The following is a 276,590-nucleotide window of genomic DNA, read 5'->3' on the forward strand; positions in this document are numbered from 1 at the left end:
CCTGAAACATTTATGGGAATGGGTTGCGTGACATTAATGGAGTTTTGGAATTCAGCCATATCAAAAAGGCCACAAAAAACTCAGAATTCTATACAACACCCAAGTTTGTATTTTGCCAGCCTGTCAAATATTATGATGAATTTGTTATGGAATGGGGCGTGCATATTTTACTACAACCTTATTTGCAGGTCAGGGGTGAGAGCAGGGATATGAATAAATAATAAAGGTTTTCTGGCCTTAAATCATTATCATTCTGAAGTGAGCAGTTCTCTCTTTTGCGGTTTCAGTAATTTGCAACAATCATGCAGCACTTGCCAAAAGGATCGTACAGTCCTCAGCAGACTTACTGAGAAAGTTCATCGCCTGAAGTCATATACTGTATAACAATCCACAAGAAAAGAAAGAATGAACCTTCCCCCCAAAAACAGATGTGCTACAATGGAAAAATCTCGTCAATGAGCTAATGGAGGTGGAAATAAAACACAAAATACAAACCAATTCTTACTCATTTCTAGTAGTAAAAATGAGAAAAACGAGGCCTCTGCAAATGTTGTCTTGACCTTTCTTCCCAGATAGATTACAAAGAAAAAATATTGGTTTTCTAATTAAAAGTTGCCATATAGTGTTAAGGCATAAAACAGACCGGGGGAAACCTATTTTCAGCCTGGCTGAAAGCTAGCTATTCCTCAGAGGATATTGGAGCCTTCATACCTTTATCTTGATTCTAGTCAGCACAACACTATTTTCAGAGCTAAGATGATATACAGTAGAACAGAACTGTCTTAAATAGCTGGAAAGTATTTATTTTTCTTTGTGTTTCTTTTTACCGAAATGTGTCCTTAGACAAATCAGGCAGGTCATAAAACTGGCAAAACAGATATGACATTTACAGTGCCAGTTAATGGTCTTAAAATCTGTGTTATTAATAAAAATTCCTAATACAGTATGTACTGTATGTACAGTAGGTGGTACAATGGTTAGCATGCTACCTCGCAATGGTAGGGCCCTGGATTAGATTCTAGATCTGAGGTGCTAGCTGCTTGGAGTTTGTACAAAATGTTCTCCCTGTCTTCTTGTGAGTTTCCTCCAGATGCTCCAGTTTCCTCCTGCAGTCCAGATGCATATAAAACATGAAATTGGCCCTGGTGTGAGTGTGTCTATTTTCCCTGCAAATGACTGGGTGTACCCCACACCCATTCCTTGCTCTGGCTCCCCCATGACTCTGAATTGGATGAAGCAATTGGAAGATGGATGGATGGAGATATTACATATAGATTGTCTCCATTATTTGTATGGTGAAAGAGTCTGTGTGATATTTTGTTCCCTCTTGCTTTAAGTGTAATCCCATGAGCCTCCACTCTCCCAGCTTCCTGCACAGCTCATGCCATCTATAACCACAGATAAGCAATCTTCAGTTTGTAACATTTTTCATTGCTTATGTTCATTTTAGATGTACCTGTGTTTTTCTTGCAGCAAATGCATTAATTCCAAAACCATTACTGGTACAATGATCAATACATCTAACGATGTAGTCTCATTCTTAACTCTAAGTTATGTATTTCTAGACTATATTACTTTTAAATGTGCCTCAGGAATGCATAAAATGGAATGAATTAAAAATATTTTTTACTTTTAACATTTGTTTGGATTAGATAGATTCTAGGCCTTTGTTCACAAAATAACTTGCACATCTCTGTATACACTTGCCCTCATGTTATGTGTGAATCCAAGACCAAATTGTTTTCCTAGTTACGCCTATAGTAAAAAATAAAATGGCTAGATGTTTCCACGAGGAGACGTTTTTTTTTGTTCCTGAACTGTATTTCTTCATAACAGGTTTCAGAATAAATATAACAAAACAAAAAAGAAAAAACATCGTTCTCCTTTTCCACAGATGCTTGAGATGGTACTGTCCTTTTTCTTTCTGTCCTATGGATCTAACCTAGGCAAACCTTTGGATATGTTATAATGGCATTGAAAAAACAGTCTTTTGTACACATATTTGTACTTGACCTAAGCAAACAAAATACAGATTTACATCTTTATTATGCAGCAATTCAAAAGACTACTTCAGACTGTTTCAAGCATACTGTATGTCTGATAAAAAACATGTAGAACAGAATTCAAAACTCAAAACGTAAAAAGGCTCATTATACTTTATTCTGTATTTATTTATTGAAACAAACGTCAAAGAAAAATAACAAAACAGTCATTTTAAAAGTATTTAATGATTCCAGAGAGATTCCTAGCAATGTAATGGATAATAATCTTGAGGCGTAAGCTCCAGAAAGAAAAGTCAGCTGTTAAATCAGAATTAATGATAAATTTTATCAAAACCAACATTAAGTCAACTTTACAAGCTGTTTGTACTAATGGACTGAAAAACTGTTGAGAGTGTCTGAGCATTACTGAAGAAAGCTGATTTATGGCAAAAGCAATTATGTTTTACCAGTGTATGGTACTTTGATGGAAGAAGAGGCGCAGGTAATTAGCAAGAATAATGAAAGAGCTAACTATAGGAATAAATCTTCACATCACAGAATCTAATAAAAGACACAGAACAATGGCCCATCTATATTAGCTAATAATCATGGTAAATGAGTTATGGTTTAAAATATCCATAATGTATGCCTATAGACCTTAAAGCAAACAAAGAAAATGTTGTTCCAAAAGGTAATGGACTTAATTATTAAATAGCTACTATGTTAACAACCTTACCAGCCACTGAGCCTGTCTGGCCAACAGTAATTCTATTCAGTTAGTAAGCTTCCCTTCATTTTGACACAAATTAGTCACAGATAGCCACATCATACCAAATAGTCTACTGTACTCTTACTGGGTCCAAAACAGTTTACTCTCAAGAAAGTTTTTCCGATATGCTCCAGGACAGTAAGAATGACAAGTTTGCTAAGCAAATGCCCAGGTTAAAAATAAATTGTATCTGTGATAATTATAATGAATAAAAATATTGTGCATTTGTATAGCTTCACAAATAGGACAGGACCCATTTCATCCACCTATAGTACCTGGGTGAAGTATGGCTACCATTTTGCACCAAACAGCAGATCATATAGGAGGAATTTGCTGTTTAATTTTCTACGGTATGTGTATTTGTTATTTTTTAAGTCTCCGGTGTAGGTTTAATATTTTTCCTGCAGTAGGATGAAAAAGTAAGTACGCCCTCTTCAGAATGTATGTACTAGATTAACTGTATTTGACCTTCACCTAGGTCTCACTAAGTCCTAGTAGTAGATAAAACTAACCTCATTTGACAACAGATAACAATTCTACTTTGTCATTTTTTTTAAACAAATCATCCATTTATGTTAAATCTATAGGAGTGTATTTAGTTTTTCGCCATGCTGTATACAGTACAGTATGTGTGTGCACCAGACTGCAACCTCCCACACAGTACTAAAACTGTAAAAGAGAACCATATTCAGAGAGTTAAAATCTGACATTCATAGTAATAAATTAAAAATTGAGCTCACTCATGACATTACATAAAAAACACACCTATCTGAGGGACAAGGTAGGCAGGAATGTGTTTTCCTTTCCTTGAGAAAACTGTGCTTCCTCTATAAGAAGGCCATCTGGAGCTCATAAGACAACATCTGTGGTTGCCATTTCTGTAGAAGCCAATGTGGTATAATAGCATGCTGGAATTAAGACATACAAAATGAAAACCGGGGAGAAAAAAGAACAGAGTACAGAGTACAGTATGTGGAAAAGTGTATGGTGCCGATATGATGTGAAAGAGCTCAGATGGCCAGATCGTTTTTTTTTACTTTTGTTTTTTATTAACATACTAAGGTAACCAGAAAAAGAGTTGCCAGTCATCTCATGTATTACTCAAGAGTTGCCAGTCAACCACATGTATTACAAATATAAATGAGTATAAAATCTGTTATGTATTGTTCTTTTGCATCTTTACAGAAGGTATAATGTGTAAAGTTATTCTCATTAGGTTCTAGAAACAATCCACCTCTCTCAGTATCTCTCAAAAACCTCATTCCGGAGTCTTAACTGAAAGGTTAATTTTTCCATTTCATAAATCTGCGAAACAATAACAATCCAATTTCCTTTGGTTGGGGGGTCTCTTTGTAACCATTTATGTGTTATAGTTTTCTTACTTGCTGTCAAGAATACTTTGAGCAAGTATTCATCTCTTTCCACAACCTTGTCAGGCAGATTACCCAGATACTGAACCGAACAAGACTTTGGAATTTCTAACAATAATAGTTCTTGAATCCGAGACTTCTTCCCAATAAGACTGAATTCTTGGACATTGCCAAAATATATGGGAATGTCCTGCATCTCTATTACCACAATCTCACCAACATGGCTGTGGCAAACCAAGCCAAGACGATTTTATTTTTGGGGTTATGAAGAATCGAGGTAAATTCTTCCAGCAAAATTCCCGCCATCAGATCTGTCTCGCAGCCTGCATTAGGCTCGGTGATGTACAGTAGCATCTGTGTGCATTTGACCCTTTGCTGCAATCTGTGATGAGCCACACCTTGTGGTGACTTACTTATAAATAATTCTCCTGAATACAGCACACAGTGGTTAACATTTCTGTCTCATAGCACTGGTTTAATTCCTGAGGGAGTTTTCTGCATGGAGTTGGTTTCCTCCAGGTGCCTGGTTTTCTCCCACAGACAAAAAGACACAGTGGTAGTTTAATTGGCTTCTGTAAAAATTGGCCCTGGTGTGAGTGGCTGTCTGAGTTTGTGTCTGTGTGTGCCCTGCAATGGACTGGCGTCCTGTCCAGGATATATCCAGCCTTGCACCAGTTGCTTGCCAGAAACTCCCACAACCCTGTGTTGGAAAAAGAGTTTTAGTAAATGGGTGGATGGGTGAAACGCTGGCCTTTTCAATAAACCCAGTTACTTATTGCAACCTCCTTTAAGAGAGTCAATGCCCTCTTATTTTTTAAGACAGTTTTTGGTTTCCTCAGTGTCTTCTACAGGTAAAGCTGCCTGGTGACAAGAGCTTGATTTCAGAAAAGGCATCTCTGTGTGCAATTGTAATTAAGGTTAGCTGGGCAAGCAATGCACTCTCACAGAACACAATTACCAAGTGATACAGAGAAGTGAACCAGTGGCTCCCTGACTCATTGTGCTTAAAAGCCACAAGCCATGAGTGGGCAGAGACTGAGATCAGAACTGAGAGGAGAGTGGACACTGGGTTATTAGTCACACATCATGCATCAGTCCTCCAAAATCCTCAAATTCTCTTCTTTTCCTATGATTATAATTATGAGTAATTATTTATCCCCGTTCTATCACTGTAACACATGTCTGTGTATTCCTATTCACTTCAAATGCACTGGCATCAGTTTGGCATGAATGCTGTAAAATAAAAGCTTCTCAGCATAGTGTAGGAAACTAGAATACCTGGCAAAAACCCACACATACTGTGCATGACAAGAACATGCAAATTCCATACAGCACATATTCAGAATCAAATTCAGGACTATATAGTTGTGAAGTGGTAGCACTAACTACAAAGCCACTCTGCTGGCCATACATGTGTTCAGGATATAGACAAGTTATTTTGTTAATGCAATGTACGGATCTTCTACTTGCAAGAGTACTAAATACAGCACATTTAAGTTTTGGATTATCTTAGTAACTCCATTTTTCAAAATGGCATCTGGTGTACACTGAGGGATACGAAAGTCAATTGAATCTTAATTCCACTGCATTTGATTAATGGTGGTTCGTGGACAAAGTCTTTTAATCTGAACGGTTTCAATTGTTTCATTTAAAAATAACAACAGCTAATCATTCAAAGTTTGTTTCTCAGAATAATGGCTTTGTATCTCTTGTCATCTTATAACAACATGTCTTGATTGGTAACATTTTTCAAAGTGTTTATCTGCACAGGTCTGTCCATGTGCCCTTAATTTGAAAACTAAATCCATTGTGGAGTTTGCAAAGCTATTCACATTTGAAAGATGCTGTGCAACGCATTTCTCAACAAAGAGACACAATCGACACACAAAGACAGTGACAAAGACAGTGCTGTATTTTAATGGACATTTACAATTCCTGTCCTACTTTCAGGATGGGGAGAAGATGCTCTTAATCATGTGAAAAAAGAAGCAACAGCCCCTCGGCAAGATTGAAGGCCATCTACTGCATCCTCCATTTACATACTTTTGCAAATACTGTAGGTTAAAACATACACATATCAACATATTCAGTAATAAGAACATTTTCGCATTAAACCCAATACAGTAAATGACAGTAAATGAGAATTACAAATCTATAATTGCATTCAGCTTGGATTCAACATTATTTGACATTCTAATATAGCTCAATTTTTACAAAATACAATTTTAGTTGAGATTGTAGGTTATGATATATCTTCATACAGTACACCATAACCTGATCTTTGAAATGCTCAACTTATTTTAAGTGAAATATTGATTACAACCTTACTGCTAACAGGTCTAAATGTACAATAGAAGTAGTAAGTAGTACCACTACTAAAAATGTGGAATGATAAATGTGAAACGATGCACACTAGGAATTAAAAGGTGAATTATAAGGTTAATTATTTGTAATTAAATTTCTCATTATGTTTACTGTGACCTGTGGGCTGTGGGCTTAAGCATACCTAGATTGGAAAATGATGAGAGAGGAATGGTACTGTACATCAAGGGATATATGGTCAAAATCGTGAATCTATAAATTTGCTAGATTTTAATACAGCTCCTTGGACTAGTTTGTCCTAAATGAAGGAAAGAATTAAGTTTTATAATGGTAGCTGAAATATGACAAGGGGAGGAAGACTGGGACAAATATAAGATTAATGGGTACAGATTTTGTTGCAAGACACACAGGATACAAGGGATTGTTATGTGGGACTATACAGTACCAGAACAGAATCAGGAATGTACCCTGTATACTGTATACTACAAATTTCATTCTGGAATGCAGAACGACCCATTCTTATATGTCCTCATCAAGACAATGAGGGGCATCAATAAAATATGTTTGAAGATATAGCAAAAAGTGTGTTATTTAGATCCAGGGAGGCTGTGCTCGAGCTTCACAATGAGCTACTGAGAGCCCAGTTGGAATATTAGGCTGTGTTCTGGTCACCATAACAAGAAAGACACAGTCATGGAATGAGATCATGAATGGTTCCTGGCCTTGGAAAATTCTCATATACAGTACTGTACACAGGTTAATGGAGATAAATCTCATCATGCCAGAACAGAAGAGATCCTAAAGGGTACAGACACAGTCAACCGAGGGGACTGTTAAACAAGGATATATGGTCACAGTTGGTAACTAACAGGAAACATAGGGAGGAAAACCAGAAATGTTTCTTTACACAAAGACCCAAGGGTAAGACCAAAGGTACAGGTGAAATTCGGGGTTCCTAAGAAAAGGCTGAATAAAATAATACAGTAGATTAATTTGGCTACCAGACTACCAAATGAAGAACATCTTGTATATTATTGTTGTTTGTTTTCATTTTCTTTAGGGGGATGTGCTGTTCATCATATTATACTCCTTAGTCCGTGATGACTGTAAAATTATTGTTATGAAAATGATCATTGTCTGCATGCTCAGTTGTTCCGTACAGAAATGCAAAGACTTCTTGCCAGAAGCCCTCAGATGAATAAAAGATAGGCATTCAATATTTGTATGCACATTTAGTAAAGAATACTCTTAACCCCATAACTAAGTGGATATCATTCAACATGAAATGTATGAGTGGCAGCAGCAAGTCTGAAGCTACAGTACTTCCAGTTGGGGGCCAAAGGATTTTGCTTCCATGAATACAAAAGTACCTGTTAAAAATGCGAGCAGAGAGAGAATAGCACTTATTAAAGCAACACACATGCAAAGAACTAGTTAGGATATATTACAGGCAAAGACTAAACTTACTGTATGTTTTGAAATGTAATAATTAATTTACATTTTCTAATGTCTGCTGTATACATTTTGAGGCCATGCATTCTGGGATATTGTAAGGCTTACTGTATAAAATTAAAATTTAATTTAATTTAAATTTATTAAATGTATTTATTAAATTTAAATATTTTTTTTAGGTTAACTCAATTAAATTAAAATTAATGAATCATCCCTGATCAGCTAATGTCTTGAATTTTGTAACATTAAAAAATAGGCATTACAGAAGCACAATTTGAGCTTGAACTGTTCTTAGGCCTGATAGTGATGTGATATAATGAGTAATGGTGTAACAAAACATAGCATGGAGGTCAGAAAAACAAAGCTGTAATATGAAATATTAACTTGAAGAGGACAAATGCAGTTGGATATCTCACCCTGCTATTTTTCTGTGCTGTTACACTGTAGATCAAATTCCGGAATCTTCTACTGTACTGACTGCACTTCCTTTAGAAATCAAGTCTAATTTCAGCATAGGCAAAACAAACATGAGCATATGTTTAATATCTGCATATCTGTGGGAGATGTGTCTTTAATAACTTTATTGCTGGTTTCAATGTAACACATGTTCTCAGAAGTGTAAGACTTTGTCTTGCTGTGGTTACTGTTTAGAAATAAGTAATCTGCTTTTTCTTTTAAACCTATTAAGGTTTTTGTCTTTCAGACATACAAAATCACAACAGCTCTACTTTTTAGTATTATACCAGTGTGAAACTCTGGATAGGACCTGCTTTTTATACTTTTACTTTTAAAATTACAAATAATGTTTCTTATTCCTCACATTTTTAATTAAAAAGCTCATTTTTTATTCTGTTGTGTTATGATACAGACGCAGCAAATAGCCATTCACAGATTGTTGATAAATGTTATTTGTGTCTGTTTAATCAAAGTTGCTATACTTTCATTCCACTTTTTATAAATGTCATAAAATATTTTGTGTACATTTTTTTTTCTTTTGAATCTGAACGCGCCTCAGGCAAAAAGAAACTCATATTCTGCTGGCTGTTTTAGTATTCATTCAGTGTTCAGTGGTTTATTCCCCATCTAACTTTCCAAGCCTAGTGTGCTGATTTATGGCATTAAAAGATTGTATGGTTTCAACTTTAACTGGTTGCCTGCCTCAGGAAACCCTAAAAATATTTGCTCATAAGACACCTGGTACCATAAGTATGTTAAACATTTTTGAACCACCTACTTCTAAATTATGGAAATCCAAAGTGTGTATAGTCTTAGTTTTTTTTGGTTGCTTTAATGTGGGATTTTTGGTGTATGAAAATCTGTTCTATTTCCATACCTGGAATCTGACTTTTATTATAACTTTAGTAAACAATTTAGTAATTTACCTTCTTCCATGTAAAGTGTTCTTGAGCTTGTTCTCTCTTTTTGTAGAGACTTCAAAACCCAAATTCATAGTCATGCAGGACAGACATAAACATTTTTAATTCATCATACTTGGCTCTTCTTTGGATAAGATAATTACATAATTTTAAAGAAGACTGAATAATGTGCTTCATAAATAAAAAGGTAATTTTACGAAGTGTCATTCACATAACATTATCATTATTTAGGATTTTGTTAAACTTCATGGTTTGGGTGGAATTAAATATTAATGGAATGGGTTGGTGGGGTTTTTTTTTGCCATTACCTGGACAACAGTGTTTAATGAACAAAACCAACTGGTTTGTTTTTACAGAGTTGTTTAAAACGTTGTTTATATAGTGGAGCTGACAAATTACAAGAGAAAAGGAATGTGAAAGCTTCAGGCTCACAAAAAAGCAAAACCAGTGCGACTGCAGGTGTGTCATCCATTCAGCTCAAAAGCAGACATCTTGAGATGACACAAAAATGCAAAAGGTTACTTAACATTTTAAAACCACTTATTGATGAAGCAAATGTCACATTACTGCACGTTTTGCCTTTGTTAAATTAGGATTCATGCTTCTATCCTTCCTCATTACTGTACTTGCTGCTCAGATCTTTGCTGATAGTTTCACCTTGTCCATTTGCCATGCTTTTTTAGGTAATTAAAATGTTGTGCATGACATACACAAGGTACTATGGGCCAGATGTATGAAAGGATTGACCCTGTATTAGAAGTCACAAACAGGTTGTACAGTAAATGAGTCAGTATTGTCAGGTGTTGTATTCAAACAAGCACAATGATACTGTATATGCAAAGCTTTAAGAAATGTTTAAGAAACTTGGACAGTAGCTTTCAAACTTGTAATAGGCAGTCTGACTTAAACACCCCAGCAAGGAGACAGACACCAGCAATAACAATTGTGTTGTAAGATAAGAAAAGGAAGGTTATCCGCACTATCATCTTCCAAATCCAACGAGATTGAATTAGGAGCACTATTATGATGAAGCATACAATATTTGCATTAGAAGCAGAATTAGCAGTTTCTGGAAGATCTCTAATAGGAGCTCTGAAGTGGTGAAACAATCAAACTTTATAGTTATAAATGCCATAGTCAGGTTTAATGAATCTTTTATTCTTATAAATAGCAGAATTATTAACCCTCTAATAGAAGAGAACTAAAGAATTTCCTCAAATATACAACTTTTTGGAGAAAAACAGCTTCTGCCTTCCCTTTCACCTGTAGTGCTAGGAAGTGAGTCTTTGGAAACAGAACAGGTTGATGCTCCAGAATATTTTTGGTTCTGCTTAACAACAAACAGACAGGAGTAGTCTATACACATCCCACTTGCCACAAGTCACCCCCACCTCTATTTATGTGGAAGGATATTTGCAAAGCTTATGGAATGTGGGGCAAAAGATCAGTTAATGAAACAATTTCAATATATTAATTACTTTCTCTTAGTACAAAGGGCACAAGGTTTACTTTGGCAATCATTGTAGCACAACTGCGATGATTGACCTTTCATCTAGCATTAAGCCTTACCCAATCACACCTTTTACTCATAACATGATGAGATACTACTGAAATAAAATGTCAGCTCTTGGAAATATTGATTTTCTTTGATTAGCAGTGGATCAAAGCACAGCTGAAACTAATCCTGAGTAAATAGAAAAAAAACACTCTATTATTATGTCAGAATCCCAGGATGTGACTAATTCAACTGAAAATCCCCTGAGCCCCCTAAGGTAAAAAATGGTGCATTTTCATAAAGGATGGTAAGAATCCTTTCAACACTGAAATGACTATGCTTGTCCTTTTTTAATCTCCAAATATTGGCAGTTCCACTCCGGTTTTATCCTATGAGAATTCTGCAAACATCAACAAGGTGCCATTGAACATGGCTGTGAGATACACTTTCAAGCTGATTGGGCAAAGCTTATTATCTTAACCTGTCGCAACATATAAATTTCATCGGCGCACCAGCCTTCCCTATGAACTGTCTAAACTCATTTCGTCCAGTTAAATTTCTCATGCTCTTCATCACTGTCAGCCTTAAAGCCAGCCAGTCTCTTAGGCAGATTAACTCAACAATTTCATGAAACCTGTCATGTCTCAGTTGTTGTAACAATATTGGTAAACTGATTACATAACACAGCACTGGAATGGATGGACCGGAAAGAGAATTTTTTTCCCTTAAAAAGTAGGCAGGTTAGTTTCCTTTTACCCCATTTTTCACATCAACAGAAAGTTCTGTTTGGTTTTAGTACTTTTTACTTCTGCACTCAGAATGTCCCATCATATTTGCAGGAAACATTAAAAATGGTTCTGCCAATAATGATTATTTAAAATGTATCATTTTAACACACAATCTGCATTAGTGATTTCTTTTAATTTACTATCTTTAATAAGGACAAATTGCATTACAAGTACAATTAGTGCATAAGTACCTTACCAATGTATCTTGTATTTTCAGTTTTCTTAGGAATTGCTCATTCACCAGCATAGTAGAAAACATTTCTATTTTCTATAGAATAATGGTATTAAAGCCTTCTGTTTCACCAAAGGCAGGAAACACAACAATGTATTACGATAATCTTGTTTCATGCCTGTGTGGTCCCTGAGCTCAATACAGAGACCATTTGATGAAATTCTAAACAACAGTGCTGTGTCAAAGACACTAGACCACTGTTACCCTGGCTTAAAGTTCTTAATTAGTAGATCAATCACTAATTCAGTGGAACTGCTTGACAATAATTTTCTATTTCCTTCTGTCCCTCACAGCCCAATGGATTTATAGTATGTCCACTTCTCTTCTGGAACAGATCCCTCAGAACAGCTACATTGCTGAGCATCTTGTGATTGTCAGTCAGGCAAACCACTGATTTTCATCTCTATTTACTGTATACCGCACATTCAAAAAAAAACGTAAGGTTAAGACATAATACAGTAGCAGTAAGTGGCACTTAACCCAGATCTCACGTTTGTACTTTGCTAACTTACAGTCCATCAAAGCAAAAATGAAAGATTTTAGACCCCGATATCTTGAGATGATGAAATGAAAAATTATGAGTTGCGTGATAGTCTAGTTATTTCTTCTTTGATTGGTGGGCAGGTTAGGCTGTCATACAAGGATTTTTTTCAATTTTGCTTTGGGCTTCCTTGTTTCTCAGTGTAGCTTGCCTAACTGTCTGTCCTGGGTTACTCCTTGTATACATGTTGGACTCCAAAATGTAAGTTAATTTCTCTGTCTGCTGTGAGAGGACATATGCTGTCTTCCTCACAGATAGAATACAGTACATACTCTGAGCTCTCAGTTTTACCTTGACTCCGTTTTCTACCCAAGTCTGTTGGATCACAATCTCCACAGATCTCATTTGTCATCTGTTCTCTCTATCTTAATCCCAGACACCTTTATTTAGCATTGATATTTCCATGTGCAGTGCGTGCTTTCCCTGCGAATACATCAATGTGGTCTTGATTAGTCAGATGTATGGCTTCGCTTCTGAATTGTTTTCCCCATTTGCTACACAGTTTTGTCACAGTTGACATTTTGTTTGTGCAAATAACATGCATCACATTGAACATTCTCTTAATATTTCAAAAAGGGAACCATAGCCACACATAATTTGTTCTTGATTCATCTTCTGAGAAACCAGTTTGGCATGTCCCAGTGCAAGAATTTATTAATAACTTATAAGCACTCAAAGAAAAGCAAAAGAGCAACTCAGGGTAAATCCGAAACAATAAGTAGACTATGTACACTCCAGGAAAGAGAGGGAGGCTGTGAGTTAAATATAAATATTTCATTAGATTTCTGGGTGTGTACTGTATATGTAGACACGTGTTACAGTGATTATGGGGTTTAAATAAAAATGGAATTATCCAAGCCAGGGAAGTATACAAGAATACAAAGCACTTAAAATGTTAAATATTACTTTTGTTGAAAGTCAACTGAACATTCAGTCCCCAGAAACATTAATAAATTGCTAGATACAGTACATAATTCAAAATGCCAGTATAAAACCAACATTAATATGCTACCAAAAATGATAATTAGATTTTATCCCCCACTAATCCAATAAATGGGTCTTGGAGAAATGAGATTCATCTGGGCCACAGTATGTCAAGTCACACTAAAATACTGGACTATTTTAATATTCTTTGGGAAAGCATCATCACAGTGGCCCACAGACCTGAAAATAAAACTGTATGAAATTGCCAAAAGATGTTCAATTATGTGACTGTATGTACAGTATATTGAGCATATATAGGAGAGGTTAGTAATGTTATCGGTTTAACATTTTTTGGAACAATGCCAGTAGTGAATAGCTTTGTCTCCCAGTGGTTTTTCCAAATATCATCTCTAATGTGAAGTTATTAAATCAATACAAATGATTCACCTCATTAAAGACTGCCATAAATAAATGAAGTGATCAGTCTGAAATTTATCACAAGTGTGCAGACAAACACAAATAAGATTTCTGTAGAAATCAATAGCAAAGGGTGGCTTTCTCTTGAGGAGCTGGAATCAATGCAGCCAAAACATTAAAACAGCATGATTTTGTTAGATTTAGCAGTCATCAGACCCGATTACATACTTACAGCACTGTGCTTAAGTCTCATTTTAAACGCATTTTTATCCATTTAAAAAGAGGGAAAGGAACAATTAGGAATAAATAATGAAAAACAACTCTGGAGTCCTTGAAAGCTGAAGAACAAATGCCCCTGCTGGGCTTGTTAATGAATTTAACTTCAGTGTTCTACATTTGTCCACATTTTAATTTCATGCAAATGACTACTTCATGTTGAGGCAAAGCTATGCAATGAAACAATGACCAATTTTCTGCAACACCAATGTGCTATTATCATATTAAAATATTACATCTGTCTGTGGTCTGCACAAATGACCTTACCTCAAAGCTCTTCTTTTAAGCTGCCACAATCTTCTCATTATAGGCAGCCCAACTGGGAAAGGTGTATTGATCTATGAGCTGCCGTCAGTGCTACACAGACTTCCCCTTACTCAGAAGTGGTACACATGGTCCATTCCTAACTTGTAATGAAAGGCTCGAAGCAAAGACAATAACTAGGATGCGCTACCAAGTGCAGCCTTGTAATGGGTATATAATTTAAAACACTTAGAATATGCTGTTAAATTAAAATCAATTACATTACAAGAAAGCACTCTTCAATAAGAGATTTAGGACTAAGAATGAACATTTGGCAACCTTCTCAGTTAAAGATAGAATCAATAGATGACAAAAAAGTGTTAAATTCTTTGTAGCCTCCTGTGAGACTCATTGTATTATTCTTCTGTTCCGTTGGTTGGCACAGGTTTGGAATTGCAGTACTTTACAGCTTTGACATCAAATATTTTACAAAAGTGAGTTGGGCATGATGAACCCCTAACCCAACGAACTCAAGAGTGTATGCACAGGAATTTTTATCCAAATAATATGTTAGGATTTTTGAGAAATAGAAATCTAGGAGACGATGGTGTATACCTGAAGGATTTTCCGCACAAAAGTACTAATTCTATTTCGATTTCTTATAACAGACAGTTGTAATAAGAACATGTAGCATTTCCTGCAGCTATCTTCAGGCAACCAACTCAAGATTCATCTTCTGGGGCACTTGCAGATTGTTTCTTCAGGTTTTTTCACCTGCTGAAGCTGTCTGTGATGGGAGCTCTCTTTGCAGAGTATTCTATATTTATAGTTCAATTATAGCAGACAATAACTACACATTTACCATGCTAAGTCATGAAAGCTACGGTATAAAAGTTTCATCACATGTGTCTTTAAAAGACAGATCTTCTATTGTATATACAGCACTTAGATTTCAATGTACACTGTAAGTGTAGTTGCAATATTTCTGTCATTACCAATGGAAATTATTGCTGTGGTTTTTATGGAGTTAATGATGCTAAAAAACCTTAACTTCCAAAGGCAGCTCAGGATTACATACAGCATGGAAATTAACTGTTTTCAATTTAAGGTGATACCATGGTTTCATGTACAGCAGATATGTAAATAAGGCTGCATATTTTTTTATCATGAGATAAAGCTTCAAAGGTAAATTAATAGAAAGAAAAATGCATTGGAGCTCTTAAGTTATAATTGAAACGCTGTGTGTTCTTGGATTTCTCCTGCAAAAATAAAGATAATTGCTATTTATTTTTAATATTGTCAGTCTATATCTCAAGATAATTGGTTATATAACATGTATTAATTAAAGCCATTGGAAGAGGGGAGAGGCTGTCTGTTCTAAGCACCATTTTAATTAAGTTGGTTACAAATTGAATTTCTCTTGAAACAATATAGGTAATATATTAAATGTACTGTATATCTGTATGTGTGTAAAGTATGTTCATGTATTTATATGTACATTTCTGAAAGCTATTGGGATGCAAGAATATATAGTGGTCAAGGGGATTCAATTATTTATATTGAAATCCTTGTTGAACATGACACGTTGCATATACAATCCATTCCAGTTTGCAAAATGTTATCTTTTATGTAAATGAACTGAAACTCCATGGTTACATATTGATTTACAATAAGAGTGCTACTGCAGGATTCCCTTCTTACAACTCAAAATGCACCCCTGGATTCAATGCAGAGCACTGTCGGTCAATAAAACACTTATGTTCTGGGCGAGCAGATCAATATACAACAGGCAACCCAGACATTTTTCTTGCAAAGGAAACTTTTTGGAAGTTTTGCTGATGTTATAATGAAAAACTCTGCTTGAGCTCTTTCAGGAGCTATAGGATTAGAGAATCGTAGCACAGAGAGCGAGGTGAAGGTGTATCTGAAGACAAATGCAAAAACTGGACATCTTTATCTAAAATCAGTAAAGACCATTTGACAACATAGCTATGGTAGCACAGCACCATCACTGTCTGTCATTTTAGAGTAGCTGCAGACCAGTCACAGTATTACAGTCCTACAACATGACCAACTGAGAAACGAATTTTCACATCGGGCCATGGGTCACACGTTTAACAATTAAAAGGACCAGTTGAACAATCTCAACCGGCTCAGAAAATATTAACATTTTGAATATTTCGCAATGGTTTCGATTTGCAGGATCTCAATAACCAAGGACTTCACAGGATGTGCGTCTCATGACTGCCCTTTCACAAACGCCAAAACACAGCAGGTGTGAACAGCAGTAAAGGAGGACCTGCTGGTCCAAAGGCAGATGGAAAATTCTTATTGCCTCTTAATCCTGCTTGTGACAAGACCTAAGATGCTATGAAAACATACTTATATTTAAAGGCAAAATCTATTTAAGCTTATCTCTTTTCTCTTGACATTGTCAATATAATCCAAGTCAACAGTGTTGTCCAATAATGTACAATAACTTAGTAGTGCATATCATTCCATTTCCACTACATAATGAAGTATAAACTTTGAATCAGGATGTTGTACTATACTGTAGCTATAAGGAGCTGAAAGTTGGTTTCTATGTCTACATAATTAAGTTAATGACTCTTAATCAAAACTGGGCTTAAGAAAGTACAAAAGGAAGGGGGATTATTTGGGGAAATAAGAAAGTTTACAAATGAGAGGAGGTCATTTAACACACTTACTTGTTTCGTAGCTAGTAGCTTTTTGATCCTTGTCGCTCATCCAATTGTTTCTTCAGGGTTTCCAGGGGAATCACCTTCAATAACATGATTTGTCAGCTGGTTCCACACTTCCACCACCCTTTTAGACCAGAAACACTAAAGGATTGCACTTGTTTTCCAAACCTGTTTCATTTTTCCGGGTTGTAGTGCTGTAGGATGCATTAAAAAGCATAATCGTATCTCTGAGGTTTTGACAAACACTTTGCAGAGGTCATTTGCCTTGCTGGCTTAAGCCACTGGTGAAAAATTAATTCTGGGCATTCCTGTTTGATAAAACCGTTGTGTTGTGTTTGCCTGTCTGTGATGTTATAATTGTAAAATTATAATGAGATACACTAAAGCTGCTACCAATTGTGACAAAAATGGCACTAATTTGTAAGAAACATTGGAATTCACAACTTTTAGTGTCACAACGAAAGACATGAAAACAAAACCATCCTCTAATCATGACCATATAACTGTACCAAGATGGAGCTGCCGTCTTGTGCAAAGAAAGTATCGCAGAGGAAAGAAAAGGTGTTTCATGACCACACTACCATCTTCCAATCCAATGTCCTCAAAACCAAATTAGGAGCATGTACTGTCTAATCTAAAAGACAACCTGTAGCCTCTGACTGAGTAAAATTATGCCATCTCTTTGGTAATGAAAGCTGTTTTTATTATCCCTTAACAGCATGTTGATACAGTATGTAACTACTGCAAGGAAAATTAGCATTTCTGGTTTTACTTTTGTTTTTGCCTGAGATCTGTAGAACAGGCATTCCACACAGTTGACTGGGGAATAATGGATTAAACAACTGCAATGCTGTAAACCACATACTGTAGTATGTCATTTCAAAATGCTGCCATTTTCGCTCCCGCTAATCCCTGTATAATATTATACATCGTTTATACATATTGTATCATACTGTACATCCTCTACTTATTGCACTTTGATTTATAATTCTGTGCATTTATTTTTCCCTCATTTATGTTTTTTTTTTCTCTTTGTGTAAAAAATGTATCTAAAGTATAAGCACTGGCTGTTCACTGAAGGGTGTCAGTGCACAGGCGCTCTTTGGAACACGGGGATTGCTGGGAATTGAAAGATCTTTCATGGTGTGGATAATGCTGCCATGTAGTTTACAAGATGCAGTTGCAACATGAAGCAGGTACCTTTGTTTCTGTTCTCTCTCTTCTGCTGTCACATTGCCAGAAGGCAAATACCCTTTTTAGAATTAGAATATTTGTATCCCTCTGGAGACAGATCCTTCCATGCAAAAACAACAGGGCTTAGAGTTAAAGTCAGCCTGTCAAAAGTGCATTCCCTATCAAACTTTACATCACAAATAAAAGGTGTCTGAACATCTATTGATTGAATCTTCCTCATGATTACTTTTGAGAGCAGCTATGAAAAATACTATGTAAGCCTTACTATAAACTCAGGTTTACTCTTTCTGTTCAGCAGGTAATACCTATACAGATTGTCTGGAAACCTGAAGATTTACTGCCTCAATCTTGGTGGTACATTTAAATGTCACAGGCAGGTTCGAATATGTTCTGTTAAAAGAATGCTCACTAAATGTTCCCCTTGCTAGAGGGAGCAGTCCTAAAAATAACTTCTGCAAAGACCTTTGCCAAAAAATTGGCAAATGCTAATTTCAAGAAGTCTTCATACCAAATGTGGACAAGACTTCAACACAATCCTCAAGACTGGCGAAGACTTCAACACCATCCTTACCTATTACGCACATCGGCGTCTTTCTTCTAAAACTGTAACATTGTCTTTTGCTGAGATACTGAAATATGTCTTTATTTAATCAGGAGTAAACTTCTAAGGTACTGTGATATGTATCTTTTTCTGTATCTGTATAAGGTACTTTTTCTGTATCTTTGTGTGTATTGGATACATACAGTATGAGATGAGCAGTACATACCTTTTTTCTGCAGTGTTCCCTTATTCTTGGAGTTTTGTGTTGTGCTGTAGACTATGGATACGTCTTCAAATTTAGTCCAGTTGTTGAACATAAGATGACTACCAATAACTTTTCCAAGTTTGAGTTTACTGACACTTTGACATCAACAGTGATGTCAAAAGGTCACACCTATTAATCAAATGTACTGTAGGTCTTACCTTTTCTGCTTAATTGCATCAAAGCATTCATTTGTATTTTCAAAAATGAAGCATGGAAATCAATTGGATTTCATATCCATGTTGATGTATTTTTTTATTTTAACTTGCTTGATAGTGTATAAATGCAAGTGATCACTTTAAGGGAGAACAGCCTTCTGGGAGAGGAAATTAGCTATATAAGGGGCTGCGAAAGCTCAGTATGTTGTTTGATCTGTAGAAGAAAGGGGGGTGTTACCTTACACTGTTGTATTGTTTTAGTGCAAATAATTTTCTGATCTTAATCTCCATCCACTACTTTTATTTTGTGATTTAGCCAAGATCCAGTGACTTGGCTGGTGACAAGTTCTACACAGGCATCAGTATGTTTAGACTTTTGCAGCTCATGTGGTAACTAAAAGAACTCTGCATCTGCACATATCTATTCTTATACTCTGTAAATTCCACTGGCATTCTGAGAAAGTTAGAGTGGTATCTCTATTTAGAGTGATGTGTAGTGTATAAATTGGTGAATGGTGTAGCTCCAGAGAACTTTAAGGGTTGCTGTGGACTACCCAGCTGTAGAGGACCACTCTGTGGCTGTAGGTCCATAAAGTATAGTCAAGCTCTTAGTCAGAGATTAGCTGATTCAGGCAGCCAAGTGAGCTTTCATAAGTACTGTATATCTCTGTGTATGTGGAACTTGCCTTTCAATTCATTAAGCACTGCAATTGTTAACATTTTCAACACTCATTTAAACACTTGTTTTTTCACTTAACCTTGGCTTTACTAAGTCCATGTGAGATCCTTTTTTTCTTTACTTCATCTCTTTTTACCCATTTTGTGTATTATTATGTTTTATTGTACAGTGCTTTATTTTAAAAAGCACTCATAAATACAATTGTATTAGTTTTATGCACGTTTAGCCTGAAATAAAGCCCATTTGCAGAAACTGAAGGTTATTTTGTGATTTAATGCAAGATAATGATGACAGTACCTGAGCTTAATTAATCTTTAAAATGCTTTGATAGAAACTGTGCTTTTAATCCTTCAATAGTTCTGTGAAAAGGCACTTTGGTAAAAGCATCATAAAGAAGATAGAACTCAGTGTTCATAATTTGAAATAAACAAATTGAATGAGGCTTACAAAGGAGAGCTACTGGCTTACATTACAGTGCTCAGTACTGACAAGATCAACACAGATATGTAAAAATCTGTGACAAAGGCATCTGTGAAAAAGGAGGCTTTGTTCTTCGTTTAAGATTTGAACAAAACAAGGGCAGAGACCTCTTTAATGGTAACTGGCAGAGTACCAAAGCAAGGGTGCAACACAGAGTGAAAGAGCATTCCTCCATTAAGGTGCTCTCGAAGGCAAAGGAGTTATCAAGCCTGGTCTGTCTCAGCTTTCTTCCTTGACAGCTTAGTCACATGGTCTTATGGTTCTACTGTATGTGCCACCAGAAACTTCCCCATTTACCAAGATCATTGCCAACATCCACCAGTCACTTTCACAGTTATATTTTGATTGATATGGTAAATGTTAGATACTGTACTGTATATCAATTGAATCATTTCTCTCCTGTATTATGTTACATTTAAAGGACAAAAGTGATGAGTGTGATGATTTTTTTAAGTTCATAACTACAATTTTTCAATCTCTTTATTCCTCTTTACAAGGTTTAATATTATTTTGTTGCAGTGAGTATCATTAAATTTTGCCTTTTCATGCTAAAAGTCAACTAAGAACACACCACCCCACATTCCTTAATCTGATGGTTTTTAATGGTTGGTGGGCATAGCCCTGGCTTCAAGAAAATCAATATTGTTTCATCACCTATGGACTCAAATACTGAAATAGCTAAAGAGAAAATACAAGATAGTTATTCAGTGGGTGTCTGTATCGCTATTGAGACTTAGTACACTGGAAAACAGCTCCAGCATGTTGATCACATTGAGAATTATTTTAGAGTACCTCCTGAACAACATACTTTTTCAGTCCTACAGTATAACGACAATACAAGTGGATAATTTCTTTAATTAGAATTTCTGGTAAGAAAATTAAATAGCCTTTACTATCAGGAAACATACCTGAAGCCAAGCTTGAAGCCCAGTGAAACTTAATTAATGATGTGAAGAAAATATAACGAATAAATTGGACTGTCATGTTAGGAAATTCTTTGAACGTGTAATAAACGTGTTTAAATCATGTATAGTTCAAAGTTACAAAAGGCACAGAAATTGGAGAAGGATTTGCCTCACTTGTAAACATTTATGCATTCATCCAAACATAAGATGATAGCTAACTACAGTACTAGCCCGTCTAATCTGCTTTGAAGATAAGAAAAGGCATTATTTTCAATGACCTGCCCTGTTGAAATATTATTACTAGAGTATAATGTATAGGTAAGATTATTGTTTTTGAACAGACATTTGTTTCTGTATGCCTGGTATTATAATGCGATTTCATTGCTACAGGCAGCAATTTCCCTGATAGAAAAAAAAATCTTAATCCCTAAGTAAACCATTTTACATTACCCTGCTTTAGTTACCATTGGATGTGAATCGCTGCTCTGTGCATTCATGAGTTTCATAATCTCACCTTACCAATACAAATTTGAAAGAGTTACATGTTTTTATGCTAGGCAATTAACAAAAAATCCTATCTAAACCGAATAAAATTACCATTTGTAAAGTCTGAATGCTCAGTTTTGGAAATCTGATGTTAGCAGCTTGACATAATTGCATTTCCTCTGCCTTTTCAAGTCAGAGAGAATGTTCTGCTTGGTCTCTGTGCGTCTTATCTTCTTGTTACATTTTTGCAAGAGGAAAGCAATGGTATTGTTTTTTCAAAACCAGTGAATTCTATTTGTTTTTACTTTTCTCTTTTCAGTGCAGAAAATAAGCTTAAAAATAAAGAAACAGGGATGTGTGCAGCACTGTCAGTGTGTTGAATATTAAATGTAACAGTGGAAAGAAAAATAATATGTTTTGTACAATCGAAGAGCATTCCGTTACTGAATGCTGAAAGTTAATACAGTTAGCGTTAATATCTTGTCAAGTCGAGTCCAAACATTGAATGCATTTCACTTAAAAAATTTCACACATTAGGTCTGACAGTTATCTGACAACAAAAAATATTCTTATTTATATACTGAATAAAATTCACAGTATCACAACCAGATAGGAACCAGACAAGCTTGTTAAATGTTTGAGCAGCTCCTTGGGCTAACAAAATGCTGAGCTCAAGTCATGAAGTGGCTCTGTGGCTCAGGATCTGTACCTGTGGCTGGAAGGTGGCCGGTTCGTATCCCATGGCTGGCAGAGTTATCCTACTCTGTTGGGCCCCTGAGCAAGACCCTGAATCCCAGCTGCTCCAGGGGCGCTGTATAAATGGCTGACCCTGTGCTCTGACCCCAAGCTTCTCTCCCTGTCTGTGTGTCTCATGGAGATCAAGCTGGGGTATGTGAAAAGGCAAATTCCTAATGCAAGAAATTGGACAGTATACAGTATGACCAATAAAGTGATCTTAAAAAAATGCCAGTTACTCGGTGTTTGGTACTTTTATTTTGGATAAACATGGCAAAATAAGTTGATTACGAATCTGTAAACTTAACATTAAAAAGGCATGATTCTAATTAATGCAAGACTAACAAAAAATACAACCTACCCGTCTTGAGTAATGAAGACCACCTGGCTGCTATCAGCATTACTGAGGGAGGCCTGTGTTTGAGGAAAGTTAGCTGAACCAAAAGAGACGTTCTGCTTCAGAAATCATCAGGCTTGTCCAGACATATCAGGAAAACAGCTCTTCTTTTGAGAATGAATGTTTTTTCTTTGTTATTTTTATTCTTGTTCATACTGTAGGTAGATTGATATTCTTTTGAAAAGTCCCCAAGGGTCATTTAATCTTGTTAGGATGCCTCTCATTTACAATTCAAGCTGATTTGCAGTACCACTTGCAAAATGGAACATCTGACTTATAAAATCATAGCCAGGAGTAACTCTACAAGCTTTACAGAATATGTATAAAATTAACTTCCAATAGCAAAAAGACCCTACCTCAGAGGTTTGGTCTTTTTGAAGGTTTTTTTTGTGCTTGTTCTAAAAAGCTTATCGACTCCATCTGCTGGCAGAAATTTCCTGATCACTCTATTTTTTCTTCTTTGTGAAAATGGAAACTGTTCAAAATACATTGAAATAAAAATAAAATACCACTCATTTTAGAGATTTTCATGGTTTCTCTTCCTTGGACTCTTTCTAGCTCAGGCACATTCTGTGCAGTGGCTGATCTGGTTCACTAGTAATTTCTACTATTATAACATCTTTGACAGTTTTTAACACATCTTTATTTGAATGAGAAAAAAATCAAGCTTGTCATTTAGCAATCTTTAATTTATATTGATCACAGTCTTCAAAAAGTTGCTTACATTAATTCAGAATTAACTGCAAATGTGCAGCTCAGTGTGTGTTGCAGTACCTAATCCATCACACTTATCTATCAAAATTAATTGCCTCATTATCAGGTGTTTCTCATCTTTAACATTATTCGCTCCTCTCTACACATCTCCACAAAGCTAAAAGCAAATCAGTATTGACTGTTATCTTAAAACAGTTAAAATTTCATTCCCCTACTGAAGATCACTATAGAACTGTGCTGCTACATATAAAATGAAACACTGTGTGTGAAAAGAGCAGAACAAAGTAAACCATCTAAGACTTTTGCTCTGCAGGGTTTGTATAAAAAGCCTGCAAAAGTATGTTCCTCAAAGGCTAGAGTAGCATACATGTGTACTACAGCACTGCACTGACATCCATCATTTCCTTAAAGCTTAGATTGTGTATTTTAAAACATCTAAATGCTTACATACTTACATGCTGGTATGCATCTCAAGTGTGATGCGTGTGTAGGATGCTGAATTTGTACAGAAGTATTGCCAGGCTTACATCACCTGAACAAAGGGAAAAATTGAAGCTACTCATTAAGAAGGATCTGAATCCAAGTGTTCTAAACACAGAAATGAAGCTAGAACAGATAAAGCAGTTAGCAGCAAAGATTTAATTTAAATGAAAAGCAGAAAAAGAAATAATGTTGCTGTGTGGGAAGACAATGAAACAATAAAGCAAAAGCCCTTTTTTATCATTTTATTACAAATGTATTGGATTCCTACATGCAAGATAAAAGGGAGAAAAATGGCTTTGGAAAACAATGCTATAGTCTTCAAAGACAATGGTTTGAATAAATCATTTGTTATTTAAAGCACAGAAAAAGCTGAGCTTTGAAATGCGATTTTCTGCCATTTGGGTACAAATGCTTTTTTTTTTAACAAAGCTGCCACTAAGAGATAAAACATTCTTTGAATGTGCTAAAAACATACAAAGCATATTAAAAGTTTTTTTTAATTTTGTTTCTTTAAAGTATTTGTCTCCTTACCTTCCTCTCTACAACATAACAGATGATATGAATAGCATAAGCTAGTGTTTTCCAAAATGTCCTGTGGAAACAACAGTTTAAACATTCTGAATTTAACTACACAGAATTCACATTCTCATTATAGTCTATGAGTTAGCTTCATCCTTAAAGAAGCTGTAATGTCTTTAGACAATTATGTCTTTTATCTTAGAATATTGTACATTGACAAACCCAAGGTTTATAAACCATGTTGTTCTCTTCTGTGCCTTAAATGTAGTAATTCACGCTTTTAATGCAGGACTATAGAATGTTAAAATGTTATTCTTTATTACTGATAAACCAGACCTGTACATCACCCACATACTGTACAGTACACACACATAAACTTTATAAATATGTCTGTTAAAACCGTAGGTGCTTGCATTAGTTTTTTATTTGCAGGAGATTTTTATTGCAGGAGATTTTGTATGTAAACACAGCAATGCTGGGTGCTATAAAATTTGTGAAGGTGAACACAGTCTATTTTCTAAGGTCATGGCAAGGATTTGTCTCTTGCCATTTAAACCCAGAATGGGTAGCAGTTACAGTATAGTGCAAGTTAGCTCTGCAGGAAATCATTGTAAGCATAGTTCTGGACCCTATGCAGACGGTATAATCTTTAAGTAAGTGGAAAAGGACGACTGGGAGAAGACAACGAGGATCAGGAGGGGTTGACAGACAGGGGGGCGTGACGATGGTGACCTAGTGCTCGGGGGGGCGGAGCCAGGGCGAACAAGTGCAAGGAATCCAGGGGGAAAATCCGGGGCGAAGTCCAAAAGTCGAAAACTAGGTGATCCAACCGAGACGGGACAAAACAGAGTTAAAAACCTGAATGGGATCCGGTACAGATGCAGGGAGTAAAAACGGGATGACTAGGCCAAGCGCTCTGAGCCCCAGACTCAGCTGGGTCAGGACGCCGATAGGAGGCCAAGCTCTCAAGACGTGGACGTAGGGCGACTTGATGGTAGGCGGGCCTCCGTCTTCCAATGCAGAGCCCAGAGTAGAGAGAGCGCCAGGCTTAAATAAGGAGGGGCAGGATAGGGGGTGGGTGCACGAAATTAGATAAATAAGAAAGAGCCGGAGTGCCCTTAAGGGGAGGGATTACGATTGTGACAATCATTAAGTACAAAATTTCTTGGTTTCCTCAGAAAAAGAAACTCTTGATAGAATGCTGTAGAAGAATGTGCAATATACAGTACAGACACCATGTACGTTACATTTAATAGGTTTTGGTGTTACATACTGTATCTATCTACAGTAGCTAAGCTCCAGAATCCAGTATGTGTTATCCTTAATGACTCTGTAGACTTTTATCTACACAGTCAAAATAGAATTTTATATACTGTAATGTATATTTTTGAGTCAAATACCTATATTATAGCCTGTCCACCCAAAGGCTGGAACTCAGAAAAAATGAGATGAGGTTTAGGATTTTTTTTTTCAAAACATCTCTACCAATACAGGGCTTAAGTGACGCCAGCAGGATATTTTCATTCCCATCATTTCAGGACAGTGACTCTGGGGAGTAGGAGAAATGTTTTGTTTTATAGTAAAAATGAGGTCTGCTGTGTTGGGCCCATCAGTTTCTTTTGTCCTGGAACACCTCCAGGATTCCAATAAAAATCCTGAAGCTGTGACTGAAATACTGATCACACGACCCAGAGTGAAAAGATACACCTAATAGAATTTACAAGCAGTGTAATATTGAGTTTTAAGCACTTCACTGCACCTTGGATGGACAAGGGCAGGCTGCTCTGATGAAAAAATGAAACCCGCCACAAACAAAATAAAAATGTAATGACAATGATGAGAGATTATGGTGTTGCTAACGGCAATAAGTGATAATAAAACACTCTTTCGAAGATGACAGAGGTGACAGGCGATCAGGATATTGCTAAACACTGTAAAATTTGATTTTGTGACAAAAAAGCAATAACACAGAAATTCAAAATTTAATGAAAATGATCTTGGAAAAATAAAATCATAAAGGGAATGATGCCAACAGCTGAAGGTGTTAATAAAAAAAACCTCTTTAGAAGATGACAACGGTGACTTTAGCCCAGGATATTGCTAAGTACTGTAAAGTTTACTTTTGTGACACAACAGCACCTGCATTCAAAACTAGAAGTACACACAATATAGGAAATAAAGCATTCTATCAAGGAGTGCTTGGGGAAATAAGCACATCTACTGATAGCAAACTAACTGAAGTGCTTACTTCGTAAAAGTAGCAGTGAGCATAAAAATTTTATTATGGACTGTGTGGAATGCAGCTACGGGATGATGATTTGTTTCTTAAAATGAATTATTTTTTTTCTACAGGCTTTCAAGAGAGTTAGATTTCTTCATAACATAGTAGTCAGACTAAACATATTGCAGAGACAATCTAGGAAACAAATTCCCACATGTTGACAATGATCATCATAAACGGCTTAACGTAGGACAGACTGTCTGGCCCCAGGACCTTTCCTATGCCAGATGGGACATAATATCAGATCCCTAAGGTAGGTGCCTTGTCATAACCACAAGATGCCCTATCTCACTTTGGAGAGGCAGCTTCTGTCATTCTGAAGATACAGAGAGAGTGTTTCTCTTGGGTCATCATCACTCTGCACTCTGGTGAGATAAGACAGAAAAATGTACTTTTACCTCCTAGCTAAGATGTTTCATGTGATAACATTCTGGACGTTTATTCAGAATTGGATTATGTTTTCTTTTACATTTGGGTTTTTTGTGTTATTTTTGCATCAATCTGCCCATCCTTAAATATATCTATATATATTCACTGGTTGGGCTGACAAATCAAACAGCAGGAGTAAATCAAAATGTCCAGCCATCTGCCAGTTTCACAAATTCCTGTACAGCTCGTACCTGTTGCCAAGTTTCCAATGCCTAAATTGAAGGCTCCATTCCCATTGGCTTCATTGACTATAGAAACAGCAACTTACAGCAAACAAAACCTTGTCATTGAGTAGTTTGTTATTCGTGATTGTTGGTCGGCTCTCTGAAAAATATCATTTCAGGCCTGAGTTACCGAGGCAATCAGCTGGTTCCTCATTAATAAAGTTCTTCATGATGCAGTGCAAGGAGCTGGTTGTATGTTATGTCCGTGTCCTTTACTTCATATTAAAGGAAGCAAGCGGAATTGGACTTAGTTTAGCACTTCGTTTCTGGTTCTAGATGACCAGCCTGCTAAAAGAGTCCTTTTCAAGCGGATAATAAGAATGAACTCACTTTAAATATGAAGTTTGAAGTAATGATTCAGAATTCTTCTTGTTCCTGGAATCACATTTTTACAGGTGTGCAATAATTTGGTGTTTTAATTATACTAATATTTTTGGGACATAACAATTTTTGCAAGTGCTTTAATTGACTGTTATTAAAATTGCATCCAGTTTTTTTCAAGTCTAGAAGCAAACACAAAAAGAAGAAGAATTTCAGACTTGACAGTCACACATACAACACTAACTACCATAATAAATAAATGTGCTAAAAAGGCCAAACCATGTGATTACTTTTTATACTGCTGTAAGGGACTGAATATTAGTAATATATATTAATGCTACTCTGCTTCATAAATATAAATAGAATATTTCCTGCCAGTTTTACTACATTAGTACATTATTTAAAGGAAATAGGAAATAGATTTTTATACACGCCATTAGATTCCAAGGGTATTAAAAGCCAACAATTAAGCTATTGACTAATTTACAAAGAAATTATTAAATCTGCGACTGTGTTGTGACTTTGTTGAACAAACACCTTTCTATCCCGTGGTCTGGGGATTAAATTAATTGGGCCCAAACCAGCTTCCAAATGCACATTAGCTAAATGTTCCCTACATGAATTCACTTTAATTAGGAAATTAATAATGTGCCGGAATTGGAGTAATGTCTTTGAACAATCTGAAGCTTTTTGCTCCTTCTTTAAAATGGCAAAGTGTGAAAGAAAGAAGGCTGGCAGCATTCACAGAAGCAATTGCATTTTACGAGTGTTCTCTTGTGGAAAGCAGAGCCTAGAAAAAGCATCCATTGGTAAAGTGGGCATACCACTTACATGAAGGACATTCTGACATTCCTGTTGTGCTGAACTGTATTAATTGTAATATACACAGATAAACTATTAGGTACACACTCAAGAAGGAATTTATCACTGTTTTAAAGTTCACTTTATGAAATATAATGTTTGAATACTATTCAAATGATAGTCTTTGCATGCCTTATCCTAGATTTACCATAGAAACAGGCCATATTTACTGTATGCAACACACACGTCATGCTTGTATTTACTGCAACATTTTGCAGAGGAAAACTAAAAACCCATAGCTACCAGATAAAAGAGGAACTTTCAGATTATTGATTAAAACACCCTGAAGGATGGTCTTTACATCCTTCGCATGGCAATTTGATCATGTTGTTTTTAAAAGGAAAACATACCAATCCATCCATTACAAGAAAGACTCTTATACCTGTAAAACTGGAACATGATTGTGGAGGCATGAGGCACAAGGCATGATTCCCCCCAGGACAGGAGTCCAGTCCATCATGGGAGAAATACAGGGACAAATTAGAGATGTCATTTAGTCTGCACCTGGGAAAACCCACACAACACAGAGAAAACATGCAAACTTTATATGACTATGGTAAATGTATTCTAAAAATACATTGATATGCTTTGTAAAAGCAATTGAGACATACACTATGTACTTTCCCCTCCAACATCTGGCAAAGTGCTTTTAAATCTAGAAAACTCCTAGGTATTGTTGGTCCTTAGTACAGTATATAGTAAATTGTTGACTGCCTACAAAAAATAATTTAAGAAGGAATCTTACTGTTGCCTCAATACAATGAGGCACCCATCCTAACAGTGTACTGTTGCATGCTGTAGCCAAAGCACTGTAGAATGTAACAAAGCACAAGAAAAATTACAGAAAAGCATGGGAATGCTGGCAAAATAGGTGGTAAAGGGAATGGCAAAACATGCATGGAATCTGAAAACATTGTGCAAATATTCCATGGGAAACTTTCAAACAAGAAAACAATCAGAACAACAGCTTTTCCATACAACAGTCTTCCACCATGTTTCAGCATCTTTCTTACAATAAAAAATTGATTTTATGCTATTTGGTAAAACGATAGTAGTTTAAAGTCGCTGTGCTGTTTTTCCAACATGATAGTAACAGATTAGGGACCTCCGCCAGCATACTGTATGTTTTTAAATCACTCCTCTATAATGAAGCAAAGCAACTACTTCATATGTTCTGAGGTCACTGGTAGTGAGAAGTATTAAGGTTAACCTGACTAACCTGACTGGTAATGAGAAGATGAAGGTTAACCTTCCTCTTTACCAAAGTGGTATTCAAGCATTCAAAAGCTTCAAAGGTCAGTAAACGTCCACTTATGTACAGGTGCTGTTATTGGAATTGGACACAACTCTAAACAAGAACTGACAGATATCAGCTACTGTTTGCATCCTCTTTGCTGTTTAGAGCAATTCTCAGCTCAAATTGTTTTTGACTTATAAATCGCTCCAATTAGAATAGATAGACCAGTTTTTGGTTTCCTCTATTGCCTCAAATATTTAGGCTTGCTAAATTATTTGAAAAAGAGCCAAACTGAAGAACTGGTTGTAGCCCCAGCAACACAGCTGCACCAAAGTTGTTATTTTTAAGGATTGTCTGAGAGCAATAGTTAATTTTAAATTACAGCAATTTAATTTCTGAGAGGTTTTTCTCTTGGTAATACATGGTTTGTTCCTTTTGTTGATGTTGTTCCTGTTCTTTTGGACAATATCTTTTACAAACTATAAACTAAACCATGGGAAAAAACAGGGAATAGTGTTACCGTCAATTAAAAGGAATCACTTAATTAAAGGTTTTTATATAAGTCTTTCCTTTTCATGCAAAAAAACCTCATAGTGTTAGGAAGATTTGTGATCAATAGAGCTTTTCCATTTATACATTGCATAATGCACTCTATAAATGATTTTGTGTGTTTAAAATTTGTTCTATTTGTGATTTTGTAGTACTCATATTTGATTTAAACTTCAACCTTTCTAAATGAAATTCAATATTTTTTTTCATATCAACTGATGTTCTGATAGCTAATCTCTGTGAGGTGATCTTTTCTGAAATCGGTAAAAGTGTGAATATGTAAAAAGGTTGTTCATTTTTGAAGCTTTCTTGACTGGTACAAAGCATGCATATACATTTATTTTATTTTAAGAGGAAAAACCATTACCTGAGGAAGACATTTATGCTTAGTTGATTAATATTCATGCATTTCTTAGCACGACAAAAGAGCTTGAGAAAAAACCTGAGCCCCCAGCTGATGTGCTATCAGTTATATAAAATGCTCCCAGACTTGATAGACAGGCAAGAGCAGCAGGAGTTTCAAGCGCCAGGGGCTGACAGTGTACTTAAACTGACATGAAAATATTATTCCAGGTGTCGAGATTTGTAGTGAGCCCTGTTGAATTTATTCATAATAGGAAACTACGATTTGTCTGCAAGGGATTCTGAATATTTGGAAATACAGTAGCTTACAGAGGTATAGAGCTTTCATGCACATTATTTTTTTATTATTATTTGCAGAAAAGAAACTGCCTACACTTGGAAAGAGCAGAAATGGAAACTGGAAATGTGCAATTGCTGTGAGAAACAAATGATGAGAAATAAAGAAAATTGACCTGTAGCTCTGACATGCACCACTTGACCTGAGGAAACACTAACTAGCGCGGCTTTAAGTTGATATACAGCCCCCTCTAGGGGACATCAGTTTTCTTGAAATAGGAAACAAAAACTTCACTGTGGCAGTTTTGTTTTCACTGAAAGCAATACTTTATATTTATACAATACTGTTCAGCAGGGCCTGCCTGATTCCTTATCACCTATTGCATTCCTGGGGGATCGAACACACATTTTCTATTGCAACTCGAAGAATTAAAACTTCTCTTTTAAAATTTCCAGTAACTTATATTATTTAACATGTAACTACAAAATACAACACTGGCCTCTTCTAGCCTTGCAGCACAGTGACATAAACATTGTTGTATTTTTTTCAGAGCCATTAAAGATTAGAAAGAATAAATATTCGGGGGAAAAATACTGGGAAATCTTTTGAAAACCATAAGAGAAAGTCAAGGATAATGGCTAGCAAATTAGAGAGTCAAAGCCTGCAGTCAAGAAATCATTAGGATCCAAGTAAATTCTAATACTGTCATGCAAATATGTATGTGTTGAACCTTTTTCTACCATCAAAATCAAAAGCTAGAGAGAGAAGAAATATTATTTTTGAGATGCCACTGGACTTAAGTATCATTGGTGCAAGTAACCTGAAGGAAAAGCATGGATTTTCAAATGTCAAAGTCCTCAGATGTATAGCTATACTGTACAGGGAACCCAGAACAAAGTCACTTCATTTATGGCTCTTCTTTAAATGATACAGTAAAAAGAAGAATGTTTTACTGCTTCAAGCTGCTTAGGTTGGATTTGGAGAAGCCAGATTCACTCTGGCTGAAAATGGTCATGGCTGAGAGAGGAAACTGGGGTAGGCTCTGGGATTCTTTAGAATTACATCTGGTGGTTGCTTAACAAGGGACGTGGACTGTTCATTCTCTTTTTTCAGTAAACCCGGCGGATTGTCTCTTTCATACAGCTGCCTTTCAGTTTCCCGAAACCATTTAAAAATAAGTTCCTTAACTAAATTCCAAGGCAGAATCATCAATAGTTTATTAAAATATTTTTTAGTTTAAAATATTTGCAAAGTTATGGCTAATCAATCAAACACTACAACATTATATGTTGATGCTTCTTTTTATACATTTAGACTGTCATTTTGCACATCAGCCCAGCAAAGAAAGGATACAGAAAATACTGTACTATTCAGGATTATTCTGTTCCACATTCCTGGGAGGAAAAAAATGAGACTTCTTGTTTGACAAATTGATAAATCATAAATTCCCTGGAAGTATTTTGCATGGTCTAAGACTAAAGTCCACCATAAGGTTCCATTTCTTGATAAAATCCTTATTAGCGAATTGATTACTGTCAGATCAAGTACCTCTAACAATCAATGGACTTGCACCACAAATGCAATTATCTGATCTGATGTGCTCTGCGCAACTGTCAGGTTAGAATAGCAGTAAATCCTGTGGATTATGAGGGCTTTCTTTACATTCAAGATGTGTTGGTCTTCAATAACTGATGTTGAGGGCTTGTATAACTGTGTTTCAGATTTCCAGTTTTAATTAAAGTCCAATGTACAGAGCTCATTGATATCCATCCAACTGTGACACACGAACAAGAAATAAAAGCATCTCTGGATTTTCAGTTCTTTTTGGTTCAACCGAGCAGAAAGGATGTCTGCCATTTCACAAGCACGGCTTAAATACAAAGATCATTTTCATTTTAATCAGGGCAATAAATCAGCTTCTCTGGGACCGAATAAAACAATCTAATAGATTCTCTCACACTTCGACAGAAGAAAAAAGAATTTGTATTCCATTTCTTGCTTTAATGAACCGTGACTTTCCATCATCAAGCTCTGATGATTTATACCGACAAACAAAGTGATTGCTCATAATGAAGAATTTTAGTACTACACAGTTATATGTCTTGTGGAACAGAGGTGTTATAAGCACCCAGGCAAACCCAAGAAAGAGCAACCCGAATAAATCTCAGAATAAAACGAGAATATGGAAAGATGGCATTTAAAAGGCTTAAATTTATTTCAAAACACCAATACATGTTCACCATGGAATGTATGATGAGCTGAGAACATGAAAATTTCTTTCCATACAGACAAGGTACTGTATGTATGGAAGAAATAATCCTGTGTAACAGATCTCATAATGGAACACTGATACACTGATGTCACCTCCAGAGGTTTCTAAGCCTCTGGTGTAGATTGTGCGCTAGGTGTGCTGTAGATATAGAGGTGTAGATATAGAATCCTGCTTGCAAACAGGTTCACAAACCACCACACCTGCAGTGCTATGACTGCTGATATGAGTGATTACACAAGATCAGGACAGACTTAAATTGAAGTGTCACTTTTCAGGCCCAAAGTGCTATATGTTCATCGTTCATTCGTAACATCTTGCGTTAAGACGTTCTTCAGTATGGCAGATTGAGCTGATTAACAGCAGTTAAAAAACTCATTATTGCCTCTTGCCTTTAAATATGTACAGAACATCCAGAAAACCTGAAATGGGACCTTGTCTCAGTAACATGTTTGTATGGGTTTCTTCCAGATGCTCCAGTTTCCTCCCACAGTCCAAAGACACACTGGTAGGTTAATTGGCTTCTGGGAAAATTGGCCCTGGTGTGAGTGTGTGTGTGTTTGTTTCTGCATGTGCCCTGCGATGGACTGGCATCTCATCCATGGTTATGCCGCCTTGTGGCCAGTGCTTCCTAGAACAGGATAAACCGTGACCCTGGATTATATAAGAGGTTACTGAAAGTGATGTGATGTTATAGGGAATATTTAACAAATGTGCCTGCCTGTTTTTAGTGTGGATCTGTTATTGTCTCTTAATTTCTATCAAAATCAATTTGTAAAAATTTGTGATTATGTTTTATCAGAGATAGTTTTAACACCTGCGTTGGTTTGCCATCCTGAACATGGTGTATCCGGCCTTGAACCCTTTGCTTGCTGGGATAGGCTCCGGCTGCCCTGCGACCCTGTATTAGATAGAGTGGTTAGAAAATGGATGGATGGATGTTTTAATGAAGTTTGTAACAAAAGTCTGGGAGGGGTGACAACAGCCAAGATCAATCAGACTCTGCTGTCAGTAAACAGCAATCACTCCTGATGTCATTTCCTCTCCTAAAATGCTATAAATACGGTACTCATCCCCTTCTCTCCCTTGTCTACGTCTTTTTGCATCCCACCTCCACCCCCTAGGTCACTAATCACTCTGTCTGGGGGTCCTAAACTCCGGCCAGGCCTAAGCTAAGAGGGCTAAGCCAAACTTTCACTAAACACTCCAAAATCTCTTCAGTGCATTTAATATTTGGGTGGTGTTATTCTTGGTGAAACAGTTTTGTGAAAAGTAAGCAGTTCATTTACCACACTTTAAAATTTCTCACTAAATACTGTATATTCTACTCCCTGCAATGTCAGACATACTGTATGAAGACCAGCAACATGACTGCGATAGACAGCTAATTAGAAAAGAATCATGAAATTTTGAAGATGCTTCTGTTTTAATCAAAAGAGAGTGAATGCAAGATCTAAAAATGATAGGAGATCATTTTTTAAATATTTTTCCTGCAGTATTTGTGATTCCATAAACTGTCAGCTGTTGTTAAAAATGAACAGACTAATGGGAACAGTCTTCTTTTGTCTGAATCTAATCTATAATAAGAGCTGTCTCTTCTCTGTATTGTCCTCATCTGTCTTTCTTATAAATTGAGCATTATGGGGAAACTGCCCAGTAGGTGATGTGAATTGATTAAGAAACCAAGAGTCATAATCAATAAGGTGTGCAGTTCATTGAAGTGGCAGACTTGCTCAGGAAACCTTTCCATAGGCAGGTCACTTAAAGTGTCTGACTAGTAAATTATTGGAAATGCAGTCTAAATGTACTGTACTTCACAGTGCAGATGCAGCTCAGAGTTTGGTTCATCCACAGATGATGGACTTAGGTTATGGTAAAATGACTGAGACAGTAACTTTTTCAAAGGAAGAAAAGAAATCTCTGTCTGCTTTCCTGTAATGTAGCTTTATAAAGCATGACTGAAAAAATAATCGCAGTCATTTACAGCTGGTCTAGTTTTCAGAGCACTATCTATGGATTTTACAGTCAAGTAACAGGAATTAATGTAAGTACCATATGTCTGCCTTGAAAATATATATGATATGTAAGTCATCAACCAGACAGCAACTGTTTAGAAAACCAATGCAATGATTTTAAGCAACTTTTGTAAAACTCTCAGGAAGACATAATTTACAGTATATGCATGGCTGAACAGAAATGTCTTTTGTGCTCCATCACAATCTTTCATAACTACTGTAGCACTGGAAAAGGTTAGGCACTCTCTCTATAGGGATGTCAAGTGATCTTTGACCTCTTGTAATTTACATCAGGACGTCAAAAAGCCTCTTGAAAGGCTCTTGTCTGCTGTGTGCCTAGTTATAAGCCCACGTCCTCAATTTCAGACAATTTTCACGCATCTACAATGTTTTGTGGGGATCCATGAAGGCCTCTGAGGTGTCAAAAACAAAGCATTGTGAAGTTACCAAGGTAACAGTTCCTCCAGCATCACTAAATATGCAGAGTTCAAGAATTCTGTAGGTACTTGACAGATTGTAGATGTAGGGGTAGGTGCAACAGGATCATTTTAATTTTTAATATTTTTATTCAACACAATTGGAATGTAGCCTGCAAAATCTAATTGCATTCAGCATCGGTTTAATCCAAACCAGCATTGCCTTCTGTGACTAATGTAATTAGGATCTGTAGGTCATCTTCTATTAAAAATATCTGATGTCTGGTATCACATTCCACTGCCACTCTGATATGTTCTGCATCAATGTGCCCCTCCTTGCTCTGTTAATTTTGTTTGTTGTTTTGTGATCAGAGGGTGTTATCCCTTGTACACTGATTTTCAATGGTAAGAAAATCTCATGTCTGATTTAGAAAATGTTTTTTGGAGGGTGGTGGACGGAAATGCATTTTAAATAGGTCTGTGTATTTAGTAAGATTTATATCTATATATAAATATTTATTACACTTTAATTGTTATTAAACCTAATTGAATAAAATGTTCAATTCTACTTGATATTAAGTTAAACATACCTAAATCAGGTATAAAGTGGAGAATAACTGTTGTTTAAGAACAATGTTGTTTAATAGCAGTGACCTTAAAAAATATAAAATTTACAAATGACATAATTAAAGATGTGAAAAGTTATTTTTTTTTATATATTCTGTAAAAATAAATTTTAAAAAATATTGCTATCAAGAGAGGCTGATAATCAAATCTGACTGTGACTTTATAGGAGGCCATATACTGTATCATATCTTATAACCAGCAATAAATTTAAGGCTGCTTTTGAGAGATTTCCTTCTGCCCATTCAATCACAATTTTCCCTGAAGTCCAACGAATAGAGAATTTTTCTATACCAATAAACATCAGCCTTTGATCGGTATTTCAAAAAAAGACCAGAGGCAGTTTGCTGTTCAAAATATTCTTTGTAAGAATAATAGAGAGCAAGAGAATTACGCTTTCAGTACTTTAGCAATCAATCTTCATGTTCAAACATAATGTTAAATACGTAAGGTTATCTAATCGTTTACACTTACATTGGTGGAAAACTACAGAAATCCTAATTAATTACTAACATGCATGAGCACTTTGCTTTCATAAGAATTCTGTTTCCTATCAGATTCAATTTCAAAGACAAAAGACATAGTTATCCAAGGGGAGGAAAACAAGAAATATTTTGCTCATAAAAATTATTTAACGTGCATCTTGTACAGAAATGTCAAGCTTGCTTCTTACACTTGACATTTGAAATTTAATTTACTATTTTGCTTTTTTCTTAACATCTACCGATAAAATTAGATCTTCAAAGCAAGCTTTTTTTTTCTAAAGCATTTTCATAAAGCATTCCTGGGTGCATGTGAACTCTTTAACTAAAAACCCTTTTATCTTTTCAAGCTGTTAAATCCAGCGCAGAAAAAATTATCCTCACATCCTTTCCAATGTTTCAGCAAGATGTCCATTGACATTTTAATCTTTCTGCCTTTCTCAACTAATTATTGGATTGGTCCATGGGAATCTTGCAAGGACTGCGGTGAAAGGAGAATTAAAAAGCTGTGAAAAATGGGAAATTCATGCTCGACAGGCAATTCAAAACAAAGCTGATCACAAAAAGAACATGCGTGCTACTAAAACAGATGGATTCACCTTCTTTATAGAAAAGATACAATTTTGGTTTTGGTTTTCGAAACAGACACATCATAATTTGGCTCACAGATGGTCACATTGATTAGATTGCTCTAAATTCAGGTGAAAAGTATCACTTTCTCAAAAGCCCGAGTAAAAAAAAATTTAAGTTGGGCAAGTCCATAAACTGGCACGTGGTTCAAATGGGATGGAACTCGTATACAGTATCTACCATACCAAAAGCACCTGGTCCTGACTTCCCATGTCTGCGGAGCCAGGCTTCATATTCATAACATATGAGGTAACGGAGAAACCGATCCTTGATTTCTCTAAAAACAATTATCTAGTCTGTATCAACAATGAGAGACGGTGTGTCCCCGAAGGCCCATCTCCTTGATTCCCTCTGCCACCACTTGGTACCCCTCAGCTGCATCGCCAGATCGAGCTGCTGGCTCCCGATAATCTGAGAACCGCCTTTCATGAGGTCAGCTGTCATTTTGATGAATGGGATTCTCCGAATGACTAAGAGAATGGGCCAAGTGCTTTCATACCTCAGTAAGCTCCTACTTATCTGGCATATTTAAAAGCCCTTCTCGTGTCAAGTGTAGCTTCCTGAGATCCGTCTGAGGAATTTCACCAGGGAAATCAGCACGAGGCAAAGTGATGTCAGGCAACCTCAGTGATATTGGCAGAAATAAATTACGCTGCACAGGTGTTATTAAGTGCAGTTCACAGCAAATAGAGCTGTGATGCATGCTGCACGATAAAAAGTGAAAAGCGTCTGCCTTCATTTAACAACTGTCTTCAAAAATACTCTTTGTGTTATCAGCACAAGTCCCCTCATTCTTTTATTTTCACTCTAGGGGTTGTAAAAGATAGGCCTGATTGAAGCACCAGAGTGGGGCAGTACACTTCTGGACTTTTCAAATATTGCATAAAACTACACATGGAGAAAATAAAAAACCATCCATAGTTACCTTGGGTTTTTTTTTCCAAATTGTTTTCAATTTTTTCAAATGAATCTTAAAAAAAGCAGAATGAGAATGAGGGCCATCCTATCCACTTTCATCAGAATGAGATACACGGGCAAGTTTGTTTTTGTTGGGCAGGAACTGGGAGAAAGATCAGGCATTGTCACACGTGATCCACTCCAAATTAATTTTCCAGACTTATCTGTGGAGCACATTTTATGTGTTCTTTAATTTATTGAATATGACGTTATATTGACTAAAGGCTGCTGAGCCCAATTTAATTTTCCATTCCATTCATTCAAAATCACATCCATGAACATGAATTTAACAATTCATGATGTAAATAACTGTAGTGTTATCATCATCTTGTTTTGGTGTTGAGTATTTTACTGTAGCAAATGTTCCCTAACAGTACACAGTACAGTATGTGCTTACTCACATACACTATACAATGTAGTGTAAATATACACTAGATCAGTTATAAGAATATTTAAGCAGTACAGCTATACAGTATATTCACATACAGTATGTACACATAAACAAGGTGTATATACATGGAAAAATATATAAAATTATTATTTTATTGAGAGGCACACAGTATGGGTTTTATAATGATATACCATCTCTTGCTTTTATTCATAAAGCCTACCCTCTTGAGTTACGAACAAAACAAATTAAGAAACAATTCGCATTTACATTGAGACCAGTCAACTCATTTATAAAGTAGGGTATTTACTGGTTAAACGGGAGCTTTGCATTTGGGATTTGAACCCACGACCCTCCCCTGCTGTTCCCGAGCAAAGAGAAAAAAAAGTATTTTGATGTGAGCAGGATTGCACTGCTGGAAACTGCTCTCATTACTCCCATGTAAGAAACTCAATACAAGTACAAAGTATATTAAAACATTAAAGTTTCAGCATCTCAGAAAGCTTTCCTTCCTGAGGTTGCAGAAGCAGTAGTCTCCAGGTTGCCAAGAACTCTCACAGTCATAATATCCAAAGCTGTCACTCTCAAAGGCATGTTAAAGGCATAGCTATAAGCCAAGTATTAACTGTACATTATTCTCATTATTAAATCAGCTAGCAATGAACCAGAATCTCTTTATCTTTATAGAAAGTGAAGTAACAGCTATTTCTGACCTGAGGTATTCAGAATAGAATAGATTCTTCAAATAATGCGCAGAGCTAAAAGTTTTATATTATAACTTCAATTCAATTAGATTTAATAATATCGGAGGAGAGTACATCTCTCTCAAATCATATCTGTCCCTGTTCTTAAACAAAGCTCCTCATACAGTATGTGTAATAGAAAAGCTCATCACTCGTCAAAGTATCTCTGTGTTTTAGAGCGCTCACTTAAGAAAAGAGAGGGAGAAGTGTTTTGAAATAGCCTGCTGGAAACATTAGATGCCTGCAAACTGTTAGTACAGTATATCTGAAAAGAAGTATATAAAAAACAAGATAAATAGCATCAAAAAATTATACTAACTGTGCAAGTAATATGATTTATTAAAACAGAAACCTGGTTCTTAGTATCTGTTGATCTTCCTTCTTAGGAAGTGCAATTGCTAAAAATAGACTTAATTGTCAAATTAGTATTTTACAATAAGAATCAGGGTAACATTTCAATATGAAATGTGACACGCTGTCAAAATGCAAATTTACTTAGTTAAATTCAGTGAGCTGCAGTCATTTAGCAAATCTGCAGGTTATTTCTTCTGGGAATTTCAACTCCTGTCTTTAATGTAGTCTGAAAACAATTATACAGATAAACCAGACAGATGTGATGATCCAGGACCGGTGTGGTGACCCTGCCTTCCAGAATGTGGTCTGTTGTTCACAGAAACAGCTTCCCAGTTTTGTTCCTACTTTGCTCTGTGTTGCAGCACAACTTTTCATTCTCCAGACATCTTGTCCTCAAACAGGCCAATAGGAACCAGCTTGATCTTCAGTACTCAAGTGGATGTCTTTTGCTGGTCATATTCTGCACTTTCCTTTATTAAATCATATCTTTTTGAGTGGATATCTCAACAAATTCTTACCAAACCATCTATATCAAATACCTTTTATTAAATTGAGTGACTCAGGTCAGTATTTTGTTATTACAATCAATCTACCTATTACCTACTACTAACAAATCAATTTGCTTATAATTTAATAAAATAAATAGAATTATTAATGTTATAATTTATGTAACGCTTAGGCTATTTGTTTTCATCATGTATCAGCATAGAAGGAAGCACTTTTTCTCCTTTTAATAATGGATGCAAAATCATTTTCATATGGTTCATATTTGCTTTGTAAATTAACTACCTCATGATCATTTATTATTAATTATCTACCATGGTTTCCCCACAGTACAGTTTCTGCTATATGACCCCAAGATCAATCAGTTCTAGAGTGTATATTGTACTTAGTGCAAGATGAATGATACTGAATCAGTGAATCTGTCTCCATAATGCTGTACAATATCCATTTGCACTTGTCATTCCTGATTCAATGCATATGAAGTGCTAATGCACATACATCATAGAAAGAGGTTTTCACTGTAGTTTCTGTTAGCTTCAACTTGAAATCGCCAGACCAGTTTTCAACTTATTTCTTTTCATCTGCAGAAGACAATGCATTTGAATCCCATGGTATCAGAAAGCGGGACAAAAAGAACATTTTTCATCACCATTCTGACAGCTCCCAGAAAGATTACATTTGAATGAAACATATTCTATTTTCATTTCTATTTAGTTGTCGATTCAGCACTTGACCTTGTAAAGTTTATGCAAAGAAAACTGGGTCTCTGTTTCAGTGGTATTTTCTGTGGCACAGTATAACAGAACATATTGTAGCATAATTCATTCTCCCTCAAAGTTTTAAGTGACTATTTGACTATTATTCAAAATAATTTCTTATGATATTTAGATCTAATTATTGAATTAGGGGGGACATGATGTTTGGAGGCTTGTAAATTGCTGCTTCAAACCTTTAGGGTCTTCAATTGGGCTTCAAGGTGGGCTTCAATTGCAGACTAGTGAGTAGTCCTTCCATTACCACCTCATAGCCTGATCTTATGGTATCGCAAAAGCTAAGCAATCAAGGATGGGCCTGATCAGTACAGAGCTGGAAGACCAAGCTGCTGTTGCAAGTAATGCTGGTAGACCAGTAGGTTATACTTTCAATCTCACCTTCCTTAACCCAGTTCAACTGCTTCCTATACTGTATGTAAAGCACTATGATAACCTTTGAGATCAAAAACACTATATACAGAACATGCAATTAATTATTTCATGTAGGGAATTCTCTGTAAAGTCTGCATGTTTTCTCATATTCACATGGGTTGTACCCTGGCATTCCGGTCTCTCCCCACTTTCCTTGTGTCTTGTCTAAACCTGTGATTCCAGGATATTCCAGTTTGTTATCCTTACTAGGCTTAAATGGCTTTCTGATGATGGATGGATAAATGGGGGGAAATGGCAAATCATATTTTTAACATCAGTTGTTCATGCATTATTTATGTGTGAGTAGTGCAATGGAGGAGATTTAATGAAGTGTGGTAGTAACAGTTTGTCTCATAGATCACAAGGGTTTTAGCCCTTGTAAAGGGAGCCCTTTCTCCCATAGGAAAAATGACTCATTTTACACACGAATGTAATCCCCCTTCTGTTAAATCTTTACTCTCTCTCATTGAGCTCAGAAAAGACATTTTGGCAAGTTAATCAACTGGAAATCAGAATGGTCTATTACCAGGCTTCTTTTCTAATTGATGTGATGTTTGGAGATTGAGTTAATATGCAAAAGATTCCTATTATAACAGAACGTTCCCTTTTTGGAACTGATTAAGTAAAAAAATGGGCGCTGTTTTTGCATAATGAAAATTAAGCATCTTTGACTATAAACAACAAACAAATGCTCAATAATAAAGAGAAAGAGACTACACTTATCAGAGATGCAGGGCTAAAGTATAATTTGGGCATTTGTGTGTTTGTTTCCAAGATAAACATCTAATACCAACACACTGGATGTTAAAGAGTTGAGGCACTGATTATTGAGGATGTCATAGAAGAAATTGCTCTGTACTTTGTCAAAAATGGATCAATATGATAATGAAAATACAAACTAAATAGCCAGCAATCCATGTTTTTTTCAGAGTTTATCTACAAACAAACTTAAAGCAAGGCATCTGAACAATGACGCGACACAACCCTTATAGCTGATCACTTTGTGCTTGTGCATCAGAACCACCAAATCAGCAGATCAAACAATGTGCCTTCTGTGCTTTATTCACTGTTTCAGGATTCTCCTCCTGCATTTGACTGCTGTGGTTTTCAGTCCAGATTATCCAGTCTAATGGGCAATAGATTGATGCAACTCCCAGCAACTCTTTTCAGTGCGGCCTTTTCTTAATGGTGCTTAGGGCCCAATACATAGGTGATAGTCCCATGATCGCTCCACATCACTGCCCTGCAGAAGAGCAGCAGGAGGCTGTGTCTGAAGAAGGCATGCTCCAGCTGCAGGATAATGAAGCGAAGCAGACCCTTCTATGGGTGGCGGCCATCAGGGTTAGTAAATAACCAGCGTGAGGTCTCATGTAGACTTGGAAGCTGCTGACAAGTTCATTACTTCTGTACGGAGATAAAACACCAAGGCCCACAAGGGCTTGTGCAAACCAAGACACTGCAAATTACTGCTTAATACCATATCTCATGAAATGATTATTGCCTGTTACCAAAACGTTACATTTACTGGGAAACATCACACTTCTCAGCAACAAGGTGTTTCTTCATTAATCCCATTGATCTGCTTTCTTAGAAGCACCATGCTGTAGATGTGGGCTGTCACAGCTGAAAACTTCACTATACTTTTCTGCTGTGCAGGTCTGGCCAAGAACTGCAACTACTGTACAGTATATATCATCCAGTGGGAGTTTTCATATCGGCGCCCTTAACGTAAGAATTTATATCCCCAGTATATTACATTAACTGTTAACAGACTATAATGTGTACCTGACAGTGCTGCTGTAAAACTGCAGGCTTCAGAGTTTCAAGATCTAATTAAGTTTGGAAGTCCCAAATAAATTCTGTAGGGGGTTTATCTGTCCCATGGGAAAAAGGAAAATAAATAATTCCACCTCACTCACACACTTTCATTGGTTCGCAGGAATTACCACTTGGTGGTGGATTTAGAGGATAATTAAGTTGTAGTATGTTTATGCTGAGGACAGCAAGTAGTCAGGAATTAGAATTCTTACTCTGATCACAAACCCTACAGATATACAGTAATATTTCTCTGGGCATCTCTCTCACCAGAGAAGTATATACAGTATGTATTCAGTACAAAGGCCTCAAGGTGTCTTGAAAAGCTGTTGTAAAGTTGCAAGCTGTGCAGCTTGAAAGGGTCCCTACCAGGTCCAGTCTTTTATATACTGTATGTCCGGTTGTCCTGTGAACTGTAAACTCTCCAAACTGAACCCTAACAGCAGGTTTCATAAGGAGCAACAAACACCTCTGGTGATTCCAGCAGCAGTTTTCAAGAAAATTCTTACTTTGTAAATCCATCCATATACTGTACCTATTTTCTACCACTTTTATATGGTACAGGGGAGCCAGAGCCTATCCCAGCAAACAACGGCCATAAGGCTGGACACACCCTGGATGGGACACCAAGTCTATCTCAGGGTACACCCAGACCCTCCCACTTGGGCCTGTCTTCCCAGAGACCAAACATGGGGAGAGCATTCAGAGTCCATAAACCCCAGGTCTGGAATTGAACCCAGGGCCTCCAGCACTGCAAATTAGCAATGCTAACCACTGTGCTGCCCTTCTGTTGTAAATGCTTTTTGTTATCCATTTACTGCAAGAAAATCAATATGTGGAAAGGTTTAAGCTGCAGCAAATGGTATTTTAAGGTTGGCGAGTCATGAATTGCCTTTTCTATGTGTCTGTGCAAAAAGCTGTTTATTAAATTGTAAAAAAAAGTTATTTTAGCCACAGCTACAAGTGTTTAGCCATTAATCTTTAAATATGCAACTTCTGCATCCTGTCCACGAAAAACAAATCAGTGCATTTCTTTAAAATCAGGCCAGAACATCTTATAAGATCCAGATCCAGCAAATATAGGACATGGGAATAGCTATGAGAAATAAATCCTTACAAGTTGCTCAGTTAAAATGCTCAAACTTTGGAAAGCAATGAAGTATCATCCATCTTCACAAAACATCAATAATGCATTAACCTCTCTTTCATAAAGTGGCAGTACGTATGTAAAAAAAAGTTGTAAAACGTTATATTTTTTCTTCAGAGACCTTTTTTAAACTTTGCTTTGAAAAACAGGCCCAAAAGCACAATGCTGTCAAACAATCAAATTAGGCCATGTCTGCTTGTCTATTGCTTGTCATGACTTGTCCTAACTTGCAGTGCGAACTTCATCTGTTACAGTTTGCCTGTGAGGTGTTTCTGTTTTCTGTTTGCCGAGAGCAATTCTATTTGCATTAATTGCAAATAATGATTCCTCATATTTTCACATGAGATAAACTAAGTTTATTGCATTTTTAAAGGATTCGTTGTGTCTTTAAAACAGAATGTCTATGGTTCCAGACCAGATATAAAATAAGACCACAAGGAGGAAAAGTAAAAAGCAGTTCTCATGAGTATTCAACCTGGACTCAAATGAAGCAAAATCCCCTTGGTTTCCTTGTTAATTTGCACAATAACTGTTGTGAACATTATTGAGTTTACAGCAAGGGTTCATTTTTGAAGAACTGAAATAAATCAGATAAAATGCTATTTTCAAGTTTAGCCTACTTCAGTGTGTGAACGTAAGGTTACAAATAATAGGAGGACATCGATCCCATTGTATTTTTTTTTGTTTGTGTTTGACACCTGAAGTGAAAAACTTGATTCACTTGGTTTGCTTTGTGATTTTGTGATTAACAAAATGCAACTACAGATTTATAACATACTGTAGAGGAAAAGGTGTTACAATTAATGAGAATGTGAGGAAATGTTAGTCATGTTCACACAGTATAAAAATCTCAACTTAGATTTTACTTTCATGAATGCAATTTAGTAGGACTGGTCTCAATTGTATAGAGAATCTGATCATTTCTACTGTATGTTTAATGTTAATATTTAATGTTTAGATTACAATAAAGAAATAGTATTTCAATTATTACGACAAAAAATTATTCTTTTCAGTATGCTGTACTGCCAGTAATAAATGTACTTTAACTGCAGGTACAGTACATTCGTGGTGTAATAGATTCCAAAGACTTTGCAGCACAGTTCAGACCCTTAAAGGTGACATTAAAATGTCTTGTTTTTTTCCAAAGGGCAAAATCCCAAACCCTCCTTTCACTAAAGGTAAAGCAATTAATTATTTACAGAAAATAAAATTAATTTTGCCTGTAAGTGACAAAGTAGGACATCTATTCCAAGATTTCATCTTTGGTTCAAGTAAAGAGTATTCCTTGAGCTCATTCATTTTTCAACATCCCGACATTGCTCTAAGCAGCACACATTATTAAACAATTCAAAGTGCACTGCAGAATGTCTCGCTCAAGTCTCAAGTTTTCCATCTCCAAAATATGACACAATGAGTATAGAAGTACAGGGTTGAAAAGGCAACTTTTCAACACTATATTAGAACAGTTACAATTGAGAGGATGCTATTTGGCCCATATACTGTAGTCCTTGTGGTAGTTATTAGCTACCACATATCTAATTGATCCAATGATCTCATCCAATCTTTTTTCTTGTGTTTGGTTAGGATATTTGCATGATATTTTGTTTCTAGAAATGTCCATGACTAAGCTACACTCCCTTTTTTTCATCATTTTTTTAATTAAATCATAGTAATGTACATTGTGTATTTCTGGAAGAAGGGCATGTGGTCCTTTGTGTTTTTGTAATTACTTCTGTTTCCTCACCCGAAGGGTTGGAGTTCAAATAAAAATACAAGCATTGTTAAAGAAGTGTCTCCCGGTCTCAATTTTAAACGCACTTTCAGGTAGATTCCACTTGTATTCGCCGGCTCGGGTTTTCCTGTTCATTCTGTTCATTCTGAAGAAGTCCACTTTGCCTAAGAGGATTGCGAATACTTGCATCAAGCCCTCTTGTAATATTCTCTGTTTAGGAATTAAAAAGGTTCAGTTCCTTCAGCCTGTCAGTTAATGTCTTATCTCTGTTTGCTTTTTTAATTTCTCCGTCAGGTTGTCTAGATGATGTACATGATGTGTCAACATAGACATCTATCTGTAAGTCTTTTTCACTGAATTACTTCAGTTCACTAGCAAAATAGTGAAAAGGCCACCATATACAGGTAGCTATTGGAATATACTGTATAATTATCGATTTTTAAGGAAGTTTTAGCAGAAGTCTTTCTGTCTTAATCAATCCAGAAAAAAATATTGGATTCAAATGCCTGGCATTAATAAATTGCTTAATCAGCATTTATGCCTTCATACTGTATGTGCAATGTAGATGATTATTTTGTATTTCCAATTAGATAATCCAAAATGCGTCATTTGTCACAAATCCCGAGAATTTAAAAAATATATAATACAGCCTAATGTAATGTTAATTTTCATAATAAACTGCTTTGCAAATGGCAAAGACTATGTGCCATGTAAAATTACTAATGTAATTATTTGCCAAAGCCCAGATTAAATCTATCCTCTGAGCCATATGCATATTGCAGATTAGAATCCCAGTGCTTCATGGCAAATTTCCATCTGATACAAGAAGGAAGCATCCAGGAAATCAAAATGCCATCTGGTACACATTGCAGTTTTGGAGTGGGTGGTGGTGCTGTACTAAAATAATGTAATATGAACATCACAAAGGATTCAAACTAGAGGAGGCCATTCAGCAACTCTAGCTGATTTGAGAGTTATTGACCTACTGATCACAGTTTGAGATTTTGGGCCAAGAACTTTAAATAATTGATCACCATCAGCTGATAATATATTTCATCTAATGTTAATTTTCACTTCTACTAATTGTACTTGGATGCTTTTCAGAATTTCAATTATCACTGGGAAGATAACATAAAACAGAAGTTCTCCTAGTTTCATAGTTTCAAGGTGCCTTCTTACTTGAAAGTGTCTCATTTAAGACAGGTGCTGCCAAAGAAGTTAATCGTTCTGTATACATTGGAGTCACAAGCAACTGCTGAGGCAGCGTTTCGACTGAAGACTTAAAACCATGCTCAGTGTTTATATTAGCATAATAACTTCAAGATGAGTTGACAAAGCTTGTTGCTTTATTATCACACCATATAAATTTCATCATCTTTCGCCTGTATTGTATCAGCTGTCAAGATTCATTTCATTCAATTGACTTTTTATAGGCATTTATCTCCCTCACCCTATCAACCTGGGTGACACATTGATTAACTCAGAAATACCGTTAATGGACTTCAAAAGCAGCCTTGTTATTTATTCATTCAGTTAGTTATTTGTTTAATTGTGAAATTTATTCTCTAAAATTGATTTCATAATTCAGGCTCACACTAAATTATTTTTGATGACAACTGAAAATGTTATACTCATCTGAATTCCATTTAAGATATTAGGGGGAGAATGAGATTGAAATAATTGGGCACATGAAAGCCTTCTTGAAGCTGGGAATACTTTTTAAATGCAGTTTGTCGTTCAAGGTATGACTTCTTTTTTTTCAAGTGTTCAGCTGTCTATTAATGTTATTACTTGCAGCGCAATCAATTTAGAGACAGCTATACAGCCTAAAACAGTAGATCCTTTTTAATCTGATTGATCAGAATATTCTGTTGAAAATGATGACGAGATCAGGAAAACGTCAAAAGTAATTTGTCACGGTGGTGGACAGTTTTATTGTTTATATTTCAAGTATATCAGAAATAATAATACCTTGTTTTGTGGGCTTTTATTCTGGACTCAATGGCTTTGTAGAGTCAAATCTGTGGACCTACAGTAACTCTTTTTCAGAATCTTTAAATCTTTCGGCTCCTCTTTTCCTCCCCAGTACAATGCTTCATGATGATTTCCTATTTTTAGAGGATGGAATGAATGCACATTCCCATGTTGTTTCACCTGCTGTAATAGACAACATTATTAAGATGTTTGGATACAAAATCCATAAAGCATGCCTGAAATCATTAAGTCTGTCTAGTTACTCTTAGTCATTTTGTGCTTTGCATTACTGAGCCATTAGTTAGGCCACAAAGTGCAATATGACAATGTCAGATGAGGTGTCTGTCTGCCAGCGTAATGCAAACCTTCTGGTCTTGTGGTGTGTAGATAAAGCTAATGTGAATCATCAGGCACAAGACCCAGAGGAAATCTGAACCAGTATGGAAAACAATGGAGAGATTACAGCCTTCCTAAAGATGCATGGAACTGTGGAAGACAAATGAATCATGCTATAGTATAGATTAAGTTGTTTCAGCAAGGGTTTAATAGATATCATATTACTAATGAATTTACTTTAAAATGGAGGCTCTGTAATGTATTAATAAAGAATCTATAGATACCTAACGTTAGGGTTTGTGATAATGTTAGGATAAATTTTAAGGTTTTACCAATGTATGCTTGCAATATAATAAGAAAAGACAAATAAACAAATGGGTGAAAGCATAAACAGGAGCTACTATTGAGCTCAAAGTGAAGACACTAGAACTGTAGTGGACTGGACACAGCAAGGACAGATAATTACACACCCAAATACTGTAAATACTGAACTAGATCCCCAGTGACCAAAAGTAGCTAAGAAAGTGGCCTGTAATTTCAGATGGTAAGGTGCAAGAATTGGGTTTTGCAGGGACCAGGTGGAGGAGAATACCCAATGATTGATGTTTGTGGATAAGTCATGTTACGGCAACAGGAGATGGATAAAGGCTAAAGATGATTATTAAGAAATTATATTGTACAACTTCTTTTCTGGTAATACACATGAATTTGCCCTTTGATTTTGAGAACACAGAAAGCACTAAGGACATTTTGTACAGCTGTGAATGTGACACTAATAAAAGACCTTTGCTGTCCTACATTGTAGCAACGTTGTGCTATTGTTTCTCACTCTTTGATTCTTTGGAAAATAAAAGAATAAATGCTATTAAACTACTGACAGATGTGTTGTCACAAGTTACATTGCGTTTATTAGCTGCAAGTTCGTGGTAGTGCTGATGAACCCAGGAAGTGAAAAACCCACACTATTACATGAATAGACCCATACAAAATCTTCAAAGAACTCTTTTTAACACATCCACAAATTCTAATGAATTCACGTGAGTCTGCAATTTCGGTTTATCCTAAACTGGAATGGGTTGTCAAAGTGTTGTAGGTAAGCCTTTTGGTTTATAACAAGTGGGTTGTGGATTCAAGTCCCCTTAAGACCTCAGCTGTTTCAGTTCTCCCAGCTGTGTCAATAGGGTTAAGGGATAATGCAATGTCTCATCCAGGGGGAGTCTTGTGCTCCCTAGTTCGTTTAACAGTACAGAAACCAGGACGAGGTCTGGCCTAATGATCTGCTGTGGTCTAGACTTTACCTTTTCACCTAACCTGGAAAGATCATACTTCCAACTCTCTTCTAATCTTTCAGAATCCACTCAACAAAACAGGGAATGGGATCACCTTTAAAATAAACAACTTGTTTGACTTTTTTAATTTGATATACTGTAGTTATTACTCGTAACTCATTAAAAAGTCTCTTTAAAAGACTTTGCAGTTTAGGAGGCATACAGTACAAGGAATCAGTATCTCCCTGAGTCTCTCACATAGCAGAACTGAAGTTAATTCATGGTAATTAAAACCATTTCAATGTAAGTGGATTGTAGCCTTTTTTAGTAGAAGAGAAGTTGACAACAGTGTGGCAAGAAGAATTTGCACTTAAAAGCACTAACAGATAATCAGAAAGGAACAGAGATGAATGGATAGAATCCTACAACGAATTAAATAGAATGATCTCTTTTTTTTGTCAGTAAATCCTAATAATGTTGAATTTCATTTGTCTTGAGCCACCTGAAGGTGTTACCAGTTCAGAATTTTTGAGACAAGCCCACTCACCACATGTTCCTCTTAGTTCTCAGCTCCCATTGAGCACTGTTGACATCCTAGCAGTAACACCACATTTTCTGAAAACAAATATCTGTTTTTTGAAAGTTTTCAAATGTGAAATAGGATTGCTATACCAACAAATGTCTGCAAGAGCATTATTAGTAAAAAAAATATTTTTTTTCTGAATTTGCATTATGATCAGAGAGCACAACAGAGCCCATGTAGTTACATGATAAATACATTAATAAATTACAAAACATATATTTGAGATGACAGCAGGATCCCATTAATATTCATCCGCATTGTCTCAGATGGAGAAGCATAGAGTCTGAATCTGATTAACACCCATTTCCCCTGGGGATAGGCTAATTTTTGCTGTGTGATTGTTACCTTTGATGAACCTTGATTGAAACGGTCATGTTTGTTGGACTGAGAATCCACAGCAGTGTCTTCAATTACACTGAGCTAAGCCTTTCATGATTTGATATTGGGTTTTGTAAAAGAAGTGTTTATCAAAAGAGGAGGATTTAATTTCAGCATTAACAAGGGAACCTCTTTTCTCTCACGAGACAGGCTGGAACTAAGTAATTCATTTGTGCCTCTTGTGTTGAAAGCAATGCACTGTAATTATGCAAGACCAAAAAAACAGAGTATAGATTCTGGAAGTTTTGTAAAGTTTACATCTACAACTAAACTTATAATTATTATTTTTTTGTTTACAGATGTCATGTCTGTTCAATAAAGTGTCAGTGCACCTTCTCCAAAAAGAGTCATTTTCCTCAATTTCCTCAACTAACTTGAAATTAATTGTAGCTCTGAGTAATATGATTATTTTCTTCTACTCAGTATATTTGTGCAATATAATGTAGTCATAGGAAAACAACATTTTAAATTAAAACAGCTTAATATAGTATGTTTGTTTTTTTTCTTTTGTCTTTTTTATTCTACGTTAACTACTTTCTCTGAAAACATAATCACCACTTTCAATTAGCATGTGCAAAGCTTTAAAATAAATGAATGCTGAATAGTGGGACTACAGTATATTCATGGGCTATATTGAGAATTGCCCTGTTGGGTTAATTAATCATTTTAATTGCAGCATTTTACATTCTTCTACATACTGAACAATGCAAATTTATGCAATTTACATCTCCTGGATTAATGCACTATTCCCCATTAGTAGACAGATCACAATATTTGCAGAGAGTAGCAATTAAAAAGTAATTCAGATTTTTTATTTGACTTATGAGATAATTTGCTAAGTGTGCTGAAGTGTCCTTCATAACAGAATAACTCATAAGCTATACTTGGGTTTGCATTATTATGGAATAACATTAATTTTCTTGCAAACTGTATTGCAAAGTTATAAAGTACTGTATGTAGCTTTCTGTTCCTTTTTTCAGACTAATTAATCACCATATAAAACAAAAATATTTTAGCGCATTGTAATATGGTTATTATTTTGAGTAATGGGAACAGCACACTGCAATACCTTTCCAATTTAACTGATATTTGATTTTTAGAAGCCACCATGTGTCTGACTTTCCTAACAGAACTAAGCCATTATACCCATCAGTGTTTAGGACCTTGGGAGTACATTAGAGTTGCTTGACTGCCTCCCAGCTCTTGGGTTCTGGGGTTCTGGTCATTTTGGCTGAAGTTTCCCTGTTTACCCATTTTAACTAGGTGCTCTGGTTTCCATAGTCCAAAGACGTGCTGTCATGATTAATCAACATCTCTAAAAAATGTCCCCTGTATACCATACTGTACGTGTGTACAGTAAGTGTGTGTGTTCGTGCATGGTGGCATGCATATTCATGATCCCATCCAGGGTATATCCTGCCTTAAACCCATTGTTAGGGTTAGGGTCTGGATCTCCATGACCTGCACTGTAATAAGTGGTTTTTCAAAACAAATAGATGGAGGTATGTTGCTTTAAAGCCTCAATATGACAGTCCTCTTGTCAGCTTGCAGCATTTCAGTCTTAGCAACAGTGGTTGTTTTTCCTATTTATGTGTCTTTGCTGCTTGCCTTTTGCCATAACAATATGTTTTCTAAATAATTTCTTGTTAAACTGTTTGTTTGTTAAAAGGAACCCCATTTTTATATTGGGGAACTAAAATAACAAGCCCAGTAGAAGTAACTCACACTATACCTACTGTATAGGGATGGATTGATCTCCAATGGTCTTTATTCCCCAGGTTGCCCTTGCTGTCTCCATCTTCACCGCAACCCTCACTAGGATAAAGTGATTTTCACATAATGTTGAACATTTGTTCTTGTAAATCATAGATCCTTTGCTAAGTAAGTGAAGCAGAAAATAATGCTAAAGTCAAATATAAATTCAATCAAAGGTCCAGTGTCTAACCACAATATTTTACACTTTGTCAACTAACTCATTGAAAGGGGAAAAAGAATAGTAAGATGGCAATTTTGTCTCCAATATGAATGCTCGCTTACACAAAGGCAATGCTCTGTTCTCCTTGGCTCATCATGAAATTTTAAATGTTTTATCTCCAGGCTTTAAAGATCATGTAAACTGAGTGATGAAAAAACCTAATTATGGTGGGAATTACCATCCTTCAGGGCTACTGATGTCTTCCCTCGAATCCGTATCTTGCTGTCACTTCATTTCCTCGCAGACAATTGCTCAAAATGAAAATATGCCAAGCCTGCAGCCACAGTCAATATTTCCCTGAGGAACTGCTTGTTTCTTCTAATGCAGGAACAACATGGCTCAGGCTCAGTGTCAGTGGAAATAAATGTGTTTTTATTCCCCCAGGAAGGGGTTGTTTGGACTAGCTGAGCGGTGTTATGGGACAACACAACCAAGGCTGAAAATTTAAGTCACACATGACCATTCTTTGTCACTCTGGCTGTTACTAGGAACCAATGTCAATCCAGCGGCTTACTGGAATAGCTTGTAGAAGCTTTGGAGGATTGCAGTTTTAGAAAAGAGGCTAGATTTAAAAGGAAGTAAAAAAATATGGACTGTGGTGTCATCAAGTGTGGTTTCAAGCTTATGCACTGTCATCCAGTTGTCGTACGCCTGCTATAAATTGGTAGGAAACAGAACAGTCTATTGAAAATGTCAGATTCATATACTGTACAGTAGTAGTTATCTTTTTGCAGTAAATACCTAAAAATACAATTGTGGTGCCTAGTTAAGACTATGCTTCATATGCTTTATATGCTTAAACTATAATCTGTCTGTTTTTCAGTGTATAGAGTATCTATTTCAATCAGTATCCATTATGAGCCATCAGTCACTTTAACATGTCAGAAGAATTTCTGAAACATTTAATGATACTCATTTTTTACTTTGCCTAAGGCTTTCCACCATTTTTTACTTCCAGGAATCCCAATGATTCAACAGACATTTGTTTAAAAACAAAGTAACGATTGTAATTTGATAGTGCTAGTAATCTCTCTGTTATACCACCGTGTTCTAGAAACAACAGTAACACTTTGGAGTTTATGGAGCTCCAGTTGTTCTGGAAATTGGGTTGGACAGACCACCTTGCCTTTGATATCCAAGTGACAGAGTGATTTCCTAATAAGGCATTAACATTAGTTTAGTCACAGACTCTTAGCGATTAAGCTTGCATGTAGTCAACCTCCAGGTCAAGTCTATCTGAGATGACATAATGTTTAAGATGAACAGACACCACTGCACTGCAAGGCTTAACAGAATTATACTATTACCACTCTTATGCAAATGCAACTGTATATCTGACAGTTCTGAAAATAGGACACATTAATTGCATGATATCAGTTTTGATTGTGAATCATTTTCATGGAAATGATTTCCTGCTATATGTTTAGCCTAACACAAATGAAGTTCAACATACAGCTCACTCTATTATAGTGCATCAAGGAGCATTAGTGCAGAGGAAAGTTGAACCATGTGACAATTATTTAAAGCATATTGTTCTGGAACTCACAGACAGTATAAATATTAGTACTGACATCACCTGAGTATGCTGGATGTAATTCATCACCTCATCTGCTGATGCTCACTGGAGTATAGACACAATCAGAGCTAGTAATGGCCAACCTCTGTCCAAAGCCAATGGCAACAGAATAGGTTTTTCACCAAATTAAATTGCTCATATCGCTTGTCTGCTTTCATTACCTCCCATCGATTCTTATCCCAGACAGGCTATAATTTAAAATCTAAATTTGTGATAAACTGCAGTACAAATATATTTTCTTTAGCTGAACTCCTCTACCAAGAAATGTTCATCAAGGTCAATTACTAGGCTGTCATCTTTACATTCCTAAAGGGCCAACACAGCTCAATTACCACATTCCCTTCTGACAGCTAACCCTGGGACATATATGAATGCAATCTTGGCTTCGGTCTGAAAGCTGTGCTAAAGCACACTTTTCGCCACAAATGTGGAAAATGGGGCAGACAAATGTGGATAAATTTCATTCCATGGGTGAATATCAAGAAGGAATGGTGCAGCCAGATCCGAACAGAAAAAAAGCAGATACTGTATTTGACGCAGATTTTTTCTATCAAAGAATTTTCAAAAAGTGACTTTTATGGGCTCCTTGTCAAGTCCCCAGATGTCATCCTGGAGCCTTGGATGCCCTGCATGAGATTTTGAATGAAAATTACACTTACACTGTTTAAAAAATGAATATGAAAGAAAATATGAAATTAAGCAGATATCCAAGTACAGTAGATAGTACAGTTTGTCCTGCTAACAGGCTTCACCCTTCCTGGGAAGCTCGCCTCATAGCTTCTTAGGGAATTTTGACACACATCTATAGTGTGTTATGATTCTACAGGATGACTGCTAAGAATAATTTTCCTTTCTGGTATGTCTAATGCTATTCAGGCATCGCAATCTGTTTCCATTTCTTTATGTCCATCTCCAATCCCCCCTCAAAACAATGTTGTTTGTGTCAGTCACAAAACACTGATTTTCCACCTTGAAATAAGGAATCTTGTTTTAATTGCAAACCATTTCCAATGGAGCACCAGTGATAACATGACCGAGTCCCAGAATGCAAACATGACCTGAGCTGAAATTCAATTTGATTTTGTGTGAGAAACAGACGTGTGAGAAATTGATTTCCAGAGAGGTGCGTTTGTTATTCATTTATCTGACAGGTCAGTGTTGGAATTGAAAAAAAAAACACCATTCCTAGACTTAAATACTTGATGAAAATCAAACAAATGCAGTGAATGATTTACCTCCATCTCAGACTGCCTCCTGGTTCATGCAGAACTTGATTAAACAGGCTCTAATCTTCATTTCCACAGAGAGCTGCTGAAGGAGAGAGAAAAGTCTGTTTTGTCAGATAAGGTACTGTTCCATTATTTTATTGAAAAGAAGCCTGGGAAGGTCCATATTCTGAAGTTTTAAATTTCCGTGCTCTTAAAAGTATAGCTAGCGCAAAGTGTAGACAGGGAGACCTGAATCCTTGTACATTGCGTTCCTGTGCTCCAGATTGATTCTCAAGATGCTCAAGAAGCTTTGGTTCTCCAGCAAAATCTTTATGTATGCACAACATGGTGTCGATGGTGTCCATTTATATTATCAGTGGCGTCTTATCTTATGCAGGTAGACATGACTTAAACTCTAGGCCCAATGTTAGATTTTTCCCCCTTTTATCGGTGAGCAGATATGCTTGAGAAAAGCCTACTTTGTCTGAAAGTACTGACAGAGGAAGTGCCAAAGAGGAAACACTGGAATACCATTACTTGACCACATGGCAAATGCAAATTTGAAGAATTTTCTATTGTAATGAAGCATTAAATTCAATTTCCTTTTATTTTTTGATACACTGTTCTTTAAGTTCTATACACTGGTATACAGTATGTAGTTGTTTTGCATTATGATCTTAAGGTGCAGAGCATTAGAAATGGGTGAAACTGAACATGTGTGAATTGCAGAGATCATTTCTAGTATTTAAAAGGATTTACACAGAATTATTTAGAAATTAACAGATGAGACATCAGTAACTACTGTTAAGACACTTTATTCTTTTTGCTTTCAGTTATTTTCATTCTTAACAGTAGCTGCTTGAAATGCATTTTCCCATGTTTTCTTTCAAATCTGCTTCTTTAAAATCTTTCTCAGCACTGTAAACTGTCAATAATGTAATTGAATCAATATTTTTTAGCATAATTGTAGGAAACCTTGTTTAATAATGTTATAATTCCTGCCTTACAATCCTGCTCTGATTAGACTGCTGTGCCTAAACAGCTTGGCTTTCCAGCAAAATACTCTGCAGAGTTCACCACGCTGATAGTATGCCATCAAGTGGCATTGCAGCGCAATTAAAGTTTTCACATACAATGGCAAACTGAAATGCACCTAGCAGCCTGTAACACCATTTAGATTTACAGTCTTTTCAAATATTCATGTTAACCTTAAGCTGGTCAGCAAAAGATGAGTATAAAATATTCAACCCTATCCCCCCCCCCACACACTAAAATATTATTGGTCAAGTGTGGTATACTGCATAAGATGCAAGAGCTCTGTTTTCTCTAAAAAAAGGCTTTACAGTAACAAAAACTCATCATGTAAGCATCAATCAGAAAAGTCACCTAATAATTCTGTCTTCAAAAGTGTACATCCAGAAAACCTGAAATGTAACATTACCTCACCAAAGTGTTCATGTGGGTTCCCTCCAGGTGCTCAAGTTTCTTCCCACAGTCCAAAGACATGCTGGTACTATAGATTAACTGGCTTCTAGGGAAAATGGTCCTGGCGTGAAAGTGTGTGTGTTTGAGTCTGCGTGAGTCCTGGTGTCCCGTCCAGGGTGTGTCCTGTCTTGTGCACTTTGCAAGCCAGGATAGACTCCAGCTCTCCTGCATCCCTGTACTGGATAAAGCGGTTTGACAATGGATGGATTGATAACTCGCATACCTATAATCAAACTCTGTATTTCATATTAATGTACAGCTAACCTTTATTACCTTGAACCTACTACAAGTCTAACCACATTTCAGCAGAAAAGGAATATTAAAACAACTACTGACCTCTAGTTTGTATTTCACTGTTGATACTGAAGAAATGTACTGGACTGACTCTGTCAATGTCTTCAAGATTTTAATTACTTAGTTCACGTCCCTGTGTAGTCTTCTTTGTTTTTGTACGAAAAGATTCAGTCGTTTTTAGCCTGTTTGTGTAGGACATACCTCTTAGCCTAGGAATGCATATGGTTGCTTTTCTCTGGACTGATTCCAGAGAAGTGATATACAGTAGTTTTCTAACACGATAACCACAATTTAACTTTCTACACTTTTGCTGAAAGAGTTAAAGCTGAATTACCAGCAGCTGTGCCGTTTAAATTGGAAGGTGTATACAGATCCCACACGGTGCCAGCTGTATGAAACAGTAGGTTTCCATTCTACAGTTTCATCTTTGAAGTAAATACAATAGATTTCCTAACATTCTACAATACTAAGAGTATTCATTCCCTGCCTCACATATATTCTGTCCAGATGTTGTTAATGAATAAATATCTCCTTTTACAACAGCACCTTTAGCTGACGTTTTGCCTGCTATACCTAATATATTGAGTTACTGTCATTACTTTAAGACTCAGAAAGAATGTCAGGAGAAGTAAAAGATTTCACTGTGGTAGTTTACAGTTGTGACACAGCAGAGATCTTCAAAACCAAAACTCTGCTAATCACTGCTGGAGGGCTAAAAAAGACAGAGTGTGGCTCGGCTCTCACCTTGCTGATAGCTGTGTGAGAATGCAGTAACAACATCATTGGCAGATATCGAAAGATAAATGGGTGATAGACGACGCAAAGAAAAACAATGAAACAGTATGTGCTCAGGGGGATGCGGTCAAATTCTTATTGCATGGTAATCCTATTGGAGCTGTCTAACTTTATTACAGGAGTTCCTTAGTATAAACTGGAAAACTGAAAGATGGTATTGCATTGTATTGCTTTGCTCTTTAAAAAGTTAAAAATAAGTGTTCAGAGAAAGAAAATCCAGATGTTTATATCTTTCTGGTGTAAAGTGATCACACGTTTATCTTTACCTTTTAAACGACTACTACAGTAGATTCTACACCAGACATTACTATTAGATTTCCATGGAGGTAACTCTTTATTACAGAAGAAAGTCTTCCACAGATAATCAGTATGCACACCTGTTCACAACTGCAGTGGTGCTGGAAAACCCACAGTGACACAGACATGAGAATAGTAATGATTTAAACAAACAGCACAAACTATTACCATTTCAGAGTTCTGTTTTCACAGTACAGTACTTTGCAAATCCCTGACACTCTTGTTAAAATGTGAGAGTACATCAGCTGTAGAACAAAAAAAACATACTTTATATGGGATGGTAAGACACGCTGCCCTGAGAAATGGGAGTTTCTTTTCAACTGAAAGAGTCCATAAACCTCTTCACCCACGTAAAACTCAAAAGAATGCTTTTAATGTGTTTCTTGTAAAAAAAAAAAGTCCATGTACAGTATTAGATGATCTCCTTCAGGGGAGTTTTACCATTCTTTCACTGGCTTCCCACAGTTTTTTAGCCACGCCGGCGTCTCGTGCGAAAGGTCGCAGTGGCGCGGGCTGGCAGTCGGAAAAGAAGCCGCCGCTGTACTGAAGCACATCGGCGGACACGGCGCAGTAAATGACGGTCTGGGCGCCCACTTCACACGACACAGAAAACATGTACATGATCACCTGCATCACTACCCGAAACAGGATGGAGAAGTGGCACGTCCAGTTGCTTTGAACGAACCCTGAAAGAAAAAAAACAGAGGAATACAAACGATGGACTCCCATTCCCTGGCTTACTTTATAGCATATCCCATCAATGCTTGCATACCTGTAGATTAGTGACATTAAGTATACAGTATATTAATCAGAATGTTAATATTTTATTATAAGAAATGGAACTCTTTACAATCCAGTGTAATTGACAAGTCAAATTGAGTGTCAATGAATTAAGCTTTTCTGTATATTTTACCTGACATTAATGTATACAGAAAGAGTTTGATTTGGTTTTTGCAGCTGTGTTTTTTTACGGGTTTCTGTAATGCTTGTGCATAATAATAAAATGAAATTATATCTAAAAAAAAAAGCAATAGTATTTAAAACTAGTTTATCTGCAACAGATCAGCCTTATCTGGGATAATACAGGTTTTCCCAGGCTGCTTCTGCATTCTTAGCATTGAACACGTCAGTCACACCCGACAATGACAACTAACCTGGATGCACAGCATAGGCAGTCACACCTTTGCCCTCCATCAGCCTGGACAGCTCCTGAGTGAAGTAGATGTTCGCCAACTTACTGCGACAAAAGGTGAAAAACGGTATGATGTTGTAGTTCAGGTCTTGGAAGTCCAGCTTCTGGTATTTGTACACAGAGGAGGTGAGAGTGATCACTCTGCTCGGGGCACACTCTTTCAGCCGGTTCAGCAGGAGAGTGGTAAGCAAAAAGTGACCCAGGTGGTTCACACCAAAGCACATGCTAAATCTGTCATCTGTCCAGCCAAGAACGCTTGGCATTCCTGGAAACATATAAGACGAAAAACAGAAACATCATAGCCATCAGTCATAAGACAACAACTGTTGCAAATGCAGTACACTCGGTAGACAATATGAGGAGATCTGATTCTTAAATACGTTCTCACCTGCATTATTGATCAGTATATCCAGGCGCTGCTCCTTCTGCAGAAATGTTTTGCAGAATTCTCGGACGGATTGCAGGTTGGCCAAGTCTAGCTCCATGTATGATACGTTCAGGCTGCGACTCCTCGTCTTTATTTCCCTCACGGCCACCTCAGCTTTCTGGACATCGCGACAGGCAATGATCACCCGAGCGCCTCGGGCTGCAAGAGCGATCGCAGTCTCTTTCCCAATTCCAGAATTGCCACCTACAAAGGAACAGAGGCGAAACTCCTGCATAAATGTCAGTGTTAAAAATCAATATTCGGTTTGACATTAAATTCCACATTTATCAGGATATGGCAGAGCATGTACAGTAGCAGTACTTATCCAGAGAAGGCTATTCAATAGACTGTTCATTACCAGACATATTGCAGTGAAAATACTGTGAGCCCATTAAACCTAGGATTATTGCGTAGTGGTAACAATTTACATTTGTCTTATGACCCCTATCTCGTAGGTGGTGATAAATTAAAAGCTATTACTTTTGAACAGGTGTTCACACAATAATTAATCCAAATCAATAATCTGTTTATGAAACTGAAAGATCATTTCCCTGACCAGTATCACAAACGTACTGTAAATCATTACATCACACATTTTTACTGGGAAAAGGCCCTTCAACGAATATTTTAAAAACAATGCTTTTAAACTCAAAATATTTGTTAAAACAGTAGCTATGAATGAAACAAAATAAACACCTACCCGTAACTAGGACTGTTTTTCCGTCCAGTCTTTTCACGTCCATACAAACCCTTCGCCTCTTCATCCATTTCAATATCAGAAAGAAAACTAAGGAGGCGACAACAGTGCCCACAACATACATCACTGACGCCTGGCACTTAAACCTCAAGTAAAGCAATCGGTAACAAAAAGGAATCCCTTAAGCCCAAAGACAGGGAGCTTTATAATGTAAGAGCTCTGACGGTTCACAGAAAGATCTGAGACTCATGTTATAAGCTTTCAGGAGACCATTAATTGATCCCTTCACGTTTTCTCCTGCAAGTCAAAATATCAAGGCGTCGCAGACAGATGACTTCATCGCCTCGCGACAGAGTCCAAGGCAAGCCCTTTACCAGTGTAAATGGGTACACGTGGAAGAGGTGAATTTATGGGCTTGCAGTTTTTGATAATACCAATACCAATACCAATACCAATAACCAACATTACGCTTGTCTTTGGGAATGCCACATTATATACACTTGGCACACGGCAGTCCTCGTACTTTTCTGCCTCTATCCACGGCTTAAAAAATATTAACCACACAAGCAGGACGCATCAGATATTGATAAGAACTCTTTATCAGATTGAACTTTGGTACAATTCAAAGGCATGTCATTATTATACCAAGGTTGAAAAAGCAAGTACTTTAAATGTCATCGAGCATTACGGTACACATACAGTACAAGACCGGACAGCTTCCTTTTAAAATAACGGTTGCATGTCAAAACTCACTGATCAGACAAGGCAGAGCTAACGCCTATGAAATCCGTTTTATATTTCATTGTGTCATCTTAAAATGAAGAGAAAGGTCGGAATAAATGGCATCTTACTTTTTGAAATAATCATCATTTTGATATCGTGCGTTCCAGAGCGAACTGGTGAGTTTGTAATGAGCCTTTATAAATGCACAATTCTTTAACGCTTGCATTTAGCACGTTTTGTGCTTGTTTTTATACGGGCTGAAATTAATCATTTACTGTATGAAATTGAATGACAACAGCAGAAAGGCACCCTTAACATTCTTATTCATTAATCATAACTTTGACATAAACAACCTTTTGTTTGTTTTAACTCATTTTGTTAAAATACTTTGTAAAATCCGACTGCTAGAATCACTTCTTTTGTTAAACAGAAGCAACACATGGCGATGTGCGTATTTTCTTATAGCTACTCATTGCAGTTAAAGTTCCATGAGCTTAGATAAAAATAACGTCCTACTTTGCGTTACGTGGCCATTTTACACCATAACACTAATTCTCCGGTTGACACTTCCACTTTTCCATTAATTGTGAAGTCGCTTATCTCTTGAACTACTGTACTTGGCGTTTCCTTTTTTGTGATGATTTAGAAAAGAACAAAATGTATGACTTGTGACTCATCAGTGTGCTGAGACATTGGTTGAGTTCACTTACCCTGTATTTGCGTATTGTAGGTGTGGTAAATATATAGATTTGCAGTTCAAGATGGTGCACATTCCCCATGATTAACAGTTTTTTTTTTGTTGTTGCAGATGCACAGACGTGCGAGAACAACTGTGCCAGCAAAAATGTGGGGAATTGTTCTTGCCACGTGACTTGCGAGCCACTGGGAACTTGCTGTGGTGATTACAGGAATTTTTGTCTGGAGGTGTCCCCGCATTCTGGAACACTGCTGGGTGGTACCGACATCACCATCCTTAAAGCGTCGTTTGAGCCCAATTCTGCAATTCGCTGCCGGTAGATATAACTGTCGAATAAACTATTACTTGTGCACATACGTACCTGAAAGTAATAATATACTGTACCTCTTTTTGCAGTCATCAAATCGTTGCAGATGTTAAGAGCTACAGGGTTTTTTTTGTATGAAACCCATGTACTGTACTAAATATATAGGCTGCTACATTATTTTAAGTATATTAGCATAGGCAGGCATGGGTTGAAGTCATGTGCAGTAGTTCTCCCTAGTATGTCAACAGAATGTGTTTAATAGCCTGGAGCTTCTAAGGATGTGGGATTTGTGGGTTGCAGTCTTTCTCATTTTCACAATGTCCTTAAGCCTCCCTGAAATTGAGCGGACTGGTCACAAGGGAAGAACTGTCAACCTTCACAATAAGTGCGCACTCGCAAATAAAACATTACCCACTAGGATAGTGAGGGCAGCTGTTGAGCACGATTTCTTCTGAATTGTACATTGTTATGTCTCCACCTGAAGAATGTTATGTTTATGTACTCAGTTTGAGATAAACCTTGTAGTTTCTTCCTTCACTGTTTTTGTCAGAGGCACATTGAGAGGAACATAAAGAACAACTAGAACGTTTTTTGTTAACCAAGGAGTTGCAAACATGATTCATACTGGCCTGAGCATATCGGTAGATTGGGCACATTAGCTGAAATAACATTTTCTTATCATTGTATTAAGAGGGGTACAAAACTGGTCATTGTTATTGCTGGTGTTAAAGCAAAATTAGGAAAATGGGACGATTTGCCACAACCACTTAAGAGTTTTTAATTATTGTTCCAGGTTTAATGCTGATGTAGAGACAACTGGATATGTTGATAGTGAAAGGAATGGGCACTGCATTTCACCATTACTGTACGAAACTGGGTGGATTCCTTTTGAAGTGTCGACAGATAATGGAGTAACATACAACCGGCACGGCACATGGTTATCAGGTGTGCTATTCATATGTACAAATATTTCCTATGACATTTATTCAATTGCCTATTGCGGTTTTTCATAGTGTGTGTTTTGTCTTGGTATGGTCGTAAACCTTGTGTGCTTTCCAATAGTCCACCATAGCAAAATGGATCCTCGGTTTAAAATCCTGCTGCTCAATGCAACAAAATGGCAGTACTACGGGACTCCCAACACTGGTGGCTCTTTAGCAATGGTGTGGAACACCTCGTTTGTGAGCGCTGACGCTGTCAATGTGGAGCTGTGGGGCTACAGAGAAAAAGGTACGTTTCGGATGTGCATTTAAACACAAGCACAGGAGGCACTTTTTCACACACAGGGTTTTGGAAGTGTGGAACAAGCTACCCAGCCATGATGTGGAAGCCAATACCCTGCCTTCAATCTTCCAGTTAACTACCAAGAACAAAAGAGGCTAAATAGGCCAAATGGCCTCTTGTCGGTGGTAATCTTCCTTATGTTCTGATGTAAACATGCTCACCAACCAATAAGAATGTGTCCTGCTGATCATATAGTACATGTGTAAAGCAATGGGTTATATAGCAATACATGTTAACACTCCATGCACTGAATTTTAATCTTCTTCTTAGGTGAGCCCTTTTCTAGCTCCTGGGAGCCTGAGTGGTCATTTCTTTACACCCTGGGAAAAGCTGTGCCAAACAATGGCTCATTTGGCTTTGTCCCATCTCCTGCTAAGAAACCCTTCTCCGACTGGGAGGTTGGAGCTATAAGAGTCAGCCCAAGTACACAGCCAGAAGGAGCATGGTATGAAATGTATTTTTTCCAAAATGTTTTTTATTTAATCTTTGCTGTGGTATTAACATTTGCTGTGTTGTTAATATTTCAGGTTAACCAAGAGCTTGACTTCTTCTCAATTTTAAACTCAATCTATTCATTCTTCGGTAATTGGCCTACCAACCTGGGTACCATATCGTGTATAAAATGCAAAGAGAATAATTTTGTCCTCTTTTAATATTGTCAGGAATATTAATGCTATGTGGAGTGGGGTTCATGCACTGGCCTGGCATCTAGAGGAGGAGTTCAGAAAGGACTCTGCTGCCTGGGCGCTCGACAAATGTCTCAGGTGGCATGAAACTGAACTCAAACTGCCCAACTTCCTCAGTGAGATAGCTGACTGTCCCTGCACATTGGCCCAGGCCAGAGCAGATACTGGCAGGTTCCATGTAAGTTCAGCATCACAAATGTAGTCTGGTGAAGGGCTTATTTAACCTCAGGTAAAATGTACGCTGATAAGAAAAGGCTGGTCTGTCTGATTCAGTTGTCTCTGATTAGGCAGTTCACAAAAAAAATTGAATTACAGGCCAGTAGGACTGTTATTTAATTATCACAGTAATTAAAAACATTCACGCTAAGAGCTCATGGTTTTGTATCACAAAAGATAAAGTTTTGGAATATTTGACTTCTTGTAGCACAAATAAATGTTCAGGCTGTCTTCCACCGATTAGCAGTGTGTTAACAGCGGCCTGTTTTGACATTGTTTCAGACAGATTATGGTTGTGATATTGAAAAGGGGAGTGTGTGCACCTACCATCCTGGATCTGTTCACTGTGTGAGAGCCATACAGGCCAGGTGAGAGCCTATCTTTCAGTATCATCGTACAGGAGTAGTGAGTGGTGAGGCACAATTGACAATTGCCCGATTGACTCAGTGTAGCTACAGTATGCTATTCAGATTGATTGAGCTTCAGCTCACATTTGTAATAGTTTTCATGCAAATAGAAAGAAGTAGGGAAATTGCAAATAGTCCTGCAAAACCATAAATTCCCTGTAATTGCTTTTAGTTTTGCCTATAAAAGGAAGTAGGATCAACCCATGCCTGCCTATGCTAATATACTGTATTATACAGCTTCTCTACATGAAATAACATTTTATTCAAATGAAGATAACTGAAATGTTGTTACTTTTAATAGTCCTAAATACGCAGCAGGACAGCAATGTTGCTATGACAGCACAGGCGCCCAGGTGCTGACAGCAGATTCTATTGGAGGAAGTACACCAGACAGAGGGCATGACTGGGGCTCCCCCCCCTTCAAAAAGCCCCCAAGAGTTCCGGGAGTATCCCACTGGCTCTATGATGTCATCAGCTTCTACTACTGCTGCCTCTGGTCAGATAACTGTAGCTATTACTTCACCCATCGGCCGTCTAGCGACTGCAAGACTTACAAGACTCCAAAGCCTGGTGAGCGTTTACTGTGTACAAGCATTTTCTTTTTCTTTATGTACAGGGAAGCTCGAGGTTTCCCGTATAGAGGAGACAAGACTGCATTAATGAGTTAAAAATCTAGTGGAACCTTAAGTGATGAGTTGCATCAGGCTTTTTATTTCACCTAGTGTCTTTACATCTCTGAAGTTTGTTTGAAGTCACCACATTATTTGGACTGAGGTCATAAATTTCATAGATGCATATACAGAAATACACAATAAGTTAGGCTTGAATGTTCAATTGAATACTGCTTACAGGTGGAGATCTCATTAAATCTTTCCTCTCTTACAGTGCATGTTGAGAATGATCGGCACATGTCTGTGCTTTGTTTAAGACTTCAAAGGACTTACTTCTGGGTGTGGCAATCGGTTTATTTAATTTTAATAGCATTGTTAAAGTGGGGGTGATTTAATAGAATTAAAATGGAGATTTAAGTTCTAAATCGAAATTGCCATTTAAATCCATAGTAAAACTGACATCATTGTCAAGTATTTTTTTCCTCAACACAGGTATTGTATTTGGAGACCCCCATGTTATAACATTTGATGGCTCTAACTATACGTTCAATGGGAGAGGAGAGTATTACCTCCTGCATTCAACTCACAAAAACCTGACCATACAAGGAAGAACAAAGCCTGTGGCATTTGAGAATGGTGAGTACCTGCTGCACATCAGGAACCCAAAATATCCTTTGATTGTTTCTAGGCTTGGGTCTTGGGCTGCTTTTAATTGTGAAATTTTGCTCTTTTCCTGATTAAAAAGGAACATGTCACTATTTTTTTTTGTTACTTCCCTTTTGTTTATATAATGGAAAAAAAAACTTAGAGGAAGATTGAAACCCCTTTACCTTGCTTTGGAATTGCTCATCACAGTACATGGACTACCAGAAATTCAACACTGCTCACAATTCCGTTCAGTTCAGTTTCTTTGAATTCTTTATCTTCTCTCTTTTTCTTCTTCAACAGCTTCTCTTGATTATGTTTTATCAGGAACTTTCCTGCCTGTTACCTCTCTATGTTTTCATCTTCCAGGGACTCTTGCCAAGGCTACTGGCTTGTCTGCAGTCGCCATGCAGGAAGACAACTCGGACATTATCGAAATACGCACCACAGACCGCCAGGACCATCTGGAGGTGTTGAGAAACCAGCAAGTCCTCTCCTTCTCTGAGCAGAGTTGGATGGACTTAAAGGGTAGACATGTCTGCCTCCCAGCACTAAACCCACCAGATAAGATAGATGTATTTTCACAGGAGCAACCTTCATCAGAGCTAAGCCAGCCTCAGGCGTTTTAGCTGATTTATAAAGCAGCAATAACTTGCAAGCAGAATTTTGTATATGAGATCCTACATAATTTAAGAGAAATGCCTGGATTCTCCTTCCTATTCATACAAATTTTGTTTTGGAGAGTTTGCCCTGATTTATGATGCCATAATAATCATATGATGCCCTTATAAGCTGTTAATAGATGTAATGTCTATTACTGTTGTACACATTTAATTTGTGTGCTACAGGTTATGGTTTTACCATTTGAATAACACATAACACAAAATTCAGAATTCTCTATACAGGAATGCAGTGAAACTGCTATAAACGCATGGCTTAGACTTAATAGTTATAAAATGTGATTTCAAAAATAGGTAACAGTGAAATTAGTAGTATTCAAAAATTTCCACTGAACCACCAGAGGGCACTGATATGAAAACAAGCAGCATTGCTTGAATAAACATATTTAAAGTTAAGAAAGGAAATTCAAATCTGAATGAGAACTAGTCTCACCATTTTGATTTGGTTAGAATAAGGATCAAAACTAATTAGAATGACTATTTGAATTTAATTAAAACTTGAATTCCCTGTAATTGCTTTTAGTTTTGCCTTTAAAAGGAAGTAGGATGTCAGTTTAAATACGAACATGCCTTCACAATGATTTTCTGTAAAAACAGGGTTAACTGAGACTGTGTCCCTACAGGAGTCTTCCTGTACTCAGCTGTGCCCCAGAATGTCACTGTCATGTTTCCATCTGGCGCTGGGGTGGAGTTGCGTGGGAGAGGAGGAGTGATGTCAGCAAGCGTCCTCCTTCCAGAGGAGTTCAGGAACCACACGCACGGCCTGCTGGGATTAATGAACGACAGCCCCGGAGATGACTTTGTGTTCAAGAATGGAACGATTCTCCCAGCTGAACGCCGCAGTCCAGAGGACCTATTTCACTTTGGGGCAAATTGTGAGTGCATCTTTGAATGAAGTGTAAAAACACATCAGACGTCAGTCCATCACAGGACACACACAGACTTACACATGCACACATTCACACCAGGCCAATTTTCCCAGAATCCAGTTAACCTGACAGTATTTGGACGTAGGAAGAAACCTAAACGCAAACACAGGGAGAACACGTAGACTACAATGAATGAATTATTTTTTGTAATTTGAGGAAGATGCAGTACTGTACAGTATATCTTGACCTCCAGTAAACTAGTTATATGCTGATTGTTTTGAAATTTGATTTAGTGTATAGTTTGTTCAGCGCATTACAGTTTTTATCACACCAGAGCCTGACTTGCTGGGTTCGTTATACATCTCTTTTGCTTTTCTGCCCATGTCTCTATTCAAGAGAAGAGCTCGTGCTCTTTTCCCATCGATAGGAAAAGAAACAAATTCGTGAAGGTAGCAGAACCAGAGACCAGACCCCTGCTGACTGCTGCACACGCATTTAGAAGAGCTGGTTCAAATGGAGAGGGTTAAGAAATTCATGCAATGAAGTGACATATAAGCTATTTTTTTTTCAGATGTTGCATTAAATGTGTGCTGTGCTGCTTTATGTTAAATGATCCTGTGAAATCAGAGGAAGTCAGTTGCACGAGTTAAGTCAACGTTGTTGGTATCTTGCAGCAGCAAAAAGAGCACATCATTAGCCTTGCTTCACACTCTGGTTGGCACACAGCTGACCTAAGTCTTAAACATCGTTAATTGTATGGCTGGTATCATTTTGTTCAAAGCTCATGCTTTCACTAGTCATTTGCACGCTGAAGGTTAACTCATTTATTTAATTAAGATTTGTTGCTCAATATTGTTTTAAATTGTATCTTTCCCAAAAGGTCATAAAACAGCATCACTAACTAATTTGTTAATCCAGGAAGTCCGACAAGGCTTATAGTGTTAAGTAGTTTACTTTTAAAAGCAAATCTCATGGTTTTCTGATTAAGTAAATGTTTCATTTTGTTTGAAAGCCATATGTTAATGCAATGCAATATATATTTTGTTTTTTTGTTTGTTTGTTTTCAGGGGCTATTACTAATGAGAGTTCCCTCTTCACTTATGACAACCAGTACTTGCTGGACAATTATTACTTTGCAGAAAAGCATGACTCGAGTTTTATTCCTGCTTATACTGTCACCGTTCCCCCAGAAGACCCTTTGTTTGCTGACATGGTGAGACTGTGCAATGACAACGAATTCTGCAAGTATGACACATTGACTGCACAGAGTCTGAAGATGGGCAACGCTACCAGAATCTCCTTCCAGAGTCACATGTCTCTCGTGGAAGACCTAGAGCCTGGTAACAAATTCTTTGAAGCGATGGGCATTCACATAAATGCCTTTTAAGCATATTTTGCTCTGTAATTCATCACCAGTGGTAAATGGCCTACAGCTACAAAACATTAACATCCTTCAGCTGTTTAAAAAGACACAACTTCTGGTCCACATCTACTTAAATTAAAAAAAATGAATCGTGCAGTACTGTAATTAAGTTGCAGTCTTTGCACTAAGCTGTTCTGTTACGTTATGAAAGTCAGCAGCCTTCTTTAGGTAACGTATTCAGTTTCCTTCATTAAAATTGAAAGTTTCTCTACTGAGAGTGCTTATAGGGTGACTGCCTATCCTTTTAATCACAGTTTTAAAAAATTGAAATCAGCTGACCTATTTCACAAAGCAAGCTAAATGCTTTATCTATAAGGAAATGGCAGCCACATTGCTGAAGCAGATACCCTGTTTATTTTCGATAATGAGAATCTCAAATCAATTAACCAGAACACCAGAAAGTTAAATGATCTGAATGACCTCCTTTCTGAACAGTGACCTTTCTATTGTTTTGATTTTCTTTCATTTATTTAGCCTGATCTGGGCTTAACAGATTTTGGATTGGGGTACAGAGCCCTCACGGACGTCATGATTTTTGTTTTGAGGCTGATGGTAGCAGTTTGCCTTTCTCTCCAGCGATATCATGCGGATGGCTCCCCCCACCAAACAATGGGAAGAAAGAAGGGACAACATATCTCGCAGGAGCAACTGTGAAGTTTTCCTGTGAGGGCGGCTATGTCCTCTCGGGCTCAGCTGAGCGCACCTGTCAGGATGATGGGAATTGGTCTGGTGACACCACACACTGTGTATCAGGTATTCCCCATAACTGCTTGATCTTCATAGAGGTCAGGTTTTGAATGTTAGTGTCTCTTGTTAGCCACAGAAATCGAAAGCTTCTTTTGAGGTTCTCCTAAAGCCTCGTGTTCAGCTTTTGTCTGGCAATGATGATTTAAAAATTAAATTACTTTGACGTAGATAACGTTCGTCTTTTCCATCAGAAACATGGAATGTGAAGCAGCACCAAAGAATCTCAGTCTGACCTACAGTGCGTGTTGACACGCTAGATGTAGTACTTTCCATTAAGGAAATGGAGCCCAAAAATACTACAGAGGGCTAAAAGTTTGCATTGCTGCCGAGAAGACTAAATATCACACATAATATTCCTGTCTGCTGAGCTGGGCAGTAAAACTGAAATATTAAACCATTTGGCCAGCATTCTTCTTAAGTTTTGGCTCAGCTCCTGTTTTGACTTTATGAATTAAACCACCTGGTTCCTTGTTTCAGTTTCTCAGCCAGTTGTTTTCATCTGTTAGGTCTGCTGTGTGCCAGTAGAGGGCAGTGCTTCACACGGAAATGAGACACCAGGAAAATTGGGGGGGGGGGGGGAGGCAGACAGCTTGTTCAAACCATATTCTCACAGTATTGCTCGTAATTTCAGCATCAGCTTTACCCTGTAGACAAGAGCTTAGAATTTAAGATATATATATACTTTATTACATTCCAGCCAGAAACGTCCTTTAAATAGAATCTGTTTGGTAATTTCACTTTGTATCTGATTTGGACACTACCCATCAGCTCACAATACAACAAGATAAATAAGAACAGATTGTTCCCTGGGAAAACTACCACAGTGCACTTCTGCAACCTTTCCGGCCCAGTGTATCAGCCTATTCATTTAAAGTTTAAGCCCTCTCTTGCTCTGCGTTTTGTCTTCTTTTTTTTGTACAGTCCCATCCTGTTAGTATCATTAGGCATTATATTTCAAGATTTATCTGATAACGTTCATTACTGTCAACATAAATGATTCATATTGGAAGCATTTTTATTCTGTCAGGAGAAGGTATTTGTTAAATGGTTTTAGATTCCACTGTTATAATATCTCAAAATATTGCCTGATTTCATCTGTGCTTGAGCTCTTTCCTTGCAGTCAGGTCATTTAGTGATCTTCAGTGTGGTGTGGAGAGCTGTTAACTTCCTTGTAGGATGCTAAGCTGGTTAGATAAACCCCAGATATATAGATTTGTGCATTAGATATTACATTTTAATGAGTTTACCTACTGTATATATACTGTATGTATTTCTTCTGCTTTTTCACAATAGTATCTAGTGATAGACGTGACGTCAGTGGAGGAAATCAGGAGCACCTGAATCTAGCCTGAAGACATAAAAGATTTTAAGCCTGCTCTTAATTAAATATTATAAAGTACTAGCCCCTTTCAGAATTTATGTATAATAACTGATTAAGATAAAAGCGTTTACTATCTACTTTGGTTCATTGTTTAAAGGGCGAGTTCTAGTTATCTGTACCAGAGGTCAGTTTGACAGAATACTAGTCTAAATACAGAGTAAAATGTACTTAGTGCATACTTTTGTCTTAATTATAATGCATAGTTTGCTACTAGAACACTCTAATAACAATTTATTGTTTTGGCATATTTCCCTTGTGCTTGTAAGATAATTGCATGTGCGTTTTAAATTTAATGAGGGTGTACTAGATCCTGTCTCTTCATATGAATGTTTTTAGTTTAGTAGAGCTGCATCACACATGACAGGGATGTTGACTCTGTATTCTCAGAAGAATCTGAATCTGTATTGATTTTATACAGCTCTGGTTTTGCAGTATCTAGTCAGGCCTGTACCTTTGTGTGTTGAATCATATCAAGCATAGGAAACCATTTGGGTTCATATTCTTGAAAGAAACTGAACTGCTCTTTCAAGGACAGCAGACTTTCTGGTATGGGTAAACCAAACCCGACCATTTTCAAATTCTTAAAGAACACTTGGTTTTTGGTTTTTTTTTTAGTTTTGGGAAAGGACACATCACATCTAATGTGCAAAAAGCACATGTATAAAGCCATTAAAGAGCTCAGGAATGGGGTCGATTTACTCATGCATCAGAACAGGCTCGAGAGATGAAAACATCTCGCTTTTCAAGGTGTCCTGGGGGATGCTCCAGCAGCACAATGACTGCGGTTAAGGCAGGTTGCAACAAAAACTCCATAAAAAGTCAGAGACATTTAAAACAGTTATTTGATACTGCAAGCTCATCCCTTTGTGCAAAAGCCCTGCAGTGCATGGAATCTGGAAGGTCCCTATCCAGGGAGTAAACACTGCTTTGTGATTAAAAGAGCCAAATCCTGAGCTCTCTTCCACAAAGAGAACTGCAGCAACAAAATCCTTGGATAGCTGAGCCAGGGATTATTTTTTGAGCCGGAAAATGAGACAGTCTAAGTGACAAAGCTAGATATAACTGAACTAGGTTTATATTGTGTATATAGCTATCCTTTCCCACATTAAAGAGACATGCTTTATATTTTCTTTTAAGAAAATATTAACCATAATCTACTTACCTCTAGCCCTATCCTCATCAAGGTCTGTTGTCTTTATGAAATTAAACCAGATTATCAGGACTTTCTCCTAGGGTTGTAATGAATATCCCAACCGAAGAGGAGAACAGTTTCTTGGGTTTTCATACTACGGAATTAATGCTTCCCGGCCTCTGAATATGAAGTGTGACTAAATAAGTAGAATGTTGTACATTACTGTACATGAGTAATCAATGTACTGTAAATAATAAGTTTTGAAGAGTTTCAAACCCCAGGGAAAAATATATCACCTAGAAATAACCACAGACGTTTTTGTTGGCCTTTCCTTTTCAGTTTTTGTTCTATATCTCTTCTCCTTCCTTTAACACAGCTTTCCTTTCTTGATTTTTAATCATTTTGCCCTATTTCACCTTCACTAGTAACAGTAACAGTTTCTAAAGACTGGTGGCTTGTTTGGACTGCTGTTTGGACTCCTGCATTTGGTATCCTGCCTTGATTCCATACCTGTCTGTTTGAAGAGGGTTTTAGATGGTGTTTTTTCAGTATATAGATTTAATAGGGCTCTCATGATAGGGGAGCTCAGAAGAGAGATTTCGACGGCAGATAAACGAGTTGTCAGCATTAACATGAAAATTCACTGAAAAGACGTGCACAAACAGCATTCTAAGGTGAGATGTCTTTGAGGAATGTGTGAAAGATAGAATCACAGCATCCCTTATGAGATAGATAACAACCTAAAAGCCATGATATTTATTTTCAATTGGCATTTTCCTCTTCCAAATGTGAAGGTTTCATAAAGCAGGCAGGCATATGTGTGTCTTTGAATCTAAGACCCACTTCTTAAGGTGATGAGAAGAAATAAACTGTAATAGTGGTTTGCAGTCTGAGCTTCATACTATCAAATTGCTAGTTCCTGAGTTAAATGCTAAGCCAGTGACCTTTCTCATATTTTCATTTTAGTGCCCCCGTGGCAATATTAGCAAAGTGAGCACTCAAGAAAAATGTTAATATGCTTTCACTTCTGTTTTAGTGACAGAGATATGAGAGTTTAGATAACATTTGAAAAGTTTAGGTGTACAAACAAACGTAATTAAACTTAAGGTAATAAAGAACAACTCCACTTCGTAAGAAATGTGGAATAAATAGCATTCAGTAACACTCAGGGGTAAAGCAGACTTTTCAGAATAGGATTATCTGCAAGCGCCATACCAAAAAATAATTTCTTTAGTGCTGTACAACAGGATCTGCAATATGTTCAGGTGTGTCCAATAGACATTTGTAGTATGTTAACCTCTGTGTCACTATTGTAGATTGAACACAAAAAATTACTTAATAGTTTTCATCTACTTTTCAGCATTAACCTCAGAGGAATGAACCTCTGCTGTTCAACTGTAATTAACATGCTAATGCTCCCCATGTGATCCTATTGAAAAATTAAACATTATTTTTCTGTTATTAAAGCAATGTTTAAGCAGATGGCATCATACAGAAATAAAGAATAACGTAGTTTTGGCTGATGCAAAATACAAAAGTGGCTATGCTTATCTTTAACTGAACTTCATATTATGCAGTATTTTTTTTCTTGGCTGACCCACACTGCTGCTAGCACATAGTCCAGTTAAGTGGAATATGTCTGAAATGATACAGTAGTTGTTACAAACTGCTCTTGCCAATGCTTCAGAAAGCGTGAGAGGTGAATGGGTTAACCTTAGAGATGTATTTTATTTGTAATATCCAGAGACACAGTACTGAAGCAGAAAAAGGCTTGATACTTAAATGAGAACCTCTGAGGTCAGAGGTAACAGAAATTGTTACAACATTGTTGTACATTAAGGGTGTTGGGCACTCTATTTTTACCCCAGGCTACAGGTTTGACGGTGAGTTGTTTTTCAGTGGGTCAGCCAACAACTTACTAAGCAGCACCACACTGAGAGTTTAATTAGAAACTGCAAGGAGGGCAGCAGCAGGCCCGTGAGTGTTGTACACCAGCAGTATAGAGCAAGGGCATACTGGGAAGAGTCCAGAGGAAGAAGGGCTAATTACAGGGGCCAGTGAGAGGTGTCAGAACCCCCCAGGAATGTGCATCCCGGTTAACAGACCCAGCTGTGCAGAGTTTATCAGGTTCCTGTAATATGTTGTTCCAGAAAATAGTCGCGGATGCCACTGTGTCCCAGCTCATTTTTATTAGTCTTTAACATGATATTTGCTGGTTAAAGATGTTTAATACTGTGGATTCTAAGACATGAGACATGTCTAACATGTTTGTCAGGCATGTTTGACAGATCTTCAGAGCTACAGATGAATCAGCAGAGTATTGCTCTTAAACTTTCTGTTCAGTGAAAGGAGGTGGTATACATTGTAATATAAAACACTGACCACAGGAGTATGATAAACCTTTTTGCGTTTTGTAAAGACATAAAAGTCAAACAATACAGCCGTACCTGACCTAATGCAGAGAAGCAGTGGACATTCAAGAACAAACTGTACATCTCAATTAGACTAGCATAATATTTTTTTGACGTCTGGCCAGATGCAATCAGACATGTGCTGACAAGGAGTGCATGGAGGTGACCAGGAGTTTTTTTTAAAAAAAGCACCAGGATCCAGTAAGCCGTAATTTCTCAGCTCAAGCACGAGCAAACGTGAAGAGAAAACGAGGGTTAAAGGGAATAACCACATCTTGCAGGGCCAAAATCATCCTGTGCCAGTGGGGCAAAAACTAAATTGTGCAGTGAGGACTCAATGCTCGCATTGGGCCTTTGGAGAAAGGTAATGAAATACTGTTCCCCTGTGTTTTCCAGATAATACCCTTGGAATCGTGCTGGGCAGTGTGTTTGGCGCAATAACTCTGATAACCATGATAGTGATCATTGCTCTCCATAGCAGAAAGCAGAAAAGGTACTGTGTAAAAATCTTTCAGACTCCTAGTAGAGTTTTGCTGGTTTTGAAATTAGCGACGTTTTTTTAAATATTTTAGCTATACTGTGCCTGTGTATAATCTTATTATGGATCATTACCATTAGATCAATCCATTGTTTGGTTCTGTATTTCCAGAGTTCTTTATAGTCATTCATGACAGTGGCTTGACTAAATTAATATAAGCTAAATCACTATTTTTATCATCAGTGCTTTGTCGTTTTATGATTCAGTTAAGCAAGATTGTTCTGGTGGCTGAAATGCACTTACTAGTTCTGAAATGTAACAAAGCTAGGCATTCAGTGGCTGAAATCTTTAATTTTGTAGTTATAATTTTATCCGCAAATCCCCATTATTTTGCTCCTTTTATTAACAAATGAAACGATCCATATTATAACAGCAATCAGGCCTGCAAAGGTTTATTGGAAAAAAGAGTACTTTTTTATTTATTACAGAAGTGACTTCTGTGTGTTTACAGTTGGATTCTCACCTCATACATTTTTCATTCTAAAACCTTTTTTTGTTCTATGTAAAAAGCAGATAAAAGGTGTCTTAATTTGGAAATTTACTGTTTAGATCAAAGTGGATCTGTCCCATGACTGATATTTGGAAGGTACAAGAAGGGAGAAAAAAGTCTTTCAAACTCAGACTACATTTGTGTTTTGATGGCTTCATAAACTTCAAATACAGTACTTCTGCTTTTGTAAACTAAAAATAGGATTAATTGTCATATTTCCTTACGGTGTTGTCAAGGTTTTGAGGCACTTAGTCAAACGTTTTTTTGATATATTCTAGAGTTTCATTTAGGAAAAGGAAGTGAACACACCTGCTTTCCTTTAAATATGTCATGACATCTTTCATCTCCCCCAAAAGAGAGACAACCACAGTTTAAGTACAGTATGTCAGGAGCTGCACCTGTAACAGAATAGCATGCCTAAACTCAACCACAGGACTATTTTAAAAAAATCTTATTAACCAGGTAATACTTTTTGTTGTATCACTAACATAACAGTTTGTAGCCATTGGTATTCCTTAAACACTGTGACCACATATAAATAATGTATTCAGACTGACTTCCACTTTTCAGTGACACACACGATAGCTTTCTGTGTATGCTGATGAGGTAACTTAGCGGACCCAAACAGAAATATTTTTGAGCTATTGGGTTTCTGCACAGGCCTGGACAGGCCATCATGGCGTCTTACCACAGGGGAGTAAGTCATTAAGTTCATGTGTAATGTTATTATGTCTCTCCTGTGCACCGCATAACAGATCAAAAGAGAAAATGAGTCCCACCTGAACCCTTATATGAGATTGTAGTCTGTAAGTAGCTTCCCCCAGTATTCAACTGAGTTAATACGTACAGTACAGTCAGGATAGACACAACTGATTAAAACAGTCTCATGGCCAGTGACTCATCCATGCTTTTAGAGGTGTGTGTATGAATGTTGTATATCGGGCAGCATAATTCATATACCTCCTGTAAATGTTTGGTAATTATATTTTTTCTGGGTATTTCATAACATTGTGACAGCAAGCTTTGGTATAACTAGAAAGAAAATATTTAATATTGTTTAAAATTATACAAATCTGTATAGATTCTGCTGCATTTTGTGAAAAAAAGCTAAGAAAACATCAGTTTGGTCAGGTAAAATGGATTAAATTTTAGGTAGGTATTAGGTATGCCTAATTTTAATAATTGCTTAAAAACTGCATTTTAGAAAAATAATATACAATATTATTGTAGTTTAAACAATATTAACTTAATATTACACTTAAAAGGGAGAATTACTGGAATAGATGCCTTACGTTTCGAAGAAACAATACTCAAACAGTTGTATTAGTGTTTAAGTCATGGGGACTTAAAGTCTCAGAACTCAGATTCTGAATTATTTTTTTTGAACTTCTGAGCATATACAGTATACAACTATGTATACAGTATATATGCTTTCAAAACGGAAATATTAGAAATTATTAATGTCTTTAGATTTAAACTTAGATTTAAATACAGCATTGTAACCTGTTTATTGCTTTTGTGCTAAAAAGTGCCATCTTTGTGATCCTGCACTGATATTTTACTATTGGCTGGTCTCTTTGCTACAGGGATTTCAGAAAAACTGTACGGAGTATTTTTGTTGCTGTTACTGTGATTTTTCTATGTCTTTCAGGAAGGCTGCGGCCCCTCGTGAAACAAGCGGTTTGTGAACTGTCCACATTACGCTGAGATAACCCTCTAACAACCGCCAGTCTGACACTGAAGATAAAACATCTAAGAACTAAAGCAGCCAAGGAAATCAGTCGCAGTTTTAAATTTCGCCTTCATTTTGATTAGCTATTTTTGAATAATTTGTGAAGTGACATAGTTTATGTGTTATTTGGCTCTAACACATGGCAAAATGATTATTTACAAACTGCATTTTCAGTCTCATTCACATCCACTCACCACCTAGCAGCCCAGAATGATTTTGTCTGACCTGTAAGTACGTTGTGATGTCGTGCCTTGATACTGCAGCTGGCAGTAATGGCTCATGATGGCTTTTTACTGTTATGCAACAGTAAAACAGCTGTTGTTTCAGCTGGGCAGCTTTTTTCTGTTGCTGTTAAAGGGGGGGGGGAAGGTAATTGCTTTTAATTATGTTAAATTTTTTCAGATAAAATTACACAAAATGTAGCTTTGAGGCTACAGTAGGTTTAGATTTCCATGGATGTCTGCCTTTCTTTCATTCCCACAATGCTACACATCATGGTTCAGTCAGAGTCAACAATGTCTCTGAAACTGCAATATTTGTTAAAAAATTCCCATCTTACTTCTATCAGGAGGGCTTTCTGATTATTATGGCTTTTGCAACAAACTCTTTCTGCTGTATTTTTTACCCTTCTTTAATATACAGTAGGCTTGTCAGTAAGGTTTTTAGTCTCTGGATGGCTGATCTCCTTTGAATACCCAGTGATACCGAAACATTGATTTGAGACAAACAGTGAAAATTGTCTTGTTTTTCTGATGTACTGTATGAGTGTGTTTATAATGACAGGAGGACAAATATGGAGAGTATTGGAACACTTTAATGATGCAGTGATTCTTCCCTTTGTTTTGTGTGCTTCATCTAGCTACACATTTCTGGCTAACAACAACAAAGTCTTTTATTGCCTTATAACACTCCTGATACCCCAGCACTTTTGAACTAGTTCCAGATTTTTAAAAACCCAGACAGTGTTGCACTATCCAATTTTTTTTAAAATATCAAGTCTGTTAGTGCCTTCTTTTTAACTTTGATTTAAAAGACTGATTTAGTTTAAGTACATTTGTCTAGGAAAAGTTTGTATTTTTAAAATGGTTTAATTAAGATGACAATTAATTGCCTTAATCTACCCCCTTTTTTAATTAAAACTGAATTTTTAAGTAGTAAAAATTTCCATGTCTAGGATAGATGTACAGTATATGAAAATGAGTAATTATTGAAAAAGTATTCTATGAAAATAAATTTTGCAATTTAAGTGTAAATTAACTTCAAATATCATTGTTCCTTGTCATTAAGACTTCACACGTTGAGTATTGAAATCACTGAAATGTTTGTTGTTATTTAAGCAAAACATAAGGCTGTGATTATAATTCATATGGCAATCTTAAGATTCAAGATTTCCAGCTCTGATATCCTCAGTAATAAAACAATGTTACGCTTACTTTGGCTGTCAGGCTGAAGATTGTGACAGACAATTTTTCTTTTTCTTTTTTTCTCCCAAGTGCTTGGAAAATAAGAAGAAATATAGACTTGCCCTTGCTCTTTCAGTACAACATAACCTTAATTTAGCAACGCGTTTGAAATGTGTGACACATGGCTACGTTGGATCAGGAATAGTGTAATAAAACTGAAGTATCCCTGTCTTCCTCTGTGTTGATTTAATATGGTCTCTTTAACTTTGAACATTTAGGTATTAATATTTCAAACAAGACAAAAAGATGTAAATAGTATTCTTTTTTGATTGAGGGTTCAAAGCCAAATGCATTCTGTGTTACTTTTCCTGAAGCAGAACAAGTTAATGGGAATTTGGTTGCAAAGATGGAATGTTTCTCGGAGACCTGAAATCAAACCCTTCTGCAGAACATGTGCAATCCAGTGCAGATCTGATCTATAAGCCATTTGAAAATTGTTTATTATGTTTGTTTGACCTTGCGTCCCACCATAGGTTTTCACTGTAGCAGAAAGAAATGGATCCAGAAAATTTAACACTAATTGCAATGCAGACGATGGTTGAAAGACCTGGAGAAGATTGTCCAGTAATTCCAATGATTAACTTGTGCAGACCAACAGTGGATTAATACATTTGTCACAGTATTTTGTTTTTCATGGGCCACTAAAAACAGCAATAGAGAGATACCTGATCTTTGCTACAGGTAGATGATTGGTGCAGTGTTACAGTGCTTTGTGATTTAAGCAGTCTGCCTGGCCAAGCAGAACAGTTTTTTTTTGTGGAACAGGGCAAAGCACCAGTCCATGTTTTCACTTACTGTGGGTTATTAAAGTTGGGCTCACCTGGGCAGGTGCTACTACAAGTAGAAGAAAATCCCATAGGACATATAGGGTAGTTCTACATCCGTGTGAATTTTCTCTAGGTCTCTCTGAAGCAGCAGTACTGGTAAATCAGTCATATCAAACCAATTTTAGGATATTAACAAATGAAGTGAAAACCAGCCCCCCACAAGCACAGCTGCATCACCCACCCATGATGGGTCTTGTGTAACAAACAGTTTGTATAGGACAAGGACAGGGAAGCCTTCTTATTAGTTTAACTTTTCTTAAGCTTTAATATACAACAGTGTCCAAAATATTCTACTTTACCCACATACAGTATGTGCACTGTTTCAAAGTATTCTAAACTTGCATCAGTGTCCAAAATATTCTGAACTTAAGTGCACGGGTCAAACTGTTCCATAAGAGTTTCTTTGCATAAGAGGTCATCAGGAATGTTAGTGGAACTGAAAAACAATGCCATGAAATGTTACTTCTCAATCTCCAAATTAATATGATAAAGACAAAACCATAAAAGGGAATGCTGTCAAAGTGTTTTAATTTTGTTCGCTGAATTGAGTGCGTATTTGTATTTAATTAGTTGGGCTTTTTACAAATTGAAAGCAAGGTGGGCTGTGATTAGTACCAGAGCTACAGAGAAATAGTAATGAGTTATTGTGGGAGCTTGTTCAAAACTGTAATGTTTACAAATGCTTCTGCTGCAGCCCTGTAATTAGTGTAATTCTGCTCAAACCCTTGTTAATGCTCACTGTTTTGTATCAGCCTGTCTTCTTAAAGGGAATTTCCAATCAAAAAACAATTTCATCCTTTTATTATAGTAGGATTAAAAATGCATCATTGACTAGCTTTGAGCAAATCTTTGTTTTATTACTGAGTTTTTACAAGTGCTTACTGCACCTGTACAGGTGATGCTAAAAAAACAAACAATTTAAAGTTGTATTTGAAGTTTTATATGTATTTGAAACTGCGAGACATGACCTCATCTATCTTTTAGTCATTCTTGATTTATAGACTAGAACAGAGGTTCCTGGTCTAAACAGTAAATTCTCTGTATATACTGTCCCTTGTGGGGTCCTCCCACCTCAAAAAAGAGCACTGTGTTGAGCACTGGTATGTATGATACTACCTTTTATGGTTGTTTCTATAGTTGTAATTCTCAGAACTCATACTGTGTATATATATAAACCATTTCCCCATGCTTTCAAATTCAGAAGGTACAATCATTTTATCATTTTTCCAAGTATCTTTTCACTTTAAATTAGCACCTCTTCTGTTGAACACAACCAAAGCCAAATCCCCAGTTATTACACTGCAACACAGGCAGAATACAATACACAAAATGGCAGCTTGTGTACGCCTGACTCACAGATGTGCTCATGTGTCTCCCACTGTGTGAAAAGTGTAAATCCATATCTGTCACACCATCCTTCTTCGAGGGCCAGGAATCTATGGAATTTAATTTTAAGGTTGTGAATAATTACCCCCAGACATAATTATTCCAAAAGCAGATGAACTGCTACATGAAACTGCAATTGTAAATTATGTGTCAAGGACAACTTACCATTGTTCTTGTTCTTTAACAGTATGGCTACAAATGCATTTCCCAGTTGTATTCAATTAAACACCAGTTTAAATACATTTAAATGTATTCGTAAAATATAATGGTTTGGCTTCATGAAATAAAAAAAATCTCAGTATACGATAAAGAAAGGTTTAAATCAATATCCGTGTGTCGGATGATTTCCATAATGAGAGATTTAGGACATACTGAACTGTATGGTTATTGTTTGTTAAATATTGCTTTTAACTCTGCTGTGAGTCAGTAGACAACCATGACACCTTAATGTAATGATTTTTTTTTCGGGTTCCTTTATCCTTGATCTTGTAAGATAGCTCAGTACTGCTGTTGCATACTTTACCTCTGTAATGTTCTTGTGAAACTTTGCTTTTTGTTTTGCATACTTTTTGAATTTATCATCTGCCTTATTTTACCAACAATCTCTTTAAATGCTGCCTGCAACAGTTAATAGTTATCAAGCCTGTTTTTCAAAGTGATTTACCCACACATATCCACTGATTCATGTTGATAGCAAAGTGCTGTTATTAGCACATCGAGTGCACTTAAGTGCTTTTAAAAGCTGTTGGGGATTGTAAAGAAGTGTTCCAAAGAGGGCTGGTCTCATCAAATCAATCCACAATACATCTTCTTTAGAAGAAGACTTTGTTCCTTTAATTACTGATAATGCACTCTGGCTTTGAACTAGCTGTAATAGAGTCCTGAATCATGATGGTATTGCCCATCATTTTTGTAAAAAAGAACATTAACTGCAGGCCAAGTAAATTCTTTGTTACATTCTGGTTACTAGACTTCCATATAGCGCAGTACAAAGTAAATTTTACCCAATGCACAGATTACTGTATGTACCTACAAAATCTGTAACAATGTTTATTCAACGAAGAAGAAACATGTTTTAGGTTTTGGAAAAAAATTCTTCCATCAGTCACATTAATGTACAAACTGAGAAATAATCATGACTTCCAACCATGATACACAAATATAGATTAAAAAATACTATATTCTAACACAAAATTTTATCTTTGGCAGTTATACTCAACTGTGACCATTTCAATCTGTGATGGAACGTTGATTTCATGAGAATCTGGGCCAGCTCATTCAGAAATATTATATCTGTTCTTTTATTCTGTTTTTGTCTTAAATTAGAGTAAAATGACACCCTACTATTTTTGAAAAAGTGGCAGCTTGTTCTGTCTGTTTTGGGAGTTAATACTAATTAGCCATTGCCATTCTATTACATTTAGAGGTAGAACAGACATCTAATTCTGTTTTGTACTTATTAGGGCCTGTGAGTGTTGTAAAGTAGCTGTGTCTGCATGCATAGGCAGCAGAGGAAAAGGTAAAGGTTTATTCCATGCTGAAAGGAAAACAAAAGAGACACAGGGTTTCGGCTGTGGAACCTTCTTCAGGTGATGATAGAAGGCTCCACAATTGAAACTTAATGTCTCTTAAGTGTTATGGTGTATATTTAAGAGCACATAGTATCTACTGTAAGTGTTATGGGAATTAATATTGATCAAATATGAATATTATTGAACTATTATCAAGTGTACACAAAACATAAAATAGTAATGTGGTAAAAATACAAATATTGGCATCACATTGTCAACAAAAGCAAAAATTGGACAAACCTAATGAACAGTTAATAAACAGATGCATACCTGTTTAGATTAATTTGTTCATATTAATTAATTAAATAAAAATTGTTACATGAAAAACTGTTCTATTGCTCCCAGACGGAGTGGTGTCTGAATGCAATTCTGTGCTCTGTGATTGTTTATGTATTCTTCTAACTGTAATTCCACTGTCCCAGTATATTTTGTACTGGTAATTTGAGAGAAATTTACTACATTGACTTGGTGTGACTCATTAAAATTCAGTTTCGTTAATATTCTATAACTCCCAAGTGTTTTCCTGCTTCTTTCTTACAGTGGTATAGGTATAGTGGTAATATTTCAACAAAATGTACTGTATACACTTTTTTTAACTGTGTTCCAAGTCCTAATGTTTTTGGTGTGCATTTAAAAAAGAATTAAGAGATACAGGATCATGAAATTATGTCTGCCCTGAGAAAGATCTAATCTTCTTTCATCACAATGTCCTCATTAGACCCCCTTGCTAAAGCCTTCAACTTGTCTACTTTTTGAAAAGGCTGTGAAAGCCCAAGACGTTAAAACGGACTGAGTTTGTTTACTGCAGGCTATGAACACATTAAAGCTGATGGCTTTACAGTAGAATGAGTGGTGCAGATAATTCACCTCCAGGAACCAGAAGATTTTTTAAACCACAGATGAGGGCAATGTTCTGATAAACATGATGGACTTCATTCATTTTTTGAAGCATATTGTGACTCTGTGTATTCCAACTGATAAGTATTTTTTTGCCAACTTGCTTTGGCCATGTAATATATTTTGTGTGAGTTCATCATCATCGGAGTTCATTAGAAACGAAATTCAAAAATGTGGTGTTGCCTAGAGCCACAGTAATGCTGCCTGCTCTTGAAACTTAACTGTGAGGCTTTGACTGTGAAGGATGAGTCATGCATTCAGGGTATAGTCTGTTCAAGCCCTAGTCATGCTGCCTCAGAGTCTTTGGGAGCAATAAAATAGTACTAATGTTCCCATAGGTAAGAGAGGAAGAATGGGCTGGAACTGATTCATCGCATGCAAATTAACGCTAACCTTGGGCTCAGAGTTTTACATCATCTGCTGGTGAAAACAGGACCCAGCTAGACAATCTGTTCACTGGTCTACCTTCATCCGTGTGTTTGTGTATTTAAACAAACGTCTTTTCTAAACTGCAGAGGAAGAGACATCAGGCAGTTTGGGAAGGGAAGGACAGAATGTCAAGGAAGTAAAACTAGCATTTCCTTGCAGCTTAATTTTATTTTAATTAAAGCATGGCCCTAAATTGCAGTACTGTTGATTGGGCCAGCAAAATTAAATTAAATAATTAGGAGCTGGTTCTAACAGTTATCTATGTTTTTTTTCTTTCATTTTTATGGTACGATAAACATGTTTCAAACAGTGATTGATGTACCAGTGCTGCAGCTAAAGTCATACACGCTGGAGGTTTACCCATAACATTAAGAAATCCTTTGTTTCTATAGACTATCACGTGAACTCAGGTCTTCAGAAAAAAAAGATTGCACTTACTTGTTTTAGGGGCACATCAGAAAAAGAAATGGGAGTAAAGCCCGTTTGCTGGCTCTTTATAATTGCTTCTGCAAGCTTCAAATAAATAAGTGCAAACGAATTGCCTTTGGCATCCAGAACTATTATTATAAGGAGCAGCTCCTATAAACTTGTAGTGTTGCCAGGGCCACCTAGGTGATCATTACCTGTGTATCTGTGTGAATGTGATGGAGATATTCAGGATGTATTTCAGGAGAACATATACAATGTTACTTACTATAACAACAAACAGACGGAGCCCCATTCAAAGAGTATGTTAAGACACAACCTTTGAACTGTAGAATGAATTTCCAGAACTGACATCTTGTATTGAACATGCCCTGGCAGGTTTATTTCTATAACTGCTGTGCAGAATGTGTACATTGCACCGGATTTCAAGTTTTAACATCTGTAGATTTAGCCTTTAATGACACATTTGGTATATTTCACAATATTTGTGCTATAACGCAGTTACTTCGTTTTCATTCGTGACCAGACTCAAAGTCAATTCATTTCACAGTACTTTGATCAGAAATTGGACACTGAATCCTTGTGAGTCTGGTGGCTCATGTCTAGATCCGCAAGCTACTGTATAGTATGACTGTAAAATAAACAAGTGGGGGAAAAAAGCAACAACAAAAGAATACAGCAAAACAATTGGAACCAATGGAACAAGTAAAGGTTTATTCCATGTTTAAAAGAGGAGAAAAGAAACACAACATTTCGGCTGTGGAGCCTTCTTCGGGAGAGGCTCCACAGCCGAAAAGTTGTTCCTTTTCTTCTCTTTTCAACATGGAATAAACCTTTTCTTGTTCCCTTGCACCTACTTGAACTAATTGAAATCAATGCTCATATTGTAAAGCATAAATAAGTAACATTAATCGAATATAAATTGTCCGTAGGAGGTTTGAAATATACATCATGTTACATAAGAGCATTTGCTGAGAACTGATTGTTACAAGCTTTGGCAGTGCATTATGATAAAATTTAAAAAGATCATATTTTGCCTCCCCTGCTTCTATACTTTAGAATACTGGCAATAAACAAACTTTGTGTCAGCTACTTATATTTTTTTCCTGGTGTTTCTGACACATATAGTTATATTTAAGGCTTCAATATATACACCCATTCTTACTCTTCACCAAAAACGATATTCCATCTGTTCACAGCGGGCTAAACACACAGAAATCTCGAAAAGTATGCAAAACACATTCTATGAAAAATGCAATAACAGCTTGCAGCAAGGACAAGTGACAAATTGCCACCTGGATATTTTTTTTTAAAGTGGTACATGGAATCCAAATAGATTAAGGGCAGCCTTTGAGGAATCATCCTGTACTTGTTTGTCTTTGTTGAATAACTGTGCCACTTCTTTCCTTTCCATTACTATCAAAAGACTATTTGACTCGTAAGGTTAAATCCGCTTCATGAACTTTATTATTAAAAGCCAGTTTGGGGGAAATCATTTCATTATATTAATTTCAATTGAATTAGATCTTGTTTATAGACTATTTATTTTAAATATTTCTAGGAAATTTTATATTTTTGTAAAGACATCATAGAATGACATCAGCAGGGCAAAGCACTGAATAAAATTGCTAGCATTTTTTGAAGAATTATCTACTGCCTTGGGCTGAACGGTATTAAGGTCAGCAGTCCTGCTGCCTCACAGCTCAAGGGTTCAGGGCTCAATTCAAGCTTTGGGTATCTGTCTGTAAAGACATGGGATGTTCTCCATTTTTTAGCCAGGAGTTTTCCGATTTCCACCTACTGTACCACCCAAACCCACAAAGATTAGGATTGATTGGCTATTCTAAACTGACCTACTCTTCATGGTACTACTGTATGATGGATGGGCTTAATAGTGAGAGGAGTCATGTACTGTCAGGTTTGCCTTCAAATCTGTGCTCCCATGATAATTCCCAAGACTTTCGCTAGGATAAAGGTTGGAAGGTTGAAAGACACTTCCTTCAGACTGCGATTTTTATGCTGTGCAGTGCAGAAGAGCAATGCTTTTTAACAAAGTGCATTCATAACCTGATGTGTGTTTTTTTCCTGTTCCTTGTGCATCCTTGGGGGAAACATTATCCATTCCCACAATTATTTGCCAACAACAAAAGATAAGAGTTGTGTAACAATGAGCAATAAGATGTTATACTTTATTACCTGACCTGACAAAAGGATCTGGAAAACACAGAAAAGAATGTAGCTGTGTTGACCTTCTGCTCCAGTGACTTGTGAGTTCATATCAACTCATTGCCAATCAGATTTGACAATAAGGCTTACAGAGACCAGTGGGTATAATCCCAAACAATGCAGCTGTGTATCCCCTAAAAACTCGATTTCAGGTCCAGTTTACAAACAAATAAACGTTCACGCCCACATCAAAGAAGGTTCAACAATGTAAAAATAGTTTGACAGTCCTTTGTAGGGGGCATCATGATATAATAATTTATAAGACCTCAATGGCTTTACCTTTGGGTCATCCACAGACTTCCAAAAGCAAGCCTTTGGGGTTCACTTGTCTATGGTAGCAGGGATATGTTGCACCTGCCCAAGATGCACAGATGTTTGGAAATTTCAGTCTTTTCCCTCCTTAGTGTTTCTATATTACCTCTTTGCCTAACCTTAAAGTAAAAGGAAGCTGGTTAACAATAAAGATAAATGTAACATTCCAAAGGGTGTCAACATTCACTAATTAGAGACCAGGAGCAATACCAATTTGACTAATCTCAGGGCTAAAGGGTATGATTTATAAATGCAGGTTCAGAGGAGTGAACCTTCCTGGCCAGGAACAAAGAAAGCTTCAGGGAAATTTGACTGAAGTCTCTAAAATTGTGATGAGGGTCAACACAGTCATTTCCTACTCACAACTTCAAATGAATTTAGGCATAGACCAGATCAGACAACATACCTGGAACTGGATGGAAACTGTGTGGGGACAGATTTATGGTGGAAGCTTTTTTTACATATGAACAGATGTATGAACCAGACTCATGCTGATTCATTGCAAGACGTCAAGAATTAGTATGATTAAATGCTAGGTTTAATAAGTCTTGAAACATCAGAAAAGGCCTTTGCTCCTATTGTTGAAATGTTTTTGACCTTGTACACAAGGTCAGTGCATCTCGTGTTAGCAAATTTTGTTTAATTGAGAAGCAAAGCTGTGTCTATCGTGTACCACAAAACCTCACTAATGGAGCACGCACAGTAGTACAGCTTACAATGTTGATCCATCACATGAAATTAAGCAGTAATGTTTTTTACAAAAATAAATTTTTCCTGAAATTTAACATAGGTACAAAATGGGGGGAAAATAAGCAACATTTGATATTAGATGGCACTAAAGCAATTTCTGTAAAGTATAGCTGAACATCTTGATGAACATTTCTAATCGTGCAGAGGGAATGGCTGCATGGAATTCGAGGTACTGCCAATGTTATTGTTATTGGAACACGAAGACTGAACACCAACATCGTTCGCCACTCCAGAATAATCTGTGAAAACATTTTTCTCATTTTTTTTCAATAAGCAGATAATTGCTTTCTGTTTTTCCTCAAGTCATGCTTCCAATAATCCTTTAGTAAGCGTACATCTCCTGTTATTCCTTTTGACATGTTGCCCTTGAGTAAATGAACAGGGGCAGATCGGACCAGATGGCATGGAGGATATCAAAATAAACACAAAGAAGTGGGTCAAAAAAAGAACGGACCGCATGCGGAGGCAATTAGATACCATTGAAAGTGAAACCTGATTAAGGAACAGCATATTTTTGAAGTGGGTATATAATATTTCTACGGGAAAAGGCCAAGATGCAGTACCATGTGGACTTGGCCGTTTTTAATCTACTGGTCAAACTGCTGCAATTAAATCTGTAGTTTATTACTGAATGTAAATGCAAGTTAAAAGGGTTTCAAAGTCCATAGCACACGAAAGCATACTAGCAATTTAAGGAAAAAATGCTTAAATGCACAACACAGACGTCAGTGTTATATGAAGAATTGCACCCATGTAGAACACATATAACTGGACAAAGAAACCCCAGCTGAAAAACAGTTGTCAATGCACAGCAATTCTGCTGGGGCTGGTTAGTGGCCTGACCATGGTACACAAAAGAGAATTAAGAAAAAGAGAGGTGACACTATTAACGCAATATACCACTGACGCAGACAGGTTCAGACACGTTTGTCAGACAGCTTTATATTCATTTCCTAAGCAAGCATTTTCTCTGTCTCTCTCAAATGTCTGTCTTATCCTTGCACAAATTCAACGAAAAATGGTTATCGTTCTGTGAGATCATGTCAAAAGAATAAAAGATATTCCCTCCACTTTTGCTGTGAAAAACAAAAAGTACGGTAAAAATTGTCTGTTGTTGTTTTTAACTATTGTTTCTTGTCCCGTGTTTGTGGTCTGTGAAATGTAACATCTCAGCACACGCATTGTAATGCAGTGGGTCAGGATACGACCAACTGTAGTCATAAAGTACTGAGCCGGCACAATAATTTTGTGCATCTCCATCTAGGGTTGACCAATAATTATTTTCCAAGACTTTGTACACTTTCTTAAATATATTATTTACAGAATGAAAGACGATATTGTTTTCTCCTCTAAATGGTTACGTTACATACAGTAATAGCAGTGGGAAGATATTTCATCCTGTGTTACTGCAATTTCCTAACACATTAAATCCCTTTTCTAGTGACAGTTCATGCAGTCATCTGAACCTGAAGTGACAATAGGAAGAAACAAATTTCACCAGACAAAAGCCCCTGGCTATTAGTATCTCAGACGTCAATGACAATGGAAGTGCTCTCAATTTAAACTCAATTGAATTAAATTATGTACAGTAGACAGTGATCTAAGACACTGTATCTTGGTTGCCAATGATGAATCTATAAAATGCCTTTCCATGAAAGCAACTGGATGCGTTTTTGTTCCAGCTCTACTAGAAATTCACACTAGTACATACAGAGATTAATTGCTCAGGGTCGTTTTCCATTTACTGCATTGTAAGGGAGATTAATTTAAAAAAAGGAAAGCATTTCAGATGCCTTTAATGTTATTCATTTAATTTATATACCAATAATTTTAATACACAAGGACCCTTCTCCAAATAATGAGTAGTTTGGGTGGAAATATTCTATTTGTTTTAACGTTTTCTTCTTTTCAGGGTTAAGAGTTGAAACTAACTGCAATAACGATTCTAATCATAATGAACAGATGATGCAAATCTTGATGTGAACACTAACTTTCTTAATTTCTTATTATTTTACTGCTTCTGTGGTTATGGAAAAACGTATTTCAAGCTCTGCTAAATTCTTCTATTAATCAGCTATATTTAATCTCCAGTACTCTACTGATTAAAAATTCCATTTTCATACCTTCAGTTCAATAACACTTGGCTGTAATACAAACAATGTCCACAAGAGGGACACGTATAGCATACTTGAATGGAATTCATTGAAATATGGTTCAAATACTGCTAATACTGCTCAAGATTTGAGCTTTAAAATATAAAGAAATGAAAAGGAAACGATGTCTCATTCCTGTGCCTGAACATATTTCTGAGCGTTTCTAAAGCATAAGGGTAGATAACTTGTATACCACTGAGTAATTATTTTTTTATTTGAATTTCACTTCAGTATTACATTATTAATTTAAGTATAATCCTTACAATCCCATAGACACACGCGTAATTATCTTATGATCTGAGTATATTTTTTTCACGAAAAAACCTTTGATAGTTCAGCTCATGATGGGATTCTGCCCATCTGAAGCACAATGATAATTGTCCTTCAATTATCCTGTTCTGCAAAGAAGGCTTTGAAATCTGAACACTACAATATCCTCCTTACGAGCAGCCCCTTCAATTGATCACCTTATTCACTTTTCCTCAGGCGCTGAGGCAATTACATGGAAAGGCAATAATTCACCGGTTAAACTTAAAAAAAACCAATAAAATTCAGTGTTGTGAATTCACAAATCCAAGTGTAGATTACATTTAGTGTGATAGATAGGTACAGTATGCAATCGAATGGTTTGGGCCATTGGTTTTCCTGTTTAGGTCAAGGTCCCGAGTTCTTATGACCCTTAAGACAGTAGGTTCATTAGTAAGCAGCCTGGATAATAAAGAATCTGATACATTTTTAATTTGCCTGGGTGCTAGTGTAGAAACAACTACAACAACACACACCTACAATACATACAGTAGATAGCTAATTGTATCCGTTTCCCTACCTTCCTACAGTAGATACCTCAATCACTCTACACTAGAATCTCGAAAGCGAATTAATTACTTTTCACGCCTTGTTATAACAGTCCATAGGCATCCCGTTTGCAAAATTATTGTATTTTGTGAACAAGGGACTGAATGCTATCAAGTGCAGACAAGCTGCCCAGGGTTGTGTTCAGTGAAAGAAAATGTTTTGGGCTGCTGGGATAAGCTAAATCATATGAGAGTCGCGACTTGGCTTTTTAACAAGAATATAAAAGCAATCCACGTATTAAAAAGGGAAGGAAAGTCTATTCCTGAATCAATTAGAAATACTATTAAAACGTGATAAGACACTGGTTCTTTAGGTTATTCAATACGCTTCCATTTAAACATTAACAAACGCGGTCTCAGCGGAAATTCCTGGTTTCCCCAGACTGACAGTCATTTTTACGGCGATGCTTAAGTTAACTGGTATTTTAGCCATTCGGATACTGCTTGCGCACAAGCACTAAAACTGCAGTTCGCTGTTGACAGCCAGCTCTAACCCGCTGCTAATACCACCAGCCAGCAAACCGCTCGCTCTATGCCCAATCTTGCAGGTTGAAGCTATGGCCCCGATTTCCTGTCACATGATTAGAAATAGGATCCCTGCTTTCTACTATCTCTTGTCTGTGTGGTTCGGATCTGCCTTGTAGCTGGGGGATCAGACGCGGTCCGGGCTGGCTTTAACTTAAACCATTCGCGACTTGACTTTTCAGATCGGAGACGTGCTGTGTCCGAAACAAGTCACCTGCGACTCTTCCTTTCTCAGACTCCACGAAAGAGCACCTCGTCTGTCCTCTCTTCTCAAGTTGAGCGATGGGATCGTTGACAGTTGCAATCCTTTTGGCTGGATTTCTCCCAACTTCTGCTCAGTTTGAAACGGGTGAGTTTGTAACTTCTTTCCGGACACTAGCTACCGGGGATTTTTATTAGCGTGAACGGTCAATTTAATCCTCCAGACTGCGGAGTTAAAATTAAAAAAAAAACTTTTCCAAGCATGCATTATCGTCTTCCTGTTAATTTGTAAATGACATCTGACGTTATTTCGTAACACAATTGTAGCTGAGTGGCGAGAAGTGTCAACATTTATCATGCCTTGGTCTACTATTGTCATATCAAAGCGACGAGTGACTGATGGTCATTTTATTAATATTGAACTTCTAATGCGACCCTCGCTAAGACTGGCAGACTGAAAATGGATTGAGGGGTTGAAACGCAATTAATGTATGCTTAAAGCTAAAATATACTTGGCTCTTCATTTTCACGTTGAATTAATTCGTCAGATTTTTAATTTTGCTTCTGTTTTGGCGATGGAAGTGTTGTCAAAAGGGGTGACAGAAGCACTTCAAAATGTACTTGTACATCTGATGTGCAGTACACACACCAACTGAGGCAACTGCAGATGTAAAACACGATACTTTTGTATACTATCTTGTGATCTTAAAATGCTGCTCTTCCATAGTACTGTACAGAGACAAGAGAGGCAGATGGTCTGTAATGATAATTTTCCAAATACTGCAACACTGTTTATTTGGCCATAAAATTTGAAGGGAGGTGTGTTGGTTTTCATTCCAGGACTACTCCATGTGGTATTTTACAGCAATATTAAAAACACTTTTTAATCACGTATTTATAATGTCCAGTCTGCCTTTATTTCCAAATACATGAAATTCCGATAATAATGATAATATAATAATGAGATGAATGTCATGCGTATGCCAAATAAAATCAGATGTCATCGGAATTTGTACTTGAGTAATTTTAAGAACAAGACACTGGCTAAGTGCAGCCCTACTGTAAATTATTGACACCAGACAGGGAAATGAACAAAATTAGTACGTATTCAAACCTTTGATGGAAAACCCGTCGTTCCACACGAACTGACATACGAGAAGTCATCTTCAGTAAACCTATTGTTGAGACGCAAGACACAAAAAGCTCTGCAGGGTATAGCCTTTCCAAATTGCACATATGGAAATGAATTTCTTTTTAAAATGAAGCTTATTTAGAGAAGAAAGAAATTGTTCATTTAAATATTTAATAACGACCACATAAACCAAACTTCTCTTGCTGTAATTTGTGTTGTGTTTCATGTTTAAAAAGCAAATCCTCATGCTATGCTTTTTAATTTTTTGTTTCTTAATTATAGCCTTTGATTCAAATTAGAGGTTTCACCATCTGGGCAGTGCCTAACTGCTGCCATCTGTACCTATGTATTAACAATGTATTTAAAGCTACGGCATTCTGTTTTTTTTAATGTTGGGGGAAAAAATCTTAAGCTTCTACACATTTAGAATGAAACGTTTGTGTTTGTTATTGTCTATTTTCATGTGAATATTTATTTTTATTAAAATTGTTTGTTGCATAAAAGAATTGCAGGGAAGCAAGTCATGTTCCTGTTTTGCTTTAGAGCAGAATATTCAAATTTGCTACAGTACATACAGTAACACAAACTCACATTGATGACTGTATGTGGATGTTTTAAGTCAGGAAAGAGATACGGTTTCTCACATGGGGCAACATGCAACACAAAGTAAGAAATCTATTCAAAGTGTGAAGTGGTATCCCGTTCAGTTCTGACTGAAATTGTGTTTTGCAGTTTTTAAAAGCCTAACATAAAGTAATGCAAGTGTGCAATAAGTCCACCACATTTTTGTAAGATTTTACTTTTTTTGCTATTAAATTCACGTTCTGTGCTCCCTTTTCTGCTTAAAAATGTGCTGGCAAGTGACTGTATTTGACATCTAAAGCATTACTCTGCCTAACAATTGAAACTTCCATTACTATTCTGCCATTCATAAATGTGCAGTTAAGTTACTTTTTATTGTTTACTGTTTGTATCTAGTAGTTAGAATTAGATTGCTAATAAAAAGTGATTCTTTTTTATTGGATTTAGTTTCTCTGCCACATTGATGAAGGCATCCTGTGTTTGGAGAAATGGTTGAATTGAGACTGTCAGATCAATAAAGCCACTAACAACCAAACAAGCTAGATAGGCCTATTGACTTCCCTTTGTCTCTTAGCATTTATTGCGCGCTAAATATTACTTAGTTGAATGTAATCATTAAATTGCTGGTGCAGGACATAATCTAATATGAATTCCTGTCTTTTTTTTATTTTAAAGGCACTTGTAATTGGTAGGTGGATATGAAATTAATTATGTCAACAAGTCTCTTGTAAGATTTGGTGGAACTTGGCAGGGAATTATAATACCATTTATTTTATTAGTTCTACTGCTCCTTGGTGCTAATATGTTCTTATGTTGTCTATGCTGCAGCAGCCAAGAATTTGGATTTGCCTCCAGATGGAAAATTATAATTGAATCTTTTATTAACCTAAAGGCAAATTAATCACCTAAGTCCCTCAATTCAGGAAATTCAATTTTTTAATTCATTATAATACATTATTTCTAGTTAATGACTGATCAGACTGCAACCAAGATAAGGAGAGATAAAGCATAGCAATTAAGAGAAATCATGTATTCAGTTATAGTCCTACTGTACATGTCATTTCTGTTTGTCCAGTGGCCAAGGTGTGCAGAAAATGAGTGAATAAAAAGATAAGCTACAGAATGGTAGCAGGTTTTTGTTATTGTTCCATGACAACAATTTGCTTTGGAACCCAGTTCTAGGACTGTCCCATCATTCAGTCCTCATTATTGTCACGGAAGAGAGAGAAGTAATTAAATAATGACAAGTAATTGAATTAAGTTCAGTTCTGTAATTGAGGACAGTGTTGCTATAACACCACTTCTGGAGAAAGAACTCCATCCTTATTTCATGAGGGTGTCTGTCTAAATTAATTTCAAGTTAATGACCAAAATGACATTAATTATTAACAATTAATCACTGAATGGAGAAGAGACTTGATTGACATCTTTAGACTTTTAAAGGCAGCAGAGTCAAGTAGGAATTTCAGGTTAAGTTCAGTGAACATAACATGGGTAGCCGAAAACTTGTTAGAGGTAAGTTTGCACTAATACCAGAAAATGCTCCTTGACTGACACAGTGTTGTCAATGCATGGAATGGAGTCCCAGGGCATGTTTTGCAGGTCAAGAAAATGGGCACTTTCAAGTCAAGACTTGATGCCATGATAGAATAATTTAGTAGAAAAATAACATTCACAGACTGAGTAGCCCCTTCTCATTGTTAGTTTTTTTTGTACAGTGTTCTTAGGCAAATAAATAACTAAAATAAGTTATTCTCATAGTGCTCCACACTAGGCTCATCTTGTTGGAAATAGAAGATTGTGTTGAGGGGTGGGATGTCTTAGTTCTGTTACCAGTCTGTAATGGCAACAAGTGAACTGTGTATTGCCTAATGCACTCCATTAAGTTAGGGAAGCCACAGTATCTGGTATTTTTATCACTGACTCCGCCACAGTGGCAATTTTGTACCAATCAAGTGGCCAGGCAGTCAGCCCAGAGGAATATCACGGCTAAAATTCAACTTTTGAATGAGTGTCTGGAATCAGACTTATTTGTCATCAGCCCTCATTTCCTACGTGTTTCAGTCAACAGAAGTGTAACATTTGGAAAGAAAAGTTAATGGTGTTTTAGCGTGTCTATTTGTCTGTATTTTGTTTTTTAAAGTTGACTTGATGTTGACTGGTTAAAGAGATAATTGCTTTTTGAGAACATACAATAGACAGTTGGCAGAGCTCACCTCAAGAAAAAGGCTACTTCCCCACCCAGAAATAGTACCATTGTTTTTTGTTGAATCAGATTCCTAGCAAACTGATCCAGTGGGTTGAAAAACAAGTATGAAAGTATTGGACTCAATCTTCAAGTAGTAATTTCCAAGATGAATGTCCCAGATTGCAAAGTTCAGGGTTTGTTAAAATGAAGTTACTTATTTTCTTTTGCAGCAGTAACTGCCTAGACATTCAGAGTGGGAGCAGTTGTTTTAGAGAAAGGCTTCCTATTCATCTGATTAGAGATGGCTGTAATTTTTGACAAAAGCAGCTTTTGCATTACATTCTCCAGGAAGAAAGTCCCACAAACCAAGTCTTGTAAACCTCTCTGTTCAAAGTGTCCCAGAATGCTCTGACTTTTCTTTTGAAAAATGAGAACCAAAAACAATGACTGTTTATGTATCATGTTTGTACCAAGAGGCCCTATATTTCTCTTTTTTATTGCAGATGCACTCAGCAAATACTTTTCCAGATGTTACTTTTAATTGGTTTAAGCTTGAAGATCTCAAAGATCACAAGAATCCAGCATTTTCTGTAATCAAAGAGCTAAGTCTCCTGAGGTACAAAGAAATTAAAAAATCCCAGCATCTACAATGGGAGCCATAGTTTAACATGCATTCTGACTTTCTAAAGAACTAGAAATGAACAATACTCACTAACACTGTATTTTCTTGCTTCTTAGAGCAGCTGAGAATATTAAACTCGCTAAGGCTTTAGTTCCATGTCTTTATATTCACTATAGGAAAGTAACAAGGCAGTTTATTGTTCGGCTGATACAATTTTGAGTAAATAACAGAGGAAAGACACACAACCATCCCTGACATGTCAGGGAATGCATGTACAGTATTCACAGTGACAAACATTCCAGAAAGAGATTATGTGAAAGTGTTTTTCTTGCTCTTGTCAGAGAACTTTTGAAGCACATTTCCTTACTTAAATGAAAAAAAAAATCTTTCTCGCTTATGTTGATCTACTCCCTGTTTATTGTCTCAGATTAAAATAGACTTGAGATTTCAATACACAGCAAGAAAATATTGCAGCCCACTTTCCTTAGGAAAATAGGCTAAACTGAAATTTTTCACATCAGTTACTTAACAAGAACAAACCAATGCTTATTCACTTGTAAACATGGTCAGTGGCACAATAACATTGTGTTTACAGAGGAATTTCATCATAAACAGACCAAATGCTTCCCAGCAGTCATCAAAAGTCATAGCAGCAAAGGCGAGATGCTGCTCTTCAGTGAATCCTTCTTGCTTTTCAGATTATGATTTAAAAAAAAAACAGCTCAGGAAAAACATCTTCTGAGACACAGTGTGAAGGTTATTGCTCGCAGATCATATTTTTTGCATGACGCTTCCAAAGTGCAAGAGTGATTGTTTCATATTTACATGCATCTAATTTAATCCTAACCTCATAAATCTAGACCTAATGCTAGTTCTGTGTATTGCTGATATGAAATTACAGCAAAGCAAGCAAAATCAGACTGTAAGCAGTCTCACGGCTAATGCTAGCACCTAGTCATTCAGCTACTGGTTGCTGCAGATTTTCTGGACTTTGTGTCTGAGCCAAAATGTCAAAGGACGGCTACCTAATTAAATTGACTCTTTTCTTATCTCCAGTGAAAGTCACTTTGAAACTCTCCATCGAGGGGTGTGAAGAGCGATAAATTTTCTCAACCCGGAGAGATTTTCTCTTTTCTTAAAAGCACATTTAAGACCACGTTTTCTTGGCAACCTGTCCTCTTTCACTGCTGCGCATCCACTCCAGTGGAATGAACACATTTTGTCAAGTGCATGCGAGAAAATCAGAGCTGACAGTAAAATATGACAAATAATTGTAGCAGGACCAAGATAGCTAGTGGTGCATGCTGTTTGGGAATCCTTAGGTAGTCGTGCTTTCATGCTGAAATTCAGAAGAGCAACTGCTCATTTTGTATTCCTTTTATTTCTGTTATCATAGTGGTATTTTTGGCACCCTTGGTTGTAGACTGTGTTATCTGATGTTGAGTTCACCATATTCTAATCGTATTTTCAGTGCAATGTTAGCATTCAGAATTATGTGTGATTTAATTTGCATTAAATCACTGGTGTGATTTATACCCTTAGATCACAGTGCACTTTAAATGGATTATAAATATTAGAATAATATATTACAGTTCTGTAAATAAAAGGATAAAATTAAGAATCTTACGTCTTGTAATGAGTATCTTTTTTAACAAATATGTTGTTTTTCTCCTCTGTTGATGTCATATTTTTTACATTAACCTTTGTAAGGACTGTATTTGTGAAAGAACATATCGGACCTCTTGCCTGAAATTAAGCAGAAACAAAGCATCTCAGTCACTTTATCATTGATTCTTTTTTTCCTACCAAGTGTAGTCGCCTATATGATTTAGTGCACACAGATTGTGTGCCTGTACACATGTGTATTCTTAATTGCATATTTGCAGAATTTTCTGACAGAGTACAGACCAACAGCTGGATAAATTAGACAATTGTGAAGGTTGTGCTTCCTTAACTTTTCTCAAAATAATCTCACTGTCCACAAATCCCTAAACCTCTTTGAGGTATAAAGACATTCATATGCTGTTTTTGGTCCTTGTAGTAACCTGTCGGGTGTGCTGAAAATATTAGAAAAAGAAAGTCTTTCCATGTTTTGAAACTTTGACTTTGTCTAACATTCTATTGTAAACCCTTGGGGAACTTGTCATTTTTAGTGACAAAGTCCCAGAAGAATTGGTAGTTTAGATTTATAGGAGCCATACACTGAATCTGCCTTTAGTTATAAGATCTTTCTGTTTTTAATTACAACTCATACTTGCAAATGTCCTCCTGCAGAAAGAGTGCAATGAAAACAGAGACATCTTTGTTTTCTGAGACGACAGATCTTTGAAAAATAATTACAGGCCATCTCGCATTAATGTGTGCACGTACAGGCTGAAGATTAAGGGTAAGGATGAAATAGGTCTTCAGTGACAGCAGGCAAATGCCAGAAGACCACAGAAATTGCAGCTGTTAACATTTTATAGCGCATTTTATATCTGAGCCTCATATGTGGCCTTTTTCTCTTTTGTAAAACGGAGCCTTGCAAACGTATGTCTTTCCAACAGACATGTTTAGTCCTTTGTGTGTGTGTTTTTTTCAGATTGTTTCTTTGGTGGTGAAATTATAATGGGTTACAAATTTAAAATGTTTGTACGAGGGTTTGCCTAGATGTAAACCAGTGAATTGTGAGATGTGCCTGGTGCAGGTTTGGCCAAGGTGGTACCTAATCTTGAGTGTCTTCAGTAACGTGCACCAAGAGACAAGTAGTGTGCTTGGTTTGGGGCAATCATTAAGCTTCCGGATGTTTTTCCACATCCTGTCCATTACATTGGCTTATTAGTTATGAAGGGGATCAGGGCTGAGGTTGAAAGCACAGGATAAGTTCAGTGCTCTTCAGTAAGAAGAAGAAATGAGTAGCTGGACCCTATTAGGCACATGCATACATTATGTACAGTATATTGTACTGTATGCTAAGAGGCATCAAAATGCTACACATGCTATTGGTTCCAATTCACATTTTGTGTGTATTAGTCTATATTATTATACAGACCTGCACTGTATCCTATACAGATACTGTGATACTCAGCAAGCAGTACTATATTAATTGGACTTAAGTTGTTTCTGCTTTTATTACATATATATTATAAAAATAAGGACAGTGGAAGTCTGGCATTTCAGATTTGTGCTGTTGTGCAGCCACTGTGTCTGTGTCAGAGCATTATTACTTTATTATTTACATTACGATTTCTATTTTCTCAGTTTTATTTGATGCCTGTCTCATGACATATTCATTTGCTCTTTGCTGTAGAGCACTGACATGCATCCTGAGCCTTGTGACTGCCTTGCTCTGCCGCAGCCCATATGGAACAAGAATAAATCTTTAATGAAATGCCAAAGTATGTTAACATTGACAAAACAAACATCCATATGGCTCTTGACATAACCGATGACAACATCAATTTTAAATAAAGTGTTAAAGTAAAGAGATCCTCATGAATTCTCTGGGGATACAGTGACTCAGTAGTCTATTACAAAACTTAATAATACGTTTATATTGGTGGAAGTGTAGTTATGGCTGATATGTAGGAAAATTAGCATACTGTAGATCACCCAGACGCATGGAGATCTGTTTAATTAGTTACACAGTGCTAAACATGATGAGGTTTTCATGGCTAAATAATTGTACCAAACGCATTTGTATGTTCAAGTGTGTGAACATCTTAGTGTATGTTTGCATCACTACGCAGCCAAAAAAGCAAGAAAAAAGCTGAAGGGCACTGAATATACATCACATGAGTGCTTGGAAATACTGTACATCTATAGACAAAAGCTTAAAAATTAAATTAAATTGAATGCATCTGTATTCAGGTATCTCATATTTCCCTGGTTAATATTTGAATGTAGCCAAAAGGGAACAGCAGAGACCTGCAGTACATGAAACATTTTAATTTTTGCTTTATTTAACATCTTTTTATGTTTTCAATGTACAGTATTAAGACATTGGGAATATATATATACATTTAAGAAGAAAGTCATGCTTCGCGCTTCATAGAGTTTTTAATAAGTTTGAAAGTTTGCATGTGTAAAACTAGCAGTTAAACAAAGCTCGGATTAAGATACAAAATTGAGGCACATTGCATACAGTATGTCACTAATGGTGCCATTGTACCAGCCAGGATCAACATAATTGAGATGGGTTATTGGGATTGAGAGACTCAACATTTGTGCAAAGCGCAAGGCATGAAGAGACATCAGTGAAAACATTATCTTAATGTTGTTTGTGGTGGGGGGTATTAAGATACAGGAGAAAGATTACAGAATACTTCAATCAAAAACAGTCAAAGGAGCCATTATATGTAGGCTCATGTTTATAATAGTTTTTTGGGGGATTTTCTGAGGGGATCTGTAATTTGATTTTAATTGCATTCATTTTTTTATAAATGTACAAGTCAGTGTAATAGAACAGAACTGCAGAATCATAAATCGAGATATCGGCATGAATCAAAAGTTGGGCACTTACACATTTATGTTCTCTGTTGTTACAGTTTTATCTTGCATAGTGCCTGTTGTACTTTTCTGTGATGTGATTAAAGCTTTCATATAACAGGTGGTTTTATGTACTGTAGGAAGAGCCATTTTAATTTTTGTCTCTGTGTATAGTTCAGGCATCAGAGCTACTTTTTTGGCCTCCCCTAACACTTGCCGTTCACCATAACCACAATAGTATTTGCACTTGAACAAAACGGTGTCTAACCATACCCTATAATAACATTAACAATGTTTTTATTGCTATAATGCTTTTAAAGCCGATTCCAGCTGGACTAATTTATGCCCAGACTTTCCTGTGGAGTCATCCACTATCACATAAGTGCCATTTTCTTGTAGTGGATATCATAGACATTTCTGTCCCTACTTTTGGTCTGCTCTTAATCATGGCTTTAATTTGCAGTTTTAATATACAACATTTAAGGGATATTTTAAAAAGAACTTTTGACAAGCATAGAAGGATATTTGAAAAGAAGCACAAAAGACTTCTGTCTATTGACAATGCACTGAGTGATGAGCATGATATAGTTCTTACTGTTTATATTATTAGCTGAACGCAGCGCTGATAATTGATAGCTTAGACAGGCTTTGGCCTGGAACCAACAGGATTAAACCAATCCATTCAGCAGCCTCATCAGCCATCCACCTAGCCTTCAAACTGTCAAACTCTATTATTTTATTAAACTGAGTCATGTTCGTCTTGGTTCTCTCTAATCTTCTTTGCACTGATATTAAACTTTGAAAACCTGTAAAAAATTGACAGTGGAGTCGTGTGCAAGGATTTACTGTAAGACTTCTGAACACAAATACTATTCACAAAGCAGCACATATGAACAGTGAAAATAGAACTAAACTGGCACTCATACTAAGCAGTTTAGGATATAGGTACTATATGTAATATATATACGGTATGTTGTAATATAATAAAAAAACTATTTTATGCATTTTCTGCATACTTATTATTGCACACACAATTACAGTATATTAACTTTTTAAACCACTAAAGGGATGTTTACAGCTACATTATACTTCAGACATGGAAAAATCTGAGCAATGGATTTTGGTTTTGAAACCACATTTGCAGAGAAGTAAGGTTTTAGGTATAGTATCTGAAGAATTTATCCATTGCTGATCTTAAGCCATTTTCGTTGAAGGAGAGTTGCGTGAATAGGCACACATTGTAACGATCTAATGTAAAGTCTTGCACACATCTTGAATAAGGTAGGAGAAAATTGTAAGCATATAAGTCATTGGATGCAAATGAGGTGCATAGGTTTCCAAAATAATGTGTTCTGTTCCTGTCAACTGTCTGAATTGTAGAAGTATGATAAATTTTCCTTCATGGAAATTTAACATTCATATGTCTTCCAGTTTAGACTGTTAAACAATGATGCAGAGCTTTACAGAAAAAAAACAGAATTTGATTATAAAGGAATCTGTTCAGACCTCACACCTCAGTATACAATGTGTTTATTCTTTGTGTTTGTTGTATGTATTTATTTCTCTTTTTTTATTTAAACTAACCTTTTAACATGGTAATTGAGCACAGCTTTATGAATAAGTTTTTGGGCATTCAGTTTAATTTTTCAGAAAATCAAGGATGGAATGTTTCTTATAATAACTTTTATATCTGGAGAAATGTATAAAATCCTTGAATATGAGCTGACCAAATTTGCATCTTTTGGGTAAACATATATTTATGTGGTGTTACATGTATCTTAGTTTCAAGAGCCATAACCAATAACATAATGTCAGGATATTGAATTGCTACTGTGCAGGACATGACCTGTCTTGTGAACTTTTACGTGACAGTTCAGTTTGGCTCAAAGAGTGGGTTCCCAGCTATGTATGTTCTGCCAATCCAGTGGAAAAACTACAAGTTCTCCGAATAAAGAAAAGTAATTGAGCTACAGCTCTTTAGCCTTGATATGCTTCCAGAACCACTTTGTGGCTGAAGAAGCAAATTGTCGCCTTTCCTCCTTCCCAATGGTTAAAACACACACTGCTGTTGAAAAGTGTAGTGTCATACTCCACAGAGCTGAATAGTCTATCCTGAGCCCCTTTCTTCAGGTCATCTGTTATTTTAGTTTTAGATTATAGATTATAAATTACTTCTAAGAACAAAGAGAATTTTCTATTGGGTGCTAAACAATGTAAATCACCAATGTTTAACATACAGTAGGTAACTTTCAACATCTCCATTGATTCCTTGCCCTCTATATTCACAGTTGTAAATACTTCAAACGCGTGATTTTTTCATCAAGGGTTTCTAAGGCATGATAGCTTTCTGATCTTTTCATTGGCAATTATCGGCAAAATAAATATTCTGATGATTTATGTTCAGCTCAGATCAAGCCTTGGTGTCGGCTTATGTGGAAGAGTGAGTGGCTCTGGTGTTCTGAAGCAGATCAAGCTGCTGTAGTATGTAAGGGGAAACCATTTGTGTCCCTGCCTACTACAAATCCTGGAAGCCACAAACTTACACTCGTACGAATGGGAAGCAGTGCTTTTGGTGTCCATTCCAAAAATCTAACAAGGCACACGCAGTTTTCTTTTGCCTATGGGAGCCATTGCAGCCAAAGAAACCTATTTACAGGGACTTCCAAGTAGTGCGTTTAGTCATTTGTAATCTTAGAGAAGCAGTAGACTAAATAGGACTAGACAGACAGCATATATAATTGACTTCCCATAGAAACATGCTGAAAACGGTTTCCTTTTGCTGAAGTATATGCTCTTTAAAAACCACTTGAAACCTTTGGATGGTTTTCAAAGAGCATCCATTTTTCTTTTATTGATTTTTTTAATGGCAGCGCATCAAGCAGAAGTAATCTTTTTTTTGGGAAAACGTTTGTGACCACATACATGGTTTGGTTAAAAAAAATCTTTACGGAATTTTTCAGATCTCTATGAGGATTTTTATCTGACACGGTTGCTTGACGATGCAGTTCACATGAAACTCAGAACTATGGTCGTTTTTTTTTTTTAAACAAATAAGTCTGGAACTCTTTTCTAAAATGGAATAGACTTCCACCGTTTGATCTCTGTATTATAACTTTAAATTTTGTAAATAGCACATGTAAGTCTTTACATTTATGGGCATAAGTATGTGGAACATTATATAATGTTTGCTTGAAGGGAATCTGTGATCATACTTGTCTTCTTGTTATGTGCCTGCTTGTGTTTCTAATATTTGCTGTAATGTGATACACACTTGAGAGCTGTATGGACTCTATGAGCTGAAACCTAACCTCACTGGATCAACAGTTTTGTTGTCAGTCCAGCATTTGTGGAGAATATGCTGAAGCGGCAGAAGATTGAAGCCACTTATGTGACACTGAATGTAGACCAGTCACATGCTGATGATCGCATGTAACCAGATACCTATTCTTTCAATAGATCTTTGTAATTGATTCAGTTCTCATGAACACTGAATAAATGGCACCCCCATTGACTACAAACATCTGCTTGTCTACAGATCATGATACAACTATCCAGCAGATCTAACACTCTCTTTCTGGCTAGAACAACAGAATATTTTTGTCATTAGAGTCTCAAAATAGCACAGTTGCACAAATCAATAAGTTCTTTAGTTGGTAAAACTTTTGTTTTTGCAGTAAAAATGTTTTATAGGGCAAGATATACTGTATCTGTTTAACTAGGATATACCGCTTCATTTTGAATGTGTGCACAATTTCCATTTTCCATCTTCAAAAACTCCCTTTGTATTGCATATCTGTCGAGGTAACTAATATTATTCCAATAAAGATGTGATCAATAATGACTGCTACACATAATTAAAAAAAGAATGAACATACTGTATATTTTAAAATCATAGTAGCCTATAATGGAAAAAAACTAAAATATAATTTTGTCTTTAAATGTCAAAAATATGTGCTCGACAGAGACAAGTGGAGAAGAGCAACCAAAGCAGCTGACCCCAGGACAGTCTGGGACTAAGGCTGTGAAAAAGAAGAAGAAATGTCAAAAATATGTAGTCAAAGAATTATAGCTCTGTTTTCATCTACAAATAGCAAAATACTAGGGACCCAATGCTGTTAACAATGCTGTTAAAAATAAAGTAAACTGGATATGTGCTAGCAAAAAAAGCAGAAAAAAATCTCAGCTTAAAAGGCAAAAAATAAATGAAAAGATTACATCAGATAAATATAGTTTGGACCTTTACAATAAGCCAAGAAGCAACACTCTACTGACTATGGAAAAAAATACTTTTCCAGATTAAAAAGATAAAATGAGATGATAAGATGTGTCTGAAATCTGATGGTACTGTGGAATTTGGATGGCTTGTAGATATCTTCATCTGTATCTTTCTGGAGCTAGACAAAACAAACGCGGGGCTATTTCTAAACATGGGCAGCAGCGTGGCACAGTCATCAGTGTTCTGGAGCTGTAACTGGAAGGTTACGGGTTCAAACCTCAGGTGAAATGCTGCGGTTGTACCCTTGATCAAGATACCTCATCTGAATTGCTATAGTAAAATACCTAGCTACAGTATATAAATATGTTCAACTGTAAGTTGCTTTGAATAAAAGTAGAAGCCAAATAAATGATAAAAAAAGCTTTATGATGTGTATGGACATGCTTAATAGTCAGTCAACTGAAAGTACAGTGCTTGGAATGGACAGATTTTCGCATTACCATGTGAATGAAAAGTGATCTCAAATTCTTCTGTTTACTTAGGGAGTCTACAGAAAAGTATCTGATTTTAACAGTCTCACTGGGAAAATGAAATCTTGCATTGCATTATGTAACAATCAAGAAGACAGACAGTTAAAAATGTTGTTATGGGGCTGATTTCCTTTGAGTGTGCCACAGAGGTTATGAGTGAGGGGAGGTAGAGAAGACTCACAATTGATTATTGTTGTTTGAGTCCCACTGTGTGTCACTTTTGAAAATTACTAACAGGACAGAATGGCAAGGGAAAAATAAACATTAAAGCTACTTCAAACAAGTGCTGCTCAAAACTCTTCCATGGTGGCATTCTGGGAGATGTTCCAATCATCTGGAGCCCATGGCGCTAGGAAGTGATGATGGAAGTTTCCCCTTCCCCGCTCCGGTCTTTCAAAACAGTGAAATTAAACCTAAACTAAAAACAACATTTAAAAACCAATCACTGAACAGTCACCAAAGGCTACTTTTTTTAATTTCAGAGAAGGAAATGGCACTGTTTTGCTCTCCGTGACTTTTGATTATGTGTCTGCAAAGTTGGACTTGACTGGACTGTCCTGGATAATCTTTACAGTCGTGTGACGTACAATGTCTCCTGTAGAAACATGTGCCCTGAAAGTTCTAATTGACTACCAACGATGAAATCCATTTGTATTCAACAATGCCTGGTAATTGATTCCATTCTGAATAAACCTGTTGACTTTAAAATCATAGTTTCCCTTAATATTTTACTCCTCTAGGCCTCTCGGTGCTATCTGAAACCTTTGTGGTAGTCTATCCATTCCCCAGTCGCAAATTCAGTTCTTGCATGCATGTACTGTACCTCAAATGTACTGTACACTAGCCTCAAACCTTAAACAATTGACATTCCTAGCATGCCGGTAAACCTGAAGAAAGGATCTAAAACAGGTGTGTTTGTGAAAAATCCCCTGCGCAGTTCAGCCCTTTGAGGTGTTTAAGCAATCAGCTAACTTTGATCCAAAGCAGAATTTTAGAATTAACATGATATCTGCACCAAATGATCTTTCTCTGTGAACTCTTAGGAAGAAAGCAGCTGGATTAACATAAAGGCAGACCTAGGTCTTTATTGTTGGAACTAAAAGGTTTTCAAAGTTATATACCTACCACACTGTTCATCCTTATTTACTGTGGTCTTCTGAGCCCTTCCCTGCATGAGTGAGGTTGTGTATGCTTCTGCACTAACTGATTAGTATTCTCATATGTCGTAGCTGATTAACTGAAACTTGTAGAAAGAACACACACTGTTCAGACATTTTTCTTACGTTTGTTGTCTCTCTCTGCTGTTGATGAATGTGCAGATTACTTCAACACTCACCTGTACTTGCTATTTGTAAAATTTACTGTTTGGCTGCTCATGAGCAACAATAACTTCTTTCTAGACGTGCCAGCATGACACAAAAAATACGAGCCTTAAAGACTAAGATTGCTGAAATGGAAATAACCATTGTGTCCTGTAATTGCTACGAATTACAATGAGAGATAAAACTGGAAACAGCGTTACTAGTGATGGACGTTCGAACACTGAGGTCTTGTGTAGCTTGTTTTTACCTTCTGATACATTGCTGAACTGCAGCAGAGTTGAACAAAACAGCCTCTTTCTTTCATTGTAACGTGCTTCAGTGGAGACGGATAAAATAAACTCTTTCTTTCATTGTGAAGTTAAAAAAGGAAAAAGCTTTAAAGCAAAAGGCGACACTTTCCTTTTCACAGCTACCACTTATCATTGCTCTTAAAGCGGTAGTCGTTATAATAATCATTTTTCATCATCATGTTTTTTTAAAAAACACCCACATCAAATAGTGTAGTACCGATTATCAACAGTGAGCCTTTATTCCTGATGACCCTTATGCTCTGTAGTTGTCAAAACTGTGACTACACTTTATGCCTCTCTGAGTACCCATATACTCTACTCTCTGGCAGAAAGATGCATTAAAATATTTCTTGCTGTTTGTTTGTTTTCATTATGGTCCAGCAGGTATTTAAAATCTCAGTAGAAGGAGGGCACAGAATGAATTTTAAGATCTGAAGTAATGCTTTTCACTGCTTTATCTCTTGTTTGCTGTGGTCTTATGAGTTGCTGCTTTCTGGCTTTTTTCCATTACCAAGGAAATGTAGATTAAACCAACTGTTACTTCACTGGCAGAGCTTCACACTGGAGGCAATTGCAGCCTTAAAAGGAAGCCTGACGTTTTGAAATTCTCAGTCAAATATTTTCTTTCCTTCTTACAAGGAAAAAAAAACTTCTGAAGACGGAAAAGGGACATTTTTGGGGGGTAGACAAAAATGTCATTTTGAACTTTGACCCAAAGACAATAAAAATAAATGTAGTTTAAAATAAACTAGTTTGTTGAACAAAACACAATAATAATAATAATAATAATATAATTATTATTATTATTATTATTGACATTGGCGGTGGTGGAGGGGAGTCTCCACATAACCTGTAAAGTGCTCAGAGTGGAGTGTCCAGAAAAACACTATATTATTATTTGTAGTAGTAATAGCAGTAGTATTATTACTAAAGTGATGAAGTGACCCTGTCCTTATTAGTTGCAATTTCTTCCTTAGGAAATGAGTGTTTCGATTTATTCTTTACTGTACTTGTCTTCCTCCTGTAGATGTGTGAATGTATTTGTTCTCCTCGGCACGAAAACATTTTTCAGCAAGGCCCACTTTAACAGTTGTGTCAATGATCCTTTCAGTCACTGCTGCAACTCTTGACAGCTATCACACGTATGGCAGTGTGTGAGAAATGAAGAAAAGCAAAGGATCAAGAAGAGGTCATTCTGTCTGCCATGCTTGTATGGTTGGTAGTACTTCATTGATCCCAGGATTGTAGGAAGGTCATTTAGGACAGAAGGAGCTAGCTGTGACCAACAAGGGTCAAGTTTCTTTACACTTACAAAAAAAAAACACATTATTTTTAGCAAACCCATTGCCACAGACTTGTTACCTCTTCATTGGGAATTTTAAAAAAGTACAAGGTTTTCTTTTGTAACATTTTCACTGTATTTCATAGAAGGCACTGCACCACTCGTGTCCTTTTATTTTTGTGGGCCAAATAGCATCTTGAGACATTTTTCTTTTTTCTTTCTTTTACGGTAAAACATCAAAAGAGCAGCTTTGGCAGTCCTTCTGATGTACATTAACCTCAGTGGGGCGATATTAAAGTTTTATTCCCTCTCCATTAAAAAGGAGGGGAAAGCACAGACTGCACTTTGGCATTAAGGCTAAATGAAAGGTGAGAAAGTTACATAGGTGCTACTGAACAATTTGGCGGCATTCCATTCGCCCTTATGGCGAAGCTGGCATGAGAATGAACTGCGTTGAAACCCATATGAGGCACCTCATCTGTACTGCTCAGTCAGCTGAACTCCCATCAGAATGCCAGAAAAAGCACTAAAAACAAGTACTAAGACAAGCTAAATTAACCATTGAGGTGAAATGTGAGAAGAAAAATCAATTAACGTTCTGTGGATACTAATTAAGATAGGTGTGTCTATTTAAAACCAAAGTTCCAAAACATGGATGCCTAATGTGGAATTATAGATGGATGTTCTGTATTCTGGTATATCTTTGATACATCCTAGATCTTGTTTTTAGCTGTTTCACTTAATGAGGACCTCAGGCTTAGGCATGTCCCACATCTAAAGGTGTGCTGTGAAGTTTACAATTAGAGCTTTTAGCTGGCAGAGTTCCAATACCTCCACATCTTCCAAGCAGAGGTGAAGTTCGAAAATACTGTATATGTGGATGTCATCGTCACAGGAGTGGAGCAGGGAACTGTGGTATCTACCAAGATTGGCTAGAAGTGCAGAGGTTAAAAAGAAGACGCTAATGAACGGAGCCCTGAGGAACACCCTATATTGCCAAACTGACCTGCAATAACACATATTTCTTGCATTCAAGTAAATGTATTATGCAGTATTGCACCCAGGTGTACAGTGTGCAGTACAACTACTGTACATGTAGTAGGTGGGTTCAAAAGTGTTAGAAGAACTGGAAGAACTATCAACCATGCGTTGAACAGCACATTGTGCTTTACAATTGCAATGCTGTGGAATACAGCCATAAAGCATGTTTTTGATCCAAACTTAAAACGAGTAACACGGGGTGACATGCAATCTAGCAATACAAAAAACAATTATTTAGTGTAGTATTAATGAACATAATGAACATTTTAGATTACTTTCTCAAAAAAAATTACCCATGTATTTTTCATTAGAAAACATGGTCATATAGCATAGAGCAAGTAAATATTGTGAAAGAATCTGGAGTTCAGGGCTGCTTTGCTCAATCCCAGTTTTGTTTTTTGTGCAAAGGACTCTGTGTCCATTCTTAACACAGAATGAAAGGCATTTGAAACAGTAACATGGGAGTAATTAACCATAATTCTCCCCCCCAAAAAATTAAAAACATAATTGCAGTGAATTCTCCAGAGGAATAATCCATTTTCTCATTTTGATGGGTGTAGTAGTCTGGATTCTTAAACACACAGGATTGAGAGACTCATCTCTGAACATTTTTTTCATATGCAGCTTTAGATGCATCACAGCAATTTTGCTTTCATGCAGGGAGGCTCTGTTTTCAATCAAGCCCTGTGATCAAACCACAATAAAGCCATCACATTATGACAGAAATGAATAATCGGAGGCAGAGTTATTACAAACAGAGTCTGGAAACACCTCTTTTGAATGAAGACTGGGAGGCTGTGTGCTTTTTCAAGGAGTGGCCGTTTTGAAGAACAGGCCGTTCAAACCCAAGGTCTCCAGATATTCAATGATTTTCTAACATTAATTTAATCCGTTTTTTTCTGGCTCTTAACTGACACCACTACAAAATTGTGTATCTTGGCCACATTTGCTTTTATCTGTTGGTAAATGCATGAACAACACAGCTTTGTGCAGCATTTTTTTTTGTCGACTTCTGCTACTGAAGCCACTATGTTAATACAGTAAGACATTGAATCCAAAACTAAAATGTTGCTCAGTTAAAATAGAAAGCTTAAATTTGCTTTAAATTAATATTAAGTATAAGGACAAATCTTTTTATTTAAGACTATATATCTAGTATATTTAAAAGGGTACAATGAATGCATGCCAAGAAAAAACATTTTAATGAAACGTTAGATCTCTTTAACTTCCAAACAGAGAGATTTCAGCTTTAATACATTACAGAAAACCTCTGCCAGTTTTAGTTTCTGTACATTCTCAGTTTTTGATGAAGAAAGAGTTTGCATGTTTTTTTAAAGGGTCTTATGCCACCAAATCCATATGTTAGCCTCTGTCTTTTTTTCTAGCATTCTGGAAGATTCAGTAACGTACTGTAAGTAAGAAAGCTTTGTGCCTGTTGCCACTACTGAAAAATGCAAGTTTTGGAATGCATGTTTTTACATCGTAAGCGAAACCGTATTTGTAACCTGTTTTAAAATAAAAATGTAAAATAAATTTCAGCAGTTTTGTTTATTAAAATTAACTTTGTCATTTTAATTACTTTAGGAACCCAGATCTTGGTTAAGTGACACTGGTTTATTTGTGAGTCTATTTGTTAGACAATGTGTGTGTGAGCAATGGTAATTTTATGATCGAACTGGTTCCTGTAGAAATGTCACTCCCACCTGATGTGTTCTAAATCTATGCAGAAATTAGACTGCTAATGGAGTCTGAGAGGGATCGGAATTTAAGCCATTCTGGGATTTAGTTAATCTGATGTGAACCAATTTCTTTTGGAATATTCCAAGGCGCACAAACAGATTTTGTGCTCTGGTGTAGTTTGTGATTGGTTGTGACTCCAAGGGGAAGACATCTAAGTAACATGTTTTTAAGTTGGTATTTGTATTACATCTGGGTTTCAGTTCACCTACCTAGGCCCATACTCAGTATACTGTAATTGTGCTTTAATTAAGTAAAATTAAACCTTTTTTAATAATACATTATTTAACGTTTTCATGATCTACACTACGCAGCCACAAATAACAGTGCATTCCTTTAAAAGAAGAACATCTTGTTTTATTCTGTCCTCTGTATTTATCTCTGTTTTATCTTATCTGTATTTATTATTTGTATCTGTATTTATGTATTTATCTGTATCTGTATTTATCTCTCTTTTCTGTATGAAATCAGCTCCTGAGTTTCAAATGAAATATATTTATAAGGTTGCCCACAGCAGTAGATAAAGCTGTCATTAAGTTAAGGTGCATCACATGTATGTAGATTTGTATTTTATATGGTTACCATAATATCCATGTTATATCCACATAACCACATATTGTTAAAGCATAAAGTCATATACTGTAGAAACATATCTGTTGGTGGTAAATTGTAAAATGCATTATGAAATAAATGTAGCAACATGGAGATCATCCAGAATTGATTTGCTAAGAAGAGGAGTAATTATCAAAGAAAAGTGCTAATGTCTCAGTGTTTGGTATTTTAATTACAGAAATATAATATCTTTGCTTTAGTGACAAATTCCTGCATCATGACTGTTCAGCTCAGGAAATGTTGGTGTGTAGAATGAGGGAGAATACAGAAACTTAATTACTTTAATTAAAACGACATGTACAGTACTTGAATGCATTGTTGATGATAAAAGCCACATGGAGACAATGACATCTTGCAAGAGCTTAGTTTTTAATGATTAGGAAACATAAATGTTTTGAAACCCAGTGCAGGGCGTGTTCAACTTGCTCAAGCCTTGTCATTGAGCAAAATTGCTTTCAGAGCACGGAGTGCAGTATTTTAACTTCCTCCAGAAATTCATCAACCCTTTCTGTCCCACAAATCTGGTTTGCCAAAAAAAGAAAAAGGTTTAAACCTGCAACACTGTGACTATCTCCTTGAACAGATAGCTGTTTAAAGCAGTGTACAGCCAGGTCTGGTTATTCTTTTAAGCAGTACAGCAAGGGAACCAGCACTCTTCTCCAACTGCTACCTTTGGCTGAAGGAAAAGACTTGTTTGAGAGATAAAAAAAGACTTTGGCTTGAGAAAAAGTCAAGGGATTGGTGTATCCTGGCAGCCAAAATAACTTACTTTTGGATGTCTCCAGGCAATCTGTAAACAGCCTTCAGGTAGACAGACCTGTAGCTTCCTTAAGGATTTGTATCCATCTAGGATCACAGGGATCTGGAAGCCGCAGAAGTAACACGCACTGAATGATTTATTACGGAGGTGGTGAAACAAAGTTAAGCTGAGTTGGTGATTGACACATGCGAGGAAGACAGGTTCTCTTTCCATTTTTAGAAGAAACCATGAAACCACAGCATGCCTGCTGGTAGCAGCAGAACCTTTGAATTGATAAAGCTGGAAAATACAAATATTTTGTTTTCCATTCCGGGAAGCTGTTAGTTTTAAAGGTTGTAACCAAACTAAACTCTGCCATTTTTAAAAGTCATCAATGTTATGTAGGTAACAGATCTTGTTATTTAAGCAATCATAAATAATAACAAGCAGCTACCAGATGTGCATTTATTCATTGCCGAAAAAGCTGTCCCAAAGGTGTCTCATTTTCTCTAGCCCTGAGGATATAAGAAAAGCTGCAAAGTAGCTCATTTAATTGCAAGTAGACTCCCACAACCCTTAGTGTAAAAATGTGTCTTGTGTTCTTAGTTTTAAATTCACTACCCTTTGTTTTTTTTTATACTCCCCTCTAGTTTGTGTTTATACTGAAGAATTCCATTGTCTTTGTCAATGCTTTTGTAGAATTTGTAGACTTGAATCATGCCATTTCCCAGTTAAGAAATTCCTTTAATCCTAGTAATTTATCTGGTTATTCTCTTACTAGTGCATTATACCATGTTAAAGTATGTGTATGTGTGTTTAAACACAATTTTAAATCAGCATTGCATGATTTAAATTCTACACTTCCTATTTCTACATACATATACATTACTTTTTGTATCGCTTCCCCACATTACAAGATGTACAAGATGTGTCACATCTCAGTCTTTTTTTACATGTATCTTTTTCACCCTCAGTGTTTCATCTTATACTGTATATAGTTTATGTTTTTGCTACCTGCATATATCACTCTGTATTTGTTTACACGTACAGTACAAGTGCCAAGTTTTTGTCCAGTCTTTAGATCTGTTCAAGTCATTTTGATTTCCTTTTCACCTTTTACAGTGTTTGCTGATCATCCTACTTTACTATCATCTGTGATCTTCACTAGGTTATTAGCTATTAACTATATCTTATTAACTAGAATCAAAATCATTGGTACTGTATACAGAATATAGTATAATATCAGAATTTAGTATTTAGAAATAGAGTGTATGATACCAAATCAATTGCACTGTTATCTATCTTGTTTAAAGAACACTGACAATTTACTGTAGTTACTTAACATTTTTATAAATACATTTTGACTAACCCCTAGCATCCTGTTGCCTCAAATGATCCTCTAATTAGGTTCTGCTTATCATTTCCATACCCTTGACAGTAAAGAATAAGTAGAAGAAGTAATCATGTCCCTCACCAGTCTTCTGTGTTCAAGACTTATAAAAATCAGTTACAGTATATTAGCCTATTAGTGTACACTGTTGGTCTACCCTAAGTCTAGGAATGTATTTGGTTATTCCTAGATTGCTCTATAATTACTTGGTTAAAAGGTATCTTTTTATTGATAGGTGCTACAATAGCAATTTTACCATCAATGCTAATTACTGTGTTAGTTTTGCTAATGGACTTGTTTCCAGTAAAGCTATAGCATGAAGATTTTAAAGGAACTCCAAGTGTGTCAATATGTCAAGTTTAATCTTGACATATTGCGTATCTAAAGAGTGTCATACGAAATAAAATAAACTTATGCCATAGGTTATAAAATGCTAAGTTTCATTTTTCTTTTCAGTTTTCTGTGTGAAATATTGAGATGATTACTGGAATAAACACAAGGAGAACTGTTTTTAATTTAGCATAAAATGTTGTGTTACCATCTTGCAGAGAATTGCAAGGCAGTCCCTTCTCCCCACCCCAATCTTTTCTTCATTAACTTTGTAAACCTTCAAAGGCAGGCAGTTAAATAGCTTGGGGATATCTTTACTTGGTGATCTAACCTGTAATCTGATTTTCGAAGATCCAAGTCAGACGTTTTCGTGAAATAAAGAGAAACTTCTGTGGCATGGAATGGTTCTCTGTTTTACAAAAGGCCTCAATTGCCTAGCTTGAAAACTGAAGAATGAGGTCCAGAGAACAGCCTTCAAAGACTGTTTGAGTTCTCATTGTTTTGTTCTAGAATGTTTATTTTTTTTAACCGAGCAAATGCATTTCAGTCATGGAACTGGGGTGTAGCAGTAGATGAACTCTCAAGTAACCATATGGTTATCATTCCATTATATTTAAAATCCAAGCATGCAAGGCATTGCTTTTTCATTTCCATTCTTTTTTTGTTTAGTTATGTTTTTCATTATGAAAAAAATGAGTGAAATCAAACTAGTGGGAGATGTGAATTGAAGCAATGCAAATATTTGCCATACTTTTTCATTCACAGTGTTGCGTCTTACTGAGTGTCAAGTATAGAACAAATATAATTACAGAAGATGTATACATCCCGCGCACAAAGTATAAATGCTTAACTTATGTTATCAGTGTTGTATATTTTATGGATGTCTAATTTCTTGGTCTTTCATATATGGCAAGGGCATTGATTGTTCACATAACGTGGGTAGTTTATGGATTTATTTGCATTTACTGTAGGATTGAAGTTATGTATATACGTCATCAAAGATATCAGAGATGACCATGTTGGGTGTTTGAACAAGGAAGGTGTATTGATAGAGTGCATGCTTTTATTTTGCAGAATGTTACACTGCAAATGGAGAAGACTACAGGGGCAAGCAAAATGAGACATGTCTTCATGGGGGAAAACCATGTCTTTACTGGAATGAAACCTTCCAGCACCCCTATAATACCATCAAGTACCCTAATGGAGAGGGGGGACTTGGTAACCACAACTACTGCAGGTAAAACACTGGCTTAATGCTTCAAAGCTGTGAAATCTGAAAGTCCATCGGATCTGTTCCAGCACTGAAGGAGATAGAATTTGTTACTTTTTAATCATCTTTTGTATTTTTGACATTATTTGGATAAATGGAAACCTGTTCTCTAGGATTATAATGTTGACATGTTAAAGGTGTCTTAAAGGAATAGCTACATTGTGAGTATTTTGATTGCTTCCCTTTAATGGAAATGAAATCAAAGGAGACTAATAAAAACCTTCAGACATTCTTTATCCACCTTCCTATTTAAGTGGTGCTGTACACTGAAATAAATATCCCTTCATCACTCTCTCTTCATCACTTCCAAAAAGTGGTTACATCTTCTGATGAAAGTCATCCCAGAGTCTGATGAAGTTTGCCTCCCATGTTATCTTTTGTTTTCATTTGTTTAAATGCGACACAGGCTTTTGATTTTGCTCTACAATACTTCAGCATTTCAGTTAATTGGACACAGACGGGAAAAAAAAACTAGCGCAAGATGTAGATGTTTTTAAAGATCTGGCTTCAGCTTTTCCTGTAATGGTGTACCCTGAGTTTTTGTCTTGAGGTTCAAAAGTTAAAATTTAGGATATCCTCTAAGGCTTTTGGCAAGAAGCTTTAGAACTTATTTGAACATGTTTCCAGGTACCTAAACTGTACCTAAAGCTTTGCAAATGTCAAACCTGTATCACTATCTGCAATTATACAGTATCTATCATTAAAGGGGTTCAAAGCATACTGTACCTCTTTTAAAGTCTGAATTGTATGTCTTTCATCATATATTAAAACTATTTGTTGTGGAAATTTTCTGGATAGTTTCATCACAGATTTTCAGAACATACTGTATCTCGGAAAGATTCTTTTCCCTTTATTTTGTGTTAATTATTTTGTGTTAACTTGACACAGAAGGTTATATACATAAAATTTGTTATGACTTATGACCAGATTTTGAGAAGCTGCGATTTAATTATAAGGTAGGGAATATTTAATAATTCAGAGTCCTGAAAGAGGACAGCTCTGGGGTCCTGGGCTCAGTTCTGAACTGCTGAATTTTCTGGGTGAAGTTTGAATAATGACCTGTGGTAAACTAGTGCTCTTGTTTCCACCCACATTCTGAAGACATGCTGTCCAGTCCAAGTTAGCCAACATCTCAAAATTAAACCCCATATGCATTTATGAGTGAATCCAGTTGAGTCCAAGTCAGGAATTGGCTCACTGTAACTGTCTAAGGATAGAGCATATGCTGAAAATGGATGGATTGGCAGGGAATGTGATGGTGGTCTTTTGTAATACTTCTATATGAATATACAGTACTTGGCATTGAAGGAACAAGAGCCTGTCAGGTTTTAGTTTGAGTTCAAGTAATCCTGACTAAACTGTAAGAAGTTTATGGTTTTGGTTCAGTGTGTTGACACACTTAATGTCTCCATTGCTTCTTACCTGTTCTCTTCATGGCACACCGAGCTAAAATACTAAAATGCTTAAGAAAATTAATTGACATCTTTTTAAGCTTTCTTTATAAATAAAACTGTGCACCAGACCTGTAAGGATGTCCATGGTGCAGTTTGGCATTTTTACCTAACAGCTCAATTACATTACCAGAAATATTGCCGAGCTTTTCAAAGGCAGTGAAAATTGAAATGGCAAAGAAAAGCATGTTGCAGACCAACAAATACATAAATTTGCCTTTTCTAATCTATTTTGACCTTGTATCCTTCAAAATAAAATGAAACCTTGTTGTTCATAAATTTTGCAGAGGAGCCTATAACTGCTAGATTGCCATCTGACTGCAAGGATGGAAACCTAGCAAATGAAACTTTGCCCACTGAAAAGAAAGGTCATAAAATGTTATGATTTAATGGATGACATAAAACTCATGAAGCTTCTGTCAGTGAATTATGCAGTACTGTGACTGCGTTTGAAAACAGATATGTTTTTGTTTGTCAGACTAAGAGAAAAAGTCATTGCGTTTTTACGTTTATTCAGCTGCAGCTATGTCATTTACTGTATAAGCAGTAGACTCTGCACGAATCAATCATTGGGATATAAACATTTCTTCAAAAAACATAATGTTTTCAACAGTTAGTTTATAATGCCGACAATAAGTAGGTCACTATAACAATTGCACTTGTCAGGGTCTGGTTTGACAGGAATTATTCTTTGAAAAGCGATCAATGCCAAATGGGAAACATCAGATGAAAATTAATATTAAGACAAGGAGGTATCTTTTAAGAAATACTTTTAAAGCTAAATCCATATTCCTTGAAACCAGTCTTAAAGCATTATGGAATTAAAACCTGATTTTATATTAGGCAGTGCTTCCCTTGATCTTCCTCCTAGTCTTTGTGTCCAGAGAGTAGTGCGCAGAGTAAATATTACAGAGAAGGAGGCAGAGCTGTGAGAAGACCATGAGTTTACATGGTGCCTGGGTTAAAACAGCAGAACACTGCCGCATTGACCTTCTGCATCAGAAGGGCTTGAGCCACAGCCTTTGTGTGTGATTTACAGCCTGGGTTAAGAGCTCAGAGAGTTCCCAGCTCCTGCAGGGAGGCACAGTCCCTTGTTGTGTGGCAAGAATGACTTTCCATCTGGGAGGTACTGGTGACTACTGCTCCTCTCCTCCCAGGAACTGCTATTGTAGAAGATTAGAGGCCCATTTGCTCAAAAAACCCTCAGGACAGGAGTCCATAAAGGGGTTCATCTTAGCAACATAACCGACCCTCTGCACAGAAGCTGTTTTCAGTAACATGAGTCGTGCAGAATAGATCTCATTGCCTCCTGATATCTGAGTCCCTCAACCTTTTCAGGGCACGGTTTTCACAGATCAGCGTAGGGACGGTGCTCCATCCAGGTTGGCAATTTTTGACCACAAAGTCCCAAACCTTTGGTCTTACCCTGCATTTCTGAGTTAGAGGCTTCTCCTTTGTTTGATTTTTCTGTTACGTTAAATGAATTACATGGTGCGTTCCGTACTTTTCAGTTTTAAAGAAACAGAACTGGCAGAGCTAGAATGACATCAGACACATTTGAGGAGTTAAAGGGGGGAAAAAAAACATCATTCAGATGGGGCACTGTGCTCGATAAGAATTTTGCACATTCCGGTCGTTGTCTTTGTGAAAAACAGAGCTACATTTCGAATGTGGTACAGGTGGATGTGTGTCTGCCAGAAACTAGCCGTGTTCTTTATAGGAGGTTTACAGCTGGGATTCTCTGAGGGTGGGGGCTTAACCTTCTCAGAGATCTGTTGTTGGCCTTCCTCATGCTGTTTGACATGAAAGAAAGGGCTGGCAGTATATAAGAACCCTAACAGCTTTCATATTTCATCTTTATAGCACGCCGTAAAATGCTTAACTAAAAACATTGAGAAATTGGACCGAAAAAAGAACACATTAATCCCAAGGAATAAGCCATTAAAGGGCAAGAGGAAACTCTGTGTCTTCTACCCCAATTAAGCTGTAATATATTCAGTTCGGTGCATGCCTAAATGTGTCTTCCATAATTTGCCATTGCTCACATATTGTCAGGGCGTGGAACATCTGCTGTTGAAGGGCGATGTGATTCCTTTCTAATGGAATTCCAAAGAACCTCAAGAGGGAATAAATGGCTGGTCTTGCTTGAATCTTTTGTCAAGGCTTGAACTTGATGTTGGAAAGAGGTTGGCATCATGTCACCTTTGCATGAGAACCAGAAGATGAAACTGAGTCACCGTGAGCTGTAGGCTTTGTGTTGATTAATTGACATAATGCTGCCCGAACAGGTACATGGTTAGTTTTTTTCCTATTTCTGAATGCCTCTATGATTACTTTAAATTCCATTCTTTCATAGCTTTTCTGCCATATTCAAACAAGGTGGATTTTGTCCAGAAAAGAGGAAATAGGAAAGCATTCAGAAACTCTGTTTTCTGGTAGTTCTTTCAGAACATTTGTATTTGTATGTAGAAAATAATTGGTTTTGATTTTTTTCCTCCTTTTTCAAGCACTCTGAGAAATCTTGCTCAGTGCCAAGTAAGTCTTTGATTCAGTTCCATTCATTTTTGGGTTCCTCTGTAATTCTGTCACCTTCTCTGCCTCATAGTTATTTTGTTAAAGTTGGAAGCGACTGAATCCCCTCTTTTTAATTTTTTCTTAACCCCATGTGGAAATCTGAATAATTCTGTAGAGTTCAATAAATATTTATATGGTACATGTATTGTATATTTTCTGTAAAAATAGGCCAAGAGGTTTTGTATATATTTCCATCTGGCCTGAGCAGAATGAAGAGGATTGGAATGATTTAGACTGAGTGAGGCTGATAGTGCAATGGATTAGCACCAACATCACCTGGTTAGCAGCCCCTAGTCTTTTGCACATGACCAGAAGAAATGTTTCTGTTTAACATTAGCATTGAAAATGTGCTCCAACAGCATTTCCTTCAAAGGCTAGAATGTCTGCAAAAGTCAGTCTTAAGTATTGTCCTTTTGTACAGGGTTTTTAATTGTGTTCTCCTCCTTCTTCTCCTGATTTGTATATATCAGACACCTTTATGCTACCACGCTGTAATTTTGGGTATCTTTGTTGTCCCTTGTTAAAACTGCAAAACAGCAAGTGAGTGAGCCTTGTACTTGTGAGCTCCCGGGATCTGAAAGGTCTGTCTCTAGGAAAATCCAGGTTCACATGTCTCTTCTAATCTTTTAGGTTTAGATCAAGGACTATGCCTTTAGCATCAAATATATTCAGCACATCTGTCATCTGATTTTTGCCTCTGAATTTTTTTAACGATCAAAGTTGTCTTTTCGTGTTTGCAAAGACCTTCGGAATGTGTGTTGTAGGAAATTAAAATCATATCTCTCGCCTAAATTCAGCTCTGGAGATCACCATTTCCAACCATTGGAGAGGCAGTGATTTTTTTTTTAATTTCAGAATTTGCTTTTTGCTAATATAGGTGTTACATTTCCCATGGACTGTGAGTTTTATGAATTGGGCTCACGACATTGTTTTTACTGTAAAACCACACAGAATGTTAGATGGTGTGTTTTAGCCAGAATTGAAGACCCTTAGCTCTGGCCTGGTTTATTTCATGTTTCAAGGCTTTTCAATGCAGATTCTTGTGCCCACCCTTCACTTTCAGTTCTGATCATATTTTGGACTGGCTCCTGGGGTTAACAAGATAAATATGGAAAAAACTGAAACTGAAAACTCCTTTTAAATTGATTCTGGTGAAATAGACCCTGTCCTGAGAAAACCATGATACAACAAGACTGCTGTCTAGTACTATTACTGCATCTTTTATACCTGCCTCTAGAGATCTCAAAATCCTTCCACTGAAGTGTCATGTATGACCTCATGGTCTCATTGTCTTCCGCTACAAACAGATTAAACTAGATATAGATATTATAAGTATAAACCCTCCTTTCCAGGGTGTAGTCCTGCCTTACACTCTGTTCTTCAGGGATAAGTTCCATTGGCTGTTGAATGGACCTTTTCAGGCATATGGGGATTGCTGATCCCCATATCAAACTAATCCAAACTAATCTGAACCTGCCCAAGATATCCCTAAAATTAAGCAGCTTTATTTTTCTTTTTTATTATTCTCTTTCAGTGACAGGCATCAACGTGAATGTTATGTGCTTGCAACTTCCACGTATTGCGCCATCTCTTTAACCAGACATATATTGGCAATTTTGTTTGTTTATTTTTTAATTGAATGCAGCACTGTATGATTAAAGACAGACCTAAAACATTGTGTTACGTTAAAATGCTAATGCCCTTCTTTTTTTTTGGTGCACTGCAACTTAACTACGATTGGATTGACAAGAAGATTTTTTTCAGAGAGGGGAAAAAAAAACGTCACATGTAACCTCATTCATTGTGGGATCCAATTACAAACCAAAAACAGTATCATTCATAAAAGATAGCTGGGCTCACTGCTCCTTCTATTTAAAACTTTTTTAAAGGGCATGAAAAAGAGCAAGAAGCTAGAAAGCAAAAGAAGAGAGGAGGTAACACCCATCAGATTCCTAACTACAAAAGGAAGAATTGGATCTGAATAGCTTGAGGGGATTTTCTCATTAGTGCAATATTATGGCAAAGAAAAGAACGAGGTAATGAATTCCAGTGGGCTTTATTATGAAGATCTGGCTTCCTAGGAACAGATAATCTTGGAAGTTGCAGTATGTGTATTTTGAAAGGGACACTGTTCTTATGCAACAACTGTCTGTAGACCTTGCATGTGAACTATCCAGCAATGTTGGCTTTGAAGGCCTTATGATTGCCTTATGATTGTTAAGTGTGCTAGAAAACCCAGTGACCAATTTGACAGGCCGATTCTAACCCGTAGGTCCCCTGATGCCACTAACAAAGCCGTTCCCCGCTTGCTGTGGCAGTCTTTTGTCTGTGCTGTCCATCCTGTGGAGGAGATGCATAGCAAGGGAGCTAAGAACCTCAAGGGGAGGTTCATAAAGAGGAAAGGATTCATCCTGGCATGAACTCAGTAAATCTGAAGTGATGACACATTTTTCTTTCCCTCCCCACCCCCTGCTTTTATGGGTGACCGTGCTTTCTCCTCGTCCACAGAAATCCTGATGGGGATGTCAGGCCTTGGTGTTACATCGCGGATCACGAAGACGGGATTTACTGGAAATACTGCGACATTCCGACCTGCCAGAGTAAGTGCTGACCTCTTTTTTTTCTCTCCCATCAAACAAGAACACAAAACCATCAATCAAAACAAAAAGGAGTAATAACTGTTTTGGCTGAACACCTGTATACCTACATGAAAAGAAGGAATAAAAATACTTGTGGGGGGTATTTTTAATAATTTTGTTTGTCTTTAAAAATGCTTGCGAACTGTGTAATTTGTGTATGCAAAATAAATTGCTCTAATATCGTGGGGGGGAGTGGTTCTTAATTGCTTCCCACTGCTTATACACTGTGTCCCAACATGCTTGATTTTACATTAGCTATCAGAGTATGCTGTTTTCCCTGCAAGCTGATACTGTGTGCCTTTGAGGGCTCTCCACCTTGAAAGTAGCTGAAAGCTTCTTTTGTGAAAAATAGCTGTTCTGCAGATTGGTATGACACTGAATGTAAGCCAGTTTGATTCGTATTTTATTTAGCACTGGTGCTACATTCTTACAACACCATGAATGAAATACTGGACATCCCTGACAAATAATAAGCAGTATGAATTCCTGTTGTTAATTGATGGATTTACGTCATCTGTCCAGAAAGTAGTAAGACAAGTTGTGGTTACATTTGACAAAATGTTAACTGTGTATGTGCATCGATCACCATCCCCCTAAACACACACACATATCTGATTTGGTTATAAAGAAGAATTTTGAAACCTAAAGTAAACACCATCTCTATATGTGTGGATGAAACAATATTAAGGAAGTTGAAACTTAGTATTAGTCAATTGTGTTGTTACTCTTTTTCGAGTCTGGCCAATGGGCCACCTTCACAACAATCCCATGCCAGGTCACTGTGAACAATCCAAGATGGAGACTGGAGCATGACTCGGCTAATAACGAGGAATGAACACACACATGCACCCCTAGGGACAGGGCTAAATGTGAAAGATGGGGGGGCCTTTTCAGTTTTGTTTCTGCTCAGGCCACCCTTACTCCTAGAAATGTCAGTGCTGCCCTTTAGGGTAAAACACTAACAGCACAAGGGCAGTGTGAATAGGCCCAGGCACTTAATACATCAACCTGATGTTATCTTATGCAGCACAAAATTGTACCAGCTGGCAGACAGGCCGTGGTAGGATCTTTAATGAGTGTACGGGCAAACAGAAGCCAATTTCCATTTTTAATGAGAGTTACAATTGACCTACTTCACACAAGTGCCCTTTTCATTTGGGTTATGAATCCCTGATGTTTGTCTGAATTACAAGATTAGCCCCCAGGGAAAATGGTATTAGGCATTCTGTCTCTGTCGCTGCTGTGTTAAGTCAATTCCTTGTCTCTGCAATTTTAGGCCACCCATTATTAACAGCCAGCTGTAACTGAATTTCCTTGTAATCTGGCTTTCTGATTTCATATTGTGGTCGTCCTTGCCGTAACCCATCTCTCAGTGGAATTTTCTCAGGTTCCAACACTGTATGAGGAATAGATGGGGTTCATTTGAGGTGATGTAGACCTGAAAATCAACTGAATAATTAGTCACATATTAAACATGTATAAACACAAACGCCTCTTATGTTATACACAATAGGCAAATGATACTTTATACATGTCCTTTCAGATTTTTTTATTTATTCATTGATCGGAAATATTAACATTTTGTTTAAGATTGATCTTTTGAATCGATTACACTCTAAACAGGAATGTCTGATATACATTACCAGTAAGGACACAAATGGTATTGCGATATCCAGTCGTTACCACTTATCTGATGCAGCTGTGTTCATATTACTGTGTTTCATGAGAAGATGTCCTTCCATAAAGCCTCTGCAAGTTTCATACCCTCATATTTTCTGTCACTTTTTCTGGAAATAATTGATGGCTATAGAATTAATTCTCCCTATCGATTTACAATTCATTACAAAAGAGGCGTTCACATTGCTGATCCCGGCAATTTTTCTCCACTTTTTTTTGCATTCATTTTTAGTGCATAGTCAGCAGTTTGTGCGTCTCTGCCTTATGCCACACTGACTGTGAGTCTGAACTGTCTCCGACTTTTGCGTTTTTGAGGGGAGATTCAAAGTGAGTGAACTAGAGAGGGGCCAATGCATCCACAGGTTTTCATCATAGCCCAGTTCTTAACAGCCTAAAGCAGCTCATGGAATCAATTTCAAGTGCTGGTGGTTTTAAGAGACCTGGAAAACCTGAGGACACTCCAGCCCTCCCAAGGCCAGGATCTAGACAACCAGCGCTCGCTCTGCATTAAAATGGGAAAAATGAATGCACGATATTTAAGAAGAGAATACATCAATGATCTTATTCCCCCCTTCTTTGGGGACTACCACTGGAATGAGCTGTTGTTAAGCAGGTCAACCAGTAAAACGCGTCACAGCACAGCGTGGCGTTTTGCCCAGCCTCAGATGTGTGGCACAGTGGATGCATTGTCGTTCTCTGCCTTTCTGTGCACGTCTGCCGCTCTCTGTATTGTGTGTCACTTACATCCTGGCATCTGAACCACGGTTTTGAAGAAAGAGAAGGGTGTCCCCAGTCCCTTCAGAGTTTCTCTCTAATTTTGGTTTTCTACTTTTACCACAGCCTCTCTGAGGATCCTTTGGTGGCTTTGTCTACCCACCATTGTATGTCATGGGGATCATAAAACTATGTTTCTGAAGGAAGACATCCCCCTCGGGCAGCCAGTCTTGACCATATTTTAAATGTAAACAGCATGTCTATGTAAAACCTCTTTGCTCCCGAAAAGTTGAAAAGTTTTTTTAGGGTTTTTTTTTCTTAATTTGTTGTTATTTGTGTTTGGTTGCACAAACATGAAAAAAAAATATTTTCACCAACCCCATTAACTAGGTAAGGAGAAGCTTTACAAGTACTTTGAAAAATACTGCTTTAATTGATGAAGTTTGGAACATGCACTGCTAGGGTCGGCTCGGTTCAGGCGTTGATTTATTGGGACTGTGGTTCTTTTTCTATCGGCATTTTTGAGACGGACTGGGTTTTATCGCTGTAAGACATTTATGGGTAATGGGGTGTAAAGAAGGTATAAATCATCATGCAGTGCAGCCAAAATTAGACGAACATAGTCAACACATAACATTGAATTATCTGCGTAATTTGTCTTAGATTTTCAGACAGACCTAATATAGTTGTTATCATGTGTTCTTAAAATCTTTCAAGTTGTCTGTTGGCTTTTTATATTTTTTTATCTGCAATCCCTTTACCTCAGGGGCAATATTTTCTTAATCCCAGTTCCTGTAAATGACATTACATTTTTCCAGCTCCTCTTCCACTTTTAAACTGTCACTTGCATGTGCGATCAGACTGTATCGTTGTAATTCTTGGATTCTCTCTGAATATCTGTCTCCTGTTTAATCCGTAAGTCGTCAGCATGTTGTCAGTGTTTGCAATTAGGAGCTTCAAAGCGAGGTTTGTTGTATTGGTCATTTCACTTTGCTTTTGTTTAAAACAAAAGAATATATTGACTACAAAAAGGTCCCAATGATTAATATAACAATATAACGTTTTTTATGAAGTCCACTACATGTGTGAGTTTATATTTTAAATAGACAAAAAGGTTTATATTCCTTGTAGCCTGCTATGTCTTTGCATTTTTGTTGTTCTACTCCAGTTGCTCTTACAGTATGTAGATATCCTGCATCCTGAATTTGGATTCTATGAAATCCTGTTTGTGTCCTGTTTTCTTTGGAGATTGAAAGAAAACAACATAGGGTTTGACCTGAAACGTAGTATACAGGAAGAGAATAAAAGAGAGCTTTGGGGATTTCATACAAATGGAAGGGATGGTCTGGAAGATTAGCAGAGTAATGAAAAGAGAACAGGTGAGGTGATATCTTTTGAAGAAGAACCAAGAAAAACTTGCTACACGACTTTTGGAACATTCCATGAGCATAAAGCCTTTTCCAGATCACTGCACTGCTAAATTACAGCTCCCTAACAGTATATTTACAAAGACAAACCTGGCAAACTTCCAGAACATTCCACCAAAAAAAGGTAAACATGGGGCTTCTATTGTTGAAGGGAGAAGTGGGATCAGCCAGCATGCTGCTTGGTATCTTCATCAATAATTCCACAGAATCCCCCGGTGACACTGAACAGTTTTGGGATGAACTCACCCAAAGAGGAATAAACTCTGGATTACAATAAGAATTTTGCATTGTCTACTGTTCCCATTCATTTCATTTGAATTACAGTAACCCACTGGAGTTTAATCCAGGGATTAAATTGTAAAACTTCTGCCGATTCATTTACAGTTCATCTATGTGTGGTCAGTTGCTTCTTAGATTCAGTTTGGCAGCATTCTACAGATAAATTACTGAAGCACAACGGTAACTACACTTTGTTTTCCACCCCTCCACTATCCCCTCAAGTTTGGAGGGCATCTCTTTTATTTAAAATGTTTTTTTTTCTTTCCTTTTATTTCCTGTACGCATTTCCTTTCTTTCTTTACTATTTAATCTCTTTATCTCGCAACACTCTCATTATTTGCAACTTTTTCTATCTCTGGAGCTGTTGAGATCTGTCTCTAGAGGGCCCCATGCCTGTTTAAATGGGTTTATTTTACCTTCCAGACTATAAGCAATCTTTTCATATTGAATCTGCACAACAGCTGTGGGATGTGGAATGGCCCAGTATTGTCCAGGCATTTTTGCAGGATAGCTCGTTTAGCAACAATGTTAAATCAAAAATATGTTCTTGTGCTGCGTTGATACATTTAGCTCAGATAAATCCTCCAGAATGCAAGTAATAGCCTTGAATGCGATTTTTATATCCAGGTACAGTGTTTTCTGTACTTTTGCTGCTCAAAAGGACTGTATATGCTGGCAGTCCTATAACAGGTGTAGGTGGTAAAGATCTCTCCAAGCCCATTGTTTCTCATTTCACCTCTGACGGCCACGACCACTCTAATCTCTCCGTCTGTGTTCTCAAAGACGGTTTTCCAAACTCATACATCAGAAAGACCACCGAAACTAAAATTATTCTGCAGCTAGGATCACACCTTCTCCCTTCCCTTAACGACAGACTACTGTTCTTTTAAATTTTCTCCATTCATTGGAAGTTTCATTTCACACCTCTCTGCACCCATTCTGACTTCACACCTCTTGATTGGCCTCTCTTTCTGTCCCCTGCTCCCGCCTCTCACTCCTCCTCCCTCCCAACCTTTGTTCTCCCGCTACTTTACCTTTGCCTACTGCCCTGTCTCTCTCACACCTGAAGAAGGCTCCACGGCCGAAACGTTGTGTTCTCTTTCTTCTTTTTTTCAGCATGGAATAAACCTATTACTTGTTCCTATAACAGGTGTGTTAGTGATACTTTATTAATGTTGTATTTAATACACGGACCTGTGCTGTGGATCTTCTCTTATTTCTCTGCAGTACAATAAAGTATTTAAAATCTTAAAATTGAAATAATTTCTTATTTATTGCGCTGAATGGCTGGTTAGCATTCAGCCAGACTGTAGCCCAGTCTATTTAATCAGAATTAGCCAAGAGATCCACTATCCCGCAAGAGGCACAGCTGTCAAAAGATCTATCTGACTCTGCATTTAGGAAATTCTAAAGAACCCATGTCTTCACTGCTGAGTTGGTCTGCATCGATCTATCAATCTGATTGATGATGAAAATCAGTGAAGGCGACTAGTAAGCTTTGCATAATTAAGAGATTATTAATTGGAATAAGACAGGAAGATGCTGTACTTGTGGAGAACTAGTTCTGGGAATGCTGTCAACTTATTTTTAGTGGTAACTACCTTGACATTGCACCTTAATTTATCAATTTATCTAAAAAGTCAATTAAGCCTGCATTCATTTCTTTAGAAAAAAAGAATCAGCTTGCACTGTCATATTTCTTTAGACTGGTAAACATAATGTATTAATACAGGGGACAATCCCTTCTGAGTTGAAGCATAACAATTGCTTCATGTTTCAGGGCATGTTTCTCATCTGAGGAGAGTTTTGGGGTAAATATGTCAAAGATACTGTTTCTTAAGAACATGACTTTCTTTCTCTTTTCCCAGCAGCTTTAGAGAAAAAAAAATGCCTCCTTGAAATCTTGCTTGAAGCAATTAAAAACACTACTGTACCTCACTGTACAACCCTTCTGCTCAAATGGTTAAATATGTAGGCATAAAAAGATATAGTACCGTAGGCAGTGCCTATCTTAAAAACTGAAACTTTAAGCTCAGTTATTCTTGTTATGATGTATTGTAGGTTTTAAGGTTGAATAAAAACAAATTCTAAAAGACAATACTACATCTTTCATACAACCCCATCATGTTTTCTACCCTTCTGAACTAGTCCATAAACCGCATGTATAGAGAGGTAAGTTATAGATTCAGGTTGTTGATAATGCATCTAAAGAAATGCTGAAAATCAGAATCTGAATTAATCATCTTTAGCTGGCCACCTTAAATGTTGGCTGCTTTTTGATTTTAGATTTAAAATCCAAAAGAAATAGTCAAATTATGCTTATGTAGAAAAGACGATGACTTAAAATAATAGCTAGAAGCAATAAAAATGGAAAAAGAAACAAAGAGTTTTAGGAAATACTCTACATCTAAACATTTAAATGCTCATTTTAGTTGCATAAAACCGTTAATAAAGCCTAGTTGAATTCTAAAGTGAATCTGGTGAATGGATGGTATGGTATTTTTAAAATGAGGTTTAATGGATGTTAGAAGACACCAGCTCATCTTCCAGGCTGCATTACTACATGTTCTCAAAATTAAACATCTGTGAGGGGAAATTCAATTACCAAGTCATCACATCCACTCGAAATGCTCCGCTGTTCTGAGAGCAGGTCACTTCATGCTGTTGAAAGTCCTCTGCACTTTGGTGAAACAATTCCCTCTTTCATGGAATGCATTAACTCTCAACACGTCTGACATCTGAGAACTAGAAAACACAGAGAGGTTCTGACCAGCTGGACACACTAGAACGTTGTCGCTCATGTCGGTTCAACACAGACATTGTTAAGAATGATAGTTCCCAGCCCTGTGTCTCCAGGTTTTTACTCCAGAGTTCTTAAGCAAGTGCTACCTGATTTCACTTTCCAATTGGGGGTATTGTTTTTGCCTCTGAACAGTTTCAGTGGGATTTATTGACTGGTATCCCCCCTCTACTAATGTCCAAACTTCAGAACGTCTTTGATTCAGGTGTACTGCCTGCAAGTGTCACCAGATGGATTCTCAAAAGTGGGAATGTTGAATGTATAGTTATGCCCTCCTGTTCCTATTCACTGTAAATTGATTACTTATTAGGAGTTGTTTACCCACAAATAGGGGTCAGCAAGCTGAGGAGGGGCTCCTTACTGTTAGTCCTGTATGGAAAAAGTAGGGTCCAGAGAATGCTGTTTCTGTAGTGAGTGTACAAACAGGTAAACCAAATTTAAAACCAAGTGTAAATATAAGTGGAACGATTATATAGATTGTTCACCATCACCATGGCCCTGAACAGTTATAGCCATAAAAACCAGCACACACAGTAGTGCCCTAGTTCCAGGGTTGGGAACCACTAGTATGCAGAAATGATTTTTTTCCTGAAGTGCTTAAAAAAGGAAAAGGTGTTATTATTTTGATTTTCAAGAGGCTTATGATGCTGTAAAATCAACATATACAATGGCTGTGTATCCTTCCTGAAGGCTAAAGAAGGCCCCACAGATTAAATGTTTTCCTTGGTTTTCAATTTAGTTTTACTTGCTTTTTAGCACTCTGATGCAAATCCCCACTCTAAAGCCTTATGGAATACCATAATCTGTTACGTTTTGGCACAAATATGCATGATAATAGAGAGATTCAAGGCAGAGACAAAAAAACACTGATCCATATACAGTAACTGGAGTTATATACTATAGATTATTCTATTTATTTATCTATATTCTATTCTATTTTACTAGAGAAATATTATTCTCTCATTCTAAGCAAATTATGAAACCTATAAGGTATGAAAGCTCAGTAGATATTCACAGCATTCTTTCCTGAGATCATTTTTGGTGGAGTTTCTTATATGTTTATAACATGGTCTTTTTTCTGTTCTGAACTGCAAGGTAATTAGAAATGTCCAAGTTGTCTGGACTCAGGAACTAAGGGGCTCTTACTTGTGTCCGGAGAGCAGGATTGATGAGATGGAAGGAAAAGCAGTGGGAGGACAGCTGCTTTTGTAAGATCTGAAAATGACTCCATTTAATGAGTTTGAGACACCTATCTAAATTACCTGCTTTTCAGTTAGTTTCAGACGGGATTCTGTGATCCTGGCTACAAGCCTGGAGGTGAAATTCTTCAGATTGTTTACATGCAGTTACAGAGGAGCATTAGGAACCTCCCTTACCAAGAAGAGAGGGATACTAACTAGATTTTAATCTCCTAACCTTTGCACAGTGGTGCAACAGAAGAACGAAAGATATGCTTGAGTGCATCTTTCTCTTTTGAGACTCTGAGCAATAGACTGTCACTAAAGTGCCTAAAATATGTTACTCATGGCCTATATTTAATTAAAACATTTATTTTGGAATTTAATTGAATTGGCAATTCTCAGTGAACTCAGTTTAGCACTCTAACCCTCATACCAGCACGACAACATGCATGCCTCCTCAGAATGTGTGAAACCTGGCATCTGTGACACTGCTTATAGCCAACAGCAGGGTCTGAACTGCAGAGAGCTTTTTTCTCCTCACACTACTTGGGATCCCTGTATCTCCTCGTTACTGAACTTTAATCATATTTTATAGAGATTGTTTTTGGTAATCATGTGACCCAGGTTTATTTTCAGAATCATTGTCTAAGTGCCATCTAGTTCTCTAGTGTGAATTACCTGCTGTCTAAGCAAATAGAGTAAGTTAAACTTTAGGGAATGAGATTGAATTTTCTCTATTAGCACAATAAGGTAAGATGTGATGTGTAGCAGCTGCCAACTCTGTAGCTAGATTACGGCTTTTAGCAGGGAGATTAGCATGGGAGCTTTAAAGAAAGCAGTAAATGGCCATAAATGGACATACTGAATACAGTGCCAGTCATATATAAAGAATGGGAAATGGTCTTTGTGTAAGGAAAGATCCCATTCATGTGGTAAAATCGGTAAACCAGACTAGACAAATGCTGAGATAAGACCAGGCTCAGGTAATTAAGAGGTGATAACATGGAACATATATACTTTCTACTTTACTCTGCAGCAAAGAAACACATCATTGAAATAAGAGGCCAGTTCCACCATCATTGTTCTATTGTGGTGTTAGGTTGTTGCCACTGTTTTTTCAGTGTTGTTTAAGCATCCTTGAATGAGGACACTTCTGAATTAACAAATGCCTTGTCAAAAAATGAAGTACCCATTGGAATATTTGTGGTCAGAGACCTTGAAGAGGCTGAATATGCAGTGAGGCTGGTGTGTCATGAGAATGCCTTTTCAATACACTCCACAGGAACTGGCTTATTTTTTTTACCAGCAAGGCATGTATCAACTCTAACATGTAAAATTCCACAGTTAGCTACAATAGCAATATTTATCAAACCAATTCCGATTATAAGTAGCTGTCAAGTAACATTTAAGAATGATGAGGATTTAAAAGAATCGACCTTTTAATGTTTTGGCTTTTCACATCCTGTGTCCATAAATTTTTTTTCCTTCTGGCATACATATGTAGAAAATCCCCAGCATGAAAGCAGGTGGAAGTGATTGAAAAGCCTGTATGAAGCACTAAATCTTTTATGCGAGGAAAAAACCCAGAAACAGCACTTGATCTTTTCCAGATCCAACTCTAATTTTCCTGACAAAATCAAGATAGTTGGGAACCCAGACTTAAATATTTTGGATATTTTTCATCACATGTTGTTCTAGACATGTTTCTGTAACCTTCTAATTATTCATTTTAAACAAATTTGCACTCTCTTTAATTAAACAGCTGGTCATCCTCCAAAGCCCCAGGAGCAAAACGTTGGTCTTTGACTTGATCATGTTGTAACATGGACTGCAAAGCTTGTTCACAGCTGAAATCATTTTGAAATTGTGCTGTAAGAAGATGAATGGACTTCAAAGAATCAACAGTTTTTTATTTATTTTATTGCAGAGAAAGCTATTAATTTATGTTGCACAGTGTTTGGACATTGGTAATTGAAGCAGAATATGTATGTTACAATGATGGAGTGGAGATAATGGAGAGCAGCAATTTGTCAAAATTTAACATTATTCAGTGTCTGCTGTCCAGTGACTGATGTATTTTGAGCCAGAAAGCTGTAATATCATGAGCTGATTTTTAAAATTTATTTCAGGAAATCAAATCAATGGGTTTAGTAAATTCCCCCAGGATATTTTTTCCAAAATTCTTATTGCACTTCAACGACTGTCATTGATGAAATGAAGATTGAATATACATGGCTGAAGAATTGCCCCATATTTAAAAATCGTTCTTTTAAGAGGAGCTTTTCAGAATAAATAAAAAATTAAAAAGATATACCAGAAAAACGGACTATGGGTGGAAGATCTTTTGTGTTTGATTGTTAAGTAGTTATGAGGATCTAGTTAATTGCAATGAAAACATTTAATAGATAATAATAATTTAGACAATTATTAACACAAGATGACGCTCCTTATGAGCTATAGAATGTTTGAAAGGAAAGTTAACAAAACAAGTTCAACTACTTAAGATAAGATCACTTTATTGACCATATACAATTTCTTGCATTATGAATTTGTCTTTTCGCATATCCCAGCTTTTTCTCCATGAGACACAGACACAGACAGGGAGAGAAGCTGCTTCAAAGCTTGCAATGCAACAGTTTTGTATGGTTTGGTGTACCTCAACTCACCTTCATGGAAAGTTTAACTTTATTGCTGCTCTTCACACTGTTAAGAAACAAAAAAAATACTTACATTTATATAGCACTTATCTGGGCACTACACTCAAAGTGCTTTACGGGTAATGGGGACTCCTCTCCACCACCATCAATGTGTAGTCCATTAACTTATTTCTTTTACTAATACAGTAAAGTATTCATTAGCATTCTGCTTGCTTGATATCAGTGTTGGTAGCTGTCAATTCTGATATTAGGTTCTGTGGCAGGTGAGGATATTTTAAAAATGCTTCTCCAATAAGCGACTCCTGTATTTCTATAACAAGGAATTGTGTAGCTGAAAACCTGCTGTTTTTAGTTGTTTTAATCGCCCGTCTTTTTTCAGTGAGGTGAGGGTCGTGGTGATTGAAAATCCTAATCCAGACATCTGAGTTCAGATAACGATTATTCATTTACATATGATTTAATCAGGTTTCTTTTACCTGGAGTAACTCAACCTTTCTTCAGACGCTCAACTACTTATGGGATTAAATGCATGAAAGTGAGCATTAAATTAAAAATGTTTGCATAGAAAAGTTTTCTCATGTCTCGGATCTTCTACAGAAACAATTTACGCATATATGAGCCAAAACGTTCATTAATAGTCTGCAGCTATTTTGCCCAAAGGGACATACATTGTTTGGAAGATCCGGAAAACAGCCTGTCTTATTAAGTATGACAAGTCCTCTTTTTTCTTTTTTTTCCTCTTTCAACTAAAAATGTCTCTGGCAGTGCAGCCTGGGCGTGACTCTTAAGAAGCCGCCTGCTTAGCGAAAATGTATTTTGAAAGAGAAACACCCACAGTCCTCCACAAAACTCTCTCCAGATGTCATCACAATTTATGTCTGTAATTACCTTTTTTTAATAATACAGAGAGGAGGCTGACTGCAGACATGTTAGGCCAGTAATGTTGCCAAAAGTACTAGTGCACTTGCCAGCTCAGTACTTTTTGATGTTGTTTTGTTTGTTATCCTGACTATTTTTTTTTGCTTATCTTTTTTTTATTTTCTATGAATGCTACAGGTCTAGTCCTGGCATCTTCCGTTGTTGTATTGTTTTGGATGCCATTCCCTGTCAGATACAAAAATGCTACTTGCTGCTGTATTGTAACTTCCCTCTCTCAAGTGGAAAGCTGGAGAGAAGGGAGCTGTTTTCCTCACTTGTGAGGCTGCGGTCCAGGGCTCATAAAGGAAAAGGGACAATAACCCTGGTTCAGGAACAATGTCTAGTGAGACTTTACCTCCTTTCCACTTTCTAACAGCTCTTCTTCTTTGCTGACTTCAGTCCCTCTGCCTTTGCCAAGCAAGACTGATAAGTGCTAAACTACAATTATTACTACAAGTAGTGTAGCATTTTCTTCTTGTGTCCTTTATCTCCAGAATTTAGCTAATATTCAATGGAACTCATCTCGACCAACCTAAGCGCATTGACGATTGAACTGTTGCTCGTGGCTTCTCACTCTGTGTCTCTTCCCAGTCCACTCCATTACAGACGTTTGCTCTAGGAAACTTCTGAATTATTGAATTCATAAGTAGCAGGATCAATATAAGAACTAAAGTGCTGCATTGGAGTGGACAGAAAGGGCAGATGATATTGTGTGGCCTCCAACTGCCCAGCAGTAAAAATTGTTATGGAGCCCTGAAGTGCCACTTCCACTGCCTTGAATATGTAATGGAAGTTTAATACCTCAATGGCTTGAGGCTTCCTGGTGTTGTAGCCTGGTGTTAATTTTACATGTACTGAGACTGCACTGAGAGAAAAGCCATCCAAACCTCAGACATTATACGTTCTGTAGCAGTCAAAGGAGCCGCTTGCTTTGGAATGAACAAATCCTTTCATACTGTTAGTACATGTACCGTATATTGCTAAGAAGCCCTTGAATGTGCCCAGGGTCTTGACATGACTTAATAATAAAACTGAAGCACATGGAAGTCTTTTTAAACCCCTCAAAACTAGAAGACAGCATTTGTGCACCAGTGCATTGGAATACAGTCCTCTTTTTAAGTTATTGTAGAAGAAGCTGTTGACAACAGATCGCTTCAAAATTCCAAAAATGAATATGTATGACGATGGTGTTAAATATATATATATATGTTGGTAATGGAAGTATGTGTTCTCTTATTTAAAAAAAAAAACTCTTAACTGTCGTCATAAAGGTATAGTCTTTCCACCTCAATGTATGCAAGGAATGAAAATCAGTAATATGTTGTGAACTCTGTGTAGGATAATCCTTTATCATTCTTTTGTACCACATTTAGTGTACAGTATTTCCAAAAGCCTCACCTTTCCCTGCTAGTATTTCACTCTGGCACTAATAACCATGTCGCTGGCCTCTGGTATTCAAATATAGAATGTATTGTATTAGCTGAAGTTTACATTGGCAAGTGGCAGCCAGCACGTGCAAAGGCCTACATAAATGCATTTTTTTTTCAGAATGTATAAAAAGTAAAGCACAGAAACAACCTACTGACTGCCTTTTAGAAAATTGGTTGCTTGTTTTTTTTTAACACTCCTAAGTTACTTTTGTTTATTTTCTTAGCCTGGTACTATTAAGTAATAATGCTCCAGGTTTTTTGAGAGATCAAAAGGACAATGTTTTTCTTTATTTTATTTCATTTGCACATTTTCCTAAAAAAATGTGGTCGGTTAGCTTTTGCTGAAGGAAACAAGCAGACACTTTCCTAATCCCTTTGAATTCCTGGCATTCACAGTGTTACTCATTGTACTTGCCATAAGTTATGGAAAACTGCCTTGTTCAGATTTGTTCATTTGGGAAGCGAAGGACATGAACTTATCTTAAACGTAGCATTTAAGATAAGCCCCACTGATTGACTGTATTTTAGTTTCTCTGTGTAGTTTTTTTTTTACCCTCGGGCTGGACTTTGAAGCATGTTAATTTAAGAAGATAGCTGGGAATACCACAAAATGTTGGGTTCCTTGAGAATAGAAAATAGAAAATGTCTCATGTGATTCCTTCAACTTATTTAATTGCACAAATATGCCAAATTAATCAGACATCAATTTAAATGCTTTCTTTTTTGCTTGTGTATTTTGATTGAGAGATTCAATTTGGCATTCAACTGCATGTGATATGTGTCTTGGGAACCTTAACCCTATGTTCTCAGCAACAGTCTTGAGTTCTCAGCAACAGAATTGTTGTTGTTCTGTATTTGTATGCTGGTTTTGGTGTACCGTAATTCTTGTTCCTGTTTTTAGTGTAAGTTCCTGAGCTGTATTAAATTGTTACAAGTCTAGAACAGTAGCTGACCAGCCTCCAGAACCATGTCTGTTTTATACAGGAAAGATCACTTAGTCAGGCCTTCCCTTCTTGTGAACTTTTTTTTTTGCCCTTATCTCGTACTTTACAAGGCTGATTCCTAATGCTGTGACTCCCTTCCCATATTAATCAAGTCTGTCTGGAAAGAGTGCAGGACTTCTTAATGTTTCAGATGTCTTTCCTTGTGGTGCCAACCAGTAGGACAGGGGGCACCAGACTCTAGGCTCATTAATAACTGTCTTGCTTCAGGCAACAAAAGCAAGCCTGTGGGTGCTTGACAAACCATGCGTTTTGTCTGCAGTGCCCATCTGTTGGCTTCATATGCTCCTGTGACTACAGGAAGAACGAGACTTCAGTGCATTGTTACAGCATCCATAAACAAATACAAATGCATGTGAAACGTGAGCTCCATTCTTGAGTCCATTATCTCAAAATACTAGCAAAAATGGAACGTCTGAACTTGCTTGAGCTCCTCCGTTCTGGTGTTCGCCCGCTCCCATTAAGAAAAAGACGAAGACCATCTTTTTATCTTCGCACAATGACGAGATCGAAGCCTGATTATTCCTTTGAAATAAAAGCAGACCTTAAAAATTCACCATTTTCAGCTGGATTAACATGAGACGGCTAAACTCAAAATCTGGTGTCATTGGAAATGCGTTAGTGAATAAAATCCTTCTGGTGTGATTAAATAATTGCTACAGAGCTCTTTTTTATTTTGTAGATTGATAAAAAATAAAACTCCTATAGTTAAATTATAGTTTATAAGGGGCCACAGTTTTATCTGGCATATATACGTTTAAATGTGTAATTTTATTTCTGAGGTTTTATCAATGCAACAGCCTTTTCCTGCAGTAATCCAGTTTTATTTTGTTGTCCTTTTATCTCTCGATTCGGCAGTGCCAGGAAACCTTGGCTGTTTCAAAGACAGTGGGGATCCTCCTACTTTGACAGGCATCAGTGAGACCTCCAATAAGCTCACCATTCAGAACTGCATCAGCTTCTGCAGACGACAAAGATACAAGGTAACTACATTATTTATCCAGCAGATGGCTCTAATGTATATCATTTTCATGTTCTCCCTTTCTAGCTTAACTCCAGTACATAATAATAAGCCTTCACCTGTGTCAGGCAAACAATAATGGTGTTTTTCCTTTACAACTTATGTTTTGAAACACAACTAAAAGCTACAGAAACAATAAATTCAGATTCCAATGTTTGATGTCAGTAATTGGTATGCCGTGAGGAATAAAACACTTCAATGCCTGCTGAACTGTGGAACAAGGATCATTTGATTAGTTGACTAATTTGTTTGTTTTAAATTGACATATGACAATACCAAAATGGAACTTGCTTGAACATTATGCAAATGCCGCAGACATGCAAATTATGTATTATTTGAAACAGCGCATCCTTTAGACAAAAGAGCTCTGTCAGTAGATAGACCCCACCTGGTAACTGGATACTCAATAAAATTTAACGATTCATCTAATATGTTATCAGGAGTTGCAATGGAAATTATGAGCTTGTTTCACAACGCAAATTATGTTCAGTGTTTAGATAAAGAGAAATTCAGCTTCTGTTAAACCATAGGAAATACTGATATGGTCTCTTTTTTATGCATATGGAAATACCACCCTATTTACTGAAATCTTGCCATATCGCTTTGGGAAGAATTAAGTTGTCAAGAAACAAATTCAGAAAAAAAATTAGAATTAGTGTCTTAGAAAAAGCGCACTACAAATGACATCTTACATCCTTGCAGACATTATAAGTGCATTTCAGGAGATAGGGATTTCAATCCAAGGAAAAATTGTGTTTAAACATTCTTTTGATTGTGTAGCCCGACTTACTGTGGTCCACTGCACCATTTTTTAGAGTGTTAACAGAATGTCTTACTGAAAGGCGAAACATTAGTACATGAAGAGCGGGCTTTATGTTAGAGGAGAAAAGGATCAACTTGTTTCTCTTTCTACTCGGAGCTCTTTTGCTCCAAGCTTGTGTGTGATACCTCTCCGGCTGAGGGTGTTCACGTACAGTGTGCTTGCTGCAGCTTGCAGGGATGGAGTCAGGCTATGCTTGTTTCTGTGGCAATGACCCAGACTTTCGGAGACACGGAGCAGCGGCTAGCACAGAATGTAATCATGTATGTTTCGGGGATCACACCCAGCCCTGTGGAGGTGACGGGAGAGTCATCATTTTTGACAGTGAGTGGAATGTTTTTTTAACCTTCAGTAACGTGTTTTAATAAAAAGAGTAAACTCGGCTAAACTTGGATTTTTGGCTGCGCGGTCTCCGATAGTCAACAGTGTGTTTATTCACACTGCGGTGATATCCCAGGTGGTTACAGACATTCAGAAAGAATATCAAATGTGCACCTTATGAGCTTTTCAAAGACATTTTTGCTACTCTTTGTACATGAAATATATATATATATTTTTTAAAATAACAAGAAAGTTGTTTATGCCTAAATATAAAATACTTTTGTATATACCTTTTGTAATTGATTGACACAATACTTTCAGATTAGTAAAGGATCACGAGGAGATAATGCGGGTGGAGATTGTTATTATTTTGTCCTTTAGACTCATAAGGCTGCTTAGCTTTGAGAATTAATGTTTTTCTGTCTCCCAGCTCGGGTGGGAGCCTGTGGTGGGAACTACACCTCGCCATCTGGAGTCATCTATTCTCCGGATTTCCCTGATAACTACGGGACCAACCGGGTTTGCTACTGGACAATCCAGGTGCCAGGAGCCTCGGTCATCCTCTTCAACTTCACCTTCTTTGACATTGTGGACCCAACGGACATGGTGGAGCTGCTAGACGGCTACAGCAATCGAGTGGTGGCCAGGCTGGACGGCAGGAACCACCCCCGGAGCATCATCAACATCACCGCCGACTTTGTCATCCTCTACTTCTACTCTGACAGAACGAACCAGGCCCACGGGTTTGCTGTGGTCTACAAAGGTACCATGAAGCATTTGATCTTTTCCTTTCTGAAGGGTTTTGCCTCGAGAGGTGCATCTGGTTTCCAGATAACACTCTTCCACAAGCTGCAGACTGAAGAAGATCCTCTCCTGTTCTGTAACTAGGAATGGAAATTGTGTAGCTTCTCCAATGGTCACACCATTTTAAATACAAAAAGATCAGAACAGTGTCTCATTCAACAACTGATTTATACCCCAATTCAGAAGACTAAAGACTGTTTCAGAAAAGCGTCCATTTTTTAGAATATTCTTTGAAATACTCTTAGGACAGGTTTCCAGAGTGCAAATAGACCAACGTTAACATTAAGTAGTCCACAATTAGTGCTAATCAGCATCTTGTGAATTTACTGTTTAGTGTTTTCATCATGCAGTCTTGTTTATAACCATTTAAATGATGCATTATTGCCCAATAAAAGTATAAAGCATAGTTTATTCAAAGGAATTAAACTCAGTAATAAAGATCCATCTTTAAAAATCCTTTCTCTTGGGGTATTAAAACAAGCATGTAGTGTTAGATTTAACAGCATGTGTTATAAAGTCTGCAAACACTATCTGGTACAGTATATGTTTGCACAGGTTTGGAATAAAATGTACAAAAGCAGGAGAGAATTAAATAAACATTCCAGAGCATGAGTAATATTACAGAATATTTCTACACATTACAGTTAAATTCTCAAAAAATAATGTTTGTTAATTTAAGGAGCTAATACTTTGAAATACCTTATTTCCATATCAGAGTTAGAATTTAATTTGGTGAAGTTTTTTTAAGTCTTTAAAAGGAAGGATAATGATATCTTTATGTTTGAAGGCAATGTATTTTCAATGTTGTTTTTTCCATACAGTTAAAATACACTGTTATGTAAAATATTTTTGGATATATTTTGAACCTTGTTATACAAACACTGTGATAGCCTCAAGCGTACAATATTTGTTCCACTTCATGCTTTGAGAGCTTGCTGTAAATCTGAAATCACAAAGTTCGGATTGAATAGACACTAAACAAAGCCTGTTTCTTACTCAGAAAGAAGAACTACTGCTTTTATCTGTACTACCGTGACCTTGTTAACCAAACTAATGTAATAATGTGGAAATATAATATCACTAATATGATTAGTGACAGGTTTAATGGCATCAATTAAAGGTAGACGCGTCCTGCATTTGTATCTGAAAGCTGACCAACTGAATTTCAAAGTTAGGCTAATGCTTAAGGAATAAAAGACATACACTTGAAAATCTGTTTTGTAGAGAAAAAACATCTTTAGATGCATGCACCGCTCTTTCAAGGCCATCCTGGAAAAAGTAATACATGGCAGCACAGATTTATTTCTGAAGCTGAGCACTCAGCAACATTTTCAGCAAGGCTGAAAGGTTTTATGGTGGTGTGCTTGGAATTTGATTTACAGCTGATATTAAAACAAAATACACTGGTTGCAAATGAAGGATACATTTATAAAAATGAAAGTGCATGGCTATTCCCACCTCACCGAGTTACATGAACAAGAAAATATGCCAAGAAAACCAAACTGTATGTTATTATTGTAGCTATTATCTAAAAATGTATTACCATTAATGCCATTTCCAACCTTTATTTCTATATATAATTACATGCACAATCATTCCTACTGTATTTCTACTTCTGCTACCATTGAAGGCTCATAATTAGAGTCACTTGGCACTCCTGGTGGATTAAATTGAATGACAGTGGTTTGGAGTGTAGTGCAGTGAAGTTGAATTGATTGCTTTGCTATGTGTTGTTTTATCAGCACTGAGGGGTCAGATGCCAAAAGCAGTTGAGGAGCCTGTCACTCCAACTGGACCCATTCCAGAAGTGATAACAGAAAAGGCTAATATCAGTTTAAATGCTGCCAGATCCTCTCAAATCCTGTATGTCATCACATCCAGCCCGAGTAAACCAGACCATAACATGCCAGGTCAGTAGCTCCTTCTAGCTGTGTTAATATGCAAATTCTGCTTTTCTGGTAAAGAGTCTGTTGCTCTTTGCCATTTGTGGGATTAAGGATAGCTTATTTTATCAGGCACAATCTACTGAGCATTGTTCCTTTATTAATTTGTTGTATATACCCAGGACCTTTTTTTTTTAAAAAAAAAACTAATTTACTCTCATAATTTTCATTTTACAAATACATCACGCATATCTGCACTATGCACAATTTTTGTGGAGAAACAAACAAGTATACTTTTGAAAATGAAAAGCGCTTGGAAATAGGCTGATTTTACCTGGTGTTCATTCTTCAATTTGGTTTCCCTCTCTCCAACAGTGTGGACTATCTATGCTCTAGCAGCTCTTCTGATCCTGACTGTCATAGCCATGGTTGCGAAGTTCCTCTTACATGTCACAGTGAAGTAAGTATTCATGTGTTTGAGGCCATTGTTTAAATAATGCAGTATACAATACAAGCAAAGAAATTGCATAGGACATTAATACTACTAGGCAAATGGAGTGTAAAGTGATAACAATTAAAAATTCATAATGTTAGTACTACATGGCCTTTTCACTGTGCTAATGTACGGGGGGTGCTCTGGCCTCTATCTGCATAGCTCTGTACTAGCAGGAAATTGATCAAAACCAAGCTTTCCTGATTGATTGATCAGTAACTGTCCATCTTTATGTGGACTATGCCCATAATTGCTGATACATTGTCGGTTTCAGATCCCCGACGATACCATCAAATAACGGCTCTGACACTTGCAGTCAGAACACAGCATCTGAGCCCTGGATCATCTTCTACAGGCCTTCCACCATATCTTTCTTCAAGAAGAAGCTAAAGAACCATCATGGGGACCTCAGTCCCTTGGTGGGAAACTAAGGAGGCATGCCCAGCTGTGAAGACATTCTCCAAGGGGAGCTAGATGACTTCTCAAACATGCGAGCTCACAGTTACCAGACTGACGTGATGGAGAGCAGCATCCAGCACGGTCCAAACCAAACGAGCGACAATCCTATATGTAGAGACAGGAGGCCGGGTGTTGCCAGACATTGCTGGGGTGGTTTAACTTTCTGCTTCCTTTGTACGAGCTGCCCTTGAATATTGGTGCCTTAAACGCAGAGGGAGATGGTTTCCTGGTGTCGACAGAGGGCACGTGCAAGTATCATAAAAACATCACATGGATTGAACTGGAGATGTTGAGGGATCTGACAATTCATTTTTACTGATATTCAAAAGAGCTTCTCTGCGGCACAACACATAGCAGACAGGGCCCTTACTCAGTCATACAACCAGTCTTCTACTGCATTCACACTGCAGGCTACACGGTCAGTGGATGTTCCGTACGTTGTGGAGTTAAATCCTGTTTATTTCAGGAGGACACTGAAAGACGGCTTTAAAAAAACAAATCATGGACCTTCAAAACACCAGATGGGCAAAAAAAAAGAGGACCAAAAACCTACATTGATGGAATAGAAAGAAAAAAAACAGGCCCTTCTCACACATTGTACTTTAGGTTAGTTCTTGTTTTTCATGCTGAATTCTGATTTATCTAATAAGATAAGGTAAAATGAAGATAAATATTAGTAAAGAAACAAATAATCTGAACGTATTGAGCTCAGAACAAATAAAAGACTGCCCTGGTTATATAACCACTCCTGAAACTAGAAAAACACCAATGTTGTCAGAGGGTCTTTTCAAGTAAATGGGATTTAAAAACCCCTTAAGATTGCTAGAAACGTTTCACTCTCTCTTTCTGAGCGCTAAGGTGTTCCTGTCTTTCTGACCATTTTCAAGTGCCTTATGGATAAAAAATGTCATGAGATAACACTTCAGTATTAACAAACAGAAGCTTTGGAGGGAGCTCTCCTCTGGACTCTCTTTAAACTAAATACATGTGTGATAAAAATTCACATGTAACTAAGAGCATGTGTAAGGATTGAATTTAAGTTAAGGATTAAAATTCAATTTCAGTATGGAAACCCTGACTCACACCATACAAAAAATCTGAAATTGAATGGCAAATTTCTTAGATTGTATATTAGCACTTGATTAAACTTACAATACAAAGAGCTCTCTTAACACTGGAGATCACTAGTCACTTCCCAGTAAAGGCTCAGCTCAATCACCAGTCATAAGGTGGAGTGAAGATTTCTTGGAATTCAATGTGGCTGCCATAGTGAGCCACCACATCATACAACAACTGGACCACAGGAGCAGCTTCAAAAGGCAGGGAGCAGTGAGGCAGGAAACAGACTAACCTCCTTTAAACTAGAGGGGTGTTAGGTAGCGACATCTGCATTGGAGGTGGTTGTAAATCTTGGTTCAATATCCTCACTCTTGCGAAAAGTGATTGCTGATCGTTCATGTCTGTCATGGGGTTGACAGTTTTATTTAATGTCTCGTCAGAAACATAGCATAGCCACATCTTGTGGTCCACTTCTTCCCTGACACAACTTGAATTTCCAGAGGCCACACGTCCCAGTACTCAACATCTCAGATCTGAATAGGTTGGATTTGAGAATGTCAAATGGATGAAGAAGGGTATTATAAATCAAACAAGACACCAAAATGTGTGCCATCCCTTTAAGTTAAAAGTGGCATATTAGTAAACATTGATAAATAGAAAAATAATGGAATTGATAGGCAAAGCACTGAAATATCAGAAAATACCATCATGTTGGAGTATAAAACAAGCAATAATGATGATAAAAAACTATTAAAACTTCAGAAAACAAAGGTTTGAGGCATTTCTCCTGCTGAACGTTGTCTGCAGTACTCATAGTTATGAAACTATTATGCAAGTTATATAAACATGCACTTACCTGTCATTTAAATATCTTTAACATTACCTGTTGAGAACTGTGTTTGCATGTTTCACGTGAAACTCTTTCGCAGACTATTTACCCTTTGGCTTTTGTGAAGAGGCTGTACTCTTCAATGCAAATTCAAAACATCAAAAGATCAAAATCATAGTGTCTGCATGTACTTGCACTCTGGGAAAGATACATACTTTAGGATCTTTTTTTTTCCACAAGAACGTGTATCTACTTAAAACTACCAGATAGAATATATATATTTTTGGAACATTTTACACATTGTTACAGTTTGTTCAGATCCATTCATCCCATAAACTTGACATAATTCTCTGTTCATTGAAATAATATTTAATAGTATGTGTATGATGTAGTTTTAAGCCGACAAACTAGTGTATTTTTGTAAAAAAAAAGTGGTTGTATTTTGTGACCTTATTTGACAAGCCAAAATTTCCTCTGCTGTTCATGCATACTGAACAGTTTTATTCTGATAAGTTCACATTGTGTTTGCATACTGAATACTACTCAGACCTCAGAACTCCTCTGTTAATTAAACTTGGGAATTTCATGATTTCTCAAAAGAAATGCCGTATGTACTTCCTGCAGCTGCGATTTGACCTTATCAGAATATCACAAGGTATATTCTAGCAAGACAAGAGACTCAAGAGATGGACAAGAGGTCTAAAAAGACTGTTTTTGTTTTCCAATGAATTGTATATGAAAATAGTGAGAATATTAATTTATGCAGTAAATTATTCTTTTTTGGATGTGAATGGGTTATCCTTATCTTTTTATATGAGCTAAGTTAATTTGTAGTTTTATTTAATGTGTTCCGTTTGTAAAATAAATATGCATGTTTTTTAAGTCACTGTTTAGCTCCTTATTTGTTCCTTTATTTTTTTTCTGTTTCAAACCTAAGTTACTGGATTGCTGCTTGCCGTTTTAGAATGGTGAGGGGATTTTAGGAATCAACAACACCAATACGGATTGCAAACTTCGTCGAAAGCAGAGTTAAATTAAAAGTAAACACTTATTGGCTCAGCGAAATTAATAAGGTCATATTTTTTTATTTTGAATTGGCGCTGCAATCTCAGTAAATTTTAAGAGGTGTGGTGGTAACCAGTGCCAGTATTCTCAGATGAACAAATTTACTCATTTTGGTTACAATTTTAAGATATTTTACCAATGTGGCAACCATCCTTGACAAAGGTTAGGGGCAGATTTAAGTAAATCTTTCTTGCAATAGCAAATACTGAGATATAGCTACAGGCTTCATTTCATGTGTCTACCTGAATTATACCTCAACTTTGCACTCTTGCATTTAAGAGTCCAAACTCCAGAAAGTGGAAATATGTATATAGTTGGACAAATTATTAATCATTATCACAAAATCATTTATTCCTTTTAGGACCTCTGGTAATGCAGAGGTTTACACCAGGTCCAATTTGAGTCTTAATTTTGGACAGGGTGTCAGTGCGCCACAGTGCGCTCACCAGTACATATGAGCAAATCGAGATGCTAGTTAATGCAGCTACCAAGAAACAGGAGCACCTGAGAAGACCCATATGACATATAACACTGGAGGACAACGCAAACTCCTTACACAAAGTCCACAATGCAACCCAGACCGAAGAACCCAGAGACATCAGTGCTTCCTGCCATTTGATAATTATCTGTCTGACATAAATCGCTCTGAAGTCCTCTGTAAATGATCTACAATCCATTGTTCCTGTTCTACCATGTGTTCCAAGTTGCAGGGGGGTCAGACTCACAGCCTCTATTTTAAGTATAGAACTGTGGGCCATATGGCACATACGTGAATTCTAAAATTAGTGAAGGATATGTTGTAAACTGAAACACTTGTATTTGGAAATTTATCCATTCATGTCCCCTAGACTCTAGCATGTGAATTGCATTAAAAAAAGCTTTCCAAGGGCCAAAACACATTCCAGCAACTGCCCTAAGGAAAGCAAAGAAAAGTAACAACGTCTGGCTGTGAAGCCTTCTTTGGGTGTCTGGAAAAAGGCTTTCCGAAGAAGGCTCCACAGCTGAAATGTTGTGTTTCTTTTCTTCTCTTTTCAGCATGGAATAAACCTTTACTTGTTCCTTTGCAGCCTAGGCATGCTGATGCAGCTCCCTACTTCAACTCTCCAGTCTTGACTTTGGTCTTGTAACCCGTGTGTGTTCGAGAGGGGGGGGGGACCCTTGAAAATTAACATCCATATGGGTGCTAGTGACCCATATACACATTTTCCAGCCCCGATGCTCCTGGCTAGCATCCCTTCAATTACGAATGAACCCGATTCCGTGAGCAATAATTAGTCTCCAAAAGCTCCCAACACTGAATCCAAGGGCAGTATCATCCGATATAGAAGAGAAAACATAGTGCCACCGACACTATGGTCATGCATTCAATGCTCTCCATAGGGGCCTGCTACTGTGAACTCGTAATGTGAGACCCCTGGACCGTAATCTTGAATACCTGTAATTCTGAGAACTGTGAGACCTTTGTTTCCTTCTGCAATGGAAGTCGGTACAATAACTTTCCTCCTGGGACAGAGAGAAACACTCACTCTTCTATTCTCCACCAAGAAGGCCAAGAGCAAAGTCTCAGGCAGCTGACAGCAGTGCCTTTCTGTGCAGGAATGAAACACAGTGTGATTAACTGAATGATATACCTGGTCTCTGGTGTCACTGGGGAAACTAAGGTTCAGACCAATCAATGCATAAGCAGAAACAAAACCTGCTGCATTGAGCAAAAGGGTAAAAGGATGTCATTAGGTCAGATCAGAAATTCACAAACCAGCACAAGAGGTCTATTGTTTCCTGGAGTTTGAAATGGAACTTATTTTGATCTCTCGTATACTTATCTCTGACAATACAGCACTTTTTCTAAATAAAAATAAATCTGTTGCAGTTAAAAATGTAACAATATTTTCTGCTAAAAGTAAAAGCATAGCGCACCTTCAAAATTAAGCATTTTTGCACAAAATGAAAAGGACACCCAGAGCAGGTTTGCCTTCTATCATGAGATTACTCATGTTAATCACATGGAACAGAATACATTGGCTGAGTTTTTCTACTATTAATATAAACTAGATAATCACAATATTGGTCTGGCACTAAATTAAAATATATATTTTTTAGGCCCACAATCTAATAATAATAACAATAATAATATGAATAATGTCTAAAAATACTGTTTGCTTTTTGTTCCATAACTCCATGATTTACTGGACACATGCTAATAACATTTTTAGCCTTAATTCTTCATTAAATTAAAAATTATATATTTTATATTGATGTTTTTTGGATCAGCTAATAGCCAGAAGCTACCGAAGACCTATATACCTACATCAGAACAGGTGCTGGTGTCCATCTCAAGGTCAGTATAGCTCATGTGGTTTCTCTTCACTGTGCAGAAAACTACCCCTCCAGCACAGTCTCTCCTATCAGATCACATTCAAATGAAAGCAAATCAAGTTGAGCTGTGTCATGTTTCATCTCCAGGTGCTGGGCAACTAATACGCTTGATGGGACTCACCATGACACGCGAGGCTCCACAAGTAGTCTTTTTGTGTTTTAATAGGCTTTAAGTTATTATTACCAATTATGAATTACATTGTGGATGATTTGACCTGACAGAATATTGAAGGAAAAGAACACACACTCTCATAAAAAATGAAAGCCTATATTATGTCAACTTAAAAATATGTGCAGGCAATAAAAGTAGGTTCTAGCTTAGCTTTTTGAAAGCATGCGATATTTCAAGAGAGGTCTGAGGCAGATACTTCAGCTGACATTCTTCTTAGATATCTTACCTGACAGACATGAATTTGCACAACTAACATGACATAAATCTGGAAATGTAAGACACAGTTATGCCTCTTGGTGGGCTATTTGACTTTAAAAACTAAAATAGAATTTAACTGAAATGTAAAAAAAAGGATACTTAAAAATCAGTTCTGTTCTTTCTTGGAATTGTGACGACAGTAACTTGCTTCCTCTCTTCTTACTATTAGAAGAGTCAAACTGTAACTATTACAAGTCCAAAGCTGCATTAAAAGAATGTTTTAGGAATGAAAACCCTTTCACGATGAAAGACTGCCACCCTGTGGTTACAAATGGAGACTGGCGACCTATTGCAAACAAAAGGAACAAATTGGATTTTGATTTTAGTGAGACCGCAGTAAATATATCACAAAAACTATGGTATGAACTGTGTTTCATACATTACATAACTAAATGATAGACATAAGAAGAAAGGCACAGGAAAGTCAACAATGTCTTCTAAATGCTTTTTGCAGTGCAAACCTAACCCTTTAATCGGGACTGGAAGCTTTTTCAAGTAGCGTTGTCGATGCCCCGTGTTCAAATGAAGAGAAGAGGATGCACCAGTTTCTCCGTCTTAACTGTGTTGAAAAAGGTGTGACTGCTTGTCAACTGGTGGTTAAGAATATCTGGTTCACAACTGCAGCTCAGCTGTGATTCCAACAGCATGTTTTGTATTTACACATACAGTAGAAATGAGGCTCCAGCTCTCCAGCTACCTTGTATTGGATACAGCAGTTAGAAAATCAATGGATGGATCTACTCTTACCCAAACTCTATGCAACAAATCCTAGAACATAACACAGAAGGTTGGAAAGAAGGACTCCACGCAGCTTTACTTGAATAAAACTGTATTTTTACAGGGCCTTTGTACACTTTGTTACAAAACTGTATAGTACTAAAATTTAAAAATCGTTTTTTGGTCAGAGAATATTTCATCTTTGTGTGCAATTATCATGTATTTACAAAGTCTCATGTTAGTGATTTCTCAAAAAAAAAAGATTTCAATAGCGTTCATACACTCTCAACATAAGACATGGCTTAAAGATAAATATATTAGTAAATAAATATTCCGAGAACATATTTCCATAAATGAAATGTGCTGCTATACATATACAGAAATATACACAGATTGATTTTCTAGCCTTTTAAAACATTGTAAAATGGTAATGACGGAGAAAATAATTATATTAAAAAATTAAAAATATTACAAATTTTGTACACCAAGCTTTTCTTTACACAATCCTTTTTAAGTGCTACAAATAAAAAATTAAATAGTGCCTCAAGTACCCTCACAAATGCTATTTTTGCATTGTAGATCTCTAAGAAAAGGCAAGATTAGTCTTTTAGTGTTCAAGAATTACAGCATTGAGTTAAAATGTCACGTATAAATAGGGTTCTTGAACTGGTAGTCTCTCAGCTGTATGGATACATTTCATAGAAACAGTATTAAAAAGTCTGTAAAACAAACAAGGCATAAGCTGACAACATATTGAACGATACCAGATGGATATTTTTTAAATGCCACTTTTTTGAGGATTTAATTAATCTTCCATTACTATCTTGGTTAACTACCTTGCTTTGGCCTTTCCCTGACACACTGAAATAAAACTAGTTTCTCAACCCTATACATTACACCTGAAGAAAACTGACTGAAAAGGAGGTGTAGGGTTGATATCCCTGCCTCAGGAAAAAGGCTGTGTAAAGCTCAGAATGACACTTGTAGGAAACACAGATGGAACACCAGTCCTTTGCTGACTGTAAATATTAGGCTCACAGAAAACAGTCTTTCCCTTGTCATACCACTGAAACAACCTTTCTCAACAGTTTTACCCATCAGAGTTGTTTTTTTGTTCATTCTATACCTACAGTGCTAAAACCAAGCTCCACTGATTCACAACAATGAACGAAAATTAATTAAATGCTGGCTTGCTACTAAGGCAGCAGTAACCCTGAGTCAAGTAGTAGGGTGGAAACTCTGGAGAGCAGGGTTCGAAAGATTAGGGGCCTGGTGTGGCCTGGTTTTCACACACCAAGTAGAGCACATCCATTAGACTGCTTCTCCTATAACCCACAAAGGAATACAAAGCGAAACAAACAAGAACAGCACAACAGTCTGGGGTTAAAGGAAATTAAGATTTTAACATTTCTCCATATTACCACTTTTTGTGTTTGTCAAAGCTAAAAAATATATATATTTATATATATAACAAAAATAAAAACCCTCAAAAAGTCTTACACAAACTGGAGTCTTAATATTAATTTAAAGAATAAAAAAACTTCCCGTATAACCGAACTTAAAAACCTCACAGGCTGGGGTCTGCCACGCTTTCTTTTTCCAAATCATGGGATGGTCCTGACCCTACAGGTAAAAGAAAAACATTGTTAATGACAAATCAGTTCACATGAGAAGTAAAGGAGATGAGTGATGCTGAATTTTAGGGAGATGCTATTTAAACTATATAATCTATCGAGCTGAATCAATATAATTTGCAAAACTCCAGTTCAGATGTCAGTCCTTTGATATGCATTTCCTTACAAAAACCTATGAAGTGGTCAGAGGCTGTAATCAAAAGTTCCACTCTTTTCTTTGCAGAAGGAAAGCGTGGAACTGTTTCAACTGCTTATTTTCAGATTTAGCTTAACAAAAGTAGGAACACTACGTCACCTTCAGACATTTCAATGATTTTCAACCAGTCAGTACTGACAAAAACAAAAACGAGATCCCTTCTTAAACACAAACTTAAAAAAACATTTTCTTTGGGACTGACTTTAGAAAACAAAACTTAAAAGAACAGTGTGGCAGCACAGATATAGTCTTTCATACTGTGCCCTCTACCATATGTCAATATTTGGCATTCCACACATAGCTGTGGCAAAATACAGGCCTGTAGCAGATATTTGCCGTAATTTTTTTGTTGTGGTATAAAATCAGTGGTAATATTCTTTTCAGGCACTGGCATTATCTAGTCTGGACTTTATCAGCCGAAAATACATTCTGACAATACTTACTAGGATGCATAAACATACAAAAGTAAGGGCTCAGCAGTAAAATCTGTGTGGCAAATTCAGGCCAAAACAATGGACAAGCAGTCTGTTTTCACACAAGGGTGGTTAAAACTCTCACCTCCAGCTTTGCAGTTTCCCTGTGCTTTGTGGAAACTGGAGCAACTGTTGCGGAAAAGAGCCCTCGTTTCCTCCTCACGGGGGAATATCTGACCCCCAAACTGCGCAGAGGGCACGTACAGTTCATTAGACTCTTCCCGGTCCCCAGCCCTGCTTCTCCCTTCCTCAGGTAGGTTTGCGGAAAGCAAGCCCGTCTGAGGCCCTGGGGCCAAACCCAGCTCACAATCCATGTCCTCAGTGATGATTGGTATCCGCTGACCGAGTTCACAGCACCTCTGCAACGCCTGCGGATCGGCATCAGTCCGCGTGTACTGTACATTCACCGCATAGTCCTCGGCATAGCAGCCCCCGTTGCTCCGGCGAGCATTCGTCTCCTCGTAAAAACAGCAAGGCAGTCCTTCGTAGTTCCCCTGCTCCGCTGGGCACAAGTGGTCCGTGTTAACACTGTACAAGTTCTGAGGGGTGGATCCTAAAGGGGTCCTAGGCTCCACCCCCTGCATACAGTGGGCTGTTCCCAGAAACGTGGCTCCACCCACCTCCTGACCTTTGCTCTCAGAGGCCGAGGGCGGAATCTCAAAACAGCAGCTGCAGGCCGCCCCCTGATCCCTTTCCTCTGACACTTTATTCCAGCCCAGGAGTTCTGGTCCAGCGCCCTCTGGGGCCCCGGCTGAGGTAGTGGTATTGGTTTCCCTGGGTTCCAGTGAAGAGTGACTGCTATAGTTCGGCTCCAGGCTACAGCTGGACAGCTGGTCCCCTGAGATGAAGGAGGCCCCGGCAGGGGGCTGGAGGCAGTCATGGCCAGAAGAGGCAGGAGACTCGTCCTGAGGGGCGGGAGAGAAGCCAGGTCCAGCCTCGCCCGCTGCCCCTCGACAAGGGCTTTTGCTTCGGTACACGTAAGGGTCATAGTCACTGCTCAGGGAGCTGCGGAAAGTGGAACAGCTCCCATAGACTCCCTGATTGCTCACCTCGGTGCAGTCCAGCATTGAGTCGCTGGAGGAGCAGTGGCACTGGCCTGAACTGCTGCTGCTGCTGTCACTGCCTGGACAGTCCGCCAGGTATCCGCTGCACACCGAGCGGTGGCCATGGTAACAGCTGAAGCTGGACGAGCTTCCACTCTCGCCGAGGCGCGAGGAGGAGGAGGTGGGAGCCATGTGGACCACCGTGGGGTACAGCATGCCTTGCTGGAAGGCCCGGCTGTGGCCTTTGTGGGGCCCACTTCCTGGGTGGCCCTCAGGTTGAGGGTAGGTCAGGCCCTGGAAGAAGTAGTGCTGGTACATGGTCTCGTACTGAGAAAAACAGGAGGCCCGGGAAAAGCTGCGCCCGTTGAACTTGGGCCGCTTGAAAGCATGAGGCGGGGGGTAAGGCCCAGCCCGGTGCTCCATGCTACAGTGGTGGGGGTTCAACGGGTGGTCCAGGTGGAGGGGAGGGTAGCTTTGGATGAAAGCAGAGGATTGGGCCGGATAAAGATTCTGGTCGCCGTGCTGCTCCACAGTCAGAACTGTAATGGGGTTGCCGTGGGGGTCGATGCTGGTTCGAGTGGGGTACGCAGTCACTTGGCCGGCTCTGTGCACTCGCCCCGGGTAATGCACAGGAAGAACGACTCTCTGCTGTCGACCGTGGGCTGGGTTTCCAGGCTCCATGCAGATAGGTCCAGGGTTTCCCTTTTTTTGTTCTGCAAAAGGAGAAAGGAGAAATGGATGGCACCGCATTAAGACTTCCCAAGCCTGGTCGCAAAAAGCCATTTAGCTCATTGCCATCACTGCCCAAAAATCAACTATGGAACAAACTCACAAATATATTTTTTGGGGGACAGACTCACCAATTATATTATGTCTGCAGTGGGGGCAGGTATGATGCTGAAGCAGCCAAGGGTCCACACATTTCTTATGAAATCTGTGAGCACATGGAATCACGCGCAGTTCCTGCAAAATTGAAGAGATGTCTGCTGTCATTCTGAGAATCGGTATTTTCCAGGGAAAACTGTTTACTTCAACAGAAAACGGCAGATAAACCTCTTAAACTTAGCTCACCGCTCAGTTTATAGAACTGGTTTTCACAGCTACCAAAACCCGTCCGTTTTGCCACAAAAACCAGAAACACTTTAACATGTAATGAGCACAGCGCAGCAATTACGCTACACTAGAGGCAAAAGCAGCACATCAAGAATACCCATTACTTTCTAAAGAAAACAGGTCTTGAACATTCCAGCTCATTTCACAGCATGGTTATGGTTTGAAAAGGCTGGCAAGGAATATCAAACCATCTGCCATTTCTTAAATTAGAGGAGAGCTTGGGAATAAAGCAAAATTGTTTCCACCTGCCAAGTAATCCTCCACGGGCTACTTCTGAGCTCTGCACATCTCTTTCAACTGAAGGCAATACAACCTGGTCCAAGTGTTTCACTCTGTACCCTTCCCAATCTGAATTGTTGTACACCAAGTGCAGTTAATAAAAATGTACCCCAGAAATATGCAGGGTGATTCATACACTTTGCTACTGTAGCTAACAGAAAATCATAGCTCAGCCTCTCTATCTCTTTGCTACCCATTTCCAAAATTCAATCCAGCAACGGTACAAACTGGCTTATTGTTATTACAGTTGGTCTATGTTTAGGAGCTTATCTATTTAAGACGGTTGTAAATATTTTTCAAAATGGAACTGGAAATTCTTGGCATTAAAGATGCAGAATTAGATGTAAATGGCAAAGGCAGAAAATGCAGTATCTCAGATGAGCATCTAGGTCCCAGACACAAATCAGACAACCTATGGAAGCTACTATTTCACCCAAAACATAGGATTTCAGCCCTGAGGGAGAAGCCTTCATGTTCACTATATATTGTTAACATTTTTATTTTATAAACATAGATTAGAAGGAAAATCTTCCATGGTTATTTGCTTTGAGCCTGCTTTCTTTTTCATTCCTCTTTTGAAACAGCTTTCCATTTTAACAAAATGTATATATATACACACACTCTTGCACAATTGTGTGTGGCTTTTGGATTAATTAAAAGCTAAGACATTCACATTTTGAGCTTTCATGTCACAAAGCCCAAACAAACATCAGAACATATTTTTTTCTTTGCTTCCACACCCACAATTCATGGCTTCTATTTACATCCCTTCTTTGTTCATTTATATTGAAGTATATATACAGTATATTCATTTTTCTGGTACTGTTATTATAAAAATGGAACTTGTGTAAATGCGTACAGATTTCCTGGTTTCAATTCCAGGATGGAAAGCCGCAGTGTTTTCTGTGCTTTCAAACTAGGCTCTTGACATGTTCCTCACCAGAAATGAGCTTTTTCGTGTAACGTCTGGAAGAATGGCCACACACAGTATGACAAAGGTCCACATTGATGTTTACTACATAAGGAGCAGAAGTATTTCTATCAAATAACAAACTGCCTCGGACGATGAAAGCTTGTGATGCACTGAAGATTGTGCATTATGAACATAAGATGAAATTAAATCTGAAATGTTTATATTAAAATAAATGCAAAGGTGCTGGGAGTAATCTCAACAAATGATAACAGTCTGTCAAACTGCAGAAAAGGCTGCAGATCTGGGATGCTTTTGGTTTTTCAATGCAAGTTAAAGCATTATGGAAAGTTAAAGCAGACACTTTAAGTATAATGGAATGGATCACGGTCAGCTTTGAAGCAATTACCATTGTGATCTTACACAGTAAAACCCACTAAACACATTAAGAAGCCCCACAGATGACTGACTGGATCTCTTTGAGAACAGGGTGTGGCATGTGTTTCACAAGACTTTAAAAACACCTGCAGTCTAATCCCATCCTCCTGGTGGGACTGTTTTCAGAAGTGGCTATGATGAGAGCAAAGATGTTTTGGGACTGGAATCCACACTCCACCAGTCCCAACAAATCAATCAGACTGACGTGTGGGCATTGTTCTAACTGGGGATGCTGATGGAAATCTGTCTCCAGAGCCTCAGGCCAGCCACTGAGCAAGACTGGAGGTCTGAAGAATCGTATTCGCCGTGTAACTGTTTTATTAGGAACATGATGGAAAGTGTGCACCCAGGTGCCCTGTAGAGGGCAGTAAAGTAGTATAGAACAACGGGTTTAGCTTTCGGCACTCTCCCAGTGAAAGGGAAAAAAAAAATCAAAAAGGTTTTTGCTTTGATAATCCATGCTACACCCCTGAAACATCCAAATGTTTGCTGCACTGTCAAATGAACCTGCCTGATAGAAAGTCTTATTAAATTTCATAGGTGTTTGGCCATGTTAATCAAGAGTGACCACCAACATGAAAGTCAAGCATGCGGCAGGAAAGCATACTCACCAAAACCTATGAATGACAGGTGAACAATATAAGATGACAAGCTTATTGGGTTGTCTTAGGCACATGTGAACCTGTGACCCTTCTTAATCCATCTGAGAAGGGGGGAGAGATCTGGTCACCCTGAAACGTGCTCTGGAATGGAAGTGATGTCCTTTGAGCTGCTGATAGGAAGGCAACAAGGACAACTCCCAGGCTTCACAGAACAGCAACCGAGCATTAAGTTCTTGGCCTCAGTGTTTTATAAACTCATAAAAAAACCACAGGATGAGTCATCAGATCTTCCTGTGCTTTTGTTCTGCGTTTCATTTCATTTTCTTTAATCTCTTTGGTGCTATTCATCCTTTTATTTTACCACTTCCTCCTTCCAGTCAAATGTGCCTTCCTTTGTTCACACTGTTTTTCTTAACCTTTTTCTGCCCAAATGTCAACACAAAACCACGCAAAAACAACTCTGCTGGGCCAGGGCCTGCCCTTTGAATACTTCAGCTCACCACACAACGCTGTATTCAAGTCATGGATCAGGACAGTTGTAGATGTAACCTATCTGCTTCAGTAGACGAGACGCTGAATTAAGTAAAGGAGTATATATACAGTAACCGAACGCAGGCAGAAGTAAGTGGGTTAAGTCCCATTTTTACAAGGTCAAAGCTCTCAAAACACATTGAGTAGAAGAATGGCCAATGTTGAACAGTGTAGAAGTCACAGGTAGTTTTCTTGTAGGAAGGTTAGCAGCAGTATTACCACCTTGTAGTGTGATCCCATCAAATCTTACGATGCTAAGCAAGTCTGGGCTTGGTCAGTACTGGGATGAGTGACCTCCAAGGAAAACCAGGTTACTGCTGACCAGTATTAGTTGAAGTATTAGTAGGTGGAGTGCCATCCTTTGGACGAGATATAAACTGATGTCTTGGTTACTTGATCACCAAAGTGGCAATGTCAATTTAGTGTAGTTTAATTTAGTGTAGATTTGTCCTAGCCAAAGCCCACTCTAGGACTGTACAATCTGGTAAACTTCATCAGTGGTAGTGCAGGGGAGCTATTGCGGTGCGGTGCGGTGCATAATGGCTCCCAAGTGTCCCCCTTATGGGGGGCTGCTTGTTGACGAACTGGGTCCCAATTTCTATATAAAGCACTTTGAATTCTTTGGAATGAAAAGTGCTCTATAAATAGAAATTACATTTAAAAGTTTCAAATAAGAATGTTAATGACAAAACATGAAAACAGTCGTCGTTCCTGCCTGTATTTGTCATTTAGCTCAGAACCTAACGGGTAAGTTGATAAAAGCTCTATTTTTCAAAGGGGCTAAACCACCACACATGATGAAGAAAGCTGAAATGTGTAATCGGGAGCAATTGTGGGTACTTGAGGCACTGTTAAAGTGGCAAATCCTTCTCCCCCTTACCTCTCCGTCAATGTACTTCTCCAGACAGATAGCACAGTCAGAGGTGGAGCTGCTGCTCAGCGAGTCTGATGTGCCACAGCTGCCCTCTCGAAGACCTTTGCCTTTCGACTTGAATTTTCGCGTCTCCATCTTCTCAAGTGCTTGGATGGCCATCCTGTTCATAGAGCTCTGGTGTCAAGTAAAATAGCAAAGGAGAACACGGTAATTAGGTGCTGGTTCTGAACTATAATTTTATAATTAAGGCAATTTACAAGAACAGTACAAGTGACTCTATACTAGGGTTTCCCTGGTCCCTGATCAGGAGAGCTGGACTGCATTCCAGCTGTGCTCTTTACTTAATTGAACCCAATCCAAACAATTTGCTTGGCTGGAACTTCTTTCTACTTAAAAATGTGAAAAACTAATTTTACTTCTGAAACATAATAATTAAAACACGTTCAAGAACTGAAAGCAACTAAAAATGTTTAATGAATCCTGTTATTAGGTCAATTAAGGTAACAGAAAGATCACCTGGAGCAACAACAAGAGGTGTGAAAGTCCTCAGGACCAAACTAATAAACTCCTGATCTAGAGAAACCAACACTTTAAACTCTTTGCAAACTAGCCAAACCAACATTTGTACAAAGCTGTCTGATCTTCTTGTTTTATTTCATCATTCAATCATACTGAATGGCGCAACAGTGTGAAAGTTAATGGACAGAAGATAAGTGTCTGTGTTAACGACTGTTCATAATCTGGCTCATGATCAAGAGAACTGCCTGTAACTGGCTGTGTGTCAAGCAATATAACATTACTGTGCAGACACAAGCTTGTGTAGCTAATTTAGCACAGCGGTTGTAACATGGAGGACACAGATAGATGCATGTATCAGTACAGTCTGCTCTAATTATTCCTGCACACCTTCATTTCTCAAGGTGTGAAACATGATTATGATGCCACCATTTACTGCTTCAGGGGAAGCATTATGAGAAACAAAGCATGTTTTTTTAAAGAACACTGTGCCCAAATTCTGGAATGTTCTGTATGTTTATCACATTCTGTTTCCATCAATGGATAAAAAAGCACTTGAAGTGAATCGTTTCTTGGCATTACAAGAACAAACACCAGCAGGAAAGGCATACGGAAAGAGTACAACAGTTTTTGCAAACTTTCAAGTGTGCTTACCTGACTTCTTCGTTGCTTTAATTTAATCTTAATGAGGAGGACAAGGCACACTAAGGACACCACCACAAAGAAGGCAAGAAAAATCCCCATATCAAAATACTCTGTTGGCTGCTGTTGAGAAACCAGACAAAATAAAGGCCGTCAATACGACATCTATAACATAAGTATAACATAAGCGTACATTAGAAAGAATTGTAATTTTGACTAATCCAGTTATAGAAGTATTTATACATGTAAGAAAAAATATTAGTTTATTTTGCTGTTTTGCATAGACACTTTGCTATTTTGTCAGTAATACAGAACGATCCACTGATCTTGGAAGGCTCAGAAGACAAAATACCACAAAACCCCCCTGGCAATACAATGGAATCTGAGGGGCTACCATATCATTTGGACTAAAAATCCAAATCCATCCCAAATCCCTAACTTTAGGGCCTGGGAAGCACTTATAGATAAGGGTGTCTGTAAGACATTCGTGGATGTTCTTGGTTAAAGTGCGGATAGACTCCCTGCGTTGTCCTGTGAGGGAAATTTCATGGTATCTTTTTACCAAAAAAAAAACCTTCCTGGTGTAATAAACAAAGCAAAATGTGAAATATTTGTTCAAACACAGAAACATAAAATGTAATCTTAAGGTTTCGAAAAACAAATTAAAACAAAACCATATCAGAATACACTGTAACCGACCATAAACAACAGCTTGACATTCAAAGCATCTTAATTTATGTTTGAGTTTGCTCCCAAGTGAATCTCTTGAATTTTCAAATCATCTTAAAAGGTAAATCCAATTCCATCTGAATGCAGATGTTAGATGGAGACCCCAATGCTGCTTCGTGTGAGGTCCTGACTGTGATTCTTAGTTACGTGTCTGTGTGTACAGCAGGAGTGATCAAAGCACTAATGCCACTTCAACTCTACAGTAATGTTTGTGTTGTAAAATTAAATCTGTTTATCTTACAGGATCAAGATTAAATCGGATATTAACTGAAGTTCAGTGAGGCCAGCGAGTAGCTTGAGACTTGAAATCGTCCCTTTGTAATTAGCAATCTCTTCTCTTCAAAAGAAGATTGTTCCTAGGAAACCAATGAATTTGTTCACAGCAGAAAAAGCTTTGAAATCTCAGAATAGTTTGAAAAATGACTGAAAAACACTGGTAACTTTGCCATGAAATAAAAATATGGAGGGTGAAGATCAACACCTATATATTTTTGTTCATGAAATTGTGGGACATCTTATCCTAGTGCTGCATTTTTACAACAAAATCCATTATTTACTGCCGTTTCTTATGTCAGTCCACATTGAGGTCACCGCAAGGTTTTTTAAACTTCCTTATTTTCAGGTGGTTACTGCTATATCACCTTACTACAATGGCTCAGAAACAGTGAGGATTTTATACCCTACAATAACAATAAAAACATCTCTAGTTTGAGAGTTCCTCTTTTTTTGTCTCTTTCACTCACAACAAAGGTTGTGTATGAAGTCTCTTGCCCGCAGCTAATCTCAGCAGCTAATCTCAGTATGTTCCAAACCACTACCTTGCAAAACTATTCCTTTGATCTTCTGCGCTTATCAATCAAGCACAGGGCCAACAAAACTGTGGTAAAGCAAAAAAAAGGAACTACCCAGACAGGAATGAATTAAGAAGAAAAAGCAGAATAAGCCTGGTAACTCACAGTGTCATTTCAGAAAGCAGACAAAATATCCCAGCCATTCTAAATTAAATGTGGTTTATTATAAAATAATAAAAATAAAGTCATATATAACAAAACCATATCTCCTTGCAGTGCTCTTGGTTAAAGAAGTGCAACAAGTAGCAACAAGTAAACTGCAGCAGAAACTGAATCAATTATTGTGGCGAGACAGAAATGTGTAAATGTACAAATTCATTACAAGTGAAAAATGATGCTCAATTACTGGGTAGGCCATTATGAACTGTTCAGTCCAGCTTGTTCACATATGTGATCTGACGAAGACAGTCACCCAACTAAATCACCTTCCAGAAATCACAGACAGTGAGGAACTGAACAGTCTGTAGCTCACGGGGTAAATGCATCAGACTTATTTTTAAAAAGCCACAAAGTGAAATGCACCACCAGAATGCTGCACGTTGAATAAACGCATTGTGTTATCAAGGAAGTGGCAAATTTGGTGCTTGTCACAGGCCAAGCATGCAGTCGAATTGGATGCATTGGATTCACTAGTATCAAAGTCTAAAAGACAGGAAACTGGCCTCAGGGAACGAGAAGGCTTTAGCTTAAAACTCAGTCCAATTTTTTGTTTAAGAGACAAAGAGCAAAACCATTCTAAAGATCACATTCACTGTTTAAAAAAAACGATGCGGAGCTCCCCTCTTACCCGGGGTGGTCTGTGTTGGATCCTTGCTCGAGCCACCTTCTGTTTATTCACAATGTTCATCAGCTTTACAGCGTCGGCACCCTTCACGTATACAACTGGCCTCTTGAGAGGATCCTCTGAGCCTTGATTGAGCTAGAGGCGAAAGAAGCACAGAAGTCAAAATTACGGGACACAAAAAGATCAATGTCTCTTACTCTGTTGTCATTTAAACTCTATTCTGTTCGTGTTGCTTTAGTTCCCAACATAGTTAGGACATTACTGCCTCCAGAACTTGTGTGTGTTGTTTGTTCCAGTGTATTTGAAATTAGGGTCAACAGACGTCCCAGAAATGCATTTTGTGTCCCGGTGTGCCATCTTCCTCAAGATGACTCACAGCACTGTAGTTAAAGTGTTATGTCTTAAAAGCTTGGTACTGTATGTTTAAAACCATCAGATACTGGAAAATAGCTTCCTGGAATTCAGATAGATTTTCAAACAGAAAATTAGCTCATTCTCCAGTCTCCACTGCTAAAATAATCAGAATACTCAGTGTAGTTAATCTCATTTTCTAATACATATTTTTAAGACCTAAGATGTTAGGCCCAGCATTCAGTAATGTGACCTATGTGATAAGAACAGCTGGGAACGTAAATTCTGAATGTAAACAGCATTCAGTATAGAAATTGAAAAAAATAAAATAAAGACAGATCAAGCTCTGCTCTTGCTTTCTTATCTAATGCTACAAAATCTGCAACTTGAAGAAAAGAAAAGATCCTGAGAACTGTTTCTCCCCAATAGCTAGTTTCCAACCAAAATACATTTTTTTTTGCAATTCTACTGTTTTGTCCCTAAGGTTCTAGTACTGCTGTGCCCTATGTCTGCTTTGTTGAAGCGATACATATCCCAAGGAATTTAAGAAAACAGAATTCCTTTTCTGAAAGCAAAAAAATAAACCTCCTCCCTGAAAGACTTCAAACACAAGTCTCAGACAGTTAATTGTATGTTCCTGTTTGTGTTAAGATTGGAGTGCAGGCTTTGGAGATATAAATCTTTTATTAATGTTTCTCGCAATTTTGCTCAGGGATTTTAATTAGCACTCTTTCCATCGTTTGTCTTTTCTTCTTTTCTCCTTCAACACCCAGACATGTCGTTTTGAATTTACGTCAACTATAGGTTTCGGAAAATTTAACGCCAATGTAAAGCAGTAAAAGAAATTGAGAACTGTACTTTTTATATTGTTTTATGTGGTTGATACAATAATCCTTTATCGTGCCCGTAACTAGGACAAGTCAAAACTCCTAGCCTGTTATAGCAGATGAAACTTTGCCACATAAATAAATTGCCTTAAATAAGTTATCTAATAAGTACTAAAATAAAAGCAGATCACAACACTATAATAAAACAACACTTCAGAACATATCATTCTATTAGGATTTTCTATCTGGTACTAAGAAAATGTTGTATGCTATGAGTGAACAATTTCTGCCCCACAAAGAGCCCAATTAACTTGTCAAGGACATTTAGTAATTGTATAGCCAGGCCATCCATTTTTAGGTTTGTTATTCATTCCCAAATTAGAGCTGAAGAAAAAATGCACCCAAGACGCAGCCAAGCCTACCCGCAGGACTTACAGAACCAAATCTGTGAAAGAGAAGATAATTTTGCCTAGTTCCTTTTAAATAACTGGTGTATATCCTCAAAGGAATGCCTCTGGTTATTGTGTCAATGTACAGATTTTCAACGGGAGGTAAAAACAAATTGAGACCTATCTCTTTGCAGTAAATGGACATTTATATAAGGTTTTAACTGTATTCAAGCAGGAGCATAAAAAATAAGGAGAAAAAGAAAGCCGTTTAGCACATTTGTTTGCTACTGGGCAACTAGTCTATAGACCTCATCCAGACATTTCTTGAAAGAAGCCAGGGTATTGGCTTAGACAACATGGCAAGGATAGCCTGTTTATCACTCCAACAGCCCGTCATGTAACAAAAAAGTGTCCACTGTTCTCAGTTTCTATTTTTGTGTTCCAGATTTAACAAAAGTAACAAGACCTGTTTAGGCGTAATTTAAAAATTGCTGCTCCCCCACAACTTTCAAAATAACTCTTAGCTGGTCATTAATTATTGTTGTACAGACATGGGGCAGAGGGAGGGAAGACACTACACCAAAACCTCACATAAAAAATCATTTTATCCACTTAAAGGCCCACTAGTTCAATTCAGTAATGTCACTGAAATAATACTCATAACGGAGTGAGGATGCAAAATACAGCACCTAGAACAGAGCTCGTGTTAATTTCTAACCTTATTCCAAAGCTGTTTTAAAATAGAAACAAACACTATGCTTAATGCTTTGAAAATTATAATTAACAAGGACTGGGGGCTGAGAAGCTATAATATACACCATCAAATATTAGCCAGCACACTTCAACAAAAAGAAATACCCTTTTGGGCCATGGGCTTACTTTCAAAACCGTCTAAAAAGGTACAAGTACTTTTGTACCTCTTGAATGGATGCTTTGCTACAGTACAACTAACATACAAGTCATACCTGATCAATCGCATCAGGGTTTTCAGAGACATCAAAGATGACAGCTGTCGCCCCCCTCTGGACTGCACGTTTTGCCTGCAGGAAGAAGAAATAATTGAGAACTATGTAGAAATCATCAAGCGATATGTTTTCAACACAGCCTTTGTTCTAAAAAGATACCCTACAAAGCTGGCTGATGCACCTAATGGGAAACAGTGAAGATATTCAGATACTTTGCAATGATACATCTATACTTATGTTTCTCTAACAGATTCTAGTATAAAGAGGCAAATGCTGTGTCCTCAGACCTTCACACTTGTCCATCTCTTGAGTTAGGTTCTCTAGTATAAGAGTTCTTTAAACAGCAGTAATGGGTACAAACAACAAACATGCAATCTTACACTTGATATTTTCAGAAAGGCTCCTGATTAAGGTACTCTTAAGCCCCATAAGAAGTCTTAAAAGAAATGTAACAAATGAGAATAGGCCCTTCAGCCCATGTAGCTTGTTTGAGAGTTAGAAGCTAATTGAAGCAAGGATCTCACCCAGACAGTTTTTAAAAGAAGCCATGGTTTCAACTTTGACAAAATGACTAGGTACAGTAGCTTGTTCCATACTCCAACAATCCTTTGATTTTGTCTAGCATAATTCTAATAATTGTTTCTATACCCATTAAAGTAAGAGAGGTTAGGCTTGTTGGTCTACAACTTCTTGGGGTTTTTTCCCCACCCTTCTTATGGATGGGCACTAGCAATTTTCCAGGGTAACTCCCCAGTCTTTAGTGACTGAAGTGGAAGAGTCACATCAATAGCTTCTGAATAATATCTTCCCAGCAGTACTCAAGGAAACAAGAGATACCATCATGATTTGGGAATTAATTATTTCTTGAATGTTTCTCATACCCAAAAAACATCAGCGTCTTCTATGCTGACACTACATACTGAATGTTTTTCTTCTGCTGCCTGAGGTATGTAATTGACTTCTTCCTTAGTGAACACCAGAGTGATATACTCGTGCAGTACATCAGCCATTTCCCTTCCATTTTCAAGAAGTTTCCATTTATTGTCTCAAAGATATTTCATTTTATCCTTGACAGTTCTTTTACCATAAGAGTGCTTAACTTATTTTTGACCTACACTGCAATATTCCTTTCTAATATATCTTGGTACCTGTGTTTGCAATCCCCGGTACGTGTTTTCTATAACTTGAAAATATGCATGCAAATGTATCTTCATATAACAAAATAATTAAAATTCACATTACCCTCCTCAAACACTAGGTTTATGTCTTGATGTATAATGATTCGTTAATTGAGTAGGTGCCTCACATACATTTGGATAAAACTGTTCCTTTCCTTGTCTGTTCCACTAGAGGTCCACCTTTCCCTTCTAGATAAATGAGTGACGAGTTCATGCATGTAAGATGAATTTTCTTCTGTGTGCAACTACAGTTTATAATAAAAGCAGAAACAGAAAACAACCAATGAACAGCAAATATAAAGATGTTGTTAAATCACACCTTAAATGTATGCATCAGCCTACTTTCCACTTGCTGATGAATTGTATTAAAACACAACAGAAAATCCAGCATACTAAACAACCCTTTTAATGATGAGAAATCCATTCCTCTAATTTGAAAAATGTGAAAAGTGAAAAAGACCTGAAGCCAGATATTTTTAAGTATACTGATTATAAGATGACCAAAGTTGGTAAACTCTTGCATGAATCTTTAAATCCAATTAAAATGACATGAAACGCATAATATGCCTCCATGATTATGTGCAAGTAAGCATTTTATGCTTTGCTGACAAACTCCCCTTGCTTCAGTCCAAAAAATAGATGAACTAAAAGCATTTTAAAAAGAGAAACAATGCCTGTATAACAATGCAAAGAAAACATTTCTTATATTTAAATCCACAAACTCTTGACTCAAAGCTGCATTTCCTTGACTTTGGAACCAGAACAGTATGTTTGGGATCAAGTTTATCCCTGTAGTTTTGAGCTTTCTGGTTCCATTCCAGCTCACTCTCAGTTTAATAAAAATGCTGTGAGATCAAAGTGGCTGGGAGAGATGTGCTTTAATTCTGTTATCGCTTGGATGATAGATGCGGGCGGCCCAATCAGAAGTGCTTTGAGACACAGGACAAAACAGAGTGCCAGGGAATGAATTTGTTACGGCAAACAGATGCCTAAACATTTTACATTTATCTGCGATGACAGAATTTCACAGTTCTATAGGAGTGATTTCTGATTTACTGCTCGTGAAAATGCTCATTAAAGAACCTCCGTCCATAATCTAGTATCTCTCAGATAAATATATATGGATGGAGACAGATCAATAGACTGACAGATAATGCCTGCAATTTAGTTCAGTAGCTAAAGCTCGAAGTGAGAAAGCTTTTCATGCCATATCCTTAACATAGTTGTTAGTATGCAGTCCCTGAGGGAATTTCTTGGTTTAGTTTTCTATGAAACCAGTAAATTGCAGGGATGAACAATCTGCATTTAATCTTAATATAAAATTAAATGTCAGTACAGAGTGCACTTGGGTGGAGTTAAAGATAGGCAGGGCCTGTATTTATGTAATACTGTAGGAAACATTCTGAGATACAGCATTCTACAGAGCATCATACAGGGTCTTCTGATAACCCCGGTGTGCTGGCTAAATTCCTCTCTGGTTGTGCGCCGTCTGGCCTCCATAAAGTTGCCCCTTAATTCAAGAGGTGAAGAAACGACTCAGTTCTCCACGTAATCTGCTGTTCAGAGCGGATGCTGAATGCAGCATGCCATATATGAGCCAGGTGGGCAGGCGGATGCTGCACTTTTGTAGTGGTTTTTATTGGGGTTCCCTTCCTTGAGAACCGTCGAGATGAAAAGCGCTGAACAAATGCAGGGAATCATCATCAACCTAATTAATCCTGCTGAGAGGACAAAGAAGCACGAATGTGTGCATGTCAGCATATGAACACATTTTGTGCTCATTTCCATCTATCTGCGGACAACGCCAGTCTGCGCTGGCCTGTTTCCACATGCTCTCACCTCATTGCTGGCCAAAGGAAGTTCGTGGTCTGAAAACAAGACAAAAGAAGCCAGGACTCATATTATTACAGAGTTCAAAGAGGAAGCAATTTGTGGATAGAAACTTTTCAGCGACTGTACTAACAGGTTTAAATAAACTTGCCGTTCGGTCACAGGGAATGATTCACTTGGCACAAACAGAGGAGGGCATACATTCTTGTTTAATGCATCTGCTTCCATCTTTAAACCACTAGCAATACAATGGTTCTCACTGTTGTGATGCGAATCTAATGTAGATATAAATTCTAATGGTTTCGAATTCGGAGCTCCATCAGATCCAATTTAGCTTTCAATTAATAAGGATGTTCCAATGTTCTGCACCACCTAAAACCACTGCTGTTTTGTTCATAGAGGATGTGGAATTCAAAGTATCATAAAAGGAGCCGAGAGCTTATCAACTTGAGCTCATTCTTGCAAATTATGGCAACAAGACATAACTAATGATTTAACTTTCAGTTAAATACTGTATATTTCATTCAAAATATTTTTATTATCTTGGTGTTACTCTGAAATACAGAATTAATTTAAACTGAACAGTATGCAAGCAATACCAATGTCATTCACCTCCTACAGCATGCAAAACACATGCTGCTACAGTATTTATCGATGAACAAGAGCACACCAACTTTTGAATTATTCAACCTGAAAAAGCATCACTGTCATACTACAAAGTTCGTGAAGACTGACGGCAATTACAGGGGATCTAAAGATTCCGTAGAGAATGTAAATTGAAACATGCTCAGTTCAGCACTCCCACGTATCGAACGTGGGATCGTTTAACGCTGCTAAATAATTGAGATGCAGGTCTGTCATGAAAAAGGTTCAAATAAATATTTAATTGAAAGACCCCATGTGCAGTTTTGGAATTTCACTTATTTGTAAATACAGCACTGGAGCACAGTTTTTAAAATAGAACTCTGGCTCACATTAAAGTCTGCCTAAGCAAACTGAAGTTGTATACGGCGCAAGAACGATGGCTTTGCTTTTTTTTCCATATTTAAAACCAGTGAAAGGCTCGCCCCTCTGGGGGAAATAAAGCATTCCTTCAACGAAACACAGATCATCTCTTCCTTCAGCCTCTCAGCAAACTGAAATGCAAATTCTGTGCAAGTATCCACAAAGCGGCTAACATGATGGGAAGGGAAACAGATTGGATATGTAAAAAAGAATATGTAGCATAATACACACTGCCGTTACAAAAAAGCTCAAGTGGTTAAAAAGTAAGGTTCCCTTAAAGACTAAGTAAAAAAAAGAAGAAATCAACAGACTGTGATCTTAAGCTGTGATATCTGAGCAACTTTTTATTGCTTTATCTTCTTTTATTATTACTGGTTAAAGTGTTTGTCTTCTTTTTTAATTTTATATACCTCATGATCAAAAAGAAACTGGGAGAACCAGCCCCCCCCCCCCCCCCAGATCAGTCTCAGCTGTAGTCCATTCAGCACTGTCTGCCTCTGCCCCTTTGATGTTTGCGATCCCAGTTAATAATTAATAGGCCTTGGTAAAAAAGAGCTTAAAAAAAGAAAGAAAGAATCCACATTTAGGCAGCCACTGCAATGTAGGGACTTGCCTGACGACAGCAAAAATGCACCTAGGGGCACGTAGTAGGCCACACATCACTTCTCCACAGTTTTAAAACATTTTTTCCCTTTTCCCCTAAAAGTCAGGAGGCTGGGGTGTGTGGAGGCCTACTTGTACTTTATATTGCGCATCTTCACGGCACCTACTCACTCAAAGCAAACCAAATCCCGCGTGCAAAATGTGAAAGAAATTATACATGCACATATACAGTATAAGCACATGGTTTCTGTAACCCTGATGTTGGTTTTGGAGCTTTATTACATAGTGGACTGATTTGCTTTTAATTGGTTTAAAAATTTAAAAGATTCAGAACAGCAACCCCCCACTAAAAAGCAAGCAACAACAGAAAAACAGAAATAACTTATTTGAGCGTGGTCCATGTGTTGGCAAAACATCCAGCATCCTTTTTCCACTGAATTGAACAAAAGGATTCATCCTTTATTCCCCTTAAGTGTAAATTACAGCATAAAGCATAATCACCAGCAAGCGTTTTAACCCTGTTTGAAACTCTGGAAAGAAAACCGTAGCAGTTGCTCACCTAGAAGACACTTTTAGCAGAGATCTTTTTGCAACAGTTACTTTATAGTGGAGTGATCACAACTTTGAGAAGTGCACTGATCTTGATGAACTCACCAAGAATAAGTTAATGGCTAAGCACAGGTCGTCTCTTTACGTTTCTTTTATAATCAAGATGAGAATAAGTTTATTCCTTCTTCCTTCCTTTATTCTGCCCCATTCCTGCAGACTGTAAGTAATACAGGAATTCACATTTTTCTCCCCCAGTCACACTAAAAACACAAACACATAAACAGTGCTTTACCATATGAGTGTTAAGGACCAGAACACCACTGCGGCTATTACACTCTGATACTAACAAACACGTCACTATGTCACATTTATCGTCACTTTGTTGTTCAGTAACTAAACACCAAAAAACAACTGTAAAAACATTAACCAAAGAAACAGCACATTTTGCTTCTTTACATCTAATGTGGTTTAAGGGAGAAAAATGAATACACAGTGTGCGTACTGAATCGCTTCATAAAGATTTGCACAGCTAAAAGCAAGAGATGGCTCACAAAAATCACACGCTTAATATAATATCATTCAGTTTCCAAAATAAAAAAAAACATTTAGCCTATTCTTACAATAGGAATTCGATGCTTGGAGCATTTCCATTACTAATAAGTTCTGAAATTTGCCGCAACTACCAAAAGCAAACAGACACAAAGTCAACATCATGGCCAGGCTGAATAAAAAATCTTGTTGGGAGTGATAATTCCAGAGGAAGGGAGCAGTGCTTCCGAGCTAGAATGGCTAGCTCAGTGTGAAGAGAATTCATCCCGTGTTTTCCGATCACTGATCTGCTCTCCAGGCTTTAGTTAGCCCTGACCTTCCAGATTCTACTGGCAGGAGATGAAAGTGCTTGAACCGCAAAGTCAAGCCCCCTCAACAATTATACTTTTTTTTTCTTACCCCTTTTACTGCACCCCCCCCCCACACAAGTACACACGAAACTCAGCCTCCCCCTCCCTCGCCCATCAGGAATACTACCAAGGCGACGTATACGCGCACATACACAACCTCCCTTGCGCACGCACACACTTTCTCTCTCCAGTGCATTCTTTTTAAAGCACACACACGGAAAGAAAACTGACACAATCTTCCTTTCAGAAACTTATCAGGCCGCAGCCTGTGTCTTTTCTTAAAAAACAAAATCATGCATGGTGAGATGGGGTTAGTGGCTGGCCCAGGCTGAGTGCATTTCTAAACTGAACAGAAAGCACTACACCTGCACAAAGGAGTTAAGGGGGATCTGGTAGCAGCCCTATATGGCAAATTCTATTCACCCCACTACAATGGGATATTTCACCACCTCCCCTCCCCACACCAACATCTAAAGTCAGAGAAGTCTGCTTTTAAAATCCAACTCTCTTTCTCCACTGGTGTAATTAAGGCAATTCATTCTTCTGAAGGTTCCTCTCTACTATTATACTGTAATTGTATGTTGCCTCCTGGCTCCTCTATTTTATTAAAAGATAAAGGCATACTTTTCTCTCTCAGTTTTAAGTTATCTATAAACTTTTTTTTTAAATAAGGTGCCAAGGGATTATTTACATTCCCTGAATATAAATAAACCCAAATTTCTAGGCCTGTAATTAACTCTTTTCTTTCAGGAATCTCTAAATGGTGCTTTGTGCCTTTCAATTTATTGGCGTTTAATTATTCTTTGGGGGCATCATAACCCAGGATCGTAGATAAAAAGCACATTTTCTTCAAACAAATCATAATTTACATCTGTCCTCTCTTCTTACACTTGAAATAAAATAGTCCTTATTGAATACATGAAAAATAAGACTTGGAAAAGGGAAACAAAACAGTCCAAGAACAGTATACAGTAAGTATTAATAGAATTAGGGTTCCCATGACATGGCTACCCCTAAGTCTGTAATCAATCCCCCACCACACACCCCATTCTATGCTATTGAGAACGTGGTAATTAAAACATCATCAGGCTGGATGTGAAACAGCTTGCAAGACATTCCCTTCAGAAACATGGAAAGACTTTGTTTAGACTAAACCATTACCACCTATTTAAATTACGCACTTTACAGCTGTTTACATTGAACACTCTGCAGAAACGCAGTGCTTGAGGATGTATAAATTCTCCCTAGCAGAAGTAATAACTATATTTGCAAACAGAATAAGTATTTAGATTTTAAAAAACCGGCATGTTTTCACAGGGGACGATTAGTAACTGCTTTCCAGATTTTGTTTTAATAATGTTGGTATTACTCTGCACAATCAGGAAAAACCAGAGCACGGAATATATTTGGTGTGTTTTGCTGAAATAAATTTAAAAGTGATGTACTGTATGTCCACATTAAAAGGCCTCAAGCTTTGTTTGTCTTTACACGGACTATAAAATAAGAAAGCCCTTCTTTTTTCACCAATGGTATATAATGTGTACCGGATAAGTTCTGCCAGGTTCAGAGTTTACGTAGTGATGCAAGAGAAGGTACAAAGGCTGGACTTTGCATGCCCTTGGGTTTAATAAGATTAAAGTTTTTTTTTAAATGTTCCCTTTCACTATTTGATTTTGCTTCAGAGACTGTTACCGGTTGACCAGTAACATATACTAGCTCCTGGGTAAATTATTTGACACAATAAGGACTATTATAGATAAGACAAACCTTTATTAATCACATGAGTGCCAAACACATTGACAAGTGATTACTTTGAACTGCATTGTTACATAACCTAGAACATTCTACAACCTATTAGTTTGTGAACTGTTCATGGAAACCCATAAACAGCTATTAACTTTTTCACAAAGGTACATGTACACTCTTGAATACACAAGCAGCAATGCATTACCAACTGACTATTATGTAAAATGTTGTAAACAGTTTACAAAAAATGACTAGTAGAGAAACCGTGCAAGGTCATTTAACATACATTCTACCCTAAACTAGTGAAACACAAAACAAATGTCAGCTTTGATATTCAATATAATGAAATGAGTTATACAACCAGACAAACACAAACTGTTACTTCAACTCATGATTACAGCCCTTGTGCATCACAAAAAAAAGAATGTGTGAACAATAATCGCTTTTAATAATGAAAAGTGACTTAAATGTACCCTTCGAGAAATAAGCATGCAATCCACTTTTTCTTACCCATTTTCAGATCAATAGCAACTCTGAGGGAGAAAATCATATCACAAGAAAAACTGGTTTAAAAAAGGATCCCATCAAGGCAGTCAGAGTACCAAGGAACTGCCTATATAAATAGATACATACCTTACAACCCACACATTGCATTCACGCATTACTATTTATGAAGCTTGTGTATTATAGCACTGGGTGCTAAGTACTAAAGTAATTTCGGGTTTGCTTATACGATAAAGACTTTGAAGAAAAACTGGATACTGGCTCTTTAAAAAGCTATAAAAGGCAAAAGCTATGACCTAGTTTGATCATGATTTACCCTGATCTGTGTATCACAGCAGAAAGGAACACTATCTCCGTGAGGCAGCAGTGTCACTAACAATTGATTATGGTAGAAAGTCACCCCTGCCCGCCCCACCCAGCAAACAAGACAGAAGGGTATATTCTTTCCTCCCTTGTCATAAATGCACACACAGGTAAATTCTGAACATCCACGGTTTTGTAGTTTTTTCTCCTGTCTTGAAAACAGACAAGCAAATGCTTATTTTAACATTTAAAAAGCACAGAGAGTGCAATGTGGAGAAGGCATCTCCAAAAGCAGAATGCTACCGCTCGTTTTGTAATAACTTTTGACATTTATAGGAGTTATTTATAATTTTACCCATCCTCTTGGCCAAAAACACAACAAGAGCCGTCCAAAAAAGGTGCCAATCTCGTTGGTGGCCTAGTGAAGTAGTGCATAATTAATGTACAATAATTTCCGGCCAGGCTTCAGCAGTTTTAACCCTGCAGGGCTGTGCCTCATTTCAGAGTCCTGATACCAACTTGGGCTACAGGCCATTTTGGCAAAGCTATCCACAGAAGGAAAATCGAGAGCTTTGTTGCCAGTTTCCCTTCATCTTGGAGAAAGACACTGTACAGCATGAGTGTTCTGAACATAGCAAAAAAAACAGTCTTTTGGAACTGCCCCAGAGGAATAAACCAAAGGCCTTCATTAAAGAAAGTTTCTTCCTCAGCCTTCCTTCAGAAAGAAAAGAACTGTCTTCTGGGAGCAGAAAGAATGTATTGAGACAACTACTGAGAAATGGGGCTGTTCATCACATCAAGAGCCGTTAGAAATGTGAGATTTTCTCTTACAGCAAGGTATGACAAAACCTTACCAAGTCCCATGAGGACACCCCTTTTGATCGTTCTTTCCTTTGAGTTCTTTTTTTCCTCTCTCACCAAAACATTATATGCACATAGAGGAACAGCTGAACGTGACAAAAAATCTGATAGCCAATGATTTGTGCAAGGATGTGTATCACTGAATTACAAGAAGTTATATACAGAAAACAGAAAAGAGGCATTTTGAAATCCATGCACATGTTTAAATAATCTCTGGATTGCTTGGCCCATACCAAGCACTCTAAAAGATTTTGAGAACTAACTGACCACACGCAGTTATGGTTGCAACAAAATGTACAATAAATGTAAATAATGGGCCACAAACATTATTTGGTTATATATATATATCCTTCAAATGAATTTGTCATTTATCTATATGACAACTCCAGAGTGGTATCACAAACTAGAGGTGAAGGTCTATTTTGTCCCCCTTTGATGCAAAAGTGGTTTTCAACATGAGCCGTGATGAGAAAATATTCTGCACAACTTCCTTGCAAGCCTCAGCGCAGATTAAAGAGGAGAAAAGGAGAAAACTATAAGGAAGGTCAGAGCAATTATTTGCAACTGCATGACACTTTGTCCTACATGTTTGACAGGGGAATGGGTATGCTTCAGTTGAGCAGTACCAGTGGACACATAGTTGACTGTGGGAGGGCTCAGAAACAACTTCGAACCCTGGCATGCTCTCTCAATCTCCACCAAGGCCCAATGCACAATGCAGTGTTGCTATTCAGCTGCAGTTGCATAATCAAGAATTATACAATTGAATTCCACTCTGTTTGTACTAGGGGCACCACCAAAAGCCATGGGTGAGTGCTACTTGGCAAGAAGGGAAACTGGAGAAAAAACAAATCTGTAACAGTATTTAAAATAAGATAAAAATAATCTTAAAACAGTGTTTAGATTCCCTATATTCTGGCATTATAATTAAGCTTAACGTTCACCTCTTCCAATTTTACTTTCTCCTCATTCCTATTGAAATATTAAAAATATCAAATGCAGTTCCAAGGCTCAGAAAGGAATTTGGCACTTTAACATTTTGTTGTTGCTGATGTTGCATTGTTGCCTTGTAAGGAACTAAAGTCCTCTGTTTTAAACTCCAAAAAAGAAAGTTAAGGAATGCTTCAGGGCGTGGAGAAGAGTAGACCATAAAAAGGGAAGACAAGGTTTTGGGTTGCATGCTGTATTATAGTCAAGTTTTGCTCAACAAGGTGGCTGCGAAGATGACAAATTACATTATGAGAACATTAATACAGATAGTGCAGGTGCAGTGCAGTGTCTTGCAATTAATTGTGAAGCAACTCTTTATTTCCCCTCTGCTCTAAATATTGACCCATTGCCAAAACAGAAAGCAGAAGAAAATGTGAGGTTGGGGAGGAGTTTGGTAATGAAAGACTTAATGTCTATACCACCAATTATAGGTCATTTTTAGGGGCTGCGTCCAAGGCTTCAGGCTCCAAGTGGAAGATGGAATTTGGAGTAATAGGTCACCAATTCAGAATGCCGTTCAGAGGGAAGAAGAGTATGGACAGGCAGAACTCCAGCCTCAAAGCTGCAGCATAACAACATCTGCTGGGCTGTCTGTTTGATGTTAAAAGTTCAGCTCCAACTCGCATGCATGAATTGCTACACTGGAAGCAAAGCCTCCAGTTCTTTAAATTATTCACATACAGGAGGCTGGTTTCAGTGTTTTCTTGATCACTGCATGTACAACTGTAGTCGGAGAGGACAGAAGGCTCGCTTTTCTTATTCAAGTCAAAAACAAAACAACCGAGGCCTGGAAACCAACCCCTCCTCCCGAAACTCCACTTTCCCTTCAACCCCCAAACAAAATTCCAAAACAACTGCTAATCAAGCGGGGCAGAGTCTGAAAGCTTGTAATTGGTGCAACATGATGGAAGCTCAACAGCCGGTAATGGACAGCTGCTAGTTAAATTTCCTCTTGTTTTGTTTTTTTTTGATGGTGCTGACTTCCAACACTCGTATCTGTAGAATGCAGTGTTGTGTACAAAAAGGATCCAAACTGCCCTTTCCTAAGTTTATTTTCATTTAGATAAAGGGCATTCTGTGCTCCCCTATCTAAAAAAGTCCCCCCTTTTAAACTTAAACATATATAAAAAGTGGTAAAACTACAGTCCTGAAATCCAAATCCTGAAAATGTCATTCTTGCTATGACAAAGGAGAAGAAAAAAGTTTCTTTTCAGTTCAATTTAGACTTTTTCAGCTCGGAATGTTTCTTTTTCAAAGCAGAAACATTTAAAAGCACCATTTTATTCAAATTATAAAAATACCCCCCAAAAAAGTTGGAGTTATGGTTTTATCACATCAAGCTGGGCTTTCATCTGCTATGAAGAGCCGTGAGGCTATTGACTAAGTAAAAAAAATATCAAACCTAAAAAGGCAAAAAATAAAAAAAGGAAAATAAATCTTATGATTTCTAAAACATACACAGGTTTAAGAGTTAAAAATACAAAACATTCTTCATGTATTATACAGCTTAGATCAGGGTGACTTTCTATGCTTTCTCTTTTCTGATTTATATATATGGTACATTGTGAAGGTCAGGTCTCGAGACTATTGGTTCAAATCCTGGTTGAAGCACACAGTCATTACCCTTGAGCAAATGTATGTTAACTGCTCCAGAAAAACACTTAGCTGTATAAAAAGATACTCTCCAGGTCAGTGTTGTAAAGGAGAATTTTCTCTCAAGTGACTTATCTGTTTAAAAAAAATGATTATTTCAATTTAAAGAGCTGGATGGAAAAAAAATAAGCATCTTTAAAATGCATTTTTTGATTGGGCAGAAAAGAAAACGGGGAAACTGTGCATGTGGGTATTTCTTTAAAATTCAAGCCAAAAATCTTGAAGAGCTTACATACACTATTCATTAAGATCTACAACTAAGATGTCAAAAAGATGAAAGCTCTGTTAACTTGCGGTTTAAATACAGAACTAGCACTGTCCAACATCATTTTAGTAAATGGGCCAGCTCTTTAATTATTCCACAGCATCTTCAGGGACTCAGCAAATCTGTTGATTGCTGTAAATCACAATTTTAAAGAGTCGGTCATTATCTACCACTGATGAAACGATGTTTCCCAGAATTGAAACAAAACAGTCAGACTAGTAATTTTGCAACATCATAAAGGTGTGATGCTGTGACAAAAGAATTATGGTATGTGGGATAATACCGTACATGTGGTTTTTCTCTTGTCTTTTATTTAAACATACAAAAAAAAATCCCTTCAGTGTAGAACTAAGCAAAAAAATAACAAAGCCCCTTATGGTTTGTGGTCAGACAGCAAAGCAAGCCAACTTGCCACACTAAAAAGAAAGAAATTCAACAAAATAAGCATATGAATGAACTTTGCATTTGCACAGTACAGCATCCCTCATGTAGATACAGAGAATACTCTAAAATACTGTAGCCTGTACTATCTGCTGTGCCATCATGTTTCAGCTACATCTGGTAGGAAGGAATCTTCTAGTGCACCAAGAACCATAACCATGTTAAACACCATATAAGATAATGTAATTTATAAGGAGGAAGAAAGATATAAATGTGCAGGTTGTGGAATTATGGCAGGCAATTTGAAGACCCTAATTAAAGGGGGATACACTATGCCTTCTTCTTCTCCTAATCTTTTCCCTTTGAGCTGCCAGAGGGACTGTGTCTCTGCTTGCATAAAAGAGGTTCCATCTTCCTTTGTAATGGTATCCGCTTTTGGGAAAAAAGTGTTCTCTCTGGGCAAACACAGCAGCAGGCCAGCACACTGTCTTCAGAACTTTAGAGCCCTCTTTCTCTGGGAGATTTTTAACCCCTTAGTAGCAAATTGAAAAAGAAAAATTCGGGGGGGGGGGGGGGGGGCATTAGAAAAACAAGCCTTTTTGCAGTAGACACTCCACTCTCACAGAGTTTAAATATTTCAAAGAATGAGACGTATCTCACGTATAATGATCACATTCAGTAAGTATCCCTTTCTGACATATTTGCATCCTTCAATCCTAATCCTAGTTTTTGATCCAATATGTACAGAAAACACCTCAACATTGGCTGTTGGAAACGATCAATTTCTGCTGCCTCGGGTGAGTGGAATGAAGTTCACATTTTTATTTCTCTGTCGATACATGTCCAAAATTAGGAGTGCCAAATCCTAATTCTGGGGAACAATTTACATCTGGTTTACCTTCTGAAGAGGGAGAGCTAATTGCTTTGGGGAATGGATGAAGATTTAATTAGTTTAATTGATGAATGCAGAAAAGAAGCAGTAACAAAAGACACTCCTTTTTTATTTTTCTAAGACGAGCTGGAGAAAAAAAGGTTTCGGTTCCATAGGCCACCTACTTCTTTCAACTTCCCCTCCCTTATTCCCCCACTTTTCACAATTTCTTAATTCTCTTTTCATAATTTCATAATTCCAGAGAAATAAAAATGAGCACTGAAGTGCAAAATGAAATGAGCATGGAGCACTGAAGGAGGGGTGCCATCTCCTCAAACTTACATTTACAAACACTCCAGCACCACTGGGTTTGGAGAGATGTTTAATGAAGAAACTGCAGCTCAGCTTTGCACAACTGGCATCGGAGTGTTTACTCAGCTCAGTTACCCGTGAGCTGCATTTATACTGTTCAACTGTGTCAGAAAGACAGCCCCATCCAAAGCTCAATTATACCTCTGATCTCCACCATTGCTTGTGTTAAAAAAAACAATCTATTAGACTTCCTGCGTTTTGTGTATTCTATAATCAAGCTCACAAGAAACAACTTCCCCTGCCGCATTATCTGAAGATTAAAGAAGAGACAAGTGCGATTTCTAATTAAAAAGTAACAGAAGTAATAAGCGGTTGGCATATTAAAGGTATATATCAAAAGCAAAGATCTGCATTCAAGAGGGAAAACTAGTTGAGCTAGGAACTGTTGGTTTTGCCTTCCAATTAGAGCACAAAAAATAATTACAATATGGTGCTTTCCCAGCCAGGTAAATTAAAATTGTAATGCACAACACGATAGGACTACTTTGAGGAGTTTGGAAAGGGGCCACACGGCTGTCAATATAAGGAAGAAATGGGCGTGAGTCCGAGGTTACCTATATCAGTCAGATAACCTGGTGCATAATAAAGTTGTGGTATCCTGCGCTTTTGTGTTGTTCCTCTTTTTTTCTTCTTTATTTAATCATGCCACACCCTGCCCCTAAATACAATGCTTTGCTTTGATATGTAGCGCTGCACAGAAGGGTGCTCACAGTATAATGCAACACAGTAGCGCTCCTCACCTTCTCCAATGAATTTATTACAGCAACAAGAAACATTTCCGCAAGGAATCAGCAGGTTGAGAAAGCAAGTGCAGCCGCCTGGAGCCAGATGTAACCTAAAGTGAACTGTGCCGTGCACTGTTCAAAATAATTGCCAGCCGAAGTTGAACTGTAAATTGCCTTGGGATGAAGCAGAAGCACTGCTAGTGTTGTGTGGCATTAGAACAGGCTGAATATGGCCAGATTCCAATAGGATGGGAGGAGGAGGGAGTGGTTGTGTCACCTTGGCCCAGCAAGTCGTCCTCAAATGATCTTGGGAGAGGCAAATATTGATTAAAAGTCTCTTCAGAGGTCATCTCTTAACAGCGTGCATGTTGTGCATATGTGCACTAATAGCCTTATTCTGTATGGGTTCTCCAAGATCGACTTTGGCTTCTAATTATACATGGCAATGAGGGAAAGCCAACATTAACGCTTTTTTGAATCCATTGGCATTTTTTTCCCCATTCGCTAGCCTCTGCCAATTCCAATGACAGGCCGGTGATGTTTGAAAAGAACAATTCACAAAAATCTAATAAACCTACTATAAGAGGATGCAAGATAAGAATTACTCAAGATTTCCTCTGATTTATAAATTTGACACTCATTTCAGGCTCCACTTCAGTGAGATATCGATATATTCCTCTGAAAGGAAGACAATAGCCCAATGTAATTTAGTCCATGAACAGTGTGACCATGAATAAAGAAAGCTCAGTGCTTCTCCCTTTCCAGGTGTGCTTGTGTCTTATTTTCCAAAGTTCTTGCCTCTCCCTCCATTAGCTCAACCTCTCAGGTCACAGCTGGCCAGCACACCCCCTCTGCATCACAATGAAAGGCTTAAATCACAGGCCACCTTCCCCAGAGGACTCCTCATGAAGAGGACTTGCACAGCCCAAGCCCTCAGATGAATGTGGGTAAGACCCAGCACAGCAGGGTTGCACAGCAAGGAATCCGAGAGGGACACAAAGCTCTGGCTTGTGGTGAAAGCAGCCAGTAAAGATTGATTAACACCCCCTGCACCACCTCCCTCTCTCCTCTTTAATTTATGCCCATCCCAACCTGCCCGGCTCATCCAAGCTCCTCTCCCCTTCCTAATGTGCACAGCTATTCACACTCTCAGCAACACGCCGCTTCTTAAAATATTTTTACCAGCAAGCTTCCCACAGCTGATCTAAGCTACTCCTGAAGACTGTGCACTCCTTTTGAAGTTTGCAGAACAAAGTGAGGGAAAAGCTCAGAGTTTAAGAGTTCACCCTGTAAACCGACAATTTAGACGCGTATTGGCACAGCCCGATTAAAGATTTAAGTCCTACCACAGCAGCAGTGCTCTGCGCTCCTTAACTTACATTTTCCCCCCTCTTTTTCTTTTTCCTCTTTTGCGTCTCAAGTCCCCATGGTTTCTTCTTCTGTTTCTTTTTTTATAGAGGCCCGAGTGGCAGAGTATAATAATACTCATTGTGCTTTCTATTCAAAGCTGAGTAATTCTACTAGGGGGACGGCTCACTTTGAGCCACATGACATTAGGAGCTTCCCAGTGACCATGGCAACAGACTCAGTGGGTTCCCAGCCTGTGAACCCATGATTTCATACACAGGGGCCATGTAGATAAAACACGGCCTACTGGGAGAGGCTCTGCCTAGCAAGAAAACATTCGACACCCTGCTAGGAAAATCCAGTGAGATAATATCGGCAAGTTGAGGCAAATACAAATGAGGAAAAAAAAGGCCAGGAGGCATGTTCCCCATCCTTCTCCTTCCCAGATTTTCAGATATATCTCCATTGTCGGAGCAGCCTATCAACCTATTCAAAGTTCATCAGATCAATAAATTGTGGGGTCACTCTATTCCTCTCTGTAGACCAAACCATGTTAAAGAAGTATTAAGATGAGTGGAGAAAGAAAAAAAATCCTAGGGCTCCTATTCTTGCCAGTAAGATCCAAGCCACTTCATTTATTTAAATAGAACATTTTCCATTTACCTCAGGCTACATAAAAGTGTTTTGAAGAGGGAAGCATTAAACCTCAAATAAATTAAGCAAACAAAATAAAATATTTTATTACATGTAAGGCTATGGGAACACTTAAGCATTTAAGCAAATAAACTGAACTTATTAGAACTAGAGGATCATCTATATGAGAACTGTACTCAACAAAGATGCAGTACAAATAATGTGTGAGTACTGAAACTGGGATTAAGTTATTCATGGAGTACCACGGAGAACGTTATTCATGCAATAAGCACCACAGAGTAAGTTATTCAAGGAGCGTATTAGGATTATTGCTCTTTGTAATTTATATCAATGATCTATGTTCTGGGAAAGTCAGTAAACTGTTCAATTTTGTAGATCGCGTGGTCCAAGCTATTCAAAATCACCAAGGCACTGGGAAAGTCAACCAATGGGACTTTATAGAATTAACACTGAAACACTTGTAACTGTGTGGAAGTACATTTAAAACTGAGAACAGCAAGAAGTTCTTTACCCAAAGGGTAGAGGAATTATAGAGGAACAGGGTACCCAGTCTTGTTGTTGAAGAACAGTGCTGTGGCTTCCTTCAAGAAACAGCTAGATGAGATCCTCAGATCAATCTGCTACTAATTAGCGAACATTTGTAACGTTTTCTTGCATTCTTAAAAGCTTGATTTGTAAAATGGAAGGTTAGGCATCTGGGGGTAAACTATTTAGTACTGACTGGTAAAGAATCGAAGCCTCCCTTGCTACATGACAAATAGGACTGGATGACATGTGCTCTTAAGCGGAATATGACACAGGACATGTAAATCATTTGCATTGAAGAAGGAAAAACAGGGCAGCACTAATCACTGCCAGTACTACATATGTGCAAATAGCAGGGACACTCATAAGCAAATATGAAAACCACCAAATAACCAAAAAAACTATATGAAAAAGTAGGTTAATTGGCCTATCATTCTGCTGTCTAAATACAGTGTCATAAGGAACATTCCAAAGAATGCAGGTATCCAGCTTCATAAAATAATCCTAACTCAAAATAGTTTCACTATTTAGCACAGAGGGTCAGCAAGATCTCAGTGTTTTATTAGGTGTTATGATACTGGAGTTCAAAATTCTAGTTCTGAAGGCTCACAGACCAGCTGTGAGAAACCTTATTTCTATATGAGCTTAATTATGTAATTGAAATCCTAATTGAACTAATAAGTTCAATTGATTGGAACACTTTTTGCTTACTAACAAGTTCTGAAATTTATGTTCCTAACTAAACCAAATAGTTAAAAAGCAACCTCCAGCATGTTTAAGAGATGAAAAAAAATTCATCAATTCAAAATCAATTAAGGCCTGAATTGAGTAACAGTGCTTAGCTGGAACAAAAACAAGCAGAAGTGTTGGCACCAGAACTACAATTAGGAACCCCTGTTGTAATGTAATTAATAATAATTATAATAATTGCTTACACTTATATAGCGCTTTTCTGGACACTCCACTCCACTCAAAGCGCTTTACAGGTAATGGGGACTCCCCTTCACCACCACCAATGTGCAGCCCCACCTGGATGATGCAACGGCAGCCATAGTGCGCCAGAACGCTCACCACACATCGGCTATTAGTGGGGAAGAGAGCAGAGTGATAAAACCAGTTCATATACAGGGACTATTAGGAGGCCATGATTGGTAGAGGCCAATGGGAATTTTGCCCAGGACGCCGGGGTAACACCCCTACTCTTTTCGAGAAACGCCCTGGGATTTTTAATGACCACAGAGAGTCAGGACCTCGGTTTTTCGTCTCATCTGAAGGATGGGGCCTTTTTATAGTATAATGTCCCCATCACTATACTGGGGCATTAGGACCCACATAGACCACAGGGTGAGCGCCCCCTGCTGGCCCCACTAACACCTCTTCCAGCAGCAACCTTAGTTTTTCCCAGGAGTCTCCCATTCAGGTACTGGCCAGGCTCACACCTGCTTAGCTTCAGTGTGTTGCCAGTTGTGAGTTATGAGTGGCTGCTAGCTATGTGTGCTGCGTGTGCTACAAAATAAAACAGTGTTTTCTGTTGTATGTACATAACCACTCTTCACCTAAGCACTAAAATCCAGAGGCAGTTATTGCACTGAAACTGGTGAAGAATGTCTTAATCTTCATCCTAGTCTCAAAAGAACTATGCTGATGTTTTTTAGCTTGGACCTTCCTTGCAATCACAAATTACAAATAAGCAGTTGATGAAGAGTTTCCATTGATTAGAAGGCAAAATCGTCTTGTAAACAAAGCTAGCCTTGATCAACGGTCCAGGTCTTAGAATTATCTTCTAACGGAAATCCAGTCTGACCAATGATGAAAAATCTACCTGGGACATGAGATTTGTGAACAATACTTCACAAAACAAACAGGGACACAAACTGTTTTCTGCACTGCAAGCTGCAATATTAACTGAACCACAATAGGTGAAAGGTAAAAGGAAAACAAAAACACATTCTTGACCTACTGCTTTTGTACTGCAAAGCCCTTAAGAACACATTCTTTTCCGCTGCCTCAACATGATAATTTTGTAAAAAAATGTTAGGTCTTATAAAAATGGTATTTGGCAACCATAAGAAATTATTAAAAGAGTCATGTTGTCATGATATCACTTTTTTATGACGAATCGAGAAAAAAATTAGACTAAAACAGCTTACTCTGGTTAATTGCAGTGTCGGGGAGCCAAGAGATTTGCGAAGGGTTCTTTTAGCAGGGCTCGGGTTGGTAAAGACAGGTAGGAGAAGAGGAGGCCTCCATCATGCAGACATTTTTTCTACAAACGCAAGTCTCTCCCAGCCTATGAAAACATCTGCAGTATCCTTATTCACAAAGTTGGCTGTTTATGTGTGACCAACTCTTAAAAACTGAGAAAACCTCTAACAAGACGCATGTTACAAAGAAAGAATGAAGAACACAGATCATGACATGCGAAGTCTTTCATTCAAATTTCAGAAATGCTTTGAAGACTGCACCACTCTTTGATGATACCCATTCTTGCACACCAATCTGCTTTTGAAGGCTTTTTAAAGAGAGAAGCCAAATGCCGCAAGGTTTCAGTTTAACAATACGCTTGTCACTAATGAACATAGAAAATCTCCCATTTAAAAGTCACGCAGTCTTGAGTGTTTAATTTTACTTCACCAACAATATGAAAAGGTCCTACTTAAATGTCATACTTAAATGACATTCAAATGCACTTTGATTTAATGGAGTTGGTCATTTTTAATTAACTGTAAATGTTGTCAGACTACTAAAATGAAAACAATTACAAGGTTGTTAATGTGAAAGTTAAGACCTATCTACTGTATACATTGAATGGCCATATCACATCACAAAGCACAACACAGATGAAGCCCACTCAGCATCTGGGGAAATGATCTATTGCCTCAACAATTCTGAATTTACTATGTCCTTGCATTTGTAATGTGTTCCAGTTAATTCTAGCATATATACACACAAATGTAGCTACAAATCAATAAACAAATCAACATTCCAGGTCCACTTATTACTTGATAAGAGCATATCAATGAAACCAGTGCATGCATACATTTTTTAAATCAGCTTCTACTGAAAAATCCTTCCTCCAAAAAAAAACATTTTAACTGCACTCCAGAACACTGAACTCCAGAAGTTGTTCAGAAAAACAGTCATATTATGTAGGCTGTTCTCAGCAGGAAAAGCCATTAATGCTGAGCAATAATTTGAAAAGCCATCTCACAGCACCTTGCTAAGGTACTATACAAAATAGGTTCACAAGCCACACTGCACACCCACATAATTACAGCAAAGTGCTAAAATACATCTCAAATCAAAACATCTCTGCCCACATTTTTTAATTAAAACAGAGCTCTAACCACTCACTTTTTCAGTTCAGATAGAAAACACATAACGTTGTGCCAGGTGAAAAGATTTTCATTGTTTAGTCTCCTGCTTTCAATGAACAGGCAAGAGTTATTACTCCGAATAACACAACAGAGCCAGAAACTTATCAAAGGCTTGTAGAACACTTGATAAAAGCTCATTTATCTTAAAGTTCTTTGATTATTCTTACCTGGAAAAGTAAACTTGAAAGATACAACTGCTTCATAGCAGGGCTTAAAAGTTAGGAGTACACTCCGATCCACAAAGATTTTGACATACAGGCCATGTGTAGGCAACATTGACTGCTGTTTTCTTAATATTTCATCTTTTTATACTGCTGCTTTCTCTAGGCATGTAGTGTGAAGTACTACTTTTATTGACACCTTTTTATACCATTGATACCATTCATAGAATTCATGATATGCTCTGCTGTAGGTCTGTTTTGCCGTCACAATCAAATGATCTTAAAAAAAAGACTTTCTGTATTCCAACCGCTGTAGAAGATTAACCAGATGTGGCTGCAAAGGAAGGAGACATTTGACTAGAGCAGTAGCAAAGAATGCCGTGAATCTTTTGTGCTGGGAAGATTTTATCAGGCTACTCAGTCGTCAAGCATCAAAGAGCTTTAAGAATTGCCACTCTGCTGTCTGCAATTTTTGTCCTTTTGAAGACACTTTAAATTGAACCATTTCCATCACTGACGAACCCACACAGCTTCTGTGAAGAACAGGCCAAATGTTTTACATCTCACTTGCTAATCAATGCAAGAGTTACTAGCCTTTAAAAATGTAACATTCATGTCAAAATGTACCTTGAATGAAGCAATGAAGCAAGGGGCAGCAGCATTTTTTTCTTGTGAAAACTTGACCTGCCAAAGGCTATTGGCAAACCACATTTCCATAGGCCTTGTTAATAGGCATTTCCCCCTTTTTAACTGCTCCCTCTCCTCCTTTATGCCAAAACTGATCTTGATCTGAAAGCTACTTAGCTATGAAAGGGAGCATCTGTTTGCTCTGCCCCATCATCAGACTTGTCCATGACATGCGTCACATTGTACAGGACACTTAACCTCAAAAGAAAACAAGTACATGATCTATAATTAATAGTGACTGATGAAAAGTTTTGGTGGCCTTAGATGACAGCGGCAAAAAAAAGTGCCAATTCCTCAAGGAACCCAAAAGCTGTACTAAACACAACTGCCTGCAAATCCCGCAAATTCACATGGGAAATGTAGGGGGACAGTTAGCCCTTCTGTTGCTGGGTCTGATGCTGCCATTGCATCTGATATCTGCCAGCCTGAATTTAACAGGGTTCCATCCCCTGCTCACACTGATTGAGATAAACGGCCCCTGTCCACAGACTGGCACAAACTCGCTGCTATTTATCTGTTGCCACTGTAATTAGAAGATACAAGCAGCAAGCTACTGAGATAAAACAGTCCATTTGAGGCAGTCTGACATAGCTTATGGACTGGCGCAATGCAAAGAAAGGAGAATATCAAGATGGAAAATTACAAAAGCAACTAACGGCAGCTGTAACAAGGCCATAATAAAGTGTTGTTGCCCAACTGCAGTCTAACACACTGCCATTCAAGTCAGCTGTTTGAAACAACACGCATAAACACCAGAAAAAAACTTGCATTTTTAAAACAAAAATTACAAAGGCGACAAAAGCATACTGTTTCAGTATTCAGAACAAACACAGCTGAACAGCAAATTTCATTCTCCATGAAGGCTGTTATAAAGAGAATATGCAAGAAGTGTCAAAAGTCAATAGTAAAGCCTGTCTTGTAAAAGAGCAGAACTCTTTGTCTTAGATCACACTCACCTTCCATAGCACTAGTTTCAAAGGTTGAAAGTTAACATTGGGTTCAACTCTTAATATTTCACAGAAGAATGGTAGGGGAAATGATTATATGAGTATTATGTATTATACTGTGTATTAATATAGTGTATATTTCTATAGCACATATACGTATGCTATACACAGCTTATATACATATGACGTAGGCATGTATGCTGTACACATCTTATATCACGCACACTGCTGTACAGGTGTCTTTTCACACAATGCTTTCCCTATGTAGTGATTGTCTACTGAACGTTTAGCCATTGTTTTCAGCTAACAGTACTCATATTTTGTAGTTCAAAAATGGCCTGTTATCTTTATGGATGTCTAAGTGAGGAACAGATGGTATTAGTGATGAGGAACACCTGACCAATAGATTTCACTGGTTAATCTGATGGATTAGTGACCAAAACCCATCATATTAGCTCTTGTCGTGTAGATTACCTTGAGTCTTTCAGATTTTGACCAATATGAACTCAAGATGACAAGCTTACTTTCATCTCACCCAAACTAAGATGTATTCATAAAAGTTAAAGTAAACAGTTATAATATCAGAGAAGGCTAGTGGAGGCTTACATCAAATTGCTAATGCTGTAATATACATATACTGCAACTTGATTGTGTTTATGACATTTAAGACTTTTGCTCAGCACTTTATATAATTCACATGCTCTGTTCAGGTATGACATGCATTAGTACATCAGCCAACTGGAAGAGACAGATCTTTGGTTTGGCTGCCAACTAAATAAGTGAAAAGCTAGAGTGCATTTTTCACTGCTGCTTCAATGCACTCTTCCCCCACTGATGTGCCCGTCTGTACTGCGAGGGCAGGGCTAGACTAAAGAACACTGCAGTAGTACTATTTATCCTTAAAAAGTGTCAGATAAAGTTCAGACAAGGGCCACTGCCACACTACAGTGCAGATTGGGACAAGCCCGAGAAAAGCAAAGCTTCGTGTAAAGACTGGCAGGGGTAGATTAGGGCGTCTGGCAACAGTGGCTGGGAAAGTGGCCCCCAGCTGTGCTGGGCCCAGGCAGGGATTGTCAAGATGTGACAATGAATTCCACTCTAATTATAGCACTGTCCTAAAAAAGGAAGCCGTTTTGTCCGTTCTAATGAGGCTACTGATGTTGTAATGAAGATCATTTTCAAAAGAACTTGCAGCAGCCGGCCGCCGAACCCGCCTCCGAGCAAAGGAAGTACAAGGAAAAAGAGCACAGGCCTCTGTTTGTTAGGCTTGTGAAGCCACAGCATTTATAGAGCTGTCAGAAGACCCTGGATATCAAGGCTTAAAATTCATACAGTAGTAAGAACCAGGAAAGGATTAATTAACACATTTTCACTTCAGTTGCCTTAACTTTCTACACCCAGAGATGTACAACTGTGAGGACTATTAAGTCCTGTGTTCTCATTACTGAAAAATCCTTACTATCATCAGTGATATGTCTACTAAAGTAGGACATTGCATCTGTTAAACCCAAATTTCTTTGATTCTAATGCTGAAGTCCATAAATGCTACTTAAAGTAATTAGTATAATGTAATTAGTAAAGCTAATCAAGATGCAGAAGCACACTAATATGCAAACCAAGCCTGTTTTGTGAATTCAAATATTCTCTCCTCAGTGGGTAAGAAAACAATTAATCTTTTTCATGTCCACACAACTGGGTTCCTGATTTTAGAAACTATAAGAAAAATAAAATTGCAGGTTGTAAATCTGAGTGAGGTCGAGAAGGTTAAACTGCAATTGCTCAAACGAATTGCTTCCTGAAAACAAACAAGCAGGCCTCACCTGCCCACCTGCTGTACTCCAGTGACCAAAGCAGACACAGCCTTTCAAACTGAACTGTGCTGCTTTGATTTTTCCAGATTAATTAAGCAGATACCAGCTGTGTATTGAGGCACACCAGGAACCACGCTTTTAAGAGCACGGCCTCGCTTGTGCAACACTGCTTCAGAATAACTGACAAAAACCTCATTCCTTCACTGTCCTAAACCAGGCTTGAGCTCTGCAATCTGACAGCAACTCCATCATCTGTAAGAAGCTACTCTGTTGCATTTTCTTTATGCAGCCTTGGTTGTTTCACAAAATTAGAAATTATGTGCATAGGACAGCCCACCGAGGAGAACACATTTTTTCTCATTTCACACCAGCAAACATCACTAATGCGTTCCTAAATCATACTTTCCTTCTATCATCTCTCACGCCTCATTCTCCCTCTTCCGTTTTGAAGTTCAGTGGTAAAAAAAACTATACAACATTAACCCCAGACAGAAATTAAAAACCCTTCACATACAAAAACACATCCTTTATATGCATACAAACATCTTCAACATTTACTACAGTTGGACAATTACCCAAAGCAAATGCATACTGTACGTTTATTTAGATCAGCTTTGAAAATATCTACTTACCTTTCCCAGTACTGTTAGACAGCTTGGATCTAACTCTGGCTGTTCAAGCTTGACGACACCAACCCAGCCATATTCATAGAGGTCCTCTTCATCGTTATTGTTACATAGTCCCAAAGGGTGCATCTACAACAGGTAGACAAAAATAGAAGATGAGCCCCTGTTTGCTGCAATGTTTCACTGAGTAATACAGGGCTAGCCAAAGGTTCTGCTTTTACATTCACCTTTCTCGGGCTTTCCTCTTGAGGCTACAGAAACTAAACAGAAACTGGAAAGACAAACAGGCACTTGCTTTTATTACAAAAATAGAGGGCATATGATAAAGACCAGCAGCAAAAGAACCTGACCAGATGAATGCTAAACATGAAAACATTAAATTGGAAAACAATGAAGGCTAAAATACAGTGTCAAATGCTGTGAAATATGCAATGCAAACAATAATTAAATTTTGCCTGAGTTTATAGTGCGTGATGTACAGTATGTCAGCTGCTATTCAAGGTACCTCCTGTGGAAGCCTGAATTACTGCAACAATTACGTGTCTTTCTGAAAGTAACAAAAGTCCTCAAAACTGTTCACAGTACCTCTGAACCCTCTGTGCTTCTGCTCTAACTGAAGTGGTGACGTGGAGGTGCGGAGGTGGCCAGGGCTACGAAATTTTAAACCCATTTTTTTTTGTTATTGATTTGCATGCACCCAACAATTAGACTCCTCTGCTTCTCTCATCAAACATGGATTTTAATAGCAAGGCACCACAAAGCATGGACATTAAAGCAAAAAAAAACAATAGAACAACTGGCCCACGTAACAAATCTGAAATGAAATACGGCTCTTATTTTTAAAAATAAAAACATACTGTATAATAGAAAGAAAACCTTTTCAGGTCCTCATATCATGTACATTCCAGTCGGAGCCTAGAGGGACATCTAAGCTGTAACCCTTCTCTCTGACAACCCTCTCCTCTTTGTCCCGGTTCTATTACCCTTAATTTCTCCACAAATCACATAAAATCCACAGAGAATCCTCACCTGGGAGATAAGCTATAGGGAATGGCAGACTTGAAAAACACTGACTCATTGGTAGGACTAGATTGCATCAGATCTATACTTCAACATATATATATATGTTTTACTCTTATTTCCAACCTAAAGATGTATAATATACCAAGACTAAACTTAAGGTGTTGAGAGGATGACTGCATACATGAGCAATCTACAGTCACAGTGAACAGCATGTAAATAAGACCACACAGATATATCCTTCAAGTAAGAAATTAAGAACCAATAATAATGGCTCCTGAACAAAGTATCCACATGTGCTGCATAAAAGCTTATCCATACTTAAGTATGTGCTGTATTAATCTGAGAGCATGATTCCTATAGTTTTCATTATGCTTTATTTCAAAGAAAATGCCTGGGCTAAATTAGCAAAATCCCCAAAATCTAAAGTGTCTTGGCCCAATTTTCTTATTTCCTTAATACACAATGCAGAAGAGCCCAATGTGTAGCTAGACAATAGTAATGCATAGAACTACCAATATGATGCTCCCTACTGTTAAAGCACACAGGGCACTGCTGTAGACATGTCTTAATAGCTTCTGCCCTTGAAGAACACGGGCATTTTCATTAATTAATGTAAGGCCGAACAAGAAGGTTCACAAGAAACACTTCTTCGGGTGATGAAAATGCAAACAGTGAAACACTTTGTTCAGCTGAAAGTTATACACTACAAGCTGACCGAAAATAAGGCCTCTGTTAGCACGGAGTCTTTGCGAAATGTGTCCGAAAATTACTCCCGACAATGAAAAGGCGGAAGTGCTTTTAAATCTTAAGAAAAAAATGCAAAAGCCTTTGCTCACTAAAGTGAACAGAAGAAAAATCACCAAACAACATCTGGCAAATAAAAAAGTAGGCAATTTTGCCATCTGATGGAACTAATTGGATTAAATCTTCTGTTATTTCTAAAGCAGATTAATGGCTAAAGCAGCCTTCTGTTCCAAGCCATTCATTGCCCTCCCTGCTTAAAGAACACAAAGTTACTGCATTTGCATTAAAGTTGCCAAACTGACCCGTTCTCATTTATCCTATTAGCCCAGTGACCAAACAGTCCCCCTCCCTCCCAATAAACCAGCTTTGTAGCCCTGGCGCCAGAACAGCCCTTCAGCCTTAGGGCTCCGATTGACCCCTGATGCCCTTTCCATCTCTGACCCCTTGACCCTTCTCTATCACTTTAAAGCTCATTGGGAGTGCAACAAGCCAATTGAAAAGGCATTCAATGACTGGCCGATTCCAAAGAGTCCTCATCTCCTTGCCCACCATTATGAACTGTGCCTGTGATCCACCACCTGAGACACATCATTTTCATACTGGAACAGAATGTTCTTTTTTTAACCACTGAAACAGAGAAAACTGAACCAGTACAGCACACCATTTGCTCTTTGGTACTTTACACTTCCCTTTCAACATTCTTCCTATCTCTGTCAGAAGGAGTACTAGAGTGAAGTGTAATGTCTGTGAAGGGTTTGTAGAAGAATCCATTTCCAGCAATTTCTTGCTTTACAATAAAATTGATCCGTCTACGAAACAGCTCTTACAATTGTACAAGTTTAAGATATCCAACAGCTTACTTAGATAAGTTATATAAACCCCTTAAGCACAAAATCTGAAACACCCCAAACTGATATGAAGTGAAAATCCCCTGTTTTCCTTGGGTAAATATGCATTAAAAGATTCTCAAGCACTCCTCAAGAACTTAGAAAACCACTTAATATATCAAATCAATACAAGTAAAGGAGGGGAGACATTTTGCATTTTTCCAACGTTTTATTAATTACCCAATCAATAAAAATAAAATACGATTAAGGTAGCTTTGTGTTTTTGCCTGCTAGTGCATACACAGAGAGAAAAGAGAGACATGAGAAAAAATAACAGCAGTTCAATAATACCAACTTTATATTGCATTCATAATTTGTCCATATTAAACAGTAATTAGTTTTTTACATCTATTAGCATTTAGTGACAGGTTCTTGAGGGCAAAGTAAAGAAAAAATAAACAGGTTTGCTGCATTAGAATTACTAGGCGTATTTGGTAGATTAATTCAGTCATTAGGTTTTTTCTAAAAAAATGTTTTCCTGATTTATCTTCTCAACTTAAAACAAGGCCCAATAAAACTTCTTTCTTGCAGGCAGTTTCTGCTTGTTTCATTAAAAGAAAGACATTAATGAACACCTTTGAGGCACACAACAAGTAAACAACATTTAATCCAGATATCCATTTCCAGACCTTCCAGATGTTCCCAGGAATGATGGTAGATATTCGAGGTCTCAGACATACAATAAGAATACAAAATGGATTGGTCCCAGCACTTATTCTCAATAATATATCATATTCATTGTCCCATGTCTGTGTTTAAGAGGGGGTTACAGATTACTACTTAAAATAATATTAACAGGTATTATTTACATTAGGATGTGATTTTCAACTTAAAGGATCCCACATGTTCTTACATAAAGGAGACTGACTTCATCCACCACTGAAGTGCTCATCTGCATGCATTACATACCACTCTGTATGATTTACATGACCAGATCTTCACCTGATCTGCTGTGCAGTGCAGAAGTGAGATAATGCTTCACCAGCTGAATTAAGGGGGAGCTTTAGGGAGGCCATATTGTCCCCTGTTACCATACTGGTTTATCCGTTTGGAAATTCTGGTTCCAAGGGAAAGATGCCACCTACAACCCATCAACACGAGATCGCCAAGCAATCTGGTTATCACTGGACGTTGCCCACCCCAGGACTGCCAATGTCAGGTATTGCTTAGCTTTTGGGATCTGGCAAAATCTGGCTAATAAGTGGAATCTCTGCTATCCAAAATGACCAATTCTTAGGACAATGGAAGGACAAAAAAAGAATTGCAATATTGACATTGACAGCTATCAGAGTTAAATTTGACAATCACAAATTCAGTCAGTTGCCAAAGCTGGTAAAAGTATTCAAGAAGCATAACATTCAACCTGCAACTTGAATATTAATGATCAACACTTCTCAGTTTTTTTTATTTTTGGGATCAGTAATATCATATAAACATTTATTAAAATTACTCAACCCAATTCCAAGAATTACCGTCTGAAGATGGCTTTGAGGATGCAGAATAAAGACTGAGAAGGCAAAGAAAATTCTTTACATAATTCATGCTCAGTATATTTTTAGTATGCCTACAGGTAAGTGGTACCAATCTTTTGCATAACCCATTTGCTGGGCTGGCATCTGACCGAAACTCCTTTCCTCATGTACTTTCAAGCACAGCTACAGAGAAAGCTCAGTAAAAAGCTACAAAACGTGCATTTAAAAGACGACTAATTATGCAATTTGACATTCTTAAACCCAGTACTTTGGGCATGTGATAAAATGGGTTGCACAGTCCTTGTAATGTGAGGGAGTTTATTCAAAAACTCAACAACAAAAAAAGCGAATTGCCAAGAAAAAACATGAAGGCTTCAGACTCAGTTGCAGCACACCACAGGAAAACCATTTAGATTGAAAGATTCCCCCCACACACACACCACCACCACCACCAGAATCTGTTGCCTACATTGCACTTTTAGGGTCGATTAAGCAAAGGACACACCTGCGCACACAGAGCAGGCAAAACGAGGATCGTGAAATCAAATTTACAGAACCTGCTGATTGCTCCTTTATGCTTTTGTGCAAAGACTGCAAGAACCTTTCTGCAAATCAAACAAAGATTAAGCCCATTTCGGAATCCGAATATCAACAGCGGAGGGGGAGGGAAGGGAGGGGGTAAACATGAGGAGGCCAGTTGGCCAATGGAAAAAGGGACAGGAAGTAAACAGTGCTATGACCTCTGGCTTCCAGTCTGATAGAACGCTATGCAGCTCCGCCTGCCTTCATGGTCCGCAAACACTGCTCTATTGTGCTTACCCTCACTTGGAAAGGTTTTTTTTTTAGAAGCTAGCTGTTGCACTATCATTGGGTGACTGATCTATTTTTTTTTTTTTAAACGGGTCAGCTGCCACGATTCAGAATGCTAAAACGCCCTGAAGCAGAACCTTCAGGGACTGGCCTGGCTCTGAGGTACACCTTGTTAAGCATTTTCCACTTGTTCTTGTACACCGGATGCTTGAGTCCCTTGTTTCATCAAATGGCTTCTTTCCCCCCCTTCCCCTCTCTCTCTGCAACTCCCCAGCTATCCCTGCAAGGCCTCACTGACAGATGAATGATGATCACTGTGTCGCAGGCTTCTCTGGCCTGTCCTCCTCCGTCTACTGCTGCAAGGGGTGTCCCTGGTTTTCCAAGCCTCCATTCCTGACATGCCTGAGGGGACGTACCATATTTTAGAAGCTTTCACATGGGTATCCCATTACATGGACAACACACTCAATGAAATCACAGCAGTTATCTGGGCCTGACTTGTCAATCAAAGGCAAAATTACTAAATAAAAGCTCGATGTTGAATTCAAAACAGTAATAACCCCCTTTTTTTACTTTGTTTCTCAGAACCAGCCATTCTGCGACCCTCCCTAAGTGGTAATTAAACACTGTAAAAAAATTGTTCATTAGTTGTCCGTACATTCAAATGTAATGCAAAATCTAGAACATGGCATGTTTTCTATTTAATTAAGTTATAACTGGTAAGGTGAGGCTGGCATTAAAGCTGGTTTTGGGTACTAGTTTACAGACTCAGGACTATTGTTCTACTGATTTATTCCGAGAACAAAAAGATGTTCTAGGAGAATAAATTAAATGGGCCCAGATGAGACGAGGCATACAGCACAGAGCTTCAGGATTTATTGTACGTTTTCTAATTCTACAGCGCAGTAAACTGTTCCATAAAACACAAAGTTTCACTGGTGAAATCAGTGCAACATTATAACCTCTTGGATACTGAAGCACAGAGGGAGAACACACAAAAAAAGATTCCCTAAAGGATTAACCCGATTTGGTTCCTTAATGGGATCAAAACATGCCTACTTTAGGAAATTCTTTATAGTTTCCCCTCTCAGAGGAAATCAAAATGCAAGTCACACCACTTGGCCCATTATTCTTTGTCACCAACACAATTCGCCCTGCCTTTGATCATCGCCACAACAACCACTTCATTTTTTGCTTTCAAATCCCCCTAAATTTCCATCATTCCTAATGTTTTTGTTCTTCCAGCAGCACGCTGAGCTTCTCTTGTGAGAGCGAGCCCATCAGAAATTCAGGGAAAATTCACAGCCGCAGAGCGAGCCGGAGAAACAAATCCAGAGACAGCAAATGGGCCTCAGCAGCAGCGCTCAAGCTGAGGTGCATTTAAAACCGGGAACAGGTGGCTCTTCTTTACACAAAGGGTTGTGGGAGTATCAAAGTTGCTGAACCCGATACCCTGGCTTCTTTCAGGATGAAACAGCTGGACGAGATCCTTAGATCATTTAGCTGCTAACTACAAAATGGGCTACATGTTTTTAACTCAAGATTAAAATGAGTGAGAATGCCACTCTATGGAAAAAAGTGACTTCATTCAAAACAGTGTTGTTCAGAGTGAATATTTGTAAATTCCGGAGAATCTGGTGAAAAAAATGCAATGGTGTGACTTTTTAAAACAATGTTATTTCAATTACCACGCAAAGTAAATCAACTTACACGGTCTGATGTATTGATGTGCCAAAGAATGCTGTTGTGTTGTATCCCCAACGTAAAATAAAAATAAAGATTTACTGCAGGCCTGAATTACTACAATCAGTCCAATTCTCTTCTTTAGTAAAGGTGCAAAAAGTAACAGGTTTGATTATTTAATACACAGCTCAGAACGAAAAGAACATTTTTATTAGTCCAACACACCAAAGATTAAGTAATAGCGGAAAACTTGAATCTAGGGTTGAATTCACATAGCTCAAGGGTGTATAATTTTAAGTGTTACACCTCACAGTTTGCAGATCTATGGGACAAATAAGGAGCTAAATTCAGGTTAATGAATAAGCAAAAAGATTAAAAAATAACTGGGTTCTGACCCAGGGCGTCATGGGTTCAAATCTTCAGTCAGACACAGTGTTCATACCCTTTACTCAAATTGCTCCATTAGATACCCGTCTCAGTAAAATAGTAACCTGGTCCTCCCTGTTAATGAGAAGCTGTCCTCATCTGACATACTGTGCCTGGTAAAACAAGAGGAATAAAGGAACAGCTTTAAAAAAAAGGATGAAGACTAAGTAGAGTAAAAAGAGTGGGGCTGCAGTACTATACTGAGGATTTTTCCAAAAGGTTTAATAATAACAGCGTGCGCTAGAGCTCGTGATCCCTGTAGAACAGATGTTGTTTTCCCTGCTGAGACAAAAGAAAAACTTAAAGAGTACAAAGTCAACTCCAGCCATTGAACGATGAAAGAAAGAGCAAGACTTCATCATTGCCCTCCACCTCTTTTCTTGTTAGCAAAGGCATCAATAGTTGAACATAAGACATCAGTGTGCTGTGTGCAAATGATCCCTAGGTGTTGCTCTGCCAGCAATTATGTCAGGTTATTAAAAGACATGAGGCTTGTATTTGCATCCCCAATGTGCAATTAAAAACTGCTTAAAAGCTGGGGAACAAATCCTTTTATATCGGTAGTTTCAATGCGCGCACATAAACAGCACACACTGCACATTAGCAGCATATGAACAGAAGAATAACTGGGTACCTTAAGAATCAAAAAGATGCCTACAACTGTTTCAAGTGTGGTTGTTGAGTGGAGAGAAGCAAAACATTTTAAACATCTAAGGCAAACAAACAGATTTTTCTTTTCGAGAATCCTAGAAGGTAATGCACCCTGAATAACTCAAGAGAGAGCTGTATTAAGAGTGTTAATGAAATGATGTTGCACCCATGGTGCAACACGTTCTTTCTAGACAACAGAGGAAGACGCTACATTTGGTCTCCTTCCACAGCTCAGCATGTCTGTTTCCATATTGTGAAACTGGAATCCTAGAAGACCAAACAAAGAGTTTGAATGAATTGCCTTTGAATTCATCTTTCTACCCCCTCTCAGCAGCACGGCGTCTGATGCTGTCTGTACCGATCCTACTACTGGGACTCTTTCATGATGCGTACTGAAGAAACCTAGGATCGGATCCCAGAGAAACTCAGTTCTGTCAGTAAATCCTGTCATACATTGCACTGCCATGACAGAAGGAAGAAAAAAAAAAAACAGTAAGAGCCCAGACAGAAACACAAAGCCTGAGGCTAGTGTACACGTCTCGGAATAAGTCTAATTTCTGCTCTACAGAGCAGAGTACACAAGGCCTTTGCTACAGCAGCCTACAGATTTCACCCTACTATGTACATCGACAATGCCTATGGGTATCCTGATGACACAGCTGCTGTAATTTGATACAGGATTGAAGAGACAGAAAGGTTGTTCAGCCATGTTGTATCTATGAACTATTTCAGTCAACCAGACCTTCTATCATTTGACAATGGCACAGTGACCTCTGCTATGGAGCTGCTACAGCTAAAGGGCACAGTTAAGCCTAAGTCAAGATCTCCTACGGAACTAGCTTCTCTACAAGTGATAGCGACAAGCTATGCACAGCAGAACAGGGAGAAGGATTGCTACGAGAAGAATTGCAGACGCTGTGCATTGTCATGGCATTTGCCATTCAAACCTTTACATTTGCAGTGTGTGCCAAACAGGGTACAGTAGAGCTCACAAAGCTAAGCACTTTAAATTGACAAGAAATGTTGTTTCCCCAACAAGAAAAAAAAAATCCCTAAATGTTTAAAAAATGAAAATAACTGGAAATCTATTTCATTTCAAGGCTCTGAAGCATTTCGGAATGTTTTTTTTTTTGCGACAGTAAAATGTTTCCCTTTTGTTTTCTAGATATATTCCCCTCCCCTATCGAATACCGCCGCCAGCATTCTTTTCCTGAACAAATATAAACCCAGGATATGACAGAAAATATCCTCTGCATTTCACTTGTCAATTAGTCTTCCATGTATTCACCAGCTTTAAGATGTTAGAAAGGCAGTTTATCTGCTCATATTAATAAGTCACAACACGAACCTACACGCAGCAAAATCTGCCTGCTAATCCGGCTTCGAACACCAGGCAGGAACAGATGAATTGTTTCCTGAAATAATAAACTGTCCTGCCAGGAAAGGTTTAGAGAATATTTGATCAAGGCCACAAGTCAGCCTCACGGGCCCTCAGAAACTTGGATACACACTCTTAAACCACAACTCCCACAGCAATCATTTAATCATGAGAGAACATGACACAAAGGCTGCCTAGCTCATTGTGGCATTGAACACTTGGGGTACAAATGAAATTTCCCCTCCTTGTAGAAGTGACTCGCACCCTTTGTCATTAATTATGTGTTTGCAATTTAACCTTTCTGCTCCACACTCCCCTCTCCCTCTCCAATAATATGAGCTCATGCAATATACTACTTCTAGTGCAAAGGAATACACAACCAACACCACATCTCCTGTTACCAAGGTTTAATAAAAGCCCATTTATGAAGCAAGGGTTAATTACTTAATGGTCTGCAAAACAGTTACTAGTTTGACTAATCTTGTCAGAGATGATCTTATCTAAAAGACATAATGACAAGTCAGCTGTGCTATCTGTATTTTTTTTTCCCATATACTTGAGGCTCTCGGGTAAATTGACTGATACAAAAGTAAGCGACATTTTAATTAGATCCAAAGATATACAGTATAAATCTCTACTGAATGCCCAATGAATGACTATTTCAAAGACACATGAACTGTTAACAATCAGCATTTAGAAGAATCTGACCACTTTGTCAAAACCGCCAGAAAAGAGTTGTTTGTTATATGAACCTGTGCTTAACCTTACTCAAAACAAAGATTTAGTAAAATAACACTTTGCCATAAAATGCTTCTTTGTAGACAGCAAAGACACAGTGGAGCGAATGTGGAAGAGGAACATCACGGTAAGTTTGGCTGTTTTGGTATTTTGTTTGCTTACTTCTTCATTTAGTGGTTGTGGTTCAATTTGCCATATAAACAAGGAACTGAGCTCCTGGACACCACAGAAATACTGTTAAAGGCAGTACAGGGTTAGCTCTTGTCAGTAATCCACAGAGAGCAGTACAACCACATGTTTTAACCAATTAAGTCCTTGCCTGAGTGTTGGAATTCACAGGCACTGACCGCATGAATAACTCTTCCCACTGGGAACCACGACTTCCTGGGGATAGAGAGGCTGCTGACAGATGAAGGCTTTAATGCAAGTCATAGTACAGATCAGCATTCACCTCTGTAGCTAAAAAAAACAAGATTCTTGCAGTACTTTTAGTATTTATGTGGAAAATGTGTTATCTGTCATCTTTATACTGGGCATTCTTTTTCTTTCATCCACTTCTCCAAGTCCTCACACTGCTCCCTGAAGCCCACAGATTTCAACAGGCCACACAGAGGAACAAATTTTACCCGTTTAACATACTGAACAAGCTAACTTCCAAATTTGAGAGCAATCATTTGAACTCCGTCAAATTTACTGACATCAATAAAGGCTTGCGCTACTCTGTTTGTGTAACACTCTCTCTGGAACACTGTTTAAAATTCACTTCACAGTTTAAGATCTTTACGGACAGCCTAAGTACATCTCATCCTTTCGCATGACGTTTTGTTGCATTTTGTCTTCTTTAACCTCTATGGGGGGAAAAAAGAGGTGCCGCATTTGACAGGAAGCAAGAGAAAAAAAGGCACTGAAAGAGGAAAAAAAGAATAACCTCTAATGCAATTATCAATTGATTGAAACGATCCAACCACAAGTTAGGAGATTGTGTATGCATACATACTATACTACTGTAAAAGTGGCAACACAATTTCTGAAGCACTAAAGAGAAGGCTGAAGCAGGGTGGAGCCTGACTCTCAGAGCTACTGTCTCTCTCCTTGGTTCCCTAGTGCTCAAAATAACTTCAAAGGGACACGCAGCCTTGAACAGCACAGCTACAGTTACATTAAAGCAGCTGGAGAAGCCCCACAGGTGGAGTGAACATTTACTGTGTAATATTATCTCATAAAGGTTCCGTTGGCTTTAAAAGAAGAAAACTTCCTCTCTTTTGTCCAGGCAGCAGAAAAGATAGGATGACACAGTAACAAAACCGAAAACTTTTCCCCGTCTCTGCTGTCAGAATCTTTCTTCTCTGAAGAACAAGATTTAACATTATGTGGAATCCTAGCAGACACTGCCTGGTCCTCAGTCGAAAAACAGAGGAGAACACATATTAATGTTTCGGAGGGAGGACTTAAAGGAAGCTGCACTGTTTTCCTTTGTGCAACAAAATCCCTCCAGCTTTTCCATTTCTATAGGTCCCTTACACAAAGTACTGCTGTTTATAATTTCAGTTTTATTACATTTATAGAAAAACAGGTTATGCATCAAAGAAACACCCTTAAAACTGTAATTTAATTAATTGTAATTCAGTTCTGGCGCAGCTTGCTGGAGGGATAAAAGACTTTGGGCAGCGAGCAGAGAAAATCTGGAATGCTGGGTTGTTAGCCTAATCTTACAAGTAACTTGTCAACAGAAAGCTCAAAGCCTTCCGTGAAATTACCACCATACCCCGTCCTCATAGTAACCATGTAAGCAAACACAGTTGCAGTTTCAGTGCTGGAAGAAGACACTCCAAATGGACACTTAATATCATGTAAATATGCCAATATATACTGAGGGCTCCGGGTTGACAGCTTTAAAGCCAAGAGGACTTTCCCTGAAAACCTGCAACTCTATTAGCCTTTTTGGAGCCATGAGTGAAACCATCAATGGGGTGTAAGACTGTGAAGCGCCGTATCAGTTTCAGCACTGCCATCTTTCACAAGAGTATAAGGCCAGCCGGTGGAGTAAACGGGTCCATTAGAACGCTCCCTAACACTGTTCTGCAGGTTTGCCTATTACAAAGAGGAAGTCATTTGATCCTCTTATTCATTTTGGGTTCTAAAAAGCCATTATTATGTGCTTTCCTCTCTCCGTGCAAAAAAATGAACATGTTGCTGTGAAGCCAGTAAAGCTCAGACAAGCACTGAGTGTTTTCTGCCTATATGCCTGGATAGCTGGGCGTCGTTTTACTAGGATATACATTGGAATACAAATCGACCACACACACAACAGTTTCACAGAATTACTATTAAAAAGAAACATGCACAGATTAATTCCACGCTGAAATGTACAAGAAAAACAGCACAATGTGGAGGTCTTTTTCCTGCTTGGCATAAAATTAACTTGCGCTCTAGGTGTGTTTTATACACATACACCAGGAACCCCCTATCCCTGCAGTCCATTTGTACCTGGATATGTGTAGTCAGTCAACAGGAAATAGCAATGTGCATTACAAATCCCTCTAGGTGTCCAGCAGGCTGACGGACACTTTAGAAAACAGTACAAATCAGTAATAGGAAGATAATATGCAAGCTGAAGCTTCCCACTGTGGCAATCTTATAATGATATTAATAGCATCATCATCGTTTACAAGCACTGCATATTTTCCTAGAGGATGTTCCCTGGCTTTAAAGAATGTGTTCTGTAACCTTGACCCTATTTTTAAACAATAATTCTGCTGTTGGACGACTGTTTTCATTGGCGGCACTTTTGGTGCCATTTGCCTTTGACTTTTTAAACGCCAATGAAAAGCAAATTATTTTTAAAGACGGATCCCCCTGGTGTAAAACGGAGTTAACGTCCGAGTTCATGGCATACGAGTAAAGCCGAAGGAAGGCAAATGCCGGGAAAGATCTTTAGAATTACTCTTGAAGTCCAGAACGAGCTAAATCGGTACCCTGGAGGACAGGAGTCATCAACACCTTGCTTCTAAAGCGCCTTTGAAGTCTCCCTCCCTTTGAACATTACAGCTCTGAGAAATCCATCCCCTCGTCTCTTGGAAAGCCCCCAGAACTCTGGAATGCAGTGCAAGCTGTTGCCTGGCCTGTTGGAATGGAATTAGAATACAGCTCCACTAGGAGTTCTGGACAGAGGAATGAAAAACATGGGCATAGACACTGAGGCCAGAGTGGCATTAAGAGGCCGAGAGCAGATAGAATATAAACTAATTTAGGGAGCGAAACAACTGTCCAGACTGATATTTGCTTTCAAAACCCACCCTGTGTTATAATGTCTTGCCCAAACTACTATACAGCATCCCCCCCAGAGGGGGGATAAATATTAACAGTTTATTGCCAACTATTACTTTTCTTTCTGTGTTGCTGTCAAAATAGAAATGTTCCATATCTATATATTTTAATATCATACATATTCTGGAACCCCAGGTCTTGAAAATGAGCATTTGCTTTGCAATAAGGTAAGAAACATCTTGGCGACATCCTTCTGCAATAACAGATATGTCTTTATTTTCTTCTCCTTTATCAAACAAAGCCTGACACACCCTCTTTATAAATCTCAACATGATGCAACAAAAAAAAATCTTCACAAAATTTATGTGAATTATATAACTTAGCTGGAATTTAACTAATATTTCCTTAACTCCTGATGGGGGCTTTCTTAACATGGATAGCTAAACATTGAATCTAGAGGCAACCCAATCCAACTCTAAAACATAAAATATTTTAATTCATAACCTTGATTACAGAGGAGTCTTTTAACAAGTGTCTACTGTAGAATATTCACCTGGGAATTCAAAATGGCATTTTTTCCACCATGTCCTATGTCACTTTGAAAGAGTTTGTGTCACAGTTGCTACTGCCCATCACTACCCTGTTAGCAAAAGCTACAGGGCTGTAGTTATGTAGTAAATTAGTCTCCATGCATTTCCTTCCCTTGTTCTTTTTAAAAAGTCAACACCACGTCTCAAAGTAATTCATATAAAAAAACTGCAGTATTTTTTCTTCGCTTTGCACAATTGTCTAAGCCAATCACTGATCTCACAGGACACTTAGCAGAAAGGTCTTCCACTTTAAACCTTAAGCTTCCAGACGAGAACAGCCTCAGGATTTTGGTTTGGTTTATCCCACTGCTTTTCCATCTTTAAGGAAAGCTGGCTTCCAACAGCCTGGGGCTGAAAGCAAGCCAGCTGCCTAATTACTGCACGGCTCATGTTTCCCAGCTTCCATGCTTGTTTTCTTTAGGAAACATTAACTGGTGCTGGTGTTACAGGGGAAGAAACATTCACCTGTTTCACTTCCAGTCTGGCCTGCTAAGGTCACAATGCACTTCTGAAACACAACATGCAGAAGAAAGGGGCCTGAGGTTTTCACATAGGATAAAATGTCTCCTGGATGTCAGTCTCAACAGCTTTTTTGGGGGGAAATGAGCTTGCTTACCGATTTTTATTTAGCAAATTGCAATCACTAATTACTAAGGAGAAAACTAGGAGATGGCAGCATGATTTTTTTTTATTATTATTATTATTATTACTAATAACGTGTATTGTATTGTATGAGGAAGCTGCTCAGTTTCTAATATATACAGCATGGTTTCAACTGTAAAAAATGTATTTTAGATGTTATAAGTACTTTAGGAAAGCTGTATCAAACAGAGGAGCACAAGAAGAAAAAAATATTATGTCATCTTGTTATAACATTCAGCATTTATGATACCCAAGTAAGATATTTAAAATATGCTACAGTTACCACAGTGCTATCATTTGAAGGGTCCCATCTTGCTTTTAAACAAAAGGGGTTTTCCCCTTTAAAATGCATTAAACTATTACAGACACTAAAAACCTCACTCATTAGCAAAGACTGAGCTTAGCTCACTTGCATTGTATTGTTCACTAACTCATATAAAGGAAAATGTGCAAAACCTCAGCTCAAGTTGAGCACAGTCACAAAGGCTGAAGCAAGTCAACATGCCTACACATGATCATCCACACTCAAATTAATTTGTAAACAATGCCTGAAAGTAAATAGACTCAACAACAAGACGCAACCATTAATTTTCCACCACTAACCACAATATTGACATCTTAATTGGAAAATAAATTGTTTTCCTAGTACTGTAACGCAATGACAGGCTACAACACAATAAGGGAATCCAAGATTATGTGAGTGATAATTTACCCAGGAGTGCCTGCCTTTCTCAGCCCAACTGCTGAAATCCATCAAAGCTGCATTGAAAATATATTGCAAAGGAACAAGTAAAGGTTTATTCCACAAAAAGAGAAGAAAAGAAACAACATTTCGGCTGTGGAGCCTTCTTCTGGTGTGATGCCTTTGCAGCCTATGCGTGCTGACGCAGCTACCTACTCGAACTACTTCAATATATATTGGTTTTACTCTGAAACTCTTTCTGAGATTTTCAAGTTCTCACAACACAAACCAGGTAATACCGGAAAAAGAAAACCCTGCTCTTTTTCACAAAATGTTCAATTTGTTTGGCTTGTTGTCTTGGAAAGTGGCAGACAATGGCAGACGAATATAGACTTGGGACCGGCCGGGTTAGGTAAGGATGTTCCAACAAGAAGCCTATCCATCACCTCAATAAGAAAACCCTCAGGAGAGAAGGAAGGGATAGCTTAAGACACTTTCATAAACTACAGCTATTTTCAGCAGTCAGGCCTGCAAGCCATATTCACATGATTTCTTCAGTCCTCTTCATCTATGGAGTCTCTAATCACCCTAAAACTGGACAGATGACAGTTTTTTTAAAGCCCTTATTCATACTGGTAGTATTTTTCTCCTTAATTGGTGCCCTTCATGTTGGAGGTCTTTTTTTCCCCCACTAGTAAAATCTTCCTGAACTGCAAGCAATTGACTTTCAAGGAAAGCTGAAAAAGCCACGTGCAAGCTAGGGACTCTGGCTAGACTAATGACTTTTCAGAGGAAATCGGAATCTGAATAAACACAGAGCAAACTGTTTCCTGGAATTATATGTCGAAGCAGTGAAGACTGGAAGCAGCTCTGAGCAGCCAGGGTCTCCGGTTATATTCCTTGAGGGAGAACCTTGGATGACACGAGCAAGGGGTCCGGAAACTGTTTGGAAGCGCTTCAAACCTGGAAGTGCTGTCCTCGTGCCACAACACAGACGAGGAAAGAGAGCAGCACTTAAAAGATGCTCTTTATTCCAAAGCCATGCAGTAGTCATTCCTGAAATATTCAACGACACGGTGTTGTGCGTGTTTGGGAGGGTGAGTGTATAAAGTAAATGTAAGCAAATGTAAGCTTTCAAATTGATATTGCTGCCGACTTAACTGATAACATGTTGGAAAAAGCCCAAGGTGTTCTGTCAAAAACCTGTCATTTTTCTATCAGAAAATCTCTACAGGATAAACCAGGCAGCAGTCTTATCTTTGTGATGAAACATAAGACACAGACAGTGTGGACTCTTTCAGGCATACAAATTGTGTTTAAATGCTAGCTGTATAAATAGCACTTTACTGAGGAGGAGCACATGAAAGAAAGTTATAATTCATTTTCTCTGGTTAAAAATGTACTCAGCTATTATTTAGCTGAGAATCATTGGGGTGTTCTCCCAGCGAAAATCTCCCAAAATCTAATAGAAAGATAAGCAACTACATTTCCAGCAATTTTTCTCACCTTTAATTTCTTTCTCTGCCTTTAATAGTTCACAATTAGCAAGTTAGAAGAGCATTTTTCTTTTACATTAAACAGCAATGCTAACATCCTGACCTTCTTCAAAAAAAATGAAAGGAAAAAATCCAATCGCAGATTAATTCACAGCACCCGACAGAGTCTGTCCTGTGTTCTGTGTCTTGCTAGCCCCTATCTTATCCAGCAGCCCCTTGTTCTGAGGTAAAGCATGTCTTTGATACTTGACTGGAAAGAATCTGGAGGCGTTAAATGTTTCTTTTGTACTTCACGCTGTAGAGAGAGCTGTGCAGTGGTTCATGTGCCAAGGCTGAGATTTTTTTCCTTGTTTTTTTTAATACAATTGCTGAATAGGAAAGCAAAGCTTTTTTTTCACCATTTTGTATCTACAACTTTTCAGGATGAGTTATTGCTCTGGTAAGAAAGAGCTAGCAATAGGGCAAATACAGAATACAACTTCCTGCTTTAAATTTCAAATGTATTTTTTGGGGGAGGAGGGGGCACTCCCCACAGAGACTTTTTTTTAAAACCCATTACATCAGCTTTTTTTGTGCTTCAAGAGTTCAAAGACATTGCCTTTTGTGAAAGAAGAAAATGACCTAAACTGACATGATCCAAAATGGTTGCGTAGGATGCCAATATGTGCTTGTGGTCAAGGCTTGGTACAAATAAATAGCACTGAGATTGAGTATTTACCCGGAACACTGAAAACGTATCGATAAAGTCATCCTACTGAAGAAGCAAGTACAGGAGACAGAAAAGAGTAAACTGTTCATTGCATTATTAAACTTTCTTTTTAGACTGAGAAAAACAAGGGTTTGGGAGCAAACCATTCACACAGATTACACTGTCCATTTTTCAACCAAGGAGAGAGTCAACGTCATTTCGCCTAAAGAACACCAGTGTGAATAAAACAAATTACAAACTTTTAATACAGAGGATTTTTACTCTTAAAAATGCACTGATCTGTGGCAAAATGTAGTACTAGAAGGTTCACATGAAAATCTACAAAAAAACAAACACAAAACAATTCACCATACATACTACAACCACACAGTACAGACTGGCTTTGAAGTCTACTTCCAAGACTGGAAACCGCTGCAAAATTAACATCCTATAAAGGAAATGTTGGAGCTATTAGTTCAATTTAGCAACCCCAAACTGAAACTGCATACAATCAGTCAACAAGTAGTTTCAGAGCCACAGAAAACCCAGCAAAAGAATTCCCCTTTCGATGTCCAACCTCTTCTGAAAGCAAGCCCACTTTACATTGAAATACATTAATCATAAAAAAGGAGCATTGTTATGGAAACATGTTTTCAAATAATAGTGAGGCTGACATGGCTCGGGTCTTTGGCTACTGACCTTGTTCACCCCTTTCTCTTTTCCATGTACCCGACACCCCCTTTCACCACAGCAAGCAAACCAGAGGTCAGGAGAAAAAACCACAGCTATTCCCAGCAGGAATTTCATCAGAACTCTAGAGAAACCGCTGAGCAGTGTTATATTCCGCTGGCTAATTAGAGAGAGGAACAGCCGAGCAAAAGAATAACCAGCCCAGGTCACAAGAGTTGGTTCTACAACTGTAAGCATGTGTTTTGGATACAGCGCTGTGAAATTTCCTAAAAGTAGTGTGAACAAGAATGCTGCACCATCCAACCAAAAGGCAAAACTGAAAATGTACTCTTAGGAAACATCTGCCACAGTAAATGAAGTTTCACAAATGGGGAATGACTCGTTTATTGAATCAGATATCTTCCCAGGAATATTTGTTGAGAAGTAAATAGCACATCTAAAATACTGAACGCACATGAAAATTTGGTCTTTTTTTTGTCCAATTGACTAGTTTCTGTCACACACTGTACCGATTCCAGCAACTTAAGATGTAACATAACACAAGCAATTAGGAGTTTCCACAAAAGACAGTTCAGACCACTTTTCTCCTTCTGAAAAAAACTGGTAAAATACAGACAACACTTGTATAACAAAAATAAAACACAGCCCGTTTCAGAACAAATATCACACCATTAGATAATCTGAAAGAGGTGACTGGAGAGCCTAAGGAAAGGAAATGTAATGTTATACTGAAGATTACTCAAATACATACTCCCAATCTGTCTTTATTTAGATATTTTGCATATATTTCTGCAGGTTGTGGTGCTTATCTAAAATGCCAGCCAGAAGAATTATCCACACAAATGAGATTAATAAGTTTATGTGGATATAACGTATCGCTCAAAGGCACTGCAACCATGTATCTAAACTACCTTTAAAAAATAACCTGTTCCACTCTTAGTCACATCTCCAGCCTACACAGCTTAAAAATGAGAGGAATGAGCACCTTCATGTATAGATGTATATAAAATAAGCATGCTTTGTTTTAATCGTTGTGCACATAAGCCACCAATTCCGGTCTAGTGAATTTCACTGGATAAACCTCACCACAACACACTCTTAAAAGTGGCCTGGGTAGGGCATTTGTTCTTATAAAAAAAAAACTATAAAGAACCGAGAACTTTGAAACCCACCAGCTCTTCAAGCTTAATGCACTGTAAGATGCATTAAGATGCATCTGGAACCTTTAGCGCCGCAGCATAAAATGGACCATATCAAAAGCCAGGGCCGCAATGCATCACCCTGTGGTGATCAAACCAACCCTCCCCCTGAGAAGAGAAGCCCCGCTGAATGGAGAACTCAGAGCTGTACTGGGAACTCACCAACAACTGGCAAACTCTGGACCTCATCCATAACTTGGAAAGGGAAAGTCTGCAGGCAAACAGTGAGGGGTAACAGACAAAAGGAGCCGGTTGCCTGGGAGAGGGAGGTCTACTGCAGCAACAATGTTCACATCAAGCGCTGGGCTGCTGGCAGGGCTCAGCGGCGGTGCGGTTTCATTGCGCCTGGGGGTCACCCACTGGACAATGAAAAAGCACTGGCAAGCAGCTGGCCAGTAGAATGGAGGGCCTTTGAATTCAGAAGGGGAGTGGAAAAAAAAAAGTAGGAAGGATAGTCCACAAACTCGCCCCCCCCCCCCCTCACAGAACGAACCAACCTCGCCGGAACCTCAAGGGGGCAGAAGGGGGGTTGGGTGGGAGATCGAGCAAACGCAGATCGTGGAGCTCGGCCGACTTCGGCTACTGCGCGGCGGCCAGGCACAAAAGGGAAGCCACAATGGGTTGTTCCGCCACACTGTCAGATAAAAGTGGGAAAGGTGCTTGTATCCCAGGGAGGGGGCTGGGGCCTCATTCAACATCACATATTCAGCTGGGCTTGAGCCACCGAGGAGGAGAAAAACATTCAGACGAGGACTCGTGCACTTTTTGATTACTAAATAAGCCCCGTGCTTTCAAGTCAAATGGAGCCTCAGCCCTGGAATAAAAAAGCACAGTATCGGTTGATTATATTAACTACTCATCTTTAGAAGGAATGCTTGAGCAGGTACATTAAGCTGAATGCCATGCCATTTTGCTCTTACAATTGCTTTTGGCAAATACCCGTGTGCTGTGCATCTCGCTTCCTTTCAGCCCCTGAATCTTTTAAAGACCACTATTTGGTGGTACCAGTAACTGTTGGCTGTTAGGGGAGCAACAGAGGAAATAAGATCTAAGGAAAACCACTCAAAACAAGAATGACAATGCTTTAACTTTGTAATTTAAAATAATGGAATGGCCGATGTTTGGCACTGAATAGTTACAAACAAGATAAACCACTTGAGGATGCTTTTGTCCAATGTCCAGAAAAAAAAACACAGGCCATTGAAAGATGCAACTCTCAGGCCTCATGCCCTCCAACTCTACTGTATAGAACAGAGACTGAATCATGTGACCCAAACAGATCTGCTAGTTAGTTGAATTACCTTAATCTTCTGGGCCACATTTAACTAACATACAGCTGAGCTAGTCACAAAACAACAAAACCAAAAGCCTCTAGGTCAGCTAGGAAAATCCATTATTCAACCCTGACTGAGCAGGTTCCTCTCACTCTGTAGGTCACCTGAGCTTGTTTGCAAGGGGGGAAAAGTCTTATTTTAAATTTAAAACCCGTCCAAAAACATATCATAGGAGAAGTTCTGTCGTGCGTTCTTAGAAAGCAAAATATGTTATTACTTCAAAAATGCCACTGAGCTTTTCATTTCTCCTAAAAGCAAGTATTCTGCTAAAGTGGTTTATGGAAAAACTCAGCTAATGGACATAAAAATTTTCTCTGAGGCTTTCATGTGATTATTCTTTCACTTTAAAAAAAAATCAGATTTTAATCACAGCCACATGTGTCACAATCTATAGTAAGTTTAATTCAAGGTTACAAAGGTGGTTCATCCAATGAGCTGACAAGGCTTTTCTTGCTTAAGAGAATTTTGATTCTGTCCTGACACTCGCCTTGTTTAGAATATGAATAACATCAATGTTTTATGAAAAGAAAATACATTACAAAAACAATAAGTCAGCTCCTTTACGAGACAGATTGCTGGCTCAGATGCATCAGTTTGACCATAGATAAAGTGTTCCAGAGTGTCTGGTTTACCCTGTATGTTTAAAGTTAAGAATGTGCACGATTAGTTCAAATGATACAGTTCCCAAGGGGTGCTGAAAAAACAAAAAAGGATAGAAGTGTGGGCAGAGTGAGAAAAGTAAACTTTAATTGGTGTGGAAATAATTCCATTACCATATAGTCCTCTATAAAGGCTGATTTGTTCTTTTGATTGCTCTCATGTTTATGAACTCACTGCTGTAGAAAGCAAGCCACTATAATAACAGCTCCAAAGAACTCCTGACAACGTTTGTTCAATGAGTATCTGAATAGCCCACACAAAGTGCTGTATTGTTCGCTTCACTCTGAAGAGTTGTCATAGCCCAAGGAAAGCAAATTTATATCTAACAGCATTCTGAAAAAAAAAAGGCACATCAAAAACCAGGAGTTAAACATTAATCTATGAAATACAACTCCACTTCATTCCCATGTAAGTTATTAAACTCAAAATTGCAGGCATCTGAAAGAGATAATGGACCACTCTTTTGAACTTGTTTCAAAGGAGATTGGGGGATGGGGCACTATTGTTTTCGACTGTTTGACACTTCTCTAGAGAAAATGTATTTTTTTCTCCATTACAGTTTGTATCACTGAAAATAGTGTGAACGTATGCAGACACTTAGTATAAAGCTACCCGATGATAAAACAGAACGTAAAAGTCATAATGCAAAACAGTTCCCCGCAAGTGCCTTCTCTAGTCTGTTTCAATACTGTGAGATGTTGGAGGCATTCACTTTATTTAATTTGTTGTTTTAAGAAACAAGGGACTCTTTAGTGTGCAACAACCTCCTGGGCGTTTAAATGCCACTATAAAGTTGAAATTTCAATGTGGAAATGCACATATTAATTTGTAAAAGACATCCCAAAGCTTCTGTGAGCAGCGCTGCCAAAAAATTCAACAGCCTGCTTGAGAAATTACACAGATTTCACACAGGATGTCACCACTTGATGACACTTGTTTATATTATTTATGAATGCAAAACTGGATCATTTCAGAGATCAAAACTATTTCAAAGGAGGTTAAATTAAAATCAGTCTTGCAATGCCACATAACAGGCCTTTTACTCCTGTTCACACCTGAGCTATTTGGCTTGTCATAGCCTTTTTGTGTCAAAAGGCCCTTAAGCAAACATCCTATTAACAGTCCCACTTAAGAAACTGCTACAGGTAAATAAAAGGTTAACAATTTCTCCAGGTGAAAAGAGACAAACCAGAAGGACAGAGAAGCGACTTGAAAACAAGGGCTGCATTTTGCTCTGAACAATTTTCAGACCTCTATATTTTTAAACAAGTTCAGTTTAATTTAAAAGAGGAAGACAAACAGGGTAAGAAGACAGCTTAAAGAAAACCAATTTTGATTAAGAGTTAGACAAATAATTGCTATTTCTTTGCCATGACACATCCCACAGAGAAGACAAAACATAAGAGCTAAAGTTAAAATAAGATCTCATTTACTGCCATCAACCTCCAACAAAACTTACACGTTTCAGAAAGAGACTAAATAAATAATGCATTGCTTGTATGAATAATAAAATATTGATTTTTATAAAACAGAATGAATACAAACAACAAAGATAGAAACCCCCACCTATTAGCATAGTCATTTGCATTTCAACCAAACAAGTGAATTTCAAATAGCTGAAGAATTTACTAGTAACGAGGAGAAAAGGAGTCTTTGGTAACCAACTAAAAAGTTGTGAATCTGTGGTCTATAGTCCTGAGCATCTTTATTAATTGTCACACTATTGTCAGATTAACTGGCAGAGGGAATCCGGTCAAAAAAAAAAGAGAAATGTCTATATTTTATAATGGTGGTAGCACTACTGGTTAAAACCAAAAAAAAGCCAAAAATTAAGAAGAACCAGCCTTTCTAAAGAAAAAGAAAATATTAGCAGTGAATACCGCTTGCCAGCCTATTATTTACATTCTAGGTGTGCATGCAAACAAAATTAATACATTTAAAACTCTTGCACATACTTAACTTGAGATATTCTACAGCATTTTCATCATGTGAGACTGAAGAGCTATTTTTACCAAGGAACTATCACAAAAGGGTGGGGCAGGAATTTGCTTTATTGTTATATAAAGGCAGGATAGGACGATGACAGATGAGAACATTACACGAGCTTATATCTAATATACTTTCGTTAGTACAGATCCTTAATAGGTTTGGGGTAGAATGTGCAGCATTTAAGGCAAGTCACATATCTCTAGGGCCAAAATTTTGATATAATATTGCAGCACTATGATAGTGCTGGTTACCTCGCACTTGCAGATACAGGCCTGGGAATTTCAAGTCAGTAGGTTAATGACTTTTTCCTGAACTACATAGCAACCACAATAGGGCTGCACCTGATGGAAGAGCAGTTAATCCTTCAGGCTATGGAAGAATAGACCTGGGTGTATTTTATGCCATGTTATCTCCCTGTTTCCAGAGAAAAGGCTCATGGAGTAAGCAAAAATCTGGAAGGACAAAAAGGAATAAATATTTCTCATTTGTCATACATTTTGAGTCATAGCTAAGAAGGAATATGCAAAGTGGGTAAAAACACACTGTGCTAAAACAAGAACCTACATTTCAGTATTTAAAACTCACCAGCATCTATAACTGTTCCTCATGATTGTGTTCAGCAAGTAGTATTTTGATACGTGCATGACAGTGGAAGAAAAAGGTAGCAACTTTCAAAATAAGCCTTTTCCTGCAAGTTCAAAGTCAATATGCATGCAAAAACTATAATTCGGATACCAGAAAATAATACATTTCTGTAACCTCCTTAAATAACCATGACTTCAGAGGTTACTTGTGCTATAGGCAACTTTGAGACATGTTTTAAACTTAAGAGTGAGGTACAGTTGCAAATATTTCCTGCTTCCACAAACATACACTCCACCCTAGTCTCTACTGTGCTCAGTGTATAACTTTCATGCCACTAAAAGCCCTCTTCGTTGCCTCTGCTTTAGAACAGTTTAAAGATCTCCATCCTATCACACTCCCAACGGCGTCCAGCTGGATCTGCCCAAGGAATCCGGTACTCAAAGTTACCTCGAGTGAAAAAATCACTTGGGCTCATAAAAACTGAGCCCCCGTCCACCCCTAAACACCAGTCAGCCCCCTTCAGCTCTCAAACAGGAGCATCTATTCATTCCAGGAGACAAAGAAGAAAGTGTACACCAACCATTCCATGCATCCCAAGCATGTATCGAAGCTGATATTTGCAAGAGATATCCTTTGTGTGTCCTGGTATGCTTATCTCACATCTTCAATGCCCGGTTTCACCCTGCTCTTTTACTTTTTTCTCTGTGCACATATGATATTTCGGAATATCAGGGTGCGAGGTGGGATGGTGGAGGATGGAGGAGTTGGAGGGAGGGCGGGGGAGACACAGGGGGGGAATGAAAAAGACCTTTGTTTTTCCCTCCTTGCCTCATCCAATCCCCCCTCCAGTCCCGAACCTGCACTCATGCAGAACGCAGGCAGTGGATGGAGCAACTCCTGGCGCCCCTCTGTGAGCTGTGATGCAGGGTGAGGACAGGACTCTTTGATGTGCCATAAGCTTCGTGCTCTGCAGCAAATTCCCATCTTAAGATAGCATCGGTCTCCTGGCTCTGGGCATGTGTGCAGGGCTCTGATAAAGGAAGCGCAGATAAGAGGAAATACAAACTGTGATGAGAAACACATTTTGCCAGACACTGAACCAGAGGGAAAAGTAATGCTGCTGGGCAGCCGATCCAGGGCAGAACAAGAGCTTAGCTCCCAGAGCTCAAGTTAAAAAAATAATTTAAAAAAAGACGCAAAGCAAAAGCTCTGCTAACTAGCAGGTGATCTCTGCAGGACAGTTTTGGAAAGACAAAGCTCTAACTTATTCCATTTTTCCATTAGGAAGAAAAACAAAGTCATAAAGCTTGTGCAGTTACATTATGCATGTTCATTTCAATACCTGTTACATCTTTAATTACTCCCTTTCTAAAAGGCTGCATAAAGAAACATTAAACTGCCTTACAGATAATACAGTGCCCAAACTGTATGAAATAGTCCAAAACAGGTAGGTTCTTCACCATATAATCAATGAACTCAAAACGGATTGGTGAAACTGTTCAATTCAACAATGTAAATGTCACAAAACAGCTTTTTTCTGCATTTATATTTTCAGTGGTGCCAGTAACACACATTTAAGGTGGAGCCAAGTCAGTGGGTTAAAAAAATATTTGAAACGAGCGCAAGGGGGAATGAGCTCAAATGGCAAAAATTAGCATTCTAGGGATAGCAGGTTCAAGTTCTACAAGTTCTCCAAGTGCTGTTCTTTTGTGCTTCATGGAGTATTTTAAGGTAATAATGTGGCGATGTGATGGCTCTGGATTTGTGACTGGAAGGTTGTGAGTTCAGATCTCAAGTGGTACACAGCTGCTGTGCCCTTGAGCAAGGTACTTGTGCCCACTGTATAAATGGGTGAAAATGCATGTCGCTTTGGACAAAAGCATAAGCTAATTAAACTAATAATGCTATAAAAGATGTGTTACTTATTAGACATGTCACTATTCAGTGAAACAGCTGCTTTCAAAGCACATATACAGTAAACCCTGGTTCATGCATTTAGCTGATAGAGTGAAAAGCACAGGTGTAACAGTGACAACAGTGCTCTTAATGAAAAAGTATCCATTTATACCACTATCAGCTTACAGAAGGCAGCAAGGAGACTAACCAATTCAGGGGCATGAACGGAGCATCTCAGCTCCATACAGTGCATTATTTTTCTGGATACAATCCCAGTGGTCCTCTATGCCAATAAAATGCCCTTGCATAGTGCTGAATGAACAATTGCAGTTTCCAGAGAAAATCAGGGTATGGCAGAGATCTCACAACCGCTCCACAAGCATAGCTCAAATGCACGGTGTTTGTCCGCTAATAATCAATTTCCTTCTAGAAAAATCTTCAAAGTGGAAGGAAGTCAATGCTGTTTTCACTGGTCTCAAAGGCTCAAAGAATGTTACTTTATTGAAGACTTGGCTGTACAATGCCAGCAGTGAGATAAGACATGAAGTTTCTGCAGGCACTGGACGTTCACTCATGACCTTCCTGGGATGGTGATCATTTTCTTGAAATAGAAACCATGATCAATAAGCAGTTCAATTAGCTTTAACTGTAATACTCACGTATTACTGTCAGCTTTGCAATAGAAATACATCTGGCACTAAGCGCATGACCATGTCATGTTCACAATGCCAAATGTTTTATGTCACTGTAATTACTGCTTGAGTTTTGGGACATGTCCCCAACTGTAAGGTCTATTGTTCCTCACAGTCAAACATGGTTAAGTTTGAAAATCCAAAATTGCTGTCAATAGCTCTGCACAGCACAAAAATAAGATCAAAGCATAAGCATCAGACATTCACAAAATTGACATCTATTGCCCAGCTCCTTGGAACTCAGACTAAGATTATTTCTCAATACCTGTAGCAACCGCACGTGTGCAATGGGATCTCATTTGTGATCGACCAACGACACGTCCTGAATGAGAGCAATTTTCAATTAAAGCATGAAGCCAGCCTCGAGCAAAGAATCTCTCCCGGCCAAAGGCAAACTTAATTATTTCAGTTTTTTTAATAGAAATTATTTCAGCAGCACCTTGAAAGATTTATCTAGCAAATAATTGTGCATAAATATGGACCTCTGCCTTCAAGGTTTCCAGGCATGTGAACACTTTGGCTTTAAGAAAATAAAAAATGCTAAATAAAATATTTATATTCCTGTCATGCATTTGCTATCTTCACTGTTTTTATCCAAGTGTGCACAGAAATTCGCTTCATTTTTTGAGCACATAATGCAGTTTTAAATTGAAGGTAGATTAGGCCCACCAATCGCCGGATTTCACACATTCCTTTGGAATTAAACTCTTGAGGCTGAGGAATAACAGAATTCAGAAGGAATTTAAATACAATGAAATGCCTTGGCAGAATGTTCACTCCAATCAAATACAACAGCAGTAGCTAATGACCGGGGGATAGATCCCTTCGTCACTTGCATTTTTGTCGTATATATCCTGGCAGTTCGACCAGCAGCCTGCCGAAGATTAATCCGAACATATCTGCCCAGCCCAACTCATCCCCAGCAGCTTTGTGTCAGGTCCTAGAAACTGCAATCCAAGATTGATCTTCTCAGCTCTCTCTCTAAATCCAGCTTGTTTACTCTTTCATTTCAGCAGAAAACAACCACGCCGCCTGCTTTATATATGAGAATTCCACAAGAGGAAAAAATGGCACCATCTGCACTGTAAAACCCTATTGTTTTTCTGCTTCAGAAGTTGCCGCATCAAAACCAAAAACGAAGGGCTGACAACAGCATGTGGGCCACAGAGCAGGACACTGCCACCATGTAAACAGCAAAACATTTAAACAGTGAAACCAGGCGAGAGTGCAGGTAGCAGAGGCAAAATCACACATGATTACACCCAGACAGCTATTGAGCTACAACAAATTATTTCGTGAGCTTTCAACAACATCTATTTCAATCACTTTCAGGTACTGCGACAAAAACATCTTCTCTCAAGAGTTATAGTTTAGTGATAAAAAGTAAAGATTAAGACAAAAAAATACCAATTAAAAAATAAAATTAACAAAAAGGTATTATGTTTAACTATAAGTTCCAATCCTGGATAAACTCCAAATAAAAAAAAGTGGGAGATTGAAAAATCTCCATTACAGTCTGTACTATTAGCTCTCCAGGAAGTGAAACCAAACACCGGTCTCAAAATCATGGGGATCTACTTCTTTAAGCTCAATACAATACATAGCTACCTAATTACAGGGCTGTGCCTCAATTCAAGCTGACTGTAAGATACTGTTGTTTTCAAAATGCCCTCTCAGGAATGTTAGGATTCAGTTTATTGCTGGTTTCGTTCCTAAGAAAGTGATATATGATACAAAATGGTATTGCTTATTAATTAAAGCTTTAATCATGAGTTCCTTCAATGATGAGCAGGGAAGCAGAGCTGAGAAAAGCAAAATACAGAATGACTTTTAGAATGCTATAGTCATTTCAGACTAAGTGCTGTAATGTATATTGTATTGCCTCAGGAACAAGTATTCAAAATTGTTGAGTGGATTTACCAGTTCAGAAGATGCAGGAAAAGCAGAGCTACAAACACAAACACCTGGTTGTCACCTTTCAGTTTAATACAGTCTGTATACAGGAATTCCAAATGGCTCGGTTATAAACAGTTTTGCTATTCTCCTATAAGCTGTGCAAAATCCACGTGCAGGACCTCCAATCTAAAAGGATTTTGTCTTTTGCAGAAGGAACATTTTTCACCCCCGAGGCAAAAACTGTTTTCTGGATACTGCGATCGATTTAGTGATATACTTCCACATCACCACAAGACACCTGCCAGTGACACAGAGGCATTATCATGGCCGTACCCCACCGCAGGGCAGACACTGAGGGGAAAAAAAAAGAAGGCAGTTCCATCTAGAAAAGAAATGAATGCATTTTGCAACCAAAAAAATGCACTTTGCCTGGGAAAGATCACACATTTTGGCAGCTATTTAAAGATTAAACTAACAGCAAAGACCTTTACAGAAGTATCGTATCAGATCCTGTCTTTAGGATGGTAATGTGCTGAAGGATAAGAAAATGTCAGAACTATTCCCATGTCACTTTAGTCATAACCCTAAGATTAGATTAAGATTATCATTTTGTGTTTGGGTCCTATTGATTTAATCCTTGAATTATTTATACTGTATGTACACCCACAATATACAAGACTGCAATCCATGTATACCTAATATGATTTTATCACAATTCATGAAAGCCTAGCTCTAAACTGAGCCATAAAGGTCAATACAGTACAATGTGCCAAAAGCTATAAAGAAGACAGTGATTTAAAGTTAAACATAATACATCAGTAAATGCCATATCTTAGATAAATATCAAATGATAACAGAGCTACAAATTTCCTTAATCTGGTGCTTCATTAAATAAACGAGAAAATCAGGTTACAGACTCAAGCCTCTCTGTCAGGCACAAGAGACTATAGGAACAAAATTTGGAAATGTGCAAGGTTTTGCAGACATTCTTGAGCTGAACAATATTTTCAAAACTCACAAAGCTAAAAAATCGAAATGAGGAAATTCTAAAAGACATAAACAAAGACATAATGTCCACGTGTGGGAGCAAAATGTGGTCTCCTATCGTCAGAACCATAATGCCGACACAGTTCGAAAAGACGTTTTTAAACTTAAACTCCGGAGATAAAAGAAATCTGTCAATAAAAGCTTAATAAAAGCTGTAACTATGCGCAAATGGGAGATCCGTAGCGAGAACACATGTACAGTATGAAAGTAAAAAGGGAACCTGTATAAACTTTATACAGAAGAGAATCAACTAGGTTCCACCTGTTGTGTACTTTAGTAACACCCATTGGACTAAGCTTTCTAGAAGAGCAGACCACGATATCAGCAGCAACCCACCCACCTCCCACCATCCTTTGGTGGGTGAAAAAGTGGGTGGGAAGCCAAAATCAATCGTTTTAGGTAAAGAGAAGGAACGTCGCTCTCTCCACTTGCTCAGCAAACACCAACAGCCTTTGTTTAAAAACGTGTTTTGCTTGAAGGATACGATTACATCATCAACAGCTCTCTGCTTTCTGTATCAATCATGCATTACTCAGACGGCGCTTTGAAGAGCCTGACTTGCTGCACTTTCCTTTGATCTCCGCGCTCCAAAGCCTCACAGCCAGGTGATCACATGCACTTATGCAGCACATTCGGGTGTCTCCCTGTGGCAAGATTCTGGCATCCATACACAGCCAGCCCATCCCTAATTGCCTGCTTATTTCAAACTGGAAATGCATAATGATAGGTAAAGAAAAGAGGGCGAAAGGCATTATATAATTCTAGTTTTCATTCCACTCAATAATGGGAGTTTATGAAAAAGCACCAGAAGTAATAACCAGCAACAACCCAGGGACTGTAAATGTAGCTCATTTGTTTAATTATATACAGAACTGGGAGGCAAGCACAGACATTTAAAAAAACAGTAGAAAACATGTCTAGTTCAATTTGAATCAAAAAAAGGGGTTAGAAAAAAAAAAGCAATTGGGTGTTGAGAATAAAGTGTAGCAGATTGTGATCCCCTTTGGATGACCTACTGTAGTTCTAGTTCTATCAAACCCTAACACTTGTATCCGAAGGAGTACACCTGATTTCAGGGAAGAACACACAAGATAGAGAAAAAAGAAGATGTAGGCTTCACAGTTGTAATATGTGCTGTGCAATTAAAGTAACAGGACGGAACAACAGGGACGGAATGAGTTACTTTTTAAGTGCTTTTAGCTTAAAATATCTCTGTTTTCACTGCACAAAAAAGGAAAAAAAAACTGTTCCAAACAAAAAGCAAGGACATGCTACAGAATAAAGTTCAGCAACCTTTTGTAAAGGGAAAATCTCCTGTGATAAGATCTTATAAGCACATCTCATCACAATGCACATGAGTTAAAATTGTACCAAGACGTGGAACACTTTCAAGCACATCAACCACACCTGGCTACCATGCAACCAAAAGAAGCATGATCAGATCACAAGAGCACTGAATAAAAACATTTTTTATTTTGGACAGCATGTTTTTTCACAAACACATGAGCTTGTATTTCAAGACTGCTTGATAGATAATTCAAGTGGTATTAAACCATGAAAGATTATGATGGAATTTCATATGGTTAAGTGTAATATATACAAATAGACCTGAATATTCCAGATGCCACACAGGATTCACATGACTTAGAAAAAGAAATCGGTTTAAAACAATTCACGCCAAAACAACTGCAAAATCACAAACATGGAAAACCCTTGAAAAATAATAGTTTTAAGCATTTCAATATATAAATCCCAAAAATGGCATGGATGTTTTTTTTCCCCCCCTACCAATGATTTAATTTTTTCTGTGAAGTAACAGTAGGTTGATCATGCCAAAAAAAAAGTTCATTTAAAACAAAAAATGTGGATCGCCGTGCTCCCACACTGAAGAGGACAGGGACCAAAAAAAACGGGATAAAATCGAAAAGAGAAACTACATCTCTGGCTCCTCAAAGAGAAGTGCACCTAGACGCTGGAAGCAGCAACTCATTTATGTGTCATCACCAGGGAATTAAGCACAAAGACAACTCGCCGTCTTTAAACAGCAAACGCCATTTATCATCCTGCTCTGCTGGTCTCGGCCCGGCCTATTAGGACGAGCCACCGCTAAGAATTCAGACACAGACACTTCTGAGGAAGGTTGAGCAGAGATGAACAAGCCTGTCAGACAGAACGCAGACAGCTGAGTCCTGCACATCTGGCAGACCCATACATTTTACAGGCAATCTGTCTATAGTGATCCATTGACACAGTCTGGACAAATAATATACGTATTGCAGGTTTGCAATGCAGAGTCCAGTAATGGTAACCATGGCAGATAGACACAACTGATAAAAATAATATATTTCCTTTTTAAATGGAAAAGCTTAATCTCTACGTATTCTGTATTGGCCTTTCACAGTGATCTCTTGAGATCCTTCAATAACACCTCCGCCACCTCATGCTCCAGGTCAAATTTACATTCAAGTTTCAGAAAGAAGAGCGCAGTATCAAAAAAAAAAAGCTCTTTTCCGCTTATTTACAGTTTCTGAAGATGGAGGGAGCAGGTGAGTTGCAGTCTGGAAAACATGCTCATGCCCGATTGATAAGTTACACCTGAAGAAGGCTCCACAGCCGAAACGTTGTGTTCTCTTTCTTCTTCTTTTCAGCATGGAATAAACCTATTACTTGTTCCTTTATAAAAGGTTTTACCCAAAATACAGACAATTGTTCAAGTAAAGTATGGCATTGTACTCGTATACAAGTAAACATGACTGCAGCCAAAGATTACTTCATAATAAAAGAATCATAAAATAATAAAAATCCAGCTTCCTACTGAACAAGGACTTTCAACATTGCCCATACACCATGCGTTTTAAGTAGCAGTATACAGAAATAAATGAATTCAGCAATGCCAATATTTTTTTTATGTTAATGCATGATAGGCTAGGACAGAAACATGACTAAGACAGAACAATTATCTCTCTACACCACAAGGCAGGAGGAGAGCAGGATGATTCAGTCCTTAGATGCCCTTTACAGCTAATTGTTATGTTTTTTTAATCAGCCATCAAAACATGTCATAAGAAAGATCAATGGGTGTGTAAAAGCCACTCCATTTAAATGAGATTCTCTTTAAATACATTCTGACTGAAATACTTATGTAATTATGTGCACATTGGAAGCAATTATACAGAAAAGATCCTTAAGCCTGAAAAGCTGCAGTGCCTGAAAAACCTAAGCTTAGAAAGTCAGTACTGACAACTGTAAATTTACTATACCAACCGACATCAGGGTGCCAAAATCACAAAGAGAAGTAACAAAATTGTTCCAGTCTACAACTTCATTAAGCTACTTTGAAGTTCCATTATAAAAAAAAACAGCAAAAAGGCTAGCATTTTGGACATGTACCAGTAGTCAGCACATTCCTGACTGACAACAAAGCGTGCCTTCCTCTAACGTACCATTGAAAAGCATTTTGACTTTCTAACTGTCTTTCATGGGATTTTTTTGTGTTCCCTTGTTGCTGTGTGCAATCAGTGCTGGGCTTTTCAGCACATTTAATCAGCAATGATGACAGAGTAGTTTACCAGCCCTGGCTTTATCTGTGAATTAGTGGGCATACTCATCTCTAGATAAAATGTTCTAACAATGAATCTAAACAATTATGACTGAAAAGAGGGATGTTCACAGCAGGTTACAGAAAATAAAGATATTTACTGTATATATGGATGTAGCTGACACCTACTGAGGTGCAAAGGTTGTAGTCTGTAGCAACCTCACAAAATTCAACCTTTGAATGGTTGAGCTACAGAGCAGCTGTGCATGTGTCTGAATGAAATGTGTAATGTAACCATAGAAATGCTTTTTAACTACAAATGCATTTGATTTATTTGTATACATTCAGAATACTCCTAATATATATCAAATTAATTATATACAATTACACTTATATTAGTTCTTCTGCTTCCCCCCTCCCCCAACTTCACATTCAAATTGTAAAGAAACGGATGAAAATATGTGCATATTATTGGCGTCAAATTGAGTGCAGACTCGGAATCCGGGAAGATATTCTTTCTGCCAAAATGACCCATTTCAGGAGATGCAAGACTCATCCGAATCACATCTGGGACCCCAGTGCAATTGGTTCTGTCTTGTTTCTGAGGAAAGCTTTTCAAAAGTTAATTTGAATAACACAAATGACTACTGAACAAAAGCTGAACTTAAGTGGACGTGGGTGACATTGTTTGGTAATACTCTAGCAGAAAAGACTCATATTGCTAGACTACAGAAAAGAGTTTCACTTTCATGACACATATGAGAAAATTAGGCTAGGTAATCAGGGTCTTATACAGTAATTTGATACTGAAAAGAATCCAACTCCAACAGCTGAACTGACTGTTACAAAATTCTGTGTCAAACTGTCAAATATAAATTAAACTGTGCTACAGTAAAGGAACTAAATAAGAGTTTACTTTATTATGCAACATGCTCTAAGCATAATAAAGACAATGATTGTCTTCAAGAACCCAGTAATTTCCCAATCAAACACATTTGAGTGAAGAACTAATTAAATTTAAGTGATCCTTACCAAATCACAACAGAAGATTTCACTACAGCTATTCATCACTGGAAATGAATTAATTTTTCGATTGTGTTCCCTAGCTGGTATAGAAAAATTGTCAATCATCCTTGTAGAGTGCAGATTTTTTTTTTATTTGAAAGCAATAACCTCTGATTTCATCAGCATGTTATCTTCCAAAAGAAGAGTGTTATAATGTGTATAACATTAAGTTATACACAGCTAGATACCTGTAATTACATGATTACAGGTGAGCTACAAAATGAGCCACTACATATTGCACAGTCCATATCATTGACATGCATATACTGTAGAATCACATAAGTAGCATGAACTGCTCCCTATCATATACAATATTAGTCACTGTACATGACTAATATTGACTGCTTTCTAACTGTAATATTATCCAAATAAAAAGGGTAATTGCCTATGATATAATAATACTTGGTATCGTTACATCCATTTAAGAATAACTCTTTACCTTTATGTTCTTAAATACTCATATTTAATTAAATTATTACACAGGTGATTAATTACACAGGAAGACTACCAAGTGAAATGATTCATTAACCTCAAAAGCAAGCACTACCAAAGGCCTGAAAAAACATGCAGAACCTTTTACAAGCACTTTGGTTTTTCATAGAGGAAGGTGCTCTACTAGAGTTAAAATGTCTCATCTTACGAACAGGATGGTGCACATATTAGCTTAATGCACCTTGACAATAAATCAATAGTAGTTCAAGGAGAGAACAAATTCCAGATTCAGCTTTTACATGAGGTGAGACCCTTCACATAAAGTTTTATACATATTTCTTTTCCCACAAAGCAAAGAGAACTGGGGCTGCTGAAAAATGTTTCAGGAACATCAAAGCAGGTCCTGTTAAATTAAAAATGCTGTCACACATTTTGAAAGTAGCCTCTAGCACTGCTAGTACCAACATGTACCTCTTCCAGGTAGGGGATTGAAGGAGAAGCTTGGAACTGAGCTTTTTTTATATACGTAAGATTGCCTCCTGGCTGAGATAAAGAAAAAGAAGAAATAAAGAAAGCAAACAAAAAAAACACATTGTTTGTAAGGCCATTAATTGCCATTCTAAATTACCAGAGAAATGCTCTTTTTAGAGCTGTACATCAAACCCTACGAGAGGCCAACTAGTTGCTCGGTGTAACATTCTTGGGTGCTACAATCACATTGGAGAATAAAGGCTAATATTTCAATCTGTGTTCGCCTGCCAGAGTTATTCTGCCTCGACTCAAACACAAGTTAAAAAAAGCAGAACATCTCTTGCGTGTAAGAAGAAAAGACCTACTAAAGGGAGATGACCAAGTTACAGTGATTTTCTTTTCTCCGATCCAAAGACAAGAAATACAGAGCTTCAAATTACCATGGCTGAAATAGGCAAGTCAAAGCGGTAGTGGTTGCAAACGATACTACTTAAAATGTAACTAAAACCACAAAACCCCCCAAAAAAATGGAAAAAGTAGTCAAGCAGCACTTTAACCTTTTCAAACCATGCTGAACACAGCCAGTGCTGGCTGCAGATGGGAGAGACAGACTCGTAGCACTGCATCGCTTGTCTGGAGATGAGTCTGGAATGGATTCATGGAAGGGGGAGGGAGAGGCGACTGCTAAACGAGGAACATAATGTGAAGGACACATTCAAATCTGGCTTGCCACTTTTGCGAGTCATATGCGACAGAGAATTCTTTAGCAGCGTTTAATGCCCATCGGCAAGCTGTAGCTCTTGTGCTTAAGTCTGCTTGGGAACCCAGCACACAAAAAAAGAAGGCAATACACACTGAGGTGTTTTGATACATTCCAGGTTTCATACTCTTCAACTAGCAATCTAACAAATAATTTACCATGAAAGTAACATTTTTGCTTAGGATATTCCAATTCAACATCTGCAGCCAAAACTCACCAGTACTCCACTCCAAGAACTAGGGACAGTAGCTACTCCCTATTGTGCAGCTTTCTAGCTAAAATCAGCTCACACTCATCCTCAGTGTTCCACATTACCGGTGATAGCGCGTTTAGGTCACACCTGTGTGGCACCTGTTTTTACAGGTTAATAATAACCGACTTGTGAAACCCTGCTGGACGGGGTGCATTTTTTAGTTAAGGAATGAACAGAGTGGTGTAAATGACAACAGATCTTAAGAATCCTTTAATCAGACTGCATGTAAAATGCAGCACTCTGTTTTATTTAGAGCTGTTACCTTGCACGCAATCGACAGAAAAAAATAAATTAGCTTTAAAATGGATTTGCAGCCTCCTTGTTCTCAGCTACTCCAGCCTTCCACTGGGGCAGTTTATCAACAGTGTATAATCACAGAGCTCACACACGGATTCCAAAAAGACGCCACAACTACAAACACTTTCCAGGCTAACATCACAAGGCTTCTCTCATTCTGGGGGTAATTTGGGTATATAACCACAATCACATTTGACTTTAAAACATCATCGAGGTTTTACTATAGGATTACAAGCACATGACTATGATTCTAATAAAAAAGACATTCTAGACAGAGGCATTCAATGTTATTGAAGGCTTTGTCAGAAGCAAAAGGGCTCATGTAAATTAATGTATTTGGATATTAGTAACCTTGTAATGGCTCAGCTTAGCAGCCTCTAAGCATGGAACAAATGTATGTCAATCTCCTTTTAATTTATCTAAGTGGCTAAGACAACCAGGAACTAAATTAGATTGCCTGAAAAGCCTTTCCCTCAATCACCTTATTATTACTTAAAAGTGCCTGGGTCAACAGCCATATGCTACATATTGCACAAAAAAACCTGTGTAAGTATTGCAATTTCAAATACAAAATGAATTTTCATTTGATATTTGTAATACAGATTCACATTTCTGCAATAAAAGAAACCTGTCAGAAAACAGTGGTTAAGCATTTGAAATAGAGCTATAATTACAGTTAAAAGAATGTTTTAATAACGCTTGTAAAAACACACAAAATACAAAACTGGATAAAAAAATATGTTTTTATTTGATAATTATTTTTAAATTTATTTTGATGATCTAGATTTTCCTTGCATTCAGCCCAATAAATAGTTGAATTGATTCGATGTAAAAAATAACATCTTGATTGATCTATTCTTTAAAAAACAAACAGCCAAACAACACAACAGTGTTGTAATACAAAAGCCCTGAAACTTCAGAGCTGCTGACAGAATTATGTAAACAGACATCAATTCCCTGGTCATTGCAAAACGGAATTAGAAACAATTAAAGGATTTGCCAGAAAAAGTTAGTTTTGTGTATTAGCCAAAATAAGTCGTAGCACTTTCATCTAATGCGAAGTGAGTTGAAAATTGAGTTAATTTATTTGTTTTGGCTCAGAAGCACCTCCTAAACTTTCACACATTTAGGGAAGGGTCACACTGAAAGTCACATCTTGCCCTTTGGAAGAAACTCCACTGGGATTTCCATCAGAACTCCAACAAAAAAAAAAGAGATGAGATTTTTCATATGCTGCACTGCCAGTACAATATAAAACAAGACAAGCTTTGCATGGTAGGGTAAGGCATCAGCCTTTCAATCGTGCATCTTTGTGAAAACCCGCACTATCAGCCAACAGCTATAATGAAATGAGCACAATCCATAAAACTGATCATAGGCAACATTGAGCACAAATCAGAAAGGTTTTGAGCCCACAAAGCAATGGGGAAACACAGAAGATTTAATAAAGGTAGCAGATCAATTCTGACCTATTCATCTACATTTCTGATCTGGAACAAACTGAACCTCAAAAACGACTATACAACATTCTTCTGCCATGCTTCTCTAAGAAAAGAAATCAAATTGGAGCTACGAGATCATGAGTTTGTTAACCTGCCTGCCTTCCCTACTCTCCTGTAATCAAAATGCACCTGTAAGTCTTTTTGAGTTTCATATGCCACATGGTAATGACGAGCGATTTCATCAAACATTGATATTGGAGCCATAACATATATTAAATATTCCAGTTCCATCTCATAACAAAGGAGGCACAAATGACAGTGAGGTGCCACAATCCCTCTACCCTGCTCAATGCAAAATGACAGGAGACCATGCGTGTGAAGATACTGTAATAACATACTTTTAAAAACACATTTTTTTTTAAAACAGAAACATGAGTAACACTCTGGATTTTGAATGACCCAACATCAATGCCATGTGTCAGCAGTTTTAAAGCCGAGGTTCATCAGTTGCCTGGATCATTTTGTGCACAACCAAAGCCTCATAAATACCATTAAACAACAGTTTAAAACCTACTCAGGCAGCAAAACTCAACACTTCTCCTTGAAGCAACTGATAGCCAGGCATTCCACTGCATTTCAAAAGGTTTTGGGAAAAAAACAAACAAAAAAACAGAACCTTCAGGGTTACTTTTTGAAAATAGTTTTCATTCTTCTAGGACCACACAACCTAAAGTACTGCACACTCTCACTGCAGCCAGAGGTGAAAATACATAAACCACAGCCTTTAATTACTGTTCAAACAGAATCAGCAATGAAAATGTGGTACAAATCCATATAGTTCTCCATTGCTATTGTACACCTGACTTCTGCAGTACTAATGGATTATTACAAACTCGATAGTGAACTTTTTTAAGGAGTTGAAAAGAAGGAAATCTTCTTTAAATATTTACAGTCTAATCAGCAAGGCAAATGCACAATGGGGTTCTATGTGCAAAGCAATTACAGCAATCACGAAGTGTCTATTATCTGTCATTTATCACTTTTTTTAATTGGTTTTGAGATATAGTATTTGATTTTACACCATATGGCCACACATCTCAGCATCTCCCGTTTTAACACTTACATTTAAAAACCACAAAAGCAGGTGAGTCTAATTTACGACTTTCCAATTTGGAAAACAAAAGTTCACTAATAACTAGTAATCACTTTCTGGGTACCCTAAGACAAGTTTCTGGAATTAAATGTACTATGAGAGCTGTGAGAAAGCTCCACTTAATCCCAGAGCACAAGCATCCAAATGCTAACTTCAAACATTAACTCCATGATCAGAGACAAACTGAATGGATTATTTAACCAGATCACATATAAGCAGGCTTTCTGGAGTTCAGATAACAAGCTGACCTTGAAAATTCCCAGCTCCTAAGCTCTCTAACTTCATGCAGTGCACGTTTGCCAGTTAACAATTCAACTTTTATCTTGCAGGCAAATGCTTTTGTGAAAGATTGTTCCTCCCGGCACTGCTTTTAAACATGCCAGACACTTTTTTACTATACATTCCCTTCTTTCATGTCCACTGATGAGGAGGAAACCATTTTTATGTACAAAGTGCATTGTGAGCGATGCGTGCAGGCATATATGCTTGTTCAACCAAACTAACAAGTGTTTGTTTTATCTAAATTGTTACACCCAACTGTAAACTTCACGCAAAGGTTTTCCAAATATTTCTTTGCCATGGCGCTTTCATTGTGATTATTCTAATTAAATGCTCTGTACCTGGTCTAGACAAAACGGATTTAGGTAAAACAGTTGAAACCAAGAGAAGAAAAGTGCGTCTTGTACAGGAACATCGTAAACTGTATTAACAAATAAGTAATCGCTTGGGTTAAAAACAAACTAAAACTCAAAAAGCAAGATGTTGTGCTGTACTTAAAACTCAACCGATTGTTGCTGGGGTATAGCGATAAGACGTTAATCTTCATCTCAAGATAACTGTCACTCCTTAAATTACTTTAAAAAAAAACCCGCGTCCTGTCCAAGTTGGAACCCTAAATTTTGCCTAGAAATACAGCCTGTGCAACAGAATAAAACACCTAATACTATATTGCATAGTAAAGTTAAAACACAATACCCTTGAGCAAAGTTTTGCTCAGGGTACCTGTTCAATGCTCATTTTATAGTTGTGGTTACTGTATAACACGCTAACGCTAATGTTCAGTTAACATGTTATAGGATCATACAAGGCATACTGGTATTTTATTGGGGTGGATGGAGATTCCGAGAAATATTGAACTTTAAAACATGAAGACTATTGCTGCTCGTGCAGGAGAAATGTTACGTCAACAGACATCCTTTCCATACAAATTCCTCTGAAACCATCCATAGCAATGCATCTGAAACAACCGCAATATATCTCAATGAATTAAGCCTGGCAGAAAGGAACTGCTACCAAGTTGTAAAACAAAGTTGCAATATGCATGTTTTATTGTTAAGTCCACTCTAGTCCCCACTTCTAGGTAGGAGCCATCTTGTGACCACATAACCATCCTCACATAACTAGTACAACTCGCCCCCTCCACCGACCCCCCACCTCCCCCCCAAAGAAAAGTTACAGAATACAGCGATCAAAGTAACCGACCGAATGAGAAAATAAATTAAAAGAACCGTCCGACGTAAACAGGAAAAAAAAACTTTTCCCCTACCTGCACGATCTCGCCCTCCGCACTGATAGTAGCTCCAGCTTTTGAAAATCGTCCTTGCAAACCTGTAGTGTAAGTCGTATAATCTCCATTGGGACTGGACTCAAACAGCACCACTTCCACAAAGGCAGTATCCTTGGCCAGCACGGTACCGAGAGAAGCGGTCACCACCAGGAGCACCAAGACCACCGAATCCGCTACACAATCTAACCCTCTCCTTGGTAAAATCATCATCTTGCCGGTTGGATCAGCGCCGATCGGAACATAATTTCCAGTTTTTTTGGGGGGGAGATAAAGCCCTTGGCTGATTTTGCAATGGAACCCCAGTGAGAAAGTTAGAGCACACAGTTCTTGTCTTTTCCTGATTGTGCAACGAGAACTCAGTGCCGCGGACTGAACGTGTTTATTTCACCATTGCAACCTTGTCAATTACAAGAGTACGCTTCTCGCTCCAACCCTTGCTTTCCCTCTCTCTCTCTCTCCCCCCCTTTCCAGCTCTACAAAGCGGATCTCCTTTGATCTCCAAACACGTGATTTTTTTTATTTTTTTTTTCCGAAAGGGTTATCCCCACCCACTAATCTTCATGACCCTTCACTTTCCACTCCCAGATTTCAGCTGCCATCTCTCAGTTAAGGAGGCTCGTTAGTGTTTTAGTAAACAGTACCTCCGGGAGGAGGAATGACAGAACGGGCTAGTATCTGGAAAGAGAATTGTGTTTTTATCCTGCACAGGAAACATTGTAACAGTGAAATAGTAAACTTCTAAGTGCAGATGCGTATATATAAATAATGGGATCGCGACACATATTTATTATTATTTTATATATAATTATTGTTTCACATGTGCACTGTAGTTTAGAAGGGTGTATTATCTGTTTGGTGTTTATTGATTGTTGGTGTAACGTCTTTACATCAAATAAACTGCTGAAACATTTCGAGATATATTACCTTAAACCGAGCATATTCTCTTTCAAAACGCTCGCATGTTCAAGCAACGTAACTTTTTTCAAAACCCCTTTCGAAGCTTAAATTTTGCTCTGCTGCCGTCTTTTTTAATTTTCCGCCAAATGTATCCGAGAATTTCTTCAGTAAGCGATATTCCCTTCTCCACGGTTACAATTCAGAAGCCTTAGATGTAGACTTCAAGCCTTGAGGAATTAGCCAACTTCAAAGCCTGCGTGGTTTACTTAGTTTTACAGTTAAGAAATCCCTTTTATTTAACAATCTTTCCAAATTGGAGTTCTTTGAAAGAGAAAAGATTCCATATAAGACACCATGCAGTGTGTCACATTTCAAAAATTGGAATGCAACCCTTCATTTTTCTAATTTTCAGACAGACTTTTTTTTTTCCTGCTCAAAACGATCTAAATCCTGCGCACATCGGCTACTGCGCATTCTTTTCCCAGATTTGGAATAAAACCCAATGACTTCAAAGTCTTTTCCAGCTCATATTCTCCATCTATGAAAGGTAGATTATGCTAGAGAGCATTTAGCTGGCAGAGGAATGGGGGAAAAACATCTTTTTTTTTAAGTGACATGTTTGAATTTTTTTAGTAACTCTAGAAGGAAAGTTTTGCTATCGGGACTAAAACAATATTGCAAAGCAATTTCATTTCAATTTAAAAAAAAATCTAGCAAAATTTAAAGAAATGTAAAATCCATAATTTTTTTTAAGAACTGTCTTAGTGATTGCTGTGTCCAGATTAGATCTCAAAAGCTAAACAAGGTTAGGCCAGTCACTACTGGGAAGAGAGACCACCGTGCTATTATAAACAGTGTTGGTAGACCAGTTGGTGGTGTTCTTCCCCCTGGGCCAGAGTTTGCAAACAAATGCCCCAGTATGTGTTGTAGGAGGTGTCATCCTTCAGATGAGACGTTAAACAGTGGTCTTGACAACTTCGTCATTAAAGTTCCCCTTGCATTTTCAATAAGAGCAGGGGTGTTAATTCCAGTGTCCTGGCTAAAATTCCGAAAGTTTCCTCCTTAATTTGCCTGGTGATGAAATTCCTCACCTCTCCACCTGATCTGTTGTGTAGGGAGCTTCTGGTTCAGAATAGGTGCTGTATGTCACCCAGGAGGTGGCTGTACTTCAGAGAAGGGTGAAGTGTAAAGCACTTTGTATTCATTATTCATTATGAATCAATTATCAATTGGAGCTAGCAATATAATTATCAATAGAAAGTAGAAATATTTCAATATTTAAATTTGCTTCTTTTCAGTCATTAGAACTCCATTGAAACTGAAGAGACAGTATTGAATAATTAGACTATTCCTCAACATGAAAACACAAACTATTTCAGTTTTTGGGACACTACTGTTTTTTTACAAAATCAAAAATGACACATACAGTAAATAGTACCAAAACTGGTTTAATAATGTTCACCAACTACTTTATTCTGTATGCTAAAAATGAAGAAGAATAGTACATTTTCCATATTACTATTACAATGTACTGTATGAATGTCCTGTCATCTATTGTTAACATGTTTAACAAAGGGATATTTGTGAAGGGTTATACAATTGCTGGAGCAATCCTTGGAATCTCTTGCCCGCTGTCCTCCACAAGGTCTGTGGGCTTCGCACTGTGAACAACATTTGTTTTTATACCCTGGCACTGCCCGGTCATGGAAATACTGAATCACAGCATCTTTGTCTGAAGAAAACAGGCAATGCAGTGAGAAACCAAGAGCCCAGCACATGGCAGTGTTAGTACTCCATCCTTTCTCAGCGTGTCTAAGGTTAAGTACACTGCAACTCCAGCGTGGCAAACAACTTTGAAAGAAATCAGATCTATTGCTACATTATAAAAAAAAATACTGTTCCCACTTAAAAAACGGACTAAATAGCTTTGAACACTTTCACTGTTGAAGGAAGAGAAAAGGTTGACAAATTTTCCTAGATCCAGAGATTTCAGAAAATGCATGTATGTTTTTGGAAAAATAAAGAATATAGCCTTAACCACAGCCATAACCTTGGAAAGGTATGGTTTTCATTTTGATTAATTTCATTCACACCTGACCCTGATAAATGTGAGTGACCATGACTGTTACATGAGTACTTAATAACTTCATCAGTGAGAGAGATGCCTGTGAAGAGGTCATTTTCCTTCTGGAATGTCAAGCGTGATGAAAATTGAAGTGTGATAATCTGGCCAGCAGTGCCCAGTGGCGTACAGGACTACACTTGCAGTGATTGGTAAAAACCTGACTGCATTGCTAAAACTCTGACTGGATTACATACTGGACCTCATCTGCTGTCCTTCCTACTGTCTCATCCTCATTGACAATATTCGTGTGAGATAATGCACCTTCTCCTGATGTGACAAAGATTTTCTTGCAAAATGAAAATATGACAGTTACCCTGGATGCTCTACTCAGCTAGCTTGTCCAACATTTGGCTTCTAGAGCACAGAGACCAGTGAATATGCAGGCCTTACCAGCAGAATGGGACAAAATGTCAAGGCAAGACAGCAGTGGTTACCTGGTGCAAAGCGTGTGTTATAGATGTACAGTACAATACAGTCTGCTTCCAATGGTGGGCACACAAGCTCCTAGTCTGTCACAGTAGATCCCTTGTTGATGGCAAGTAATAATCAGCATAATGATTTTACGTGTCATGTCTGTGTGTTCAATAAAATGTCAGTTCACCTGCTACAAAAAAATAATTTTCCTGAGAACAATTGTTTTGAATTGTTATGGTGCTATGTCACTTTTGATGTTCGGGATAGACCAATTAGATAGAAATAGATATTCAAAGGAATGCCCATCCAGATAAGGCTACAGATCTGTCTTAAAGCTTCTTATTCTGCCTTTTTCTGCATGTAAAGTCAAAGTTAGCCTGTGTAAGACAGTTCTGTCTCCTGTAGTGTTGGTTTTGGATGAAGAGCTAATCAATGTTTATATCCTCTATAGAGTTTAGACACCACAGTTATTTAAAATAGGATCAGGACAGAATGTTCCCTTCATAAATTCTACTTAAAGTCGCCATAAGAAGTAGCTGAGCTCAGACTTCTTCAAACAATAGAATCATTTGTCATTATATACAGTATATATAAATGCTCTTCTTAGAAAACAATTCAGATAGTCTTGTTATAAAGTTTAACAGAAAATGTCTTGTGATGACAAGAAGATTGTCTTTGGGACTAATAATACGATGATGATTAAAATGTAAACATCTTGTCACTACACAAAAATCACCAATAAAAAATGGCAATGCACAGGGGTTAAGGTTGGATTGACGTGTGCTTTATGTAAAGCAATCGCTCGGTCTTTTTAGGTCAAGAATGCAACGGTCTTGACAAAAACACAGAGTAAAAGAGCTTGAAAATGGTACTCATATGTTTCAGCTGAGAATGTTAAGTTAAGCAAAACAATTCAAAGAACCAAGCTTGAATCTCAAGCAGGGACGTTTTGCCTGTAGCAAGTCAATTACTTGCTGGTCATGTTTCAGTGATATCATCCAAGTTCTGGATTATGATCAGGTCCATATGTCCTGTCACGCACAATTCTGCCCTCTTTACGTTGCCTGCTCTTGGAGAGCATAAGAACAAGAAAGAAGTGTGTGACGCGGACAGTGGAGGGCAACCTTATTATGGAAGAAGAAAGGTTCTGAGAGAATAAGATGGAGTGAAGGTATAGGTGCAGGAATAATGGATATCAGTAAAGACGAATTAACAGTTTTGCATTATAAGGTTTATTCCATGCTGAATGGAAAATAAACACAACATGTCACACTTTTTCTTTTCCTAAACCTTTATCTGTTCCTTTGCAGCCTACATAAGCTGATGCAGCTAGCTACTTGAAAGTATTGCTTTAGCCTTTCCTTCATTTATACTGAAGGTGGAACTCTAAACAAGCTTGATGATTCAGTAGTTAAGTTAGACAGAAAAGTGCATTGTGCTATTTTCTTCATAGAACACTGGGGTCTAAAATTGGCTCTTGGGTATGAAAGGAGCTCACCTCGTCAAATGCGTTCTTAAAGAGTGAGAAGTTATCAGGCAGGATACAGTGCCTCAACCCATACACTCTTTCAAGTGGGACTATAGCATCAGCAGCAAAAAGAAATCTGTGTTAAACACGTTAGTCTCCAACCAACCATCCATCCACTTATTAACCACTTCTTCCGATTCAGGATTGCAAGCGAGCCAGAAACTATCCTGGCAAGCAATGGGAACAAGGCAGAGAACACAACCTGGACACCAGTCCATCACAGGGCAGATAGACACAGCCACAGACACACACACCAGAGCACACAGAGGAAACCCACACCAACAAAGGGAAAACAAACAAACTCCACACATATAGTACCCCAGACCTGGAATTGAATCTCAGGCCCCAGCACTGCGAGGCAACAATACTGACCACTGTACCACTGTGCCAGCTCTCCATGATTCACAAATGACGTCTTTCTGAAAGAACTGAATAGTATGGACAAAAGCTGAAGTCAGACTGGCATTACTGCCACAGTTTGTTTGTGGCAGGCTGAAGTGTTGTTAGGGATATAACCTTCCCTTAGGGAAAAACTCTTTTTTCTCTTTAACACTAAGAGAGCAGTCATACTAACACAGGGATTCGATACACCAATAGTAAGTAGCTAATGTGTTGCCCTTTGTTTGTTTTCCCATTGACAGAAACAAAGACATCATTACAAGCATTCATGTTTACAAACTATCAGACACTTGTTTATAAGCATTGCTGTTACTTTAAATGTGCTTGCTGCTAACATAATAAAATCTAATTCAGATAAACTATATAGCACATACAGTGTACTCTAATCTGCAGTATTGTTTTGTAGGAAGAAATCCATGTTGAAATAAAGACGCACATCTAATATGTTCAAGATACCAAGCAGGCCACAGCTACTGCGCTATTTAATGAGAGCAGTGATTCCAAAAATGCATTAAAATTTTAGGAAACTTTAGATGAGCTAAAAAAAAGGTTTTTGTATGTAGCTGCAGAGGAAACCAGGTGAAGGATTTTTAACACACAGCTGGGGTGGTTGTTTTCTATTTCTAACACTCTTTGAATCACTGACTCCGTAAACAGTGACGGTTAGCAATCTAGGTGCAGGGCTATTTCTTCTACAGCGCTGTAGGGCATAAGCTCTTGAGAACCCTCTGGGAAATCGATCCTTTCACCAATGGAAATTTTGTGGATTATCTACCAAGAGTTAAAACTGTTCTCATTGAACGTTGAGAAAAAGCAAGTGGGAAATGCCACTAGGGATGATTCCAAATGAGTCCCCACCCCTCCAACCCCCATCAATGGATGAAACAATCAAACTATTTTCCTTTTCCCATCTTGCTGCTTTATATAATAAGGGTCTCTGGAGGAAACTAAATGCATTATTGCCTTACAAACAAAAAAACAATGCTGAAAACCGAGCTGTTTCTATGGGAAAAATGGTGCCTGTGCTTCATTAAAAGAGGTCCATCAATTTAGGGAGGGAGTGCTCTCAAATAAGGCTTAGAAATAACGAGTAATTTGGTAAGGAAAAAAAAAAGCTTGCTTGAGAATGAATTTATGCTCTGCCTACTTTTATAAACTCATCAAAAGCATATGATGCATAAAAAATGTATTTGATGTGGGCGGTCATGAAAGGAAATTATGAAGTGAAATCCTCTGAGCCTGTTTTTTTGGTAACAGAATGCCTTTTCTTGGCTTATATATTTTCACACAAATTCCATGTTTGTGCCACAGCAGTGGCCTAGAATACTGATGCCAGATATGTAGAAGATACCATTTTAGTATCTTGTTCTTGGATAATAACTCGCCACATCCTACTGGCATAATGACAGCACGAACAGGACACCCGTTGGAAAAGACTGGTCAATTTAGTTTTGAGCAGCTTTTCAGACCTCTGGCTGACTCTTTCCAAGAACCGATCAAATATTGGCCAAACGAATCTAGCGGAGAATATTAGAAGGTGCCATTAAGTTGCGTGCCTTTGATGTGAAGTTTTAATAAGAACATATGAAAAGATCCAAATGAGAGGAGGCCATCGAGCCCATTTGGCAGTTAGTAGGTAATTGATCTCAGGAATCTCATCCAGCTGCTTCTTGAAAGAAGCCAAGGGTATCGACTTCAACAACATGACTGGGTGAACTGTTGTTTCTACTTCACAGTCAAGCCTTTTTAACATGGGGGATAACCAAATCTCCTGATATCACCATCTGAAATCAAATTTACAGATACACCTATGCAGATTTCTCACAAATTTTAAAAGACATGAATGGCTGATAGTAGCGATTCTGTGAAGAACTATTTTAGGACTACATACTGAGTCACAAATAAATAAAAAAGGCGTTATGTGCTCTATCAAGTGCTGTATATAAAGCAAAGCATAGGAGCTCAGAGAATAAACCACATCATAAACGTTGAAAAAATCAATAGCAGAGCCAAATCTATATTTATCATTTCATTAATGACAAATTATTTCCTTTGTGTACCTCAATTCGTCACGTACACTACAATAGTCAATAGACTGAAACAGGCTGTGCATTATCTGCATAATGGATTGTACTGTACGTACCTAGGAAAGAGGCAGCAGTTGTCCGAAATAATAAAGGCAGCACAGCCAAAAGTGTCCCTCGTTCAATTTGAGGACGTTTGTCACGGTTTTCCTTTAAGGGAATCTAATAAATGATACATAAACATAATTGTATTAGTGTAATGGTTGTCGAGTTTTTTCCACATCTGAATTCATTTCAGTTGAACGTTTATTTAACCAGCGCTAGGCATCCGTGTTACAGCATATGTCGCTTCCTTTTGTATCGAGTTTTTGTTCATGACAGGTAACCACCATTAACTCACAACTTCGATCACTGTCAAAACCTTTTTACCTGAACCACTCCAGCCTGGTCGAAGTTTTAGAATGATTCGCCACTCTCCTGCCCTCTAGCGGCAGATGTGTAATATGAATAGACGACACGGGCAATTGGAAACGTCAGAAGGTTTCTCATTGAAATGATCCAAAGTGGTACTGTACCTTCTCTAACATCAGGAACAAAATAAACTCTTCCAACCGCAATAATTAATTGCGTTTGATCTAATCTAATTCTGCATTTTCCCCCTAAATACAGCATTTTCAATCAAAATGTTTCATTCTTAGCATTTTTGTAAATACAAAATGAACGCAAACGGATTTGTTGCTTTCTCAGATTAACCTCGCATAAACATCATTTTATTGTGATCAAAGGGATTTCAACTGTCTTGCATAGTAAGATGATTTTTTTTTATTTACATAAGCAGTAATTACTAGTATGTGTCAAAACTTACAGCATGATTAAAAAAAACGTCCGTCATCGCATTTTTTTTCATATTACAGTTCTTTTTTGCTGGAATAAATCAACGTCAGATTACATTGGTGGTAAAAAAAAAGTCCACATGGAACAAGAGCTGCGTCGAAAAGAATTGTTGATCATTCATGTGGATTTTTGTTTTTCCTTTAATTGTCACATCTGTTTCTCATCACACAAAGAAACAAACACAACAAGAAGACGACGTCGGACAAAATAAATAGCAAGCAAAACCAGAATTCACAAAAAAGGCTGACACAAAACGCTCTGCGCTTTGTGCATGCCTTCAATCATTCCTTAGAGTATGCATTAGAAAAGACCTTGAGAAGACCTTGGATATTTTAAGTTTTATAAAACTTCATATCACCCCCAAAACTTTACGAGGAGCCTCAGAACACCGCCAGTTTACATTACGTAATTCAATCATTAAAATTGTTTCCCACAGTTTAGACAACAACCATGCAAAAAATCCAAACAATAACTGCACTATAATCAACCGGTCTCATATTTTACGAAGCAAATCTTTTCACATCACGGACAATTTCAGAGAGCAAACTTTACAAAATTGTTACTTCATAGGTACAGATCTATTAACGGTATTAACCTTATTATCAGTCCGTGACGGAATGAAGTGGGGTGTATTATAAAAAGTAACTTTCAGTTCCGAGTCACCAAAGATTTTAGCTAGTTAGACAATTAATTGGACATCTGTTTATAAGGGCTTATAAGACGTGTTTATATTTTAAGGGATTGGTACATGAAGCAAATTGTATTTCCAATTTTACCGCCACTGTTTATTTGTTATTTCTGGCTGGGTATTTGTTGCCGTTCCTGGAGCACTAGTACTTTCAAGTATTGGTACATGCTGCCATGTACAGATCAGCACATGCCCCAGTAAGTATTCAAAGCAATAGCTAAGTGGCTTGGCAGCCACAGTAAATAATTTTTTGGAGGTAAAATATGAGTGGTCACTGATCTGAAATTATACCAGATCATTAGTCAAACCCCACACCTCCTTGTCACATCCTGAAGTTGTAATACATCTGACTCCACAGCTATAGTAATGATCCATGACTTAAGGGTATCAAGGGTAGGCTATTTTGAGTCTTGTTCCAATGGGCTTGTCTTCAGAGAGTCCGAAAAGCAATGTGCTTGTCCTGCAGCCACTGCTGTACATGTCTGGTCATCAGTCCATCAGTTTTGTTTTCCATTTGTCTCCTGCTTAACATTGTTCTTCTGGCATCAACCCAGAAATTGGACATCAGAGTAGTAATCTGCCATGGTTCAGTAGGTCTAAAGGAGTGTAAGCCAGTCTCTGACTTCTGTCGAGCTAAGTGCACACTCTTGTAGGTTAAACAGTAAAAGGTGTTCAAGGTCAGGATAATTAATTTGAAAAGAAAGAGTCCTGGAAGTAGCTAAGGGTAATCTCACTCCCTTTATAGATGAGAGGACACAAAAATGACAACACCAGAGCAAAAACTGTCTTTTAACTGTCAAGTGAAGAGTCACAGTTTTTTTTGGGTTGTTTTGTACCGATAAACAGTGGTCTACCATTAAATTAATAAAGAATCTACATTTAATATATGGATTGGTACTATTTATACACAATATCCACTATTACAAAGAAATATAATGGCCCTAATCTAAATGTGTGGAGCCTTTAAACAATCAACTTATCTTTCAAGACTTCGAAATCAAAGGGTTGTAGCATCGCGTCCCAAAAAAACATTCTATTTGCGTGTATGGGCCCCTTAATTGCTTTCCATAATAATACAGCACAGTGTTCCGGCAGTTTTGGATACTGTGAATGCAAATATTGCCTTCATCTTAATATATTTTCCTTATTAAAGCATGACAGCAGTGCTAGGCCAAACACCAACAAGGAAACAACTCACAAGTTTTAATTTGTCTTAGCAATATTTGGTCATATATAGAATGTGTATTTCTTAAACTGTTCATTTAATACTTAATACAAAAGTGTAGCTGTGTTTTGTTAGATTCATCAAAGAATAATAGGACCACAGCCCTGGATATGATCCATCTACACCCTGCCATAATTGTATTTGCTGCTTTAACTTCAACGGACAGTTCTCTTAGATAAAGCCAAATGCCTGCCTTGTGCAATCAACAGGAATTTCCTCGGTTGATCAATTCTCCACCAAAATTGATTAGTGCCTCAATCCGTTTTTTATAAGACAATGCTTATGCATGTCAATAATATCGTTTTCTAGACTTTCCTTTCTAAGGATGTAGCAAAATTGACCAAAGCAAAACTTCAATGGCAGTAGCTATCTTATTGAGAGAACAGAGTGGTGAAATAGCAGGGGAGTGCCCAGAAAAATATTTCACATATTTGCAAATGTATTCTAATTATAGCCTCTGAAATAGCCAAGATTCTGACCAGATCAGTTATGATTCTGTATTGTTCATTACAGAAGGTTTGTGACCACTGTCTTGTAATGCAGATCAAGTTAAAGGATGAAACTCATACACATTCCAGCACACTGTGGTTTATACATGGAGCCAGCAACCCACTAGACAGGTGACTGTCCTGAATGAGTCCCAGGTTACTTTTAAGAATAGTAATTTAGCTTCTGTTTCTGCACAGCTGAAGCACCACAGAATTACGGGTACAATAGGATAGGGCTGCTGGAGAACTTAAGTAACAGAACACAATAATAAAGAACCCGCCACAAGCTTCTCAGCTTAATATCGATCTTTGAATTTGTACAGAAAACATGTCTAAGGCTGCTCCGATTCTTCAGGCAAACTAGAAAAGTGTGTGAGAAGTATAAATGATGGCAGAGTAAATTAGAATAGCATTACTGAAATATTGATTTGCAAGTTCCACAGGGCAGACAACTGTGGAGCAGATGTACTGCCTACAGATACAAATCAGCATGCTTCAATGAGTGCAGTCATTACTGCCAGAAAACATTCAAACATGAAAACTTTAAGGCTAATTTATGGAAATGTTAGACTCTACAAGTTCTGACTTATTTAACTTTTTATTGCTTAAAACTGAAATCACAAATGTACGATAATGTGAACTCTCCCATTCACAATGATTTACACCAAATGTAAGAAACTGTCATTTACTGAGAAGCATTACAAGGCAATAAATGCTATTGGTTCCAATATTCATTTGCTGAATTTTGTATGCCTTTCAGTATATATTGCTGTGTATGGGGTCGTTCTTACTACCTGAACTTATCTTTAAACTTTGCGTGTTTGTTTTAAAAGATTTTTTAATTGTTTAATTATATTTAAGACCTGAAAGTTGAAATGCTAATCTGTTAGAGTGTACTCCACCCTCGTTAAACATTTCACCCGGGGGTACTCTGGGTAAAATGCTTTGAAGTGTATATTGCAGGGAAAGTTATTTTAATAGGTCTTAGTGCACTTGGGAGTCCAGTCTATAGCTGTCTCCTGAGAAAAAGTGGGTCTTAACAGAAAAGGCCTTTGCCGTGGGTGGAGTATTTACATGCAAGGACAGGTATATTTGCAGAGAAAAAAGGAAACGGAACACTCAATTAGATTCAAGGGATTTTCATTGTTAGACCTCAAGCTTTTATTAGACTAAAAGTTATCTGAAGCTTGAAAAAGGTACAATTACATAGATTCATTTCAAGTATGGATATTAAAAACAGATAACCTATACTGTGTATATGTTTGATTTATAGTTTTTTAGTTTCATGGCTCCTTTGTGTTATTTGAAGGGTATGAGACACATTCCATTGTCTATAGAAAAGCTGCCCTCTAGGACACAAAGGGACAGCCTTACCTGGAGAGTATAGCTGCATTGTGCAAAAGTGGCAGTAGGTTTTGCGAATCACTGCTTGTAGCTATTCAGTACACCAAAGTATATTAAAGAACGGAATAGACTTCCCCATTAAGTAATGCTATTACAAAATTAAAATAAGGCACTTTTCATAACAGAGGCTGTCAGACAAAGGAAAAGGGACTCCAGTGAGGTACCTGTGCTATACTCCTGATACATGTATTTTAAATCATTAAAGGCATTAAGAAATTAGACACAGTGAACTTCTTCAAAAGGAACAGAGAAAAAAAGTGGAACCAGGGGACACAAGAAGGAACTATGTATTTAAAATTGAGAATAGGAGGCACGTTTGTACCCAAAAGACTGTGGGAGTAAGTTGTTGAACAAGATAACCAGCCATGTGGTTGAAGTTTGTTTAAGAAATGGCTGGATGAGATCAATTGGATCAATAAGCTCCCTATCTAACTATCAAATGGGCTACATAGCCCATTGTGCAATTGCAGTGATATTATGACACAAATAGCAGTTTGATTCAAATAAAGAAAAAAATCAAATACAGCTTCTGAATTATCCTTTAAGCTCTAAATCACATTTTTCTTCAGTTTACACATGCTTGTACATGTCAGTATACAGGTTATTGTATATTGATTCCTCAGTCAAATAATTAGTCCCCGTTGTTTTCAAAATTTTCAAATTTATTATGTCTCCCTCTGGTGGACTCATCCCAAACTATACAAATTTCATTTTAAAATCTTTATTGAACCAGGTGAATCAATTGAGAGAAAATTCACATTTACAATAATGACTTGGAGGGTGCAATGGAACAACAGCAGTAACCCTCTCAGAATTTGGGCCTACAACCCTTTGGTCTCAAATCCAAACCCTAACCAATAATTTCAATCATTTCTAATTCAAGCATTTTAATGATCTTTAATAATCTATTCCATTTGCATTTCTTCATTGTGATGTGTTGGCTGATTACATTTTAGAGTTTGGAGACATAAATCCTTCATCTAGCTGCCTACATACAATTTTATATACCAACACATATTTTCATTTACCAAAAACCTCTCTTGGTTAAAAAAATACAAGAATAATGAAGTTTATTGGGAAGCAGAAATGTATGTATACATGAAACAATTAGGACTTTTCTTGAAATATTGTTTATTTATACCTAGTCTGTACCACATAATGTTATGGAACTAAATACCTATTATTATATTTAAACCAATGACAAAGCTTTAAATGAGCTTTTAAGCTTTTTCCTTTTTAAATGTGTATTTCACATAAACCAACAATTTAATAGTTAAGCAAATAAAGATATTTTAAAGTAAGAAAATATTTTTATTTGTGTGGAGAGTTTATTTTAGGTTCTTTCATTTTCATTTCATTTCATTTCCCAAAGGAGATATGATGGGGTGGGGGGGGGCAGAGCAGTTTTTAGTTTTGTTTTTCTGTCTTCTAAAAAGAACCGATGTTTCTTTAAAAATAAAAAACTATGGAATGATGCAAGAGGACAGAGGGAAAATCTTCCTGGGAAAAAAAATGAAAAGGAATACAACCTGGAGGAGATCTGTGCGTGAGAATAACAGTCTAACTTTCTCCCTTTTAATCCAAATTGCTCTGAAACATGTTTCAACATATGTTGTCGGGCCTTACCCCCTCTCTTCTATCTCCCTTTAACTCTCTCCTTTGTATCATCTCAGCTCCAAGGCCGCACAAAGAAAGAAAGAAAGAAAAAAAGAAGGAACTCATTTTTTTCCACCGTCACTAGCTGCTCATAACATGCAGATCACTTTTCTGTGGTTTTCCAAGCGAGTCAGTTACAGTACCTAGTGTCCTGTGCTCAACAAGAAGATCGGACAAGTCTAGTCCTGAAGGTCCTGTCTCTCAGCAGGTTTGTATAGCAGCTTACTGCAGTCCAACAGGACCAAAGCTGAACACTGCTGTGCTCAACCAGTGATCCAGTCACATCCACTATCCTGACAGCCTATTTCCCAAATAATCTTTAACTTCAAAGCAGAAATCATGCCTAAGAGCTGGTGTGAAATACCACCTCCTTTATTCCTGAAGTTAAAACATGTGAAGTGCAAGAAGCCCCAGCCCAAGTTTGGATTTTCAAATTCTTGTATCTAAAACATTCTTCATTTTTCTCCTTATTTGTATATGGGGCGCTCATTTCCCTGCTGTCCCTTGCATGTTATATGAAGAAATGACGTCACTGCCCTTAATGTTATAGAATGACAATTTGTTCATTAGGTGATGTGGGATATGGTGCAGTGCACTCAAAAGCTTTCTGTTGATAACGGTGAGGCCCACATACCGCACTGTTAAAACAACCGATTCAAACACATCTTGGTTTACATAATGGGGACTGGAATCTTCATGCCAAAAGAAAAAAAAATGCAGCACAGTTGAAAATAAAATGCTAATGGTGGGATAAAAGGAAATTACATGAAAGCATGTTCAAACGGGCATTTTCTAATTCTGTACTTAAATGATTCTCCCTGGGGAAATCTCTACTAAACCTGAATGTGAAACAATAATTCAAAGAAGCCTTCAATCGAACGACAAGTTTACGAGTTGACACTCTTTTTCATTACCATTTGTAGGATTTATATTTTTATTTCTATATTTATTTGCCTTACAAAACTAAACAACACAGATAAAGGTTCTTAAGAGCAGTAAATTGCTTGGACTTGATTTCCCAATGTTACACAATCTACATCTATAAACTTTCATTCATCACAGCGCAAAAGCATTTTTAAAAGTTTAAAGAAGGAAATAATCAGATACCAGTGAATGTAGTTGCCTGACTACAAGCAGAATACACAGGTTACACTGCAAGAACTAGCTATGGATATTACTGAAACTCACTCAGGAAGAGTGGTGTTAAGCTGAAAAAGTTGCTAATTTAAATACGATCTGAACTTTTGTCTTCATCTCTACTACTAGTAAGAAGACTTGTAACCAGGACTAGCCACAGAGGAAAATAGTCTAAATATACAGATCAGAGCAGATAAGTATCAGTAAATTGCTTGAGGAAAAAGAGAGTCTTTGTCAATTAAACCATCAGCCATAAGATTTATTAGGCTACAGAATTTAATGACTCTATTAATCAGGGGATCACATAGATGGTCTCCAAGCCAGCTGATGTACCCCAGAACAGTTTAGACTGAGATCTGACGTGTTCAGAGTTCAGAATCTGCTGATAAGGAGGTAACCAAGGAAAATAAGTACTGTAAATCGACTAACAGTGAATGTTGTCACTCGATCTGATCACTGCTGCCTCCACCAGGTACTGCGCAGTGAAAGAGGCGGAGGAGAAAGAGGTCTGGCAGCCGGGGACTGTGCAGTTCAGAGCAAACTGTGCACCTTTTCATCAGAAACCAAGAATACTGTTTCAAGAGAATAAGCTAGTAGCCACAAGTGACCTACAAATTATTTCCACATGCCAGTCTTTCCTATATTCAATCTTTCCTTTCCTTTCATTCCACCAGAGTTCTTATATTTTATAAAAGCCGAGAAACTGTGATTGTCTATTGTAGCAGTTGACAATATTGTACAGCAACATGGGCACAGAGAGGAGTGAAGTGAGATGGACAAGAACCTCTGTGGCTGCCCGGGCTGATGGGTGCCCTCCCATGATTGCTGTCCTGGGACTGTTGTCAGGGTTACCTGACTTGAGTAACTGAGGTTCCCTGGGTTTCCTGGGTCTGAACATCTTGGTTCTGGGCTGTTAGGTTCTTCATTTGGCTAGGGTGGGTTGCAGCCTCTGTATTTACGGTGGTTCAGACTGTATCTTGGGTTAGAGTTTTAATCAGATTCCGAATTTGGGGGAAGTCAATTGCTTTGCCCTTATACATGAGATGGTCCAAGTCCATTGGCGATACCTTTGAAGCGTTGTCATGAAAAAGGCAACACCTTGCTAGAAACTTATCTTTTACACAGTTTAATAAAAATAACTTCTAAATCCTGGCATAAGGCTCTTTGGGATGCTGACTAAACCACACACTAGAACAAGCTGATCCCTAGCACAAGAAAACCATCTGCTCAGAAGTGCTTACTGATAAACAATCTCATCAAATGCCTTTTCCAGATAGACCTCTTCCATATGGAGCAACATTCCAAGGGTTTATCAAACTAGAATTTCCTCATTATGTTGACAAAATACATTATGTGTATTCAGGGGATTTATATGTTTGACAGAGACTAAAAAGTTCCACCTGGCTGTATTTTCGGTTAAACACTGAATGGGACGCCAACTAAGACAAAAGCCTGAGAGGCTTGAAGGGAGGTGTTAAAAAGAGTTTAAGCAAAGCAAATCTTGTATTGCTGTCAAAATAGAACAGTGATTCATGCACGAGATAAAGGCAAGTGCTCTGAGTGAGATTAATTGCGTGGAGTACAAGGCAGTAGGGATTTGGAACAGCACACTGTGAAGTGGCTGAAAATATAAACAATGCACATTTCAAGTAAGGTTCATATTTAGCAGATCTCAAAGCAAACATTACATTAACATACTTAGAGAAACCCTAGACACTGTGCAAACCCCTCTTGAGAGTTTAATGTGCGCAACTGCAAATAGAGACAAGAGACAGAAAGAAACAGAACAGAGCAACAGACCAAAGATAGAAAACGTTCGGGAACAGTTGTGAGTTGTACTGTTGAAATTGTTCTTCAGGCACCAACAGATCATTTAAGTGTGATGATAAGTTTTAAATTCCCTTATCCACTGGAGTCTACAAGCAGAAAAAATCCTATACAGTGGACATGTTCAGTAGAATATCTAAGGATACGGAATCACTCACCTTCACATTAATTTCATCGTAAGTTTCTCAGAGTAAAATAGAAGCAAACCGAGTCCATTGCTCTGTAACTGATAACCCATGCAAAGAGTCCACTGCAGCGATGTGCGCAGTAGACAAACACCAGGACATTCTTGTAGATTGAACTTGCGCGATACTGCATTTATTGAACCAGTCACCTATCCATAACAGGCTCTGACAAAACCTTTCTGCAGACCACAAAACATTCCCGAGGAATTTATTTTAAGTCTGACAACAAAACCTAAGCCTGAATTGCATTATTTCCCTTGAAAGGCTCTTGGTTTTTATCATAGTGCTTGTCATAGCTTCCTAAAATAAAACTGACACTTAACAGTGAAAGGATGCTGAAAATTAACTTGTTACTTTACTCTAATACATATAATTAGCCTTATATAAATCCTTTTATAATAAATGATATTCCATACCCATTTCTGTTTCTCATAAGTATTATAATTACAGTTGTGTGAATAGGTACTTGTTACTCAAACTAGTTATTAAGGATCCCTTAAGTACCGATGTTCTCTGAAGCAGCCAAGTCTTACAGAAAAATTTAAGTGTCCACTGGCTGTCAACATAACCAGTATGTAGTCTCCCTGCTTGTTTACCATATCAAACAGTAAGTAAACAATACTCTTTTAAAGCAACTGATCAGAAAGCTGTACAGAAATCAGACTATTGTACTGAATACTTACTTTAAATATAAAGAGGATTTCTACTTTTTTTCAGAAAAACTTCTCAAGACCAAATTACAGTCCTCATCATGAGGGTCAATTCATGCAGATACAGCCACGATGTGTCTATTTAACCAACACAAAAGCGGACATGCTAACATTTCAACAGTTCCCAAAGTTTTCATGTAAAGCAATATACTGACTCCTCTGAGGACAAAACTGATCTTGTCTGGAGTGGAATGCTTTTTCTTAGTAAACAGGAACAAGTCTTCTTAGAGAGTATATATAGACACAATTCACAGTATTCTCTTGTTGGTCAAAACATGCAGTTTGTGATGACATCTTGCTGCAGTATTTACTCTCTGGCATTAAGATCTTCAGAAAACAACCAATACTAAGTAAAGCCATTAAGTGTGGCTATCTAATTTATGTTTGGAGGATTAATAGTACTTGTGTTTAGTATTTGTGTCTTGAATTTGCAGCATTTTAGTTGGATTTCAGACAAAGTAATGTTAATTATAGATACATTGGTATGATCTTGCAGTGGGTTCTAATACTAGATAATAGAAGAACAATAACATCACTGATATGGGTACATCATTTAACAGATGCCATTATCAAATACAGCATATCAAAAATAAGAGCAGACATGGCAAATTAAGGATTCCAGTATAACACTATTCAGGAACAGGTACTGTTGCTGTTATATCTAGTACATAGAACAACATTTTCACTGAAAAAGTCACAATGTTGTAATTCTAACACTGTAAAATACAATAAGATAAGTAAAATATTAGGGACTTGATTTGATACAGGCTTTCTGTTAAGGAGACGTAATTGTACTATTGTAGGCTGAAATAAAAATTCAAAGTCAGATTTGAAATGACACTAAACTTTTTTTCAAAGCTGGATGTTTGCTATCAATGTCCATTACCCCATTATTAGAATTGTCCGTTTGTCATTCACTGTTTCTTAAATCCCATGTATTATTTCCAATTAGTCTAAACCGATCACAAATTTAAATATGTTCATTTGTAAGTCACCTTGGACAAACACATCAGATAATTGAATATAAATTGTTATAATTGTATAAGGAACAAGTAATAGGTTTATTCCATGCTGAAAAGAGAAGAACGAAAACAAAGCAAAGGCAATGTAGCAGGAGAACAAAAGCTGGGAGAGAGGAGGAGCGAGAGGCGGGAGCAGGGGACAGAAAGAGTGAAAGACTTGTTCCTTTGCAGCCTACGCATGCTGATGCAGTTACCCACCTGAACTATAATTTTAATATTACATGTAGGAGGTAAATAACTCAGTAATTCAGAATAACCAAAACAAAACATTAAACATAGATGTTGATTATTTATTACTGTATAGGTATGTCTGTGGATGTGAAGTAATGGTCTATGATCTTGCAGGAATATTAAACATACAAATGAAAATCTATTTAAAAATCATACTGAAACCTGTACAGTATAGATATATGTATGTAGAGACCAAAGAACAGAAAATAGAATCCCTTCAGTTGAATGAACAGTCGTCAGATTGCCTCTCTTAGATTACATTTATCAATATGCTTCAAGGTTTCAAAATAAAATCACCCTATATGTCATTAGCTGTAATAGATAAGGTGAATTTCTTTACTTGTTGGTATATTTAAAAAGTTTCTGTGCCTAAACAAGGAACCCAGGGAGTGCTCAATAGCTCACTCTTTATTGTTCTGTTTCCAATTCTTCTTTGTAAGTTGACCATAACAGATAAAGGAAGATAAAATTTCCACTTCACAAATGCATGTTGAACGGCTTCTCGAGTGGCACAGGACAAGATTTCCCAAATACTGGATAGATGTAGTCTCAGAATAGACAGTAGCACCTGAGCATTTCCTTTCCAGAGCCTGTGAGTCATGATACATCATTCAAAGAACCAGTTCTCTTATAATGACTTATTGTATTTGTGAGTGTGCAGCGAATTTGTATGCCATATGAGTAAGCAATGTTACTGAAATAAAAGCCAAAATGAAAAACTGTAACAATGTCTAAGCTAAATAGTAACACATAATAAAAGCTAATTAGCAGCTGTATAAGCTCTATGTTTATGTGGAGCTGTTTTCTTGATCCTTTTCAAAGTGCTTCAATTATAAAACCATAGTGGTGGAATTATTCTGAACAACAGGAAACAACAAAAAAAGTGACTTTTATGAGAATGTTGTGTTTTTTTCTATTTCAGTTTTATTGCTTTTATAAAACAATGTGGAAAAAAACCCCAGAACGCTTTGAAAAATGTCTTTGAATTCAACCCCTGCAAAATGATTTTCTGAGAAATTGTCAACAGTTGATACTTCTTCACGGTCTGCTAAACCTTTTTAGACACACAGGGCTGTTGTTTTTATTAAGGTACACCTTTGCTGGCATCGTTTATGAAAGATTATTGTACACTGCTTTTCCCCCTGCAGTTACCCATTTTTTCTGGCAACGATTTATTAATTCTTAAAACTGGCAAGATATACTTGTTTCTTCCTTTAGTCTACATCCTAGAGTATATACACTGGAGCAGAAGGACAACAATTATTGGAAAATGGATAATATAGCTAACCAGTTTATACTGGCTTGAAATTGTATTATATGTCTTGAAATTGTATTATATGTTATATATGTATCTGGTTTGCTTCAATAAATATTTACTATTACATAGTTTATTAGTTTATGAGAGATAATATAGCCTGATTAGTGAAATTATACTAAGAAAACATTTGTATTAATGGCTAAAAAGCATACATCCATTTCTTAACTGGTTTATCCAATACAGGGTTGTAGGTGAGCCAGAGTTTATCCCAGCAAACAACAGGTAGGATATACCATGGACACCAGTCCATCACAGGACACATACAGACACAACACTCACACTAGGGCCAATTTTCTCAGAAGCCAATTAACCCACCAGTATATCTTTAGACGATGGGAGGAAACCAGAGCAAAGAAACCCACATGAACACAGAGAGAACATGCAAACTCCATGTAAATAGCACCCCAGGTCTGGTACTGAACACAGGATCCCTGCACTGCAAGGCAACAACGCTAACCACTACTTCACTGTGCTGGACCCTTGAATTGCAACCAGATTATCAAAGATAAAAAGCAAACCATTATAATCCAATATTTTCCAAAATTCACACATAGCACAGCACATCAGATTTGTTTTAACCACTTTCACTATGTTATTGTAATACCTCTGTATTGTAAAACCCCTGTTTACAATTTATTAATGTTATTACGAAATGTTTCTTATAGGTGTCTCTGTTGAATGAGAGCAATAGGTACAGTAAGACCAAGAAAGAATAATAAAAATAGATTAACATCTTCAGGAGTTATAGAAAACACCTTCCTTTAAAGTGTGCATGCAGACTAAAACTTCTATTTCTAGATAGAGAAATCAAGAAGCACTTCTTTAAAGTGTTTTGAAACATTGACGTTGATTTGATTACACTGATTATCCCTGTCTTATCGTGAAGTTCATGCCATTAAACGCTGTACCGAATATTTTTCTTTTAGCACATAACAAGGGAATGGGGCTCGCTCCTGTTTTAAGCATTGACAAAGTAATTTCTGAGGTTGCAGAAACATCTTGCTGATATTTACATTTCAATGAATGTAGTTTTTGAGTTCTGACAGGATGAATGCAAAAAATACACTTTACAGGAGTGCTATTCATAGCAAGCTTAAAAGGTTTGCAAACAAACACAGGCCATTTGGCCAAGGCTGTCCACTATAGAGTTTCTGATCATGAAAGGGAAAATGTGGATTTACTTAATTGTTCTCTTGTCTTGCAAAAAAATGAACAAAACAAAAAAACACCAGAAATGATAGCGTGCAAAGCAAAACCTCTGATGTTGTAAATGAGCCCTCGGGCTGTTCAACCAAATTTTGTTCTACATCTGTATTTGTTTTTGCACGATTAAAGATTAGTATGCCAATTTTGCAAAATACTGCCATGTAAATCTCTTTTTATTTTTGGCAAAATGTAAAAATACAGTTATGGTGGCCCTTGGCATCCTGCAAACAGCTGAAATTGATTTTATTTTAATAATCAGACTTGAATTGTATACAGCCTGGAAAAGTATGCAAAGTAATAGATAATATACTAGTGTTACCTATTATAATATGGCCTCCTGAATACTCAATGGTGTTTTAACTTTCAATTAATAAAAAAGTCAAAACAATTAAAAAGCAAAATAAAAAAATAGCATTATGATTGACCAGTAAAGACCACTGTATCTTATTTTCCAAGGTGATTGTCGTTGTTGCATGCCGTAATATAATCTGTAGTTAATCTTTAAAAGACAGAAACGGTTTTAATAACTTCACTCAATAATAAGCAGAGTAGTGTTGTCATCGAGATTCAGTCAAATGTAACTGATGCTGTTTCTTTCTTTACAGTGAACATCACATATACTGTAAACTCTTCCTTCCATATTACTGGTTACTGCTTCCAAGTAAAACATTTGCAAAGATATACACCTGTATTATTTACACTTTTCTGGTAATATTCTATTTTTTATTCCATTAAAGATTTAGAGCCAATGCCAATAGCTAAGCAGCACCGATTTTCCACAAACAGCATTTCCAACAACAGCAACACTCTTAAATTGTACATTACAGATTACATCAACAATGCATTGTTTTTCTTTACCCTGTATCCCGGCAGCATATCACATGGTAAGCAACAGCACAGCTACCTGCTGAAATACAGCTGACAGATTCCAGTGTTGTACACATTCGTTTGGTTCTTTTACTGACATCCCTATCCTCATTCTATTAAACATATCAGATTCTTAATGGATCATGTGCTTGCTCTGTATGTAAAACGTTGTAAGGTATTAAAATTTAAACTTTAGTTTCGGCTATGAGTCTTGGTGGAGGATCTGTCCTGTATCCAGTGATAAATAACAGGAGCTGTCACTAACATTTAAGCTTTGCCAACTCTGATTCTCAGTTTACCGTTAAGTTCGTTTTCATTGCAGTATAATCTAGCCCAGCTGATGGCAGTATTGTCCACTCTAAAGACAAGTTAAGCAGATCCCACAACCCAAACACGCAAAATATAAACTAATTATAAACTAACGTTTTGGTTTTACACTTGGAAAGGTTACGTGACATTAAGAAAGTATTATAATTACGTTAATTTGTTAAACTTGCACTGGATGTAAAATGTTGAACTTTCATACATACTTGGGAAGACTCTTTCCTGTATCCCTGGCATTGGATATGCATAGTAAGACTGTTTTTGCTTGTAAGCTTTGGGACAACACAATTGTATCCACCACATGGCTCCTGGTGGGATGGGAATAATTTTTCTACAGAAAGACGTTTTGCTGGAATAGTTATTTTGCATGGGAGAAAAATGCATCATAACGAAAACACTAAAAGCACGTTTGAATCAACAACTTGTGTAAGGAAGAGGCAGTACTAGGACAGAAAAGAGCACTTGATGGAAACACCTCTTTCATAAGGGTGACTGAATATTCCCTCATTCCTTTTGCAGGCATGGATTCTAAAAACTTTGAAGGCAATTGGGGACTAAGTATATCTTATTCCTTAGTCAACAACATTTATAAGCTCAGAAACCCCTTGAGTGCTCTTAAGTGCAAAATAACATTAATAATAAAGTTCAATCATCTAACGGGACGTTCAGCATCATCATTAGTGGTTGGTCTTTCTCTGCCAGTACACACATGACTCATCTGCAATTAGAGCCACGCATCAGGGGGACATGAGTCATGTGCACTAGCTGGGGAACTGTGTGGAATTAGACATGCTGAGCTGTGGGGGTCTTGAAATTTGAAAGAAAAAAGAAAACAAAGCAAGCTGGTTTCTGGACTCTTGTCCTGGGGTTCAACAGATTAGAGTGTTGTGCTTCTTTTCTTCCTTACAGACTTCAGCATACAGTTTAATTAGTTTTCATTGTTGCTCATAGTTCATTTTAATGTTGTTTACTTGTTAAATGATGCATCCCCCATAATGTTATATACCATTTTATTCTCTGCAAGGGTTTAGATCAAGAAATACTTGACAGTCCTTGTACACCGGAAAAGTATAAACATGCAGGGGGCAGGCAATAACGTAGTCCAAGTCCTAAGTACAAACAGTAGCAGACCTACTGTTTGGATGTCACTCGTCTTCTGTGCCAAAACATTAGGGGTTCAGAAAGATTTAAAGGCAGAAAAAAACAGAGGAATACCTTGAATATTTGGGTATTTAGGGCTGTAGAGGCTGCTTGCAATCCAGTCTCCCTATGCTCGAGGTTCAGAGTTTATAAATGGCATTATGACGAATAAACCTCATTGTTGCTTTTTGAATATATAAAACAATTAATAAATTGAAAGCTCCAGGAAACCAAAATAAAAAGCAAACTGATTCAAAGGGAGGTAAAATGTATTGAAATGTAAAATGTATTTGCTAAAATGTATTGAAATGTGACCTGCCTTGCTCCTGTTAATTGCCGGGATAGGCTCCAGCACCCCTGCAACCCTGAATTTGAAAAAAAAAGCGGTTCGAAAATGGATGTATTTAAATCCGTGACCAGGTGACCTGAAATACTTCCAAACAGAAGGAGAGATTAAAGTTTTAGATTATTTTTAAATACACATGGAGTCTGAAAAGGAAAGGAGAAAAGGTAAATACTATACTGTGTACGTTATGTCCTGCAGATCTTAAGATGTGCCACATGAGGGCAGTCTGTGTGTATTGTTAAGATCCCACAACCCCAACTGTGAAATGTTTAATACTAATTCTATATAGAATATAGAATATAGAATTCTATATAGAATTAGACACCTGAAGAAGGCTCCACGGCCGAAACGTTGTGTTCTCTTTCTTCTTTTTTTCAGCATGGAATAAACCTATTACTTGTTCCTTTGCGTTCTATATAGAATACTGAAAGCATAATTCCAGATTTTATAACAAAATGGCATGTAAACCTGAAACCTAAGCTCAGACAAAGATGTTTGAATTTACATTTATTTGTCTTTAGTTTTGAGGTACTATCTTTCTAGAGTAGATTTGTAGGGATCTGCATGACTTGGCCACGTTTGACAGAAAAGGGACTGTTGTATTTCTGTGCTGGTTATGTGAAATACACCTAATAGGGCAGTTTATTAATATAACACTTTAATGCAATATCTGTTCTATTTTTATTTGATTTATGTTTCAGGGAAGAGAAAAATGTTTAAAAACTTTAATATCTTAATTTAAAGAATACCATACATGATCCATAAAGGTTGCAACAAACTTTAGTTGGAAATCAGCAGAAACCATATTACAGTCACTATAACGTATTGTTTTTCTTGTTTGATATTCAATATCAAATCCTACAAAGCTTCTGAAAAGCTTGTGAGTACAGCCTATACTGTAGTTTTCCTTTATTGAAAATGGTAGAGCATGCTTACACAGAATTAGCTATATTAGATATAATAGATACAATTAGCTATATTATTATATAATTATAGAATAGCTATATTAGCTATTAGCTTACACAAAGTAGCTAAACATGTGCTATATATGCAAACCCTGGGGAAAGGAATATCTAATTCTATCCTTTACATCAGCAAAGGGAGCTGCATTTGCAAGGGAGAAAGACATTGTTCTTAAAACATCAGATATAATACCTTAACCACAAGGCTGTAACAAAAAAGAACTGCCTCTGAAGTCGTAAGTTGATTCCAACAAATTGTTGATTCCAACAAGCAATGTTCAGTAAACTCTGAATACTGTGATCTTCTATATTGGGCACTTTCTACCCTATTCATCCTGGGTAGAAACTGCTGAGGGCAGATAAACTCCAGGAACTGATTGTGCAATTTAGAAACAACCAAGAAGGAGAAGTGGCATTTTTTATCTGTCTAAAAGCTGAAAGTATTTTGTAATGTTTAGAGGTTAAAGGTTAAAACTGGTAACTCCACTAAATGATCACAACCTTGATTCAAATGCTTCTAAAAACACACCACCAGGAATATGCAGCGCAACAGTCCCTTGACTGTATTTAAAACAAAACTGTAAAAGAAACACATGTATTTGGACCATCCAGGCTACTTTTAATAGAATCCATAAGCAGAAACAAACTAAATTAAATTTACTACATCTATCTGACAGAATATAACATTGCCACCTCCTGACAAACTTTAATAAGACTTTAAAATCTTATTTTTGAAGGAAAGCATATAATATTAAGGGACATACAGTACATTACACAATTGTAATTTTGGAGCAATGCTGCACACAAAATGTTTTGTCTTTCTTGAAGAAGGAAGTCCCAGTAGATGTTTGACAGCATTTCATCAAGGAATCTAACAAATTCATTTTGAAAAATAGTCTACGTTTTCTGCAGCACTGTATTCTTCCAGTTGATTCTCTTAGGCTGTTACATATATACTGTATATCATTACAGCATGTAAGATAGCATTTGTTGCAATTATAATGTTGTCATTATGTACTGTATTACAGTGTATTCAAGCACTGGAAGCTCTCAGAACAACCAGGTGTCAAATGTATGCAAAAGAGAAGGAACTAGGTGAATTCCTCAAGGGAAGAAGGGAAGACCTGTTTGCTCTGAAGAAAAATAAATAACAGTGAGAGGCAGAAGAAAGCAAATGCTTAATGCCAAAGGCCAAAGGCAAAATTCAGGGACAGTCATAAAAGGTAATTAAAGGGTAGAAGAAACGGCTTTATGGATAGTTACCAGATATACAGACCGTTCAGGCTACTTTATCGCATCATGCAGGTGAGGGCTACACATTGGTAGTGGTGGGGGAGAGAACCCATCACCTGTAAAGTGTTTACAGCGGTGTGTCCATAAAAGTGCTATTTAAGTGTAAGGATATTACTACTATTACTACTACTAATATACCTACTGTAGCATCTGTTTCCAACAATAGACAAATACAATGAAAACTAAGCAACTCCTGTAAGCTCCTTGGAGCTTCAGCAGGAGAGAAATATATAAAACATCAAGACAGCTGATACTATGAATAATCAGTATAGTTTTGTCCATTTTAGTATGCATAGCCATAGTAAATGTTACAATTCAGGTAATAGGAGCAATGCAGGAGTAGAAGATCCTCCTCACCCAATTGTGTGGTGTGGAAGTTCCTACCTATATAAACCCCCTATTTAATAAAGGGAAAACACAGATCGGGAGTCAGACCACCCCTGATGTTACAAGCTTCCCAACCCTAGTTTGGTCCATAATTCGCTGGCACTTCCATTTCCCCTTTTTAGATGAAGTCCTAGTCTAATCAACTGATCCTGTTTGGCCAGGAACATAAAACCTGAGGTTTTAAGGCCCCTAACACAGCAACATTCAGTAAATTATTTTACTTTTGTTAACTTCATTGTTATTCAGTCTCATAGCAAGACATTTTGAAGTCAAATAAGACATTCTTTGTGGAGTGTTCAACTGTTATATAGAGAAATCAATTTATGGACAGGTGAATTTCTCTACTAACCTTGTTGCAATGTCTAATCTTTCTTCTCTGTTTCTGGCATGTCCTTGCACCACCCTCTACTGCCTTAATCATTGTTTACACTCCAGATCCCACTGTACTTAAAGGGTGCCGTTTTGAGTCCTGCTAAATTGCAGAAGACAAGTTATTGAGCGTTTGGGGTCAACTTTTAGAAAACAAGAGCAGCAGCTTTGTTTTAGCAGTAGTTTTAAATTTAAGAAAATGAATTCTTAATATGAACCTTTCTAAAAAATACCACAAAACTTCTTATGCTAGTGTGGGACTGTGTTGCATGGAACAAATGCAGTTGGAAAGTTGTGCAACAATACCCTAGCACATCATGACATTATAGTGGAGTGTCCAGAAAAGCACTATATAAGTGTAAGCAATTATTATTATTATTATATTATTATATCTTGGAAAACTAGAAAGGAGTCATAGTTTTACTTACTGTTTACTATACACTTCGAGATAAACACACTTCTTTGACAAAAACACCCATGTATGCTCAGAACAACAACCTGGCATCTAGCCATCAAACCATGAAGGAAAACAAAGAGTAAATAACTGTGCGTAGCTACATAATAACACAGAGGATGATTTGCAGGCACAAGGGTTCATCAACTGGAAGAGATTCAATCAAATATTCATTACAGCAGTGGGTCATGGAAACATGTTTACTGCCATGAAATCGCCATAAGATTTTTCTGCAGAGTGATTTTGCACATAAAAGGCATAAGATGAACGCATTTTCCCCCTGATCTTAGCATTTCCTCTTTAATCTTATGCACTGTAGGTTCATCAGCAATTCTGGCTTTCTAGGATACTCAGATTCTATTTAGATGTCAGCCCAATGCGAAGATATGCAAAAACACACTAAAATATTTGAATCTAAAAATACTGTAATGGACATGGAGCCCAAATACGGAATGTGAAAAAAGGGACTAGATTGTATAAACAGCTGATGTCTCACTGCCATTTCTTTAAATAGTTCTGTAATTGTTGTGGCCCTGTATCTGTCTCTACTGTCTGTGTGTGGGTCTGACAAAGAGAGGAGTGTAAGTGACCATGTGCTGTAACATGGAACTGTGTATCCTTGAGGCTGGGCAGCTTCTAGTGAACATGTGAGATTGACTTGGGTGAGAAGGATTATTATTAGACTGAACCTTCTGGGCTCTGCCTGGTGGGATCTTATCACGTCTGTGTGAAAACCCCCTTGCTTTCCCAGCGCAATAAATATAGGACCTGTGCACAAGTTTGGAGATTGTGCTGTATGAGGGATTTCTGTTGGTATACAGCTACTCCTGTTATGTCCTGCAGCAAACTAAAGAGACAAGCTCATGAGCTCTAGGGCATCGGCTCCAGCGTCTCTTCCTCCAAGATCATGGAGATGCTTATTTTAACCACAATATCATGTAATTAATCATGTTTAAAAGGCACTGGCTAACTGTGCCAGTATTACAGGCACATGCAAAGATACCCTGCCTCCAGCAAAACAAAACATCCATACTAGAGTAGCAAATGTACACATTCATGAGAATAAGAAAACAAACATGTCAAGCATATTGGTATCTCTACAGGCATGGTTCATTGAACAAAGATCACTACGCTTGTTTGCATGTGCAACCGTTTAGAAACAAGTTTAGGAGGTTTATCACAAAATGCAAAACTTTCTACGCCTACATTTTGAATGTCTCTCACCAGCTTATAATAAGAGGATTTTTCACCCTACGAGTCAACTCTCAAGAAAAACTCTTAACACTTCCACTTTTTAAGATCATAAAAGTACAAAATTTCCCATTATGGAATTATTAATTACTGATTTCATGGGTTTTGGCATAGACTTGCACTATTGACACATTTTAGAACTGAAACCAGATTCTAAAACTGCTTTGAGACAGATGTTAAACATAACTTGTTCATGTGCAAAATCAGTTAAGTATATACAATTATTACAATTATTGTATATATAGGTAAGGTGTTAGTAATAGTGTATTGTATTGATATTTGCATTGGGAATCACATCTACTTTTCAAGAAAGCTAATTTCCATGAACACAGTGTGGGAAGAGGCCAGCCTAGGCAAACATTCAGGGATGCCTATATATGTAACCTTGAGTCTCTCTGCTGCCTGGACAGAGTACCAGGTGCTTACTTTCACACTCCTCCCCACCCAGACGCATTGTGTGTGTGTGATTCCTGCTGTGCCAGTCCCCACCTTTGTTACACATAATGATTCCTGTCCCACCCCTTGGCTTGTTGATCTGAGGGTCCTGGAAGTCAAAGATTAAATGAAAGAGCAGAATACAATGAATCTTCAAATGAAAAGTAGGGTTTCAGTTGTTTCATAACATTGAGACTAATTATGATCCAGCGCAGACTCTGTGAACCATTGCGCATTGACAATCAACACGCCACTGTTACCACATTATTGTGTAAACCCTGTAATGAGGTATTTTGTGATATATTCAGGAATGCCATTTTACTGTTGGCCCACAGGCAAAATGCTGTAAGAACACAAAACTAAGGCCATTCTGATTCTGATTCTCCTCCCTGACAATGTTGAATCTCCAAGAGTAGATCAGTATGCAGCAGGTTCTGTATCAAATGTCAACATTTCAACTGCTGGACATTAGCAGCTGTGCAATTTTCAGATTCCTAGGAAGATGATCATATTAGAAAAGGTCAGATGGAGTAAACATGTAAAATACTGTTTGCTTGCTCACATGTCCTGTAAACCTGTTATGCCAAGAAAATAACAAAATATACATGGTTGTCAACCTACAAGCAACATCTATAAGAAATATGTGATTTTGACAACAATACATTGATAAATAGATATGTTTTTCTACCTTTACTTTATTAAAAAAAACTTAAGCTGCAGTTAACAATGTGTATATATATTAAAGAAGGAAGTAAATGTTGTTATATGTCATGTTCTGTGGTTTCTGTCCTTGAGAACGAAATACCTTATCATGGGTTATGTCTTACCACAGTTTCAGAAGGGAAATAACTAAGACTTCTAATGCTGTTAGATAGCTAGTTAGCTGTGGAAATGCAAATGCCTGTGGAGAGATGAGACCATTCTGTTTCTGCTTTTCTAAGTTGGAGTTAGGAAAGGACACAGTGACGGGTCTCATTTTCTCTTCTTTTCACATTTCCCTGCCTTTAACCTGGGGGGAAATATTCATTTCCTCAGAACAAAAAAGTGTTAACAAAAAAAAGAGCTAATTTTTCACTCCATCCTGGGACAACCACACACGACTTTCTCTTACGATGTATACTTTTGGGAAATTTCCTCACCAGATTATCTTCAAAATTCCACACAAAAAAAAATCCCTAATGGGAGTTTCTAAACCAACTTCTGACTATGTCAATGGAATAATGAACAGCATTCCTTAGGAAAGCTAATGGGAAAACATATAATGTACAACTATGTGATAAACTTTAAACTCCAATGAAACATACAGTAAATATTAGACTTTTTAGTTATAACATCAATAAACATATTATTTTACTAGAAAGAAAAAATAATAAGATATGATGAAGAATGTATGTATATACATTGTGGACACCCCCATAAATTGTTTACTGAAATGTATTAAACATTAGAAAGACAGGCAGAAAAGTAAAAGTCTTAAGTTAGGACACAATCGGAGTTCTCAGTACAGCCAGCACTTTTCTGTACAATATTTAGTTTTTTTTGTAAGGAGATGTGAATAATAAATACTCTTGGCCAGGAGGCAAGTTCTGCTTCTGCTGTAATCCACAGATCTCTAAATAAAGAGGGGCTACCAACATGCTTCACGTTCATTTGTTTTTTCTATTTTCAGGAACAAATGTTGTGGAAGATAAGTCCACATCCAGAGAAACAGCAAATCACAGACAGAGCACAAAACAACACCGTAAAGCCCCCAGGATCTGCTGATGGCATTGTGCTTAAGATGTGGAGAGAGGACATTCAGACAGAATGTCTGCAACATCTATTGTATCTTCTACTTGGTTCAAGTATTAAAGAAGGTTTAACTTTATCCTTTAAAACAAAGCAAACCTGGGCGTATGATTATTTGCTTCTAATTCATAAATCTACTAACACGTTCATAGGAACACACGTTTGGCAAAACAGAAAGGCATACTTACCTATCAGGATTGAACAGACAACTATCTTTTAGAGCAATGAGAGATGAAATAGGCTCTTTTTCAAAGTTGCATATGCAATCATAAAAACAGTTCCCCTTGTCCTTGCCTTGATAAAGCACCTCTACTGATTTTATTAGATGTTCTATCTTTTGTCAGCATTCAGATATATAACTGCGTATTACTGTTGCATGAGCATAGTGGCTACTAGCCCAGTGATGACTAGACACAACACAACCTCAAATTCTTAGGCTTTCAATTTTATGTTCCACTGTGTCCCAAAACCTCTAAAATATATAAATAATAGATGAATTAATAAATCATTCTCCACACTCTGATTCAACTATATTTTGGGATTTTTTCATAGAGAAAATAAGTACTTTTAATGTACCCAACTACCAGCTATTGCCAAGACACATTAGATTAGCTGTGCCTGAAGCCAAATTTGTGTTTGCAGTCACCAGAGAAAGAACAGTTGGTAAAACTGAGTCATTTTGCTGTTACAGCACCATAGATAAGGTTATGGTGATGCAAAGCTTCTGACCATAACTGAACAATTGTAATGTTCCTTGCTTCCTGGTTGTAGAAAAGTTTAATTCACACAATTCATAAACTTTCACCACAGATTTCATTAAATCTCTCATTCAGCTACACAAAACAATATACAAGCATTAAATGAAACAATGCAACAGCACTTCAGTTCAGTGCTGTTCGCATGGATTGGCAAAGTGCTACAGTACATCCTGTTTCTAACCTAGGTCACACGTGTCAATATTGACTGAATAGGCAGACTGGCTATGCTGCTTTTTACTTTTAAATAGCCAGCTTAATGCCGCATGGGAGTTCAAATGAGCCAGTGTTTACACATCTACAGTACAAAACAGCTGTTTAGCTGTTAAAATATTAAGAAACAACTGAACATAATTTATAATTAAGGAGGATACTTCTAATTAAGGATAACTTTTGATTAAGGAGGAGATTTTGTTTGAACTCGAAATAAGAAACCTGACGTGGAATCAAAGAATGAAATAACAACATCTAAAGATTTTCATAATGGCCTTTAAGGCAGAACATCTCATTCTGTCCATGACAGCCTAGACACTGCCATTGAATATCTTTACAAAACATCATGTTTAAAAACCATTTAAAACCTATATCTTACTGAAAGTGTGAAATTAAAGGTTTATGCCTTTAAAACAATTCACAAGTACATAAGGGCCACAAACACAAATTCTATCTTGCATTAATCCAAATTAGCTAAGAAATTGAAACAGTAAATTATTTTTTTACCAGAAATGAACAGCTTGAGATTGCACCTCCTGTGAAAGTACAACAGTTTCATTGCTGACTCTGAAACCTGCAATTACTTGCCTCATCTAACATACGAAAGAACGGTTCATTCAATGTGTTGAAAAAAGTAGCAATGCAACAATTAATGGGCCTAATTATTTAATTCCATACTTAAAGGTTACTTAGTTTAATTATATGTTCTTGTTAAACAAGTGAAAACAAAGATTTTAAATATTCTTGCGGATGCAGACTTCCAGCACATTAATATGCGGCTATTTCTTCTCAGCAGCCAAGATGTGGCTACTACTGTTGATTACAGAGGATGATGAAATGTTGTGCTGTTGGACAGATAAGAGACAAAAAGAAGAGTGCTAATGTTGCAATTGCTAAACATGTAACCACGCATTTCAAGATATTGCATCAAAAAGCGTGAAGAAATCCAACAGGCTCAGGCAGGGCCCAGCATAGTATAGAGATCTGATTACCCAGAGGTTCTACATAGAGATCCTTATTAATATGCAGTTTAACACCTACTTATAAACCCTTTCTTGTAAACTATACTGGTGCCAAGATGAGGGACTTGTGTTGACTGTAAACTAGCTTAAATAACCTTTCTTTTGAGCTCAGACATACAAACAGTTGTACAAGACTCTACAGAACTCTGATGGCAGAATGCAAACAGTAGCAAAATAATAACTAAAACAAAAACCTCAGGCATGCTATTAGTATAGTTTTTAGACTGCTGTGTATAACTGCTGTTCCAGAATATTCTGGAAACTACAAGATGGAACCAGAGCATAATGCCTGAAGATCTGAGCTAGATGCTATCGGTCACTTGCTGCATATCCTACAAAGAAAAATTCAATAATATGTTTTTTGGAGTGGAAATGGGGTGAAAATTATTAATCATATCCCTGTAAGTTAATACAAATATTAGATCTCCACAGATAATTTTCCACTGTGCTGGTATCTGAAAGCCCTTCTTATAATATTCCATATACAGATTTACTCAAAGAGTAATACTGAATTTCAGCCTCCTTGTCACAGTTTTGCATTTATAGTTTTTATTTACTGTTGATCTGTATGAGACAGTAGATACAGTTAAATCACTGATGTATAAAGGCTGGTAAATGCTATACAACGAAAAAACATCACACAAATTCTATTGAAAAGTCGGTTCTTTCAGATTCGAAGTGGATTAAACGTGTTTGCGGAATAAGATACATTCCAATTGTTCTTTACTATGCCACAAACTCGTACAAGAAAGGGTCTCACCTTGCCGCCCCTATATCGCAGCACAGTCGATATCAAACGTTACAGAATAATTGACCAAGTCTGTAAATTGTTAACTGTGTGTAGCATTATTAACGTAACAAAGGTGTTTTACAGATGTAAAAAACTGGAATACACAAATTAGCATGAAATGTAAAATACTCTGTGACTTAATATAGGTACAAAAAATGCATACATGAAAGATATAGAAAAGAAATATCAAGTAATAGAGTTTTTATTCCAGCGGTGTACTCTGGTCTTGAACTGTGACTTCTAATCTGTATTACTCTGCTGTCCTGTCTGGAATGAGATGCTCCCAACCAGCTCTCATGCACCAGCTCTTGTGCATAGAAATTGTAGCAAACTAAACGTATTATAACAAGAAAAATACTAACAAAAATAAAATAATTTTCTCATTTGAACTCTGTAACGTCCTTTCATTCTGACCTGATCAATGATTCACTGAACAGTGCAAAGTACTGCGACGTTCTCAAGAGTATTAACAACTGTGTACAGATCTTAGTTACTCTACAACATTGTAAAAGAGGATTCGAGCAATGTGGGACGTTTTGTGCTGTCTTTTTAAGAGAAGGGACTTAAAGCCATGTTCTGAAAAACTTTTCCCTTTTAATGTTTTTTACTTTAGACTGACCAGAACACTTGCGAAATGTTTTTAACCCCGTAGCTAAGTACACATAGCAGAATTACAGGTCAGCGCAGAACGACACACTAGTGCAAGTTCGATGCTTGCTATTATTTTTCGTCTTCGCACCCTGCCAATAGTGGACATAAAAAGTATGAGAGCTGTTATTTGGTATTACAAATTTTACTTCTGCCCGGTGTAACAGACACCACCGAGAAACCACCTCTGCCTCTACCAAAATGCAAACAACAGCCCACCGAATAAACAGTCTGATGCCATTCCTGATATAAATTTCATCAACGACGTAGCAAATCAGCAGTCAGATCCGGCTGACGTCAGAGCGCCAATTGCCCAATCGGATCTGCACACGACAGTAGAAATTGCATGCAGGAGGAAATTAGGATATTGTGGATCTGGGCATGAGCGAGGAACGCAAGAGGGACTTTAAAGCTAGTTTTCATCAAGAGTTGAAAAGACCGAGGGTTTAATTTAGATCTCAGAGAGGGAATACGGGATGGTGGTTATAGCAACAGGGTCAGGAGGCGGCCACAAAGTGCTGCTGATATCTGGGAAGCAGGCTGCCTCGTCCGCCGGCACCCAGGGAGGGTTCAGCCGGTCTATTTCAATGGTATTGCCGTCGTCTGGGACACAGGCTTCCTCGGACTCCGACTCCAATGGGTCTGGACAGCCTCAGCGCAAAAGACAGCGGCTCACGCACTTGAGTCCCGAAGAAAAAGCACTTAGGAGGTTGGTATCTTTAGAGAATTCCTTATTTCTCAGTGATGATGTTGCCTGTGTAATGTTAAAAATGTGATTTGATATTCCGGGTGGGGAGAGAGTACCTTAAAGTTACAGTAAGAGTTAAATTAATCATTGCATTTCGATGACAAAACGGTTTTTATATCTGCGTGTCTCGACCGTCTGCGTTTTTTTAAAAGTCTTTGATTGTGATCTGCTTTTCCCGTAACTATCGCCTCTATTTCCGCATCGCATAACTCACCGAGGATTTAAAGATCCGGTTTTGCCTGCGTGGCAAGATGGCTGAGCTTGGGTTGCGCAACCCGGTGTTCTCGGAACTTCTCCAGCTCTGCCTAGATGCGTGTAACGGGGCTGTGCCGCAAGATAGTTTTCACAGTAGAAATGACTTTTTTTTGTTTGTTCTTCCTGCTCTTTTAAAGGAAATTAAAAAACCGGGTAGCCGCCCAGACTGCCAGAGACAGAAAAAAAGCCAAAATGGGTGAACTGGAACAGCAGGTTTTGGAGCTGGAATTGGAGGTATTCCTGCAAATGTCTAATGTAGTGATGTCATTACAGATTCATCTTTTTTTATTCAAGTGTCTTCATATTAAAAACTAGTCCCTGGTTAGAATAGAAACTACTGACATCTTTGCAGATTTGTATGAACCAGAGTTTAGCAAATGGGGAAAATCGTGGATGTCATTTCCATCTGCCAAAGATAGGAAACGTACTTCGTTGGGTTACTGACCCAGCTTCAGTGTGTTTTTTTTAATCAAAATAAAACAAAATGCCAATATGTAATGTGGACTTAAAACTAGTTTTTATTGCTGGTCTTCCAGAATCAGAAACTTCACATTGAGAACAGACTGTTACGTGAAAAGACGCATGGATTGGTGACTGAAAATGAGGAACTGCGCCAAAGGTTGGGGTTGGATACTCTGGAAATTAAAGAGAAGGTAGTGGCTTTGGTCTCCTGCGCTTTGAGATCGTTTGCGGTCTCTCCCCCCCCCCCCATCCCAACCTCCTCTCATCTGTCACAGCTGAGTGTGCTGAGCCTGTCTCCCCCCCGTGTTTCCTGCAGGTTCAGGTGTTGCAGTCCAGTGTGGGTGAGGTCGGTTTGGTGACCGGGTCTTCTGAGTCTGCAGTACTCAGGCTACGTGTGCCTCTGCAGCAGGTGCAGGCCCAGCAGTCGTCAAATCGGAGGATGCCCACATGGCTACTGACAGTCCTGACTCTACAGACTCTGAGGTTAGTTTCCTGCCCCTCAACTGCTGGGGGGTGCCATTCCTGTTACCACTTAAGGGTTTAATGTATTTTTTTTTTAAACTGGAGCTGCAAACCTAAGCACTAATCTGGTGTTCTGCTCTCCCCTATTAAAGTGGAGTTGGAAGGGGGAGGATGGTGTGGAAGTGTTTGGATTCCCTCAGAGAGGCTTATTGATTGACTCATGACAGTCAGCTGATGAGGAAGACTGTTGTCGAGCAGTTTTGGTCTGGAAACGGCCATCTGTTGAGGATGGGGTGGGGAGTGTGTCCATTTCGAAAGGAATCCGTAACTGCTAAGTCACAGTTTGGTGTAGACGCTTACATTAGCTTATGTCCTTCTTATCATTGATCAAATGCTGTATTTCATGGGAATCAAGCACAGGTTTTTAGCTTACCGATTCTCATCCGAGTGTATAACCTCTCTGTCCACAGTCTGATCTCTTGCTTGGCATTCTGGACATCCTTGACCCTGAGCTGTTCCTCAAGAATTGCGCTGACTCGGAGTTCAGGGAGCTGCCGCAGCTGGGAGAAGAAGAGCCCGATCCAGTACCTTCCCCCACCCCTGCGCCTCTGGGGACCCCATCAGTTAAGCTGGAAGCCCTTAATGAACTGATTCACTTTGACCACATCTACACCAAGCCTTTGGCAGAGGTGACCAACGTGGAGCAGAATGAAGAAAGCATCCCTGAAGTGAAGATTGAAGAACCTGTCCTGGCTGCAGAAGAGATCGTGGAGGTGGAGCCCGTGTCCGTTAAGGAGGAGCCGGAGGAGATCGAGCTGATCCCCGAGATCAGGGTCAACGACTTCCTTACCTCGGTTTCCCCGACATGCAGCCCCAAAAAATTGTCGTGCGTGTTAGACGCGTACAGCGACTCTGGATATGAGCAGTCCCCGTCTCCCTTCAGCAACATGTCCTCCCCGCTGTGTGCCGACAGCCCGTGGGATGATGTCTTTGCCAATGAACTCTTTCCTCAGCTAATCAGTGTTTGAGATGTAATAAAATTGTTGATTTAAATAGTCTTTTATGCAAAGTCTATTTTTATAACCCATATTCCTGCCTATATTTGCTTCGTTACTACCGCCATATAACTGGGGGTAAACTGTCCATAGTACACTTGGCAAATGAACTCAGTAAGTCCTAGCCACCTCCAAACTGAAAATGCAACCCAATCTAATAGTTGGAAATGGGTGGAATGTAAGCAAAGACCTCTATGGGTAATGTAATGGTTTTTGTACTCTTCCCTTCCCCCACCCTTTGTCTGCAAGGTATTTTGGTATCCACCCATTCTGTAATTCTAGTGTATAAATGCGTACATGCCTTTCTCCTTCTAATTTACTATGTAAATTTTTCATGATTAAGGGATGCTTTCTTTATTGAATATTTAAACTGCTGCAAAATTAAATTAGTGCAATGAATCATGTCTCCTTGTGGTTTTGAATTACGACTTGGTTTCTTGGGAGGGTGCTGCAATTTCCCGTGCCTTTAATTATCGTGGGTGTGTGTATATACTTAAAATGGCATGGATATTTTTTTTTTTCCCCCTCAGCTGTGTGGGACTCATTTAAAACTGCATATGATGTCTTCCCAGTTACACTACGTCTAAAGGTCTTGAATCTTTAGAAGCAGCCATGAGGACTTTTTTTTTTTTGCTAGAATGGTTTTATGGAATGCCATATCAAGGCAGAAGTCTTTTTTTTTTTTTTTTTTCCTCCCCATGACAGCAAGTGGATGTATTGGCTGTAAGATGTGCCTGGCACCTATTCTTCTCAGGTCTTGGTAATGAACATGATGCTGGTGAAGTGGGCGATACCTCTGAGTAATGGATTTAAACAAATGTATACTTGGTACATTTTAACAACCAATGTGCTGGATTTTGAGCAGTCCTAGATGTTTAAGGAAATATTTTAAATTCCAGCAGGACACCCAGCCCTGTGGTTCTAACCCTTAAGATTAAGACGTGTGGAAAATCTCTGGCTGTAGGCTAGCTGTATTCCTACAAGACAGTGAGGCACTACTTTTTGAAATGCAAGAGATCTTATCCAACATCTTACTCCTGATTGCAAGCTCCCTTTCTACCCTTACAAAGCAAATATAGCTGGATTTCCCTCCCTCACCTCGTCTCACATGCTGATCATGCCTAATCTTTACCAGGTCCATAGAGTAATATCACAAACTTAAAATGAGCACATGTTCATAACTGTCAGTTTAAATGTGGAAGGTCCAGAAAATGGAACTAATAAACCACTGAAACTATTGTTGTAAGCATCTGCTATATATGAAAAAGCTGGCAATTCCCCTCTTGAGTTTCTTTTACACATTTAAACAAGTACTGAAAGCGAAGGCTATATTTAGATTTTTACATGTAAACCAATACCTGCAGCATAACCACAGGTGTTATGTTCCGAGAGGTCTCTGTTAATTTTCCATTGTCAAACTTGTCAAAAAAAAAAACCCACCCCATTCCCTGTCTACCTGATGAAAATGTCCTGGTTGCTATGGGCATGAAGTTGCTATGGCCAGTCTGTGAGAGAATTTACCTGGAGATGTTCTGCTTCTTGACTTAGCAAATGAATTCAGAGAAAGCACAAAATCAGCCAGCTCTTCCTTGATGGACCTGACAAAAGACTATGTGTGGAGAAGTGGGAGAGAGGGAATCTGATTGACGCAATGTGTGGGGTGTGAGAAGTATGACGATCTAAGGGGGGGAAACGTCTTGAACATAAGAATACCTCTGGTGCAGATTGAAAGCAATCTTGCAGCTCAGTGACACATTGACAAATTCCTTTAACCAATCATTTTTCTGGCCTAGGTTTCCAGTTGGACAGTGCCCAGCAGGAGTGCTAAGCAGGAGTGAGCCTGGTCAGTACCTGGATGGGAGACCTCCTGGGAAAAACTAAGGTTGCTGCTGGAAGAGGTGTTAGTGGGGCCAGCAGGGGGTGCTCACCCTGTGATCCATGTGGGTCCTAATGCCCCAGTAGAGTAAGGGGGACACTCTACTGTAAACAGGCGCTGTCCTTCGGATGAGATGTAAAACTGAGGTCCTGACTCTCTGGTCATTAAAAATTCCAGAGCATTTCTCGAAAAGAGTAGGAGTGTAACCCCGGTGTCCTGGCCAAATTTCCCCACTAATAGCTGATGTGTGGTGAGCGTTCTGGTGCACTATGGCTGCCGTTGCATCATGCAGGTGGATGCTGCACATGGGTGGTGGTGGAGGGGAGTCCCCATTACCCGTAAAGTGCTTTGAGTGGAGTGTCCAGAAAAATGCTATATAAGTGTAAGCAATTATTATTATTATAATGCTATGATTACAACGGCATGTCAGCTTTTCTCTGGACCACCTTGGCATCAATAAATTCTGTGTGGCCAGCATTTGTCGGGTGCTTACAGTAACATTAGACCCCACACCTAGAAGAGGTAGATGATACTTGTGTTTTTGCATCAACACAGTCAGATCTGTGATTAGGGAGGCCACACCCAATCTATTATTTTGAAATATATTTAATGTGTCATTTTTCATACCAAAAATATAAAGAATTTTTTACTTTTATTTTCACATTTGCTGTGATGTTTAGTGGTATCTGTATTTAAAACAGATGTAATTAATTACCGAGTGTTGAATTTCTTTTGTGCATCAGTATATTACTTTAAATGAATATAAAAAATCTGCTTGTGAACATTAAGCGGCCATGATGATGTTGTGATCATTGTGAGGATACATTTCACAGCTTAGAAGTTTGAGAGAGAAGATATGGAAACTCTAGAACAACATGTGAACCTTACAAGACAGCATAGGTCTTTGTTACAAAATACCAAAAAGATAAAGGTGATTTCTTAGACGCTCATTATATCCTTTTACCTTTAAGAGTTTTTTCTGTATTCCTAGATTGGGTGATGTAAAAAACTATAAGAAGCTAGGGGACGTCTTTTTAGAAAACAAAGATGAGGTTATCAGTACTCGGTATCTGTAGCCACAACAATTCCCAGCACTCAAGAAGGTCAGATTCTTTGCTTGGAATAAAGGTTTTACAATAGGTTCTCTGAGCCGATGTTGGTTATCTAGTGATGTAAAGACATCATGTTTGTGAATCAGACATCATGGCTCTTGTTCTAACGGTGAGTCAATGCTCCTATTTTTTTGGCAGTGCATGACTGTAGCAAGTATCTAATCTAATGGGGGGTTTTAGTTTAAGATGATCCCAGCTAACCATCTCATCGGGTATTTATTTCCAATTCCCCTTTAAAAATGTTATATCCATAATCTTTAAATATGCATTAATGTCAGATCAGGGTTACGGCATCTGCCCAGTCCTAATGGCAGTATATATTGATCAAGGTTTAAATGTCAATTGTCTTCTGAACTATTTATCATTGCATATTCAAAAAAGGAAGATGTCTTTAAGAGACAGGTTCTTAAGCGTGCAAAATCAGATTATTTGAAGTGCCCCATAGTCACTTTTGATTCTTACATTCTAAATCCTGGAAATAGTGTAATATATGTTATAGTGTTATAGTAAATTGTTATTTTGTTTGAGGGAAATTAATTTTACAACACTGAGAAGTCTTCTGCATTTGCAAAACCTAATTTTTGATATAGCATCTTTCTGTGAAAACTCCAGACTCATTTTAAGCTGTGCTTTTTCCTCCTACCTTGAAACAATCTTGTTCCTCTTTGGAAATTCACATTCCACAGCCAGTTCAAAGAAACAGCCCCACAGCTGCTCCAGGCAATGCAGGAACTTGAAACCTATCTCCCTAAGGTTTAGAAATGTGGTCGAAACTGGACAAAAGTGTCATTTCAGAATATAAATGTACTACTCTATACAACCACGTATCAATAAGAACAAAAAAAAAGTTAAGAGAGAAAATATATTATTCCCAACCCATCTGAACGGTTTCACTTTCCTTTAAAATAGATTTCACTTCCTTAGAAAATGTTTTATTAAGAAACCATGAGAATTACTTGAACGAATACCTGAGAGGCAATATGTCTTGTAAAAAGGCTGCCACAGTGGCAGACTTAGATTTCTGAGTGAAATAATATAGTAGTCTCATTCAATAAATTACATCAAGTCAGATCAATTTTGGCAGTGTTATTCAGAAATAAATCTACCATGTCAGTCAAGAAAATACTCTACCTTTGTAAGGTCTGTTCACTGAAACACTTTCAAATATGGAGCAATAAGACACTTGCAATGATTCACTGCTTTTGCCTAGCTAAAAAAGTATGTTCATTTAACAGCATGTAAAGCAAAGCTTTCCCCTGTGATCAAGTTAAAACTTAAATTAGACATTGATGTCCAGTGGAAATAGTACACTGTCAACACCCCTGGTACGCTTACAGTAAATCCTAAAGAAGAGCTTGGGTGTCCATGATACAACTCAGCAATTCCATAAGAAGAATTCATTGCCTGCTATTATATAAAGGAGACAAAGTACAGTTGTATGCAGTTTGCATGAAGCTTCACTCCCCAATGCTAATGAATCCTGCTTAATTATTATTATTAATTCATTTAAAGTAGCATCTCAAAGCAAGGTAAAAGTTTTACAGTAAGTGTAAAAACAGAACAGTTACAAGAATAGCAAATTACAAAATAAGCATATAAGAAACACAAGCAGCAGAGGATAAATGGTCGTTAGAAAATAGAGCAGAGACTAATTAATTAAATAAAAGCCTTTATGAAAAGAAAGGTTTGACCTAGATTTAAATGCACTTAGGGTAGGTAACTCTCTGATATCTTTGGGGACAGAATTGTTTAGGTGTAGCTAGAGAAATCTAGATGCTATTTTTATATAGCTTTTTTTCCCTTTTAAATTCCTCTACAGCAACAGCTGTATTTCAGTACACAGTACACATTTTTCAAATTTCCATTTTTGATTGATTGGATTTTTCCCTATGTCACCGCAGCACAGAAACTGAATTTATGAATTGCTTGCTAGCAAAAAGAAAAAAATACAGAACAGGTAGATCTGTTTAACAGAATTTAAAGATCTATTCATGTATTCCATTGTGAATGTCAGATGTTCCTCTTAAGACAACTAGAAAGTTCTCAGCCTGCCTTGTTTTCCAAAGGATTACAGAGCCTACCGAGACTGATCACAAGGTGCAAATTAGCTCAAGCATGTAAAATGTAAATGAATTGGTGAACATCTGAATGAAGATCCTCATCTTACTCCTATGACCTTTCCAATCATCTGATTAAAAAGCCTGCACTTTCCACACAGTGGCATTCAGCAATGCAGCTTTTAATCTTCTGTGGTAATTAGGAAGCCTGGTAAATAATTGAAAATGGAACAAATCAGAGCCAAGAGGCCGCGTCACTCCTAACACATCCTTGTTTTCCACTGCTTAAAAAATGAGATGTAGCAGTGCTTTACACGTACATCTGTTCATGCAAATGATTATAATGCACTTGTTGTGCAGTGGAGTTTCTGCTTTTAGAGGCTAATTTGCTGACTACGTGACTGAAACAAGCATTTACAAGGTTTTAAAATGATAACCCATTAAAACCCTCCTGCATTATTTATGAGCACTTTTTTCTTCAGAATTGCTAAAGAGATCTAACCAGTGCTTTCCCTTTTGGTCAACATTACACATACCTGGCTTCGCAACAGAGCAGGCATTGCAAAACAGTGCTATTACAAAGCAGAAATTAGAGGATTTATTCAGGTAGCTCTTGTAAAGACATCAGATTCGGTTAGCAGTGTCTAAAATTCGCCAGTGAAACACGTGACACTGATTGAAATCATGAAGCCTTTTTTCAGCTGGAAGTGCCAGCAGCCTCCTGCATGTGGAAACGAGAAGGGCTGATGTCTAACAATCCTCTTACAGGACTGCAGGCTCTTGACTCACACCGCCTACAGAGTTGCACCTATTGATGTACTTTTCTTCCGTGCTCATATAACCGTACTTGGTGCTCCACCCAAAACAATAAAGAAAATTAAAATTCCATCATCCCTAAAAGCAGCATAGCAACTAAGACCATTTTAAATCAGCCAAATTATTTTCCATAATGTCAAAGTGGCACATGGCATAAAAATATTTATAAGCAATATATTCATTCAAGTCTAGTTTTCCTCATGAAACTAGCGATTTCATGACTGACCAGGTGAAAATGTGACAAACTATCTTAAATTCCTTCCTACAGAGTGTTGACACTCAAAATTCAAAATTACCTTGGTATTCCTTTGTCCAGTTTTAAAATTCTCTCTCCAATGAAACCATTCCTGTGACACAGATTAATCTGCAAAAGGCAAGGAACTCTCAAACTCAGTGTGTCATTCTCATTGTAAAACACTATGCTCGTTTCCCCCCCCCAACAGATCAAAACTCCCGTGCAATGCAGGATTGGTTGAGAGGTAAGAAAACAGAATTGAATTTGTAAAGCATGGTAATGCGTCTTCACCTGTTTATACAGTGTGAGGGTGATGGTGCAGATCTACAATGTAATGGAGAGAACCCATGGCTGAATTGTACTAAGCAGCTTCTTTCAATTCCCTGATGAGATGGGACATCTTAGGCTGCAGTGCTAATAACAGCATCTCTGGACTATCTGCAGTTACATAGACACTGGGCTGTTTCCATCATATTTTTTAAGAGCAGCCTACCTGTTTATATTTTTTAAACAAGAAATAGAAAACACTTGAAAATAAAAGACTAAACACTAACCCTGTGCACAAACCATAAAAAATACCCATAGAAAAAAACCTCTGAAACTGCCAGGTGATAAAAGTCTTTAAGCAGGTCACAGCATCCTTTAGTTTCCTGTTGTGAGCATGAATAAACACAAACTGTGACCTCAGATTGTACTTTACAGAATGTGCTACAGGGTTGCTATGGTTTCGCTTCCTGAACATGTGGTAGAGTCAAAATGTACTCTGGCTTTTCTAACAACATAAAACAAACAATGGAAGTGTGTGGGGGAGAAAATACAGATATAGAGACCATACATAAGCGATATCAACTGAGGGTAAAGTGTGTCTATATCTTTACTGCATTAGTTGATATTTAGTTAATAATACTTCAACCTCTCACAAGGAAACAGGTCCAAGATTTGTCAAAATTATATGCTTGATGTTTTGGAAGTCAGAAGTTTAGGTGTTATTCTGTTAAATAAGATTTTGCTGGGACTCCTCAGGAGCTAGCAAAACCATGTTATTTGCAAGGCATAAGCAATATTTTTCTTAAAAAAAAGATTCCAGTATGCATCTTAAAACAGAGCTCTACAAATACCAAACTCATTACTGTTAGTGTGACAAAACTAAATATGTTTTCTCATTTCTTGTGCTTTCAACACATAAAGAAACTAAACATTTCTATGAATCATCAAAAAAACAAGCATATTCAATGAAAAATCTGGAACACTTTGGTAATATTCATGTAATACTATAAATGATTTCCATTTTCCTATAACACTGTGTGTGCTATTCAATACAACATATTGACTGAACGGCAATTCTGTTTAACAGCAACACAGAAATAAAACTTTAATTTAAGCATTACATACAATTATGTAGATAAGGACTGGATGATACTGTAACACAGGGGAGAAAGTGTTTCCCCCCCCCCCATTAGCAACTCTCTATGCATTTAACACTACAAACACTTATTCTAGTAGAAAAGGGTGAGACACGGGTGGAGCATAATGGCTTCAGCAATATAACATTTGTTTACCATTTAAATAGAGGTGAAGTCACAGTGGCACTTGGAAATGAGGTTATTCATTACAAAAGGCCCTGTCACCTTGTGTGTGGTTTTATTAACTTCTGATATTGGGAGTAAAAACTTTAACTACAGTGGCATTGACTTTTCAAATCGATCAATTTGCTTGTATTTTTTTAAAAAGAGTAAAACTTTCAATTGCTCAGAGGTTCACAATTTAGAAACAATTCAATGGTATAGCATGTTGAATTTAAGTAAAAGTAAAAGTAAAACATATGCTATTGTAAATGTATCACACCCATTTTAACCCGTTTTTCACATTGATTTTAAAACCTCTCCTACATTCCATCTTTTCATGTTGTTTCACACGATGGTAAAAAAAAAACTTTTCAGCAAAGGTCTAGCCAAATGATGCAATCCTCAAGACATTGTGTGGGTCAGTGTAAATATAATCATCACTAAATGTCCTTTCAATTCTCCCTGCGTAAAGGTTGCTGTGGGTTTATTTATTTTTTATCTTAATTTTATTCATGCAAAATGAAACCCTCACTACTGTATCTTTAAAAAGACACACAGGATATGCGAAAACTTCAGCACCTACTACAAAAGCAAAGACCAGCGGCCACAGCTGTTGTAGATATAGTACTTGTAATCCGACCAAACAATGTCACAATATACCAGACTGCGTCAACCCTTAGACTCTCACAACACTTAGTCAGCTTGACTAGTCCACAAAATGCCTTGCTCAACTCTAGAGCTGCTATGAGGTATGATCCTTCTTCTGTAAGCCAGTCTTATCTGCAACTCCCTTAGCTCACACAGTATTGTGCGTTTCCCCTCATACAGTCTAAAGCTCATCATAAAGTATTGAGTTGCCTTTGCAAGGCATCTCAATTTACAGTTATTTTGAAACTGCATTCTGTGGGTCTTTCTTGTTATTTCCTGTTAAGTACATCTTCAGTACCACAGCTGCTTTAGTCTGATATTACGTCTGTTTCACACTCATCCCTCCCCCACGTCTGATGGCTCAGTTAGTTCTTGAAACCCTCCCCCTAGTACTTTAACCCTCAACGTTCAACTATATCTCTTGGTATTATCAGCCGCTGCCCTTCCAGCTGGCTCTGTGAAGTGATCATTGCTTCATTTCTGTTTGTATCCCTAACAGGACAGGAGCTGTGTCTGTGTCTTGGAATATTCAAGCAGAGACTTAAAATGCTTGACACTGCATGATAATTAAACACTAACACTTTTTTGCACTAATGTGAAAACTCTTCTAGGCAGAAGTGCTTGCAATTTTTTTTAGCCATTTCTATTCACATCCCAAATTACTCACACACATATATAGTACCACACTAAGGGTTTTTACATTTGCAGTTCAGAATTTATTGCCGTCATTGTTTATCCATTCTGAATGTCTTGCTACGTGACACAAAGGAATGTTTAGGATAATAATTCAGATATCCTCTCTAGACTCAGGTAGGGAATGGGGAAGGCATGTTCAACACAATCAAGCGTTAGAACATTTTTTGGGTTTCCCAGGAATTGTCTCTCCAGGTTTTTGGTTCAGCCGAATGTTAAAGAAACATAGGTTCTCTATACATGCCTACACTTGCAGCAATGAAAACAAGATTCTGGCATACTAAAGAGACAGTGTAATAAACAGAACATGGATGATACAATTTTTAATCTCTTTTATTAATAATGCAGGCGTGACAGCCTGACAGTGAGCTAAACATGATCTATTTATTATTATGACAATGAAATGGTTTTAGCATGGGCGTTTGACCTTCACATTAGGAATCTCTGAAGGTCTGGAAATTGCATCTCCCGACAAGACTTTACCATTCACCTTTGATTAAATCTTAACAAAAGAATCCCACTCTCACTGCAGTCTTAACCCATTATACTTGCAAACATGCATGTTGTTGAGCAAGTGATGACATACAAAAAGGGCTAGATTAAGGAAAGGAAGCTGGCTCTAATCTTTCTTTAATTATCATAATTTGTTTGGCAACCTAAAAAAACCTGAGCTGCTAGTAACAGATATGGAAATATACTGTGAGGTAAATGTCTGTTATTCACTCGAGTATCTTCACTTTAACTGCTATTAATTTAGAGATATTGTCAGAATAAGGAAATTAAACCTTTAATTAAACTAACAAGTTCAATTAATGTTCAACCAGTTCAAAAGATCATAAAGGCATTAATACACTACTAAGCAGATATCAAACATGAAATGTGATTGGCTGACTTGGTCAGATTCTACAATATTAAACATTGTTTTACAGACAGGCAATTTATCAACCCAGATAGTTAGCAAAGCCTCATATTCAAAGCAAACTCTGGAAACTTCTTAATATCACCCTACAATTTGATGTGATGGGCTGCAGACTAAAGTAAAAAGAAAGTTACGGTCCTATACAGATATTCCCATATTGGCTGGGAACAGCAGGGTCTACTTAAAGGAGGTGATTTTGTTATACAGCAATAAAGCCCAGTGAGTAATGACACCTTAGCTGAGTACAGTCAATAGGATAATAAAAGTCCAAAGTGAACATGAAGAATACGTTTCTTGGCCATTCCTATCAGAAAGCCTAACTGGCAGCCATTTTATTTGCTCACTTATGGTTTAATTTCTGCCTTTGGAAAGGAAGATCCAACAGTTTTGCCTTGCATGCATTATTCAAATTCTGCAGACACGCATGCAGTCTGTACACACTCCATTTAAGCAAATGACTATGTTGTAGGTTATAATGGAACAGGTAAAGGTTTATTCCATGCTAAAAGGAAAGAAAAGAAACAACATTTAGCCTGTGGAGCCTTCTTCACCTGAAGCATCACACCTGAAGAAGGCTCCACAGCCTAAACGTTGTCTCTTTTCAGCATGGAACCAATAAACCTTTACCTGTTCCTTTGCAGCCTACTCATGCTGATGCAGCTACCTACTTGAACTTCTGTTGTAGGTTATGCTCACCCAAAATATGTAGTCCTCACACACCACTTTACAGTATAAATTATTAACGCATTTCTACATTTGCTAGGATAATCATAGAAAAAAAAATGGTTGAATGCTTTTGTTATTCTGACATGTGCCCCATTCTGTTTGCTCAAATGGATGAATAAGAGGAGTTATTGTTGCTGTTTTGCAGTGCACTGGAAAAACATTTCAGCCCACATGTGCCCCCGAGTACACACTAGGGCACTTTATTCTGAATAAACTGATAAAGCAGAGTCAGGTCCTGGTAAACTGGTCATGCCTGTTTCTCACAACTGTAACCTTGAGCTGTTATCAGTTTTGGGAAGCTTAAGAGTAAAGGCCAAGCTGGCTATAAAAAAAAACACAACTGCACTTTTAAGTGTTGGTCACGTATCACAATACTTCAGCAGACATTTACAATCTTTTTCAGAGCTCAGGTTCTTTAAGCATCTACCTTTCAGATGACGTCAAGGTTTGTAATTGTGACAAAAAAAAACTAAAGGGCTTGACTAGACCGCTCATTTTATTCACATTCATTTACTTGGGACAATAGATATGAAATACAAACAGGATTATCAGCGGTCCAACAATAGCCATATTAATATACAGTATAATAAAAAACTTAGGTGTCAAGACATTATAGATATAATTATAATTAAGATTAATAATAATTAAGATATAATTAAGTAAAATATTAACACAAAGATTTTTTTTTTAAAGTATACATCATTAAAAATATGCTTTTCATGATTTCACAACTTCCACTGTTAAGAAACAGGGAACAGACTATAGCATTGCCAAGTCTCTTACATAAGAGCCTGGAATTGGATGTTCTGACTATAATTGAAGGGTAAATATTGAATTTTCCCTAACAAATCATTCACTGTTTACACTATGAAAAAA

The 276,590-nt window shown here is 37.6% G+C and overlaps 5 protein-coding genes across 6 annotated transcripts; 3 read left to right on the forward strand and 2 right to left on the reverse strand.

Annotated features, from left to right (window-relative positions):
- Positions 1-58,426: 58,426 nt before the first annotated feature.
- On the reverse strand, positions 58,427-61,368 carry LOC148818965 (retinol dehydrogenase 14). The gene is made up of 4 exons (XM_088936093.1): positions 60,733-61,368; positions 59,994-60,236; positions 59,568-59,870; positions 58,427-59,099 (listed from the first exon to the last, which is right to left on the reverse strand). The coding sequence occupies exons 1-4, from the start codon at positions 60,851-60,853 to the stop codon at positions 58,840-58,842; spliced, it is 927 nt and encodes a 308-aa protein (XP_088792219.1). The 5' UTR covers positions 60,854-61,368; the 3' UTR covers positions 58,427-58,839.
- A 3-nt stretch (positions 61,369-61,371) lies between these two features.
- susd2 (sushi domain containing 2) lies at positions 61,372-83,434 on the forward strand. Its single transcript, XM_088936092.1, has 15 exons — positions 61,372-61,628; positions 62,261-62,465; positions 63,250-63,401; positions 63,519-63,686; positions 64,011-64,185; positions 64,403-64,604; positions 64,925-65,010; positions 65,351-65,619; positions 66,153-66,296; positions 66,675-66,833; positions 67,609-67,860; positions 68,922-69,194; positions 69,854-70,030; positions 75,345-75,441; positions 77,628-83,434. Exons 1-15 carry the CDS (start codon positions 61,547-61,549, stop codon positions 77,662-77,664), a joined length of 2,478 nt encoding a protein of 825 aa, XP_088792218.1. The 5' UTR covers positions 61,372-61,546; the 3' UTR covers positions 77,665-83,434.
- Positions 83,435-91,657: 8,223 nt separating this feature from the next.
- Positions 91,658-144,802, forward strand: kremen1 (kringle containing transmembrane protein 1). The gene is made up of 9 exons (XM_088935759.1): positions 91,658-91,876; positions 115,283-115,445; positions 122,012-122,103; positions 137,085-137,209; positions 138,238-138,391; positions 138,819-139,151; positions 140,935-141,102; positions 141,451-141,535; positions 141,843-144,802. The coding sequence occupies exons 1-9, from the start codon at positions 91,810-91,812 to the stop codon at positions 141,997-141,999; spliced, it is 1,344 nt and encodes a 447-aa protein (XP_088791885.1). The 5' UTR covers positions 91,658-91,809; the 3' UTR covers positions 142,000-144,802.
- Positions 144,803-148,598: 3,796 nt separating this feature from the next.
- On the reverse strand, positions 148,599-228,070 carry znrf3 (zinc and ring finger 3). 2 transcript variants are annotated; one of them, XM_088935995.1, is made up of 9 exons: positions 227,643-228,070; positions 187,527-187,649; positions 162,651-162,725; positions 160,122-160,253; positions 157,767-157,877; positions 156,603-156,770; positions 152,710-152,812; positions 150,892-152,562; positions 148,599-150,126 (listed from the first exon to the last, which is right to left on the reverse strand). In XM_088935995.1, exons 1-9 carry the CDS (start codon positions 227,871-227,873, stop codon positions 150,071-150,073), a joined length of 2,670 nt encoding a protein of 889 aa, XP_088792121.1. In that variant the 5' UTR covers positions 227,874-228,070; the 3' UTR covers positions 148,599-150,070. The 2 variants fall into 2 exon arrangements, with proteins under 2 accessions (XP_088792121.1, XP_088792122.1); XM_088935996.1 differs by lacking the exon at positions 187,527-187,649 and having other exon boundaries at positions 227,643-227,987.
- A 34,339-nt stretch (positions 228,071-262,409) lies between these two features.
- On the forward strand, positions 262,410-265,466 carry xbp1 (X-box binding protein 1). Its single transcript, XM_088935997.1, has 5 exons — positions 262,410-262,794; positions 263,226-263,322; positions 263,625-263,741; positions 263,867-264,033; positions 264,483-265,466. The coding sequence occupies exons 1-5, from the start codon at positions 262,562-262,564 to the stop codon at positions 264,661-264,663; spliced, it is 795 nt and encodes a 264-aa protein (XP_088792123.1). The 5' UTR covers positions 262,410-262,561; the 3' UTR covers positions 264,664-265,466.
- The last annotated feature ends 11,124 nt before the right edge of the window (positions 265,467-276,590 follow it).

The sequence above is a fragment of the Atractosteus spatula genome, chromosome 17, assembly GCF_055471065.1.
Source record: "Atractosteus spatula isolate fAtrSpa1 chromosome 17, fAtrSpa1.hap1, whole genome shotgun sequence".
NCBI classification, from domain to species: domain Eukaryota; kingdom Metazoa; phylum Chordata; class Actinopteri; order Semionotiformes; family Lepisosteidae; genus Atractosteus; species Atractosteus spatula.

What these genes read in the sequence shown, in the direction of transcription:
- znrf3 (XM_088935995.1), bottom strand. Translation starts at nt 227,873, where the DNA reads ATGATGATTTTACCAAGGAGAGGGTTAGATTGTGTAGCGGATTCGGTG. An exon ending in AGAAGTACATTGACGGAGAG is followed by an intron (nt 152,813 to 156,602) that starts GTAAGGGGGAGA and finishes TCAATTTTGCAG; the next exon opens with GAACTGCGCGTGATTCCATG. An exon ending in GGGAAACTGCAAAGCTGGAG is followed by an intron (nt 150,127 to 150,891) that starts GTGAGAGTTTTA and finishes TTTTACCTGTAG; the next exon opens with GGTCAGGACCATCCCATGAT.
- LOC148818965 (XM_088936093.1), bottom strand. Translation starts at nt 60,853, where the DNA reads ATGTATGTTGTGGGCACTGTTGTCGCCTCCTTAGTTTTCTTTCTGATA. An exon ending in AAAAACAGTCCTAGTTACGG is followed by an intron (nt 60,237 to 60,732) that starts GTAGGTGTTTAT and finishes GTTCCTTTGTAG; the next exon opens with GTGGCAATTCTGGAATTGGG. An exon ending in TATACTGATCAATAATGCAG is followed by an intron (nt 59,871 to 59,993) that starts GTGAGAACGTAT and finishes ATATGTTTCCAG; the next exon opens with GAATGCCAAGCGTTCTTGGC.
- xbp1 (XM_088935997.1), top strand. Translation starts at nt 262,562, where the DNA reads ATGGTGGTTATAGCAACAGGGTCAGGAGGCGGCCACAAAGTGCTGCTG. An exon ending in TTTTGGAGCTGGAATTGGAG is followed by an intron (nt 263,323 to 263,624) that starts GTATTCCTGCAA and finishes CTGGTCTTCCAG; the next exon opens with AATCAGAAACTTCACATTGA. An exon ending in CTGACTCTACAGACTCTGAG is followed by an intron (nt 264,034 to 264,482) that starts GTTAGTTTCCTG and finishes CTCTGTCCACAG; the next exon opens with TCTGATCTCTTGCTTGGCAT.
- kremen1 (XM_088935759.1), top strand. Translation starts at nt 91,810, where the DNA reads ATGGGATCGTTGACAGTTGCAATCCTTTTGGCTGGATTTCTCCCAACT. An exon ending in TTCTGCTCAGTTTGAAACGG is followed by an intron (nt 91,877 to 115,282) that starts GTGAGTTTGTAA and finishes TTTATTTTGCAG; the next exon opens with AATGTTACACTGCAAATGGA. An exon ending in ACCAGACCATAACATGCCAG is followed by an intron (nt 141,103 to 141,450) that starts GTCAGTAGCTCC and finishes TCTCTCCAACAG; the next exon opens with TGTGGACTATCTATGCTCTA.
- susd2 (XM_088936092.1), top strand. Translation starts at nt 61,547, where the DNA reads ATGAAGAGAAAGGTCGGAATAAATGGCATCTTACTTTTTGAAATAATC. An exon ending in GCCTGTGGCATTTGAGAATG is followed by an intron (nt 66,297 to 66,674) that starts GTGAGTACCTGC and finishes TTCATCTTCCAG; the next exon opens with GGACTCTTGCCAAGGCTACT. An exon ending in ATTTCACTTTGGGGCAAATT is followed by an intron (nt 67,861 to 68,921) that starts GTGAGTGCATCT and finishes GTTTGTTTTCAG; the next exon opens with GGGCTATTACTAATGAGAGT.